The sequence below is a fragment of the Mus caroli genome, unplaced genomic scaffold, assembly GCF_978045245.1.
Source record: "Mus caroli unplaced genomic scaffold, Mus_caroli_1 scaffold_11, whole genome shotgun sequence".
NCBI lineage: Eukaryota > Metazoa > Chordata > Mammalia > Rodentia > Muridae > Mus > Mus caroli.
Window position 1 is genome coordinate 56,336,691 of NW_028227266.1, and position 282,880 is coordinate 56,619,570.

The following is a 282,880-nucleotide window of genomic DNA, read 5'->3' on the forward strand; positions in this document are numbered from 1 at the left end:
TGACGTGTTTCAGAAGCAGAAGTGTGGGTAGATGTCATCTCTGAGACCAGCAATGTCCATTTCTCTACTTCTGGGACTAGAGACCGAGACAGCCACACCTCTCTCTGAGGCTAGGCACAGTGTGAGAGTCACTGTAGCCAGTGAGATGGGAGAAGAGGAGGTGGATACCCTTCCAGACTGAAGCATCTTTGAGCAGATGAGTGATTGTGTACTCCGACATTGTCTGATGCTGCACGTGACCTGGGGTCAGGATGATGTTGACTCTGCAGATGGAGCACTCTGCTCTGGGGTGTCCTGAAGCAGAACCACGCCCACATTCCTGTGCACAAAAGAGAGACCTTTACGCATTGCTGGGCAAAAATGAGAGTAATAGATGCCCCCAGGGACATTTCAATCAAACAATTGGCTTCTAACGGAAAGGAATGAGAAGACACGGGCAAAGCTTAGGTAGGACGGAGATGAGAGCCCATGACTTCTTACTGGCAGCAAGCAAACTGGCTGGAACAGGAGTAGCTAAGGTAGAGCAAGGATGCCATCGTCGAGAGTTTCTGCAATGGTCCAGATGGGAAAGGATGCCATGTGGATGCTTGTTTCAAAGTGGTGGCAGCGGCCAGATGCTGGTGTCCTTGGATCTTATAGGTAGATTAGAGAGGGGGAGGAGACCAGGGTGTTCCCACAGCTTTTGGTCAGAGAAATGAGAAGGAGAGAATGGCCATGCTGGGCTAGTGGAGAACTAGGAATCAGGAGAGACTGGGGCACTGTAGCTGGAGCACTGGAGAGACTGCAGTGTCAGCAGGCAGATGGCAGGTGGTCAGGTGTGAACTTTGGTATAACAGCAGAAAAGATACTGTAAGCCTTGAAAGGGGCCCCTTCAGCACCCAGGACACATGGGGACAATGGCAGAAAGGGCTGATAGTGGGTAGTAACAGCCGGAGTTGATGTCTAGCAGATACTGGGTTTATCTTGTCTGGAGCCAGAGGGCTGGGGCCTCAAGGGCACAGGAGCAGAGCAGGCAGGCTAGGGGGGTGATTTGCTTCTCTAGGGGGTGGAGCGAGAGAAGAGAGGCCAGGGCAAAGCGCTGGGTGGGGCACCTCTGAGGGAGGAAGGGGAACCAAGAAGGGCCCAGTAGATGGAGTGGCCAGAGAGGCAGGATTCTGGCTAGGCCTCTCAGAATCCAAGAGGCTGTTTGAGAGAACGATTTGGGAAGACAGAATGGAGATGGGTCGAGATGACGCAGATGACCTGAGCCCAGTGTGGGCAGTGCTGTGTCAGGGGGACGGTGGCAGAGGAGCTGTCTGGCTTTGGTTGGGTGCTGGGATGAATATGGGTTCCAAGGATAGGCATAGAGGAGGCATAGAGGTTATGGGGGTAAGACCTTGAGGTAGATGCTAGTGGTGTAGGCTTATGCAGGATGGGGACTCAAGGGGTGAGGGTTGGAGCCAAGAGGAAGCAGAAGAAAATGAAGGAAGGTTGAGCACGTGGATACAGGGAGGTTCCCTGAGGGTCTTGCTGGGTACATTAGATTGGAGTGACCCAAGCTGCTTTCCAGGGCTTCTGAGCACCAACTGAGTCTGTTGGAGAGGTTAACAGGCTCAGAACTGGAGAGAGGGGCAAAAAGGAATGGGGACCCCCTTCCACACTGCACCCCACTAAGGCCCTGGCAGCCTCCAGATGTTCTGCAAGGATCACTGGTGGTCTGACATTGATGAGGAGATGACAGAAAAATTAGGAGGAGTCTTCCACAGAGCTCCTAGTAGACACTGAGGTCCCAGGGTGAGAAGATGGTCACAGTAAAATTACCTAGCAGGGAAACTAGGGCCAGCAGGGTGGGAAGGATGATGGGGGAGGGGGCGGGGACAGGGGTGTGGCTGGAGTGTTGGTCACATCCTAACCAGAGAGGTCTACTTGAATTTACCTCCCGGGCTCAGTCTCCCCTGGGTGCACCCAGAGATGCCAGGGGAGAGCAGATGATGGGGGTCAGAACTCAGGGAAGGGACCTGGCTTTCACAGTCTTTCCTGTCTCCCTAGGTCTTACCTACTAAATTATCACTGCAAAGCACTTGCCTGCACGGCAGATCTACCTGCTCCTAAGGATCTGACGACTTCTTCTTTCCTGGAAGTCAGAAGTATCTTTCTTCTGGGGACGGGGGAACCTAGCTACTGTCCACACAGGAGTGGTCACTAGATACCTGGTGGGACTCTCAACCTACAGGAGATTGTAACACTGTTCTCGTCACTTGACGGGAGAAGCTGGTGCTCGAACAGAGGCCCACCCTAGGCTGTACGGGCTGGCTAGTCTGTTGAGGTGGTTGACTTGGCACGTCACACGAGACTTGCTGTAAGGTATCTTTGTCCCCCACGCAGGCTGGTGTGGTCAGGTAAATTCCTGCTTTCCCCGTCTATCTCTAGCGGGTTCCTAGGCCTGTTACGAAGGAATAAGAGTTTCCATCTTTGGTCACAAAACTTCAAGCAGGATCCCACACCGTAAGCCTGTGCTTCCTCATTCTGGCTTTGAAGGTTTGGGCCTCCTTCCTCTGAAGCATGATGAAGGGTGAAGGGGGGGCGTGGATTCCACAGCAGGCTGCATCATAGGCTCTCTGACGACAGTGCGGGGCCTTAACTTTATTCTCTGTCCAGGTCTATGCTGAAGTGGAGGCAGTGGTTGTCATCCAGGGGGGCCTTTCCTGAGAAAAAGAAGGTTCTGGGGAAAAAAAAAAAAGAGATGTAGAAAAATTTCCTGGTCTCATCAGTCCTTCAAAGAGGCACTTTGGGGCCTGAGTGAGCTCAAATCCTGCGGTCCCTATGAGGTCCTTTATCCCACTCCTTTCTGCAGCAGTTTAGAGACCCAAGTGGGAGGTAAGCGCAGGACCAGGCAAATCTCCTCAAGCCTACAAGGTCCTAAACCATCTTCGTTACCTCCAGGAGCTCCTTCCTGCAGCCTCTGTGCTTGTCCCTGAGGTCTTCAAGGCTTTGCCGTAATGTCATCTTTTTAGTGACACCCTCTTTGACCAACCTTCTAGCTTCACATCTGTCCTTCCTTTCCTACCTGTTTTGCTCCTGAGGTTGGGGGCCTGTGGGTTCCTGTGGGACAGATAGTTTTGGAAGGCAGGGAATGTCTGGATCAGAAGGCTTAAATGCCTTGGCTTCCTGGCTGGGCCTGACCTGTGTGTGCACTTTATCTCATCTCCCTAATGCCTTTACAAGAAATTTTATTATCTTCAATTCATGAATGAAGCTGCTGGGAACAAGAGGAGGCTTGTGTGTAATCACCCAGGGAATCTATGGTAGTGAGGAATTTGAAACAAGGGCTCTGTGAGGTTTGAGGAGTAGATCCAGCCTAGAACTGAATCCGAGGTGGGTGTCCTGATGCCATGGAATGTGGGGTTGGGAGGGGGTCCCTAGGAGGAAGGGATTGAGACTTGGGGAGGTGCCGACATTGGTAGTATCCTCCACGAGAGGGCAGCTGGTAAGGGGGAAAGCAAGAGGCAACATTGGCAGTGGAGGAAGCCCACATAAGGGACCAAAATGCCCTAGCTGAATGTGCGGGCGGATAGACCTTGGAGGAAGGCACATAAATCTGCCTTAGCATCATGGGGGACTGTCCAGTGTCCGCACCAGGCTTTGTAACTCCGAGCTACACATTCAATCTCTCTGGCTTTTCCATATTTGAGAGGAAAGCCTAGTACAGCAGCCCCTGCTCTCTGGCTTGCCTTTGCTCACCTTTCGCATTCAGGTCTGCTGAGACCCTTGCACCTGGAAACAGGGGCAGCACTAGCAGTCTGGAGCCCCTAGTTTGTCAGCTCTGCCTTGCTCAGTTTTGGTTGTGCTCTCTACTGCCCAACAGCGGTTTTCTAAGCCCCTCCCTGGGGCCTGTCCCAGAGTTCTCTTCGGACTCCTACTTCTAACCTTTTCTGGGCCCAGAGTTGGAGCAAAAATGGAAACGCCACACGCCATATGTCTAGATGCTTAAAAGTTGTACACCAAGCCAACACACTGCTAAATAGAGCATGCGCTCTCCGCCTACACTGACAAGCACACAGACTTGTACACCCTCACGCCAGCCCGGGAGGCAGGTCCCATTTAGCAGTCGTGGACTCCTGGAGTACAGTCCTGAAAAGAAGTAGCATCATGGGGCAGGTGCCTATTCCTCCCTTAGCATAACCTTGACACATGTTGCTGACCCGTGCTATACTTCCGCAGGGCATCTCCATACTCAGCAACCCTGGCTGCTGGCTACCTCTTAGCCTAGGGAAAAGACCTATACAGACCACATGGTGAAGCTTAGGGGTCTTTTAGACAGGGAGGTTTGGCCCTATTGAAGGGGCGACTCTGGAGGAGGCTAGAGTGACCATCTCTAGAATCTAGAATCCAGAGCTGGGGGTCTTGTTGCTTGGCTGGATTCAAGGGCTGTACCGCCCTCTAGGCTCTCCCACTCTGGTGTGGATGGCCTTACTCTGCTTGAACCCTGTATTTGAAGCATCTGCTAACTACAGGAACCACCATACTTGGCTGAACCTACAGTTGAGGTACATGGCCTTCTCCCTTTCAGCCCATATCAGGGCTTCTCCCCAATGTCAGCCCTCCTTCTTTACCCAGCATGCCTCATTCTCCTCATGTGAAAGAGGAGAAGGGGCTATGGCCACCTGTTCCCTACCTGTTTAGGACACTGATCTCAGCCAGCACATATACTGGCCTGACCTCATCTGGTTGTGTGTTCACTTCAGTGCAGAGGTGCTTCACTAGGACCCTGCAGGCAGTGGGCAGCCCTCCTCAGCTTGTGCCCAGAAAGTGGGACACCAACTCCACTTTAGCCAGTGTTTCTCGCTCACTCAGCTGAAAAGCTGCAGCTTCCCTGAGGCTCCCAAGCCTCACCCAGCACTGACAGCTCCTTCCCTGATGCTGTGTGACAGGCCAATGTCAGGGCTCCCACACCTGCTCCCCCGCCACTGCTACCTCCTGCCATGGGGGGCATAACATCTGCCACAAGGGCACCAGGCGTCAGCAGCTCTACCCCGAGTGCCGCCGCCTCTTGGCTCAATCTTTCGGGACTTCCCTGTTAGGGTCCCTTCTGCCTTTGCCGTGGGAATGACAGGAAGGCAGGGGGTGTAGGTGCTAAGGACAGGAGGTCCTTCCATTAGTAGAGGAAGGCTCTGGTTCCTGGGAGACTAACAGGAATGTTGCAGGTTCTGAGCTATGCCCACATAGGGCCTTGAGCAGTCCCGAGTCCAAATATGTAATCAGGAACCTGCTGAGCTGAGAACTAGGGACAGAGAGCTCGCATAGCTGGATGCCACCTCAGGATGACTCTGAGACAAGCCTCTCCCCCCCCCGCCCCCCCCCCCCGTTGTTCTTTGCAAACTGATGGTCTTGTTCTTGTAGTGTGAGCATTTCATGGTCCCTCCCTCAACACCCACCCCAACCCTCAGCCCCACCTTATCCCAAGGCTTGGATATATGGTGGTGTTGCTAACATGGCCAGCAACAGACATGGTTCTTATAGGAGTTGCTAGCTGAGTGGAGATCTGGTTGAGAGGCAGGGTGCCCGTCCAAGCCTGCAGGAGAGGGTATCTCCTAGACACATGTGACTTTCCTGGAACGGGTTTGTCCTGCCTTCGGTGGTCCGTCTCCCTCCTTTCTCTTCATTAGGGTATCCAAGCCCTTTCCCCCTTTCTGTCAAACTACCTGTCCTGGTTAGACCTGTCAGTACAGGAACTCTAGGATGAAGGACAGCCACTATGTGTGTGTGTGTGTGTGTGTGTGTGTGTGTGTGTGTGTGTGTGTGTGTGTGACCATATCAAATTCAAATTCACGTTACTATGAGTAACATGATTAGGTAACAGTCAGTATCAGCCATGAGTCCATGAGCCCAGACACTTCCTAACTAGCTGGCCCCATGGTTGAGGTGAGGCACAGGGTGGATGTGCTTGTGAGAAGAATCCATGGGTCCTCACTCCCTCCACCAACTGCACCTGCTGCTTGTCTCTGGGCCCATTTTCTTCTTCCTTGCCCCGGCATCACCCACCCCGAGGAGCCCTCCTAACTACAAAGAGCTCACCCTACATCTCAGTGAAGGACTCATCATAATCATTCCTTGTTCTGAGGGTCCTCCCCTCTGGAAATCGGGTCTTACTCACCCCGTGGGGGACTCAGTCCATTCTTGCACAGGGCTGAGGGACAGCTCATGGTACTCTGACCCGTGTGTGAGATGCTTGTGGAGAAACAGGGGTTCAGCCACATCCTCTGTCAGAGGCAGGCCATCCCTCCCTACTCTGCCATTTCCCTGCAGGACCAGCCCAGCTGCATCCCAGTTGGGGGCTCAGGAAGGAACTGGAGGCTCTGACCTCATGTCTGTCTGTCTAGCCCTGCCTGGTGCTGCCTCTGTGATGGAAAGAGGCAAGCAAGGAAGTGGTGTGCAGAACTAGTAGCTGTATGTGCCCCCAGATCCTGGGTTAATGGGGAATGAGGGCCATTATTAATTAATGGGGGCTACATAGTAACAAATGGGGTGACCCAGGCTACACAGTAACAGTCCATGCCTCCCATTCCAGACTGTCTCCACCATGGCTAGGACCAGTGGATACCAGGCTTCAAGCCTGCTGGGGGTCTAGGATCTGGGAGAAGGCAGTTTGAGGCTAGATCAGACTCAGGCAGGCAAAGCAGGAAGGCTAGGCTTCCTGTCTGAGGACCAGACACTTCCTCTCTAGGGACTGCACCTTTCTGATGAGATCCCCACCTGCCTGGCTGCCCCGCCCACTCCCTCATTGCAAGAGCAAATGAGGTGATGCAGAGACTCTGAAAAGCATAAAGGTGGCATTATTTTTAGCAGGAGTCATATTTGACTTGCTAATTAGCTTTCTAAAAATAGCCTCATTTATTATAGCACAGGGAGAACCCTGGGTAGGAGTTGGTGCCCTGGATCCTTGGTGTGGCTCTAGGACTGTTCTGCTGTGTGACCCTGGCTGGGCCCTGACCTCTCTGGACAGTTAGGCAGTTAGATCATCCCTGAGAGCCATAGGCCCTGAGACTGAACTGGCGTCGAATTTGAGATTGAAGAGGAAGGAGACTTCCTCCTGTCTGGAGTGAGCTCTGGGGTCTGGACTCCTCTGAGTCATGTGTTAGAACAATTGGTGTCACTCAGGCTACCCTGAAACCTGCTGGTAGATTTATATACAAGTCTGTCTTGTCTCGATCATGGGCCATGTGCTTGTCTCCATCATAGCGTCCAGTCATCAGGAAGTCTTTCAGGAAGGAGATGCGAATGGTGACAGAGAGGCGTGGGGCCGGGCAAGGTAGAGAGGGATGGAGGGTTACCGTGAGGCATCCAGCTAACTGGAGAACCCATTCTTTCTGTGGTGTTTATTGAGTATGTACTGTGCCCTGGCACTGTGTCCTATACTGTGGAGATAATGGGGCAAACCAAGCCAGGATCTGGTTCTAGCTTCCCTGGCCCTTCAGATCCAGTGGGAAGGAACAGGCACCATTTATACAACTGAAGTCTTGGTCTGACTACAGAGAGGGGTGCCAGGAAGTATGTTGTGGGGATGACAGAGAGGGAAGGCCAGAGACAGCTCCTTAGAGGGGCGGCACAGGTCGAAATATGAACGATGACGGCCGGGCGTGGTGGCACACGCCTTTAATCCCAGCACTCGGGAGGCAGAGGCAGGCGGATTTCTGAGTTCGAGGCCAGCCTGGTCTACAGAGTGAGTTCCAGGACAGCCAGGGCTATACAGAGAAACCCTGTCTCGAAAAACCAAAAAAAAAAAAAAAAAAAAAAGAAATATGAACGATGAATAATGATAACTAGGCAAAGTGGGATTGGGAATGGGGGACCCTGAGCAGAAGAAAGAGCAGGAGCAAAGGCTCACGGTGAGTGATGGGAGTGGAGGGGCCAGAAGAAGCTGGAGTCCCTGCCTTTACTGTCAGGCGCTACCCCGAAAGAAGGAAACTTCCCATTTGTAGCTCTTCCTGTGAGTCAAGCCAAGGAGCATAGTGTTGAAGCAGGGTGAGGGTGTAGATGATGTGGAGGGTGAGGTATTTAGCTGTGAAATTGAGAGCAAAGGGACAGGGATTAAGTTTCAAGATCAGCAGGAGGTGGTAGGAGGTTCACACTCATCTCGGCTGAGTCACGAGATGGCACACCTACCCCTTGTCTGGTTTCTGCTGCTCCTGAGGAAATGGTCATCAAGGTTCGAGTCATCCATCTCTCCACCTAGTGCAAGTCAAGCAAGCACCGCCCTTTCCCTAGTATGGTCCTATCTCCCAGTGTCTATTGTGACTCCCCAGCCCTGGCCCCTCTGGGCAGTGGAGAACTGTAGGGGGGGGGGCTGCTGGCTTCGGTGGGGCTTCAGTAAAATTACCTGGCTGTGGCAGCTTCAGTGGTAACTAGGGAGACAATGGTGAAGGGGCCCTCAGAGGGCAAGCTGAGCCAGCCAGGGTCCTTCCTAGTCCCCTCTGCAGCCTTCTCCCATGAAGGGGTCTAGTAGCTGGTCCTGGGCTGGCTAGACAGGGTATGACAGATCAGCTCACACTGGGGCCTCTGTAGGTGGCTAATAGCAAGAGGTTCTGCCTCAGGAGTGGCCACAGCCAGGTTCTAGTCACCTGCCTCAGGTCCCAGGCCAGGATAAGGCTGGAGTACAAAAGGGATTCATCAGAGGTCTGCTGGACCATCCTGTCAGATAGGGGACTAAGGACTCTGCCAAGTGGATGAGGTAAAACCCTAGACTACTGGATCCTTTTGGTCTCTAATCTCCCAACTCTCTGTCTTGCCTAACCTGCTGCTCTGACCCAGGTCACCCAAGGGTCTCTTCTCAGGGCCCAACAGGGTCATCTCTATTGCTGGAGTTCTCCTGACTGGCCCTTCTCATCCTTCATCCCATTTCCTGTCCTGGGGGCTGAGGCACACCTCTCTCCCTGCAGCAATTGGACCATCACTCTCTACCCCAACGTGACTGCATGGGGACCTTTAGCTCGCAGTCTCTGGGGGTTCCTACTCATGCTGAGCTTCCATTGCAAGTTGACTTTCTATGTGGGTATGTCCTGGACGCATTCCCTTCCTCAGTCTTTACCATCTCCTGAGAGCAGAGTTCTAGAATGTTCTCTCAGCTGGTGGACACTCCACACAAGAAGAGAGTGAGGGCTTTGATTTTGTTCTGTGCTCAGGTTAGAAAGGCTGAACCCCTTATGTTACCCCTGCCTTATTATGTCCTGGGACCTTAGGCAGATGGCCGGAACTTGAGTGTGGCCTTTCTGGGGGCAACAGTGCCCCCTACTGGCCACCTATCGAGATCCCTGTCAAGATGATCTGTTATAACCTGCTGGGTCTGCCCGGGGTCAACTGCTGGCCCCTTCAAGGGAGGAGACTCAGGCTCCCATGAAGGCCCTGTGGAGGCTGCAGAAGGGACCAGGAAGGACCATGGCTGGCGTAGCTTGCCTTCCATAAAATGGGATGATAACACTCAATGTTTAGAGCTTGCTTGGTGATTAGACTGATTGATGATGTACTTTGAAAAGAGCTCTGCAGGTGCAGGATGTGGGTCAGAGGAGAGCAGAGTGTAGTTCTGGAAGCCGCCTCAGAGGCCAGCCTGACTCCTGCCCCGGTTCGCTTTCGGTTGCTGTGATGAAACACTGTGACCAGAAGCAAGCCGGGGAGGGAAGGGTTTATTTGGTTTACTCGTCCATATCAGTGAGGGAGAAGTCGGGGCAGGAACCCAAGTAGGAGCAGTGGCAGGAACCGTGGCAGAGCGCTGCTTACTGGCTTGCTCCCTCTGCCTTGCTCAGGTGGCTGTCTTATGTCTCCAGGCACTATCTGCCTAGGGCTGGCCCTGCTCACAGTGGGCTGGGTCCTCCTACATCGATCATTAATTAGAAAAAAAAAAAAGAAAGCTCCACAGACTTTCCCACAGGCCAATCTGATGGAGTCAACCCCTCATCCGATGCTCCCCCATCCCAGGGTTCCAGCTTGTGTCCGGTTGACCAAAACAAAACAAAACTAACCAGTGCAAGCTCTCTCCTAGATCCTGCTCCAGACTTTCTGGCACAGGTTGAAAGTCAGATGGCACCCTGGTCCTGGGTGGTGAGAGAGGCCCGGGGTCTGGTGAGGAGAGAAGATCCTGCCTGGCATGGCTTTTCTACCTAATGGTTCCACTGTCCATGTAGGCCAGACCTCCAGTACCCCAAGGCAGATTGGGCTGTCTCTGTAAATTTCTCCTGGGACTAAGGGGCACAGGTGACCTTTACCCTAAAGGTCTTCACCCTGTCTCAGGTGACAATCTTTTGTTTGTTTGTTTGTTTGTTTGAGACAGGGTTTCTCGGTGTGTCCCTGGCTGCCCTGGAACTCACTCTGTAGACCAGGCTGGCCTTGAACTCAGAAATCTGCCTGTCTCTGCCTCCCAAGTGCTGGGATTAAAGGTGAGCGCCACCACTGCCCAGCTTCTCAGGTGACGATCTTAGGCCCCAGTGAGTACTAATAGTCTTAGGCACCTGGCTCCCTTTCTACTTCATTTTGTCCCCTCCTCCAGTACCCATCAGCCACTTGGAATTTCTTAAGGCAACCCAGGTGATAAGTACTCCAATTAAGACAAAAAGCACAGAGAGGTTAAACTTCCTCAAAGCCACACAGAAGTGAGTGGAGGAGCAGGGGTAGAGTCTACTGGAGCTAGTCCAACCTCCACACTATAGTACCTTTCAGGGCCTATGGAGGTTTAGGGCACCATGCATCAGACTCATTCAAACTTCTAACAGAGGTCTGGGGGAGTTCAGAGATGGGGCTTGGATGTGCTTGGGAGGAGTGCTGAGGTTGGGTTTGAGGTTTAGTGGGGCAGGGCAGAGAATGCTGGTGGTTTTGAGTCTATGTGATGAGAGTCTGGGGCTGCCCATGCTGTGTGGGCCATGGGAGGGGTGGGGGTAGAAGGCTGTGTATGTGGCTATGTTTAAGAGGCTAAGGAGCTGTGATCTGGGTACCCTGGAAACGTGCAGAGAGAAGCCACCGATCAAGATTGGAAGTACAGAGTGGGTAGGCATTAATGGGGGTCCAGACAGAGAGAACCACACCCAGACACAGGGAAGTGGGTACCAGAGAACCGAGTGAACCTGTGGGTAGAAGCTATACAGAGGAATGCTTAGTTTTCCTTTCGTTTCTTCTCTTTTCTTCTTTTCTTCTTCTCCCCTCCCCTCCCCTCCCCTCCCCTCCCCTCCCCTCCCCTCCCCTCCCCTCCCCTCCCCTCCCCTCCCCTCCCCTCCCCTCCCCTCCCCTCCCCTCCCCTCCCCTCCCCTCCCCTCCCCTCTCCTCTTCTTTCCTTTCCTTACTTTTTAAAAATTTGAGTCAGGGTCTAACTTGTGTCCCTGACTGGCCTGAAACTGGCTAGACAAACAAAGCTGGCCTCAAACCCACAGAGCTCTGTCTGCTTCTGCCTTCTGAGTGCTAGGATTAAAGGCACCCTGTGAGAGGCTTATTTTGTTGTGTGTGTGTGGTGAGGGTAGCATCTCCCAATCAGAGTCCTAACTGAGGAGATTGGGCTCCTCCCTCAGCAGATGAGAGCAGCCCAACCTCTCTGTTGGGTAGGTGCCCTATGCAGTGGGTGGTAATAACAGACTCAAGGCCAGAGGCTACTTCCTAAGCTTTACCCAGGTGCATCCTGATGGTGACCCCAGCTCTTGGAGACTCATCTACTGCGTGGGCAGAGGTTCTCCATTTGGCCAGGAGAAGCTTTTTTCTAGATGCAAGCCTTCCTGCTGGGGTGTTTCATCTGGCTCATTCATTCCCTATCCACCCCAGGCTGGCCCTGGGTGGGCCGAAGACTTCCCGCCTGGTTGGCAAGGAGGAAGTGGCAGAGGGAGGGCTCCTGCCACATCCCAGCTGGCCTGGGGGCTGCACTCCCGGATGGCCCCTGGGAGGGACTACTGACATGTTTCTTTAGATGTGTAATTGAAATCTCATGGGCTTGGTAATTAGGGGAGGCAGCAAAGCGCTCTAGAAATGACTGTAATTATAGTTACAAACCAACAGCTAAGCCAGGAGTTTCGGTGATCACCTGGGGGAACTGGCTGGGGGAGAGGAGAGATTTGGCTACCGAAGGTTTACTGTGGGCCAGATGCCTACTGTGAGCATGGTGAACCAGACACTAGGTCCCTTCACAGATCTCTGGGGGCTCTAGACACCCCCACAGGCCTGGAGACCATCTGGTTTCTGGCCCCAATATGACAGAGGGGAGACGCTGGGAGAAGAGTGGGGACTTGGCCAAAGTGACAGAGCAGTAATAGCAGAACCAAGGTGGAACCCAGATGTCCTCTCAGCCAGAGAGAGAGAGAGAGAGAGAGAGAGAGAGAGAGAGAGAGAGCCTCACAACTTTGGTTTCTGGTCTATGCCATGATCTCTCCTCTCTTGCCAACTCCCCCCCACAAGTTTGGCATATTCCCTGTCCCCTCTCTGGAGGACTTAAAGTCTTGCTTCAGCTCCGTAGCATGACTTCCTCCGGGAAGCCTTCTCTGTCTCCTGACTGACCACCCTAGCTTGAGTGGGCTGTCTTTCTCAGTTTCCTGCAGGGGGCTGTGCCAACTTGTGTGAACCTGAGAGCTGAGAATTGTTTTCAGGAATTTCTTGAGGGTTGTTAAACACAGCTACTGTTAATAATTAAGTTACATAAACTTATAATTAGGTATATTTATACACACTGGAAACATCGTCTTCTAACTTGCTACACTTTTCAATTATCTGAGCTCATAGGTTATTTGTGCCTATTGTAGCTGGTGGCGGAGACTCACTAATAGTGGTGTGAACCTGCTTAGTGTTTAGTGGTGTTACACGGTGGGTAGCGGGGCGGCTCTTCTTGAATAAGGAGAGAGGAATATTTAAAACATTGCAGTCCTGTTCTCCCCCGCCCTCAACCTCACCCCAGACCCCAGCCCCCAGCCCAGAGAGAAGGTTGTTGAAGTCTCCAGCTTCCACGGGCTCACCTTTGACCTTTGGTCTCCGAGTAGGCCTGGAATCTAGCAGGGGCTTAAAAAATTGGAACAGCGAAGGGAGAAAGTGGGTATTGTCTCTGGAGACCGTTACCTGTTTTCAACAGTTGCCCTCAGGGTTGGCTCTGGGTCCTGCCTTACCCTGGGGCACTCAAGGGAACAGAGGCAAGTACCTCGGAAAGTCTATGGATTAGTAAGCCCTGGTATGGTGGGAGAGTTGCTTAGCAAGGCAAGGACAGCAGGGCACCAGATAGCCAGGCAGGTGTGGGTGGTTTTGGCAGGACTCACAGGCAGCTGGGTCCTGCCTCTTCCTGCCCCAAACTGTCTTGGCACCCCTTGTTACCAGGCCACAGCAGGAAAATGGGTGGAAAGGCTTTGAAGCTGGGCTAGTTTTTAACTGGCATCTGGGGGTTGGGGGGAAGCCGGCTGACCGTGCATAGGACTGGCTAAGGCTGAGCAGTTCCACAGTGGGAAGGTATACCTGGGTACCCAGGCACGAAACTCCCAGGGGCCCTTCAACCCAGGGTGAGTTCAGGACTCCCTGGGGGCAAGAGGGGCAGCTTGTTCTCCAGGCAGGTTCCTTTTGTAAACTTTGGGACTAGCACGCAACATGGTCACAGTAGTGGCTCAGTAAACATCAGTCCAACCAGGAAAATAAGGAGCTAAACTCAGATTTGGACTCAGGCTTGAGACCATTGCCACATTTGCCCTGACTTCACTTGGGGCCTTAAGATTTTTAGGGGGTTTTGAGACAGGTTCTTACTATGTAGATCTGGCTGTCCTGCAACTCACTGTGTAGACCAGGCTGGCCTTGAACTCACAGAGCTGCAGATACCTCTGCTTCCTGAATTAAAGGCCTGTGTCCCCATACTTAGCTATCACTTAGAGCTTTTGAGGGAACACAGGTAGGATCTATGGAGATACTGTATGTTCCTCCTCAGACCCAGCAACGCTGTATCTCCCCGTCCTTCTCTCCCCGTCCTAGTCTGCAATTGCATCTTCCTCGTGGGAAGCTGGGAGAAGAGAGTGACTTAATGTCATATAGTTGACCTAGATTTGGTTGACCTAAAGTAACCTCCTGAAACAATTGAACCTACCACTGTTTTTTATGAAGCCCCTCAGGTGGTAGGGACTCACCCAGAGCCTTCGCTCTCCCATTTTCTGCTGCCCTCTAGTGGAAGTCAGCAGTATCATCTCGAGAGAACACTGAACTTGTCTGCAGAGGCAGTTCTTCAGATTTCAGTGGAAACCCGCCATTTAAAAAAGGTTGATTTTTGCATAGACTAAGAATCCTGTTCTCTTCTGCCCAATAGAATTCCTCTATGGGTAGCCATTTGTTTGTGTGGTGGTTTTTGTTTTTGTAGCTGTAGTTAAAATGTAGCAAAAATGCAACAAAGAGATATCTTTTTCTTCTTGACATTGACAATTGACTATTGGTAAGTTTTAGAGGGGTCATGACCTGCAACCTAACCTAAGACACTCCTGCTGGCATCCTTACCCATCACTTAAGATCCTTCAAACTTGGGGACAACCTGTCAATTTTCTCAAGTTCTTATTCTTTGTCTTACAATAATAAGACTGTGACCTTGTGTTTTGGCTCCTGCCCTGGCATTTTGCTAAGTGCTGTAGTAGCATCTTTGACACAGGGCACAGAACAGAATTCCTTCTTCCAGTTCTGGACAGCTGGGAAGTGACAGGGGGAGCGTGGACACGGAGGAGCACGAGGAGCTGAGTGCCCTGACACCGAAAGCGGTCCTCTCCGGGCTAGCCCTCGGGTCCTAAGCACTGTTATTATTGTCATTATTTTGAGACTGGGTCTCAGCTCCCTAATTACCTCTTACAGGCTTCATCTTCCATTACGGTTGCATTAGGGATTAAGTTTCCAACACAGGATTTTTTTTTTTTTGGTGATGGTTAATCTTTTTAAAAAATGTTATTAGCACATGTTAATTATACATAATGATGGGTTCTTTGTGACACTTCACGTATGTACATATTGCCATCAGAGTCATTCCCATCATACTCACTTCTTCCCTTCCCTCTCCCTCTAATCCTCGTTCTCTTCCCAGTGTGTGTGTGTGTTCCTTCCAATGAGTTTCATTAGGGTTGCTTACAGGAATGTGGATACCTTACCAGAGACTATAGCATTGAAGAAAATGTCTCTCCCCTTCCCATCAATTCTTAACCCTGAATAAATCTTTAGGAGGGATGGTATCCCATAAGCACCCGCCCCATGATGGGGTGTCATGGGCTAGAGCTTGTTCAGTTGATGACATGCAATGCTGGATGCCCGGAAGTCATCATTTCTCTCTTCTTCCCACTCCGAACCCTTCTTCCAGATCTTGTTTTCTGTCTCTCCTTCAGCAATGTTCCTGGTTGATGTAGATGTCCCATGTACTACTGAACATCCAGGTACCCTGGCCAGTTATGCATATTTCTCTGACCAAAGCTGATAGCAGCGTTATTCTGTAGGCACAAACACAGGGTTTAGAAGGCAAATTTGACAGACACATCATGTCCACTTAGCCAAACAACAACTATGACATCTCCACATCTCCACTATGACCTCCTCGGCCACAGGCTTCTGATTTGGTTTACAGTAGCAGTTGTGGATGCACAGGGCAGCAAACATGCATGCTATTATTATTGCACAGTGGACTCATCTTGCCTGGCTGGTCAGGACTGTCCCACTTAGGGGCCATAGCTAAGTAACATTAGTGATGACAATTCTCCCTCAGCAGCCTGTGTAACTCCTGGCACAGGGAAGGCTAGTCAGCAGGAAGGAAGCTTCCAGTCCAGTTCTGGCTTAATTTCTGTATCCCCTCAGGTAAAGGGGCAAGGCTCTTCAGGGGTACAATCATCCACAGCACAGATTTTCCTCTGGTGCCTGGCTCAGAACCTGTACATGCCAGGCGCTCAGTGAGTAATTACGGATTGGTAATGAACTCACTACAGCCAGATGAGAAAGAAAGGACCATCATAAAAGACGGGGGACCATCTACTGGCTGCCGGGCCTGCAAAACTCTCCCTGAAGAAAAGCTGCTTTAAGGGAGAGATGAGGGAGCCGGGCGTGGTGGCACACGCCTTTAATCCCAGCACTAGGGAGGCAGAGGCAGGCGGATTTCTGAGTTCGAGGCCAGCCTGGTCTACAAAGTGAGTTCCAGGACAGCCAGGGCTATGCAGAGAAACCCTGTCTCGAAAAAAAAAAAAAAAAAAAGAAAGAAAGAAAGGAAGGAAGAAAGGAAGAAAGGAAGAAAGGAAGGAAGGGCGGGGGGAGATGAGGGTAGAGGAAGGTATGGCTAAACTGGAAGAAGGCTGGACATCTCCTTTGTTCCTCTGGCGGGAAGCCAGCAAGAGCTAGGGGAGGAGCTGTCCAGTGCCCCCACCCTCAGCCCCCACACTAGGGAACCGGAGTTCTGTTTTGGGAGAGGTAAGGTACAGAAGCATGCACACTTTGCCTGAAGGAGCATGGAGCTTGACTCTTCTAGTACACCTTTGGGGCCATGTGCTCGTGTGCCTGAGGACAACACGGCTAATAGCCACCCTAGATGCCAGCGAAGGAACCCACCACACCTGCACCAGGTTTCTACAGCTTCCTCACACAGTCCTTTCAAATCCCACACCTCTCAGCCTATTCAGGCCCCAGCCCCTCATCCTCAGCTAACCCTCCCTCGTCAGTACCCCAGCAACCCCTACATCCAATGAGGGAGCAGCTGAGCTCCGAGCTCCGCCCCCTTCCACCTGTCTCTGTGGTCTGTATAGAGCACCGCTCAGCAGCAATTGCTCTGCAAAGCCTTAAGCTCTGCCGAATACTAACCTGGCCCGCCTCGGGCAGTGCTGAAGGCGACAGCCTCCGGAGAGCTTGTGCAAATATATACTTTGAAGTCTGGCGGGTACCCCCCAACTTCCGGTTCCAGGATCGCCCTTTCTGGAGGTGACACTTCTTCATGCGTGCTCTCTCTATCCGCAGGAGCTGAGAGCTACTGACCCGAGCACTCCTGAACCCTCTCTCATGGCTGCAGACATCTGGTAAGTGGGGGGTTTGCGACTGCTAGGGTCAGCATTGAGAGTCCATTTAGCTTTTTAAAAAGTACGCTCAGGGACAGAGTTTTTTTGTCCCATGCCCTTTTCTGGTCCTTGGAAAGATCTCGGAAGAAGCTTTAGTCCTTAGTTCCCTTAGTCCTCTGCCTCCCGAACCGACCTCTTTTGGACCCCAGCTTCAGAGCATCGGGGCCCAATGTTATGGTGGACATTGGCTCCACCTAGTGGTAAGAAATTAAATTTCAGCAGATCATGGTAAGGTGAATGAGGCAGGTAACCTATGGCTACCTGGATACCTAGAAGACAGGAATCTTTTTTTTTTTTTTTTTTTTTTTCTGTCTCAGTCCTTGCTACAGGCATGGCTGAAGGTTGACTCAGCTCCATTCTTCCATCTGTATCTTAAGAGTAGCTGGCTGCTTGCCTCTGTGTCCAGTATCTGCCTTTCAAAGCCTTCCTTCAGAGCGCTGTCCTTGTATCACCCAGAAGCCTCTCCTGTCAGCTCACACCAGTGCCACCCACTTGGAAGGTAGAACCTGAAGTCCCAGAAAAAGTGCCAGCAACTTCTCCCTGTTCACCATGGAAACCAGGACATGTGGCTCTCTCCTATCCACTCTTCTCAGGAGGACAGAAATGGCCTTGCCAGTCCTGAGAGTCACTTGTTTCTGGTTCTGTGCCCTTGGTAGACTAAGTCACTGGTTGCAGTAAAGAAGGACCCTGTCAGAGGAGGGAGAGATGGCCTGCTAGTGAAGAGTGCTTGCTGGACTTCCAGGGGACGAGCGTTGGCTCCAGCACCCACATGGGTGGCTCATAGTTGTTTGTAATTAAGTCTAAGGGGATCCAATGGCCTCTTTGGTGTCCTTGGCCACCCCTTCATTTATGGCAAGCACACACACAACACATTTTTTAAAAAGTAGTACTCTGTCACAGGAGTGACATGATATTGCTTCTGGGTCCCTGTTTTGACTTGCCAAACCCTCTGCCGCCACAGTCCTAGTTGTGTGTGTGTGCGTGTGTGTGTGTGTGTGTGGTGTGTGTGGGGCACTCACACAGGGCTCCGGGTCTGCTCACTGTGGAGCTCACTACTGGCCATTCTCGGTGATCATGATAGTTGGGGGAAAATGTTTGGCCCTAAAATGAGAACCCTGCCCAAGTGAAAAGCAATAAATTCTTCATAAAACATCAAATGGTAACATTTTATTAACCTCGTTACTTTCTAAGTTTAGTATCCACAAAAGCTTCATTGCATTTGGAAGAATGTGTGGGCTGGGTTTCTCTCTCTTTGAGAAGTCTCAATTACAAAACTGCTCCTTCTAGCTGTATGGTTTCAAAAGAAAAAAATATAGCTATTCTTTAAAAACAACAACAACAACCAACTTTGGAGCAAATTTTCGTCTTTTATCTCACACCTTGATGGGGAGGGAAGTGGTCTAGAGCCCCAGTGCCCAGGCTTACAGGGGTGCTGGGCACCAGTGTCTGGGGTAGAAAGGGGGAGGGAGAGCTGTTGTGAGGGGCACAGGGTGGCGCTGTCAGGGACCCAGAGGTACAGGCAGAGTGTCCTCTCTGCACCCTGGTGGCAGTGGGCTGTGATGGCCATTCACCTCTCCAGCTGGAGAGCAAAGAGGTGCTGTACAGGGCAGGTGAATGGAGACCAGGGCTTAGGCTGTAGGTCAATCCTTGGAAAATTCAGGTGGGGAAGTTCTCATAGGCTGCAGTGGGTGAGGCTCTACTAGGGTTGGTCTCCAGAAAGGCCACTTTCAGGGTTCCTAGCTTGGAACGTGCTCTGGTGTGTGCTTTGGGTGAATATCAGGAATAAAGAACTCAGCTGGTGTTGGGCGGCAGTGAGGACCATCCCTGCTACTGTCACAGGCAGATTGTGTGTGTGGAGGAGCAGGGAGGGAGGGAGGGGAAGGGGGAGGGAGGGAGGGAGGGAGGGAGAGAGAGAGAGAGAGAGAGAGAGAGAGAGAGAGAGAGAGAGAGAGAGAGAGAGAGAGAGAGAGAGAGGAGACTGGTCAACCTTTGCCTGCAGCTGTCTTGGGGACTTGGTACATGTCAAAGGGTTGTTGTTACCCCTTACTCTGGGGACTTTTTCACCATGAGCCTACATCCCATCCTTTAGCCTCCACAGTGCCTCTGTCACACACTTGTTCTCAACTCCAACAGAAGTTGCGTCCCTCAAAGACTCTCATTATTGCTGTGTAATGAATTGCCATCTCCTGCCTTCCCTGTGTTCCTTGGAACAGTGATTCAGAAATTTGAGTCTGTGCTTCCCAAACTGCCATTCCTGAGACCTCAAATAAACTCCTTTGACTTTCACGGTCTCAGTCATCTCTCCTCCATCAACCCCCAAATCCTCACCTATCCAAAAGTTTCTGTCAACTGTATTCTGTTCCCTTTCATTTCAGTTTTTCTGGACAGAGGAGTAGATCAAAATCCATCAAAAAAAATATGTCCAAAGGCTGGAGAAATAGCTCAGTGTAGAGAACTTTCTTAGCATGAGCAGGGCCCCAGGTTTGGTCCCTACCAGAGCAAAAAAAGAGAGGGAAAGGCTTACGGTACTCATGGGGAGCCCCAGGTACTTACGGGACTAAGGCAGGATTGCACGAGCCCATCCTGGGTGATCTGCACCCCATCACGGAAGACAGAGAAGAAGCAGAAACAAGCAGAAAAGATGGAGAAGCAGAAGAGTGGGGGCTCCTGGCTTTTCTTTTAGGACAGGGACCAGTCAGTTGTCACAAGCCCCTGCCTGGGCAGGAAGGCAGTGTGCTTCATTCCTGTCTCAGGAAATGCTCTCTACCCTCCAGGGGCCACAGGACAGTCTGCCTTAGTTTGCTTCCTACTGGCGTGATGAACACAATGGCCAAAAGCAACTTGGGGAAGAACACGTTTATTATACTGTTTTAGTTAAGGTTTCTATTCCTGCACAAACATCATGACCAAGAAGCAAGTTGGGGAGGAAAGGGTTTATTCAGCTTACACTTTCCACATTGCTGTTCATCACCAAAGGAAGTCAGGACTGGAACTCAAGCAGGTCAGGAAGCAGGAGCTGATGCAGAGGCCATGGAGGGATGCTGCTTACTGGATTGCTCAGCCTGCTCTCTTATAGAACCCAGGACCACCAGCCCAGTGTTGGCACCCCCCACAATGGACCCTTCCCTCTTGATCACTAATTGAGAAAATGCCTTACAGCTGGATCTCATGGAGGCATTTCCTCAAGGAAGGCTCCTTTCTCTGTGATAACTCCAGTTTGTATCAAGTTGACACACAAAACCAACCAGTACATATACTTACAGGTTAGAGACCGTCATGGAGTGAAGTCAGGGATGGAGCTCAAGGCAAGAACCTGGAGGCAGGACCTGAGGAGGCCTTGGAGGAAGGCTGCTTATGGGCTTGCTCCCCAAGACTGGCTCAGCGTGCTTTTTATGCAAATTAGGACCACCTGCCCAGGAGTGGCACTGCCCACGGTGGACTGGGTACTTCTTTAGCAATCACTAATCAAGAAAATGTCACCATAGACATATCCGAAAGTCAACGTGATGGAGGAAATTCCTTAATTGAGCTTCCCTATTCCCAAGTGACTCAGTGTGTGCCAAACTGGCAAAAGCTAACAGGCACACCTTCCCAAGGTGAAGCAAAAGGAAGGGAACAGGCAGAGGAGAGAGACGGAAGTGGCTAGATAGAGAGATTGGATAGAGACAGACAGACAGGGAAGCAAAAGGGATTGAGTGTGACCGGCTGGGGAGATGGCTCATCGGGTAAGGTGCTCTCTGTACAAGCACAGGGACCCGAGTTCAGATCCCCAGCACCCATGTAAAGAGGAACAAGGCAGGCATGATGGTATACATCTATAACCCAAGTATGGTGAGATGAAGACCTGCAGCGGCTTGGTGGCCAATCCAAAACAGCCAGTTGCAGGTTCCTTGAGAGACCCTGCCTCAAAACAAACAAACCAAACTGGAGATGCATTTGAAGAATACATCTGGATGTTAGCCTCTGCTCTCCACATGTGCCTGCATAGGCAGACATACCTGCATACACGTGTATACAGACGTACTACACACACACACACACACACACACACACACAGAGAGAGAGAGAGAGAGAGAGAAAGAGAGAGAGAGAGAGAGAGAGAGAGAGAGAGAGAGAGAGAGAGAGAGAGAGAGAGAGAGAGAGACCAAGTGGTAAGAATGATATAAAGGCTTAAGTAGTTACACCCTGCTACTGATTAGTAAAGCCATGTATCTCCAAGGCTGGTTTCTTGTCAGACATCTATGGGGGGTGTTGCAGGGTGGGGTGGGGAGCTGATGTGTGACTTAGTGAAAAAATGCCTGGAGCTGGACCAATGAGAGCAAACACATTTGCCTCCGAGGATTTATTTTATCTTTAATTATGTGTGTTGTATGAGTGGGTTGTGTCTGTGAGTGCACATGCCCAGGAAGGCCAGAAGAGGGCGCTGGATCCCCTGGAGCTGGAGTTGTGAGCTGCTGGGCATGGGTGCTGGGCACAGAACTCTGGCTCTCTGTAAGAGCAGGCTGCACTCTTAACCACTGAGCCCCCTTTCCAGTCCTGGGACACACAGCTTTCACCATGGTGTCGAAACATTAACCCAAAACCACAGTGGACAGCCTTTAGCTCAGTGAGGTTACTTGTGCTATGTTGAGAATTTGAGGCCTTCCCAAACACTCTATTGTCCTGGTAAGTGTTCGTCACAACCTTGACAGGCAGGTTGTGATTATTTCCATTTTTGGAGATGAAAGCCTTCATTCTCATTTGGCTCCAAGTGAGTTCCCCAAGTCCACACAATTACTCAGTGGTCGAACTAAGACTTGAACCCAAGTCCATCTGGTCCCAATGCCCCCTATGGGATTATGTCTGTGGTCTGCTTGGCACTTTTATACGTTGGAAGGACACCCTTTTCTTTTCCTTATAGTGTTCCCAAGGCTCCATCAGCCACAGGGTTCTGTCTGGCCCTGACTGCAGGGTCTGTGCTTGCCTGCAATAGTCAGGTGCCAGAATCCTGTCCACTGTGATTGGACAAAAACTGGCCAATCAGTTCTTCAGTGAGATCATGGACAAGAGAGAGGGTGGTCCTTCTCTTTGCTGCAGGAGTTTCCAGGACCTTGGGGTCAGGTAGATCCCTGGCCTTCTTCCTGGCTGTGCACAGTTGACTGCAGGAGACAGCAACCAACACAAAAGAAAGAATGGGAGGTGGGGGGCCAGTGACTTCCTCTGGCATGCTAGCTCCTGCCCTTGAACTTTTCACATTCATTTTATTTATATGGTATTTTTGTTTTAACCAGTTTCAGCTGGATTTCTGCCAAGTGCTCCACAAAGAATTCTGACACAAGTCTATGATTTAAAAGAGTTATAAAACAGGAGCTCCACCCCGGCAGAAAGGGGAAGGCAGGCACTGGGAGCAGTAAAAGGAGCCTTGGTAGAGTTGAGCCAGGGGTGCAGCTAGGTCTCTGCGAGCCATGGGATAAGAATGAGAGTCTTGACAGTGACCAGTGGGGCTCTATATAGATCTCCCCCACACATGCCGCGCTTCTATCTCTGGCTTCATTTTCTCCATCAGCTTCCTCCCCAAGAGCGAGAGTTTAAAAAATTTCTGAAAGGGGTGCCAGAGATGGAGCTCAGTTGGGAGAATGCTTGCCTAGCATGCCCTGAGTTCCATCCCCAGCGCTGAATAAACCCATCAGTCCTGACCCTCGGGTGGTAGCAGAGAGGATCAGGAGTTGAAGATCATCCTTGGGTGCACAAGTTCAAGACTAGTCTGGGATGGAGGCCCTGCCACAAAACCAAAGCCAACGTTCTGGAAAGACCCATGACTGACCCAGATAGGTTTCTGTCCCCGTATGTTCTGGAGTGCTAGAATGGTAGCCCAGACGCTGGACGGTCCGATCATCAGCTTAATTCTGGTGAATCGACATGAGGCCAAGCACGTGCTCTTTGCTTCCAGACTTCCCTAACTTACTGAAGCCCGGCAGTCTACCTGGCGCACCAGCACCGAACAATCACCACTCTTTCTTGGCTCTGTATAGCTAGGTGGTGTCACGTGGTTAAGTTGTGGCCAAAGAGATGCCTGATCTTGTGTGAGGGCTTCAGGACAGGTAGCTAGAGGTGTGAGAAGGGTCCCTTTTGCCTTCTTCATCTTCCTTCCCTCCCCCCTCCCCCCAGTCCCCTCTCCTATCCTCCTTTCCCCCTCCCTCTTTTCCTTCCTTCCCCCCCAACCCCATTCTTCTTTCAACAGGTCTCATTTTGTAGCCCAGGCTGACCCTTTTTACAGCTTTCTCTTCTTTCTGGTCAATAGCATAGAGATGGATCAGGAAGCATTGTGGATTGTGAGATGGCCTTGGAGATGCAGACAGTGTTGCAAGCAGGATGATGGCGTCTGGGCTTTGGGGAGGACTCACCACCAGCTCTGGGTTGCCTTGGGACTTCTTTTATGCAAGAGACAGTATACTTCAATCTTGTGTAAGCTTGTGACTTGGATTTTCTCTTTATCTATTCAAATCTTATCCTAACCAATAAAGCTACTTTCTTAATAGTCCCGTCGGTGTGTGTGTGTGTGAATTTCTCCATAAATAGAGAAGGAAACATTTGCCGAAGACTCCACAGCTGGCAGCTGATGGATCAGTTAGACTCATGAATGTTTTGCCCCTTTCTTACTGAGGTGTCTCACTGAGGTGGTCTTCAATAGGTTGAAGACCCGCAGGGTGAAGGACCCATCGAGGTTTGGTCTCAGCCTAAAAATGGTTCCTCTGAGGGAGTAACTGGCTTTGATCTCAAAAACCTGGTGTTTGAGTTTTCTGTCTGGGAACATGCCACATATGTAGCTGTCTGCAAGTTTCTTATTACTGGAATGTCCTCATCAGGTGGAAGCCACTCAGGGCTGGTTCTCATATAGAGGAGAGCTTGCTGCGCCCTGCCCCCACCCCCATGCCCACTGATGGCAGTGTCCTGGATGCCCCCCACCCCTACCCCTGCCCCCAGAGGAGGGATGACTCTTGTAAATATCATGGGTGATTGATGTATGACTGTCACTTTCATTCCCACCAGGCTCAACATGGGATTCAAACAACAGAAATCAAGCATACTGAAACCCTAAGGAGGATGTGTCATATTACACTCTACACAACTACAAAGTGTCAAGGAAAGCCAGCCGGCCTCTGGGGCTGGCATCTGTGCAGCTTTCTACAAACTGATTCTTTGTGGCTGTAGAATGGTTATTACCTTTCTGGGGCTAGTGCTCAGGTTACAAGCGGCTGTGAAGGATGTCTTCAAACTCCTTGAGACTGCACCTGGGTGCGGTGGATAACAGCAGCAGGAACCTGATGGCTACAGGTCTGGAAGAGCAGCTGTCAGGATCGGGAGAAGGGATGCTGATGGCCAACACAGTCCTGCGTTGGAAAGAGCCTAGTTTTCACGGCATTGTGGGGTGTGGTCCATGCTGTTCCTCATTAGTATCTGCGACCATCTGTGCTGGCAGGTGCTTCCTGCTTTGTTATGCTTTTGTGTCTGGCTGACTACCTTGTTTCCATCCTGGCACGTAGAATTTTTAACTACAGTAAATGAACCACTTAAAGAACAGCAACCATTTCATGACATGGGCATCAATCTATTAAAAACTCAGCAGGGCTTTGGACGGGCTTTGGACGGGTGGAAACACATCTTTCTGCTAAAGAAGAAGAGCCTAAAATGTACTTGACCTTGATCACCATAGTCCTTTCCTTTGTGCAGTTGATTGGGTGGGACGGCGAGTTCACAGGCTGCGTACCTGATGGTGACGTCTGTGCTGTTGCTTTGTGAACTAAGACATCGTGAGCTGGTTTGAAAGTATATTGGGATGGGCAAGTGTTAGATGAACAAGCCTCGAAAGCAAAAAGCAAAGGAGAGTGAACGGTGCATCGGCTTCCTTCTGTGTGGTTAGCGGAGTGGAGCAGTCTCACTCCTCTTTTGGACACCACCACTTCACAGAAGTGGTTTTTTTGCTGCATCCACTTTGCTGGTGATGACAGACATTGGCGTGTAGTGTCTTAGTGTCGTCCAGTATAGGTGGGTACATGCTCAGCTGCAGCCCTTAAGTGGACCACTCCTTGGTGATTATGAATAACTCCGATCCCCCCTTCAAGGCTGATTGCAATTTTACTTTTGATGACGCCCTTTACAATACTAAACCGATGAACTTTAGCAGAGTGGGTGGAGGGTCTGCACAGTTGTTGGAGCTTGCTTTAGCTAGAATGGTCTGTAGCTACTGGGAACTGTTTCTAGTTTCTGCTTCGGGGTCTGCTTGAAAGTCTGGTTTCACAAATACAGAGATCAAATTCACCACTTAATTTTTTATTATTTATTTATTTACTCATTTATTTATTTTGAGACAGGGTCTCATCACGTAGCTCTGGCTGGCCTCAAACTCATGGAGCTTTGAAATACAATCTCGAATACAGCCTTTTGGAAGTTCGCCTTTCAAAAGTCCTGAAGGACTTGCTAACTTGAAGTGGTACACAGGGAAATGGAGCTTGATGCAAAGCAGCCAGATTCACCAGTGGGACAAGGGGTGGTGCTTCATAAAGATTGCTCCCTGCCTACGTCATAGGCATTCTACTCCTGAGAGGAATGCATCTTCAGTGGCCCTCTCATCACATGGTAAACCTACCTTCCAGACAGGGTGGCTCCCTGTGAGTTCAAGGCCAGCCTGGTTTACATAGGAGGTTGTAGGCCAGCATGGGCTTCTGTGGTGAGACCCCGTCTCAAAACAAAGCAAAAACCAATCAAAGTATGCAAAACAGAACAACCTAAGACCTAACAACAGCAAAAGTGAGCTGCAAAATTCTCATTTCACCAGTGATACTTGCCGTATTTCAGTCACTAAAGGTCCCCTCGGCCCCACCCGATCCCCAAGAGACAGTAATAGCAGTGTCTACGTTTCTTGTCATTCCTCCAAAAAAATGCCAATTCTGTAGCAGTGAGTGAATTCTCGGCGGTGCTGGGCTGTGGTAGCATGGATCCTGTCATTTTCCCGAAAGCTTGTTTAATCCCCTTCCTTCTCGGTAGCCAGACACTTAGAGTAGTCCAGATCCTTAGGATTAAACCTCAAAGGGCCCAAAATGTGACACATTTGGGGTCAACTTTTTAACTGATGCTGTGAAACCCATACCTTGTGGTGTGCCTGCCCCTCGGTGTCCTGTCCCCTCCCATGCTGCTATAAACAGTGACACCCAGTGTAGTGTTTGAATGTTTCCTGTGACACCCACCTCAATTTTACTTATTTTCTTGTAAACAAGCCTGTCTTTCTATCTGGATTGTAACACCTTTGGCAATTCTAATCATTTCTTCTATTTTGTCTTGTACAAAAGGGGACATTTATTTTAAAAGTGTAGAATCTTGGGAAGAAAGAAAAAGGTCTCTGGGCCTTCGGGCTTCTACAGTATGGGTTAATACTTTGATTCTTTGACACTTTTGTTCAAAGGCGGAGCCCAGTTACCCCCTGCTTTGGCTTAGGCCTGGCTTGGTATGTTACTGCTGCACACACACCAGAGTGGGACTGATGGCCTGCTCCCTCAGAAGAGCCTTCAGCTCTCTCTTTCAGGACTTTTGTCCTGGGGGTGGGAAGATGCCTACCGTGTTGGGAAGGATACCCAGGTGCCCTTGAGGTGAGAAACTGAGGCCCATGGGCCACAGTTAGGGAAAGCTGGGCTACTGCTAACAGCTACTGACATGTCCTGAAGGAGGGGCCAGCCAGGTCAGTGCAGCCCGTGTGACAGGGACCCCTCAAGAGGAGCTATGGGCTAGAGCTGTATACCCGAGGCTGCTCCTGGCTGCCTATTGTAGGAAATACAGGAGGCCACCAGCATTTGCTGTTTTAAAGCCACCAACCTTCTGGATAAGTTGCCACACATCATGGGGGCACCAACCCAGTCTTGTCTGGGAAGGAGATGCTGGGTTTCCAGAAGTTCTTCTGGAGCCGTGGAGAAGCTTGCTCCTGGAAGCCTGCACAAGATTCTCCCTTGTGTCTCATCTGCCTACGGTGGAGCCCAGGCTCACTTTGTGATGGCTCACGTGGACAGGCTGAGGGGATGAGCCATTTCAGGAGTTGCTGCTCCACAGCAGAGGGGCTGGCTGTGAGGTCTGAGCTTTGAGCTTAGGTCAGGGCAGCTGCTAAGGGCAGGATCTGAATCGACATGGCTTCCATGCCCTGGCAATCCTGACTCCCTCTCTGGGCAGGAATATGGGGTCGCGGCTAACTGAGGAATTGGTTTTAAGAGCTCACCTGGATGGCCTGTCCCTTCATTCTAGTATCCTCAGAGAGGACCACGTGACTGCCTTTCTTTGTGAAACCAATGCCACAGCTATTCTTGGATGATGTCATTTCAGGCTCAAGGCCATTAGTGATGCAAAACCAGCCTCCTCTGTAGCCTGGCTTTATCAGCAAGTCTGTGACTGGCAGGACAGGCTGCTCCCTCAGGGAATGTGACAGCTGTTCTAGAGAAGTGCTCAATTTCTGCGGGGGTGGGGTGGGGTGGGGTGGGGTGGGTGTGTGGCTGCTCTAAATTTGTTGGGAGGGATTCAAATGTTATTGGAATCTTGGGTCAAGTAGCAAGGACAACTGTCACTCCCACATGCTACCCCTGGCCTGATAAACACAGAAAAAGGGGTTAAGAGGACACAGTTCTTTGTGCTGGTGAGTTTGCTGATCGCCCTGTAGAGATAGAATTTCCATACCATTCAATTTACCTATTTGTTTGTTTGTTTGTTTGTTTGTTTATTTATTATAGTTTTCGAGACAGAGTCTCCCTACATAGTCCAGAGTAGCCTCAAAGTCACTCTGTAGCCCAGGCTAACCCTGAACTTGTGATTCTCTAACCTCAGCTTCCTCATTGCTGGGATTGCAGAGACACTGCTCCATGAGCAGAACAATGGGCTCATTTAGCATGCACAACTCAGGGCTTTAATTTTAAAAAGATTTAGTTGTTTTCGTTTTTCTGTGTGTGGCTGTTTTGTCTGCAGGTACTCCATGTTTATGCAGAGCACCCTCAGAGTCCAGAAGAGGGCGCTGGATCCCCTGGGACTGGAGATACAGATGGTTGTGCGCTGTCACGTGGGTGCTCGAATTAGGGTTCTCTGGAAGAGCAGCCGGTGCTCTTAACTGCTGAGACATCTCTCCAGACCCTATATTGATTTTATTATACTTTATATTTTATTATTTATACTATAATATTAGTATAATAAATATATAGTATAATATTTTATTATCAGGACCAGCAGTTGTAAACCATTTTCATCTTTACTACCCTAAAGCCCCCAATATTCTTTATGTATGACCTCCAGGTTACCCCAAGTCTCAAGCCTTAAGCAGTCATCAACCTACTCTGTCTATGACATGTGTTTTAGTTGGTGTGTTTGTGTGCATGTACCTCTCTGTGTCTCTGTCTCTGTCCCTCTGTCCCTCTCTGTCTCTGTGTCTCTCTGTCTCTCTGTGTGTCTCTGTATCTCTCTCTGTGTGTGTCTCTCTCTGTGTCTCTCTGTCTCTGTCTCTCTGTCTGTCTGTCTGTCTGTCTGTCTGTCTGTCTGTCTCTTTGTGTGTGTGTGTGTGTGTAGGCCTGAAGTCTACATCCGATGCCTTTCTCAGACACTCTCTGGTTTTAGGTTTTGGGTTTATTTTTTTTATTTTTTTTTTGTTTTTTTTTTTTGGTTTTTTTTTTGGTTTTTCGAGACAGGGTTTCTCTTTATAGCTCTGGCTGTCCTGGAGCTCACTTTGTAGACCAGGCTGGCCTCGAACTCAGAAATCCGCCTGCCTCTGCCTCCCGAGTGCTGGGATTAAAGGCGTGCGCCACCACGCCCGGCTTGGGTTTATTTTTATTTTTTATTTTTTAGGTTTTTCGAGACAGGGTTTCTCTGTGTAGCCCTGGCTATCCTGGAACTTACTCTGTAGACCAGGCAGGCCTCGAACTCAGAAATGCGCCTGTCTCTGCCTCCCAAGTGCTGGGATTAAAGGAGTGTGCCACCACGCCCAGCTAGTTTTCGTTTTTGAAGCAGAGTCATTTACTGAACCTGGGCCTGGCCACTTTGACTAAACGGGCTGTCCTCCCGTTTCTGTTTCCCTAGTGCTAAGGTTGTCAGCGCCTTTGAACAGTTTCTTACACAGCTGCTGGGGACTAGAACTCAGGTCTTCATGATTGTGGGGCAAGCACCTTACCTACTGAGCCATCTCCCCATCCCTATATGTGTTTGAATGGCTCGTTTGTCAGCAGATAAGAAAGGGACGTCATGTTCGTCAATATAAAGCAGGCCTAGCATAGAGATGGTGTCAGGCAGCGTTGCACACGGAAGGTGTCTTTTCTGATGAATACACTCTCTTTTCTTTTCCTTCTTTTTTCTCATCTTAACCTTTCAATATTGTATACTTACAGACTTGACACTGCTTCCCGAGTTGAGTTTTGTTCTGATGGGGCTGACAACCTCCCCCGACCCCGACCCAATGAATTTGAATGAAAAGCTCAGCTCTGAAGTCTTTGTAGTATTCATCCATCCTTAGGTCTTCTAGGCCTCTACTACAGTGACTGGATCAGAGTTGTTGTGAAGACTCATTTTGCACTCTTGTGAAACTTTCAGGAAGGGCTGTTACCGGGGAAGGAGGGCGGAGCTGATTTGCGTGTCCTGCCTCTCGGGCTTGGAGGGATGGGTCACAAGCTATCCGTGGACTGCAAAGGATGTGCTTGCTCTAAGATCAGTTCCTCTCCCTATTGGTCTCTTCAGAGGCCAACAATTCTCGGGGCTGAGGTGGGAAACGGTTTCAGGTGAGATCAGGTGCGAAGGTTGGAAATGCAGCAAGCCTGCACAAACCGTTGCTTCCTTCCCAAGTCCCCTAATGAATACACTTCCATCAGGTGGGCTCAGTTCTGTTCATTTAACAATTCTCAGTGACTGAGGGATGCATTCTGGGAAGGCGGAGGGGGCAGGGTGTGTGGAGGAGATGGCCTAGCCTGGGAGGATGGGTCTGGGTTAGGTTTGGTGGGGGAGAAATGGAGCTGCAGAGCTTGTGATAGCTCCGTGTGCCAAGGTCTGGGAGCCGACATACAGCCCGACCATGGATCTTAGCTTAGTGGACACTGAATCCTTCCGAGTCAGTCATTCTGACCCCGATTTATTGGGTGATAGATAATGAGGAATCCGGGTCTAGGGTGAAATTCCTTTGCTTCTCCAAATCTCCCCAAGGTCAGAGGAGATTAAAGTTTCCCCCTCCGCCCCTGGCCTTGTCCTCCGACATCAACTGGAATTATCAGCAGAAGTCGGCTGTGACTGGAGCCTCACACAGGGACCTAGGGGGGAAATCTCTTGATTGGACCTTGTGGCTCTGTGGGAAGCCAGAGACCTGATCCCTGCTTACTCTAGTGACCCATGATGGGTATCTGCCTCTTCCTACCTTTGCCTCATTTTTCTCATCTGTACAATGGGAGCTGAGAGAAATGAGCCTGTGACATCCGGTAATTCAGCCAGCAGCTTCTGGTTTGCAGGGTGTACCCTTATAATGCTAACTGCCCTTACTCATATCCCAGGTCTGCTTCTCAGCAGTATGGTGAAAGGGGCTTGAAAGCTGAGTCCCCAGCCAGGAACAACTTGGACTTGAATCCGTACTGTGTTGCTAGTTATCATTGTGACTCTGGGCAAGTTGCTCTTTTGGTTGAGCTTCAGTCTCCTCCTCTGTAACTTTGGCGAAGTTTCTGAACCTACCTGGTAAGGGAGCTATGAGGATGAAGAACTGTGCAGGGCTGGTGAGATGGCTCAGTGGGTAAGAGCACCCGACTGGTCTTCCAAAGGTCTAGAGTTCAAATCCCAGCAACCACATGGTGGCTAACAACCATCCGTAACGAGATCTGGTGCCCTCTTCTGGAGGTTACATATAATAAATAAATAAATCTTTAAAAAAAAAAAAAAGAACTGTGCAAAGCTCCTTAGATAGGGCAAGCGTCCAGTTTATTCCACAGACACGGGTGAGGCCGACGGGTCCTGTCCAAGCCTGAGAAAGCCAAGTGCTCTTTCTAACATTTGACATCATCATCCCTAGGGCATTGATCCCAGAGAGGTTAAGACAGAGCTCCTGGTTGCAGGCATCTTGATTTCTGGTCGATGACTAGTCTGCTACTCACAGAAAGCAGGTTTAAAGGGCTTTGAAAGGAATCCAGGGCCAAGGTCAGGGTACCAGAAGCCAATGGGATCAGGCCCATGGCCTACTTACTGCGGCTTATCCTTTCTTTATCAGAGTCCCAGACCCACAGAGGTTAAGACAGCCCCAGATGCAAATTCATCCCCCAGTGAGTCACTGTCTTTGTGCAGCCAAGGTTTCTCCTCCCCCTGTCCTGAGCCCAACTTAACATTGCTGTGGAATGACTGGAAGAACTTTCTATGAAGAAGGTGGTCTCCTCTTGCCTTCACGGGCTCTGGCTCTCTGTCCCCTCACCCAGCTCCAGCCTGACTCACCTGCTCCCCTCTCCCTCCCACCTGGCTTCTTTGTTTCCTTCTGCTGTTTTCTGCCAGCCTGGACTTCCCTTATTTTGCTCCTCAGAAGAAGGGCAGGGAGTTTCTACCCTGCGAGGAGGCATGGGAATTCACACCTAGACAGCCCAGCCCAGGATACCCAGCTGTTTTGATGAAAGCCAAGACTGCTAATTGGCCCAGGAAGTTGAGTTAGATGGCTGCCAACTTAAATTAGCAGGAATGCTGTTCAGGCCTGATAGGCTGTTATCCTTGCTAGAACCCAATGTAATGAACTTCTGTCCCTTCGCTGACAATATGCTAATGACAACACAGGGCCATAGGAGTCCAATTTCCTCCCACATTCAGATTCACATTCCCTCTCCTCTACCCCTCCCTCCTCTCCCATCCCTTCCACCTTTTGAGACAGACTCTGATATAGCCCAGGCTGACTTCAAGTTCATGGCCGAGGACCGCTGTGAACTTCCATACCTCATGCCTTCTGCACTGGGGGAAGGGCACGGTCAGGGTGGACTGCCCTCCTCCCACAATGACAATCCACTTTCCTTCTCACAATCCTAAGGAGGGCAAAGGCTACACTAAAACTTAGCTTGGGTTTAATTCAATGAACTGGGGTTTTCTTTTTAAAGACACCCTGCTTTTCATAAGGAAAATAATGTGTTAGAAAGACCACACATTTTTCTTAGCCTTTACGTGGAATAACATTCAATAAAATGGAAAACAAGCAAACCGACAAGACATGGTTGCAACCGTCAATCCCAGCACTCAGGTGGCTCACTGTGAGTTCAAGGCCAGCCTGATCTACATAGAGAGTTCCAGGTTAGCCTGGGCTACACCGTGATTCCCTATTAAATCCATGCTAAGGGTGTATATAGCTCAGTGAGTTTTGACATATGTAAGGGGTAGCAGAAAAAGAACATCTTGAGCTGGATGTGGTAGAACATAGGTACCTGTAATCTCAGCGTTTGAGAGGAAAAGAAAGGAAGGTCACCCAGGCTAGACCATATGGTAAGATCCTGTTTTAAAGACAAAGGAAGGTCACCCAAGCTAGACCATATGGTAAGATCCTGTTATAAAGGCAAAAGAAGAAAGTACACGTTCTGTCATAGTAGTGAATGCATATAATCCCAGGACTCAGGACACTGAGGCAGGGGGATCTTAAAAGCATAATGAAAATAAAAAATGCACTAAATCCTGGAGAGATGGTTCAGTGGTTAAGAGCACTGCTAGTGCTTTGACTGTTCTTCCAGAGGATCCAGGTTCAAATCCCAGCACCCACATGGCCGCTCAACTATCTGTAAGTCCAAGATTTGACACCTTCCTACAGACATACATGTAGGCCAAACACCAATGTACATTAAATAGATTAAAAAACATACATAAATAAATACATACATACATAAGTAAATAAAACAATACTTGCTCGTCAGAACATTTTCAAAGAACACGGAGTATGGTTTGTTTGTCAAGGAGAAAAAAAAAGCAGAATTTCAAGAATTAAGGAACTGTACAAGATCAGTTAATAATCAACCATTTGTAAGCCCCAGGAGCACAGGAATGATGTCTGCTGTTCTATAACTGGCCAGGTAGTCAGCTCCTACAGACCCGTGCGTGATCTTAGGCTATCTCTCATCTTAGAGGATATTCGTCATCACCTAAGGGCCAGCAGAAGGCCTTGCTCATGCAAAACCCGCAAGGTATGGAAGCAAATCCAACTATCGCAGAGTCATAAAGGGGCAGGAGCTGAGGTTGAGACCCAAGCAGGGCGGGGGCCTAGCCACGAGCCACGAGGTCGAAGCCTCGTTTTCTTCCCATGAAAATGGAGATAGCAAACTTGCCTTTTAATGTGTCTGAAGGATAGTGGTCTTAGGGACCCATAGGGTGGACACTGAGGTTAGAGGCCTGGAGCTGCCTGCCAGTGTTTGCCTAACTCTACTACAGACTTTTCAGACAGAAAGTTGGGAAGTTTTTTCTCTGAGTTTGGGAGGGGCTGTGTGAGTCCAGCCCTCTGGAGGAGGCAGGGGGGAGGTCAATGCTCCATCAGCTTCTCTCTTAGCCTTGAGCTGGTGGTTATAAGTGTGGCTCTGGAGGTTTGGGGCAGAGACACTCGTGCAGCAGGAAGTGGCAGTCGTGGGGACGGCATGCTGGCTAAAGGACTTTCCCTGCGCTCAGTGCTGGTCAAAGGCTGCCAACCTTTCCTGAGCCCTACATGGCAGGGTCCAGTGCTGACTACTGGAAAGGGAGCTGGTACCTCTACTAGCAGTCCTAGGTCCTTCAATGAGATCCCTTCCCCTGGCGACAATGGTTGGCTAAACCTGTACCACTTCTGGAGGGAGAGTGGCACACAGAAAATCCATTATCATCAGATGCAGAATTTCCAAAAGTATGGCCCCATTTACAGGTAAGCCTGGCAGCAGGTGGAGGCAGGCACAGGGGGAGGCACAGGGCTCCTGGTTCCTGTCTGCCTTTTTCTTTCATTTCTTCCAGGCTGGGGCTGGGGCTGGGGCTGGGGCTGGGGCTGGGGCTGGGGCTGGGGCTGGGGCTGGGGCTGGGGCTGGGGCTGGGGCTGGGGCTGGGGCTGGGGCTGGGGCTGGGGCTGGGGCTGGGGCTGGGGCTGGGGCTGGGGCTGGGGCTGGGGCTGAGGGGATAGTCTTCCCTCATTTCTGACTCCAAGACTTTTTCTACTGGTATGAAGAAGTGTGAGCAAACAGTGCCCCCCCTCACCCACCAACTTTAGCCACCCTAAAAGTCAAGTTTGCTGTCTCTATCTTCAGGGGGAAGGAAATGAGACATTGGTGCCCTGACTACTGGCAAGCCCCGACCAGGCTTTAGTGCCAGCCTCAGCTTCAGGCCCTTTGTGTCTGGGAGCTGAGCAAGAATAGTACACGCTCTTTTTTTTTGTTTTTGTTTTTGTTTTTTCGAGACAGGGTTTCTCTGTATAACCCTTGCTGTCCTGGAACTCACTTTGTAGACCAGGCTGGCCTCAAACTCAGAAATCCTCCTGCCTCTGCCTCCCAAGTGCTGGGATTAAAGGCGTGCGCCACCACGCCCGGCTTAGTACACGCTCTTAATCACTGAGCGTGTGATTAAGACACACGCTCCCCACCTTGACATTTTTCTTTAATAGAAGTGAAGGGTGCCATCTGACTTTTGAGGCGAGTGACTACTCTGAGTTACAATTCAACAAGAGCCGGGCTGGCTTGGAACTTGGGAGATACAGGGCATTCACTTTAGGATGACAAGAAAGCCTGCCATGGCTTCAAGCCCAGCAGGACAAGAAGGTTCAGTGTGGAATCGGCTTGACTATGAAATGGAAGGGTTGGGGTGGGAGTGGGGCTGGTCCTGGGGTGCGCTGTGTGGTGTATGATAGTGTCCTGCTGTTCTTTGGAATGAGTCACAATGTCGTAGGAAAATGTGTCATGTTTGGCTCTTCAGCAGCTCCACAAAGACAGATGTCACATCCATCTCCCATCTCACAGGTGACACTGAGGCTCAGCAAAGGGAAGGTCCCAGCCAGAAAGCTGTGTGCTGATTGTGTAGAGAGGCCTGGCTGCCCAGGGTGTGTGTTCACGGCTGCCTCAGGTCCGACATCAGCCGCTCTTGTCTTTCCAGGGAGAAGCTGGGCACTTTGGAGTCAGTTTACATCGTGGACCCCAAGGATGCGTCGGTACTCTTCTCATGCGAGGGTCCCAACCCAGAGCGGTTCCTTGTGCCCCCCTGGGTGGCCTATCACCAGTATTATCAGAAGCCCATTGGGGTCCTGCTTAAGTGAGTTCTGAGTGAGCCTCGTGTGTGTGTGTGTGTGTGTGTGTGTGTGTGTGTGTGTGTATGTGTGTGTAGGGTGCTGGAGGAAAGTGGTAGGGAGAGGGGTCGGGGGAGAGAGTGGCTCTGCTCATCTTCCTGTTCCATAAGGCAAACGATGGTGACAACAGCGATGACAGGGAAGTGCCCTGCCAACTCCCAGGGGAATGTCAGGCTGAAGTTCTTCATGAATAGTGGAGACTTTGCAAAGTTCTCACTAATTGCTTTAACTATGAAGTGCCACTTTATCAAACACCTGCTAGGTACCAGGCCTTGTGCCAGGTGTTGGCAGTACAGTGGTAAATAAGGGACTGACAGCCTGAAGGCACTGTGAAAAACAGCAAGATCTGCCACTGAGATACAGATGCTGTTTTCTACCAAATTGCTTACTGATAAATTTATATATATTTATATTTTTATATAAATATATAATTTATATATAAATAACATATAAAATGTATATAAAATATCTATCTATCTATCTGTCTATGTTTCTACATTGATAGGGTCTTTCTACATTATCTAGAACTTTCTAGAAGTTGCTACATAAACCAGGCTGGCCTCAAACAAACATCAGCTTGCTTTGGCCTCCCTTAAAGGTTAAGGACATGTGCCACCACACCCAGCGTCACTGAAACTTTTAAATGTGACTAAATCAAGGGTTGGCAAGGCCCTGGAGCAACTGGAGCTCTCGGGCACTGTGGTGGGACCATGTACCTGGCCTCTGTGTGAACAGTGCTTGGATGTTAACTCCCAAGACCGACTATTACCAGGGCCACGGTGGCTGTGATTCACACAGTGTTTCTAACTTTAGTGATACGCCATGGGCTATGTCCTCTCAAGGAACAGGGTCATAGGCTAGAATGTTTCTTCAGGCTATAGTAAAAGAAAAAAAAAAAAGAAAAACCAGGAAGCCTTCTAGCTGGTTGAGATGAAGGAGGATGGTGGATGAGAGAAGGTTGCATATACCTGCCACAATGTACAGGTACAGACTCAGGTCCACGACACGGCTGTCCTGAAATGTAAAACTGAGTGGAGAAGGCAAGTACTCCAAACGCTGACAGGCATTTAGAGACTCCGGAGATAGCACAGTCTTTTTAGTGTCTTTTAGGAGAGATTCAGTAAAACCACACACAAAAGGGGGAAGGGACCCAGGCCTGGGGGGCTTCATGCAGAGCAGGGTAGGCTGAAACCATGAGTTTACAAAATTATTTGCCTCCAGACTCTCAACTTTTTAAAAGAAGTTTTTATTCATAGTATTTTATTTGTGTGTCTATGTCTGGGTAAGTATATGCCATGTGTATATAGATGCCTCTGGGGGCTAGGAGAGGGCACCGGATCCCCTGTGGTTGTTACAAGTGGTCCAGAGTTGCCCTATAGGGATGCTGGGAACTGAACTTGATTCCTCTCTAAGAGCAGTGAGCCATCTTGCCAGATCACAACGTTCTTAAACAAACAAACAAACTCCCCCAAATTACAAAAGGAGCATTGCAGCTGGGCAGTGGTGGTGCACACCTTTAATCCCAGCACTTAGGAGGCAGGGGCAGGCAGATCTCTGAGTATGAGACCAGGCAGAGCAGGGAGGGAGTAGGAGAGGAGAGCAAATGTTGGGAGGAGGGGAGATGATGTTGCTGCAGGCTCTGGAGCTAGAGAGCCTAGCAAGTCCATCAGTTCCAGGTGTGGCGTCTGTGACCTTGAGGCAGGACCCGTGTTTCTCTAGGAGTTCAAATGCCTGGAAGAAAGACCGAATCGTCCTAAACCAAGAGGTGATGGCGCCTGAAGCCATCAAGAACTTCGTGCCCCTGCTGGAAGGTGTAGCTCAGGACTTCATCAAAGTTTTACACAGACGCATCAAGCAGCAAAATTCTGGAAATTTCTCAGGGGACATCAGTGATGACCTATTCCGCTTTTCCTTTGAGTGTAAGGATCTTACACATGACTGGCTGGCAGGGGTTGGGGGTGGGGAGCCAGCGTTCACCCTTTTACCTTGAGACCCCAGGCCCTGTGCTTGTGTGGATTGGTTTCTTGGACAGACTCTGTACTGTCAGCCTCTCGGGGGTAGTCAAGTAGCTCTCATCTGACATTCATGTTGGGGAGGTCCCCAGATGATAGGTTTACCATGCCACCATCCTCCATAAGCCAGAACTTGGCTTGGCCCTGCATGCCTCAAGTCTCCCTCTCGTAGAAACAGACCTCTGGAGTTGAGCAAGAAAGAGGGGATTTCCTGGGTTGATCTGAGCTGACTGTTGAAGGACACTTAGAAATTATCCAGACTGGGTAAGGCGGTTAGGCGGCATAGACCAGGCATAGAACAGTGCATGCATATGGCTTAGTAGAAGTCATGTGATGCCTGCAGGAGATCTGGGGTACTCTGGGCTTGGTATGAAATTGGCATTCAAATTTTTCTGGTGGTAAGTGAGAAAACTTGAATCTTTTTAGTTCCAGCCAGATTGAGTCCTGGGTGACTTGGAGACTGCTATCCTAAGTCTCCCAGGCCATGTGTGATGTCGTGATTGTAGTCAGTAACAAAGGGAAATTTCTCCTGGACAGTTCCGTCCTGGCTCAGGTGGAGTCCACTATTCCCATCAAAGCTTCCTGATCAGGGCCACCCCTATATCCCTCCGAGGGACCTGAATTGAAGCCAGAAGGGCAGTCTTCTTCCATCTCTTGGGGCTCAGGTCTCAGTTGCTTTGCTGGAGGAAGCTAAGGATGAGCAAGGGCCCCTATGTGTGGTGGGCATGGGTGGGGATGGTTCTGGGAGCTGAGGCTCTCAGAGAGCCGGGCTGGAAGAGGGTCCTTAGCCTCAGTCTCTCACTGCAGCCATCAGCAGTATTTTATTTGGGGAGCGCATGGGGATGCTGGAGGAGATGGTGGATCCCGAGGCCCAGCGGTTCATCAATGCTGTCTACCAGATGTTCCACACCAGTGTCCCCATGCTCAACCTGCCTCCAGACTTTTTTCGAATCCTCAGAACTAAGACCTGGAAGGACCATGCAGCTGCCTGGGATGTGATTTTCAATAAAGGTGAGGACTCCTCTGGCAGTACTCAGGAGGTGGGCTACCAAACTGAATGCCTGACCAATGCCCGCCTCTGTTCCACAATTAACCAATGGCCACTAATCTACCATGAAGGGAAATCTCAGATGAACAAGGATGTGTGTCAGGGCTGGAGGCTGACTATTGGAGTTGATTACTTTTTCCTTCTGGAGAAAGGGAATAAGGATGTTCATGGTACTCATGACTAGGGGCTGGGGAGATGGCACAGCAGTTAAGGACACTTACTGCTCTTACAGATTGAATTCTAGGATTCACATCAGGACAATCACAACTGCCTGTGACTCCAGCTCCAGGGGATTTGCCATACTCTTTTGTCTCCACAGACATCTACACTTACACACACACACACACACACACACACACACTCACACACCCCATACACATATACACTTAATTTAAAAAAATAAATGATTTTTAAAAAGGTGTTCAATATCTACTGAGTTGAGGGCTAGTGTCTGAGCCATAGTTGTCTGTGTAGCAGGAGGCTTGAGGGAAGGGCTAGGGGTTATTGAGAGGGAAGATTGATGGAAAAAGCCGACTGGGGTGTGGTGGAATCTAATGTCACCTCAGCCGTCAGTACCTATGTGACCTTGGGCAACCATCTCTTCTCAGCTGGTAAAGCGCTTGCTTTGCCAATGTGATGAGCTGAGTTCAGTTCCACTCATGGTGGTACTTGCTTGTAATCCCATTGCTGGGGAGGCTGAGACATGTGTTTCTGGGGGTTACTGGTCAGCTACCCTGAACTACTTGATGAGCTTCAGGCCAATGAATGAGAGGCCCCATCTCAAAGAAGCCAGGTGAACGGCAGCAGCTGAGGTCCAGTCTTACTCACACTCCCCCTACAAACACACACAGTGGGGATGATGAAGAATGAATGACAAGGGCTAGGAACTTTCTCAATTGTTAAGAGCCCTGGCTGCTCTCCCAGAGGACCCTGGTTCAATTCCTAATCTACAGGGTAGCTCACAACTGTCTGTAATTCCAGTCCCAGGTAATCCAATACCTTCCTCTGGCCTTCATGGACATTGTACACACATGGTATACAGACATACCAAAAAGAGGCTTAACAAAATGACTGCCTAGCAAGCAAGGGCTCTGGAATACTCAGACCTTGGTACCCCACCCCTGAAGACTGATGACCCTCCCTCCCTCCCACCAGCAGGGAGCCTCATTCTATTCTTTCTCCTACTCCACAGCTGATGAGTACACCCAGAACTTCTACTGGGACTTAAGGCAGAAGCGAGACTTCGGCCAGTACCCTGGTGTCCTTTATAGCCTCCTGGGGGGCAACAAGCTGCCCTTCAAGAACATCCAGGCCAACATTACCGAGATGCTGGCAGGAGGGGTGGACACGGTGAGTACCGTGGGCCCAGAATGAGCCTCCCTGGTGCCCATATGCTCCCTTCCCCATCAGCTGTGCTGTCTGAAGGTGAGAAGCTGGGCATATCTGTATGATATGATTCTCTCCCTTGGTGCTGGCCCTAAACAGTGGTCTCCTAGAAGGGTGAGGCTGAAGCCCTGCCATGACCTAACACTATTTACCACCCATAGGGCAGGATTTGAGACTGATTTATCTGTGAGAAAGAAGGGAATAACTTCAGTTCCGTTCCTGTATAGAACTGGGTTGTTTTTGAGCTGGGGAGCTTATGCAGCCCAGGGTGGCTTTGAACTCACTATGTAGTCAGGGATGACCTTGAACTCCTGATTCTTTTGCCTCCTCTCCCTGAATTTAGGAATTACAGAGGTGTTATCACCATGCTTGATTCTTTTAAAAGGTTGCTTTTATTTATTTCTTATGTGTATGAGTGTTTTGCTTGTGTGCACCATGTGAGTGCCTGGTACGTGGAGAGAACAGAATATGGTGTCAGGTTCCTTGGAACTGGCTTTACAGTTGTGAGCCACTGCATAGGCACTCAGGATTGAATACAGGTCCTCTAGAGAGTAGCCAGTCCTCTTACCGGCTGAGCCATCTCTCCTGCCCCCACCATGTTTGATTTTATACAGTGCTGGGACCAAACCCAAAGCTTCATGCATGCTAGGTAAACATTTTACCAACTATGCTACATTTTCAGACCCTTTGTATATTTTTGTTTGTTTGTTTGTTTTGGACAAGGTCTCACTTTGTAGTGTAAGTGGACCTGGAATTCACTCTATAGCTCAGGCTGTTCTTGAATTCACACCAACCTTCCCGTCTTGGGCTCCCAAGTGCTGGGATTACAGTGTCCTCAGGCCAGAGACAGGCATCTGGTAGTCTTGAAAGTGTAAGCCACAGTAACAGATTAGCGGATCCAACAACAGACATTTGTTTTCTCACAGTCTGAAGCTGCAACCATTATTAAGGCGTGAGCAGGATGAGGTTGAAGGTGTCCTTCTTCCTCACGTCTACACGTGGGCTTCCCTCTGTGCATTGCACTCTCTCCTTTTTCTTAGGGCATTGTTCCTGGGCTAGAGCTCACCAATGTCCCCTTCACCCCATAGTCTCCTTAAAGGGGGCATCCAAATGCAGACATGTTATGAGATATTAAGAGTTGGGATAGCCAGACCATGAGGCACACATCTTTAATCCAAGTACTCAGGAAGCAGAGGCAGGAAGGTCTTTGTGAGTTTGAGACCAGCCTGATGTACAGAGCAAGTTCCAGGACAGCCAGGGCTACACAGAGAAATCATGTCTCAAAAATCAAAACCAAAAGAAGAAGGAAGAAGAAGGAGGGGAAAAAGAAGGAAAAAGAAGAAGGGGAAGGGGAAAGGGGAAGGGGAAGGGGAAGAAAGAAGAAGGGGAAGGGGAAAGGGGAAGAAAGAAGAAGGGGAAGGGGAAGGGGAAGAAAGAAGAAGGGGAAGGGGAAAGGGGAAGAAAGAAGAAGGGGAAGAAGATGAAGAAGAAGAAGAAGAAGAAGAAGAAGAAGAAGAAGAAGAAGAAGAAGAAGAAGAAGAAGAAGAAGAAGAAGAAGATGACATGTGGTGCCCGGAGGTAGTAAGAAGTCTGTCACATATCACAATGGTAGATGGCAGAGACTCTCACAGCTATTGACTAGTAGTTTCTAAAGCAGAGTATTGCTTGTGGGTGTGGGGTTCAGCCTTGATCATGAGATTCCTCTTAGGGAGGCAGTTTGTTTTGATTTCAGTTGTGGTGACTGGGGTGGGGCAACCCCATCACGAGGTGATCTGCTTGCAAGATTCTGTTCTTGGAATCCCAACACCATCTAAGGTCCTCTTATCTTGGTGCCTTCAGCCTCAGAAGAGAAGAGATAGCGTAGGCAAACTTATCAACCTGTGCGCCAGCCTCCTCAGACGTCCTTTAAGTGATCAGATGATGTTTTTGAACAGAGTTGAGCAAGAATCTGAGTCAGAGTTGAAGGTTGTAAAAAGCCAATGATGTGGTTGTAGACAGTGAGGTCAGGTACTGGGTGGGTTCTCTGGCCTGCTTTCCTTACAAGAAGCCAAACTTTTATCTTATGTTTTGTTGTCCATTGGGCAATGGAAGAGTCTGTGCTTTTAGTAAAAAACAGACATGAAGGCCCTGTGACACTGTGAGGTATCATCTTTTCTTTTTAGAGGAAACAGTGGTACAGAGAGGTTAAGTAACTTGGCTGAGGCACACAGCTAGTAGAATGGAATGGACTATCTCGATTAACAACTATCTCTAGGTGTCCACTCTGTAAATACTTGGAAGCTCTGAGAGAAACACACATGTGATCTAGGTTTTCAAGGAGTCTGTATTTGCTTTCTGGGTAGGTAAAGGAATGGTAGAGGGAGGAACTTCCTTGGGGAAGATTCTCTAGTGTCTGCAACTCTGTCTAGCTAGGGCACTGGGCATGTGCTGAAGAGGCTGAAGGAGAGATACTAGGATGCCAGTAGTCGGGCATCCATGGAGCCTCTGGACATCATCTGGAGACTCTGAGGAGCCAGGACTTTAAGCCAAGAAGTAACAACTTTATTTTTTTCACCTTTGTCTCTGCCGGGAAGAAAGAGGTGTTTATGTTTCAGCCTTTTGGACAGAAATATGATCCTTCATTAACATGTCTGCCATCCCTGCCCCTGATCCCAGGACAAAGGGTGTTCCAGACTGGGGCCTTGTATAGACTTCCTCTGCTAATTTGGTCGAGTCACTGTAGGGCTTGAGGAAAGGCACTGCTCATGTTTATACTACTTCATTAATCCCAGTACATCTTTTGCACCAACTTTAGAAAAGATGGAGAACAGATCTGTGGTCTGGTTTCAGGATGGTTGAATCTTCCTTTCAGGTCTGCAGCTGGGGTGAACATTGAGGTTTAGACTGCTATAGGTGAGCTATCCTGGAACCCTCTATGTAGACCAGGCTGACCTCGACCTTGGAGATCCACCAGCCTCCCCCATCCCAAATTCTGGGATTAAAGGCCAGTGCCACTATGCCCAATGACATGGACTTGGGTGTACAAGCCTTATAGATTGTGTGTGTGCGTGCACATGCGCGTGCACGTGCAAACACACACACACATTTAATTTCTGGAAGACTCTAGAGCCCTCTGGAAGAACACACTCTGTTAGGAGATGAATGAGGGCTGGTGACACATAGGGTAAAGGCAGAGACAAATCCTGCTCTGAATATCCCTTCCTAGGCATTAGCTATTTTTTGAGGCAATGTAATCAGGTAGCCCAGGCTAGCCTTAAAGAATGATTTTGAACTTCTGAATCCTCCTACCTCCCAAATGCACCAACATACTCAACATATATGATTCCAGGGATTGAGCCTTTTGCTTGTTAGGCAAGCATTGCTTTAGTTCATTACATCACAAGCTCCCTTAATTACCCAGACACTGAAAAAACGTTTTTAGGCTCTGGCCTTTCAAAGGTTTTGCAAATGGTCTTGGATATGAGGGTTGAGAGTAATGAGGGTCATGGTGACACAGACCTCCTTGGCCTTCACAATCCATGTTCCTACCAGACCTCCATGACCCTGCAGTGGAACCTTTATGAGATGGCACACAACTTGAAGGTACAGGAGATGCTGCGGGCTGAAGTCCTGGCTGCCCGGCGCCAGGCCCAGGGAGACATGGCCAAGATGGTACAGTTGGTCCCACTCCTCAAAGCCAGCATCAAGGAGACACTGAGGCAAGTCCAGTATACCCATACCTTCCCACACCCAAGCCCTGGAGAAGGGTTCCAAGGATGGGCTAATGGAGAAGATTGGAATCAGGAAGGGAGATTTCAGGAGACATTTGGAAGAGACAACAAGTAGGGATGGGAAGAGAGATCTAGAACCAGAACTCTGCTTTCGTTTCCCCCGGGGGTGCTGTAGTGGGGGCCTGAAATTCCAGGCTGGTGTGGGAGTCAGGGTGGAGGATACAGCCTGACTCTAGGATCTGGGATCATCTATCTGTGAGGGTCCTCTTTCTGCAGACTCCACCCCATCTCCGTGACCTTGCAGAGGTATACTGTGAATGACCTGGTGCTTCGTAATTACAAGATTCCAGCCAAGGTAGGACTCAGGAGCTCTGCCTGTCAGATGGAGGAGAAGCGGGAGTAGGCTTCAGTTCCGGGCAGATGGTGGTGATGGTGGCTTCTATCTAAATCTTTCTTCCTGATGCTTGGCTTGATGGAATATCCAACTACAACAGTCTAGTTTGTGTGAAAGGTAGTGGTAGAGGCCATGGTGGGTAATGGATACTGGAGTCCAGGGGTAGGAGGCTAACATGACTGGATTTTCTGGGTTGATGATGAGGTAAGAGTGGAGAGAACCACTTGTGTTATTCCTAATGTTGTGTCTTCAGCCTTCATCAGGGCTCACAGAGGGGCCAGGCCCTTGTTTGACACTACACAGTAGGCAGAAGGCCATTCCCTGTCCTGTATTGGGTAACTGGGCAGCCAGCTTTGAAAGCAGGGACCTGAGGGAGCTGGGTTTAGGACTGTGGGGAACTGGAACTGCTTAAGCCTTGTCACCTTGCTCCTAGACTTTGGTACAGGTGGCTAGCTTTGCCATGGGTCGAGATCCGGCCTTCTTTCCCAATCCAAACAAGTTTGACCCAACTCGTTGGCTGGAAAAAAGCCAAAATACCACCCACTTCCGGTACTTGGGCTTTGGCTGGGGTGTTCGGCAGTGTCTGGGCCGGCGGATCGCGGAGCTGGAGATGACCATCCTCCTTATCAATGTGAGTAGGGCTCTGGGAGATGTCAGCACCCTGGGATTTCACTGACCCCAATGATGTCATTACCCTCCTCGGTCAGACTCCAGGGGGTATGCAGGACCAGGGCTCATTAGTCTCCCACAACTCTCAGCTGCTGCTTCCTTTGGGCTTACCCACTTACTACCCATTGATATCCCCTAAACACTTATCTGCCCCCACTTGGGAGGTGATGTGGGAAAGATTGCTACAGACTAGTTAAAGTCAAAGGCTGAATCCATGAAACAGAGCATGCAGGGGCCATTTAGACACAGTCAAGAGGTTGAATCCTTTGGATCACACTCAAGAGATTGACCCTGTAGCTACAGATGTCATGGGTGTGTGACCCAGGAGAGACAAATCCTCCTTTCTGCCTCCTTTTTCTTCAGCTGCTGGAGAACTTCAGAATTGAAGTTCAAAGTCTCCGTGATGTGGGGACCAAGTTCAACCTCATCCTGATGCCTGAGAACCCCATCCTCTTCAACTTCCAGCCTCTCAAGCAGGACCTGGGCCCAACCGTGACCAGAAAAGTCGACACTATGAACTGAAGGCTGGAGTCACATGGGGAGATGGCCCATGGGGCATTTGAGGGTGGTATCTCTGCATCTTTAGAAACAGCACTCTGTGATTACCTGCCGAGGTTAGCTGGGCTCTCCTCTTCTTCATCCTCTTTCCCTCTTTCCCTACCCAGGGAGTTAATAAACACTTGAACACTGGAGACCATTTGTATCTGTCAGACTCCTAAGGCATTCATTGTTCTTAGGGAGATGTATCCTGAGCCATGGTCAACAGTGGGATGAGGGGCGTGTGGGAAGATGAGAAGCAGTTATCCAGCCTAAATGTGAACCTCCATCCACAGCAGTTCAGGGGCGAGGAGAATCTATTCTAAGACCCAGGGAGCTCTGTTGGGAGGACAGGGTAATGTCTATCCTTCTGGGTGGAACTGCAGGGAAGGCGAGGCTGGTGTGGAGTTCTGCTTGGCTGACTGCAGTAGGAGCCCCTTGTGGGATTGTAAGGATTTCCTCCTGAGGCTCCTCTGTCTTGAGTACGGCCATGACTGGAGGCCTGTGGAGAAGCATCATGCCGGGAAGTAGTTGACGTGAGGCAATGGAGCCTGAAGACAGAAGGCCAACAGGCTCTACAGGCTCTCCACCCTCTGCCTGCCCTCCCAGTGGTCATGCTACAGAGGCTGTATTCTAAGAGTACAGGATAGTGTCTAGACCAGAATTTGGTTTAGATGACATCTGTCCTAGTTGGGCCTATCATGTCCCTCTGCTTCTGGTTCTATAGCCTAGCCATGAGCAGGTGCCAGAATCTTGCTGATTCCTGGCTACCTAAGTCCAAGTCCTGTAAATAGGTGTGGAGATTAGGCCAGCTCGGAACAGCAGCCAAGCTGGCTTGGTCCTTGCTGGCTAGGCTGCAGGTTTTGGGTTTACTCTCGAGGCTTTTTTTTATCCCTAGTTTATGACCCTCCCCCCCCTCCTCCTCCTCCCCCCCCCCCTCCTCCTCCTCCTCCTCTTCTTCTTCTTCTTCTTCTTCTTCTTCTTCTTCTTCTTCTTCTTCTTCTTCTTCTTCTTCTTCTTCTTCTTCTTCTTCTTCTCTCTCTCTCTCTCTCTCTCTCTCTCTCTCTCTCTCTTCCTCTCCCTCTCCTCTCTCCACTCTCCCCTCTCCCCTTTCCTTCCCTCTCCCCTTTCCTTCCCTCTCCCCTCTCCTTTATGCTGTATCTCCTCTCAAAGATGACTCAGAACTGTCAGTACTGAAAAGGGCCTCCTTGCTCAGACAGACAGCTCTGCATGGGGTAGATGAAGAATCTGGAGTTCAGAGAGATTTCCAGTTCATTAGAGTCACCCAGAACTCTCATGCCCCAGAACCCAGGCCAGCTGGGGTTCCAGCCCTCACGACTTCCTGACTCTGGCTACATTTATACACATATCACCTGTTCTGCCAGCCATGATAGGATATTCGAATGGTGTCATAGAAAAGCTGCAAGCCTTTCTGTTCCTGGGTAACTCTGAAGACCTAAGCCTGTGGAAAAGGATTTCAGACATGAAAAGGTGTAGGAGGGCTGAGTGGAAACATGGCCTCTCTCTTGTCTTGCACAGAGCTTGGCTTCAGGCACCTTATTTCTAGTCTCCATGGTCCCTCTCCTCAGAACTCTCCAGGGATCATCCCAGCTTTCCAGCTCAGGCAGCAGGTACCAGGCCACCTCAGAGAACCCAGGACCCAAGTTGGATGTGAGAAGAGCAATTGTTTATTCCACAAGAAAGACAAACTTGGGCTGGAGAGATGGCTCAGTGGTTAAGAGCACTGACTGCTCTTCTGAAGGTCCTGAGTTCAAATCCCAGCAACCACATGGTGGCTCACAACCATCCATAATGGGATCTAACACCCTCTTCTGGTGCATCTGCAGACAGCTACAGTGTACTTACATATAATAAATAAATAAATCTTAAAAAAAAAGAAAGACAAACGCTTATTGACTGACAGCTTTTATTAAAGGCATCTTTGGGGGCAAGTGAGTCCCCAGCACATGGTGAAGGAGATCTGCTCCAGTCTCAGGTCTTCTGGTTGTTAGAGATCTCAATCTGGGAGTCTGAGGGTCTGTTGAGCTTCTTGTCTGAGCTGGGCAGGGAGGGTTCCAGTTTGGAGGGCTGCTGGGGATTCTTGGATGCTCCAGCATTCTATGACATGCAAGTAGAGCAGATGAGTACATCCCCACTCCAAGGGCATCTTATCTGGCAAGTCAGGCTCCTGAGTCTTCAAAGCCCAGTAGGCTGTGATTTCTGACTAACATTGGAGCCCATTTCATCACCGAAGGTGACCCCTCATATCTCTGGGTCCCTAGTGCTAGATAAGCTTACATAGGTAAGCTATGCTCCCCAGAAGCCCCTCATCCTTCGGGTTCTGTCTAGGGGTGGTAGAGCCTTGGCTGCAAGCCAAGTGCTGATTGCGGAGGGTAGGAAAATCAGGATCTTTTTGTAGGGTGTGAAGTCCCAGGGCTGACCCTCGGGTAGGGAGCACTGGCTTATCTGTGGTTAACTATTTGTTCCTGGAAAGAAGGCAATGTGAATCTATCCCTAGTGTTGACATAACCTAAGGAGGCAGCTAAACATGCCGTTAATCTCAGCACTTGGGAGGCAGAGGCAGGCAAAATCTCTGTGAGTTTGAGGTCAGTTGAGGTCAGCTTGATCTACAAAGTGAGTTCTAGGGGCATCCAGGGCTGTTACACAGAGAAACCCTGCTTTGAAAAGCTGGAAAAAAAGAAAAAGAAAAAAAAAAAGCAGCTAAACAGAGAAACGGGTGGGATGAGGTACAAGGTATTCTGTGAAACCAAAGTAGAGCAAGAACATTCCAGAAATGCTAGTATAGGTCATTTCTCACCCACACTGATCTCCTAGAGGTTCACAACAACCAATGGGAAAAGGGACACATGGGCAGACACTCCTGCCCCTTTGGATGGGTGGAGGAATGGAGGTCACTTGAATATCCAGTTTGCTGACAGTGCAACCTCAGCTCAAGACTTCTGACACTTACTTAGCTTACGATCTAACCCCCCACCCCACATGTGATTTTCTCAGGGCCCCAAGATATGGGGTGGGATGGCTTCTAATCCACCACCTAGATTTCCAGGAACTACTCTGTCAGGGTCACTCACAGGCTGGTCTATGATGATGGAGTTTGGTGGCTGTCCAAAGCCGTGTTGTTGCTCTTGAAGACGAATGGCCAGGTTTTGCTTCTCTCGTGCCCAGTGACGAGCTGACTCCTCCAGCTTCAGACATGGAGAGAAGCCATTGGAAAGCCAGCAGTCAGTATGGTTTCCCCTCCCTCAAGCCAGGACAATCAGAATTTGGGGCGATCCTCTGGGAAGAGGCAAGCAAGCTCTGGTAGTAACAAAGGTGAGGCGCCAAATGCGCAGCCCAAGACACAGTCAGATCTTCTCTGCACTTGGTATGGAGTCCAGTCTGATCTGAGTCTACACTGGGCCTTGACTCTGGTCACAGACTTAAGACTGACCCTCACATACTGAGCCTAATTCTGTCAGACACTGAGCCTTGACTCTGCTTGTATACTAAGCCTTGCCCCTGGCCGTAGGCTGAACAGTGAGCCTGGTCCAGCCTGATCAACCCCAGCACCTCACTTACCTGGTTTTCCAGGGACAAGATCCGACTCTGAGCTTGTTCTAGCTTGGCCAGGAGGTTAAACTTGTCTGAAGTACCACCAAGGAAGTCCTGTGGGAGCATACACTACTGTAAGGTCCTAGCTGGGAGCAGAGGCCAAGAGCCATGGAAACACAAATCTACTGCAAGAAAAGCCAGCCAGGTGTGGGTTTCAAATTCAGCTGTGGATACAGAGCCTCACTCCTAGGCCAGAGCCTCTTCCTTAAGACTGTCACAAGGCTTCACGTGCACTTAATCTCCCACGTGGCTTCCCATTCAGTACTGGAGAGTCTAACCTAAACCATTTTTTTTTTAAGGTGGGAGAACATATATTCCAGGCTGGCCTTGAACTCACTACACTGTGAGAATGACTTTACTTCTGCTCCTCCTTCCCCCATTCTCCTGAGTGCTGGGGTTACAAGCAGGTGTAGATTTATACAGTGCTGGGGATCGAACACAGGGCTCCACATATGCTAGGCAAGCATTCTATCAACTGAGCTGCACCCCCGACTCATACCTAATGCTTTAACATATCAACTGCTTATGTAAATGCATTAATACATGGAATGTGGTTAAACTGGAGGTCTTTTGTAGCATAAAGGCTCATCAGAGCAGAGGATACCCATCTCTCACGCTTTGTCTGGCTGCCCATGCACTGGGATAACGCAAGCAGAACTCGCGTCCTGGGATGAGGAAGCACACTCACCTGTGTCCTCATGCCACCATCGCTCCAAATATTGATTTTGGGTTTGTGTACAGCAGGGGCACCTGGAGCAGCCTGGGCAGTGGAGTAGCCTCCTGGGACACCCACCTGTGCTGGCAGGGTCTCTGTGGACTTGGAGTGGCCCGGGCCATTTGTGTCTTGTAGCCTTTCTGCCAAGTCTCCACCTGCTCCCAACTCCCTGGGATCCACCTGGGATGGGGAAAAGGGCTCTCCAAGGCTGCACCAATCCCAGAAGGTCCTGAGAGGCCCCATGGTGGGAGGGTGTCCAGATGGGAGCAAGTCAGGTGGCAGGTGAAGTCAGGGTTCAGGGGTCAAGGGTGATCCAGGGCCTTGCTCTCTCCCAGGATGGCAGACAATGGTGAGATAGTTGTCTTAGGAGTGCAAGAGCAAGGCCCTAGTACGAATGTTTCCAGTGCTGTTGGGTGCTGGGAAGCCCAGATTCTGGGCCGAGTCTTCAACTTGCTTCATGCGAGGGATGACTGTGGGCTATCTGCTGACCAGTGCCGGCAGGCTCAAGCCAGGCCTGTGTGGCAGCTCTTACCGGTAGGGCCTGCTGCTGCAGAATGATGGGGGCTGACTGCTGGCGGTTCTTTTCCAGCTCTGTCCGCAGCCTCGTGTTTTCTGCTAGCAGCATGGAGTAAAGATCAACAGCCAGGGTCTCTCCCACGGGGCCCAGAGGAATGCCCGAGGCTGTGAACACAGGGAAGGCTGTGAACACCGGGACAGGTGCTTGCGAGATGGGCTCTCCTGCTTTTATGTGCCTATTAGCCTCAGTATCAATGGCTCTCCTTTGCCAGGAGAATCAGGTCCATATCCCTTGGGCTGTCCTCCCAGGCTGTTTAGATTCCTACGTTTTCCCCATGTCCCTCCCTGCTCGACTCTCCTTGTATTTGTCTCTCTGGTCACTGTCTGGTCCTTCGGCCTGGTTGCCCTTTGCAGACTCACCCAGACTCCAGGTGAATAAGATTCCCTGAGAATTTCATTGTTTTCTAATGTCTTCCAGCCCCTGAGTGCCTAACCATCCACGAAGACTGGGCCCAGGGCCAGAACTACAGAGATACTTGGAGATCGTTCTCACATGGCGCGGGAGATGATCCACTTGATAAGGTGTTATTTTATTCTTTCGTGCTTATCAGAGACATTTTTGATTGACAGCTGTGGATGGCTGTGGTTTACACCGATGGGGAAAATAAACTGATACTATCAGAGTGGTCTTGTCTGTTTGCTTAGGGAAGGCAGAATAGGATAGATGCTAAGAGCTGGGGAAGCCAAGGACTTGGGGATTGCAGCCTTGGAGGCCATCCCTCCGGGGATGTCTCTCTCTGCCCCTGTAGTTCATAGGGCCTCAACCTTAGAGGTCTGGTCTCTTTCTGCCTGGCTCACACACTGTCCTTGTGTACTAAGGGGCTTCCTGACAGAAGAGGGCTCAGATCACTATGGAAGCTCTCAGTACTTGAGAGAGGTGAGAGTAATACTTCTCAGGGTGTCTCTCTCCAGCTCACAGACATAACAGAGAACTGACTCTTCTCTGAAGGTTCTTGTGAAACTGGGTGTGGGGGGGGGCAGGGCAAAAGCTGGAAGGTCATTTATTCTGATCTACCTTGGGGAGCAAACCCACCCATGATAGGCTTCCCCTGTGGCCTGTTTGATGGTATTGGTTCCTTCCTCTCACAGAGCCTTTCTTCCAAGATCTGCTCCATCTTCTCGATCACCTGGTGACAAGGTGACAAAGTGACAAGGCTGGGCTGGCTTGAGACCTCACAACTTCTAGGCTGCTGCCCCTCCTCCACAGCTGGCCCCAGCACCTGCCTTCTCCTGGTGCCGTACAGTGTCCTCCAGGGCCTTCATCTTCTGCAGCTTGTCCTGGTAGCGCCTCAGCTGTGCAGCCTGTGGCTGCTGAGCCTGGTACAGAAGCAGCAGCTCCTTCTCTCGGTCATTCTTCTGCAGGGTGGAGGCCAATGGGTACATGAGTTTCCCCAGCCACGAGGGCACACGAGGGATCCATGAGAGTTACTCCAGCCACGAGGGCACACGTGGGATTCTGTTGAAGCCTGAACTGGCCGGCTTCCCTCCCCACTGTGGACTTTCTCTCTGCTCCAGATACTTCCCAGGACTGTGCCCGGAGGAGGAGCTGTCCCTCTGTCCAGCCAACCCTAGCTCACCCGAATCAGCTCATTTTGCAGGTGCTGCACCCTGTCTCGCAGCCTCTTCATATCCAGTTCATTCAGCAGTAACTTCTGCTTCATGGACACTGCTGGGGTGGGAAGAAGCTGGCTCAAGAATAGGTGGAGGCAAGCGCACCCCAGCTCTGGGGCTTGGCCCAGGATTTTCTGTTTCCCCTCCTAAGACATTATAGCTAAGCAGGTTGGACAAGTGTGTCTACAGTGGGGAGGAGTGGGAGGGGTAGGGGACTCCGGAGATGGGACACACAATATCTGGAGAACGCTCCCTAGCTCCTGACAGTAAGCAGTGAGAGCCCTTGGCTGTGCTCAATCCAGAGCCTGGGCCCCAGCATGTGTCCAGGGGCTCACCCAGGTTCTCCTCCTCAGCCCTGCTCTGCTCTTCTATGCTCTGCTGGCTCAGGTGGCTCCTCAGCATGCCATTCTCCTCCTCCAGGATGTTGGCCTGCTTCTTCAGTGCCAGGATGTCCTCTGCCATCTTCTGCATGGCCCTCCGGTAATTGTTCATCTCCTAGAAGCCCAGAAGCCTCAGCTGAACTCCATGCCCAACCCCCAGGATCCCACTCTACATCCGCACCCATAGTGAGTCACTCTTAAGGTCACCCTCAGGTTGTACCCCCCCCCAAACCCTAGCAATTACCCAGAGTTGTTGGGCACGGTCCTCATCTCTCCTGGGAGTATTAGGAGGGCCACACGAATGTGTCTCCTCAGGAACCACACTGATTCATGTAACACCAGGGGAACACAGGGTTCAAGTATCAGGTTAAGAAACCTGTAGGCAACAGTCTCAAAAGGATGGAGCCATGTTTCTAGACCCTGAGTAAATCCTATCTACTTCTTCACCTTCTCTCTTCTCCTGCTCCCTTTTCTAACTCAACTCCTCCACAGAAGGAGTCTCTTAGACTGCCCACCAGAGCCACTTGGGGGCTGGACTGCCATCAGCTTCCCAAATAGCCCAGCATCCAAGAAGAGACACCAAGAAGACACTGAAGACTCAGGTAAGATCTCAAGGCCAAGATCAGGATCCAGATAGAAGATGGAGGAGATGCAGCGCGTGGGGGCAGGAAGCCAACTTAGGTCTGGAAGGGCAATAACCATAGTCTTAATGATCCCTGGGCTTCCCCCACATCCCAGGCCTCCTGCTAAGTGCTTTAGGTGCTGATCTGCATTCAACCCCCAGCAAGCCTATGGGATAACCACGTTACAGAAGAAACTGAGAAAAAGCCCCAGAGGGGGCAAGCAACCTACTCAGTGTTAGGAGTAATGGGTAGTGAAGTCAGGGTCTGAAAGGGCTTTGAGTCTGTTTGGTTCTTTGTTTTCTTTTTTCCTTTTTTATTCTCTTTCTCGCTCTCTCTCTCTCTCTCTCTCTTTTTTTTTTTTTTTTTTTTTTTTTTGAAAAAACAAACCACAGTCTGCCTATATACGTACAGGGCAACTGAGCAGAATTCATATGCATTTCGTGTGTGTGTGTGGGGTGCCTGTGTGGATGCATGTGGATGCTCAGCCTTGAATGTCAACCTCAGGAATGAGATCCAGTCCTTGAAGCAGTGCAAGTTTTCTTCGGCCCAGAGATCATCAGTTAGGCTAGATTGCTTGGTCAGTGAGTCCTTAGGGTTTTTTTTTTTTTCTGTTTTCCCTTTTTCATGCTAGCACTACAAACACTCCGTCACTGTACCTAGCGTTTACATGTGTGCTTGGCCTCAAACTCAAGAGCCTACATTTGCAAGGCAAGTACTTTAACTCCTGAGCCTTAGCTTCAGCCCTGAATTTGTTTGCCAACCAGATTCTGTACTATTCAGCACAAGTTCCAAGCATGCCATGCAGTATCTTAAGATCACACACACACACACACACACACACACACACACACACAGAGAGAGAGAGAGAGAGAGAGAGAGAGAGAGAGAGAGAGAGAGAGAGAGAGAGAGAGACTGAGATCTGAGATACAGGCAAGCAAGGTTCTGGAAGAGAATGGCTCAGAGCAGGGTTTGGGAGGGAAGAGATGGGAGGCAAGTGAGCCCTCTGAGCTGCCTGTGGACTTCTGGGTTGTGGGACGCCTTGCTCCTGTGGGTGGGCCTCCCAGGACCAGCCTGGCTCCCAGGACCCAGAAAACACAACTCTACATCCAACTCTCCCCTGGTCTCCAGCTGCTTGGGGGAGGAATCCAGCTATATCCCAGCTATAGTCTCCCACCTGCTGCATGGTGTGCCACGGCTTTCTAGGGGAGGGGAGTCCCCAGCCAGCAGGAACTCATCGGACACCACCAGTCATCTGCCACTGCTGTCTAGCCTTCTGGCTATAGTCCCTCTGACTGGTGCCAGTATTGGCTCTATCTCCTTAGCATCTGTTCTTGCTTCCCCAGATCTATGCCCATCTGGTATCTTCAGACAGAGTGCTAACTGGGACCCTGAACTTGGGACCACACACACACAAACACACACACACACACACACACACACACACACACACACCACACCACCACACACACACACACACACACACTTTGGTGTCAGGGACATGTGTGGAACTTGGGACCACCTGGAGGCCTAGGTGTTGCTGTGAGCTCAGGTTGGGCTGTGCAGGTGTCAGAGAGTTGGTCTTACTTCTGTTTCAACGGGTTGTTCCACTTAAATTCTTTTCTTTTCTTTCTTACTACCCTGGGCTTGCTGGCTCCCCCTCTGCTGGGTGGCCTTCACTTTATGACTCATCTGATGCCTGGCTGGATCTAGGGCTCAGAGCTTGGCTGAAGGAAGTCTTTGATATCTCAACAGAGGATATTCATCTTCTGTCCTTTCCTCGATGCTTCAGTATCTTATGCTGCTCTGATTAGAGTGGCCCCAAATGGGGTTATTAGCTTATATGGTTATCGCCTCCATACATACACAGTCCCATGTGCACAGATACAGGTTCAGGAAATCATATTCAAGGATGATCCATGCAGCACAGTCTATTGTCTTACACTACTGCTTCTCTGGTGTCTGGTCTGTCTGTAAGGAATGTCCTAGAATTAATTGTCCTTGTACAGAGAGTAGGCCAGACTATTGTGAAATGAAGAGATCATGTGGGGAGTCAACACCATCCTGACCTTAACTGGGATGGGATGTGTATGTGCACCTAGAAGACATTTTGGACAAGAGGTTGCCAGCCCCTTGGATGGCCGTTAGTAGGGGATTTTCCTTTCTAAGACCCTACTGTTCATCATCTCTGCAGTTCTGGGCTGTGAAGGGACTAAGCTCTGATCTGTTATTTGTACCCTCCCTACAGAGGAAGAAAACAGAGATCATAACAAAGAAGGGAAGGACAGAGGGAGATGTTGGCTTCTGGTGAGGTGGCCCCCTGCCACAGCCATCAGGTCCTCTGGAGGAGGATCAATGGGTCCTAGGGACTCCATCCCTTGAAGAGTAGCCCTGTCTTCCTCCCCAGCCTCTTAGCCCAGCCCTGCCTATTCACCCTGGAAGAGAGGCTTCCACCTGGAGACTGTGTGGGCTCCTGCCTCATCTTCTTTACTCTGGCCAGAGTCTGTTTCTGTGGGAACTTCAAATGCCTCCATTTGCATGGCCAAGTGGGGACCTTGTCAGCACAGCTGGGCTGGGAGACCGACCACAAGGTTCAAGCTGGCAGCCCTGACCTCTGGCCACAGCCTGCAGCCGGGCTGCCCTCAGGGCCACGCTGTGCGTCATGTCCTAGCCTTGAGAACCCTATGCTCTGGATTTTCCTTGCAGTCTCGCTCTCCCGTTACCTTCTGGGGGAGGGACAGGTATGCCCTTAGACATCCCGACTCAAATGCCACTGTGCCTGACTCCAAGGTTCCTTACCCACTAACACTCCCTCCTAGAACCTTTAGAGCCTGTCAGAGTGAGACAAGTCAGAGTGCCAGGCTCTGCTTTTCCCAGCTGCCCAGGAGTGGATTTTACTGCAATCACAGCACAAAACTCCAGTGTCCTCATCTTCGGGATGAGAAGTCAGCCCCTAAGGACTAGCGCCATCTGAGGACAGTAGGAAGGTTAGCCCTGACGAGCACTAGGGTGCCTGGAGATAGTAACTCCCTTCTTAGAATCACTTTAAGGTTCTTTAAAAACATATTCAAGAATTGCCGGCGCTGGTGAGATGGCTCAGCAGTTAAGAGCACCAACTGATCTTCCTAAGGTTCTGAGTTCAAATCCCAGCAACCACATGGTGGCTCACAACCATCTGTAATGAGATCTGACTCCCTCTTCTGGAGTGTCTGAAGACAGCTACAGTGTAATAAAAAAAAAAAAAAGAATTGCCCTGGGCAGTGGACCCCGAAATCCTTCTTATAGGATGAGTCACAGTGGGAGGATGGTGGGGATTTTCTGACAAGTGCCCTAGGGAGATTGCTTAGACCCTGGTCAGTGCTATGGTAAAGTATAAAGCATATTACCCAGTGAGGATCTTCTAAACACACCGCCAACTATGTAGTCAGGATAGCCCTTGTATCAGCACTATGCAGATGAAGAAACTGAGGCTGCGAGCAGCGTGCCCAGAGACTGTCACAAAGCCTGTGCCCAAAGAAGCACGATATCCCCCAGGGTGCTCAAGGCTTGCTGAGTGCCACTTTGTACAGTTCTGGGCCACTCAGGTCCTCAAAGAGAGCCAAGCTAGACAGTCCTTGCCTTCGGTGGTTCACTCTACGCTGATGGGGTGGCAGACCCTTCCCGTGTCTGTGGCAGAAGGGGCTTCCAGGAGGCCCGTCCCCGAGCTAGGAAACCTGAGAAAGCTTTCTGGGGGCGGTGAGGACCTAAGCTGTTTTTGGAATATGGGCAGGCTGTACCTGGAAGGAGGAGGCAGAGGAGAAATTGTGGGGAGGGGAGAGCAAGGGAGAGAAGCAGGGCAAGCCAGAGACGTGGGCTCAGGAGCCTGGTCTCTGCTGCTGGGCACCAAAGGGCCCACGCTGGAGGGGTATAGTAAGGGCTCGCTGGCTGCTAAAATACGTAGGAACAGAGGGGTATAGGGACCAAGAGTAGTGCTGCATGAGAGGCGGTGGCACCCTCTGGCGGAGGCCGTGGGACCCTTGCCTGGCGGAGGCGGCAGGACCCTCGCCTGAAGTAGGAGGCAGTTCCATAGAAACAAGTTGAAGACAATGGGTGTGGACCCAGCAGACTGAGGGAGCACTGGGAAGGCAGTTTTCTAGGATATGTGTCTCAGGGAGAGCGCGCATGTTCAGATTTGAGAAATGGGGAGAAATTGGTGGTGGGTGCTGAGGAACCTCGCAAGTGGCAAAAGCCGGGTGACCGAGCCAAAGCCACAGGGCTCCTGAACAATGCTGGGGCTGTGGAAAGTGGTGACAGTGTTGAGAGCAGGGATCTGGAGCAGCGGGCTAGCTTAGCCTCTGGCTCTAAGCCCCACGGCCAGTGCTGGTGGGCACGAGATGCTGGTGTGTGGTTTGTCTTTGCTGCCGCCAGAGGGCAGCCGCCTCCCGCCAATACTCTTGCTTTTAGTCTGTCCCAAGAGGCGGCCAAGGCTTCCTGAGATGCCTGGCAGCCTGTGTGGTAAAGAGAACTGTGTAGTGTTTCAACATCTAGGCACTCCCACTCCCCCCCCCCCCCCCCAGCACACACGTCCTTTCTCCAGGTGATCCAGCTGTTCTTTCCAGACCTGGGCTGGCTACGATGGGGGCGCCATCACACAGCAATTCTTAAACCTCAGCTGGGTCCTTTGTTAGCTCTAGGGCAGATTACGGGCCTGAGGCATGAGGGTGAGCTTGGAACAAGACCCATAATGAAGCTATCTTAACTCCCCCCACAGCGGGATCACTTGAAGCTGACCCTCACGCACACAGAACTGGCGGGAAGGAAGAGATGAGCTTTAGAGAGCAGAGTTAGTTACTCTTCTCCCTCATGTTCCCACATCTTTGCAGAGAAAATTCTTCTACCCAACTAGCATACTCCACAAACCTAGAAGTGCCAGCTGCCTTTGTAGAGACCAGCTCTGCCCTATCCCTAAACCCAAGCCCACACCTAAGGATGGCCAGGTTCTTGTCTAGTTTCCTTGATTGTAACAGGTCTGGAGGAAGGCCATTCCACTCTTTGCTGAGGTCTGGTTGGTCTTTTGTTTCATTCCTAAGGGGTACAGGTACCCTGGATGTTTATAAAGAAAGTGTTCTGTGGAACCCAGGCAGCCAGGTCTAGGTGGAGGACCTGAAGTGCTACCCTGCCCCAATTCTCTCCACCTACCCACCATGGCTCTCAGATCCCAGCTACCTCTACTCTCTACACAGCCAGCTTCTCCTCCAGGCCCTGCCTCCTGGCTCTCTACATTCCTATAGCTAGGTCCTCCTCTCAGCCTGCCTTCCTTCCTTCCTTCCTTCCTTCCTTCCTTCCTTCCTGGTGGACCATCAGGACAGCTGAAAACCCTTCCCTCTCATGGAGGGGGAAGTGTGTGTCCCGTGTCATGCCCCTCCCAACCCCAAGCAAACTGGCCACTGGCCTTGGAGGCCCTTAGGAAGAGGGAAAATGAGGGGAACTCCTCCTCTCTCCTAAGTCCACTGTTTTCCCAGGGAGAAGCCCAACTAACCAGGGAAAGAAGGAGCCATGGTAACAACCTGGCTGCCCTAGCCCAGCCTCCAAGTCATTCCTACTGAGGACACAGTTGAAGCTTCACCTGCTCTGACCAGCAGCTACCCTGACCCATACCGGGATGGCAGTGCTATCTACTAGCAACCACGCCTACACACCCCAACAGCTTCTCAGGGGCCTGACAGACTTCCCTAGCCACCACCTCTCCTGTCACCCTTGTCACCTTTCTATGCATAGCGTTTCTGTGGGTCCCTCAGGATGCCAGAGACCTTTCTTGTTAACTTTGTATTTTTAGTATCTTAAAAAGGAACGAATCCCACTTCTTTAAAATAAAACGTCAACTTTCAGCTTGTATAAATTGGTGCTGGCCTCGCCCAGTTCCTGAGTTACAAGGAACTGGGAGTCCACTCCAAGGAACCGGCATGGGGGACAGACGGTCTGTGATTTACTGAAAGAAGGGAATGACGTCCCAGGGGTTGAAGTTCAGGCAGCCACAGTATTCACAGGAATATGCAGTGCCACCTCGATCCTTTGTCCACCCAATTAAGGGCAAAGGAAAAAAAGAGCTTCCTTCCTAATGACCATGGGTGGGAGGATTACCATAGAACCAGTGGCCCCAGAAGTGCTAGTCACTTCTTAACCTTACTACCACCAGAGGGCAGGCAAGGGACCCTGAAGAGCCCATTGGCTGGTACGTTGAAGTCCAAGCACTAGGTGATGCTCTAGAGTGGGTGGACAGCAACCCAGCAATCCACGACCCAAGGGGAGGTGCTGGGAGGGTTGGGGCAGGCCAGCTCTGCAGCAGGGTTTTGGCTGGAGGTGAGAAAAACCTTGGTGTAGGAGTAGCCTCAGTGGACACCTTTCTACTTGTCACTACCTGGAGTGGTCCCAGCTTCCCAACTGGAGCCCAGCTCTGTTGGGGTGGGGAGGTCCTTGTTCTTAGAGAGTTGCCAGTAGCAGTGTGGGCACTGGTCATGCAGAGGACCCTACTCACTGCTGGAAGTATACATAAGAAGCAAGAGATGAGGGAGGTGTCTCTGGCCAGGCAAAGGCCAGGAAAGAAGCTGGAGGCAGGGCTACTGTGGGCATGGGCCGGGACTTCCTGGAAGTCACACCCAGCCTTTTGTTTTTATCCTTTGCTCTGAGGCCTTCCTCAACTTTGCCCCATCTCTAAGGGTCCACCCTGGGGCCCCTTCTCCCAGGAAGCTCCAGGGAAACTGTTGGGTCAGAGCCTGGTTTCTGAGGCAGAGGTGGGACTTGATTAGATGATGTTTGAGAAGAACTGCATCGCAGGTCGGAGGCCAGCACAGCTGCAAGGTCTGGGCCCTCATAGCACACAGGTGGACTTCATAGCCACAGGTGGGCATTATAGCACACAAGTGGACATCATACCACACAGGTGGACTTCATAGCACACAGGTGGGCATCATAGCACACAAGTGGATCATACCACACAGGTGGACTTCATACTACACAGGTGGGCATCATAGCACACAAGTGGACATCATACCACACAGGTGGACATCATAGCACACAGGTGGACATCATAGCACACCCATCGACATTATAGCCACAGGTGGACATTATAGCCACAGGTGAACATCCTAGCACACAGGTGGACCTGGCCAGGGATCTGGAGCAGGCCCAGTTTGCCTGGCCTGCCCAATTATCCAGGGTGGGTTGTGTCCAGGGTGTCAGCCTCAGGAGCTCGGTGTTAGCACAGAGAGTAGTTGGGAGCCATAGCAGGTTCTAGAATAGAGGACCTATTCATCTGAAATTCTGTTCATCAAATAATTTCCCTTGACTGACAGCTGGGCCTCTGAACCACAACAAATCCATGCAAAGTGCTATTGCAAATAGTTTCCCCTGCTCTATAAAGGTTGCCCTCCCGGGGATAGGGACACAGTAGCTCCTTTATTCAGTCCAAGGTTATAGCAAAGAAACAAAAGCACATTGCATTTTCTCTGTCTTCTGTTCTTTTCCTTCCCAAGCAGCAGAGAAAGCTTTTGTGCTTACCTTCCTGAAGCTCTGAGGGGCTACAGGGCCTTGGCCTGCATCTGACCCCGGCCCCTGTTTAATTGGCCCCTGCAGGAGCCAGGCCAGGCTAATTGGGCCAGGCCAGGACCACGGGGCTGGAGCCTGAATGGGCACAGAGGTTTGTAGAGCTTTCTGAAAGATGCCATCTAATTTCCTGCCCCTGTGCCCTGCCCCCAGGCCTTGCTCGGCTTTACCCAGCTTTCAAGGCTCCACTCTGGGTCCTCCTTCTCCAGAAAGAGCCTGTACCCTGTAAGCCAGCATCAGCTATCCTCCAGGATGTGGCTCAGAGTCCTGCCTCTGCTGGTTGCAGTTTGGAGCTGACCTGACTGACCCTTGCCTTCAGGCCAGGGAGTCCAGGGCTGCTGTTCAGGGGGCTGTAGAGGGGACAAGAGCTCTCCCCAAAGTGACTCTGATAACCCTATCACAAGGATCCTTCCCTGTTGGTCACCTCCTTATTCCCCTGCTTTCAGAGAGAGGCTGCCTGTGATTGTACTCATGGGCCTTCCCTGATGCTGTCCGCTGACTGCCAGAAGCCCCGTCCTCTGTTTTCTTCCCCTCATCTGCCTTCTTCCTTCTCTGGGTTCTGAGTGTGGGCTCTAGTGGCCTGGGTTAGAACCGGGACCCCCATCAAAGGTTCCTGAGACCAGGATCAACTAGGAGTGGTGTCCTGGCCCTCCCCCACCTTACCTCCTACTCAGACAGGCTCTGGGAATGACTCTACTGGTTGCCTGGCAACACACCCTTACACACCTGCAGCTTGAAGGAGCTGACCCATCACAGGAATCAGTGGGTATGGGGGTAGACTTACAGAGCGGCTGTCAACTAGGCCCAGGACAACCTTGGGAGCTGCAGGGGCTGGGTCTCCTGGCTCCCCCATCTGTGCAGATAGCAGCTCTGTTACCCAGTTTGGGTCCTCGGGGACTGTTGCTACAACAAGTGTCTGCTTGGTGACTGGGGCTAGCCCTGAAGCAAGCAGGAGGCAAACCATGGGGCCTCTTTCTTTTGAACTGGGGCGGGGGACCCTTGGATGGGGTGATAGAACAGGCTCACACCTTGGCCAGTGAATTGCAAGGAAATGACAGGCCTAGAGAGAGCCATGAGGGGGGGGGGTCCTTCAGGACCTTAGGCTTCTGATACTGCTACTTAGAAACCCTCCCTACGCCCTGTCCTCCAGCTCTGTCTTGTCTGATTGTCCCCTTTGTCTGTCTCCTTCTCATGGCTCTTTCACCCGCTGGTCTCACCCTTTGTCTCCCTGAATCTCGCTGTACCGCCCTAGCTGTACCCAGGCCCCAGCAACCTAAGCGGGGCTCACCCTCCTCCCAACAGGCACAAGGCTCCACACCCCACCCGTGACCCCAGGGGCCTCCAGCTCTGTTTTCCTGATGGTCTGGGCAAATTCCTTTCCCTTTAGTTCAGTGCAGACATGGGTGGATGTTTTTGAAAGGAACTCTCTAGGAAGCAAAGGAAAACAAACCCAAACACCCCAACCCAGTACCTAGAAACGCAGGGTCCCAGAGGCAGGGCTCTCTACGGCAGCCAGCCACGTGAGCTGCCTGAGCTGAGGGGGGTGGTGGCTGTCACTTGTTAGCCTGTCTGCCCCAGGCATTCGTGGATTGCATCTTTTCATGATAGGACCCCATCAGCAACCAACAAGATGCCCTGGCAGAAACAGGGATGTCGTAAAGATGTGGTGCTGGTTTAACAAATGCATACGGATTCTCTGGAACCTCTGGGGTGGTGCAGAATTGTCTGAGTCAGACACCTCTCCTTCAGAATTGCTATCCACAGGGGCCTCTGGCCCCTGTCAGTATTGCTGATGTAGGCTGGACTGGGGGAAGACTCACTTTTTCTGGTTTGCTGGCTTCATTTCACACACACACACACACCCGTAGCTCATATTCACCTGTCCTAGTGAGACGGAAAGACTGGGCTCTGCCACTAATTCCCTCAGACAGGTCACCCAACATCTTTAGGCCTCGGTTCCATTCTGCGAGATGGTCCCCACATCACTGCATCCATCGAATGGGGTGGTCAGGGGACAGCATGTTGCTCTGATGCTCTGAGTACATACACTCCATGGCACATAGGAGTGGCTCCAGAAATAGGATTTCTTCTTTGTGTCACTTATGGGGGACTCTGGAGGGCCCCATACTCTCCAACAGGGAAGAGAATGTGAGACTTGATGTGTGTGCCTCCCAGGAAGCACCAAATATAGGCTTAAAACCACCCCAATCCATCTGTTTGGCTTCTCCCCTGGCTGCTGCCTCTCCCTCCCACAAATCTAGGGCCAGAAGCTTAGGAGGAGGGCACTGGGCCACTGGTGGCTGCCCCTCTCCAGCCAGCCTCCAGCCGTTGTCCCCGAGGGGCCCCTTGGACCCCTTGTCTGCTGCACTGCCAATCGATCGAGTGTTCTGCCATCCTCGGACGTGCCATGAATTTTTCATCAAAAGCCTGTAGACTTTGGGAAATGCACAATTAGAAGCACCATCAATAATGTACCACGTGGAGGCATCCACAGGGCGCAGCCAGGCCCCAGACGTGACTGTCTTCCAGTCCACTCTGGCTAGAGACAAGAGGCGGGCCCTGAGTGCACCCTTGGGGGGCCCAACTTTGGATACAGAACAAGTACAGCTGCTATGAGAGAGGCAGCCACACCCTTGGCTGCTTGAGCCAGCTCCTAGGAGCCCAGGACAGCCACAGGAAAGACTAGCCTGATTTGGGGAGTTCTGTCAGTAACACAAAGGCGGACGGGTACCCCACAGCTCATTCCTTACCCCATATAGCACATAAGATGCCAGACAGTTATAGGAAGACTTTGGTCTGGTTGATTTTGTTTTTTGTTTCTGTGGACCTAGTGCGTGGCTTATCAAGGCCTTAGGAAACAGCAGTTGTGAGGCAAAGGTGCCTCCCAGAGCTAGGCCAGGACTCTGACAACTCCTAGGTCAGAAAGCTGTGCTGTAGGCACGATAAAGTGATGCATACCTGTAATCCTAGCACCTGAGAGGTAGGAAAGGCCGCCTGAACTACACAGAGCTCCAGGCCAGCCTGAAATACCAAATGGGATCATGTCTTAAAAAAAAAAATATATATATATATATATATGCTGAAGGCAGAGACAGTCTATTCAGAAAGAACAGTTCAACAATACTACCTCATTGCTTGGTTGGTTCTCTGGGAGGCAAGCTGGAGCCAGTAGGCCATGGCCTGTCCTGCCCCCACCCACCCAGAGGAGCTGTCCCACCCTAGGCTCCTGGGCTGCCCTTGCTCAACAGAGTTGGACATGGTTTCTTTGACCCTTTCCAGTCCTGTGAGCCCAAAGTGTCCCTGTTGTTGGAGTAGGGACCCATATAATCCAGGCTTTGGGGAGCAGAGCTGGAACCAGGAAGGAATATCAGAACACCTGTGCTCTGAGATCACTGGGTGTGAGAAGCGGGTTCCTTGGCAGGGCTAGGACTCAGCCCGCTGGGGTCAGGATGGGGTGAAGGGCTACAAGGACCTCAGGCCAAGGTTAGCTCACCAGGTTGGGGAGCTGGGATGGAGAGGGAGGAGGGGGAGGGGGAGGGGGGGGGAAGGAAACAATGCCCTGTCTTTGGTGATCCTAGATTGACCTTCCCTGAGAGTCACGGCTGCAGGAAGAAGGCTGCTTGTGTCTGTTCTGCAGCCCACCTGAGAGGGATGCACGGCCCAGAAGCTCTTGATAAGGACACATGAAAAGCACAGATGGCGCCAACAAGTGCAAATTAATTGAGCAAAGCCTGCGTACACAGGCACTGTGAACAGGCGGCTGACAGGAGGGGAGGGGCTGGAGGGGGACAGGGCAGGGAGCAGGGAGAAGCCTTAACGAGCACTTATCGATGTCTCCCTGGATCCACAGCCCAGAGCGCAGTTATTGACAAAGCCTGTCTATAAATCTCCCAGCCATGTCTCCAGAAGCCTTAATTACTGGGCCTCATTACCCTTCACACCTCTAGGCTCTTGGGGACCAGCTTGGGCAGGAATGGCTGATTCACAGCAGCCTTGCTGAGCCTTCCCATGGAAGGGGCCCAGGTTGGGATGCCTGGGTCAGGCTGGGGCTATGTGTCCAGAGGAGTAGGCGGGGTTCAGGCTCCTAGGCTAAAGAAAGGACGTGAAAGGGATTTTGCAGCCAGAGAGCTCTAGATTCATGATCCAATTTGTCCAGTTACTGTTGACTCCAGGAAACACCTCATCTCTCTGTGCCTCAGTTTAACTCCTATACAGTGAGGAGAGGGTTGTAAGAAGATTGAGTCTATCTGTGTCCAGCACGTACCATATGAATGTAATGCTGTCTGGCCACAGTCGGACCTTGGGGGCTCTTCTTTTGCACATCACATCAAAATATGAGGAAATCGCCCCAACCACAAAACGATGGCCCAACCTCTCCCGCTCCTGGCTGACATAAGGATCACTGCAGCCTTGCCAGAGACAGGTTTGGCTTCACTCATTCCCTCCTGCCTTCTAGGTGTGAATTAGCAAGAGAGTAATTAACTGTCTGTCCCTTTCATCTGCATCACCAGCTGCAATTTCAGGCCTGGTCTTTCCCACCACAGTCAGAACCCGGAAGCTCTCTCCACCAGCCAGTCAGCTGACCTGGAGGATAGCAGCTGCGCTCCTGCGCATCGATGGCGAGTCACCCACTTGCTCCTTTGCACATTCTCTTTAGGAGAGCATACGGTCCAGGCTTTAATTGGAGGCAATTTTACCCCCTCCCCTGAATTATTCTTGTGAAGCTGTGTGATAGTGGCTTCCTATTCATTGTCCCCAGGAGGCATCTGACCAGAAGAGAAAGCCTGGGTTGAGGCTGTGGAGGGGAGGAAATCTGGAGGTCTCTGCCTGGTCTCTGTCTGAGGAAAGGAGCTCTGGGTGCATATCTGAGCCTTTTGGAGGCTCAAAGACCTCCTTGAACATGGTGTATGTGTGTGCGCACATATGCATGTGTGTATGTGCCTGTGTGTGTGTGTGTGAGTGTGTGTGTGTGTGTGTGTGTACTGGTGGATGCATTGAGGTGACAAGGGCTCAGGTGTCATGGGCAGCTGGTGGTACAGTAGATAAATGTGAGACCCGGTCCCCCTGAGCTTCCGTCAGCCAGTCTTGGGTCAGCTGACAGGAGGATCCAGGAGGTGCAGACTCAGAACAGGCATGTCTATGTCTGCCCTGTACCCAGAGGACTTAGCTCTCTAGGATAGCTATGGAGGTGGCTCAACATCAAACCATACACTTACTCAAAGCATCATGGGAATTTTGGGATATGTATTTGTATATATCACATATATGTGATATATATGTATAAAACTTGTTTCTACTTCTTGAGTCTGAGTTTTGTAGAGAGACACGCTTACTCCAGGGGCTTTCTCAGAGAGAGGCTGGCATGCCTGAGAGATTCTTGGGTAACTAGGTGTTCTGTCTGGGTATGGGGCATGTCCCCTCGCAGACTCCACCTGCACTGTCTCTTGAGGGCTCTGAGCCAGCACCCTTCTGATTCCACAGAACTCAGCTTTCCAGCCTTTAGCCCAGGCCCCGTTGTCTCAGCCCTGTGCTGTGGAAAGCCTCCAGTTCACTTGAGCTATCCACAGCCTCACATAGTGCTTTGGTTTTTGGTGTCCTGGTCGAGCTTCCAGAAACCTGTATCTACCTTGGCCTGGTGAGGGTTCATCCCAGGGCTCAAGGGTCCCTTGAGAGCTCCCTCGTGCCTGGCCTGTCACGTAGCCTCTTCTGGTCACTATCCCCTTCACACTTCACCCTCCCTATCCCTGAGAGTCTTCCTGCAGGAAGCCCTAGGCAGCGTTAGTCCTGTGTTGGTTACTTTGTCAATTTGACAGGATCTGGGATTGCCTAGGAGACAAACCTCTGGCACATCTGTGAGGCAGTTTCTAGATTAGGTTGATTGTGGTGGGAGGAACCCCCCTAACTATAGGTGGCCCCATTCCACAAGCTGGGGTCCTAGGTAAATAAAACAGAGAAAGGAAGTTGGGTGACAGCACTCATCTCTGCTTCCTCACTAGGGATGCGACGTGACGGGTGCTTCCTGTGGCCGTCCACTGAACCCTCACCGTCCGTACAACCCAGGTTAAACCCTTTCTTCCTGAAGATGCTTTTGTCTGGATTTCACACAGCAACGAGAAATGCAACGGATGCATTAGGTCCTGTGGTCTTTCCAGGCAGGGAAAACCCAATGGCATCTGGCAGTGACCGAGAAGGGCTGGATGGGTGTCTTAGTTAGGTCTCTACTGCTGTGATAAAAGCACTGTGGCCAAAAGCAGCTTGGGGAGAAAAGGGTTTATTTCAGCTTACATTGTCCAGGGAAATCAGGGCAGGAATTCAAGGCAGAAACTTGGAGGCAGAGCTGATACAGAGGCCGTGGAAGAGTGTTTCATGAAGGAGGCTTGCTCGGCCTGCTTTCGTATAGAGCTCAGATCACCTGCCCAGTGGTCACTGCCCCCTGTGGAAGGGTCTTTCCATATCAATCATTAATCAAGATGATACCCCACAGACTTGCCTATAGGCCAATCTGGAGGCATGCTCTCAATTAAGACTCCTTCCCAGTTATGTCTTAGATTTGTATCAAACTGACCAAAAGCCAGACAGTACAGAGGGTAGCTCGCTTTGCCTGGGGGTATTCTCCTTGAGTGTCAGGGGATGGCCCTTGCCCATCTCAAACCCAGGACAATCTTATCAAGCTTGCCTAGTGTCCTGTCTCTGCCACATCCTCTTCCTTCTCAGCTGCAGGTTCCCCCTAAGTTGAGTGGTCAAAGAGTGGGGTGTAAGATTTTTCAAAGCAGCCCTGACCACTGTCATATAGGGTCTTGGAAAGTGAGAGAGATGAAGCCTGGTCCCCAAGATTCCTTCCTCAACTGTCCTCCTCACTCAGGCTTTTTATAGCTCAGGAAGCCCTTTCTAGACAACCAAGCCTTACACAGCCAACCTATGGGGTATTCCCCCTGTTTAGCAGTAAAAGGTGGAGATTTCCCTGAGCTCTGACTGGGGCGGAACAGTTAGCAGGAACCCTGGGTCAGCAAGCTGCCAGCAAGGGTGTTTGATATGTTTGGTGGGGTGCCAAGAGCTGTGTTAGGGTGAGAAGACTATTCTGGGGTCTCTCATCCCATAAAGAAGAGGAAAGACAAAAGGAAGAGGCTTTCACCTTTAGCTTCACAGCCCACCACCAGCAAAGTAGGGATCAAGAGGGGGTGTCCACAGAGCCTGATACGGAAGCTGAGATGCCTCCAGTAGCCCTAAAACAGCCACTTGCAGTCCCTGAGCTACTGCTATTCAGTGCAGTCCCTGAAGCCCACATATTTGCATATCTGAGAACAAAAATAATTCTGCTGCCGGCTTAGCACCACCAAGGCTGCAGCCCCCTTTTGTCTGTTTGAATAAGAGCTGGCTAAGGGCGGAAGGATAATTAGTCCCCTGTGTGCAGTGTCCCCCATACCCCCCTTGAAGATTTAAAGACGCAGTCTAAATACTCTGTGCTATACTCCCACAGCTGGCTGACTACGGGATGTCTGCATCGGCAGGAGCCGATAAATGGGCATTTTATCTGATTAAACTGGGAGTGAACTGGCTGTTGTCTATTATCTGTAGGCTCGATTGGATATTTAGCACTGTGTGTGTGTGTGTGTGTGTGTGTGTGTGTGTGTGTGTGTGTATGATTTTCTGGTCTGTATCAAGAGAAAATTGGATTGTACTGAGCAGCATTTAATCTGGCACACAGGAGTACATTCTAATAGAGTCACAGAGCAGGAAGAAGAGACAGGAGACTGTGTCCTTGGGCAGCAGGGGCTTCTGCATGGGGCCTTCTGTGCTCTAATGCAGTCCTCCTTTGCTGTCTTGTTCTGGCCCTCCTCTGGGCACCGCCCTTCCCTTCTGGTGAGGAGTTAGTGGGACCACCAGAGATGCCTACTGGAAAAATGTGCCCCTTTAGCCCTGAGAATCCCTTCCTGCTTCTGGCTCCATGCTCCTGAAGGTGGCAGTGCACCCTTGCACACACAAAAGAGGCTGAAACTGAATAAGGTGAAAAGAAAAGAGGGCAGGCAAGGGAGAAGTGAGCTGGGAACAGTGTCCTCTCCCCAACCCCACTAACAGCTAGGGTCGGTGAGAATCTGTTGAGGGCTGATATTCAGTGTATGGGTTAAGGCAGGGGATAGAGCATCTTCCATAGTTGGTTGCTTCAATCCATTTGTAGCTGAATATTGAGGTGTGTGTGTGGTTTCTCTCCTACTTTTGTGTGCTCCGGCCTGTCTCTATGCTTACTAGGAAACTGAGGCAGCTCTCTATTCCAGAGGGGCTGGGGAAGAGGCATGTGCATCAAGATGCAGACTTCTGGGTTCTGAGTCACAGGTCTGGCTGACTCAGGCTGCTATGGGAACAGGTTCTGGCTTAGAGCCTTAGACCTGAGCTGGCCACTCCTGTTGTTGGCCCCAGTTGGTGACAAGATGGGGTTAGGTACTCTAATTGTACAATATCAGGTTGGAAGAAAAACTGACTGAAAGTTTGGGGGTTGAAATTGTCTGTATTAACACATAGGCTTGGCACTGTGTGCCTAGTATCATGAGTCGGATGAGAGGGCTGGCAGCTTGCACAAGGGACTAGCTCCAGTGCCCAGGTCAGCAAATCTCCCCAGCTCTCCCTGCGTCCACTGCCTGTGCCTCTTTGAGAATTGATGACTCAGCCTCAAGAACTAATGACCTCATCTTCTCTACCTTATTTACCATGGACACCACACCCTTGCCGGCCCAGCACCAGTTACTCAAGGGCAGGATGGTCCGTGGAGTGGACCACCAGGCAGTGCTGCCATCTTGCTGAGAGTCACTTGCTCCAGCCTCATTAAGTGTGATGGAGAGGATGTTATCAAATCCAGGACCCCACCCGTAGATCAGAGCCCAGCTTGACCCAGAGAAGGGAAGGCCTGCAGGGGGGCTTCCAGGCACGGGTCTTCCAATGATCTGGAGCTTTCTCTGAGGGTAATTTCTCCTGCCTCTGGGGGCCCTTGCCCTGGGTGGTCACTCCTTCTCAGCATCTCTCAGCCAGATCCTTCAGGTACTTGGGCCAGGTCCTGAGCTGGCCAGTCCACATTCCAGCAGCCTTTCAGTTCTCTGCACTACACCCTTTCTCTCTCCTTCCTAGAGGGCTATGTTCTCCCCATTTTACAGATAAAGAAACTGAGGTCTAGAAATGAAGAGATGAGCTTGGGATTCAATCCTTGGAGAAGACTGTGTTCTGGTCCTGGTCATGCCCTTTTCCCATACTCTATGTGTCTCTCTGCTGGCCCAGGGCTTCTGAGCACAGCTGTCCTGGAATGGAGTTATCTTTATGTGACTGTCACTTGAGGACAGGCTTCTGGAGAGAAGGTACTGGGTGAGCTGTACTGTCTCCCCTTGCCCTGTGCAGTCTAAAAGATCCCATGAACATACTCATTAGCAAGTCTCCTGAACAGTGGACAGCTCCTTAGGGTCCACAGTGCAATGCAACCCACACTTGCCAGTCCTCTCAGAGACCTCAAAAGGTGAGCAGGAAGATTGATCCCTGGACTTAATATCAGAGAGGTGGAGAGACTTCTCAAAAGTCACATAGCTCTTGACAGAAATCTGCTACAACTTCCCAAATTAGTGGTGGGTTCCATGTAGTGAGGTCACAAGACCTGACACAAAGCGGCTGCTGGAGAAGCTGCTGACTGCATGCATTCACGTGATAGACTTTGGGGAGATAAGCAGCAGCTGGGGTACACAAAAGGGGGATTCTTGATGTTTTCAATCCTAGTATGTATCAAACCCCTTCTTGGCTCCTTGAGCTTCCACTTAACTGGTCTTTCCTTCTTGGTCTCTGAGGTCTCTTCTTTCCCCCAGCTTTCCAAAGCTGACTTCCTTTTCTGGGCCTCTGCAGGCACCCTTTGGTTAATCACCACAGAGTTTCCTCCAGGCTAGCCCCAGTATCTTTAGGTCCAATAGGGGCATAAATGGTAGGTCCACGTATGTCCTAAGTCACATCCCTGGGCTTAGGAGTGAACTGGAAAGCTATTTGGTAATCGGCCTTTTGGAAGATCTGAGACTTCAGGCACTGCTTGATGTTGTAGGGCACGGGATGCTGGGCCCTTGAGTCTCTGTCCAGGAGACCGGCTAGTGATGTGGGTGGGGGCTTTCACCTTGGGTATGGCCTTATGTCTCCTTGGTCAACTGGATCAAACCCTTCCAGTGGGCAGTGGCTTTCAAAGCTGGACAGCACTGGTTTCTACCAGCTCTGGGGATGGTGGTTGGGAGGGAGTGGGGGGGGGGAGCTGGCCAACAGGGGGCCTTGCTCAGCCTGCTTGCTCCCAGCACACACCCACAGAGAGACAATAAATTGACAAACACTTAATCTCTCTGCAAATTGAAACGCAGCTGTAAATATCTGGCGCATCCCAGTAGCTGAGTTATGAGTCTCGTTTATTAATCTCTTTAGTCTTAGGTGATGGATGGAGAAGGAGAATGGCCCATCTGAGACGCAGCGGGGAAGGGGAGGGTGAGGAACAGCGGGCAGGGGACTGGGGACAGGCTCTGGAGATGGAGTCATGGGGGAGGCCTGGAGATTTGTGTCTGTTCTTTTCAGTCTCAGAGGGTCTTACAGATGGAACATTTTCATTTCCACTGCCCACACTCTTGTTAGCTTTGCCCACAGCCTCAAGAGGGAGCAAGGAGACAATATTCCTTTCACTTAACAATGAGAAGGCGGGATCAGAGAGGTGGAATGGTCTCTCTAATCTCACACAGCCCTGGAAACAGACAGAAGGTCGTCTGTTACAGCTGTGGGTGCCAAGTGGAGCCTGAGTCTGAAGGAGAGACAACAGGTCCGATGTGGGATGAAGACCTCTCTCCTCTCCATTATTTCCCAAAGGCCTCGTAATTAATTCTCTTTCTCCCTTCTCACTCTTCTCTCCCCATTCTCTTCTCCCACTCTGTGTGCCCCCCTCTCTCCTTCCTTCCCTCAATCCTCTTTTTCTTCTCTTCTCTGATCCCCTCTCTGCCACTGTGTGTCTCTCCCCTTCCTTCTCTCGGTGTCTCTCTTCCTCTTCCCCCTCCTCTTTCTGTATGTGCCTGATGTGTGAACATGCATATGTAAGTGAGTACTTGTCTGATGTGTGTATGTATGTGTTGTGTGTGTGTGTGTGTGCATGCACGAGCACGTGTGCCACATGCACTGAGGAAGCAAAGGCAGACACAGGGAAGAGAAGAAGCTGTTGAGGTCTCAGCTGGCTGTGACTTTCACATATTCACGGCATTTATTTTTAGAACTCCTTCTTCTTGGTTCCCTGGTTAGGAGGTGCAGAAGTGCGGGTCTCTGGGAAGACTTCCAACCTGGAGGAGCAGGGCCTATGGGGCCTTTGTAAGTGTATAGTGGACATGTGCCGTGAGGTCAAGGGCAGAGAACTGGTGCTGTGTGGGTGATAGGAACTGGGTAGACCATTCGAGGCAGAGAAACTGGGAACAGTAGAGCCTGCAGGATAAGAGGGATGGGATAACAGCTAAGCAGGGAAGATGGATGCTGGCTTCAGTGTTGTGACCTGAAGGGCACCCAACCAGGTGAATATTTTGGCACTGAGGTGAACACAGGTGGCTCGTATTCTTGGTTGCCCGAGTTTCTGTCCCTCTCCTCTGCTCTTTGTCTCTCTGGTTCTGCAGAGGTGATGGCTATAACCATGGAAGATGTCCTCTCAGGGCTAAGGGGATCTTCTGCTTGGCCTTGGTCTTGCTCTGGTGTGGCTGGCAGCCACTGAGGTTTCTTGCATAGGATGCATCCTCTGCCACTAGGTGGCACTGAGTGAGCCAAGGCTGCCGTTGAGCCTGCTGTCACCTGGGTGGGGTCTTAGGGAAGGATAGAGGCTCCAGCCACACTTCAGAGTCTCAGGGAACTAGGGCACATCTGCTCTGATGTCTTCTGCTGACAGAGGCAGAAACTGGGGCCCATAGAGGGGAGTGGAGTTCAAGGTTACTTCAAGGAGAAATGAGAGTGAGTGCAGGGCCCAGCATGGAGCCAGGCCAGGAGAGGCTGGGCTTTGTGATCAGAGGCTACTGAAGGAAGCAGAAAAGATGAAGGGTCAAATGGGGCAGGTCTGGAGCAGAAAACCGTCCACACCATGGAGATGGCCAGAGTAGATTTTCCCAGAGCAAAAAGGCCATGCAAAGAGGGAACAAAGGCTTCAGCCTACCCGGGTCTTTGCTACATGACCAGACTCCCTTTCTCAAGGTCATACGGTCTTCTCTACTCCCCAAGGGAGCAGTTCTACCATGTTACAGACAATCAGGGCTCAGGGACATGAAGTGACAGAACTGGGTAGGCACAGCAGGGATCCCCTCTGTGCCAGTCTGGGGAGGGTGGCCTTGGCCTAGGCAGTCTGAGCTCCTGGCCTGAGCCTGAACTTCTTCAGCTATGTGCCTCAGGTGAAGCCAGCTGGCCTTTCTCTCCGTGTGCAAATGGAGCCCTGTCAGGGGGAGTCACCCTGCCACCCCTAAGTGCAGTTTAACCAGGACAAGGACAGCTAGTGACTTAAAGAGTCCTTGGGGTCAAGGTCGGAAACTTGTAGGACCCACAGACTCAGGAAAGGAAAAGAAAATCTTGGGCTAGGGAGTGGGGGCAGGGATGTGGGGATGGGAGGAGGGTGGGGAAAGGCTTTCAAAGAGAGAATGAAAGAAATGAGTTATTCCAGTGTGGGGAGCTCAGAAAAACTCCACTGAATCTTTTAACAACCCTGTCAATTATTCATCTTCTAGCATGTGGGCCCTCTGGTTGGCCACAGAGCTGCTGTGAGCAGGGCAGAGGGAGGGAGGGAAGTGAGAGAAGAAAGAGAGGGAGGGAGAGAGTGGGGGATAATGTCAGAGAGAAATGGGAATACCCAGAGACAGTGGCATGAGTGTGTGTGTGTGTGTGTGTGTGTATGAGCATGTGTGTGCATGCATGGATATGTGCAAGTGTGTGCACATGTGTGTATGTGTGAGTGTGTGTGTATATGATTGTGAGTGTGTGTATGTATGTGTGTATGTGAATAGATATGTACAAATGTGTGCACATGTGTATATATGTGTATGATTGTGTGTGTGTGTGTGTGTGTGTGTATAGGGCAATGGAGGGAAACAACCCCTGCTTAAACCCCTGGGTGGAAGACACTGAATACCTTATCTAAAGCCTGGTCCTTGTCCTTCAGGAAGCCTTCTTAGGTGCTCTCTCATTCTTCTTCCTTTCTTCCCTCCTTCAGGGAGGTCCTTTGTTTGAATCATGTTCCCCTGCTTGTCTGCCCCTCACATATTCATGCTTGTCTGCACCGTGTGGCTCATGATCTGTGGCTGCTTGTGTCCAGTTCTCAGGCTTCAGTCCTGTCTCTTGCCCCCATGGTTTCAATGGGTGTAGACTGGGCACTCCTTGGGCTGGGTCATCCTAGGCTTCTGACTAATTGGAGATGTCTCATGAGTGTTTGTGAGTGGAACCCCTCAGCTCACCTGCAGTGGCGCTGCCACCAGGAGACATGGGCTAGCTGGCGTGAAGTAGTTCAGGTGTCCATGGGCTAAGGACGAAATGCTGGCAAAGTAGGTCTTGGGAGAGCCGTCCCTTCAGAGTGACTGGGAAAACCAACACTCCCAAAAGCATGTGTTCTGGGCTGCTTGTAAGGGACACAAATACTTCCCTTAGTTCTGCCTGAGGTCTTACCCTTGATCTCAGTGAGCCCACTCAGTACTGAGCTTTTTACTGCCCTATAAAGAAAAACCACCCTTGAAATGACTGCATCAGAGCTAGGTGTCTAGAGATGGCAAGAAATGGCTGGGGTTTGTAACAGTTCCAGCTGGGGTCTGTATGCTGTGAGGGGAAGGGAACAACATTGCACAGAAGACCAAAGACCATATCCTCTCTACCTGCTCCTGCTCCCTTCCTAGAGAATGTTCGATTTTCAGTGATCCCAAGTAGGCTCCTCCCCAGGAGGGAGCCAGAGACAAAATGGATCTGAGGCTCTCTGGGGAACACATGGCGACACTAGACAGCGACGGAGGCGCCACAGAAGTCAGGTGCTGCAGAGAGTGGCTCAGCCAAGGCCACAGGAGAGAGCAGAGGGGGCCACTCATTCATCCTTGGGTCACTGCACAACTGTGTCACAAGGCACTCTGCCTCACCCACAGGCTCTGCTGCGGACATTCCTGACACATGTGCCAAGTCACACACCTCACAACTGTGTCACTGCCATTTAGGTGCCTCAGGGCCCTCAGTTATCTGCTGCTGTAAATCTTTACCTCTGCTCTGTCCCACAATTATGCCTCTGTGCCCTGGAGGGCTGGGTGATGTCATCCTATGCCTGGCTCTATTGCTATGCAGCCACATACCTGGGCTTCATGGCTGTACTGTTGCTTGTCACTGTTTCTTGGTTGCATGAGTTCATCCATTGCTATGTAATTTTCTTTGGTTGCCATGGAACAGTGACCCATGGCTGCATAGCTGCCTGTGATTGGCGTGGAAACGTAGACTGTTGCTACCCAACCACATGCTATTACTTGCAACTGGGCTCTACCGTATGGGGGAGGTGCATGGCTGTGTTTTGCCCTCATCTTTCTGGCCTTCAGCCTGTAGGCGTGTAGGATAGCAACCAGGACAGAGTGATGGCAAGCGGGGGTTGCGGGGAGAGCAGGGGTGGGGCGAGTGTCCTTATATACTGTGTTCGAGTGCTCAGTCAGGCATGGGAAGATAAAAGCTGAAGCCAAGAGTCAGAAGGAGGGTTCAAGGTTAGGATAGGTCTGGAGTAGACTGGGATGGGGGAAAGAGGGCCAGGCCCACTACCTTCCACGGGGTATGGAGGGTGGGTTATCTAAGCACTGGCCTCCATAGCCACCCAGCATTCCTTGGATGCTATACAGCATGGGAAGCCATGGGCTGGTATCACATTACTTCTGGACCAGGTCACAGCCGCTATGGGTAAAATGAAAGCAGTCTCCCCTCCCCATGATGGTTATTCTCTGCTCAGAGCTTTTCCTAATGACTGATCTTAACTTCCCAGGCTGCAGTCTGGTCTCTCTCCTTCAGTTTAATACCAAAGTTAAAGTCAAGACTGTCTGTCTGTCTATCCATGTTATACCATCCTTCCTTATTTTTGAAGTCATGGCTTCAAATGTCTACCCATCAGATCCACCCTGCCTTGAAAGACTCTTTCCCTCCCAAGTTGTTTTCCCCTCCCTTTCCCATCGTTATCATCCTTAATCAATTTTATAGGTTCAGTGAGCCCCAGACCAGCCATTTCACCCCCTTTATGTCTCCCACCACAGACAAATGTGCAGCAGTCGGTTATGTATGTTTACTATTGCATATGAGCCAGGCCCTGAGACTCGCTACCCTCAGCTCAGGCCTGACCAGGGATCTTGACCACTCCCACCTGTGGGGCTGGACACTGCTCACTCCTTGCTCACACTGTGTCCAGGATGTTGGTGGTGGACCTGGGAGGCTTGTCTAGACAGCTAGCATTGCCTGAATCTCTTCTCTCAGAGACAGTGTGACTCAGGGGTGAGCTCTGCCTTCTGGGGTTGGGTAGGGCTGAGGCTTGGTTGACTCATATGCAGGTAGTAGGGTAAGGGCTCATTGTACCTCTCTGGTGGTAATCAGGGAGGACCATCTTCACCTTCTCCTTCTTTGCCACCTGCCCTTTTCCTGTAGTGGCCACCTCTTCCTTCCCTCCCTTCCTCCCTTCCTACCTCCCTTCCTCCCTCCCTTTCTCCCTCCCTCCCTCCTTTCCTCCCTTCCTTCTTTCTTTCTTCTTTCCTATACTGCTTGGAGCCAGGCCGTACAGGTTGACAAGAATTGGCTTAAACGTGCCATTCTGAATCTCTCAGGCTGAGATTTGCACCTTTATTTTCAATGCAATTAATAGCTGGGCTGGAGGTGGCTCCTGAACTCAGCTTCTCCACTGGGTAAAAGTGGAGTGTGTGCGCCAGAAATGTTCCTGAGAACTATTCCTTGGCCAGGAAGGCTCTGCTCTCGGGGAAGGTGCTCCAGGTAGGGACATCTTGGATACACCTAGCAGACCATAGCCTTCCCTATCATCTGATGTACTGTTTCAGAAAGGTGCCAGGTGTCATGGGTGGATGAGGAGACTGTCGGTGGAGAAGGGCAAGTCCTCACAGGAGGGGACCTGAGGGTTGGATCGGTGGCTTTGCCTAGGGCCTTTCCTTGGGGTCTTCGGAGCAGGATTTACTCATGGATGGGATCTCCTGTGCAGGGCTGTAGAGAGTCATACATGGAATCACTCGTGGTCATTGACTGGGGTGGTGGTACCTCCACTAGGGACCTCAACTGGGCTGTCATTTAGGGAGTATGTGCTTCTGCTGTCTGTACCAAGAGGCTGAGACTCAGAAGAGACCCATCCTGAGGCCAGGTTCCAACATCAAAGCCACAGACCCTGTGCCTGAAAATAGTGGTTGTTTGTTTGTTTTTTATGTGCATCTCAACTGCTCCTTTTACAAGTTACAGAATCTCTTGGGGGTCTTCTTATGGCCTAAGAGACACGGTCTGAACTGGTCATGACTGAGCAGGCATTACAGAAATCTCTCATAAATTCCATGAGAGTCTACCCAAGAGGCGAAGAAATGTGCAAGGGGGGGCTCACACCTTCCTTCTCCTACTTTGGGGGTGACTCACATTAGAGTGTGCCAAAGGGACAGTCTACTTGCCACCTGGGGAGCCCAGCCCCAGCAGTGGCTTTTGAACCTCCCTTCCCATTACCCCATCCCAAGTCCTCTATGTCCTAGGGAGAAGCACTCACCACATCACGGGGCTGAAGTTCCTCCATTTCCTGAGCGGAGTCTAAGGAGCTCATGGACCAGGATTCACGGATGGCACCCAGATTCTCATCTAGGATCTTGGGATTGACGGTGGGCAGAGCCTTGCTGTTGTTTGGTGTCAAGAAGTTTTCTGGCCTCTAAAAAATGGAGAGAGACTTTGAACCCATCCTTCCATGGTGCCTGCTATACGTCAAGCTTCCTGAGCCATGCCATGACTGTCCTCTGTGCACACTCCCTGCCACCTGCCTCTGGCTCACTGGGTCCCAGCTGCAGCGCCGTGCAGTTTCTCCAACAAAGCCTTTGCAGCTGCTGCTTTCTCCACCCAGAGATCCCCACACAACTGTCTCCGTATCATCATTTGGGGCTCACCCATGTGCAATCTTTTAGGAGCAGCCCTACCCTTCACACAGAAGCTACCCCCAACTCTAAAGAAAGCCCACTCACTACTCATAGCATACCATTTTACAGTGTTCACAGTACTTATTCTATGGACATGAAATTCAAACAGTGGGTTTACTTATTGATCCTCTCTGCCTTCTCCCAGTATTCACAAGATTTGACTTTCATGGCAAGAGAAACATTATTACTATCCCTAGTGTCTTGTTCACTGTAGGTGCTCAGTAAGTACACCATCAATAAAGATGACTTCTAAAGCATCCCATTCCTTTGACCCCCTCTCTATCTCTCCTCTGTTATCACTCAGTTTAATCATCCCTACGGCGTCTCTCTGTGCACTTTGGTGAACCTTTCGTCTTCCTGACTTCCCTCTTCTTCCTCCTCCTCCTCCTCTTGGGATTCTCAGGGCCTCTGCCTTCTCTTGGTCAAGGGTTTTTGGGGTTCTTCTAGTCCTATGTCTTACTATATTTTACTACCTATATTTTTTTACCACATTGTTCTGTGGTTCTAAGCTTGTTTCCTATTTTTGTTTTTTTTTTCTAACAAAACTTCATGCTCCTTGGACTTAGGGATGTGTATCAGTGGTCTTTTCTTGGGGATAGTCACTTTAAAACTTGTTTGGGGCTGGTGGAATGGCTCCACAGGTAAAGGTGCTTGCTGTCAAACCTGAAGACATGAGTTTGATCCCTGGGACACATGTGGTGGGAGGAGAAAGTTATCTCTTGCAAGTTGTCCTCTGACTTCTACACAGGCACCATGGCACATGTGGACATGCACACAGACAAACACAAGATAAATAAAAATGTAATGATTCTTTTAACTAAGGAAAGCTTGTGTGAAACCCATTGTTAGGTCTACCATCTGCCCTGAAGCATCACACAGAGCTCAAGATGCGGGGTTGTGGAGGCCTCGAAGGTGACCCGTTCTCATTCTGTGTCAGCTGTTGGAATCCTCACTCAGCCTCATTGCAGACTTATTCACTGGGCAGTGTCTGCTAGAAGCAAACAGAGCCATGGGCACAAGGCCAAACAGGAGGGACATGCTCAGGGCTCCAGGTACCCCAGTGCCTGCCTCTAAACAACTGGAGTGAGAAGGGTGTAGGTGTACCTCACCCCATGAAAACGGACACACCTGGACTAGGTAAACTGAGACTCTGCGTTCAAACACTGAGGTGTTCACAATGATTTCTTTATGCGTTATACAATTTGGGGTTCAGAAATGTAACAGGACTCTTACATTCTTATGTCAGACCTTATGCCACCCACACATTAAAGGAATTACCTGGGACATTCGAGGCTACAAAATGCTAGCCGGGCAGTAGCGATGCACACCTTTAATCCCAGCACTTGGGAGGCACAGGTAGGTGGATTTCTGAGTTCGAGGCCAGCCTGGTCTACAGAGTGAGTTCCAGGACAGCCAGGGCTACACAGAGAAACCCTGTCTCAAACAAACAAACAAACAAACAAACAAACAAACAAACACAAAAACAAAACCAAAAAACCAAAACCAAAACCAAAAACCAAACCAAACCAAAATTTCTCAGAATGGAAGAGGGATGATGCATTAGTGACCCAAGGCTGACTTGAGCACACCATTGGTCGGATGGTGTATATTTTAAAATCTGTGAACACTAGCTCTGTTTTTTGCCTCACTGATCCTGTTTCAAAAGGGAGCAGGATTCACTTAGATGTCCCAAATGACACAGTCTTCAATACCCCAGAAGTGCCCAGTGCAGCATCCTGGTCACACACAGTTTGGGGTTTTCTGAGTGTAAGTTTGGATAAGGAACAGTACCACACCTGTCTCCTACTTAGAGATTCTGAACCCTGGATCCAGACGTTAGGAGCACTGGCTGCTCTTCCAAAGGATCTGGGTTCTAGTCCCAATTCCCAGTGCCTACATGGGGGCCCACAGCCACCTGTAATTCCAGTTCAGGGACCTGGTGCCCTCTTTAAACATCTATGGACACTAGGCATACATACATGGCAAGAGTATATCAGGTAAAATACTCATATACATAAAGTATAAAATGAATCCTAAAAATGCTGAACCTCAGACTGGAAAGGGGTAGCTATGATATGCTTATTGGATGAAATGATAGGTGTGTCCTGGGCTGGGGGTGGGGGTAGGAAAATAAGGAATAACTACCCGGGGCAAAGACCACCTCCCTAGTGACCAGGTGGGCCGAGCTTGGCTAAGATGCTGATTCAGGACCTGTAATGACATTTCTCCTCATTTCCAGGCAGAAAGCCAATCTCCATGCCCTGGATTTCATAGACTGCCATCTAATCCAGTTAGAGGAGGAAGTAGGAGTAATGAAATCAAAAGAGGTCTCCAGAGGTGCCCCAGTCATTACAGAGAGCAAGGACAATTGCTGAGGGAGTCACCTCCCCCACAGCCTGTCTCCCCGCTGTCCATCCTGAATGGTCTCAGGAGCAGCTAGGCCAACTCAGTGATGTGGAACTCATGTTCTTGGGTCAGAGTTACACACTCAGCAGATATTCTTAGACAGATTTTGATACTATGTGTAAATTCTTTTAATTTCATAAAAAGATAAATTAAAGATGGGACACTCAGTCCAGAACTGTGAATTCATCCCACCAGTCTCCCCTGCTAGGCAGGGGAGTATACTGAGGAGGAGGAGGGAAGGCAGACAGAGGAGGAGGGGGCGGGCTGCTGGAGGGCAAGAGAGAGCAAAACCATGCGGATGAACTATCTATTCAGGCCTTGCCTGGCTCTGCTTGCTGGGTTCCTTTCTGTCTGCTCACCCTACAGGCTTGTTTATTTGCTTTTCTATTTGGCAGGCCTGCTGGGGCAGCGTGGGGCTGACAAGTGGCCCCTCAGTCTGTAGCTCCGTGGTGGCACTGGATCCTGCTTCATTAGGGCTGTAATTGGGGACTGACTTTGAAAGCTCAAAGAGATGCACAGACACGCACCAGCTCAGACTCAGCACCCAACCCAGCCCCTGTGCTGTGCCAGCAGCTGCACACCACGTGAGAAGCACGGTGGAAGATGTCCAGCAGCAAAGTGGGGTCTGTTGAGACAGGCTGGGCCAATGGCATTCCAGGCTGGCAACATCTTAGGTCACCTGTCTCCCCTCCCTACTCTCGACACCTCTGCTGCCCTCCTCCCTACTTCATCCCCTAGATCCCTGGACATGCAAAATGCAACAGCTCCTGCTTGCATTGGCAATTACAAAGCAACCCGGCTGCAGCTGCTGTCCGCGGTGCTGAAAGCACCCGCCTTCCGGCCAGCCCACCTCTCATCCCCGCCTTGAGCTTTCTTGGTGGGGAACACGGGCTCTTAATTCAATTAGCTGGCCCTGAACCCTCCCCAGGGAGCCTGGAGCGGAAACTGACAAATTCTGTTTAACAAAGACATTTGTCCCCCGCCCGGCCGGGCTTAGGGCTCTGCTCTCCTGTATCCCGCTCATTAGGTATCTAACAAAGTGCGTCCCAAGAAATCTGCTTCCAATCGCTAGTAATTCAGGAGGCCTGATACAATTTTCTCCCTGATAAGGGTGGCTCGCCCGCTGGCAAGCACCATAATGAGCCCTGTGCAGTGGCTCCCCGATCAGCCACTGCTTTGTCATTTCCTGTGGCTGCAGTTGTAGGTTCTTATCTCTTCAGATGTAGGCCAGGCTCAGACAGTAGGCCTCTTCAAGAGGGCTTGCCTCCCGTGCATGCAGCCAGCCTCATTTGTGGCATCTTGAGAGTTGCAGCTGTGGCAGGTTTGAGCATCTGGGTGGCTCTTCCAGAATCTGGGTCCCACATACAAGTCCAGGGTCAGTTCTCACTACAGTATCCATACGACCCTCAGGCTGTGGGCACGTCATTGGTCATGCTGACCCTGAATACACCTCCACTTTCCCACTTTCCAAGCCACTAAAGTTATGAAGCATAACTAAAACCACGCCTCTGGGTGACATGCCCCCTGCCTTTGTATGCTCAAAGTAGCATCTCACGCTGGATGCTTAGTAGCACGGGTGGGTTGTTGTTAGAGTGCTTTATAGCTAGGTACAGGTCAGGGCCCAAATAAGCAGCTAAGGAAGCCATATATGCGTGATCTTGGTTGGACTAGGGATCCATTTTGCTTGCCTGGAGGACTAGGCTAGAGTGGTCTGATCTTGATTGGGGAGAATTCCTAGGTCAGCTCTCACTTTCTTAGAAGTGTTTTGTTTTGTTTTTCTCCCTAGGAGCTTCTACTCTATCTTTTCTTTCTTCTCATGTCTTCAACCAACAAATTATGCATTCAGCTTGTAAGAAGAGCAGCACAGAGGAGGCTCCAAACCTCCAGGCTCCTCAGCCTTCCTGGCATCTGACTTAGGACACTGTTTCTTGAAGGGCATTGCAGGCTCACATTCTCAAGGCAACAATGGCCCTGGGGCTGGTGATAAATTAGAGATGAGCCTGCACCAGGCCTCCTGAATCACCTGCGCCTGGAAGCAGCCTTGATCTTGGTGTAAGACCCAGAAGCAGGTCTTTGTGTACCTATTTTTTTCCATAGCCCCAGCTCTAGTTAGGGTATATGAGAAAATTTAGCAAATTTGACCTCTGGAGGCATAGATAATCACCTTTCTCATTTCTTCGTTCTCAGGGACTTTTCTGTGAGGGCTAAGAGAGAAACGGCTCAGTAGGTAAGGATTCTTAACGCCAAGTCTGACAACCCGAGTTTGATCCTTAGGACCCACATAGTGGATGGAGAGAAAGGGAAGAGATGACTCCTGCAAGTTGTCCTCCAACCTCCACACACATGCTATGGAACACACACACACACACACACACACACACACATGTAAGCCGGAAATTGCTGTGAAAATAAATGCAGTGCTGGTGATGTTTATCTTCATCCCTTGACAAGGCGTTTTGATGTCTGCATGAGCTGAGAGCTGGTGGAGCAGCTGTCATGAGGGGCAGGTGCTGAGTGATAGATTACTGGGGTTCTGGTATTCCCCTATCCCAAGGCCCTGCCCCCATCCCTGAACTCAGTATGCTTGTCAGCAGCTCTGGCAAACATGCTGAGAGCTCCCTTCCTGGGTGCTTGTAGGACCCTGCTCTGGGTCCCAGCACAGGACCCAGGTCCCTCATCAGCACCTGCTACCTTCCTGAGTTCATAGGACTACAATTCCCTCTACAGATGAGGAAAGGAAAGCTCCAGGAAGTTGCGTTGTGACCCAGGTGCTTGTATGGTCCTGCCCTGCCTCACTTATAGGGTGCATTTCATGGCAGAGGCAAAAACAAGCCCAATGAACACCTCGTATGTGCACAGCAGGGTCAGTTGAGGGAGAATGGCTCATCTTGGGCTGCACTTCAAAGAGGCTGCCTACAAGCTGGAGGGCACCCTAGATGTGGTGGGGTTATTAAAAGAAGGCACGCTGCCTCGCTTGGAGAAGCAAAGCCTCTTGGGGCCGGGGCGGGGGTGGGGGGAGAGAGACAACACATCCCTTTCTTCAAAGAGAAAACACTGAGATCAGAAGGGAGAAGCAGGACACCAAAGGTTGATTCCCGTGTGTCTGTGGAGTGGCCGTGGGCTCGTCCTGGATTCTCAGTGCCTTTGGGTCCTCTAAAGTCTCCTTTAACTGTTTTCGTGGAGGAGAGGACCTGGTGTGTTCTAGTTTATGAATCTGCATGTATTTGCTCAGGCTCTCCTGCACATACAGCTCCAGCTTTAGACAGATCACCAGAGGCAGCAAACTCCTACAGGGAAGTAATACATCAGGGTGACCATGCCCCCACACCTCCACCACTAACAAACCCCCTCTGAAGCACACTATCCCAAACCAGAGATAATGCTTGCCAATCGCTGAGAGAGCAGGCTGTGTTAGCCGATCAATCTGTCAACGTGCCTGCTGGCTGATGACACCATGCAGGCTTGCCAGGGTGTGCTGCAGCCGCAGAGAGCAAAGCCAGGAGCATGGGGCAAGGGGAGACCCGGGAGTCAGGGGATCTCGATGTCAGAGTCAGCTGCTGTGTCATGGGGAGGGGCTGCTGTTAAGGTGAGCGAGCTCCCTGTCGTGACAAAGCAAGGGGAGGGGACAGGGTGGGTGTGACTGAGGATGTTTCTGTCCAGGATTTGTTGAGAGACACCTCTGCTGTCACCTTTTGGATATCTCACCACATTCTTGTCTCTGAGCTCTGAGACTGGGTGGTACAGAAATGGTGGGTACAGCAGACTGCATTGACCAGGCGTCTAAGGCACTGGAACAGCCAGTGTAGAACTTTCTACGCTCAGGCTGGAAGCACTTCCTCTCTATGCCCCTCCTGGCCACGTACGAGGAGTAACCCAAGGATGGACTTGTTAGTTGTGTAGGCCAGGTGTCCCTAGACACCTGTTGTCTCAAGCTCCCGTAAGGGCAGCTGGAGTGTGCACAAGACTCTGGTACTTTGTTCCTGGTGATGACTCCTGGAGCTTGTAGGCTGTCCTGGGAGAAATGAACGGGCAGTCCTTGTTCTGACTCTGCCATCGCTGGCCCAGAGGCTGAGCATGGAGAATCACAGCATGGACCACAAAGCTGCAGCCTTCTCTAAAGGGGAACATCACGGTAGAGGGATCCTGACCTCTCCCAGAAGCTAAGCTCCAACTTCAATCAGGGATTGTTTCCTTGGGGATGCCAAACTGCCTTTCTAGGGAGTCTGGATTTTACCATCTCAAGGGTCATAAGACTGTGTGTGCATCATGAACTGGTATCTGCTCATAAACCTTCATGTTCATTCTATTCTCCATTCCTGATCTCTATGAAGGGAAGAACTTTTTCTTTTTTTCTTGGCCTTGTTTAATGTACTATCCCTTAACCCCAGCACAGCTGATGCACGTTTGAGGGTGTGGGGGGATAATGATGCTTTTAAGGTGATGGGGATACAGGAAGAGGACCTTTTTAGATTCACCTGAATCATCACCTGACTCCATAACCAATTTTCAACACTCTTCTTTTAACCCTTAGTGGGAAGATAGCAAAAGAGCCTGTGTCTACACTAAGTGAGGGCCATGTCCAAATTAACTGAATCAATGTACCTTGAGGTGCATGGGCTTTAACAGCCACAGGGCATGCCCACACCTCAATCCACAAGGTCATGTGGTGAAAGGTTTGACCTGGCCAGTGTCTGGCATGTAGGAGATGCAACTTAGATCTGTGTAACCAGACAGGATGAAGAGGTGGCCGTCGCCGCTACAAGAACCCGACTGATTATTAGTCGGTTTGCAGCAGCATTAGCAGTCACGTCCCTACATTGCTCTTCAGCATTGTAGAATCAAAGTGAGTCACTTTTTGGTCACTTCTCAGATGGAGTCACCAAGGAACAGCTGAGCTACAGGGAGATTATGTGTGTGCCAACACAGGTGTGAAAACGTCTGTCATTTCACACACTTGGATGTATGTGTACACATGCATTAAATGCACGCACAATGGAAGAGATGTGTGCACGTGTATATCTGTGTATACATGACAGCCCCCGTGTAAACACTCATGTGTGGCTGCATGAACGTGTAGACGTGTGCAGAACCTCTGTGTACAAATTCTCAGATGCTCCTCTATTTCTGCTAGCGATTTTTTTTCCTGGTACACACCTTATCTTGGTCTCTTTTCCTTTCTTCTTAGAAATCCATTGCTAAAAGCTTTTTTTTTCCACCCCACCTCCAGGGGAAGGGGGCTACGGAAAGGGGGAGCAAAGTCACAAGGCCCAGATCAAAACACTCAGCAGCTAAATGAATTCGGCAGCGTTTTCCCGCATGACTTGGAGGGATAATTTAGTGAGGCCGCCAGCTGGAAGGAAAGGGATTAATTCTGCACTTAGCACAGTTCCAGTGAATAATTCATCACCGGAGACCTTTGTGCCCAGCCTTTGGGCAACAGGGGACATGTCCTACCCACCTGCCTGTTGCCTGTCTGGCCCCACCAGACTCCTGGCCAGGGACACATAGCTCTCTCTCCTTCCTTGTGGTTGCAGGGTGTGTGGCAGAAGGCAGAGGGAGATGGCAAGAGACTGGCCATGGCTATGACAGACTCTAGACCCTGAGGAGGCTCTGGAAGGCTAGAATACTCTGGGAGAGATTGGCATTTCCCAGTTTTCCTTTCTTAGGATTTAAAAAACATTTTTAATTGAAACTGTTAGCTATTATGCGTGTTTGTGTGTGTGTGTGTGTGTGTGTGTGTGTGTTGTACATAAAGGTCAGAGCACAGCTTTGTAGAATCAGTTCTCTCCCTCCACCTTTACATTAGTTCGAGGATTCACCTCAGGTTGGCAGGCTTGAGCCATCTCTGTAGCCCTGGGTCTTTTGCTTTCCGTGACTCCTCTCTCTGGGTTTTCTTGCTCTTGCTGTTGAATTAGGGGTGTGTATATGTGTGGGTTCCATGAGCAGGCACTGAGGGATCTGGAGAGGATGGTAGCGGACACCGCAGTGAGGAGGGGCTTCGAGGGAGTGAGGCTTTCACATTGTCATTTTCTCAGATATTCATTTCAGGCCCAACAGCGTGGATTTCTCATGTTCTTCAGGGGAAAGGACCTAAAACCCTGAACTACTCCACAGCTGTTTGGCCTGAGAAGCTAGAAAGAGTAGACTAGCTCGTAATCAGCTCTTAAACATTTCCTGGGCGCAGAGTCAAGTTGCTCACACCCCAGTACCAGAGAGGGAGGTGGAGAAGTTTCAGTAGGAAGCTGTCAGGTACACCAGAGCTGTGACCAATGCCAAAGCTGGACTTGGCCTAAGTGGAGCTGGCTGGGGGGTGGGGGTGGGGCAGTGGTCACTCAACAGGCGTGGCTGGCCCTGACAGTGTTTCTACTTGGACTAAGTTGTGGAAAGCACAATCCTAAAATGGGTCCTCGGATCCCCACACCTAAATCTTTAGAACTGCCAAATAGAAAGCCATCACTTTTCGTGGTTTTGTTGGGTTCTACGGCAGGCATAGCAGACCTTGAGACATGATGATCCAGTTCTTTTAAAAGCACAGCGTCTTTTCTGTCTTCTGAACAGAAGAAAGTCAGAATTTCAATGTATGCTGGGGACTAGCTGTGCCTGCTGGCTTCACAGTACAGGGACCATGGTAAGAAGGCATGTGGGCGGTCTCCAGGCGCTGAGAGCACCTTGGCTTGCAGCCAGCAAAAATGTGGGCCACCAGTCCTGCACTGCAAGGGACTGGCTCCTGCCAGCACCCCCAGAGGAACTTGGGATTACATTGGTCCTCATGTTATAGAAAAGAATGTAGCCTGTATACTGACATTTTGACTGCAGTCATGCTATGCAATATTGAGGTGGGGGTTAGGAAAGGGGTCTCACTAAGTGCGTGATCCAACAGGAAGGGACTGATCTCCTCTGGCACCCTCACCTCCACTTTGACCCCCACCTCCTCAGTTAAGCAGGTATGGGTTAGGTTAAGTTGGGGTAGAGAGAGACCTGGGTCTCTGTGGCTCTTTGTTCTTTCCTCTTCCTAGTCTTAGCATTCTGTCTGACTTCCTGGGGTCTCAAATCCCTTCAGAGCTTTCTTTCTTTTTTTTTTTTTTTAGATTTATTTATTTATTATATGTAAGTACACTGTAGCTGACTTCAGACACTCCAGAAGAGGGCGCCAGATCTCGTTACGGATGGTTGTGAGCCACCATGTGGTTGCTGGGATTTGAACTCTGGACCTTCGGAAGAGCAGTCGGGTGCTCTTACCCACTGAGCCATCTCACCAGCTTCAGAGCTTTCAACTGAACCAATTGACTCTTCCTTCTCCTTGGCCCCAGGCCCGAGGGTTAGCACCCGTGAAGGACATTGTCACCCACTTAGGGGGTTATGGGAACTGACACATGTCTGACCGTCCCAGGCCACCACCCTTACCTCAGAGGAAAGCAGCTGGAAGGAGAGGTTCACCGAGGGGGCTTCTCCATTGATGGTTTTTAGGTTGGTGTCCTGGGGAGGAGAAGGCTCACTAAGTCCGCAGTCAGGCCAGCTGCAGGCAGGCCTCTGCTCCACCACCTCTTGATCTGGCTTCTCCAGGACGAGGGAGGGGTGCCAAGGGGTGTGGGTGAGATGCCAGAGCTGGCCTTCTGCCTGTTCCTGCCCTGCTTCCGCACGGCTCTCTCACTCCACTCACACCTGACTGGCACTTCCACACTCATCTTCTGGCAGAGCAGAAGTTCCTGCTTGCTGCTATGTCAGAAGTATTTAGGGAAATGGTGACTCAGAAATAGACACTGATGCTGGCGGCACATGCCTGTGATCCCAGCGCTGGGTAAGTGGAGGCAGGAGGACCGGGAGCTCAAGACATAGCAAGTCTGATACCTGAGAACCTGTCTCAAAAAGATCAAGAAAAATAAATGTAAAAGATGATAAAATAATGATACGGGTTTCCCCATATTTTTCCAGTGGGGATAGAACCTTTGGCCTCTTGCAAGCTTGCACCCTAGGCAAGTGCTCTTCCACTAATGCTACACTCAAAGTCTTGGTTATTTTATGTTATTTTTACTTAACTGTTTATTTATTATTTACTTTTCTAAGGTTCCCAGGCTGTAGCCCAGAAAAGTCTCAAAGTTTCCATTTTTAAATTTCATTCCAGAATTTACAGGCCTGTGCTACCAGGCCTGATATTATTGGGAATTTATTTTAAATGCTTTATGTATTTCCTGACCAAATCCCATAGCAATCAGGTGAGCAAGTTCTCTCTCTCTCTCTCTCTCTCTCTCTCTCTCTCTCTCTCTCTCTCTCTGTGTGTGTGTGTGTGTGTGTGTGTGTTTCTGTGTGTGTGTGTGCATGCGCACATGCGTGTTTGTTTTATAGATAAGAAAACTGAGGCCCAACACTAAGTATTTTTCCCACGGCAGGAACTATAATCCCATGAAAGTGGGTAAGTGAAGCCAGAATTTGAACTCAGTCTGTCTGTCTGTCCCTAGACCCTGAGTATAACACTCTGCTTTCTGTTCCCTGGATGTGTGGATAGAGATAAGAAATGAGGTCTTGGGAGATTGTCATCTGCCCCAGGTCCTGTAGGAAGATGGGTAGGGAAAGCCTTGGACCCAGGTCTGGGAACGCCTGAGCCCTTGCTTTTATTCTCTGGGTTCCCAGGTTTACCTTTCCAGGGGCTCAGCCTGGCTTGTCTCCCCACCTCCACAGCTAAGACTCGTCTTTGGTTCCTCACACTTGCAGGCTTCCTTGTTGGGTGCCCTGATAGAGGCTGCTAAGAAGCTACATTTACCCGGATGGTGGTGGCACATGCCTTATATCCTAGCATTTGGGAAGCAGAAGCAGTCTGATATCTAACTTCAAGGCCAGCTTGGTCTACAGAGCGAGTTCCAGGACAGCCAGGGCTACACAGAGAAACCCTATCTAAACAACTCCCCCCGCCCCAAAGCCATATTATAGGTGCGGCCATGGAGGTAGGGGTGGGATGGGGCTGGGTGGGGGACCAGCTAACAGTAAGCACTTACGATGATGGGAAGCCGTTCCACTTGCAGCCCTTGCAAGTGTTTTCCTGTCAACATCTTGTGGTATAGACGAGATTTCAGTGGTAACACGGAGACACCCAGGGGCTGGTTGAGGGCCCATGGCTCACTGCTTTGCACTGTGTGAGGAAAGGCCAAATCAGGTCCTGTCAGTGACTACCCGTTACACTGCCGCGGCTTCTTAGATGGGTTTTTAGGTATTCCCCAGACTCCATCCTTGGTTATGGACATGTAGCTCTCTGGGTTTCCAATGACTCTACTTCCCTGCCTCCTGTTTCCCTTACACACACACACACACACACACACACACACACACACACACACACACACACACTGCCTATTTGGTTCTTCAGAGATTTATCAGCTCAGCATGAGCTCTAAGCAGATTCTATACCCATTGGTAGTTTTCTGGATTGCCCTGTCTCTGTCCTCTGGGTGAGTGTGTGCCTCAGTTTAGACTATGGGATTGGAACTTGGGATCAGCTGTTTCTTCTGCCGTATACTCCTGTGTATACTCTCTCCTCACTGAGGGACACTTATGCTATCCAGGTAAGGATTGGCCTGAGAGTCCTGGCCTATGCTCTGCAGCTACCCTAGGGACTGCCTGCACTGGGGGCTTCCTGGCTCCTGGAGGCCCAAAGGCAGTCCTTGCAGGAGACAGAGGCAGGTAGCCCAAACATCCCTTCACCGGACTCTCTTGATGAACTTTGTCCTGAAGGGATACTGGGTACTTACTTGAGGCACAGGGGTAATACTCCAGCACCAGGGCTGTGTTCTCTGAGAAACTGGTGGCTCCATCTCGGGCTTGGAAGAGGAAGGACTGGTTCCATAAGGGCTGCTCTGGGGGTCCCCCAGGCTTGGACAGCTGGAAGAGTGAGAACAGATGTGGGTTATACCTTCCTTCAGATTCGGTTGTACATGTGTCTCTTACTTGCCCCAAGTGTTTGTCTCAGTTATCAAAAGTGAAAAATAAATAAGTAAATAAATACTAGGATAACTACTAAATTCTTACATTAAGACAACCACTCAGTACTGTGTTCTCATTTTTCTGTATATATTTTATATGTATAATTATCATTCTGTCCTTTCCCACTTACAGTCAAAGCCTAAGCATACCCAGAGTCTCATTACTCATGACCTTAGTAACTTCAAGATACTCTGTGTTTGGTGGCATTGACCTATAATCCCAGCACGTGAGAGGTAGAGGCAGGAGGATTAGGAGTTCTAGGATAACTTGGGCCATATAAAGAGTTGGAAGACAACCTCAGCTATGTCAAGAGATTGAGCCCAGCCTGGGTTGTATAAAACCCAAAACAGAATCCACCTTCTCTAGATGATGCTTTGTCCTGTCCAACTGTCCTGAGTTGTCCTTTTCAAGTTCTTAATTTGTGTGTGTGTGTGTGTGTGTATGTGTGTAGGCATGTGAGTATGTGCACGCATGCACATGAGTGTAGTACGTGTGTACATGTGTGTGCCTGTAAATGTGTGCGCATATGTGTGTGCACGAGTGTGCATGTGTGTGCATGTATGTGTGTATGTGTGTGTGTGTGCATGCAAGCACACCCGAGCCACATTACATATGCAGAGGTCAAAGAACAACTTGCATGAGTTAGCTCTCTCCTCCCATCACGTGTTATGGTTTGGGTAATCAAACTCGGATTGGTAGGGTTGGCAGCAAGTGTCTTAACCCTCAGAGACATTTTGCTGTCCCATTTAAAAAATTTTTTTTTAATCTATGACAACATCGAGCTGAATGCTCTTTGCCACATCCCTCTGCATCCCAGACTATTTTCTAAGCACAAATACCCGAGGTAACTGTTCAGTGAAGGAATTCCCATGCTCTAGGGTACGCGCTAGATGTGTGTACTGTTTTCATACTCAGCCTCTTTCTGTTCCATGCATGCTCCTCCAGCCCCGTTCAGAAGACCACACAGGGCTTCAGATTTCAGACCCTGTGTTTATCTGGCTTTACTGTCAGGCAGCAGATGGGCACATGCATGGAGAAGCTTGGAAGACAAAATGTGAGACTACTGACTAATCCCAGAGGAGGCTGAAAGGTGTGGCAAAGTGAAAGAGGAGGAAGAGGCTTCTGGAGGAAGAATGAAAACAAGGAACAAAGTGTGGGGGTGACACGGAGCTCAGCATGTGTGAAGAACCCTGGAGGCCGGGAACTCATGGGAAAGCACAGAGCCCACATAAATAGGAAGGTGGGAGAACAGCCTGTAACTCTCTCACATAGAGCCCTGCAGGGCCTCAGTGGGGCTGCCTGCTCCCAGTGGAGCCCTGCTGGGAGGAAGAGATGCTGAACCAGGGGCTGTCAGCAACAGTGGCACTGGTCCTACCTTTTGCTTCCTCGAGGGGAATAAGGTCAACACAAGCACTCCAGGAGTTACTGATGCTAGGTGGAGGGATATCAATACTACTTCTGACGGGACAGAGCTCTCATGTCTGTCATACTAATGGGCCTGCTCTGGTCCTCAGGAGTCTTGCCCAAGGCTGAGCTGATAATCTTTCCCTGTCCCCAAGGAGAAGGTTTGTGATGAACACAGGGACAGATGTTCCTGAACACTAGACAGTGGCTGGAGTCATGGACACATCCCTAAGATGTCATGGTGGAAGTTGCCTGGTCAGCAGCCTAGGCCACAGAGGCCAGCCGTAAGCTCTGTGGGACTTGGTATTGATTTCTCAGAATTGATTCCTACACTGGGACACCGCCCCCCCCCGAGAGTCATTCCCTTCTCCTGGGTGTCAGAGGAAGGTAGCCACATTGCCTAGGTTAGCTGCCAGGCTCTGGGGCCCTCAGGGAGGAGGGACTGTGACTCAGTTTCCTGCTACCTCATTTGTTGTCCCTATCCTGGGAAAGGGTTCTTTAATGGATGCTAGCTGTCTGCTTTGGGACTTATTAGCAGATCTAAATGGATTCTACACGGCAAGAGGTGGTAAGTGGCTGCCTGCCCAGGGAGGGACAGTCCTTTCCCTGAATGGGTTCCCAGGGTAAGTCTCCCAGGAGAAAGCCCTTCATACCTAGAATTGGGGGAGGGTGAATCATACTCATATTCTCTCTCTCTCCCTCTCCCTCTCCCCCTTACCCCCCCCCTCAAGACACACACACACACACACACACACACACACACACACACACACACACGAGCGTGTGTAGGACTCAGGGCTAAATAACAATTTGTTTTCAGGGCTTTGTGAAAGTAAAGGTGCTATTGGCTGATCCTTACGCTGTGCAGGGGTGAGGGGGTGGGGTGGGCATAGGGTAGACATGGCCCGAAGATGCTAATGGGAAAGGCTATGGTGGGTTTCGGAATTAAGGAATATGATTAACCCTCAGCTGTGATCTTCAGAAAAGCCATTAACCCTCTGCCATTGAGGCAGACCTGCCTTCCCTGGAGACAGAGCCTTCATTCTGTGGGCCCTTGTCCCTTGTCCTCCTCCTATTTCTTCTGAAGCTACCCTCACTCTTACCTCAGCCACTGCTGTCTGTTATGCCCAGGCACAGTAGAGTCACTCTGAGAGGAAGAGCTGTTAGCGGGTTGTGCTGGCTGGGACTTCCAGCAAGCTAGGACCCTTAGCTCTGGGCCCAGGGACCAGGTTAAGCTTATTGTTTGGGTAACAGCAGGTCCTTTCCCCTCTTTGGGACCTAGTTTTTCTGTCAGATGGCTTGTGCTCTGCACTTTGAAAAGCCAACAGTTTGTAAGATTGAAGGAGACAATGGGTATTTTGTTAGAAGGCAAAAAAAAGTTCAGTTTGAACAAACTCAGCAAGCGTTGCCTGGGATGCCATGACAGACACTTGTAGGATATTGCAGGGACCACGGGAGAGCAAGAGACTGACTCTGCCCCTTCCTGGAGCCTATCTTCTAAGAGCATAGAGCACATATATGCATGTAAATAAACACCCACCCGTTTCTGCCATCATGTAGGGGCCTGAGCAAATTATTGTAGGAGCCACAGGGAAGAGCCAAGGGTTGAGGCCAAGGCTGGAGGTGACAGAGGACAGACACAGAGAATGCTGGGTGAGTTCTTCCCTGAGGTTGGGTGAGAACTGTAGCAATGAGCACTGAGGCTGGGTGAGCAGCATAGCTAACAGGGGCTTGGTCCTCTGTGTGAGGCGATGAGGGGTTCAAGGGAAGCACGGAGTTCAGGGAAAGGTGTGCCTTGCTTGCTTCTCAGAGAACAACTGAGCAAGGCTGGATCAGAGAAGCTGCTGCAATGGACCAGGCAGGAAAGTCAGCCAGCACCGGAGTGAGTCCAGGGTGATGGGAAACTTGAGAGCTTGGCAAGATGGTTGTAGGGCCAGGTCAGAAAGGGATGGTGGGCACAGGGGCTGTTTTCCTCCTTTGTTTCCTTCTTGATGGTTCTGCCCTAACTCTGCAGGCTGTGGGAGGTACAGGAGCAAGCAGGTGGGTCCAGGAGGCAAACCTGTGTCCAAGCAGATGTGTCTAGCCTATCCCTTGGCTGATCAGAGCTCAGGTTTTGCCATCCTCACCAGGTTGGGAGAGGAGTGGAACAGACTGAGGGTGGCCTGGTACATCCTTGCCTCACACCAAAAGGTAGAGAGAGCCTTCTTATGCAGGTGCCTCCTCTCTTCACACCCTGGTTTAGGCTATCAGCACATCAGAGCCATTACCACTCCCCCACACACCCCCAAAGTGATTGGCTCCAGGAAGTGCTTGTGACATGATTTTGGCCAATGAGAACAAGAGAGAAGGTGGGTTGGGCACTTAGTGGGCAGGTTTAGTTATGGGTTTCTCATAAAAATCCAAGCTCCTCATTATCCCTGGATCATATCTGTGCCAGAAACCTGGGAGTTCCTAGGAGCAGCTAGGTGCCCAGATGGTCATTGCTAGATGTTAGAGATCATGTCTTTAAAGCTACCATGGCAGCATGTAGGCTACTTATGATGTAGGGCAGTAGATAGGCCATCTAACTGGGGTTTCTGTGGGGTTCCAGCATCGGGTGCAATGACAAGGGTGCTTTCAGGGTGTGAATCCCTGAAGGGGACAGAAGGGACTCTTAGCCCTAGACTCTTAGGGCTAGCCTTTGTGTTCTAACAGCCTGTTCAGGTATGAGTCAATAGGTCTGGAAGAATCATACAGACCTATTGTTGATTTATTAAAGGGCACACAGCTAGCAAGCTACATAGCTAGACTCCAACCTCAGTCTGCTGGGTCTGGCAGCCCCTTGCCCAAGGGCTTGTGGGAAACACACAGTGCTCTAAGATGTCAGAGGTCCAGCTTTAGAAATTATCTGGTTCATTCCTACCCCATCAACTGGCAAGATGAGGGATGAATCTCAGAAGGGACAGGGTAGGGGACTGTGTGCTCTCGAAGCCCAGGGCATCTGGCTTGATACCGTTTTTCTTCCCAACATGTCCCTCTGTTGTTCTCCCTGAGGGTTCCTGGGCATCTCCAAGTTATGTGCAGCTTTAAATCTCACCTAGGTACTGGGAAGCCTTATAGCAAGTGTGTTGTTATTACTGGGCTCTGGCTTTGAGTCCCACATGTGGGAGAAGCACAGGAGAAGTCTGTAGTGAGGAGTACCACCCCCACTCATGTGGAGTTAGGCAGTAGTGGTAGCCAGTGGTCAAGCCTGGAGAGGCTCGCTCATTAAAGCAGGCAGTACCTCCTGCCTCTTGGGATGGCTGCTGATCAGCTCATAATTTTCTGTGCAAATGCAGGGCCATGTGTGAGATGCCTCTGGGGAAATCAGACTGAGGATTGGTTTGGGCTTGAAGCTGTCCTTATGATCCCCCTTTATCCCACCCTTCCCTGCCTACCATCACTCCTGCCTGTGTCTGAGCCTTCTTTCAATGTCTTTTAAATGAAAGCCGGGGCTCCAACAGAGTGTCTTGTTCTTATTTTAGCAGGCAGATGTCAGGAGGGACTTCCAAGAACACCCTGTCTTCCAAGCCTGCTCCGTCATGTGCAGGAAGCTCTCAGTGGAGCAGTCTGTAGGAGGTTAGTCAATCTGACCATTTCCCAGGCCCAGCCACAACCTGTGTACCTCTTCTCCAGCATATTTAAACATATGCCTTCTGCCCATTCCCAACATACACTACATCTCAGGTTATAGATGTATACTGTATTACATAGATGGTTTCACTGCCCTGCCCTGGACCATCACTTTCATATCAAACATCAAGACCAATGGCTGGTGAAATGGCTCGGTACTGATGAGGCTTGCTGTCAAGGCTATCCACCTGAGTTTGCTCTCTGGAACCTATGTAAAGCCAGTTCCATAATGCTGTCCTCTGCCCTCCACATGTGTGGCGTGGTATGGATGCACCTCTCTCTATTATGTATACACACATACAATGATAATGAATTAAAAGAAAAATAGCAAAAAGTAATGACTAAGTTGGCATAGTGGCACACGCCTGTCTTCCCAGGGCTGGGAGGATAGGAGGGGTAGATGGAGAGTAAGAAGCCAGCCTGTGCTATAGAAAGAGACCCTGTCTCCAAAACAGGGTGAGGGGTCAAGACTTGCCCATGCTAACTCTACACTACAGACATCAACACCCTTTTCCTATGGTTAAACATATATTACAGAGGCCAAGGAAGTGGCCAAGTCTGTAAAGACCTTGCTGGAGATCTGGATTCTGTCCTTGGCACACGTATAAAGAAGCCGGGCCAAGTGAGCACCAGTAATCCCAACACAGGAGGGTCACTGGGGCTTGCTGGCCAGCCAGTTTAACTGAGTCAGCGAGCTCCAAGTTCAGTGAGACCCTCTGTCTCAAAAGATACGGCGAAGAAGGGCTGGCAAGGTAGTTCAGTGGGTAAAGGCACTCGCTGCCAAGTCTGATGACCTGGGTTCAATCCTTGGGATCCACAAGGTGGAAAGAGAAAACTAAGTCCCATAAGTTAACCTCTTGACTTTTATACTTGTGCTGTGGCATGTAAGTACCCCCCCCCAATTTAGAAACATAAAATCAATAAAGTGGAAAACACTGGGTATTGACCTTTGTTCTCCACATGCACACATGTGCACACATGCCACTCCTCCTTCTCCTCCTCCTCTTCTTCTTCTTCCTCCTCTTCCTCCTCCTAAGGGTTTGACACTCACAATTCCATATCCCTCTGCTCTTTTATCTTCCCTAGCCCCTAATAACACTATAGTATTTCTGTCCCCATGACTGTTGACTTGAGGTGCCCCATGACAGGCGGAGTCCATAGTGTTTGTTGTCTCCCCTTCTCTTCTTGTCATAGCTCTGATAGTCCCTGCTGGCTTTTTACTAGATTAGACATGATCTGGGTAAATGTTTAGTATCTCTGGGAGCCCTGAGGGCAGGTCCTGGGCAGCACACAGGAATGATCCTGGGCAGTGGTGAGGTGTAGCAGACACTTTCAGCAGTCAGCTGAGTTGCTGGCAGATGCTGTAATGAATGAATGGGGCCACCGTTGGGAAGGAGCCATACCTGAGGATATCCGTTCTGGTTGATCCGAGGCACATCAAAGTTCATTGGCGATGAGATAGGGAAGGAAACCTGGGTGAGGGGCAGCCCCACAGAGGCAGGATCCTGCCTGGCCTGCCTGGCCCTGGAGAGGCAAGGAGACAGTAGTTGGCACTCTCTGACTCATGGTCACCCTGACAGCTGGGACTCACACTTAGCCTCTGGGATACGGTGAAGGAGAGAGCAAAGTGGCCCACCTCACTTAGGCCAGGACCTTGGAACATGCTGGTGAGCTCTGGCCCAAGCCTTGGGAAGGCTAATTTTAGTCAGGAGATGACAGCTGTACAGCTGTAGCTCCCAGGCTCCCTTAGCAGGGATCTGAGGTGTACCTTGGCTGCATCAGAGTAAATTAGCTTTACTGACTTTAAAATGGGCCTTGCCTTCCCACCTCATCTTTAAAAGATGTTAGCAGAGTTCCTCCTGACTTGTGGGAATCCTGGCTTATGCTTAAGGGGTAAAGGGAGCCCGTGGGTAAGGTGCCCATGTGTGCCTATGCTGCTTGCAGTTTGGGCCCATTGATGTATGACCACTGCAGCAGGCCTCATATCATCTGCTTTTGGGGACAACCAGTGAGCAGCATGAGCCTTAAGCCCTGAACCTGACAGGTAGAAGGTACTGTGAGGTTGTGGTCTTGGAGTGGCATGCTTTTTTGGAGGGGCAGAGGTGCCCCTGGGCAGGAAAGGAGCCTCTCTTAGCCTCCTTAACTCTGGCTCCTTCTTGCTTTTCATGCTGGACTCCCCCCCCCCCCCCATATGCTCAGAAATCCCAGGGGAGATCCCCACATTCCTTTTCCAGGGGCTCAAGGTCTTCTGGAAGAGAAAGGTGAAGTCTGCTCACGGAGCTCACTAGGGCCTCAGATCAAGGTGTGTGGGGAGCACAAAGGGAATTTAGGAGAAGGGGAGGCTTTGCCCATCCCAGCCCCCTGCCCCGCCCCTCCACAACTCACTTAAACTCAGTATAGTTGGGAACTACCCGAGCAATTACCACCATGGGCTTGAGGCTGTTGACTAAGGGCTCGTTGACTCCTCGAAGAAAGACCTGCAGAAGAGAAGAAGCAGGTGACGGCTTGTGGCTGTGACCCTCCAAGAGGCACAGCCAGACCCCCTCTTTATCCCTGCCATCTCTCCCACCCCCCATGTCCCTATGCCTGCCATGACCACGTGATCATCATGCCTCTGCCTGTCCCTGGGACCTGGTCCTTCTGCTCCTGCTCCCCTTGCTTCCTTCTTTGCTCAAAGCTTCTCTACTCCAGGGAGTTACCCCCTGGGTCTGACTGGGGCAAGTGCCACTGATTTCCTGGGCATTACTGGAATTCAGCTGCCCTGAGAGACAAGGTGGACAAGCTTGAGTCCAGGACGGGGGCGGAGGGAGGTCCAGACAATTATGTGCTCTGGAGCAAAACTCTGGTCATAGAGCCCCCTGAGTTTCAAGTAAGGGTTCTCTGATGAGAGCGTGAGACAAGAGGGCACTTTGTAAACCGAGGGCACTAAGCCCAGGGCAGGTTTCTCCAACTGTGTTGGTCATACGGAAAACTTTCTGATTTGGTGTTCATTAGCTCTGGGGTCTGTTCACTGCAGGGCTTTTTCCAGTAAAGGGTGGTTGGGATGTCAGTCCTCAGCAGGAGTATTGCCTGGTCATCCCTCGTTTCATGGCTCTCACCATGTTGCCAAAGCCTGCAGTGTAGGTGTTTGCCTGTCTGCTCTTTTGCCCATATTTCCTGCCAGCTCCCCAGGCCCTTCTTATTGCTGCAAATCTCTCTTCCTTGCCTATGCTAACCCATTCTTGCCTTTGCTTTTGCACAAACCAATTTCTCTCCCCGAGTGTCCCCACCCCCATCTTCTACCAATCCATCCTGACAGCCGCTTGTCTTCCAGTAGGTTCTGGGACGGCACCCCTGGCTTCCTTCTGGTCACTGTCACCAAAGCAGCCATTCCCGTGGCCTCTGCATTCCTCCTCTGTAGCACTCATCAGAATTGAAGCTTCTAACTTAGCTCTTGTTTGTTCTCTATTTAATAAATTGGCATGCGCAGACACAAGCGTCTTGTTGACTGCTGTCTTCCCAGCCTTTAGCATAGAGCCTGGCACAGAGCTGACGTTAGCAAGGTTTGGGGTACTGAAGAGGAAATGGAGACTGATGAAGGGAGAGGGGCCTCTGGGTTTCTGAGTGTTAAGGGGGAAGGATGGAGGAAGAGAAAGACCTGGGAACAGACTGAGAGAAACACAGTGGCCTTAGGGAGGGTGGAGTTGAACCAGCTTCAAGGGATGTCTCTGTCCTAAGGAGAAAGGCAGGAAGGGCAGTGGCCCTTAGGCACAGCAGAGGGGTCATTTCCTCTCTGGGTCTGCCTCAGCTTGGAAAACCTTGGCCAGAACCAGAGCCAGAACCAGAGCCAGACCCAGAGCCAGACCCAGACTCTCTTTAGGCTTCAGTTTTCCAACTTATACATTGAAGTTTTTGGTCTTCTGACTCTAACCTCCAGTGCAAAAAGAAGCTTAACCTCTCTCTTCACCTCATTACCCTTCTCCTTCTGCCTGGACCCATTTCTGTTGGGCTGCTGGTGGCTAACTCCACACTGGTGTGATCTGATAAGTACTTAATTCATCCTTAGTGCCTTTGGCTCTCAGAGGAGCCTCCCAGTGAGCCTCTGATGTCACTGGAGGTCTGTCAGGCCCTATGACTCACAAGAACGCCAGCAGGTATGAGGGCTGAAGGTGATGGTGTAGGTGTGTCTTTAGGGGATGGATAATTTACATCTGGTGTGTGCTGACTCTGTCATGTATGAATGAGACAGCAGTGCCAGCACCCCTGCTAGTGACAGCTTGGTGAGTAGCTGAAGCAATTTCTTTTTCAATCGTGTCCCCTCATCTACCATCAGCCAAAGAGGTCCTGTGGCTGTACCGGAGACACAGTCGGGAGAAAGGTCTGTGCTGGAGTGGGGAGTGGGTGGGTGGGCTGCTGTGGGCAGGGGATCTCAGACTCAGACAAGCCAGAAACTGAGGCAGGAGCGGGGCAAGTCCACAGTTGTGGGGATGTGGCCCCTTCCCTGGATGAAGCTTTGGTGACAGTAAGGCCATCTTGGTTTTAATCTTTTTTGTCCTATATGTTGGGCTGACTGTAAGTTCTGTGACTCAGGATCTCTGGGCTCTTATATCAGGCTCATTTTGTGTCTCAGTGTCCCCAGATGGGACGTGGGACTAGAGAATGGTTACTGCCTTACCAGACTCATAGTGTTACGTGGCAAGGGATCAAATCAGGTCTGCTAGGGTAGGGAGGAGGCTTGATCCAGAGTCCTGTGGATTGCACATGGATATTTGTGGATGTGAGTCTGTTGCCTAGGGAAAGGCTCAGGGCTCGGATTCCTGGGCCATGTGTACCTCAAGCATCAGTCATTCCTCCTGAAGAGGTCCTTGAGCTGAAAGGTGAGCGGTCATGGTATGGGGCAATGCCTGGTCTACTAGTACACGAGGGTTTATGAATAGCTGTCGGGAGACAGAATAAGTGAACGATGTTGCAAATACGTAAGCACTAGATGAGCCAAACCTCAGGAAGGGCCAGGGAGATTTTTGTCTGTGAATCTTAGGCCCTAGGTTATGGGTCATTACCTCACCAGGGAAGAACAGGACTAAACACAGCCAGGGGCATGGGAGGTAGGCTCTTCCTTGCTCCCAGGAGCGCAAAATCCATGGGAACCTATGTTACTTCCTGAAGCATGTGAGGAACACAGCTGCCACTTAGCCCTTCTTTCTTCATCCAAGGGCAATACAGGGAGGAGAGGCCACTTTTGTCCCAATCAGGGATTGTCGTCACAAACTCAGGCTATTTTATTTGTTGACACTTTTAATATTTTTAAATGTATTCTTATTTTGTGTGTGGTATGTTTGTATGTATGAGGAATGCTTATGTCATGGTGTATGCATGTGTGTGTGTGTGTGTGTGTGTGTGTTTAGGCCAGAGAACAACCTTGTGAAGTCAGCACTCTATGTTAGCTTATGAGGGTTGCACAGCAAAGCTTTGTCCATTGAGCTATCTCACTATCCTCACAAGCTAATTTGGGAAGGTCTCATTGTCCTTTCCCTGTTTGATTTCTTTCATAGATACCTCTGCTCCATATGATTAGGTCATTTAGAGGCAACTAAAGCTTCTATCTGTCCCTATAGTACCCCGATGCTGGTACCTCCAGAGCTGTATGGTCACAGCCAACGTAGCGGGGAAGTAAGCTGCCCTTCCGAACCACAGTGGCATACAGGCAGGTCTTGGCAGCGGCTTCATCTTTTTTCTCAGGCTGCATGGGGCGAAGGCAGGATAGAAGTTGTATAGGAAGGAGAGTGTCTAAGGGGCAGAGCCTGGCCATAAATCCAGCCCTGTGCGGACACTTGCTTAGCATTGCTCCACTGGGACTCCAGCGGTAATTAAAGCTCATGGTCCCTGGGAGCCCTTCCAAGAAGACCATCCAATAAATCTCCTCTTTTCCATTTGAATATTTCATTGCCCTCAAAGGGACTACTGCTCGCCTGCTCTCTTGGTGAAGATGTGATAATGAGGCCTGGGCTGTAAGTGGACTCAGGGTTAGGGACCTGGCAGATGCTCCAAGAGGCCAGATTCAGGCCTAGCTCCAGGGTCTCTTGAGGTCTTTGCTTCCCTACCTGCCCTGGTTCCCCTTCTGTAGTCCTGGAGCCCAGGGAAGATAATGATCTCTGGCACCATAGTTGAAGAATTGCTTGGGAAGGTTAGTGCCAGGGCCTGGGGGGACCCATGCATGCTGAGCGCTTCCCGTGTGTCAGGCACTTTAGCCAGCACCACACTGGAGCCTGTCCAGAGGCGCCTTGTCTCACCTTTGCTGAGGAGCAATGGAGGGCCAGGGTAAAGTAGCCTCCAGTGGGCATACAGCTAGAAAGCAGGAGAGCTGAGACAAACCCAGACAATCCAATCTCACGCTGTGCTTTCCTTTGAAAGGAAAGGTTCTGGAGCACACATGTCGAGGGGAGAGCAAAGGGAGGCTTCTGCTCCTCCATGGCCCAGCACCAGACACACAGTAGGTGTTTAATAAATACTTGAGCAATCAGAGTGAACCATCTCCTTCACCAATCAGCACTAAGGATTCCAGTCCAAGGCTGAGAAGCTGGACTCTCTATTTGAGGCTGATGCTCAGTTGTGCCCCTGGCAGGGTTCATTCTGGGGAATGTTTGCCTGAGATGTACTCCACATCTCTGGCTTGGGAGGAGCATCACCTAGACCCACCCCCAATGCCATCCTCAGAGAACTAGGAACATCAAAGTGCTTTCCTATCAGATCTCCCCTACCCAGCCAGAGGTTAGACCCAGAGCTAGGGCTAGCTTGGGCTTACCTTTACTAACTTAAAGTGGTATGGGTGGAAGATGCGCAGGTATTTAATGGGGATGTCATAGGACACCAGCTCCTTCTTCTTCTTGTTGTCCATCACCTTGAGGATCAAATCTGGAGAGGTGGGGAAGGAAGCTTTTCCAGTGATGTGAGACAGTGAGGGTTAATGGGACCTCGCTGAGACCAGACAGAGAATGGAACACGCGGAGGGTGGCATGTCTTTCCTGTGCAGCTATTTTCTTAGCATCGCAACACTCTTTTCTGGTGGGAGGAAGGAGGAGTGCAGAGGGAGAAGGGGATAACAAGGAGGAGGGAGGCTCATACAGTACAGAAAGACTACTAAATGAAAAAGCTTAGAAAATGACAAGACCCACAAGCCCTTCCCTAAGAGGTGCCGACACCTGGCAAAAGGAAACTCTCCAGTGGAGTTGCCTGAAACTTGGTCAGGAAGCTCCCCAATGCAGCTTTTGTGCGTTGCCACCCATGCTGAGGGTGAGCTTTCCACCAATGCAGCTGTCTCTGAGTCACTTGTGCTCCTGTAACGGTGCTGGCTAGTTTTTGTCAACTTGGCACAAGCTAGAGTTAGCAACAGTTAAGGAACTGCCTCCATCAGACTGAACTGTAGGCATGCCTCTGAGGGCATTTTCTTAATTGTTAATTGCGGGGTGGGGGGGCTGGGGGCAGCCCACTGTGGGCGGTACCATCCTTAGGCAGATGGGCATGGTCTGTATGAGAAAAGTAGATGACCAAACCATAGAAAGAAAGCCAGTTAGCAGAGTTTTTCCACTGATTTTGCTCTAAGCTCCTGCCTTGAGTTCCTGCCTTGGCTTCCCCAATGATGGACTGTGACCTGTAAGTCAAATAAACCCTTTCTTCCCCAAGTTGTTTTCAGTCCGTGTTTTAGCACAGCAACAGGGAAGGAAATCAATACAGTAAGTCCTTACCTGAGTTCCTTGAAGTAATCTAAATAAGCTGACTGGTCCATCAAGCTAGGCTCGAGGGGAAGCATTAGTTTGTCATGGTACACCACCTGAGGTAAACATTTGCTCCCCCAGGGAAAGTCACACAACATGTCTGCATTCCTACCCAGGGCAAGGCTTCATATCAGGTGCTGTTAGCTTCCGAGCTTGGAATGGACACACGGGACCAAGCTCAGTCACACAAGGCTATAAACATGCATGAACACAGTGTTACAGGCAAGCAGGAATAGTGCAGGACCAAGACCCCTGCCCTTGGTCACACACACTCCCACCAGCTCCTCCTGTGGGACGGGAAGGAGGTGACTCTCATGTTTCAGGTAGGCAAACAGAGCCTCAGTAAAGAAACAATTTACTCAAGGACGCTCTCAATCTAAGGACCGATAAAAAGTCTCCTCCATGGGGCCGGGGAGACGGATGGCTCAGTGTCAGGAGCACTGTTTGCTCTCTAGAGAGCTAGAGGACTTGGGTTCAATTTCCAGCACCCACATGGCAGCTCACAACACGGGTGCCTCCCATTCTGCCCTCTTCTGACCTCCGTGGACACTGCATGCACGTGATGCACAGTCGTACAGGCAGACAACATACCCATACTCGTAAAATAAAAATAAATAATTTTAAAAAGCCTACTCCAAGTCAAGGAAATTCTTTGGGGGAGGTGAGATTTTATTTATTTTTATTTTTTGTGGGTGAGTGTCACCTCATGCATGCATGTCCACCACGAGAGAGACTTGTCCCTGCGGAGGCCTGAAGAGGGTGTCAGGTTCCCTGGGAATGGAGTTATAGACAGATGTGAGCTGCCATGCAGGTACTTGGGACTGAATCCAGGTCCTCTGCAATCGTCGTGGGGCTTTTAAGCACTGAGCTGTTTCTCTAGTCTCTCCTTCAACGACATTAAAATTAAGGTCAACACACCATTTAGTGGACACTTCTACATCGTCTTGTAAAATCAGGACAAACTTTAAGGAGAAAGCCAACGTCCCGGAAATGATCATGGCACCCACTCGTGGGCACCTGCTGTGTTCCCGGCATGGTGATAACAAGTGCCCATTTATTATTCCTATAAATTTTTATGGTAAACATCATCACCTCTCTCTCTCTCTAAAATATGATTAATGGCACTCAGACGGGCCATAGAACTGGAGCAGCATCCTACAGCTAGGATATGGGCAGTGAGGAGGTTGGACTGGCGACTCTTAATGCATTTTCTCATTCTTGGAAATCTGTGATTTGAAAAGGAGGAAGAGATGGGGGATGAGGGAAGAGAAGGGGTAGGGGGGAGGGAAGATGAAACTGGAAGGAGGAGAAGCTAAACGAGATCCAGAGAAAAACGGGCAAAGTGGGGCAAGGAATATGCCTGAAGGGCAACCTTCCCCAAAGGACATTTCAGCATCAGGAAGGGGTGCTGCTCCAGCCCTGTGCACCCCTCCCATCTTCATAGCTGACTGACTAGGGAGTGGGAAGGAAGCTACCAAGAACACATAGACAAGCAACTGCACTTGCCAAGAGCAGGCTACATGGGATTCATACCCAGTAGGAAAGAGGTACCAGAAAGTCTCATAGCTGACTAGAAGGAAGTATAATACCTCCAGGATTTGTAGTGAAGTCAGTAGGTCTGGGTTCCCTTACCAAGATGCTAATTTGTTTCCGCTAGGAAGTCACTTAGCCTCTCTGAGCTTCTTTATAACATTAATACTTCAAACAGGCCGGGCGTGGTGGCGCACGCCTTTAATCCCAGCACTCGGGAGGCAGAGGCAGGCGGATTTCTGAGTTCAAGGCCAGCCTGGGCTACAGAGTGAGTTCCAGGACAGCCACGACTACACAGAGAAACCCTGTCTCGAAAAACCAAAAAAAAAAAAAAAAAATACTTCAAACAGAAAGCATCTTACTCAATCCCTAAGATTGCTGAGGAAGGACTGTGTGCATATGAATGAGCAATCCCCCCATCCCACCCCACCCCCACCCCCAGCTTCCCCTTGTTAACCATCTGCACCTCTTCACACACTCACACATCTCTGAGCAGACCCGAGAAGACTCTGCCGGGTTTTCTCAGTATTCCCAGTCAAGACCAGACCACAGTAGTCAAGGAAGCTGTAAACTTATACCCCCGTCAAATCCCCCAAACCGACTGAGATTTTATGAGACCTTTGCATCTGCCTGTTTTAGAACAGCCTGCTTTTGTAGGGAACCAGCTCTGAGCTGTAACTGGGGGGAACGGTCAGCCATTCCGACTATGGTGTTGTCTTCATGTTCCAAACGTGCTTCCTTGGCTTCCTGTTTGGACACTGAACCCTTCCTTCCTCCTTCCACCACTCCTTATGTGTGATCAACACACCATTTTGGTTACCCACCCACTTTGGCCTTGACCCAGGGTCTAAACTTCCCCTTTGCTTTTTATTAGTGTGTCCTTGAGCTACCTCCCACCATTCTCTTGCCTCTTGGCCTGGCCCCCAATTCCCTACCCCCACTGTAGATATCACCACAGCAACCAGTTCCAACTAGGTTCCAACAAGCAGCTTCGATCTGCCAAGAGGTGCCTGCCAATATACCCTGACTCATGTGGTCTCTTCACCCTGCTGTCGCTCCTGTAATTAGTCCTGCCTCTTGCTACACAAAAGACCCAAGACTACTGACCTCGGCACATCCTTCCTCATTTCACCCCAGTTGTGCATGGCAGGAGGGTTCATTCACATGGCTACACACACACACACACACAGAAAGAGGGGGGAAGGGGTGGTAGGGGTGGAATGGGGAGGAGGTGGCTACAGCACAGACAGCACATCCTATACAATGATATACACATGAATGAGCCTGCACACAGGTCCTCACAAAGGCATGAATGTATAAGCACACATCTGCATCTGTGTAAAATCCCAGGTTAATCCCCCCCCCCCCCCCCCCGTCTTCCATATCTTCTCAAACAATCCCCACAGTTCCACTACTTCTTTTACAGGAAGAAAACCATTCTCTTGTCTGACTACGGCTAGCCTTCCCCTCATGTGCAGGAGGGAGCCCTCTGTGCTATCTCCTTTCCTCTCACAATCTTTTGACTCTTGTCAGCCTTTGGCTCTGTGAAGTGAAGGGAGACTTCAAGGGGAGCAATTATGGGCTGCAAGTGCCCGATGCCAGTGCCCCCAGGCAGATCTGACACCAGCAGTTCATACTTCAGTATGTCCATCCCAACCTCTCACTTGAGAGGGACATCAGATGCTCCCACTGTGAGAAACACACAAAATATACTTGCATGTGCACATACTGGTACCTGGTCCAAGACCCAGGGAGGACTAGCCAGAGATAAAGATCTATTCTAGCTAGAGGCATTAGTCAAATAAACCCCAATTCAGCTAGAACCTGGAGCTCTGGTGACATAAGCCAGGACTTGTGTCCTTTAAATTCCCTAAGCCTCAGTGTTCTCTTCTAAGTAGCACCGTTCCTCTTAAGAGGTGAGGACTTAAATAACAGATGCGTGGAGACATACTACAAAACGATAATGTGCCGTTTCAGTGGGACATGGCAGTAATAACAACCATGAAAATAATCACAGCCGTCATAAAAAACGATAAGCTCACATTGTCTGGAAAATTCATTTATGTGGAACAACTCATTTTTCCAGCAGGCTGGGGAGATGAGGCGTGATGGGATTATGATTTTTTTTTAAATGCTTTTATCGGAGCCCAGGGAGGTGTTCAGCTGGCCTCCAGCTGTGCTGAGAGAGCCTGCTTTTGCCTTCCATGGCAGGTGGGGCTCAAACCGCTGCATCCCCCACATACCGGTGCCCAGCCCCCAGCCTCACCTTCCCGTCCTGTGTCCTCTGCCTGGATCTCCACATTCACTGTGTTCCCCCAGACGGGGGCTCTGGTGGGTTCTGAGGTCACAGAGGTCATTGCTTGAGGACTGTGTTTGTTGGCTTTCTCTGATGTGGTTTTTCTGGGGAGGAGGGACAGCTGAGTTAGAGAGTGGCTTCTTCTTGGGCTTCACTGTGTGGACAGGGTAGACAGAAAGTGGGCAGCTCTCCCCCACACAGACACTCATGTCGTCCTGGGCTTAATGGATGCCCAGCTTCTCCCCTCAGCTGTCCTGTTTGATGACTACACCCCCTTGTTGGCCACTGCTGGGGCCTTTGCTTAGCTGCTGAAGCCAGAAGCTCACAGTGAAAGCAGGACAGATGTTATACCTGCCTGTGATTTCCTTGCCAAAGAGGGCTCCTGGCAGGCACCTCTATGCACAAACCCCATCTGGACCCTCTTCTCTGGGGTCTGTTCAGTGGGAGAATGCTTCTAAATGACAGTTGGCTGTGGGCCACCCACCTAAGCAGCTCACTCCTGGCGTTCATTCTCTAAGTGTGTGGCCCAGAATCCCAGGCTGGCCCAGACACTTCACTTCTGAATCCTTTCAGTGGGATATACCCATTCCCCTGCCTCCACTGATGCCCACTGTGTTCAGAACACTGGGCTGGCCCCTGGGACCTGGGTGCAGGACAGAAGAGAGAGCTTGCCAGCCCTGAGCACTCAGACTCTCAGGGGCAGGCTCTGCAGGTGAGGAAGGAGCCCGGGTTTTCTGCAGCTCAGTATAGCCTGTAGGTGTAGAGGATGACTGTCGCTGCAATCTAGGGCCATTAGACAGCTCGATAAAAGAATGAAGACCCTTGTGTTATTTTTCAGGCTGTAAATGGTTCTGCTACATTATAGCAATCACGGATGAGCAGTGTCTGACCCAGCCTGTATGAGGGGAGCTAACCAGGCACCCAGCAGGGGGTGCCTGGTGCATCCTCCCTCTGCCATCCCTTTGTCCTATCTCTGTGACCATGGCTGATTGAGGGGTGCCACATGAGCTCCTCCTGCCATCCTATATCTTCATCTTTATAGCCATACCTGCAAAGCCATAGAGCAGAGAGCTCCCAAGCTTTGCCACCCCCCACCATGCTGGCATAAATGCACAGACACCTCAGCTTCCCACGCAGGTGTTCTGCACCTCTGACAGAGGCAGAAAAGACAGCAGCAGCAGAGGTGGCCATGGAAATGTGGGCGCACTAAGGACAAGCAGGAAGGAAAGCAGGCCCTCCCACATGCCACACGTCACAAACCTGCCCCCTCACAGGCTCATCCTTGGGAGCCTCTGGGGATTTTTCAAATGACTCCATATGCATAGAAAATAGAAAACCAAGGATGTGGAAAGTCAGGGCTGGACTGAGATGGAACCCATCACCTCTCCTTGTCAACCTGTCTTCTCCCTCCCACACCCCTGTCCTCTCTCCTTTATCCAAGCTCTGGGGGTTTTGCTAGAAGGTTAAAAGATGTAAGAAGTTAGATGGAGCTTTCCTTCAGGACCAGAAAGAGTTAAGTCTCCCCCAGCCTAGCCAAGAGGTAGTCAGGAAAGGTGAGTGAGCTGAAGGGAGGCAGGGAGGAGGCCCATGGGAGGGGAGTGCAGGGGGGCAGGGGGAGAGGTAGGGGGCGGCAGGAGGAAGCTTTTAGCAAGTGGGGGAGTCTTTCAGGATAATGGCTTTTCCTGGCACAGCTAACTGACTCCTCTGGGCCTTGATGAGAGTCTAGAACTGGAGCTGGGGGTGGGGAGAGCCTTCTAATTCCTTCCCAAATGGAAGTCAGGGACTGGTTCTGACTCCCAGTCCCAATTCTGCATTGTGATCTTGCACCTGGCTGAGTTCTAGGTCCACAGGCTCAGAAGGAGCTCAGGCCACCCAGGACAACCCCAGAGCCCAGGGGTTCTCTCTAAGACTCCATCCATCTCTTTCAGCTGTCTACAAGGACTTAGGCTCCTCTCTCCCTATCTCCAAAGCCCCATCCTCCCTAAACAGCCTGGCAGCTTCAGTCATGGGCGAAAGGAACTGGTGGTGCCTGTTTTCTCAGGCCTCAGACCTAGTCCAGTCTCAGCAGGATAGTACTGGGGTTTGGTACAGAGGAGGGGTCCAGCTACCTTGAGCCCTAAGCTGTAGAAAAATGTAATCCCCAACAAGGCCTATACCTCCCCCAGGGTGCAAGAGGAGTGTGTCTGATAAATTGCAGGCCTCTGAGCCTGTATCACCTGGGGTTCCTACCCCAGCCTCCTGAGAGGGGCCAGGTCCAAGCTCAGCTGTGAGTGGGAGGGAATGAGACGCTTTTTATCTTTTTATTTTCTTCAAGGTCACAACTTAGGGAAAATGCAATATCTGCTTCCCACAGGCTGCTGCTGAGGGTTAGAGATGTGGACAATCGGCAGACACGGATAGAAGCTGAAGAGCGCGCGCGCGCGTGCACACACATACACACACACACACACTCACACACACGGATTGCCTTGTATGTACATACACATTGTTTCAATTTGTATACCCCACTATATACCCATTCTCTCCCCTGACACTGATCCCAGTATGCGTGTGCATGTGTGTACATGTGTGTATGAGTAGTCATATGTATGTAGAGCCTAGAAGTTGACTGTAGGTATCTTAGTTCTCTCTCCATCTTTTTTGAGACAGGATCTTTCAGAAAAGATTTGGCTAGACTAGCCAGCCAATAAGGCCCAACCATCTTCCTGTCTCTGCATCCCCAACACTGGGGGTACAGGCAACATGGCTTTTTGTATGGGTACTGGGAGTTGATCTGAACTCAGGACCTCATGACCGTTCCACTTGCGCTTTACTGACTGAGCCATGCCCATCCCTGTCCTCACTTCCCTGGCAGTCTGCTAGCTTCCTGCTGCCTCCACTGTTCTCCAGGCCCATCTGAACCCATCTCCTCCATCTTCCCCACAGTCCTTTGGGCCTCCCAGTCCTTTCAGAACTTCAAAGAAAAAACTACACAGAAGGTCTGGCTTCTCAATCCCAGGACAGACCACCAGGGAAACAAAGCAAAGAGAAGGGTACCCTTTCAGTCTGTTCTGGTTACTGGGGTCCTGGCAAGCTTTCATAGGACGAATAGGACCAAAGTAATGTTCCCAGAAACGTGGGGGAAGGAAGCACTCAAGCAGGCTCTGAGAATAAATGAAGGACAGATCTTTATACAGGTACGTGGCAGACCAAAGGCTCTGCTACCCTTCAAAGTGGTCCACCATGATTCTGTTGATGCTCACCTGGAGGAACTAGGAAGACAGGTTCAGACTAGATGTTCTGGAGGTTAGATCCCAGGACCAGACAAGCCTCCCACCCTACTGCACAGCCTTCTTCAAGTCAGCCCCTGAGCCAAGGACACCAGCTTCCTCATCTTCTAGAAGGCAAGTGGCAGACTCACTCCCAGGCCTCAAGCCTCCTGTAGGCATTTGCAGCCTGAAGACCTCTCCCCAAGGTCAAGGAGCTACAAAGCTAGCCTCTACAGAGAGGGTCAATGGCTGCGTTCTTACCCCTGAGCTTACCTACCTTGGCTAGCAAGGAAAGATTTCTGGAGGAGGCAAGGCTCACAGAGATGTCCCCAAGAACAGGACCCTTTCCATAGGAAATTCTGGCAGATTCGGAGGTCAGGAGCCAGTTCAGGGCAAGTCACAGGGTGGGCACACTTGGGCAGTCAGGTGTTTGGACCTCCTGAATGAGCCCTTTCTGGAGTTCTCTTTATTCCAGACCATATTCAGGGGCCTTTGAGGTCACATAGAGGAAAGGAAATCCCTGATTCTTTTGGACTTGGCTAAGCCCCAATGTAACTGCTGGGCAAAAAGCTGCACCCAGGGAATCCTTAAAGAGAGAGGGGCTGGGCTGGAGAGATGGCTCAGTGGTTAAGAGCACTGATTGCTCTTCCAGAGGTCCTGAGTTCAATTCCCAGCACCCGCATAGTGGCTCACAACCATCTGTAATGGGATCCAATGCCCTCTTCTGGTGTGTCTGAAGACAGCTACAGCTCATATAAATAAAAAATAAATAAAATAAAGAAAGAGACAGAGACAGAGAGGCTGATCTGAGACAAAGTCCAACCCAATGCCCTTTCTCATCTGTCTCTCATTTCAGACTTAGCCGGGAAGTCACACCCCTGCTTCACTCATCTTTCTTCTGGCTCCAAGGCTGTTCAAGTCCTTGTGGACTCCTGGATCACCAGAGTCTGTCATTTGGAGCATAAGTGAGATGTTATCTTCTGCAAAGTGGTGGGCTCTCATCTTGAGTTTTATTGATTAATTGCAGACTAATGAACCATCACTAATTGCTGCTTACACCTGGTAGGCTTTTATGCTGATTACTAATTACATCTGGTGGGTTAGGGTTTGTCAGTCTGACATAAACTTAGACATTCCTGGGAAGAGAGAATCTTTAGCACTGTCCACTGTGGACAGTGTTATCCTTGGGCAGGAGGGCCTGGGTTGCATAAGACATGGAGCAGAGCAAGTCAGGGAAAGCAAGCCAGTAGCAAGCATTGGTTTCTGCTTTAGCATCTGCCTTAAGTTCCTGCCTTGGCTCCCCTCTTGAGGGTCTGTAATCTGTAAGCTGAACTTAGCCCTTTCTTTTCCAAGTTGTCTTTGGTCATCGTGTTTAAGGCAGTGTGGAAGCAAGCTAGGATCGCCTCCACTCACAGAACAGCTGGCCGGAGCCAGGAAACTACAAGCTGAAGGCTGGTGTCCCCTGCCAACAGAGGACCTACCTCTGCCTTAGCTTTGGAAACAAGAAAGGGCATCTGGTCAAGCCTAAACTCTTTAAAGGTCAGGCTGGGTGTGATGGTGCATCCCTATGATTCTGGCACTTGGGAGGAGAAGATTACAAGTTCGAGGCCAGCCTGGTCTAAATAGCAAGTTCTAGGCCATCCAAGGCTTCATAGTAAGACCTCACCTTAAAAAGCCAGAAATGAGTGTGCCACGACCTAGAGAAAGAGCCCTTCCTGCCCCACTGCTGCCCTCTTCCAGGCATGCTCACTTCTGCCAGGCAGTGGAGTCCTCCAAGCTGTATCTCAGGAGTCTAGTGCCCTGGAGAGAGCTCATGCTGTCAGGGGCTGAAACACCCACATCACACATCAGCCCTAAAGGGACATGTGCTGAGCTGATGGGGGGAACATCTGGAAAGAATACTTGTAACTACAGTCTAGGATGGAGGTGTCCCAGGACAGCCCCACTTTAGCCACCGCCACCAGCTGTGTTTACAGCTCTGGGACATAGGGAGGTTCTCACCGAACAAAAATTTGGAGGCCCTGAGCCTCTTGAGTAAAACCATATGGAGCAGGTGTGGGCAGGAAACCAGGCTGATGGAGTCCCAGGGCCCTCCCAGGATCTGCTCTGCAGCCCTGTCTCTTTCCCTGGGGGCATCCTTCTGGAAGACAGAGGGTCTTGATGTCTGCTGGAGTCAGTGGTCAGATGGGAACTGTTACATCTATCTCTCCCACTCCACGGCAGCCCACCCCATCAGTCCAGTCTTCCCCTCTGCAGGGCCTCAGCCTTCTTGCCCACTGCAAGGGTATGATGCCAAGCTCCACTCCACAGATGCTGAGGCAGGTCACCTGTGAGTCAGCCTCTATCTTTCTGCTTAGACGTTTTCCCTCTGGAGCTCCTTGGCCAAAGGCAGAGGCAGGGAGGTCTAGGGCACAGGCTAGGTCTCTAGGCTGATCACTGTGCCTCTTTGGAAGGCTGAGTTAGGGTCTTGATGCCAATGGTCCTCTTCCAAGAGGGACAGGAGCTGCATAAAAGATCAGTGTGGCTGGGTAGTTTAAAGGACTTTAGAGTTTGGAATCCTGCATCCTTGCTTGGGGACCTATTAGCCTCATGACCTCTAGGATCCTAGAAATGCTCTGAGCTTCTGGAAGCCTGTGTGTAAGATGGGGTCTGAAGCCTACACACTCTCTGGGCACGTTTGTCATTTACTTCTAGTGTCCTTCCCAATTAGTCACATGGACAGAGCCAAGATCAGGCTCAGTATGGGTCAGGGTTAGGGCTTAGTCCTGACTCTGACTGTCTGGCCCTGACCTGCTTCTTCCTCTCAGCTCAACTAAGGCAGGCCTGGCCACATGCGCAGAGGAACCACCCAGGCTGGCCCTGTCCCTGCTCATTAGCTCGGGGCAGCAGGCAGCCAAGGTAGCAGCTGCCAACACTGGCAGTCCTTCCCCAGACTTTGGCCAGGGGTCAGAATCTATAGGTCATCTCCTAGTGCTCCCCCATCCGGCCCACTGGGGTATCCCCACCTGTCAGGGCCACTGCCTTCCTGGTCCCTGCTGGGCTGTGACTGACAGGTCTCTTTGTGCCAGGCTAGAAGATAGATGCTGGACAATGGACAAGTTAGGGGAGTTCTGGGGCCCCGGGCACTGACCCAGCAGACCTGGGTGTGGAGTCTGCCTTGTGTAATACAGCTAGGGCTCTAAAGAACAGAGTTTCCAGGCTAGAGAGCAAGCCAGACTACCAGACTTGTACCAACATGAAGGCCAAAGCTCATATCATGTCCATGGAAAGACTGAGACTTGGAAGCCGAGGGACTGCTTGGCAGTCACACCAGGTCGGGGCAGTGGGCCAGACTCTGGCTCTTCCTGACCCTAGTTTGACATCTCTCCACCGCCCTGTAGCTTTTTCTGCTGGGTCTCACGTGCCCAGTGTGACTGTTGGCTGAGGACTCCCGTACCCTGTGTCTTGCATTAGTCCTGCCAGCATTACCCAAGGCTCTTCAAATGCTCCCACATGAGGTGTTCAGGCCCAGAGAGGTGAAGCAACTTTCCCAAAGTCACACAGCAAGTGAGAATAGCATCGTATCCATCCATCCATCCATCCATCCATCCATCCATCCATCCATCCATCCATCCATTACTAGCTTCCAGCTTCCTACACTCCATGGGATTTTGTAACAGGGAAAGAATGAGAACAAGACCCCTAGTGGGTGCTCATGGAATCAGTGGGACCTGATGAACAGCAGTGAATAATCCCATAGACAGAGCTGTGGAAGTCTGTAGTCCAGTGGAGGATGGGAGGAGGAGATGCTGGCCTGGGAAACCAGGGGGCTCTTGTTTGAGGAGGTTGGAAGAGGAAAATGCAAACCCTTGGGGTAGGAGGGAACAGTGGTTCTGAAAGAACTGGGGGGTGTAATTATGGCTGGAGCAAAGATAGAAAAGGGGGGTCATGCTGCTGAGAAGCTGGAGGGACTCAACCATGCTGGGCCTGGGGTTCTCTTTATCCTGAGAGCAGTAGGGAGACGTGGGCTGCTATGATATTTTGATGCCACAGTAGCAAAGGGACACCCGACTTAGGAGGAGGTTGGCAAAGGTGAAGATCGGATGTACCAAGAGCAGGTGGGCAAACAATTCAGTGGCCCACCAGGAGGTGGAGACCTGTGGTCAAAGTCAAGAGATGAGGAGGGCTTTGGCTCTCTTAGCGGCAGATTGGATAGGGCAGGCTGTGATTCTTGATTCCAGGATAGCACTGAGAAGACGTGGAGAGTATTGGGAGTGTGTAGCCGTGGAGGAGACCGAGGAATTTAATGCTGTGTAGGAGACATGAGGAGCAGGGCCAGAGAGAAAGCAGAGAGTAGGGTATCCTGGAAGGCAAGAGAAGAAAGGGCTCTGAGACAGTGAGCAGTCACCAGGGACTGGTGCCACCGGGAGACTTGTTTTACATAGAGGATGTAGCCCATGAGGGACTCAAGAAAGAACTGTTGCCACAGAGTAGTGGGTGGGACTGGAAGGCGGCTTGGACAGAGACGACCAGAACCGTACAGTAAACCACTGGATCTGGGCCAGGCAGCTGTGCCTGGGCTGGCTGGGGCGACTGAGGAGTGAAATGGCCTGAATCTTCTGTGGTTCCCACTAATGAACAGATGTGAGAGTAGTTTGGGGCTTCCTGCCCCCATCCACCACCTTGGCTATAAACCTGCCTGCTGAGAAAGCGAAAAAAGTCAAAAAAGGACAGGAGTCTGAAACAAGGTCCCAGAATCCCCATGTGAGGTGGGCCAACATGGCTGTGCGGAGGGAGCAGGGTAAAGCCAAGCTGGATGGCTAAACTCGGGACATCAGAGCCAGGGTAAAAATGTTTAGAATGTGGAGTTACATATGTGTGCATGTGTATGTGTTCTGGTCTTATTGGTGTACAATTGAAAAATAAAAATACATACTTGAAATGTATACCATGATTTGACATACCTACTATGAATGAGATCAGGTAATCAAGTTAAAAGATCCACCCTTTCACGGTTATCCTTTTGTGTGTACGTGGTGTGTATACAGTTGCACACTGTATAGCAGGTCCCCAAATGTATCTACCTTATAGCTGGATGTTTGACCTCTCTGACAGACCTCTTTGATTGACATCTCCCAATTTTCTTCATCCTCAGACCCCGGCGCTACCTCTTTGTTTCGTGAGTTCAACGAGATTCCACATTAAATAAAATAATGTGGTATTTGTCTTTCTGTGCCTGGCTTATCTCACTAAGTGTAGTGTCTTCCATGTTAGAGGAAGTTACATATGGCATGTCCACGTGTGTGCATGTATAAATGTGCACATACAGTGATATAATTAATTAATTACTTGTGTGTTCACAGGGCTGAGTGGTGCATGTGCCATGGTGTATGTGTGGAGGTCAGAGGACAGCTTACACGAGTCAGTTCTCTCCTTCCACGTGTGGGTTCCAGGGATGAACTCAAATTGTCAGGCTTATGAACAACACTTTCACCTTCAGAGCCATCTCAAGTGCTCCAGGGCTGGCTGCCTCTTACCTTCCTGGTAATAGCTTTCTCAACAGGACTGGGAGGGATGGCCTTCAAGTTCCAATTTGCAAGTCTGTGGTAATTAGTACACTAGTGTTGAACACCTTCTCCTACACCTGTCTCTCAGTTGTATACCTTTTAAGTTACTATTTTATTTTATTGGGACAGTTTCATGCAGGAAGGGCTAACCTTGAGTTCACTACATAGCCAAGGATAACCTTGAACTTCTGACCTTCTCTGGTGGCCAAGTGCTGACCTGACAGGTGTGTACACCATCAGTGCTGGGTCTGTGTGGTGCTGGGAATCAAACCCAGGGCTTTGTGCATGCACGCTAGGTAAGGAGTCTGACAAGTGAGCTACGACCCCAGTCTGTTAGTGTGACTTCTCTGGGAAAGTATCTGTTCAGGTTCTTTGGGTGTGTGTCAGCATGCATGAGTACCTGTGTGAATGGGCCATGGGTGTGTGTCCATAATGTGTGTGTGTGTGTGTGTGTGTGTGTGTGATAGTGGTGGTGACTGGGAATCAAACCCAGGGCTTGGTATATGTTAGGCAAGCACTCTACCACTGAGCTATATTCCCAGGCCCCTTTGCCCATTTTGATTTTTATTTCTTTGGTTTTTTGTTTGTTTTGTTTGTTTTTTTCATTGTTGTTGTTTTGTTTGACAGGGTCTTACTGTGCAGCCCTGGCTTGCCCGGAACTTGCTTTGCAGACCAGGCTAGCCTGAACTCGCTAAGATCTGCTTGCCTCTGCCTCCCTGTGGCTGGGATTAAAGTTGTGTGCTACCACCGCAGGGCCTTTTGAACACTGAGTTGATTTTCTGCTCCTGGGATGTGTAAACTCTCCCTATGCTCGGGCCGTCGACTCCTCATTAGATGCGCAGTTTGTACATGCTTCAGACCGGTCTGCTTCGTGTCCGTGGTAGCGTTCCTCTGCTGAGCGGAGCTTTTCAGCTTCTTGTCACCCACTTGTTTATTTTGCTTTTGTTGCTTATACTTTGGATGTCAAATTAAAAAAAAAAAAAACCATCATTGCCAAGACCAATGTAAGGATCCTAGGGAAACTGTTTACTCCTAGGTCTTAACAGTTTCAGAGTTTACATGTGAATGTTTATAGTTAAAAAGAAACATATTGCAATATTCATATGAGGAAAGGCTTCAGTGGACTTCTTCATTGCATGCTTTAGGCTTTAGTGGACTTCACTGCTTGCTTTGTTCTGTATTGTAATTAGACCTGGGAAGGCATCAAGTTCTTTCTAGGGTTTAGGGAGCAGCTCTAGGGTCTTGGGAATTCTTGGTCCTCCCTCTGGGATTTCTACCTGGGGCTTGGAGTTAGCACTGAAAGCCATCTCTGGGTCCTGGCAGCTGGGCCTTCATTTCCCAGAAGCCCTCCCTTCTCCTTTTCATTTGCATCTCATTAGCACCACTTGGAGCTGCTGGCAGCTCAGCCTGGAGCTCTGGGACCAGGCTGTAGCCTGGCACAGGCCCTGCTCCCATCATGAAAGGGGGAGTAGTGAGGCACATGTCCCACTTTCCACCCTATATGCTGTGCCACTGGGTCAGAGGGATTAGGGTGTTCTCAGCTCTTGACACTCCCATCCAGGCTCATGTTCCCTAGGCTCCCTTCCTTCGAGGGTTCCCATAGCAACAGGGTGATGGTGCAGGGGTCTTTGGAGCAACACACCCACCCAGCTACCCTCCCTTCCACAGCCCAGGCTGGGCTGGTGACAAGCAGGGCTTCAATCTCCTGAGATGATCAGTGATAATTGGTTTATGGAAATAGCTAAGAAGCTGAGGGATGCTCCCCAGTAGAAACGAGCCTCCCGCCAAGCCAGCTTTCTGCCACCTGTCCTTCCCTGGTCCAGAAACAGAGCTGGGGGAGGGGAGGGCAAGAAGCTAGACTGAGACTGGTGAGGCTTTTCTAGGGAAACCAGGCAAGATTGGCACCTGTTGTTCTCCGGCAGAGCCTCCGTGCCCTCTTTCCCTGTGAGAGAGGAGATGTGAGAGGGCCACTTGTCACCTCAGCCAGGTTTTCATTGTCACCTTAGCCAGGCTAAGGTCCTTGGCCCATTGGTCTGTGTGTATGTTGGGTGCCTTGTTGGAGAAATGGAGAATGAGACCTGGGACCTGCAAGAAGCCTCAGCTCTGGGGACAGACAAGAAACATATGTGCTGTCATGGCGAAGGGATCTACTCTGGGGGAGGAGTACTTTGAAGGTGAAGTTTTAGTGTTTGTGCGTTTGAGGGCTGGGACAGGCATTCTCCAAGAGGGGCTGAGCAGTGGGCAGGAAGTACCTGATGCAGGCAAGAGTGCAGGTAGGGAGGTGTGAGAAAGAGTGGTGGAAGGTCACGGATGCCAGAGTCTCCTTTCTAACACAGTGCTAATGCTTAGTCTCCAGAGGGAGACTAAGGTTGCCTCATACACTCTTTGAGGAGAACTGACGCTCATGAGATGGGCAGAAGACAAGGTATGACAGGCCCCAGCCACCAGGGTAAATGAGCATGCGCAGAGAGCAGCTGGGTTTATGGGTGTTGCAATAAAGGACTAGGAGCTCCGTGGCAGAAGTGGCTAGGAAGAGGTGAGGGCTCACAGGAAGGTGTCTAGGAGCAGTGTGACCTCTTAGGGCTCCCAAAGCCTCGAGAGGCAGAGCCCAAGTCTTTCTGTAACTGGAGAGCGAGGACTTGAGAATGCTGCATAAAGATTAAAGTAGGCAGAAAGTCAGTGGCAGAGAAAGACTAGTTCTTCCCCACCCAGGCTCCCGGTTCAGACAGAGCATTCCAGGGGAAAGCCAGGTATACTCAAAGGTGGGTCGGTGGGATGTAAATGACCAGGAGAAGGGGGATTAGCACCTGCTGAGTTTTTCTGTTTGCTTTTCTAGCTCTCATTCTTCTGGGTGCTGTTTCTCTTTCTAACCATCAGTTCCTAGATGCTCCCCCACCTGCTGGGGACAAACTTCCAATGCCCTGGAACTCAGATCCTGGCTGGTAACATTCCCCTTAGCCACCCCTACCTGACACTGAGCACAGCCTGGGTACCACAGATAAGGGCCTTGCTCCTGTGAGGTCAGGCCCTGCTCAGCCCTGGCAGCAGTCACCACACAGCAGGGGACAGGATGGGACTCCCATTTGCACAAAAGCTCAGTTTCCCAGTGTTCATCAGATGGTTTCTGTCCGCAGACCCATCCCCAGCCCTACCCAGTCTCCCCAGCTACTTACACCACCACGTAGGGCCATGGTTCAGAGCCATCCTTGCCAACAGGAAGGTTGGTAGCTCCATATAGAGTGACAGTGATAGTCTCCTTATTACAGGGAGCCAGGTAGTTGGCGTCAGGATATGGGTCCTGGGAGGTATCCAGGCGGCCCTGTGGTTCTTCAGGAACCTGTGGAGAGAGCCAGGGCTAAGCGGACCCCTCCTGATAGAACATTTCTCTTCACTGTTACTGGTAACCTCTACCAGGCAGGTCAAAGCTTTTGACTGGATAATTTACAAAACAGAACAAAAATCTCGAAGACATTTCCTAAAAAACTGGTGATGGTGTTGCACACTATACAATCCCAGCCCTCAAGAGGCAGGAGGATTAGAAGGACCAGAAGTTCAAGGTCATCTTTGGCTCCTCCAGTTTGAGGCCAGCCTGGGCTACATGAGACCTTGTTACAAAGCAACAAACATGTCAGTGAGTTGGCTCGACCTTTGCTGTGAGAGCCTGGTGACCCGAGCTGGATTCTGGGAACCCGTGGTGGGAAGAGAAGACTGACTTCTAGAAATGCATGCTCTTGCACTCACCCACACATAGACAATAATAGTAAATAAAATAAAGAGGATATGATTAAAAAAAAAAAGAGGATATGATTGGGAAATACCAAGTTTACATTTCAGATGAGTCTATGATTTTTGTGTCGAGCTGTGCTCACAGTCTCGGCTGCAGGAGACTGGAGGTGGCCCGTGGCCACAGGCTGGCTAGGCCTGACCGACCAGAACCTTTTCCTCTCTGTAACATCACCCTGCTTCCCTGACTACAGAACAGCAGTGCAGGAAGCCATTTTCTCCTCACACACCGCATATCCTTCAAGGTTTCTCTCCTTTCTTCCTTAGCCTTTGGTATGTCTCCTCCTGCAGAAGGAACCTGCTTCCCCTTCTCTCTCTCTTTAGTTTGCAAGCAGTCTGTCTGTCTGTCCGCAGGCCTCTGCTCCTGCATACACCTCTGTCTGTAACTTCCCAGTGCCATGTGCCCCTCAGGTCCTAGGGACCTTAGACCACCTGTGTCATCTCATATCCACCCTACGGGACAGTGAGGGCTGGGACAGTGAGGAAGCACCACTCAGCCCCACCCTCCTGACTCTTGGCACAGGAAGAGGAGGCAGCATGGCTTAACCCTGGGTACATCTAGGAATGCTACTTCATTCAGATCTTCAGGACCATGGTTCTGCATGGGGGATCACAACAGAAGCCATGACTCCCTTAATCATTCCTAGCTCCTCTTCCCCACCTCAGCCTTTGTCCTGGTTCTTCCATTGCCTGGGCAGCTCTTTCCTGAAGACTTCAAACCCTGCATCCCCTGCCCCATCCCTCACTTGCTGCAGGCTGTGGTCCCTGCTTAACAAGTTGTCTCATTAGGAGGTGAGAACAGGGCTTCCCAGCCCTAGACATGCCAGCTCTGTAGAGACTTCTCCTCTTTCTATGACTAAGGATTGAACCTGTTCCCTCCCCCAACAGGACCCAGCAGGGCCTGTCACCATCTGCAGAGGTGTTGATGAGAGTTACCTCCCCCACCACACACACACATGGCAAGGGTAGGGGGAAGGGAACCCTGCTAGTGGAGGAGGGGGGAGCATTCACACACCACTGCCTCCCCTAGATCAGAGGACTTCCTTCTAGTGTACTACCCCCACTGTGGGTCCTACCATAACCAGCGGTCACCCAGTAGGTTTGTTTTCCTGTTCTGGTATAGGAGTGACAGCAACTGACAAGCCAGGAGATCTAGGTCTTAACACCTCTGTCCTTCTGAGACGCTCGGTTCCCTGCACACCAGTGGGAACGTCTAAAATGATTTGTGACTGAGCTTTTCCAGGGCTTGGTGTGACTAAGGTTCCCGGAAGTTAGGCTAGGAGAGGTAACTTGATGTCCCTTGTACTGCCAGATGGACACCCTTGCTGCTGCAAGGACACAGCCTGCTGTGACATTCTAGGGGTGCAGAAGTGAGGGCCCTTAGCATGACACTTGTCTAAAGGCTTCTCTGACTCCTTGGCAGCCCTGCAGGCCACCAGGCCTCTGCCAGGTCCACAGATTGGATGTCTCCCCTCCCTATCTCCATACCTCCCTCTCAGGACAGACTTCCAGGAAACGCAGCTTAGTGAGAGCTGGGTGGGAACCGCTGTGCTTCACTTGTGTGCTTGAGGCCAGCTGTTAGTCAGGTACCTCCTGGTGAAGTCTGTAGGCATGTACCCCATGGGCATGCTGGGCCTAGAGCCTGAAAAGCTGGGCTAAAGGTAAGGCTTATAGAGGGGACAGGTGGTAAGCCAGGGCTACCAGTCTTCACCTTTGCCTCTTTCCTTCCTCATGGGTCTCTGCATCAGAACCAGTGTGCTAGACCTGCCTCTGCCCTTGGTCACACCGAAGAATTTGTGAAGAAACAGAATATCTATAAACCTATAGCTATCCTATATACACTATACCCATACCTATATATTCTATACCTATACCTATATATACTAGGTTACAAAGTGAGGAGAAAACTGTGAGTGAAGCTGCTAACCCTGGGCAGAGAATCTTTTTCTGAGAGCAGAGCTTTATGCTCACCTTAGCTCTTAGGCCCCACTCTTGCTTACCCATGCAATGACACTAAGGTGCAGAAACCAGCAGACTACAGTCTCACAGACCATAGACAGCAGGCTGGTAGTAAGCTCAAAGTCTGCCCATTTCCAAGCAGAGTTCCCTCCGCCACCCCTTAGGATTTGGGCTCTGGGCAGGTTTGAAATGTGCTGATCCAACGCCTTGCCCATCCGTGCAAGTAAACTTGTCCTCCACAAGTCAGGGCTAGCTGGCAGATGTCCTTGGGAATCCCAGAATGCTCGTTGCTTGGGGCAGCATTGGATTGTGAGGAAGTGTGAGCGCGGTAATGGGGTGGTGGGGGGAGCAGCAGACAAGCCAAGGCTCACAGGGGTAGGGGGTTGGGAAGTAGATGGAAGGTAGGGGGCAGGCTTCTGCCAGAGACTGGATGAAACAAGACTCCTCTTTGATCCTATCCCCTCTTTCCAGCAATCTGGGAAGCCATAGAATTCTATGAAGCCCAGATCTCTCTTCCAAAAGGGTCCACATCTGAAAGCACACCAGCCAGAGAGGCCACGCTGAGTCTGCCAGAGGGATGCTAGGTTGAGAGGGTCTGGTGACTCCAATAAGCCATTTGGGCAATCTATTAGACTTCGGCAGGTGTTGGGCTTAAAAAAAATGGTCTCTCAGGCCAATGCGATGGCTCAGCAGGTAAAAGTTCTTGCTGCATAAGCCTGCTAACTTGAGACGGATCCCATAAACCACATAAAAAGCCAGATGAGGGGACATGCATCTGTAGTCTTAGCACTGCTGAAGCAAGATGGAGAGCAGAGACTAGAGAACTCTCCAGAAACTCATAGGTCACTACCCTGGCATGCGGGATGAGATCTTGTTTCAGAACAAGATAGGAGAATACCAAATCCCCAACATGCGTGCACACACACACACACACACACACACACACACTCCACCTCCACCATCACCACCAACAAAAACAGTACTTCATAACCCTAGCTTTAATAACTAACCTTACCTAGGCACTAGGATAGCCCATACGGCCCCTTTGTATTGAGGGAAAGGGCTCAGGATATGAGACCTCTCCACTCTTTCCACGCTTCTTCACCTGGGCTCATTTCCTGGGTTACTATGCCTGCCTGAGGGCTTGCAGCCTTGGGATTTATGATAATGGCAGAAGTTACAGTGCCTGATGCAGGAGCTCCTTTTCACAGATGACACAGGGGTGAGAAGCAGCTCAGTGGGAGAGCACACACTTATTACGTACAAGGCCCCAGGCTGGCTCCTCAGCTCCACAGAAACGTATGCAAAAGGTCAGAAACCTCAGGGAAAGTAACCAGTACGTTTGATTACAGTTTTTCAAAATTCAGGCTGGGGAGTTAGCTTGCAGGTAGAGCCTGCCTGGCATGCACAAAGCCCTTGAGTTCAATCTTCAGTATGGGGGGAGGGAGTGGGGAGGGGTACAGCAGTGATCAAAACAGATTCGCCCCCCAAATCCCTTCTTTGCAGAAGGGCAAGATCTGTGTTCAAGGTGAGGGCAAGGATGAGGTGAGAGTTGGGGCAGGGAACATCCATATGGCCAAGGATTGCACGGTGGCTGATGGGCAACATCAGCAGGATCTCAGGCAAGGGCAGGCCAAGTCAACCACAGCCTTGGGGCACTGCATTTCATCTCTGAGAGCCTCAGAACAGAACATCTAATCACCACCACTCTCCTCTCGCAGCAGTGACTGAGGCCCAGAGAAGAAACACACTTGTCACTGTCAGCCTCACCTTTGTCTTCTGTCGTCCCATCCTCTTGGGGGCAGAGTGTTCACTTAGCAATCTAGGGGGTTAGTATCAGCCCTGGGTATGGGCAGGCAATCAGTCATGGGCCTCGCCAGCCAGCAGGCCCAGGTGCCTTGAGTCTTTACCCATCAGTGTGATCTCATGGGTGCCACACACTGCTTTGGGGGCTGGACTGGGTAGGGGATTGTTGAGTGGGAGGATGCAATCTGGATCTTTCTCAGAAGTGGGAGATCCTGTGGGTGGAGGTGCCTTAGAGTTTCTGGTCCATGGACAGCTAAGCAGGAGGTTAGGGAACTGATTCCTGGCAGCCTCAGGAGGGTGAAGTGGGGTGATCCTTGTTCTGTCCTGGGAAAGTACAGTTTTCCATTTAGCTGGATCACCTAGGCAACACTGTATGACATCACAGGATAGAATCAGCCACGCAGATGCAGTACAGCAGGGAGGACTCAGAAGCTCTCCTCTCTTTCCCCTGAACTGCTTGATGAGCAGCAGTCCCTGCTGTCCTGTTCTGGGTGACTATGGCTAGCTCACCACACTGTGTGCCTGGTCCCTTGTTCCTATCACAGCACAGAAGACCCTATCACTACCTTCAGAGATGTTGCAGAGAAGAGGATGCAGTAGTCACCTAGCCTCTTCGGATACTTGGTGTCTTCCTTCTGCCTCGCAATAAACAGCAGCCCGGGAGACGGCTCAGGCAGTAAAGTGCCTGCCTTGTGAGCATGGGGACCTGAGTTCAGATCCCTGAACCCATGGAAAAAAGCAGGGCCTGACCGCACGCACCTGCAGTCAGCTCTGGGAAATGGTGGATCCTGAACTTAACCCACCAGCCTGGCCCGTGGGGAGGCCCAGGAGTAGTAAGAGAACCAGCTCTGACCTGAGACTGAGAAAGAGACCTGACTTCAACCTCTGGCTTCCACGTGCACAAGTGTGGACATGCACACCCACCACGTGCACACAACTCCCCCTCCCCCTCCATGAACAGGCTCACATGCATACGCCACACAAAATAATCATTGCAAAACTCAAGGGGCGGTTTCCTCTCGGAGGGTGGTAGGGCTATGGGGGAGAAATTGGGGAAAGGACTGAAACATACATTGTTGGTGACTCAGTTTTTAAAAGATTCACTAACATTTTTGTGTGTATTTTCTGCATGCACGGCTGTGTCCCACATTGTGTACGTTGCTGGATGCAGTGGGCAACAAGAGGACTCAGGTAGAAAGATGTGGTTCAAAGTCAGGCTCTGCTCCTCCTTGGGTCTTCCCAGCCCCAGGGGTAATCTACCTGTACAAGTCCAAGGACAGTGTCTGTCTGTCTTAGAGACCCCATCTAGACCTCCCTTCTCCCCTTAGTACCCAGCTCTGATACCATCTCCGTTTCTTTCCCCTTCTGCAGAGCAACAGGGTTGGATGAGTTAGAAACACAGATGGGGTGTTTTTTGGAGCCCACCACTCATAGCTGTGTGACTGTAGATAAAATATTAACCTCTCTGGGCTTTATTTCCCTCCCTCATATGATGAGGAATCAGGGCCACTCTAGGAGCAGAGTGAGACAGAGATAAAGTGCCTAAGTGCTCATTCTGGAGCTTGGACTTGGCTTTGCCTCACAGACATGGGCTAGAGAAATTACGGATGTCTGCAGATGCTAGCCATACACTTCTAACCCAGGGCTTGGTCATCACACCCTCCCGAAGATACCCTAGCCCATTCAGTTCCGTTTCCAGGCCTGTTCCTATGGACACAACACCCCACCCTCTTTCCTTATCTGTGGGGTCTCACTCAGGACCCCCCCTCCCAGGGGGTTCAGAAGGAAAGAAGCCCCCTTTGTGCATGGAAACAGCTGCCTCCGTTTGTATGGTTGTGGGGCAGCCCTTACTCGGTGTTCAATGCTGGCAGAGAGAGGGCTGGGGGCTAAGCAACGCCACCATTTCTCTCTAGGTCTTTATTTTGACAGCTGTCAACTCAGGCAGTTCCCTGAAGGCATTAATTCCTCTCAGCCCTCCGTGTGTATAGAGTAGGTGCTCCCTTGGTGGCTGAAAGAAGTAAGACCGTGCAAAGATCCTGTGCTCTGACACAGTGTTGACTCCATAGTCATCTGGCCAAGCCTCGGGGGGTTGCCCTGACCTCACATCACCTAGGAGTCTGAGGCTCTGGGTTTCTGTGGAGATCTTTGGCCTTTCCTTTGCTTCAGTTATAGCTTCAATAGGGTCATGTTAAGCCGGTTCATAGTCTCTATTAAAATGACATCTGAGTCTATGCTTTAGCCCCTGCAGTCACACTGTGCTAGGGACATCCTGTTAGGGTGGGTCTGTGGTTCCAGCTGTCTTCTCCCTACCCTCCGTCTTTGGGGAGCATGGACTGTGGGGTCCCTTTGTAGGGTATCCTGTTCCTTCTCACCAAAGAACCTGGAGACAGAAGGGACCACCTCCTCCTCAACAGCTCTGGCAAGAGGGCAGGCAGGCATCTTGCAAGGCAGTTTGAGTCTCCACTATTGTCACTTAGGATGTGGGTGCCTCTCATTTGAACCTTTCTTCCTTTCTCCTTTCTTCCTCTTTCCTACCCTGCTCTGTATCCCAGTGGGTGATTCTCAGCTATGACCACACTGGACTCTACTTGCAGGGATCTGGAAAACTCCATCCCAATTGTGGGTTGTAGCCTTCCATCCAAGACTACCCAGGTTACTGTCCCAGAAAGCTGTCCTTTGGGCTAAGCTCATCTTCCAAACTCTTGCCTTTCAAGTGTGGGCCGGAGTCAGCTGCTCTGTGAGCCCTTCTTGTAGGCCTACGCTCTTGCCTGAAACCCTACCATCGCCACCACCGTCCTCCCCCGGCACCTCTAGACACCCAGGCATTTAATGAGCATATACTATGTATGAGTCGGGGCCGCATCCAGCAACTCTTAAGTACACTGTCTCAGTTAAACCTCGTGTTATGACCCTTGCTTCTCTCTTCGTCATGAGGATAGGTGCTCTAAGGAAACAGACCTGTTTATGGTCAGCAGCTCTGAGGACAGAGCTGAGATTTGAGTCCAGGCCTGATGGCTGGGACTTTGTGAGCATGCGTGGCAAGCCCTCTGAGCATGCGTGGCAAGTCCTGTTGCGTCTCCCTTTCTTTTAGGAGAAGGAGTTACATTCCTATTTCTCTTTCAAAACCAGGGTAACATGGACGGGGTTAAGACCAGACACAATCGTCTGTGGGCTGTTTCTGTTGTTACTGTTTTGTGCTGGAGAGAGCATAGTAGGCAAACTCTCTACTATCGAACCCCACCTCAACCACAGCTAACTTTTTGAACAAGAGCAGGCAGATGGCTCTGTGACCTCGAAGCTAGATGATGGCATCAAAAATGAGCAAGCAGTGTATCTTGGAGTATCATCTGAGCAGAATGCATGGCATCTGGAGAAAGCCACCACTACCCAGCACTAACAGATCACTTGGCCCTGTCACCACCTGGTAGCGTCAGGACAACTGAGCTGTGGCCGGTAGTATTAATGTGACCTTGGTCCAATTTTGGCCACGCCCTGTGAACACAAGCTACAGTGACAGGACCCACTGGCCACATTGGCCACAGTTAACCGTAGTAGTCCAGGAGACTACTTCTGCCTCTCCTCAGTGCCTTAGTATGCAAAGGAAACCTTAGGGAACCTCAGTAAAGAGATGCTGGGCTGTCTGGGTGTGTCTATGACGATCTCTGTGACTATGTCTCATGGCCGCCTGTTCTTGCAGCCTCTAGTCCCCAGGACAGTTACGGCATGCAGTATAAAGTAAGCAGGAGAAAGTTCAGCTACGAAGTGCGTGATGCCTTGGAATCCGTAGGGCTCACCTTTAGCCCTGATCTGCTGGAGTCCCTTTGACCTTAGACACCTCAGTGGCCTCATCAGCTAAGCAGCTGTGCTGACTTGACTCCTGCAGAGAGCCAGAGAACGCGGTCAGGAGCAACGTGGTAGCCCAGAGGTTTCCCTCACCTTTCTCCCAGTTTCTGTGATAGAGAGCACCCATGGCCCTGGCTTTGTCTCCAGCAGACACGGGGGTGACATGTTGGTTAGCTCTGCTCCCATCTGTTTGGCATGCACCCTGATTGATTGCCCTGCTGGAAGATTCTTCTCCGTGTTGAGTAACCAGAGCTCTCATCTGAGGCAGCTCAGGCCCCACTGTCAACTCATAAATCACTTTGCTAAAGATGCAGCGTGGCTTTTGAACATTTTTCTCCTAAAAGAATCGATAACTCGTTAACAAGCGATTGAATAAAGGGTAAGCGAGGAAGCTGCCTGCTATTCCCTTCCATTAAGAAGGGGCAGAGGTGGTAGGTACCCTGCCAGGGTGGAGGGTGTCTATTTACTAAGCAGGAGGCTGTTGTTGAGCAACCAGTCTTCAGCATAAGCCTGTGCCTTCTCAGCCCCAACTCTTCTAACAGTCTGGTCTGCCTGTCCCCTTCACTCCATCTCTACTCTATACCCATGCTCCAGGCCCTTCTATAGCCAATGGTCTCCTCAGCCTTGGGGACTTTAATTATGCCACTCTATCTGCCTGATGGTCTCCCTCCATGGCTGAAGTCATAGGCAGCTGACTGCCACCAAATCTTCCCTGAACCCTGCCCACTCCTTTTCGCACATAAAGACATCAGACCCACAACTCATAGGCTTCCTCTTCCCAGAGCTCGTGAGCCACCATTTACTCCTCTAGGACAGGGTCTGTCTTCCTTGAGGTCAGGGAACATGCCTGGTGAAGTTGTGTTCCAGCGGCCAGCACAGCACAGCAAAGTTTGTATCAGTAGGTGCTTGGAGAGTGAGGGGCATCAGCACGGAATCCCTCCCTCCCCTCTTCTGCTTTAGCCTGGAATGGTGATGTCTGCTTCTCTAGTGTGGCACGTCTTGGTGCCTCTCTCCCCACGAGGGTGGATAGCATCTGCAAATCTCAGAAGAGTGAGTAACCTATAGTGGGTACCTAGTATGTCACAGAATAATGTGTATAACTTTGTATAGGCTGATCCTCTCTATAGTTCCTATTTATTAATGATTGTTGTTGTTTTGAGACAGTCCTTGCTATGTAGCACTGGCTGGTCTAGAACTCCTTACATAGTCCAGGCTGGCCTTGAATGTGTGGTGCTTCAATTGCCTCTGCCTCCCAAGTGCTGGAATTATAAGTGTGTACCACCATGCCATATCCTGTAGTTCTCATTTTAAAGACGAGGAAACTAGGGCTAGGAATGTAGCTCTCAGATGGTCGAGTGCTTGCCTGTTGTATACAGTGCTCTATCCAGCACTGCATAAAACTGGGCATGCATCCATACATGTAGGCCTGTAATCCCAGCACTTAGGAGGAAGGGCCAAGGAGAGTAATAAATTCAAGGTCATTTTTGGCTATGTAGCATGCTTAAACCAAGGCTGGGCTACACGTTAAGAGGAGGAGAAGGAAGAGGAGAAAGAGAAGGAGGAAGATGAAGAGGAAGAAGAGGGAGGGGAGGAGGAAGAAGAGGAGGAGAAGGAAGAGGAGGATACTGAAGCCACACTAAAGAATTTGTATTTCTCCCAGCACCCTCCCTTACTGGAATGCCTATAGATAACCTGGGAATCATGGAACAGTAGAAACCAGAGCACCCATCCCAGAACAAATCTTAAGGCTGGCTCTGCAGCCAGGATGAAACAGAAGGTCTGAGGAGCTCCAGTTATAGGAAGCCACTCATTCAGGCTGCCTGGACCTGGAATGGCGCTCTCTCAGACCTCCAGCTCAGCACTGGCTACTCCTGCCCACCATTGCCTGCTGCCTCCACCAAGAGAGCAGAGCCTTTGGCCCTAATCTCATTTGAGGCCATGAAATCACATTTGCAGTGTGTTAATGCAGCATGGAGCTGGCCCAGCTGTCTTGTCTCCTGGCAGAGAGAGGAGCCTAGAAAGCCATCTCGCCGGGAGGGAAGTCTCTTCAGGAACACCAGGAGACAGAAAGCAATTATGCTCTAAGAGGAAGATTAAAATAATGTCTACACTCGCCATGCTAACCCAAGGGCCTCAGAGCCATCCAGTCTGCAGTGGCTTGGGGCAAGCTTTCTTCTGTGTGGGGGAGACATTACCAGGCCCTCACCCACCCCCAAATCACCACCTCCCCAGTAGTCTCCAAGTCCCCCCCCCAAAGAAACCAACATGTCCCAGGCCCTATGTCCTGCCCCAGCTGTCCCTGCTTAGAATATAGCCTCTGAGAAGCCCAGCTTCCCAAGCTCTTGCTGTGTGCCTTTATGTGATTCACATTGACCCTCAGTTCAGTCAGGACATTTTCCCCAGTCCTTATGACCCAGGAATGGAGCTGCATGGGGGAAGTCCCACTTCTGAAGGTCAGCAGAACAAGAACTTTCCATCGTCTACCTCCCTACTTTATTGTCCTGACTCAATACATTCTGTCTACATATACATTACATGTACATATATGCATACACAGGAGTGCACACACACATACATACACACATACACACAAACACACACACACACATGTGTGTGTGTGTTCTGTGGCCATGGAGTCAGTCAACCCTAGATTAAAAATTTAAAAATATTTGAAAAAAAATAGTTTCTAGGGTTGGCATGCTCAGAATGCTCAATGTCTGGGTTCGACCTCTGGCACCTCAAGAATAAAATAAAATAAAATAAAATTCCATCTGAACTGAATGCATTAACTTTTCCTTGCTATGAGTCTCCAGACAATACAGCGCAACAACTAACTACAGTGCTCCAGCATTACATTAGATTTTACAAGGGATCTAGAGATGAATTAAAATGTAAATTAAAATGTATAGGAAGAGCCAGGTGCATCTGCATACTCCTCCTGTAAGCCAAACATTTAGAAGGCTGAGACAGGAGGTTCACAAGCTTGGGGACAGCCTGGGATGTCTAGTTAGACCCTATCTCCTACTACCACCACTATTACTATTACTACTAAAACCACTATTACTATTACTACTACTAGTAGTAGTACCACTACTTGCCTTGCTAACCCAAGGGGCCATACTACTACTACTATTAGTACTACTACTAATAATAATTAAAGTATTCAGAAAGCTGTGTATAGGTTTTATGTAAATACCATGTCATTTTCATTTAAAGAACATGGGTCCCTACAGATTGGGCCTTTGAGAAGTCCTTAGAGTCAATTCTCATGATGCCAAGGGCAAGGGTACCATCTTCTCCTCCATTTCTAAAGCCTTCCCAGTTTCTGTTTCCTCCTTTACCCAAGGACTTCCCAGTCTCACTATGTTGCGCTTGTCTCTCTGAGGGGTTCTGAGAGGCCAGACCTGGCTCAGAATCAGGGACCCACAGACACTGCATGGAGGAGCTAAGGTTCCCTGCAGGGCCAGGGGAGGATGTGTGGTTCCTCCTGCCTCCATGGCTGAGTCCAAGGTGCCTTCCAAGCTGGCTGTTTTTAAGGGAGTTTGGGGGATCCTATCTCCTCCAAGAAGCTTTCTGGACTGCAGGGAAGTCAGCATTTCTCTTAATCTTCACAAGTCATCTTGTGAGGGAGACATTATGCTCCCTCTACAGGGGAGGAGACAGGGTCAGAGAAGTAACATGAGTCCTCCAGAGGCAGTGGGAGGCAGTCAACTGGAGTTCACCCTGAGTGTTAAGTTTGACTGTGGTGCTTGCTAGGGTAAAACCTTCATTCTTCAGACAGCCTATCAGAGGGTTTACTCATGTGCTGGGGATTTTTGTGCAACATTCCTCCTCTACGTCTCAACAGCCAGTTCTAGGGAGCCACAAAGTTTGTCCTAAACAGACATCCCCAACTTCACTCCAGCCTTGATCCCAAACCACCCAGTCCATGAGCCCCTCACTGTGACAGTCAGCTGAATACTGGTAACCTGTCTTAACTGGTCTTGGTATCACATCATATCATATCATATCATATCATATCATATCATATCATATCGTATCATATCGTAAGATGCCACCAGGAAGCCAACTACTTCCTTCGGTAGTTTCCTTCCGCTTCTACCGAAGGAGTCAAAAGTGAAACATTAGGGTCCCCTTCCAAGGGACCGAGGAAGAGCTTGCAAATTGTGAGTCTGCCTGGCCAGGGACACAGTTAGTTGTCCCTACCCTGGTCCTGACTGCTAGAGCAGAAAGTCTGGAACGGGCTGTGGAGAACAGGATTCCATCTTGGCTTTGCTGCTGACTCTGCAGGACCTTGCCTACTATAGGGTTCAGTTTCCTACACACACACACACACACACACACACACACACACACACAAACGAATACTGTCAGGCCACCCTGGCCTCCTCCTGAGACCAATCTGATGCTTTAATTGGGGTTTTTTGGGTGCCCAGGGAGGTATGGACTCTGCCTCTGTCCGTCTGGCTCAGAGCAGCTTCCATGACAGAAATCCCAGAGCCTGTGGAGACACCACTTCCTCTCCTTGGTAGCTCTACAAGTCTTTACTTCCTGATTTCTCCTTACCCGCCAGTTTCTTTCCTGGCTCCATACCCTGCCTCTACGCTGTGTTCCTTCTGAGAGTTCCATGAGAACCCTGCTCTCTTCTGCCTCATCTATCCTTGAGGCATGGCTCAGCCACCACCCTGATGCCTGTGAGGAGGGCTTTACACCGTCAAGTTCCCATCCTTTTCCTCACCCAAGCCCCGTAGCTTCCCACTAGACTCCACTGCGCCCATTGCTTGGCTGAGGACTACAAGGCCCAAGGAACTTGGGGACTCTATCTGAGTTGTAACTGTTTAGATGGAGCTGGGAACTGAGGTTCAAAGCTACAATCTTCTAAATCCTCCCCGAGCCGCTGTTCTGCAGGGGTCTGAGGCCTTGGGCCTCATAGATATGGTGGGTTTGGAAAGTCACTGTCCGTGCCTTCTATCTCCTCCCTGTGGCTATCTGGGCATGTCTCCAAGGGCTGGACACACAGACACTCAGTCTGCTGCTTGGGAAAGTGGATAGAATGAAGGCATGTGTGGGTGGGTGGATGGATGAATGGATGCCACCTATGTCAAGTGAAGTTGGACCACAGTACCATAGGGGAGGCTGTGCTGATCCCGGTAGGCCAAGCGTCATGGAGACCAAAGCATCCAGGCTGCTAGCTTTCCCTGCTGCCTGCCCCCATCTGCTGTCAGAGTTGAATTAAATATCAGTTTCACACAGTGCTTTAATCTCACCTCATACATCACACATGCCATGTTCCCAGGCCTCTAACTCATTTGGTAGAGATTGTGCTCTGGAGTTTGTACAGAGACGAAGCCAGGAGGCACGGGTCTAGATGTAGGGGGCATGTGTGCTTCTCATGTGTGTGTGCTTCTCATGTGTGTGTGCTTCTCATGTGTGTGTGCTTCTCATGTGTGTGTGCTTCTCATGTGTGTGTGCTTCTCATGTGTGTGTGCTTCTCATGTGTGTGTGCTTCTCATGTGTGTGTGCTTCTCATGTGTGTGTGCTTCTCATGTGTGTGTGCTTCTCATGTGTGTGTGCTTCTCATGTGTGTGTGCTTCTCATGTGTGTGTGCTTCTCATGTGTGTGTGCTTCTCATGTGTGTGTGCTTCTCATGTGTGTGTGCTTCTTATGGACTTGTCTTTGGGAGAGGACACGGTGTGGTTTTGCACACACACAATCACTATGTGCTTGTGTGCTCCTGGGAGCCTAAACACCTGTGAAGGTGATTGCTGGGGGTGACAGGTGGGGATGTGCACGGTTCCCTGGAGCTGGGCTTCGACTGGCTAAGAGGACCTCAGAAACAGGCACCTCCTTCCTCTCCATCTCCCCCAACTGGACTTTTTCTGTCTCTCTCTGTCTCTCTATCTCTCTTTATCTCTATCTTTCTGTCTGTCTCTCTGTCTCTCTCATACACACTTACATGCAGATACTCTCACCACCATAGAGACAGGCTACACCCCTCCCTGTGTGGGTGACAGCGCTCTCTGAGAACGCCTTGACAGTTGCCTTTGTTCCTCAGAAATAAAAGAAAATCGAGGTACAAAGGGAAACCTCAGGTAGCTTTTAGCAGGGCTCAGCTGCCTGGGGCAGACTGTGTTTAAGCTAGAGGCACTTGTCACTGGAGCTGGGGAGGGGGGTGCGGGGGGCGCCTCAGACCCCGCCCAGTCCCTATGTGGTAAGAGGGGTGGGAGGGTGGATGGCCCCATCATCACGTTTACTCAAGAAAAAGGCTCTTTCAAATAATGGCAAAGGAGAGAAAAAAAATCAATGAAAATTGATAGGAAAATGTAAAACAGGGCTCTCTTTCTCTCCCCTCCCCGCCCCCCCCGCCCTTGTGTGTGTGTGTGTGTGTGTGTGTGTGTGTATGTGTGTGTGTAGAGAGAGAGGGGTGGGGTGGGGTGGGGGAGGGGCATTTACCAGGGCCTAAACTGACCAGCTTGGGGCTCCAGGCCCGGAAAGGTGGGGGCTGGGAGTCAATCCCTGGCACGTGCCTGCAGAAAGGGGCTGGTGGCTGGGGGGAGGGGTGGCAGCTGAGTCTCTAACTCGAGTTAAGAGAGAGATTAATATATTCAATCTGCTCCAGGGTAATTGAGGGAACAATTGGAGTGTTTTTCTAAAGCCCATAAAACTGCCTCATTTGCAAGGAAGAAGCTACCCCTGCTGCAGGCCGCAGATTTGATGGAGGCAAGACAGCAGAGAAGGGACAGCTTGGGGATTCCGGTCCAGAGCAGATTCTCAGAGAGTCAGCGGTATCAGCCAGGGAAGGGGCTGGCAGCTCTGTTCTAACCTGCGCTCTCGCTCTGCACCTCCAGCCACTTCCTATATGTAGTCCTGCACCTATCTCCCAACCTGTGAAATGGGCCACTGCGTTCCTCTCTACCAGGACCGTGGCAGGTGGAGCTTTGAAAGACCAGAGAAGCAGGTCGGCACGGAAGGACGGGGGACAACAAAGAGGTGCCCAGGCCTCCCTCCCCACCCTTCCAGGCCAGCCCCTGAGAGTGAATGGGCAGTAAAGAGTGGAGTTAATGAAATCCGCATCGTGCGCCTCTCCCCCTTGAACCACTCTAGTCTCCAGGGCAATGGGAATAAAGCACGCAATAGCGAGCAATAAAAGGCATAATGAATTTAAAAGCAGCCAAGAGAGGGAGAGTGAAGACTGGCAGCACTCCTGCCCGAAGCTGGAGGGTTCCCGGGGCGGCGAAAGTGCAGACCTGCCGCTCTAGCCAGAATCGCGACCAGGAAGAAACAGGCAGGATGGGGGTGGGGAGAGAGAGGGAACAAAGGGAAAGGAACAAGATTACCACCGAGGTGTAGGGACAGAGGGTGGAGGTGAGCTAGCCAGCCACTCCGCCCTCTCCTCGGCCACTTGGTTCTCCTCCACTTCTTAATAAAAGCCCCCAGCTTCTTAGTGGCAGAGCTACAGTTAGAAGCCACAGGCTTCGAGCCAGGTGCTTCTCATTTGGTGATTGCTTTACTAGCTTTCTTCTTTCTTTCCCTGCTCCTCTGGGGCAAAAATAAATAAATAAATGAAAAGGTGTTTTAAATGGAAGAAATAAAAAAAAAAATTAAAAGCGTCTTTTAAAAGGCTCCAGGGAAACAGAATCATTTCTATGAAACAAAACCATGATTGTTAGGAAGAGGTACTGCGGGGTCGAGCTCATCACACCCTCCTCCCTCTTCCACAGGAACCTGGACCGCAGGGTCTTGTGGGAGGAAATTACGGTTCAAAATCGCAGGAATCCCCAAGGTGGCCCCCGGAACTATAAGCAAGGAATTCAATTCATGTTTCCAGAAACTCCTTACCTGGGGATTTCCAGTTCAAAGTTTCCCTCTTCAACAGCTCTGCCTGTGGGAAGATGTCCCTCAACTAGTGACCTTTGAGGGCACAATGGCTCAGGGACTGAAGACACCAGTCCTCTTTTTCCCTCCCCAACCTCACCAGGAGACATAGTAGGGTATTTGGAAGGGGGTAGCTGGTCATAGCTAAGGCTTGCCTGCACTTTCTACTCTTCTCCCCCAGGTCCCTCCTCCCAGCACTGTACAGACCACCTGCTTCCTCTCTGATCACTGAACCATCTTTTAGACAAAGACAGAGGAGTAGTTGTGTGATCTCAAAGCTTCCAGGAAGTGAATACAGGTAGTATCAGGTAAGGGCAGGTTTGTAAGGAAGCCCCTTTGCCCCAGGGGAGGATGACAGCCATTGGCTGCAGGGAACTTGGGGTAGCTCCTGCCAGTGTACTCCTAGGGTTCTCCTTGGTGAGTCAGGGCACCCCTGAGGGACCTCCACCCTCGGTCTCTGGCTGCTCATGTTGGAAATAGTTTCGGGAATAGTTCCTGCTAACCGCCCCCACCCCCTGGAAAATATTAGCTCAGAGCAACATTTGGTGTGGCCATTTAGAACCAAGGACACCATGGCTAGGAAGCAAAAGGATTCAGACTCAGTCAGCAGATATGGATACTGAGCCCTTTTCCCTGTAGCCCCGTTAGATGCCTGCCTGCCCTTCATCCTCTTGTTCTATTGCCCCACCCCATGACCTTTAACTGTTATGCTTGGGAGAAAATGTCACACACCATGCAAAGCAAAAAGCACCCTTGAAAACAAAGTCCTACACTGAACCAGTTGTTGAGCCGTCTGGTGGCAGCAGGACTGAGAACAGGGTCGAATGGATGAACCCTGTGCTGGGGAAAGCTTCCTGGAGGAAATGCCTTTGAATTGAAGCTTTTGCTCCTGGAGCCCAGAAATTTGTTCTTAGGCTTGAACTGAATGTTGCTGAGGTTGCTCTGGAACCCCAAAATGAAGTTCTCTCTTGTCCCTTTTATTCCCCCTGTTCACTGCCTTCCTCTCTCCTCTTCGGCTGTCAACCAGAAAGCCAGGGAAGCCCCCCTCTCCTGGGGAATGTCCCCTTTCTTATGAAATACTCTTATCTGGACTTCCTGTCCCTATCCACAAGGCAGGGAGACAGTATGGCTGCTAGGGTTCCTATAGCTCCAGGATACAGGTCCAAAGAGCAATAGAGCCCCACTAGCCCTTTGTGTCCTGCCACGGCCCCCAGGTATCTATAGGGACAGGAGCTTGCTCTCCTTAGGCTGAGCTGCTGGGCTGAGTCTGTCTAACTACAAGCCCCCGTCCCTTGTTCACAGGGAACCCTCCATTGTCTGTGGCTCTGGCACTGCCATCAGGGCTGTGATTGCTGACCCCTCCCATCCCCCCTAAGGGGTGCGATTTTCCTCTCCCCTGAAAGCTATTTTCTTGTCTCCGTAGAAGCAGACATCTGACACTTTAAGAGGGAATATGGCGCAGAGATGATAGCTTTAAATAACAGAAATTAGAGCTGCTGAGGTCGACTGCAGCCATCGTGCCAGCCCCCTCTCCCCCCAGCAGTTCCCAACCTCCTTCACCCACATTTTACACTGTAGCCTGAGTACACCGTCCACATCCATGTGCCTCAGGCTGGCCAGGCCAGGGAGACCCAAAGAGCAGGGACAGTTCCTGAGTTCTTGGCCTCCTCCAGAGTGTCCTGTCCCTAGATGATAGCATTAGACAGAGGAGCTGGGCCCAGGCTAGGAACACAGGGAGTTTCAGCCTTACCTAGACTGTCCATCTCATCCATAAACTTAGCCTCCAGAACAGATTGGGGCTGAGCACAGGAGTGGGTTAGAAAGGTGTGTTCATTGATTGAGAAATGAATGGACAAAGGTCAGAGTGGGCCATGTTAGCAAACCAGGAGGCCTGGAGGAGAGCAGTGCTTCTGGGTCCCTGTCACATGCTGCCTGCTTACTTTACATACAATCCTGTCCTTGCAGGCCCCTCCCACACCTCGCTTTTTGCCTCCAGAATTGAATACCTCCCTCTGCTTGTTGCCAGGATAGCTTCAGCTCCTCCCACTTCTTTCCCTATTGAACCTCTCCATGACCTAACTCAGTTTCCCTCCCTGCCTCTACTCAGTGCCAGGCAGGGGGGGGGGAGCTAGAGAGAGAGGGAGAGAGAGAGAGAGAGAGGGCGGAGGGACGGGGGGGGGGGGGGAGGGAGAAAGAGAGCGAGCGCTGAGCTCCATCTCAACTTGTCCCTCTGCTGCCAGCTGACTGAGCCACCTTCTTCTCTTTGCTAGCTTATACTAGACCTCACCCCTGGAACCTTTTCCAAATTGCTACCCGTAAACCTCACTCACCTAGTGTGGGTCTGACAGATAAATACAGGATGGAGGAGCCCATAAATGAGTGAAGAAGGAAGCAAAGAGCCCTTGCAAAATGACACATCTAAGAAAGCCTTTCCTGGGCTTACACCCCGACCCCTTTCAGAGCCTTCATGACAGTGTCAAGGACCGTGTATAATACCAATATTGTATCCAACTGTATTGGCTCTAGTGACATTCCATACTTAGTGGCTGTCCTGGCATTGGGTACCACATGCTACTATATATGTCCTGAGGTTTCCAGTAACTATTGACATTTCGTGGAACCTAGAATCCTGAGGTGTGTTTTCTCCACCTGTGCAACGAACTACTGCTTGCTCTGTGAGTTCTCAATTGGATGTGATGCCTAAATGAGAGATAACGTAGTAGGGAACCCTCCCACAGAAGGGCTGGTGCCCCTCACCTGAGCCGGATGCTGCCAGGGTCCTGCTTCCCAGCTGAGCCCCTCCTGGTCACTGTCAGTGCTGAATGGGCTCACATAAGATTCTTCTATCTTGTCACTCAGGGCCTCCCTCGAAGTCTGCTGAGAACGTAGGAGACTGAGGTTGGGGACTGTAGGGCTGCAGACAACCAGTTTCATCAAAGGCTGTGTCCTGAACTGGGACCCAGGAGCACCCACCTGTAGCTCTGGTTGGCTGGGTTCCAGAAGACAGTCTGAGACAGAGGACCTAGGGGCCCTGTGCACATGGAAGGCCACACTGTAAGCCAGGCCCCCACAGTGGCGGGCTGTGGGGTCCTCGCTGGCTCGAAGAAGAGCCAGGTTGCCACAATAGCGGTACAGGTCTTCATGATCCTGTGCTGTGAGGTTCATTCGGGGCTCATCTGGTCGTGGGTAAATGGGGAAGATGGCCTCACCTACCCTCTGAGCCTCCTGTCCTGAGGATCCATCCAGCCTCAGAGCCTCCACACGAAGATGTGCATCACTCTGCCCATCATTCTTACAGAACCCTGGGTGGAGAACATGGCTTTAAATGTGGTCTTTAGGATTTCCCTCCCTTCTCCAAGGGGTGAGAAGGACATCGAGGGCCCTGGGGCAACTTGAACTGAATCCAACCAGCTTGGCTAAGAATTCCCTTGTGGCTGACTCCTCTCAGCCCTCACTCAAGACTCCTTCGGTTTACCTATGCCTCATGTGACCCCACCAGAGTGAGGAGGCCTATAGCCCATGGGATTGTTCTGTGTTCTGACACCAGGGAAGAGTTTGGCTAACCTTAGCCTGGGATATACACCAGGACTGTTGTCTGGTAAGTCCTCTGTCTAAGCCTGAATCTTCTAGATTAGTTAGCTAGTTTTGACTTAAAATTCCTGCCTCTTTGTACCCAGTCTGGAAGCTCCCAGAAAGTAAGACCAGGATCTTCTATCCATTCATGTCTGTCCAGTCTCTATCCCTACAATCAGAAGGAACTCAGGGGGCTTCTAGCATCACTCCATCCATGTACCATTCACTGCCTAGGTCTAAATGTGCTTTGGGCTTTGTCTCTATCAAATTCATACCCCCCTTTAGTTCCTCTTCACCTTTGCCCTCTATGAGAACAGTTTCAGCATCCACACCACACTGAAGGAAGCAAGAACTTTACAGGACCAGCGTTTGCCCAAGGCCACATAGTCACACAGGCAGAGCTTAGAATTGAGGCTGGAGCTCTGCCTCTGGCTGTCCAGGTCCCTTGCAGTCCCCCAGGGTCCTGATCAGCTCTAGGGCAGAAGTCCCAAGGATCCTGCTTCCCCCCAACCCTTGACTTCACTTTATACCTTTGGGCAGAGTGAAGATAAATTTGTTCCTGGTGAAGGTCAGGCTCTGGCCAGGATCCTGCTGCTCAATGACCTCAGTGACAGCTGAGCAGGCTGGAAGGGGGTCCTCATCATTGACTTGCAACTGCACCCCAGCGCTGGAGCCTGCCTGCAGTGGGTTCTCAGCTGACAGCCTCAGGGCGTACCGGCCCTCTTCATTAAATCCCACACTCAAGATCTCAAACTCCAGGTCCAGCGTCTTCTCTCCAGCCTTCAGTCTCTGGCTCAGCAGGGATGCAGGGAGGTAGGGATCAGGACCTCTAAAGGTCATGGCTTCAGCCAGGGTCAGAACTCCAGGCTGAGCCCTGCCCTTTCCTGCTCACAGTCCCATCCTGGGTCCAGTCAGAAAGCAGACAGGTTAGGCACTTGGGGCCACACCTCACCCTTCTCTGTTTGTTTGAGAAGGATCCAGGCAACAAGCCAGGAAACTGAGCCTGAACTGGGGAACAAAGGCATCAATTAATTCTTCCCATTTAGCATTTGATCTGTCAGTAAATATTTATTGAGAACCTACTATATATGAGGTGCTGTCTTGGGCATTTTGAATATAGCAGTGAAATAGACACATTCCTGCCCTCCTGAAGCCTGTCTTCTAGTGAAGGTAATGGGTAGAGAAGACAAAGATAAACAAGAAATATGGAAAATGAATGATCAGGGCTGGGACTCGGTCAGTATTGGTGCACAAGCATGAGAACCTGAGTTTGATTCCCAGGACCCATGGAAACTGGAAATGGTTGTGTATGCTATGCTCATTATTTTAGTCCTGGGGAGGCCCAGGCAGGAAGTCCATCTAGGAGAATCAGTAAGTTCCTGTCTTAAAAAAAGTAAAAGAGTCCTGAGGAATAACATCTGAGGTTGACCTCTGGTGTCTACATGCACACACACACATGTGTACCTGTACATACAAACACACACATGTGTACGTGTGCACACAAACACACACACAAGCATGCACATATGTGTATCTGTACACACAAACATACACACAGATACAAACACATACACATGTGTACCTGTACACACATTTGTACTCATAACATATATAAATCCTTAAACTATACACACACATGTGTACATGTGCACACACACAAGCATGCACATATGTGTACCTGTACACACAAACATACACACAGATACAAACACATACACATGTGTACCTGTACACACAAACATATACACAGATACAAACACATACACATGTGTACCTGTACACACAAACATATACACAGATACAAACACATACACATGTGTACCTGTACACACAAACATATACACAGATACAAACACATACACATGTGTACCTGTACACACAAACATATACACAGATACAAACACATACACATGTGTACCTGTACACACAAACATATACACAGATACAAACACATACACATGTGTTCCTGTACACACAAACATACACACAGATACAAACACATACACATGTGTACCTGTACACACAAACATACACACAGATACAAACACATACACATGTGTACCTGTACACACAAACATACACACAGATACAAACACATACACATGTGTACCTGTACACACATTTGTACTCATAACATATATAAATCCTTAAACCATACACACAGCATGTGCACATGCATGCACACACACACACACAAGCACATACACACACAACCAAATTCTCAAGTGTGCTAAGAGATGATATACTTCATACATTGTATAGAAAAATGGGGGCACATGGGTATGTGGTATTCAGAACTCTCCATTTCTGGGGAGCCTGTCTCTACCTGGAAGTCCTTAGTGTGGATGTGGGAGAGGTCTCCAGGGTAAGGGAATGTATGGTCCATGTCTGCTTCTGCAGCCAGCTTACCTTATACAAGACACACAGCTTTACAGAGAAGTTGGCCTCTCAAAGCTAGGTTGTCAGTCTAGAGTCTGTGCTTCTTTGCCCTGGGTTTCAATGGAAATCAGAGGATCCTAGACACTATTCAAAAAAGACTAAGTCTGCTGCCACCACTACCACCACCGCCACCATCACTACCTACTGTGTCCAGCACAGTCTTGGGCAGTACAGGAAAGAAGGATAATGGTAGAAAGAGACACAAGACTCTGGGTTCCCTTTAAGAATGAACAAATTTTATTTTCCCACTGCTGTTTATATATTAATCCAGCTACTAGAGATGGCATTACAAGCAGAACTTGAGCAAGTATCTTTTTAATATAAATATATATATACATATGTATATATATATGTATATGTATGTATATATAATCTATTTATTTCTATTTTATGTGCATTGGTTTTCTCCTGCATGAATATCTGTATGATGGGTCAGATCCTCTGGAACTGGAATTGCAGACAGTTGTGAGCTGCCATGTGAGTGCTGAGAACTGAACCCAGGTCCTTTGGAAGAACAGACAGTGTTCTTAACCACTGAATCATCTCTTCAGCCCCAAGCATGGTCTCTTTGACCTCCTTATCTGAGTTCTTTCTTTTGCCCTTCCTTGAGTTTGTGGCCTAATTTTTCTCCCGCTGGGGGACATTTGCACTGGCTTTATCTCCTGCCTGCTGTTTTCCACAGTCATGGGGCCACACATCTGCGTCAGGCTTTGTGCTTGAGGAAGGAATTTCACACCATCTGGACCTGAACAATTAGCACCATCACCACCACCATTAACAGAACCATTGTCACCCCTGTGTCACTACCGCCATCCTCATCATCGGCTGATAATGTTAATATCATTACCATTGGCGATGACATTCCCCTGAGCAGTTTCACCAGACAGTCTTGTGGTTCTATAAGGTGGACAAAACTAGTTCCTGTTTTCTAAATGGGCAGCATGAGGCTGAAAGAAAGTTCAGGCACGCTTCACAGATCAAATGGCCAGTGAGAACTGAGCTCTGAACCTAAGGAGTCCAATCAAGCTACATATTCCCTTACAAAACATGTCCTAAGATTGACTGACCCAAAGACGTGATACCTTCTCCTGGAGAAATCCTGTAGCCTGAGGCTGTAGAAGGATAGGTCTGCGTCTGTAGAGGAAGCTTGTGGACGGCAGAGTTTGCATTCAGAACAGTTCTCTTACAGTTAACTGTGTCAGCTGAAATCATTTTCATAAAGGAAGAGGCACTGATCTGAAGGTGGCCTCTGGCAAGCCCAGCTAAGGGTCCCAGTATATGTGGCAGGCTTCCTTTACAACTATCAAATTCAGTTTCCTCTGGTCCCCAAGGAGACAGTGAGGAAGAATTCTAGTGACTCAACATATAGGTGACATTCAGGAGGTCCCTTCTCCCTGGCTGTTGGTGCCTCTTCAGTATGATGGGCAACAGTGGGATAGAGAAGTCATCCTATAGTTCTAGAGGTTTGGAACCCTGAAAGCCACACAGGGAAAAGGCCACAGAATGGCTGGGTTTTTTTTGGTGGTGGTGGTGGGGGGTGATGGATGGCAGAGGCTACCTGAAAACTTGCATGTGGCCAGCCATGAACTAGAGGCTGTGATTTGTTTCTGCCTGTCTGTCCTGAAACAACGTGGCTTGCTTAACCAGCTCTCTTCTTTTATATGTCTGAAGCCACTTCCAGAAATGTCATAGATGAGAATCCATCTGACCTGCTCCAAGACCCAGTGACCTCTGCACACTGTACCCTTCCCATGCTGCTCCAGAAGGCGAGGCCTGTGTGCAGAAGAACTGAGAGTTTTCTCAGCTGGGCCTTCCATTCCCTTCAGAACTGTTGTTCTCCCCTATGACCTCTCCATATTGTCAAATGCCTCTGAGGTGGCTTTTTAGCTTCAGCATAGTTTAGGACCCTCTACTATCTGGCATCCCACCCTTTCCAAGTATCCCTTGCCTACTCTGTCTCTAGGATAAACTCTCTCTCTCTTTCTCTCTCTCTCTCTCTCTCTCTCTCTCTCTCTCTCTCTCTCTCTTTCTCTCTCTCTCTCTCTCTCTCTCTCTCTCTCTGTGTGTGTGTGTGTGTGTGTGTGTGTGTGTGTGTGTGTGTTGCATGTACTTAAAAAACAAACCAAAAAAACACAAACAAAAACGAAATTGATGGGATGGCTCAGTGGGTAAAAGCACTTCTTGCTACCAAGCCTGACAGTCTGAGTTCGATTCCTGGGACCTACACAGTGGAAGAGAACTAACTCCCCAAAAATTGTCCTCTGATCTCCACTTGAGCTCCCTGGAACAAAAGTTCACTCATATACAATAGATAGATAGATAGATAGATAGATAGATAGATAGATAGATAGATAGATAGCAGAAAGACAGACAGACAGGCAGGCAGATAGATGTAAAAAAAATAAAATAAAGAAAACAACAAAAACCCTTGATCTGGGGAGGCAGCTCAGTTGCTGGGATTCTTGCCTAGCATACACCAAGCCTGACCTTTGATTTCAGAACCACATACATATGAGTATAACACAGGGGGTAGAAGCAGGAAGGTCAGAAGTTCAAGGTCATCCTTGACTACATATCAAGTTTGAGGGCAGTCTGGGCTACAAGAAGAAAAGGAGCAACACCAAAACACCAATTAGTTTTTTGAATTACATATATAGATATAAGCAGATAGGTAAGTATTTTAAAGTACAGTTCAGGAGGATTTTCTCTTTGCTATGTTATCAAGATCTAGATAGAATTATTTATCTTGTAAAACAGAAACTGCCCCCCCCCATTAAATAACAGCTCCCTTCCCCCAGCACTTATTCCCTGGCAACCTTACCTTTTGCTTCCTGTGTCTGCATGCTCATTGGCCAGGCTTCTCCAGGTGCTCCTATGAATGGAGTCTCTCAGCACTGTTCTTTCAGACTGGCTCACTGCCCACAGGATAGCATCTTGGGGAAGGCTCAAATTGCACCGGGCCAGGTCTATCCCGCACCTTCACACTGCCTGCCTTTGCTGCTATGGTTCCTCTGCCCACACTGCCCAGTTCTTTCTGGAGCAAGACTGCGACTCCCGCAGGCCCTCCAGAGAGGCTCTCCTCGGCTACCTTGTACCCTTTCCTGTCCTGTTGCAACCGATGACCTACCTACTCCTTATTGAAGTTTCTTTAGGAAGCATGTGGTAGTTTGTGTGCCCAGATCAGGACAGGTAATAGGGATCCGGGAGGTGATTAAAGCATTATGGAGTGAATGAATGATTCATCGATAAAGACAACTCAGCCAGGGCTGGAGAGAAGGATCAGCTATGAAGAGCACTGGCTGCACTTCCGGAGGACCCAGCTTTGACTCCCAGCATGCACGTGGCGGCTGGAAATCCTCTATAACTCCAGCCCCAGAGAATCCAAAATCTTCTCTGGCCTTTGTGGGCTCTGCATGCACTTGATGCACAGACCTACATGCAGGCAATGCACCCATGTACATTGAATAAGAAGGAGAAAGTGAACACAACACAACTCAGCTTCTCTTTGTGACTCTTTCCTCTGGATTCCATCTGTGAGAAGTTAAGAGCGTTGGGGGCTTTTGAACTCAGCTTGAGGAGCCTTGGTGTGCACAGAAGGGAGGAAAGCCATGACAGACAATGAAGCTGGACAGAGGTACTTAGACTTTCCAGAAGAGTCTTGGTCTCAGCTCTGCAGAGATGGTCATAGCATCCTAGCATGCCACGACTAGACAACAACCATGCTTTACACTTGGAGAAACTGAGTCCAACTGAGCATAGAAAGACAGGTCTGAGCTCCCATTCTTAACAGCTTTCAAAAGGCTCAAACCTCAGGTGAGGCTGTCCTGGATTGCAGAATCTACGATTCCCCTCAGTGTGGAGGAAGGTCTAGGGAGCCAGTGGTGGCCGAAGGCTAGCTTCCAAGACACCTTCTGCAGTCCTAGCATGAAAGCCTTAATGGGGCCCTGGACTCTCTTTTCTTCTACAGAAGAATGGCCACTCAGAGGCTGCTGGGGTCTGGAAGAGCCTGGGTCTGTAATTAGCCACCCCAGAGGGCCTCTTCCTGTTTTCCACAATGGCTCTTTTCAGCCTGCCTGCCAGCACCCCTGGGCTCCTGAGAGCTCTTAGGCCCCCATCTCCAGGCACCTACCTCCTACTCCCTCTCCACCCACCCACTCCCAGCCTCTGCATAGAACTGAGTTCTCACCAAAAGCAGGGATATCGGAGAGTTCTCTGGAAGTTGCTGAGACCTGTAGACGCTCATTCCCTTCTACAGCAGAGGAAACAGGCCAGAGAAAACAGGTGGGTGGAGAGAGTGGGCTCAGGTCTCCTGATGTCCAGGCTGTGGGATGCCTAGATCACCCCACCGCCTCATAGTCCTGCATCTTGCCCCTGTCCCACCCATCTCCTTCCAAAGCCTCCCTCCTTTTAGCCCATCCTGTTCCCTTCAGGTTTGAGTGTCACCAGCTAGCAGGGTGACAGGATTGCAAAGTGAAGTCTGTCTCCACATCAGACTGAGAAACTAAGACCCAGGTTGAAATTTATAATCACTCAGCTTATAGGTGGCAAAGACACAGTCATTATAGAAGCATGGTCCCTTCCCAACAAGGAAGGCTTGGCTCCCTGGAAACTGTCTTCTCTGTGGTACTTGTGAGTCTGTCTCCCTCAGACAGAAGTCACAAGCTCAGTATCGACCAAGCCAAGAGTGCTAGGGCCATTTCTGAAATCCTCTGACCCTGGCTTTAGCAGGATAGAAGCTGTGGGAATAAGCTGGGGCTCACAGGGATCCTGAGGGTCACCCCTGCAAGTCCCTTCATCAGTTTTGTCTCTGAGGGCTAAAGTTCCAGGGGCGGCAGGAGGGGGACAGCAGGCTACTGGCAGTATCAGCAGCACTGGCCTTTGGGAGTCTGATTGCTGACTACTGGATTGTCCAGCAGGATCCTGGTACCCAGGGGTGGCTAGCTGGCTCATGCTTGTAGACTGGGGTCTTGTAGAGTCCAGGCATCCAGGAACTCCCAATAGACAGAGCGGTAAACTGTAAAATGGAGCAAGAACAGGGATGGGTAGCAGGGGGAGTTGACCTGGTCAGGGACCAGACAGAGGAAGGTCCTGGTTAAGAAAGGTCCTGTCTGAAACCTTTGGGAGGAGGAAGCAAATTTCATAGGTAAGGAAGGAGGAACTCTGTGTGTGTGTGTGTGTGTGTGTGTGTGTGTGTGTGTGTGTGTGTGTGTGTGTAAGAGAGTTAGAGACAGAATGAGGCATAGTAACAGTTAGGAGAGAGGCATGATAGACTGGAGCACGGTAAAGTGCTTGCTTTGCAAGGGAGAGGACTGGAATTTGATCCTTAGAATCCACATAAAAATGGTGGGCGTGGTAGCATTCCCACATAATCTCAGCTAGGGAGAGAGAGGTGCCAGAATCCCTGCAAACGTAGTTTAATTGTTGAGCTCCAGGCCAGTGATAGACACTATCTCAAAAGAGGGAGGCAGCACTGTGTGCATACACACAGCTGCACACACACGTAGAGAGGCACACAGACACACATGTGCACACACACAGAGGCACACACATACACATAGAGGTTTCCACACAGAGACACACAGAGAAAGACACACACATACACACACACACACACACACATACACACACACACACACACGAGAAGAGAGAGAGAGAGAAAGAGAGAAAGAGGTGCACATAAGCACATGCTTATAAAAAAGAGAAAAACAAAAACATACTCTAAACTGGGCACAATTGCTTATACATGTAATCCTAGCACTAAGAAGGCAGAGTCAGGAGGATTGCTACAAGTTCAAGGACAGCCTGAGCAACTGGATTTATAAATAAAGTAAGGAAGGGAGGGTTAGAAATAAGTTTGGGAACAAAGAAGGAGACCACCACTCCAACTGAAGTGTCTGGACAAAGCAAACTTTATTTTTGACCTAGAGGGTAAGCTCAGAAGATCAAACACCCTGAGACAGGAAGTGCATTGGGTTTTATCCTAATCAGTGATGACTGCGTCTTTCCCCTTCGGCTGGGGTCTGACCTCACAGTCGTAATTCAATTGGCTAGTCTGAAAAGAATTGGCTCACTGAAAATGATCGAAGGGGAAAGAAGTCACTTGCTCCAGGCCATCAAATTCTTGGAATACAGCAGCTGGCCTTTGTGTAAACAAAGGTTTACTGAATAGTGTGTATGTGTGTGGTGGTGGTAGTGGGGGATTAAAACATTCTCATACAAATCTTAAAGGGAAGGAAGATAAAAGGACTTGAATTGTTTGTCATAAATGCTCATTTTGTAGTACTTGATAGGAGAATCTTTTGGTATTTCTTATGGAGGGAAGAAAGGTATAAAGAAGGGGAGACACAAAGATGGGGACAAAGCATGCTCATGTTCAGGATGGAGGGACTCATGGACAAGGACAGACAGCAAGGCAGGACAATGAGATGGAAAACGTTTTGGTATTGGAGATGGATGACAGTGGGCAGACAAGCTGTTAAGTGCTACGGCCCAGGCCTGCCACTTGTATTAGTGAACTGAAGGGGTCTCTACCTTATCCCAGAGTGGGTCTCCTAACCCCAGAGTGGAGCAAGCCCAAATAATAGGAAGGGGGGTTTCTGGAGGCAGAACAGTGTTTCTTGAGTGGAATAGGGGTGGGGAGATATTGGGTAGGAATCTCTGACCTAACTTTTCCTTTAGTTATAGATCCTGCCACATCATCCCATCTCTGTAGTTAGCTCTCTTTTGGCTGTGATAGGCCATGGAACCATATGACGGACTATTCACCTTATGATCTGTCCTCAGCTCAGCCTCCATCTTTGCAGCTAACTTACTGCTCTGCTCTACTTAACTCATGACATTTGCCTTATAGTCCCAGGAGAGTTCTTGAGATCTGGCCTTCAAAACTCCATTTTAGCCTTCTGGAAACAGGAGGAGGTAAAGAAAGCCCCCCGCTTTTAAGAGCATGTCCTAAGAGTACTTTTTCCATTTCACTGACTATTACTTAGTCTCAGGGTTGCATTTAGCTGCAAGGGAGTCTGGAGTTGGGGGGAGGGTGAGCAATGCTGGCTGAGAGTGGAGTCCGCTCAGTGCCACCTTCCAGATACTTATCTACAGCAAGCTTGAGCACATCCTTACAGTTTCCTGTCACTTATTAAAGGATTTTATGTGTGATGGAAGTTTAAAGCATTCATTTACATGAAGAAAAACTCCTTCTGCTGGGTTCATCCCTCACATCCCTCATGTGTTGAGGGTGAAGAAGGAAGGAAGAAAGGGAACAAGAAAGGCCCTTCCTCCATGCCCCCCTGCAGCTACCTGCTTCTCAGGCATCATTTAAGACACATAACACCAATATGTGGACATTCTCTGAGCTGGCATGTCTGATGACTGCTAACTCTCTTTACAAATGCTTTGGTTGGCAGTCAGTGGAAGACAGCCAGTGCCTCCCCGGTTGGGACTGCTTGACTCTCCTGTGTTAAAGAGTTAAACTCCTCTATGTAACCTAAAGGAGACTTGTGTGAGCCAAAAGGTGAGGGAGAAGGAAATGAGGGCATAACTGTCCCTTAGGGAGACCTGTCCTTCCACACCTCAAAGCCCTACCTACCTCTCCATGCAGAAGTTCAGACTCAAGGCTGAAATCTCTGAATTCACAAAGCCCAACATCTCTACTCCCTCTTCCCTCCAGCCCCCACCCCTGGCAGCTGCTATGCTCCGGCTTTCAGGCCTTGTTGTTCAGGGAACCCTCTTTTCCCCTGACTCCAACAAATAGTCCTCAAGTCCCCTTCTGGGTCTTTTAAAAGATTCCTTTCTCCAGGAGACCCAAGACCTGCAAAAGCTTGCTTGCATCACATGGCAACAGTGAGACCACTCTGAACAGTTTACTGTATGCCTGCCAGATTCACCTCACATGTTCTCACACACACACACACACACACACACACACACACACACACACACACGTCTTCTTATCTGAAGCATAAAACAAGACAGTGGTTTCTGTGTGGCTCTGTCACTGACTGCGCAATGTGTCTTGGAATTTGCCATATTGGGCAGTACATTCTTTATTGCAGTGAAAGGGTTCATCACTGTAGGCTATCAAAGCATCTTGATGGCTGTGGAGCTCATTGCTTTCTGTGGGTTTTTTTTTTCCTATTGTAAACAGCCTTGAGCTTCTTGTCTGCATGTCTACAGAAGGGACTTTTTGGTTTACAGCTTAGTCTTGTCTACCTAAAAACAGTTCTTCCCAAGAAGGGGCCATCAGCGCCCAGCTGCCTGCCATCTTCCGGCCAGCAGCAGCAGCCTTGGGCTGTTTGTGGTCCCTCTCCACATCTCTCCTGCGGGGCAACTGAAAGCCTCACACCTAGGTGTAGTGAACACTCCTGCTCTCTTCTCCTGGGGTCACGGAGAGCCTATGGTTCCAGGCTGCCCACATTGGTTGACTGCAGCAACTTTCTCTTCCATAAAAAAAAAAAAAAGACTGCCCTCTCTAGATCTAGCTCCTGAGAAGTAGGGCTCCTTCCTTGTCCTAGCCGGCATCCACTCTCTCCTTACTCAACTGCCACGCTTTAGCACCAGGTGCAGCTGCTTCCCTTCAGGGCACCCTTTTAAGGAGGACACGGGAGAATACTGAGCATTGCACAAGTGCTGGGCATCTAATGTTGTCCCCACTGCCTTAGGAGTGTTCTATGATGGTGAGTGAGAGTGACCCAGAGCTGCACCTCTTTGTGAGGTGTGGAAGAGAAGGGTCTCTGAGGGGCTCTTTGGCTTCCTCCTAGAATGGCTCATACCAGAAATTCCAGCTTCATCCAATGTGGTCCCCCTCCTCCCCGCCCCATGACCAGGGCCCTCAGCGCAGCTGGGCAACACAGCAAGATGCCGATCAGTTATTAAAAGCCAAGCTGGTGGCTGGACTCAGTACAATTCATCAGGCGATACCCCCCTGGGAGTGATGGATAGTGACAAATGAGGGTAGGTAGGGGGGTTCCTGAGCTATCTGTGGCCACAGCTGGGAAACTCAGCCATCAAAGCCCTGGCTTCTTCGGTGGGGGTGATTCTGAGGGCCAGGGGGATCAAGTTTCGGGCAAACGGTTTAGGGGCGGAGAGACTCCATGGCAGGAGACACCGGCGGCGGGCTTCTGCCCCGTTGCTGTACAGGGGCCCCAGCAGCTCAGGGGCACAGAGCTAAGCAGACAGGAGGGAGTAGGCCCCGCTAACTCCAGAGGTCTAGGTCTGGGAGGGGGCTGCTTTCCAGGAGATCAAACAGTGGTTCTTAAAGCAGGTGTGGGGACCCTGCTAAGGACATCTACTGCGGCCTCACAACCAGCCAGCCTCCGGGATCCCAGCTCTGACAAAGCTGAGACCCAGAAAAGAAGGCTCTAGTTGGTCAGGAGCACTCTGCCGCGTCTCCCCAGATCGGTCAAGGAAGGGGAAGAGGTCCGGAAGGGGAAACCAAGGAAGCCTGCAAGGTGAATTGGGCTGGAGCCAACCTGGAAAGTTAGGTAGGACTGTGATCCAGAGCCAAACTGTGGACGCCTGAAGGGGTGGGGGCAGGGGGAGGGGCTATTCGGAGGGGCCAGATTGCAACTGTGGGCAGGCAGGGGACTGACTGGGAAGCGAGTGGGAGCTTGAAAAAAAACATACAGAGGAATGTTACAAAAGTCACATCTGTCAGAGTGGGACCCACGTTCTGTGACAAGAGATGGCTAGAAAGCCCTGCCATGGGGTAGGTAGGAGATCTTTGAGCAGTCAGTACAAAACTCAAGACTGCTTCTCAAGGCCTCACCATAGTGGTACCACCCAGGGAGGACATAAGGGAAAGGAGACCCCTAGATACTTAAAGCCCCACAACCATCATGGGATTTGTGGCACATCCACCTCCATATCTGAACGTGCAGCATATAGATGTCACTAGCAGTGTCTCACCAGCAGGGAGACCTGTTACTCGACAAGAGAAGCATGTTGCCTTTGCCCTGCTCTGCCTCACCTTACTTCAACCCAGCACAGGGTACTATAGGCAAGGAAGCATAGAATTCCAGGGAAGCATCCCATGATGCTCTGACCCTCCTGTTTGGCAAAGGAAGAAAGAGATAAAGAACACCCACACTTACTTTCTCTCAAGCTTGGCAGCCAACAGGTTGCTTCCCAGCTCACTGTTTGGGGCCAAGATAGTTTGGCTCCTGTGTATGCTGGGTGTGCTAGTGTTGATGATTTGTGTGTGTGTGTGTGTGTGTGTGTGTGTGTGTGTGTGTTGTGTACAGGTGGTCAGACTCTCAATCTCCTGTCTTCTTGAGGCTACAGAAGCCTTTCTGCCTAACCTGCATGATGTCTGTGGGGGTGGGGCATCACTCAGCTCCAGGGTAGACTGAAGCACCCACTGGATCCTGTATCTTTCTGTGGGATTGGGATGTAGCTGTTTTGGGTGCTATAGGACTCGGGGTATGTTGCTGGGTTTAGCGTATAGGCTGGGATAAGATGGTAGAGAGTGACAGGGGTCTGTGGGCTATGGCTGCTGCTCACTGGGGTTTGGACCTTCCTTCTTCCTATCCCCAGGCTGAAGTCCTGTGGTTTTTAAAGTGAGTTTGTCTGCTTGTGAAATGCTGAGGGGACCAAGGGAGTCACTGGTGTTCTGAGGGTTCTCGTGAGGTTGCTGACATGTAGGGGATATTGCTGGATTCTGTCGGTGCCTTAGCATTCTGGGGCTGCTTTGGGGGTTTGAGAGCGCTGCTGCTCACATTCCTTGCAGGTTGCAGTTGGCTCCTTCTGAGCTTAGCACTTTGCCCTTTGAAGATTTTGATAACCACAGGCACCCACGTGGGCCTCTATTCCTGGACACAAACATTCCTCAGGTTTAATCAACTTGAACAAAAACATCAAGAGGAAGGAAGCCTTATCCCAAAGCTTTTAGGGACCAGCTCCATTCCAAGGTTTCTCTCTACCAAGCCCAGATGGCCAAAGGCCTTAGCTGGATGAGATCTTGGTACTTACTCACTGAAGCTCACACAGACTATAGTGGGAGGGCAGGGCAGCCCTGCCACCCCTTGCTCTGTACTTTTTGCCTCCGTCTCTCAGCTTCCCAAGACACTTCGTTCTTGTGACCATGTGTAGTTTGACCTCTCTGATCTCAGGGTCGTGTTCCATATCGCCTCTGCCAGGAAGGCTCCAAGATTGTTTTCCCTCCTTTGTCCTCCACTTTGCCCTGGTCTCTATAGTTCTTTCTTCGAATTACCTCTTCTCTCTTGCACACCATCCTGAGAGCAGAACTCACATGAGCTACTATGGAGCCAGCTCCCAGGAACAGGCTGGGTCCTCTTGCCCAGGACTTTGCAGAAATCCTTCAAGAGCATCTCTTACCTTTCCCCTTACCAGCTTGCCCATGTGGCTAGGCAATTTATTATCATTCTCTGAGCTAGTGCCCTGGTGTGCAGGTGGAAAGACCATGCTGTTCATATTTCAGGGTGAAGAACCTTGGGCTTAAGAAGTGGGCTTGTCTTCAGATGAGACACGGTTACTCATTACCTGTGGATCTTCCCCCTGCTCCCACCAGAGTGGATGGTAGATAGAAGACATGGGGGCGGAGCAGGGTGCTGAATAGCCACAGCCTGGCTTCTGTGGCTTTGATACACTTTGATATGCTTGCTACAACAATGTCTGGTGTGGCGCCTCCACATTCTCGGGCTGTGAAGTCACTGAAGACAGTCTTGGGGGAGAAGCCACAATAGAAGACTCTGTAGGCTGGTTGCCACAGAGGTGGGGCTACGACCCAACCAGAGTAAGGAGTCACTCAGGGCTGCAGGGGCAGAGCCAACACTCGACCACAGGTAGCCTGCCTCTCCCTAAAGTTCCCTACCCTCTGCCGTGTGGGAACCTGCCCTGCTTCCCTTGCTCTGCCCCAGGCGCTGGCTCCAGTGCTGCTTCTGGGTCCATGGGAACAGAAAAAGACAAAGTGTGTACTCTCCTTATTCCTGCCAGGGAGGTAGAGCTGCCACCAAGGTGGCTGTTGCATCTCCCTAGGGAAAAGGGAGGTGGTATTTTGGGATCATGGGCTTTATGGGAGCAGATTTGGCGTAGGGAGGTAGGATAGTGACCATACCTGGCCTTGGTAAGGGGCTATCTACATGGGTTCGCCCTTGAGTGGACAGAGGCTCCTTCTGGTAGCCTGATAGGGTCCCTTCCTCCCTCCCTTCAGGATTAGGCTGCATGTAGCTGGCTCTGCATTGCCCGTCTCTCCTTTCCTCCCCTCACTGTATTTTCTCTTCAGCTCTGATGGTTCGTGGTGAACTGTCTCTTTCTACCTCCCTACATGTTAAACCTCATGGACATCAGTAGGTGACATCAGTAGGTGAGACACAACTATCACATAAGATATTTGGAATGAATGAATGAACAAGGCTTGGGAGGTGGCAGGGAATCCCTCTAAGGCAGAACAAAGTTGACAGGTAGAGGTATCTAACCATTATCTTGTTCAGGCAATGGCCATAGTCTAGGACTGAGTTCTTTGTTAAAGGTATCATGAGAGGCAGGGCTGCGATATGGATTGATTGCTCTCTATGCTGAGTGTCTGTGACCCTTGAGAGGTGAAGGGTATGCTAGGCTCTGGCATTGGAGCAGAGAGCTCCAGCAAGCCTGGCATGTAGCAGCCTTAGGACATAGGACCATGAGTGAAGAAGAAGAAGCACTAAAACAAGAAGTGTTTTTGCCAGACTGGATCTAAAATCTCTGTGATCTCGGAGCCAGGCACTGTCCTAAGGGAAAGAAAGAGAGCAGGGAAAGTAGATCCCTGTCCCCAGAGAGCTTGAGGGGCAGGATTTGCCTGACCCCTGATAGCAGACAGTTCAGTGAAGGCTTCTGAGTTGTATCCGAGAAAGCTCCATCTTCACAATTCCTCTGTGGAATGGGGAGAAAGGCAGAGCCTTCTTCCTGGAAGATAGGATGTTTGGGAAGGAGGCAGTGAGGGTTCACAGGACTCAGGCCCTACCTGGCCTCATGGGCCTGGCTGCCAGCTGCAGGGGCCCGTGAGACTGAGGCTCTGTCCACTCTGAACATTCACCCCGGAGCTTCCTTCTACAGTGAACAAGCAAGCTCCTCTCTGCTGTCTGCCCTGGGGACCAGCTGGTGTCCTTTGGAGCGCCACCCAAAGGTGATTTTCCTCAGGAATTCTCCTTCCTCCCACTGCTCTTTTGCAAACATAGTTCCCAATGGGACTGGTCAGGACAACCTACCCCCTGCAAATCCCAGGCTCTGGAGGCTATATATGTTGGTAGGCTAGTCCTCTGAACTGTGCTTTCTCTAGTCCCAGCATCCAGAGCAGTCCTAGAACATAATAGGTGGTCAGTAAGCTTCTGTTGAAAGAATAAATAAATGAGTATTTTTTTATAAGGAAGAAGGGGCTGTCAGATGGTTCTGTGGGTAAAGGTGTTTGCCACCGGGGACCAGTGACCGGTATTCTGTCCTCCCCAGAACCCACATGATGGAGAGAGGGGGTCAATTTCTATAATCTGTCTTCTGCCATGGCATGTGTTGATCCCCCCTCCCCAACTACCCACCCACAAAATAAATAAATGCAATAAAAACGCTTTTAAAGCTTATCTGTACCAGGCCGTGGCCCAAATCCCCTGTGGCGTACTGAAGGATTGAGAGCCTCAGAAAGTCAGGTCCGAGCTGAGAACAGCTCTCTGCTTTGTCTGCCTCTTGCTCCTCCCCACAGGCTGGGCCAGGGAAGGGAGGGGGCAGCCAGGGGTCCAGCTCCTCTGGGAAGATAGGAAAACCCTCACCCCTTCACCGGGGCTGGAACAAGAACAGCGGCAGGCAGGCAGGCAGGCAGGCAGGCGAAGTTCATCTTCTCGCAGGTCTGGTTTGAGTTTGAAGGACTCATTTCCGCCTGTGGGGGTGAGTTATCTTCTTGTGAAATCAAGTCGTAAGAACAAAAAGGTTTTACTAGTGTAACACGTGTGCTCTCCCTCATATATACTCAGGAGACCGTGTGGATAGGCTCCCTCCCTGTCTCTGTAGCCAGCCCCAGTAGGGTGTTACCCTAAGATGCCACGATGCTGGGTTCTGAAGAGGGGCTATGCTTAGGCAGGAGAGCTTGGGGCAGGTGCTAGGAGGTAAGCATGTGCTTGGTCAGCAGCCATCCATCTTCGGGGTCTCATCAAGAATTATGGTGTGTTCCCAGCACTGAGGCTGAAGAGGTAAAGGGGCTGACTAAAGGCAAATGAGACTGGGGGATGGTCTCAAGGGAGCCTTGGTGAAGAGGGGAGGGCTTGGGCTGGACCCCAGAGCAGGAGGGGTGGAGAGACCAGCTGCAGGACAGACCAAGTGGAGCCGGCCACAGCCCGCCCGCCCACCCTTTCATCTCTGCGGCTCCTTCCTCCTTGGTCCCCCTTTCTACTCTGTCTGTGGGTCCATCTGGGTGGGCTTGGGGCGGGGAAGGAAGGGGTCTCTGCGGGCAGTTTGCACAAGAGAGATCTTTGAAAGTGGACCAGCTGGTAACAGGTCATTTGGCTCACTAGGCGCTCCCAGCAAGAGCCTGAACCCCCAGGGGTGCAGAATACTCTGTCAGACCAGATTGGGTAGGAAAGTTCAAGAGGAGACTCCTGTGTGCCCCCACGCAGCCCCGCCATCCCTCCTCCAGCTCTCTCCTGACCTGCAGTCCCAGACGAGTTTTCCCAGAGAGCTAAAAGCAAGAAAGTAACCTTTAGGATTAACAAGAAATGTTCCTTTGTTTCTTCTTCTTTTTTTTTTTTCCTTTTAAGCCTCTTTTCACATTTGTATGCCCCTCCCCCCTCTTGTCTGGGGTCAAGGAAGAAGAGCTCGAGCATGGAGTCCCAGGCATCAGAGAATGGAAGCCAGACCTCCTCCGGGGTGACAGATGACTACAGCAGCTGGTACATCGAGGAACCTCTAGGAGCTGAGGAGGTGCAGCCAGAGGGGTAAGTGTGGCAATTGGCTCAGGCAGCCGTCAGAGCCGGTTTATGGTAGAGAGGTTGCCAAGATGGAGGCAGCGAGACCCTTGGGCAAGTGTCTAAGATTGGCTTTGCCATTTATCTGCTGTGTGACCTCTCAGAGACTCACAGCCTCTCTGGGCCTCAGACTTTCTATAAAACCTGAGGACAACAGTTCTTGAACTATTATTAAGAAGGGCTTGAGGCCATGTGGTCCATAGCCAGCCAGGATGGGGAGCAGTGTGTGTGTGTGTGTGGGGGGGTGTCACAGACCTCTGTGGTGCTTGGTGTAGGGTTTGTCCCTGGGGCTTTACAGGCACGGGAGAGTCAGGAACTGTAGGAGAAAAGCCCGAGGAACTGCTGAGGAAAGCGTTGGCGCACCATTATCTCTGGACCACTCTGAGTGGAGGGAGTTTTAGGAGGTATGGAGGGAGAAGAGACCTTGTTCTTGAAGCAAATGTATAGGCTAGTCCAAGGAGGGTGTGCAGGTAGGTCAGTTTACCCTCACCCCATGGATGTCCCAAGAATTCCTGGCCTAGACCCTTCCTATCTATGTTTAGTCTGGGTACCTTGCAGAGGAGTTGGGGTTTTCTATGGCATAGTATTGCTCTCCTCTAAGACTGTCTTGCCTCTGGGGCACCTGGAGTTTGGCTCTCCCCTGAAAGGTGAGGCAGAGCAGAGAAATGGGGGTGGGGTGAGATGGGGTGGATGGGTGGTACTAAGCCAGATGTGTGCACATCTGTTCACCATTAAAATTTGAAACTGGAGAAGGAAAAAATGCTCAAGTGTTTCCCCAGAGGCTAGGACTGCAGCCTGGCTTGGTTGGGGTCACCCAGCAGGGACTGGGGCCCCACCCAGGCCCTAGGGAAAGAGCTGTTGTTCTGGACTTAGGGTTCTGGCCACCTGCAGAAAAAGCCTGCGGTCAGCTAGGCTGTGACTCCCCTTCTCCCAGCCTCCCCAGCTCAGCTATGCAGTGGTGGACTAGAGGAGGGGCCTAGGCTCTCCAAGGAAACCAGACTCTTAACTTGGGGTAAGGACCCAATCAGAAACTGTGTCCTTGTGAGTATCAGGGACCAGGCTGGGCATGGGCTAGAAGCCAGGTGCCTGTAACTCATTGTTGCTGGGATATCTGTGTATAGTCTCAGGATAAAGTAAATCTATGGTGGATACTGGGTCTTCAGAGAAGAGGGTCTATAGAATGCAGGGGATCATTGGAACTTACCTTTTTAGGAAAAAAAAACCCAACAAATCTAGACATCACCCCACTTCTTTCCCTCCTCCCCCAGAGATGAGAATGGGAGGCTAGGAGGGAGTACAGGGGATTCCCTAGGAGATGAACTTGAGTTCACCTCTCCCTATGTGAGTCAGACACCCCAGGGGTGTGCTACATCAAAGCTTTGAAGAGTTCCAGGATGCAGACTTTCTGTACCTTAGTGTGCACCGTAGGATGGAGCTAGGGTGGGGCCCCTGGCTCAGGATAGACTCAGCCACGGACTTCTTGCGCAGGCAAGCTCCACAGTATTTTAGTGCCTCCCATGCCAACTTTAACTTTGCCCTGGCCTTCCTCTAGGCCAACTGAGAGACTTGTCTAGTGCCAGCTGCACGGTCTCTTCCCTCATCAGATTCTCTCCACAGCCCAGACTGCCTCCTCCCTTCTTTCCCTATGGAGATGCAGCCCTTCTGTCCAACTGAAGCCCAAAAGCACCTTAAAGGTTATGTCTGCATTGCTGTGATCCAATACTCAACAAGAAGCCACTACAGGGAGGATGGGACTGTTTGGCTCATGGTCTGAGGGTCTAGTGTCTCATGGCAGCTCAGGCACAGCAAAAGGCACTTGCAAGCATCCGGGCAGTAAGGAAACAGCCAGACGAATGCTCGTACTCTGCCCGAGCATTGGTACAGTTCACGTTCAGGAAGGGTCTCTTCCTCTCCATTCCTTTTCTCTGGAACACCCTCGAAGACACAGCGAGAGCTGCCTCACTGTCTCCTAGGCACTTCTTAATGCAGTGACGTGGACAATGAAGACGGACCCTCTCAACTACTTCTTAGAAGCCACATGGAACTTTCTCTCCCCTCTACACTCTTTAGTACCTGTGTGTATCGTTCCTGAGAGGGAATTCTCTGTGGTCCTTGTGATGATATCTATGTTATCCTCTTATCAATCACACAAAGGCTGAGACCTCACCCATCGCCAGCAAACACACTGAACTAGGTGTTAGCTAGAAACCTTATGTTCAGTAAGGACCAGAGGTTCTGAAGATAGGGCCCTACGTAAGGTTTCCAGGCTTGGAGGCTTGGAGTGGCTTCTAACTTGATGTGGGTTTGTGAGAAAGTGACCAAGCTACTTAAGGGTCAGTGTGCTGCGTCCTTGTCTTGGCAAGACTGGAAGCACTGGGCTGAGCAGAAACTAGACACTGAGAAGGGTTTAGGGACTTGAGTGATGCTCCCAAGGCCCTAGGACTGGTCAGACCTCCACCCATTCCCCCTCCTACACACTGCACTTAGGTGTGGGTGGGTGCAAGACCTAAGCTCAGACAAGATACCCATCCCCCCACACTCCTGCCTGGCAGGCACATTGCCTATGGGAGCAGCTTTGCTGGGGGCCAGAAGTGGCATGGGAAAGACCCATCTGACCTCCTCCACCTCAATGATGCGCTCAGGAAGTCCCGCAAGAAAGACAGATGGAGGAGGCTGACCGAACGGGTAGTCCCAGGACTCTGCACACTTCTTTACTTCTCTTTGCTATAGAGCAGGCAGGTGCCTAAGATGGGGTGGCCTAGTCTCTTGGCAAGGCAAACCAAGCCACAGCCTAGACTCCTTTCAGCTTCAACCTTTCCTCCTCCCTCTTCCCAACTCCTCTCTCCCCTCCCCTCCCCTCCTCCCCATCCCAAATGCCACAGTCCCATCTTCCCAGGTCTCATTCACATTGGAAACCTCCCTCTGGCTCTCAGACCCAAGCCTTGCAGACTAGAAAGCTATCAGCCCTGGTTCTCAGCCTCCTCACTTACCCATCTGTAGTCCCAAGCTCTCTCTGCCACGTGACCTAGACCTGGAAGTCGCTCTTGTGGTCCTCATTGAGCTCTTTCTTCTCAATGGCTTCCTTCTGTGCTTAAGTTACCTTCAGAGCAGGACATCTGCCAGCTCCCAGGGAGCCTCCGTGGTGATTAGGAAAAAGAATACTTCATTTAGTGTGTTCAGCTCTGCAGACACAGGACATGGAGAACTGTATGGCCTGGATTTCTGACCATATTTATTTTCTTGGCCAAGCATCCTTGTGCAGTGTGCAAACTGTTTCGCTGTACATTAACACTTTTAATGAGATGGGATGGGAAAAGAGAGAGGATCCTTCCAGTCCTGGATCAATCAGGCACCAGAAGCAAGCCAGACAAGACCAAATGCTAGATTGCTTGATTCAGTAGTGTGTTTAACCTCTGCACTGTGAAGGGGAGCCTCTGTGAGGTTAGGAACAGCTAGGAGTCCCCTAAAGGTGGGTGGACGAGGAGGAGGGTCCTTGGAGGATAGGAATTATTTGGGTGAGCAAGAATAGATATTTAGACCAAGCTTGCATACTCTGTGTCTCCCAAGAGTCTCCTTTCTCTAGCCCTAAAGCATGATACAGGGCCGGCACAGCACAAGGTATGGGGGTCCAGACTCACCCTGAAAAACAGAACTGAGCAGGCTGGGGTGGGAGCTGAGGAAGATGATGGTGAGGCCTCCTCTGTAGGCAATGCCTTAAACCCTAGCTAAAGCTAAGCCTGTGGATCATTTGTTCCACAGGGTGATTCCCCTTTGCCAGTTCACTACACCCCCTGCCCTGCTCCATGCCTGCCTGGCTTCACTGTCGGTAAGTTCTGCCTGCCTCGCCACCTGCTGCCAGTCCAGGCAGAGGGATCTGTGTTCCCATTTGGGATGGTGCTAGGGACCTCATGCCCCCCAGAGAAGGTTATGTGGGAGTTCTCTCTACAGGGATCCCAAGCCAGAAGTGCTGACCAAACTCTGTCATCTTTTAGCCAGTCTCTAAGATATCACCCGAGTATGGAATTGGGTGGATGGGGAGTGTTTTTGAGATGGACAAAGACAAATCTTGGGACTCAGATCACTAGGAAGCCTGACACCCAAACCCTGTTCTTCTCTCTTCCTCCAGTTCCTGGTTCTGCTGCTGCTGGCCTTGCTGGTGAGACGTCGCAGGCTTTGGCCACGCTGTGGTCATTGCAGACTTGGACTGCCCAGGTTTGTGCTAGTCTCTGGAAAGTCCCATTTGAGACCCAGCTGATAGGCTCCTTTAGAAAATTGAGTGACTTCTTAGATGCTTTAAAGACTTGGGAACAGCCTTGTCTTTCTCAGTCTGGAGCCCTCCTCACTCAGCTTTCTTGGCTTAGGCAGGCAGGTATGCATGGAGGAAAGGATTCCAGAGAAATGTAGGTTCTGGTGTGTGGCCCTCAGACTTAGAGTGGTCCTTAACCCCTGATGCTGTCTGGGCTGTTTCTCTTGAGAACATCTTGGGATTGTGAGTAGTGAGTAATCACCCTGCAGCTTCTGTGGCTGCGACTTTCTTTTCCTTTTTCCTATGGCTTTGCAACTCCAGAGACTAAGCTAGGTGTCATCCTGAAGGCACAGGACTGGGCTGGCTGGTGAGGGAGACAGCAAATATTGGAAAAGGTGCCAGCCACAAGTCCTGTGGGGAATTGGGTACTACTGTGGAAGCACCCTGAGATGCTGTCTGATGCAGGAAGAAGTCTGATTTGCTGAGGGAGCAGACAGAGCAGGATGGGGTTCTCAGAGCACCAGGACTAGCTAGAGTAGAGAAGCAGAGAACCCAAGCCTGGGACTGCTGTGCCCGCTGCCTGCCCTCTGTTCTGGTCCACACCCAGCCCAGGGAGGCTGTCTTTACACAAGGATGTTATGACTTTCTGTGTTCTCTGAAGATCTGCCAGCCCAGACTGACAGATCTATTCAGGAGGAGGCGGCTGTTTCCTGGAGCTCCCCTGGTGGGCGGAGCATCTAGAGCTTGTTCTCAGCGCCTTGTGCCCCAGGGCTCTGAGAAGGATGGGTTCTAGGCTCTCCACAAGCATGCTGGCAGTGAATGTACGGGTGGTGAAAGGATTTTCCCCTCTGGGCTATAGATTTGACAGTTTAGGGAGCACACTGTGGAGGGGTGAAGGCTCAGGGACTAACTGACTGCCTTCCTTCTATCCTGTCCCTGTCTGTGGCAGCCCTGTGGATTTCTTGGCTGGGGACCTATCCTGGACAGTGCCTGCTGCTGTTTTTGTGGTCCTCTTCAGCAACCTGTGCCTGTTGCTCCCTGATGAGAACCCACTGCCTTTCCTGAACCTCACTGCAGCATCCAGTCCAGGTATCCAGCAGGAGATCCAGGGGCTGGCCTGATGGGACAAGGGCAGGGTGGGGTCCTGGTTTATTAAGGTTGGCTGGGGGAGGTGACGGCAACAGGAACAGCTGTCAGTAGGGGGTACCGCTGGCCGCAGAATGACCTCTTTAGATCAACAGTCTCCACAAAGGGTGGGATATGTCAATAGCTCTAGTTTACAATAGAGAGAACCAAGGGTCAGAGAAAAAAAGCAGCAATAAAGTAGTCCTTAGTTGAGTGAGTACTTAATTCAGGCACTGCACTAAGCACTTCTTGGTTTGCCTTTGCCTTTTTACAGATGGAGAGATGGAGACATCAAGAGGTAACTTGGCTAGGATCACAGAGCCTTTGCTCAGACCCAAGCAAAGTAGGCTCTCACACACTGGAACAGCTGAGGGGCTTGGACGATGGAGACAGAAAAGCATCTCTGACGGGTATGGTCTAGGTCCCGAGTCTTTCTCTCTCTTAGTGTCTCTCATTTGTGTTTCTCTCTCTAGGGCCCTGGAAGCTACTGGCTCTGCTCTACTACCCAGCCCTCTACTACCCTCTGGCTGCTTGTGCTTCGGCAGGGCACCAAGCTGCATACCTATTGGGTACTGTGTTATCTTGGGCCCACTTTGGTGTTCAGGTCTGGCAGAAAGCTGAGTGTCCTCAGGATCCTAAGGTAACCCTGAGTCCCAGTGGGCTAGGGCGGAAGGGTGCGCCTGCCTGACTCTCACCTCTGTCCACACTCTGGGCTTCTTTGCTTTCCTCCGTCAATCCACGTCTGCACCAAACTTGGCTGCTCTGAAGTTGAGACCTGGGGCAGAGTCTGGGCCCCGTCCCCAGCAGCTTTCAGCCTAGGAGGGCAGAGTGGAGGAAGAGGATGCCTGGAGCACCCCTCCCCTGATTTCTGAGTCTTTCTTTGGGCAGGAAGAATGGAGAGAGACAAGTGCTGAGTGGGGAAATAAACTCGGAGGTCTAAAGGAGAATTCTAGAACCCCAGAACTAGCTTCACTGGCACAGGCAGGAACTCTGAAGCTCCCAGTCCGGACCCTAAAAGAAATAGTGTATCAGTTTTCTAGACAGACAATCCAGTTTCACAGCTTCACCCCTTCATTCATTCAGTCAACAAACATTTCCAGGCCTTGAAATATACCTGTGGACAAAACACAGTAAGCCCCTGACTTTCTAGGAGCTGTCCTTCCAGAAGTAGAGACACGATACACAAGCAAGATGGTCCTACCTAATGCTAAGTACTCTGAGAGAAACGGCACTTGCCTGAGACTCAATTTCCCCACCTGTCAATGCAGTTGATGACACCAATCTCTCCAGGAAGGTGAAGATTGGGAATTATTTTTTTAAAGCCAAGCATTTATGGATCCCACCTGTGATCCCCAGTTCTTGGAAAGCTGAGGCAGGAGGATCACTAATTTGAGGCCAACTTGAGCTACATAGCTAGACCTTGGCTCAAAATAGAAAACAAAGACCTCCTAACATGAAAACCTAAGAAGTTTTTTGCCAAGGGACTTGGATATTGTTTAGCACTTAGAATTTAGTGTACATGAAGCGCTCTCTCTCTCTCTCTCTCTCTCTCTCTCTCTCTCTCTCTCCCTCTCCCTCTCCCTCTCCCTCTCCCTCTCCCTCTCCCTCTCCCTCTCCCTCTCCCTCTCCCTCTCCCTCTCCTTCTCCCTCTCTCTCTCAAAAAACAATCCCATACTGAATTGAAAATCAAATGAATGAATATGGAAGGAGCTGACCCAGGGAGGTGTCACAAGGACGCTGAACCATGCACCAGATAAATTGTACTAGACAAAATTAGGCCTTTGTCTAGTTATTTTTAGATTTAACTTTTATTTTTAAAATGTGTATAAGTATCTGCATATATACATACACACGCTCACACACACACACACACACACACACACACACATCACATGCATGTAGCACTGTGGAAGCCAGAAGTTGGCACCAGATCCTTGGAACTGTAGTTGCAGACAGCTGTGAGCTGCCACATAGGTGCTAGATACCAAACCCAAGTCCCCTGAAGAGCAGCCAATAATAGCCTTAACCACTGAGCCATCTCTTCACACACACACACACACACAAACACACACACACACACACACACAGAGAGAGAGAGAGAGAGAGAGAGAGAGAGAGACCCTTTTGTCTAGTTTTTAACAGTATGTGACCTAAAATGCTGGGAACACAGAAATGGAGAAAGTGGGTGGCAGGTTACAGGTCTCACTGAAGCCCATGGAAGAGCTTATGACATATTCTCTGGGGTCTGCTTAGGCCACTGGTCATAAGATGGGGAGGTGACCTAGTGTGGGGGCCCTAGAATCAGAGGCTTACCATGGTTCCTAGGCTATCCCCAGCACCCTGTGGGGTGGGAATGGATCCTGTAAAGAAGGCAGAAGGCAGGTCTGATTGAGTGTCTGTCTGTCCAGATCTATAAGCACTACTCCTTGCTGGCCTCCCTGCCTCTGCTTCTGGGTCTTGGATTCCTGAGCCTTTGGTATCCAGTACAACTTGTGCAGAGTCTCCGTCACCGGACAGGAGCAGGCTCCCAGGTAAAGGTGAGGGCAGGGCTGCCCTGATACCTGTTTCTCATATCTATGCCTCCTGTAGTTTAATCTCTCTCTCTCTCTCTCTCTCTCTCTCTCTCTCTCTCTCTCTCTCTCTCTCTCTCTCTGTGTGTGTGTGTGTGTGTGTGTGTGTGTGAGTACACCCTGGGTCATAGGACAGCTTTTCGTGAGTTCTTTTCTTTCTCCATCTGGGTCCTGGGGATCAAACTCAGGCTGTCAGGCTTGGCAAGAACTTTTGCTCACTGAAAACCTCAGGAAAAAAATAAATTAGAATAACTGTTTGTATTGTCCTCTCGGGACAGAGAGGGCTAAGCCAGGTTCTTGAAAGTCTTCTGGGTACCCAGGCTATATGCAGTGTGGAGACTCAGCAAAGCAGAACTAAAATCAGGGATTCGGTTCTTTGAAACCCCTGAGAGCTGCATCAATGAGCTATCCAAGAGTCCTGGGAGTTTGCAGAGTTCTGCAGATGTCGGGCTGGTCCAGAAAGCTCATTCTGAACTGATCTGAAGTGTTGAATGATTTCAGATGCAAGGGACTGTTGACGGGTGGGCGTGGCTTCCTGGGGACAGAATTCAGTGAGTCTGATGGACAGAGAGCAGCTGGAGTGGGAGATCAGGCAAAGGAAGGAGCTGACCACAGGGGTGGGGCTGGGCTGTTTATCCCTGTACTTGTGCCCTGGGCAGAGTGAAGCTCATAAGAGATGCTCTACAACGCAGAGTTTTTATCTGTTAGAAGAGTGCTTGCTTAGCATGCATAAGACCATAGGTTTTTGGTCCTAAGCACCAAGTATAAATTGGGCATCGTGGCTCCCAGAACCTGGGAGGCAGAGGCAGGAGAACCAGAAGTTCAAGGCCAGCCTCGAATATAAAAGATAATGACTTTTAAAAAGAAAGTATTGTGAATTGTTTGGAGGAGTGGATGCTATAAATGGATGCCTCATGACAAAGAGAACATTCTTGAAAAATACTAAGACCTTATCAAGAAGGCTTCTCAGCTTCTCCCACATGTCAGGCGCTGGCTGGATGTTGGGACTTCAGAATCCATTGACTTGGACCTCCTGCAGGTAGTGGCTTGTACCAGCCGGGAGATGGGCACCCTACAAACCCAGTGACCCATCGAGTCTATGGCCATAGGACTGAAGGCGCAGAGGTCATGCGGCCTCCTAGGGAGGGGGAGGCCAAGGATGGGGCCCAGATGGGATGAGCAAGGCCCAGGCCAGAGGGGGGAAGCAAAGGCAAGGACATGAGTGAGCTCCCAGATGCAAACCCAGCCAGGCTGAGTGCCTCTGGGTACAAGCATGGACTTGAACATCACAGCTCCCCTCCCTCCAGCTGACCTAGGGCAGGTAGTTGAGGAGCAGGGCCACCCAAGGTGGTGTTCTCTGGGGTGAATGCTGCTCAGGTCACAGATAGGCAGGGACTGAGCTGGAGCTAAGGAGAAATGAAGGATGTGGGGAGAGAAAGCCTGCAGACTCAGGAGGCTTATCACCACCCCCTCACCCCCCCACTCCCGCTTCTTGGTTTAGCTCCAGATCTGCTATCTACATGTAGCAGGGTCATAAGTGCTCATCACTTGATCTCCTGAGATTTACATTCTCTCTGCAAAGCCTAGGGTCCCCCAGAGGACAAAGTAGGCCAGTCCCTAGAGATTCCCTCCACCTCCCGGGGTTTCTTCCGCCCCACCTCCTCTCCTCCACACTTCCAAGAGAATTAAATCCTTTTGGACATTAGTCAGAAAGATTTAAGCCACAAGGGACTCAGTTAAGCTTTGTGCTGACCTGCTCCTACCCTGGGTCCCCAGGTTGCCCTGGCAACAGGTGACCCTGGCCTGTATTCTCCCACTGATCCAAACAGAAGTTCATCCCACCTTCCCATGGGCCTCTGCAGCTTAAGGCCTGGAATGTAGCTTGGGTAAATGCCATTACCCTGTGATCTTCCTAGAGTAAGCCATAGCAGGAAGGGAGCCTAAGGCATATGCTCTAGACTGGCACCATCTTGTGCTCTGAGCAGCAGTGAGCCCACAGGGCCCAGGCTTTCCCTTGGCCCCAGTCTTGGCTAGAAGAGGGCAGAGAGCCAAGATCTGACTAAGGGGAGATTTGGGGAAGAACTTCCCAGCATTTCAGGTTCTGTGATAGGAGTTTAACTCTCTTTATTTGTGGAGGATGTAGCTTTTCTGGCTGTGACCCTTGTCCCCATTGGGCATAGGGCATAGGGCATAGGGCATAGGTCAGCCTCCCCACCACACTCCACCATCACCGTCCTAATCAGGAGGCATTGCAGAAACTGCTTGGTATCCATTCACCCATTCATTCACTTGTTCATCCATTCAGTGTCCTTGGCCAGGGCTCCAGGGACTGCTGGTGGCAAATCTCAGACTGCAATACTTGTCCATACAGGGGCTGCAGACCAGCTACTCCAAGAAGTATCTGAGAACCCTTCTCTGCCCAAAGAAGCTGGATAGCTGGTAAGGTCTGGGCATGCCTCAGCAGGCAGAGAGCTGGGGCTCAGGGAGCAATGTGTGGGAGGGTAGGGCTGGATGAGTGTTGTGGAGGAGGTTCCTGTTGGAGTCATAGTGCTGGCACCCAGTTTGAATGTGGCCTTGAGCAGAGACCTCTCTCGTGAGGCTTAACCTATCCATCTGTCTGCAGCTCCCATCACGCCTCCAAGCGTAGCCTCCTGTCTCGAGCCTGGGCCTTCTCCCATCATTCCATCTACACTCCACAGCCAGGTATGTGATGCAGTGGAGGCCCAGGGTCAGGGAGAGCCTTTGCCGAGAGAAGCTGGTGGGGAGGGTCAGCTTGTTCCTCAGAACTCTCATAGGGACAGCTGCCATTCTTGGACAAGGGACGCACTGGCCTGACTTGGAAGGGATGGGGCCAGAGGCTGGGTCACATTTTTTTTTCAACATGCCTTTTTCTGGTGACTGTAGGATTCCGCCTGCCCTTGAAGCTGGTGATCTCGGCCACCCTGACAGGAACAGCCACTTACCAGGTGTGTCCTGCAGTTTGCAGTGCTCATTTTCCCTGAACCCCTGTCCTCAGCCCTCCAAATGTGGGGCAGCCCAGGCCCAAATCAGGTCCCCAGGTGTGCCCCCTTATCCAGTCATCTGTTCTGCATCTTGGAAACACTAGTTTCCCCAGTGGGAGGGATGCTGGCCCTTAGCAGGTTTATATAATCATTTATAAGTTTCAAAGTCATATAAACATGGACTTAAAGTGTACTTCCATTGTGCACTTCCTGGGTGACCTTGGCCAAATTTACCCACCTTCATGAACCTATTAGCTCATCTGTAAAATAGAAGAAATAAAATCACTTTTCTACATTGGGAGGATTTTGTGAGTTGGTGTGTTTGATAAATCACCACCACCTTTAGCACAGGGGCTGTGGCTTAGTTGGTAGAGCGTCTGCCTAGGATACGTGGAACCCTGGGTTAATCCCAGCATCACTTAAACATAAGCCTGTAATCCCAGCATTTAGGAGGTAGAGACAGGAGGCTCAGAAGTCCAAGATTGTCCCTAGTGACAAAGTGAGTTTGAAGCTGGTTTGGGCTAGAGGAGACCCTGTCTGAAAAACAAACAAATAAACAAACAAACAAATAAGAAACAAAGTAACAACAACTCAAACTCCTGGGTGGTGTAGGTCTGGTTTATCTTCATTTTACAATCAGGGAAATTGAGGCATAGAGAACCTAATGCAGCCAAGTTCTCTAATATCTTAGAGCAGCCAAAATTTGAACCTGAGAATGTCTAGCTTTGATACTCAGTTGCTTTCTTTACCATGGAAAAGTTGGACTCTCTAACACACACCTACCCTCTGTGTGTGTGTGTTTGTGTGTGTGTGTGTGTGTGTCTGTCTGTCTGTCTGCCAAAGGACAGCTCCCAGAATCATTCCTTAGTTGCCATACACCTTGTATTTGAAGACAGAATCTCTCACTGGCCTGGAGCTTGCCCGGCAGGCTAGGCTGCCTGGTTAGTGTGAGCCCTAGGGACCTGCCTGTCTTTGCCTCCCCAGCGCTAGGATTATAAGCAGGAGCCACCATGCCCAGCTTTTTATATCGGTTCTGGGAAAATGAATTCAGGTTCGCCAAGCACTTTACTGACTGAACTATCAGCCCAGCCACAAACTGAAAATGCTTATATTCTGAAGCTTGTGTGGCCAAGCAGAGGTAACTAAATAGGTATGGTATAGCCTATCTTTGACCTGTTAGGCTGAAGTCATACATTCATGTCACGTTCTGTTTGAAGGCAGAAGGACCAGTTCTCAGGGCAGTTCAGCGGCATGTGGCTGCTGCAGCTAGTTAAGAGTCTCCCCTAGCAGACTAGGAAATACTTTTTCAGGACAGTACACACACACCTGGTCCCCTCCATCCTCATAGTGAGGCTTTTCCAGGTGGCCCTGCTGCTGCTGGTGAGCGTGGTGCCTACTGTGCAGAAGGTGAGGGCGGGGATCAACACAGATGTCTCCTACCTGCTGGCTGGCTTTGGGATCGTGCTCTCTGAAGACAGGCAGGAGGTGGTAGAGCTGGTGAAGCATCACCTATGGACTGTGGAAGGTGAGATTGCTTGATGCCCCTTAAAAGCCATAGTGGGGATGGGAGACAGGCTACTGGGTGTGGTTTTAGCCTGCCATGAACACAAGGGGTGCCTTTTCCTGCTCTGGGTCTCCACTCTTCATCTCAAACCGGGGGCGGTTGAAACTTCCATGTCTGTGCAGCCTGTGATCCTTATTAGCCTTTGTGACACCTTCCTCTCTCCCAGTCCCAGTACCACTGACTAACTTTCTAGCTGTAGTGACAGAGAAGCCCATGGCTGTGTGACTTCGGGGTGGAGAAGGAGGAGAAGACTAGTAGGTGGGATGGGGGCTGGGCTTTATGGGTAATAAATCCCTCTTGGCACAGGCTGCAGCCTGGTAGGACACCTGTTTTCTCTTCTGAATCCTTGTTGGTCTGGACCATCTCCTTCTTCCTGTTTCCTATGAAATGAGCCTCACGCCTGTAAACACTACCATCTGCTCCTTCAGGGTCTGCTATGCCTTATAGCTACCATCCTATCCACCCCCTAGCCTCTCCCAGAAGCTTGTGGGAGACACATAGAGCAGGGCTGACCTCAAGTCATACAACGGGGCACAGTAGATAGAATATAGATCCCTGAAGCCCAAGTTAGGGCTTTTGAGTCACAAAGTCTGAGAGTCATGACTCCTGGAGACATGTTCCATTGGCCTACTGGAGGTTCCCTTGCTGAAATGAACATCCTGGCTTTGGGGGACTAGCATGCAATGGTTGCAGCTTAGGCTGCCAACATTGCAGATGGAGGTGTGGCTGCTTTAAATATTTTTCCTGACACCGTCCTTCTCCCACAGGCCAGGACATGCTGGCAGTGTAAGACAGAGCAGGGAGGGCACAGAGACGTGAGCTGCCAAGCCCTCCCCGAACAGTTCCTGTGAGAGACCCTGTAGGCTTGCTGTGAGGGTCTTGGGTGAGGCTGGCTGGCATGGGGGTTTGGAGCACATCAGCTGCACCAATATTCTTATACATATATTTAGAGCTCTCTATTCACCATTACAGGGACTGTGGCCCTGACTGTCTGTCTCTGTGTGAGGTCAGGGTTGTGAGGGAGAGAATAGAGAAGGGCCCCACACAGAGGAGCTAGGTAGCAGTTAGCATCTCCTTCATTATGGTAGGTAGTGTGACACAACTCTTTGTGTCCCAAGCAAGGCCACTGATACAAGTGCAGATGGACTTATGGCCAGAATCATTCTGGGAAGTGGGCCACAGCAGCATGGCCATCACAGTGAAGCCTGTGCTTGTCACAAGGCCCCCTTGCAGTCAGCTACGTGGGCAGGAATAGAGGAGTTGCAGGCAGACCTCTCATTACAGGGGTCATAGCAATGTAAGCAACAAAACCAAGGTGAAGGACAGGACGTGTCTGTGACTCAAAGCTGTCCTTTCCCTTTCTTGGCTATCATATGTTACTGGCAGGATGTAGCCATAGATGATGCCAGGTCAGTGTTGGACCCAAGAACTGGAGCTGGACCCCTCTTAGAATAAGGAACAAGGGTCTGAGGCTCTGGAAGGTCCTCTAGCCCCTGCCCTCCCTTGCTCTCTCCCATCCAGCATGTTACATCTCAGCTCTGGTCTTGTCCTGTGCATCAACCTTCCTGCTCCTGATCCGCTCCCTGAGGACACACAGGTCAGTTACAGGCCCTGACACTCAGGTACAGAGATAGGGCAGGGATCTAAGTCCTGAGGACTTGAGGGACCCCAATCCAGGAGGAAGGGAGAAGCCACTGTAGGTCAGGCTGCCACAGAATGCATGCCCTGCCCCCAGGTTGGCTGTGTGTGGTGGGAGGAGAAGGTGGGGCTCACTTGCCCCTGGGGACATGGGGACACATTTGGTTGTCCTCAAGTTCTGTGAGTGGTATAGGGAACACCACATTGCTGGAATTTGCCTGTGAGAAAGGGTCCTGAGAGGGCTGGGAAAGGAGAATCCAGTTCCAGTGGTTGGAGAGGCTGGGGCTGAGGGATGAAGGGTACCAAAGACAGGTGTGACTTCGTGAATAAGGTCAGAGAAGTAGATAAACAGTTCATAGAAGATGGAGGGTGAGCAGGTACCATGGAGGGTAGAGGGCCATTGGAGAAGTTGTTCTGAGAAATGATGGGTGTAGAGAACTGGTCTACCTAATCTGGGCACTCGCCAGGCCTCAGCATTCCTACTCAAGGACTTTAGACCACAGAGCTGGCCCTACTTGCCCTGGCATTTGAGGCTCTCTGCTTTGCCTTACTCCCTGGTGACACAGCTGGGTCCCAGTTCTGTTCCTGGTGGTAGTTCAGGTTGTTCTGTCTGGGGTCTTCCAAGACTGCACCTCCTCAGGGCGACCACCCCAGATTGAGTTAACCACCAGGCTCCCGAAGCCCTGAGGTTCCCTGCTGATGGTCAGATGCTCACCCTAGGTTACCATTTAGGGCTACTGCATTGTTGTTCCCCAAGGTCACTATTTGTTCTCAACCCAGGGCCAATCTTCAAGCACTACACCGAGGGGCTGCCCTGGATCTGGGCCCCCCTCTTCAGAGTATTCATCCCTCTCGCCAAGCCATAGTCAGCTGGATGAGCTTCAGTGCCTACCAGACGGCCTTCAGCTGCCTTGGTGAGCCCACTTGCTTTGTTCCCAGAGCTGGGTCCTGGTGGGAGGTATGGGTACTTGGCAAAGATTTTCCTAGGCTGGGCGGTCAGAGGAACCCGCCCATCCTCTTTGCTCTGGATGATGGTTAGGAGCCCCCAGAAAGGGGAACCCTTCAGAGGAAGGTACATCTGGGTAATTGTGGATAGGATGGACACGGGTCTGAATGTAGCACATTTAAGGTAGCATGTGGAGGCTTCTGTAGGAGAAATCTGGCCATAGTGGGTTGCCTCAAGGTGAAGGGTTCCTTGTTCCTGGGAGATACTAGCAACATGGCCATGTGAGGGTTGCATAGGGGTGCTGCCCTGAGACAATCTGCTCAGATGACCCTCAAGGACTCTTCTAGACTATGCCTCAAGTTCTCCCCTTAGACACCATGTTGTACAGCATACTTGAACTGTGTGTGACCTGGCTCCTCCTGGAAGTCCAAAGGCCAGACCTGGTCCTCAGATCTCCCATTCTCAACCGGAGAGGAGGCAAGGTGTGATGGGGGATGGAGGAAATAGTTAAACTAAAATGTTTGTTCCTCCTCTTGGTCCACCTTAGACCTCCCAAGCCCTTCTGTATATACCATCCCAGGTGACTGTATAGCCCGCTGGTTTCCATTGCCACACTCAGCACCTACAGGTACTAAGCTCTGATTCACAGCCACACACATGATTATTTAAACAGTAATTACGCCCAAAGAACTCAAGAGCAAGTGGGAACAATCACATGGGGCTCCTGGAATCTTAAAAGAGCCCTCTGGGGTAGGGACTACTATCCTTATTTTACAGATGAAGAAACCAAGGCTCAGGCAGTGACATGGAATGGAAGTAGCATAGAAACCCTTGGCTTCCTTGAGTTAACTGGCTCTTGCAGAAACTTTTTTCTGTCCTCTTGTCCCTTCTGCCCCCTACAGGGCTCCTGGTGCAGCAGGTCATCTTCTTCTTGGGGACCACATCCCTGGCTTTCCTGGTGTTTGTGCCTTTACTGCATGGCAGGAACCTCCTGCTCCTGCGATCCCTGGAATCCACGTGGTGAGTGAGGCAAAGAACAGGGGCTTTGGGACTTTCTGAAGAGTCCACTAACAGCAGCCCCCTCTACATCCCACCCACATATAGGCCCTTCTGGCTGACTGTGGCCTTAGCTATAATCCTGCAGAACATAGCAGGCAATTGGGTCTTCCTGAAGACTCACCATGGATACCCAGAGCTGACCAACCGGTAAGTTGGTCCCTGAGTTTGTGGTACGCTCAGACCCCACACTCTTCTCTCTGTAGATTTTGCCTTCTAAAAATGCCTCCTTCTTAGCTGTCACAGAACTAATCTTTGTTCAGGAGATTCTGGGGTGCTGAGAACCCACAACCTTGCAAACCCAGGGCTTAGAGTATGGTAGATACACACTCTACTACTAAGCAGTTAACCCAGCTCTGCCAAGAGTCTTTCTTGCTTTGAGGATCACTAACATCCTACTCCCTCAGATGTCTCACTGTGGAGCTCTTGGCTTCCAAGAGGTGCTTGGAGTTTGTGGACAAGGGACCCAGAGGAGGAAGGTGGGAACATCAGGGTCACAAAGATACAGGTGGAGGGTTGGGGGGGATGACTCTGTTGGTAAAGTGCTTGCCATGCAGGCATGAGAACCTGAGTTCAGTTACTCCTCAGCCCCCACGTTAAAAGTTGGGCATGGTGGCACATGTCTGGAGGATTCCTGGGGCTTGCGGGCCAACTTAGTCCTCCTGAATCAGTGAGTACCAGGTTGAGTGAGAGATCCTGTCTCAAAAAAACAAGTGATAGAGGCAGACACCTGAAACTAAACTCTGGTCTCCCTGGGCTGTACAAAAGCACACCCAGTAAGTGTCAGTGGATAACAACAGAGCCTGAGGGCATGGAGGTATGACCCTGGCCTGGCACAAGACGGTGGGGGAGGCCAGCCTCAGCCTTTCTCCTCCCTACCCCCAGGCGCATGCTCTGCATAGCTACTTTTCTCCTCTTCCCCATCAACATGCTGGTGGGAGCCATAATGGCTGTCTGGCGGGTACTCCTCTCTTCTCTCTACAACACTCTTCACCTCGGCCAGATGGACCTCAGCCTACTGCCACAGAGAGCAGCCTCCCTGGATCCAGGTAGGGTCACTAGGCAGGAACTGGGGGACTGAGCTGTCCAAGCAGCTGCTGCACCCTGGCCTCTGAGCCTGACAGCGCCTGAGGAGTAGGCTTCGGTGTCCATGTGCAGGAGGTGTGTGAGCACTGTCAATGCTCTGTGGTGTGAGGCATGTGTGTGCAATGTGTGCACACTGCCAGGGCTTAGCAGGTGTGTGCAGTATGTGTGCGCTGAGACGCGCCAGAGCTTCTTGGTGCAGGACAAGCTTGTGCGGCAGGGTAGCTATGGTGTATTCTAAAAAAGGTGCTGGTGCCTGTGTGCTCCATGCTTTGTTTGATGCCCATGTGTATACACACACCCTGATTGCCTCTTTCTGTTTCTGCATACCTCTAGTCTGCCAAGGGCCCCTTATGTTTCAGCCTTCTGTCCCCAACCCATCCTAGGCTACTACACATACCAAAACTTCCTGAGGATTGAGGCCAGCCAGTCACATCCAGGAGTCATAGCCTTCTGTGCCCTGCTCCTCCATGCGCCAAGTCCACAGTCCCAGCCCCCACTGGCCCCTCAGGACAGCCTCAGGCCGGCAGAAGAAGAAGAAGGTACGTCTTTACCCTGCTGCGGATAGAGAGAGACTCCCAGTTTCTCAGGAAGGAGTCATAGGAGGCCCCTTCCAAAATAGTGAGGCAGGAAAAGTCTCTTGTCTGCTGTCCTGCAGCTTCCTGTTGACACCCTCCTGCTTGGGTCTCAGGGTATTTTTGTCTTTACCATGGACTTGCACACACATATATCTTATGTGTGCACAGAGGATGGAATGGCCTAGATACTCCTCCCTGTCTTCCTCCAGGTACCACCTCCTTCTGCCCAGGAGGTCTAAAGTAGAGGCTACTAGGCTGGTTCCCACTTCCCTAACTCCCACCTTCTGCTGTCTGTCTGACGGCCTCAGTTCATTGCCCTCATCCCTTCTGCTCTTCTACCAGCAGAGTGACACACTTCAGCAGCCCAGTGTTCTGTTCCAGCTGGGAGCTGGAACCCTGGCTGTGCCTGGGGGTTTTAGATCCCTCTCAGGTCTGTGTCCTGCAGAAGCTTGGCTGGGGTGCAAAGAAGCCCTCCCTCCCTCCCCTTCTCTCTCCCTTCCTATCTCTCAGGGATGCAGTTGCTACAGAACAAGGACCTGATGGCCAAGGGAGCAGGACCCAAAGGCAGCCAGAGCAGGGCCCGCTGGGGTCTGGCCTACACATTGCTCCACAACCCAAGCCTGCAGGCCTTCCGGAAGGCAGCCCTTACTAGTGCCAAGGCCAATGGCACCCAGCCCTGAGGGTGAAGAAAACCACATCACCCTGCCTTTATGTGCTGAGGCACATTCCTGTCTCCCATCCTCCCTCCCATTCATGTCTGCAGCCCCCTCCCCCCCCCCAGCAGCAGCTCTGCCAGCCAGCCGATCCCTGTGGGATCAGGGGACTGGAGTCACTGTGTCTACACCACCAGCTTCCAGAGAACTTTGGTCTACGCTTGTCCACCAGGCTACCAGCTAGGGCTCTAGAGAAAGCAGCTAGTGGTTTCTTTGTCTTGGAACAGGCAGGGTAAGGGTGGGCACATTTAGGCCTCTTCTCCTCACACTGGCCCTGCCATCAGTTTTTGGGGCCTCAGCGAGGCCTCTCTTACTCCCCGTTGGTGATGAAAGGCCTGAATATCTCCCATCCCAGCTGGCCCCACCTCAGCCCCAGCCCTCCCACCATGAAAGTGGAACCTGTGTGGGCTTCCTCTCTGCCCCAGCTCTCTCCTTCCTCTCTCTTCCTACCACTCCCGCCCCTTCTTGTGCAGCCAAGTCAGACTCCAAGAGGCCCCACTGAGCTGCCCTCTCCAAAAACCAGATATGTTTTTGTAGTTTTAATGCCATTAGTTGTCATGAAAGAAGTTAGTGTGCTCTCTGTAATAAATGTGCCTCTGAGGAACATCCCTCCTTCCTAGAGGAGGGCTCTCAGAGGAACCATCTACACTGTCCGTAAAGCTAATCTGAGCTCCATTTAGGACAGCTGGGGACACTTCCAACAAAGTGCTGGGCTGCACACTGGGTAAGTGTAGAGAGAATCCCCAGTTTGAGGTGATATGACTAGGGACCCTACAATGCCTGGACAGTGTAGATGTTGGACTTTTGGGTTTTAAAGAACGGGCAGACCGGGCGTGGTGGTACACGCCTTTAATCCCAGCACTCGGGAGGTAGAGGCAGGCGGATTTCTGAGTTCGAGGCCAGCCTGGTCTACAAAGTGAGTTCCAGGACAGCCAGGGCTACACAGAGAAACCCTGTCTCGAAAAACCAAAAAAAAAAAAAAAAAAAAAAAAAAGAACGGGCAGGATCTGGGAAGAAGAGGCTGCAGTAATGGCAGAAACTCTAGGGAATAAACCAAGGCTTGGAGAGGAGGCTCAGGGCAGAGGAGGCTAATGTCAGTGAACGAACATGCAGGGGCAGCAGAGATACAGACACACTGGGGTCTTGGACGAGATGGAAGATGCATGAATCAGGGGGATGCTCTTGACGTGGTTCACCCTGTTTGGATCAGGGACCCTCAAAATCATGCCTGTTTATTCCCAACCATAGGTCAACCACATGCACAGGTCACCAGAGGTGCCTCCTAACCATGATCTGGGCTGCCCAGGGGCCAGAGAAAGCATGTTCTAAGTCCCTCCTTAGCCTATTGCAAAATGCCTTCTATGTGGGCTATCAGCAATCTACACAGTCACAGGAGGGCCACTCTGGTTCTGCCTCTGCCCTTAGCAAGGGGACAGTCACAAGTCTAGGGCACCTAGGGAAGTATGGTAAAAGAAAAGGGCCTGGTTCACTCTGAAGGTGGGAGAAAATCAAGAAAACTTCCTGGAGGAGGTGATGTAGAAAACTGATTCTATGTGAAGACCAAATGAAGACTAAGAAAAGGTTATACTGGGGGAAGGGCTTGCATAGGGTATGTAAAGACGAAGATGATGCAGCTTCACAGGCTATGCAAGAAGGCACAGATAGGAGTGGACCACATGTGGGGGAGCCAGTCAGAGGATCCATAGCTGGATGGGAAGTTCATGCTATACTCTATGGACAGTAGGAGCCCCAAAACAAAGGAGTAGCTAGTTCACTTGGGACACAATAGTCCCCATGCTGCTCTGCCTCACGTGCCAGGTGCTAGAATTAAATGCTGCATGGATCTCCAAGATGCCCAGCCTGCTCGGTGGTGAGTGGAGTGGGCATGGATGCTGGACTCCAAGTCAGAACTGTCAAGTCTAAATGGTCAGTTAGTCGGACCTTGATCTACCTTGTCTTTGTGCTTTGGGGAGAAATAGGCTCTCATGTAGCCCAGGCTGGCCTCAAATTTGCTGAGCGGAATAAGAACCTGACTTTCCTGACTATTTCTTGAGTGTCCACCCTGTGAAGCATGCACCACCACTCCAGGGCTGCATGCATGCCAGGCAAGCACTCTGCCAACACAGTTACATTCCTGGCCTGCCCTTTGTCATCTGAGTTCTGACACACTTGAAACCCAGAGATGGGCAGTAACTTACCCCAGGAACACAGCATATGGAATCTGGCTCCATCCTGGTACTTTCTCTCAAACGTGAAGACATTCTTGGCCCTGGCTGGTTTGATGCTGACAAGGACTGGACATGAGCTGCAAGTTGGAGGAGGATGAGGGAGAAAGGAGGCCCCACATGTGGACCCTAGAATGGGGGAGGGGCTGGCCAGCTGCCAAACACACAGCTGCTACTCAGACTCAATCTCCTGCCTTCAGTCTGCTGAGCTCAGCAGTCCTAGTGCTCTGGAATGAGGCCAGGCCTTCCCCTGAAGGTCTTCACCCCTATGAGCATACATCCAGTCTTTAAAGGTGGGCAGTAGGAAGACCCCTCTGACCTAGCACAGACAAGGAGTTCTGCAGCATCTCTGCTGACAGAACTATCTACATCCTCGCTGCTATGGCTAACCTCCAACTCCCAGTCCTACCTCAGGTATCTGAAGAGAGAGCCTGGGTGCACTGTGTTTTCCTGTCTCCTTCCTCCTGTCTTCAGTTTCTTCCTTGTGTTCTGTCCCCTACTTCCCCAACCTTCCTTCAGTCTCCTTCCTTTCTCTTGCCCGATCTGGCCCCAACCATATTCATCTCTATTCCTGACATTCTTCTAAGGGCTACAGCCCAGGCCTTCCCATCACCTTACAAACCCTTTACAAAATGCAGAAAGCAATGCTCAAGTTTCTGTCTCCCTCGTCCCATGGGCTAGTTTGAAGACAGTAAATCTGCAGCTTGGGACATGTTGAGGCTTAGTAATGAGTCTGGGCTCCCCTTCCATGCCACATATGTCCTCTGGTTCTTGTCCTGTGTTGGCACAACTCTCACATATGGCCATCCCACCCTCTGATAAAGAGTCTTTGATCCCAACAGAATTCTAAGCAGACGAAAGCAGGGCATCAGGAATGCTGTTTATTTATTTATTTATTTTTCTGCTACCCAGACTGGCTAGCCTCTTTGGAGGAGGAGGGGGAGTAAGTGTCTCAAGAGGCAGGCACATGCTGTGGGGCTTGGGTTGAGAGGAGAGAAAGGCCCAGTGAGGGATGATTTCCACATCTCATCAAAGAGCATCTAAGAACAGGAAAGCTTTTAGCCTGCCCAGCCGTGGCCTGTGGTGCCTCCTTTCCAGATCCTGTACTAGTCACTCCAGACCCCCTTCTAGCCCAGCCCCAGTGCCCACCTGGATGGCCTCCACAAGCTCCTTACCTCCATGGCTAGAACTCTCAAAGTGGGTCAAATTAAGACATTGTAGTTGCCCTGTTAGCAGGCTGCCCCTGCTAGGAGCACAGGCAATGCTGTTAGCAGCAACTAGCACTAGAGATGAGTTTTGGGATATAGTTCTATCCTAGCTGCTAGTTCTGAGCAGATCTTCAAACTGGAGTAATTAGTGGCCTGGATGAGCTTAGAAAAGGTGATAGGAAAATGTGAAGTCCCCAGGCTAACCTCAGGCCTCACCAATTCCAGACCTCGTGGTGTTAAGACGGAACATTGGCAGGAACATAGGAAGGCCCTGGAGCTGCTCTAGCCAACCAGGGCAGGGTGTAGTTAGAAGTAGAAAAAGGAGAGAACAAGCAGGCTTTGGCCTAGCAGGAGTATGCCGGAGAACTGCTGCGCAGGCCTCCCGTCTGCTGCTATTGCAGCCTCTGGGGGCCCAGCACGGCTGAGGTAAATGATAACCACGTTGTCTTCCGGTCCGGATGGCTGTACCTCATTGTCAACAGTATAGCAGCCCTTGCCCTCCACTGCTTTGCCATGGAACTTGTGCCCCACAGCATCCTCTCCCCCCTCACCTGGGGTGGCCAATGCCACATTTACAGAGCTTTCGGCACTGCCTAGCTCATTGGTGGCCAGGCAGCTATAGGTGCCCTCCTCCAGCTTGCCAAAGTCAGGGATAAGCAGGCTGCCATTGGCAAAGGCCTGGAAGCGTGGCTGCCCACTGGTTGTAAGGGCACCAGGCAGGGCACGTCCATCAGTGCCTACATTAGGACTGGCGATCTCCACCGTGCCGCCTGGGGTGTGAATGTGCCAATGGAGTTGGGGGACTGGCTGTCCATCCACGTCACAGTGGAGTGCCAGCACGAAGCCAGGCCGTAGCTCTGCTCCATCTTGGCTGGGCTGGTAGCTTAGCTGCACTGAGGGGGCAGAGCAGGGCAGGGGTGGCAGACGGCCTAGTGGGATACCCTTCAGCACGTGGGGTGAAGTACAGGCAATGTTGTCCTGTTCTGGAATAGACACCGCTGAGGCCAGGGCCCATGTCTTGAACCACACGATGCCACAGGTGCAGTCGAAAGGGTTGTCATTGATCTGCAAGTGGGACAGCGCGGTGAGCGGCGCGAAGGTGCCCTCGGCCAACGCATGCAGGCGGTTGTGGTTGAGCTGCAGGGAACGCAGGGCGCGGAGGCTGCGGAAGGCGTCCCGAGGGATGAAGGCTAACTCGTTGCTGTCCATCTTGAGCAGCTGCAGAGCGCTGAGGTTGTGCAGGTCGCTCCAGGCAAACTCAGAGATGAGGTTGTGGCTGAGGTCCAGACTCTTGAGATGGCTCAGAGGGGCCAGAGCACCAACAGCCACCGAGCGAATCTCATTGTGTGCCAGCCACAGCGACTGCAATAGGGGCACTTCCCTGAAGGCTCCCTCCAGCAGGCCTGGCAGCCTGTTGGCTGACAGGCTCAGTGTGGTCACATTGGCCGGGAAGCCCGGTGGCACACCCTCTAGGTCACGATAGGCACAGTCTGCAATCTGGAAGCCATACTTCTCCCCACAGTCACAGGGTTCTGGACAAGTTCGCACCAGGTTCAGGAGAACAGCCCAACAAAGCAGGCACAGTGCCCGCATGGTACGTCCTACGGGGAAGGGCATGCCACCCGGGTGAGCCTAAGGATTCATAGAAAGGACTTGTCCCTCCTCAGATCCCTGCCCAAACTCTCCCCGTTAGAAGGCCCTGTTCCACATAACCCAGCCAGAATCCAATACCACCTAACCCACCACCCTCACCCCAACAGGAGAAGAAACCGAGGCCCAGAGGAGGGCTGGGACTTGCCAAGGTCGTGTGTGCAGTCAGTCAGGGTGAAGACAAGATGGAAGTGGACCCCAGCTTCTCCTTTGCACACAGCTCTTTCTGTCTTGGCCTGTTCCTAGCTGACTTTATGACTTGAAATCTGTTTTCCAGCCACCCCCTTCCCCCAGCACTGCACAGAACCTCCCTTCTGCCCTCCCACATCCTGGCTACGGCCCCTCCCACTAGAGCCCCCCATAGGTATGTTTTGCTTCCCTGGTCCAGACAAGGCCCCTTGTGCAATGCGCACACACACACCCTCCACCCCTCCCACTCTGTGGCCTGTTCTGTTCAAACTATCCCAGGCAGCTGCCTAAATAAACCAGCTAGGACCTCTCAGCTAAGGCAGGGGGGCCAGAGGCTCAGCTCAAATGCAGCTGGAAATTCTGGGGTTGAGATTGTCCAAGCAGATGCTCTGAGCAGGAGCCTGTTCCAAGTCCCTCAAACCCAGAGGGATGTGCTAAAAACACACCCCTAGCTTCCTCACTCCCAGCCACGGGGGCCCCTTCTTTCCTGACTTACCTCCAAACTGTTCTTCTGAAGTCAAGCTGAACAGCTTTTAAGATGGAACCAAAGCATCTAAGGAATGGATTGCTCGCAAGTCCACAGGACCAGGACTGCTGGAGGAGGGGCCTGGCTGGTTTGCACACCCGGCTCAACAGGGTGCACTGGACAGCTCTAAGCAGGGCTGCGGGGAAGGCTCTGTGCTGCTAGGCTCCTTTCAACAAAATGAAACTGAGTTTCAGCAACAGGGACTCTGCTTCATAGCTGACACTAAAAACTGGACAGGGAAAGAGGCCAAATTTGGGGTTGTTCATGTGTTTCTTTCTCTCTCTCCTCTCTCTCTCTCTCTCTCTCTCTCTCTCTCTCTCTCTCTCTCTCTCTCTCTCTCTCTCCCTCCTCTCTGAAGTTCCAACTTCCTTAAAGTCACAGCACAATCTGGGCAGGACCCAAGAAAAGATGAGGCCAGAAAGTGTTTTTTTTTTTTTTTTTTTAATGGGGGAAGGGTGAGAAACTGGATTTCATGGAAAGTGGGAAATTTCTAACCTCGCTTCCAACAAGAAAAAAAAAAGCAGCCCCTTCCTCCTGCCTGGCTGTGCTGGTGTTTGTGTGTGCTGTTGTGTGTGCACTGTGGGCTTGGTGGTGGTGGGGAGTGGATGGATGTCACTGTGTGTGGATAAGTCTGTATATTAGAGATATGCAGTAGGAGATGTGTGTGTCTGTGTGGGACTGTGTGATGGTGGTTTGTATTTGGACATGAATTAGTCTTTTCATGAGTGTGTATTCCTGTGTGTCTCTCTTAGTGTCTGTCTGTCTGTCTGTCTGTCTCTCTCTCTCTCTCTCTGTGTGTGTGTGTGTGTGTGTGTGTGTGTGTGTGTGTGTGTGTGTGCTGGGGCTTCTTGTTGAAAAACTATAAGGACCAAAGTGTAGGGAACAGCTACCAAGCTCTAACCCCTGGGCAAGAAGCCAAAGTGTTAGGCTTTTTTTTTTTTTTAAGTAAATATATCCTGAAGTCTGAGGCTGTTGGGCAGGGAGCTCCCAAGGCAGCAGCCCAGCCCCACACTGAGTGGGCTGTATGTGCAGGCAAGATGACAGAGATGACAGCATGCCTGACAGAGAGCAGAAATCAGCCTTGGCAGAGATCTCACTGGCTGGGGATTCTGAACACCCTGGCTTGCAGACAAAGAGGTTCCACGGTCCAGGACCCAGCACTCAGAGCAAGGCTGTGGGGCCTCATCTCAGGAACAGTCCCTGTGGCTCAGTCCCCTTGGTGTTGAAGTCCTGTAACATGTTAGACAGTATGGTGAGCGTTGCTACTTCTGGATTCTACCATCCCACACTATGTGAAAGGGACAGCTACATCCTGTGGGGCGGATGTGAGACCTTTCTCTCAAGCATCAAGGACCATGGGTAGGAATGGAGCGAGGAAAAGGTTCAAGTCTAAGGAGCTGAGGAGAACTGAAAGACAAGGGAACCAGAAAAACACCTCCTAGCATGGACCCCTCTGCCCTCCACAGAATATACCTATCTGTCTTCCCCTCCTTGCCCTCGCCCATGCTTCCTCTTCTTGTCTGTTAACCTGATAGATTCTGCTTGCCCTCTCGGTGAGGCCAAGGGGAAGTGGGTATTGTCATCGGTGAGAAGTGTACAAGGAGCCCCACCACGGTTCTTTACCTCCCCTGCTTGTCATAAAGCTGTTGAAGACCCCAGAATGTTGCTTGCAGACACCAAGTCTGAAGCTAGGGAAGTTATTATAGATCCCTTTAGGTGTGTCCTTCTCGCCTCTCCTGCCCCTAGGAAGCCTTCTCTTACACCTTGCTTACTGTGTGGGAGAGTTTGGATAAGCAGAGCCTGGAGGCTTACACACATTCAGATTCAACAAAGCAGGGGGTATCTGACCCCAGGGTTTGTCAGGGGCAACTCACTTGTGACTAAGGCCTCACTAGGTTTCTCAGAACACAGACACACACACTCACTCACTACACAAAGCCCATGCCATCAGCCCTACCTGCAGGGCCCTCCAAGGAGCTCAAAGTCCCCACTCTCCCCTACTTCTCTAAAGTTCACCCAAGGACAGATCAGCCACAGTCCCTACCCCTCAACCCCTTCTGCTGTGACTGTTTCCTTCAGGCACAGATGATACGAACCAAGTAGCGCACACCTTTATTCTCGGCACTTGGGAAGCAGAGGCAGGCAGACCTCTGGGAGTTCCAGATCAGCCTGGTCTACAGAGTTCCAGGACAGCCAGGGCTGTGTAGAGAGATTCTGTCTCAAAAACAAAAACTAAAACTAAAACTAAAACTAAAACTAAAACTAAAAGGAGGAGGAAAAGGAGGGGGAGGAGGAGGAGAAGGAGGAAGAAGAGGAGAAGGAAGGAAGGAGGGAAGAAGAGAAGAGAAGAGGAGAAGAGAAGAGAAGAGAAGAGAAGAGAAGAGAAGAGAAGAGAAGAGAGGAGAGGAGAGGAGAGGAGAGGAGAGGAGAGGAGAGGAGAGGAGAGGAGAGGAGAGGAGAGGAGAGGAGAGGAGAGGAGAGGAGAGGAGAGGAGAGGAGAGGAGAGGAGAGGAGAGGAGAGGAGAGAGAGAGAGAAGAGAAGAGAAGAGAAGAGAAGAGAAGAGAAGAGAAGAGAAGAGAAGAGAAGAGAAGAGAAGAGAAGAGAAGAGAAGAGAAGAGAAGAGAAGAGAAGAGAAGAGAAAAGAAGAAAATAAAAACCACCTCATCCTTCAGCCTCTGAGGTCCCTAAGTCTGGGGTTGGTCTCCTCACTGTTGATCTCACTGCTTGCCCAGCCTTCCCTTTCCCACTCTTGCTCTGACTTGCAGCCATTTGTTCTTCCATGGCTAGATAGATGCCTTGTCTTGTAGGCTGCTGTTGAACCTAGTGCCCAGAAGTCCTTTGGTGTATGAATGAGTTGTTGGGTCATCAGATGCCATAAAGGAGTATTTCAGGGTTCGTCTGTTCTCCTTCCTGTGGCCCAAATGAGGACTCTAGGCCAGATGGGAGGAGGGATGTGCCCAAGAAAAGTACAATGAGGACATTTCAGGGAAGTTTGTGTTCAATGCCAGGGAGCCAAATTTTTCGTGGATGGGAGGCCCTCACTAGCTGTCCCAGGAACAGCAGGCCTGACCTCCTCATTCCCTACCAGCAAAGCTCTTTTTTTTTTTTTTAAGATTTATTTACTATTTTATGTAAGTACACTGTAGCTGTCTTCAGACGCACCAGAGGGCATCAGATGTCATTATGGATGGTTGTAAGCCACCATGTGGCTGCTGGGATTTAAACTCAGGACCTTCAGGAGAGCAGTCAGTGCTCTTAACCACTGAGCCATCTCTTCAGCCCATCCACCAAAGCTCTTGATGGCAGCCAAACCCTAGTCCCTAGAATCCCATTTCGGAACATCCCTGGAGGCTGAGGGCAGGAGAAACAAGTGGGGTGTGGCCCACCCAAGCAGAAGAGACTGTATGTGTAGTCACAGGTAACTCAGCAACAGCCCAAGTCCAACTAAGGCTGCCAGGGTACAGGGTGTCTCCTCTGCCACCAGGGAGACAATGAGACAAGGGCTAGATCAGAGCAGGTGCCTCTCTTCCCAATCTCCTCCCAGCCTGGTGCTAGCTCCCTGCCCACCACTGGGGCCATCCTTGCTCAGGTCAGAGTAGGCCCTGGGAGGATACGTGAGGCCTTGACTGTCACCCAGAGGCTGGAGACCGGAGAGCCTTTCTCAGATCCTCAAGCCCCTTGAGCAATCTTAGTCTTCGGCAGTCCTCAAAGGAGGGGCACTGAGGAAAGGAAAGAGGAAAAAACAACCCATCTTCTGCCAGCCCAGGGCCCTGCTCCCAGGGTTCTCTGACAGCTTGCAGAGTGGTCAGCCAACTGCCCTGCTTTGCCTGCTGGTCTTTCTAAGATCAAAGATCCTCATTGCTACATCTAACAGGCCTAGTAGATGGTGACAGTTGGTCTCTGAGGAGGGGCTGGTGCTCACTCCCCCCCCACACTCCCCAGATTTTCCTTCTTTTTCCTTTCTCATTCTGCAGACTCAACCTTCTCTCCTACCACCCTCCCCTGCCTTCCCTTTCCTCCTATCCCACCATCTCCAACTAAAGCGGCCAGTCCCACACCAGCTGCGGCTGCTCAGCCAGAAGCCCCCCAGTCCAGGGAGGCCTAAAAGGGGCCACTGTACCGCGCCAGGCCACGCCAGCTTTTCCTGGAAGGCAGGAAAAGAAAAATCCCAAACATGGAGAGGTGTGTGTGTGTGTGTGTGTGTGTGTGTGTGTGTGTGGTGTGGGGCACAGGGGGTCAGAACCTGCAGGGAGAGAAAGATGGGGAGAAACAGAAACCCAAGAAGTAGCAGCCAGTGAACTAGGGCAGGGAGCTGCAGAGTGAGGCATAGGGTATATGTCAAGGGAGTGAGGTGATGGGAACCCAGGTGGGGAAAGGAAGCCACGAGGAGGCAGGAGTGGAAAGAGATGAAGACAGGGCTAGAGTCTGAAATAGAAGCATTGTGCTGTCACAGTACAAATTTGACTGGCCCAGCAAAGGGCAGAGGTGGCCTCTGACTCACACCAAATGTCCTCCACACAGCTTGGAGGAATCCTTGGGAGGAAGCTGGCTCACTCTCACAGGGATTTGTTCCACTGATGGGTCTCTAGGGTGGAAATATGGAGGTGGGGGCAGGGTGGGGACAGAGCCCTATGTCTATGACACTGTTCATGCTGTCCATGACACATGGGGCTGTGTTTAAGCAGGGCTCTTTCCGTTTGGCATATATGTAAAAGGTGAGCCCATGTCTACTTTCTCCGTCTGCTTTCTTATGTACATATGTGTGAGCACATGCTAGAGCCAGCATGAGCCCATGGTGTGCACACTCAAGACTACAGGTGGGAAATCAGGGCACACATAATTTTTTTTTCTACTGTGTCTGCCTCTACCTGGAGACTCCTGCTGACCTTACCATAGCCAAGCCTGACTGCTGAGACGGCCTTACCCACTGCCTCCTCGCCTCCTGCCCACTTCCCCCACCATTCATGGTTTTGTTTTGGAGTCTCTGACCTCAGAACCCATGAGCCTGTAGTGGGCCAGCTCCTGGCTACTCCTCCCACCCCAGTTATTGTACACTTTTGTTACAATGCTTACTTCTTGTCTTTTGTGATCTGTTCAAATGCAAGCTCCCAGAAACTCGCAGGCCACTGCCTTGTCATTGTATTTTACCTGACCTTCCCAACCTTCCTTTACTAATTCTTTACGTCTTTCTTGTCTATCTCTCTAAGTGTGAGCCCTGAATGGGCAAGGATGTGATTCTGTTCATTGCTGTCCCCCAAGGCCTGGCAAGGGCCCACCATTTAGAAGATGCTCAATAAATTGATGGATGTGGCCTTGTTGAAGTGGGTGTGGCCTTGTTGGAAGAAGTAGAGCGCACCAACGCTAAAAGAGAAATCAAACAAGAGCTGCTTACAACTGAATCCCCCCAGGCTTTCTTCTTACTCTTCCTGTCTCCTCGACATTTCCTAGGGCAGTGGTTCTCACCCTTCCTAATGTTGTACCTGTTAATACACTTCCTCATGTTATGGTGACCCCAACAATAAAATTATCTTCACTGCTATTTTGTAACTGTAAGTTTGCTACTGCTATGAATCATAATGTAAATATCTGTATTTTCCAGTGGTCTTCGGTGACCTGTGAAAGGTTCATTTGACCCCAAAAGGGGTTAAGATTCACCTTCCTATGGGGTTAGCTTCCCATGATGTCTGTATTGACATCTACTATGGTCACATGGCACAACTCTATACAGAACACTTGCAGGGCTCTGGGAAGGCAACAGTGGGAGGCTCACACCCTATAAATACACATATGTAACATACCCCACAAGCTGCACAGTCGTTTTTAATTCTCCCTCCTTGACAAATATACCCCCACAACCACCTAGAAGACCAACTTAACTTTTGCAAAAGGGGACATGTGAATGGAAAGAGAAAACAGTGTGGGGACATAGGGATAGGGAGTGGTAAATGAAGAGAAGACAGCTGTAGAGGGATGCACCTGCAAGAGAAGAACCCCCTAAAATGGCTATCAGCTGCAGACCCCAAGGAGAGGCAGAGAGAGAGAGAGCAGGTTCCAACCCTCCACAGCCCGTAGAAAGAACCAGCCCTGAGGACTTCTAGCCTGCGTGGCCGTCACGTTCTGACCCGTGATGCCATATGATATATCTGGGTCATTTAAGTCACCTATCTTGGAGTCTAATCATTTCACTCTCTGAAAAAGTAAGGTTTCACTTCACCTAGAGAGTCCTCTTTCCTCCCTCCCTAACCTTTCTCATTCTGTTAGCTAAAATATCCTTGGAGCAGGGGGCTGGGGAGATGGTGCAGTGGTTAAGAGCACTGGCTGTTCTTCCAGGTGACTCAGGTTCAATTCCCAGCACCCACAGGGTAGCTCACAACTGTCTGTAACGCCCATTCAAGAAGGTCAGACACCCTCTTCTAATGTCTGAGCATACCAGGCATGTGTGTAGTGCATAGACACATTTGTGTAGGCAAAGCACCCACATATATAAAATAAAATGAAAAATGTTAAATGTTTAAAAATATTCTTGAGGCAGGTGAGGTGGATCAGTAGATAAAGGTGCTTGCTGCTAAGCCTGATGACCCGAGTCTGACGACCACAACCCTCAAACCACATGGTAGAGAGAGAACAACTGCAGCAAGATGTCCTATGACCTCCACACTGGAGTCATGGCAAGTTCACATGCACACACATGGATCAGCATGCACACACACAAATAAAAGTCCTGTTGGTTACATTTAAACATTAAATGACACAGATGTGTGCAACAGGACTTCCCACTCCACAGAGCTGTCATGTACTCTGAAGGCATAATGCTGTAAGTGGGAAACCCTGGGAAACTTTCATTTCTTTCTTCCCTTTTACTCTTCCATAATTAAGTCTCACATAGCCTTACCTGTACATTGTAAAGGATGATATTTATATGATTCAGAAATCATAAGTTCAATGGTGTAAATGTAACTTTTATTCTCCTGCTCTAACAGTTGTCTCCGAAGCTTAGGGCCTCTGTCTGCTAACCTAGGCCTAGCCCTGGAAGCTTCTAGCCTCTGTACAATCTCATCTAGGTCTCAAATGTTTTCAGTCTCTGAGACTTGCTGCTGAATAAGCTCACCCTTTCTTGTTCTTTCTGATCTCTGGCTGGATGATTCAACTCAGCTGTTCTGGTTCAAACTCCTCTCCAAGATGACTGATTCAATCTGGCTTCTCTTGGTTTTTCCTGAATTGCTCTGCTTGGCCTCACACTAACCTTGGCAACATGTTCTAATCTTCTGGCTCCTTCTCATTCTCTGGCTCATCCTATTTTCAACTGTGTCTAGCTTTTTCTCTCTCTGCAACCTGTCTCTCTATAACTGTCCCAGTAAAACTGCCTCCTCTCTCTTCCTCTGCACTGTTCCCTTTATATTGCCTCTCTTTACTCTCTCCTTCTGAGTGGTGGGCATATCCTATTCTGCCAAATCTTACTCTGATTCATCACTTTGTCTGCCACTCAACTAGAAATCATTTTCAAACATGAGTGCTTCCTTCTAAAAACTAACTTTACTTTCATTGTTTGGGATTAAAAGGTATGTACTAAGGGCGGGTCTGTATTTCAGCCAGAGGAATTAAACGTGTGTACTAAGGATGAGTTACACCACAACTACAAATAGGCTTTTCCAGCCAACAACACAATCTTGGTGTTCACAGTGTGATCAGCTATCCTGCAACACACTGGTTTCACTTTGTTTCCAGACACTAAAAGGTTTTTTTGTTTGTTTGTTTGTTTGTTTTCAATCAATAAGCTGATCTTCTATTCTCATGTCCACGTGAGTACTGTCTGTGTCACTGCTGAGCTAAGTACTACCCAAGGATTACATTTTCTTCTCTCCTGACCGGGTGTCAGGACACTATCCAGGACAGATACGTGCCGTAGTCTCTCAGTTCCGTCAATCGCTGCGTGGGGTATGAGAGTCTCACCTGCCTTATATTGTGCTATGGCTTCTCTGGGAGAGCTTCTGAATTACTTGGAGTTCTAATTGCTTTCTTTATTCTTGTTGTCAAAAGAATAATGAATGGGCTTTCACCAGATGCTAAAAATAACCCTGGCTTTGTGCACAGCCCCTGTGCTAACTTTACCTGGTGGAAAAATCACCTAGTTGCTTGCCTTATTGACAGTGCAAATGTTTTTGTTCCTCAAGGATCTGGAAATGCTTTCAAACACCAAAAGGAGATTTCTTTTTTACGCCTTCTGGGTTTTAGAACCCCAAGAAATATACACTTTCCCTGTCCGTCTTTGTCCTTGTCCCTGTCCCTCTCCCTTATGTAGCTTCAGACTACATTTTTATTTTAGGATGACCTGGAATTTCTGCCACCACCTCCCTAGGACTAGGATGCTTGCCCACTGTGTCTTTAGAGTGTATGATCCACTAGGCTGGCTGAGCGACACCTACCTTAGATACCTTGACTTTACCCAGGCAGTTCCTTTATCAGCCTTAGGAATTCTTTCAGGTTTGTTTTTTGTTTGTTTGTTATTTGATTTTGACAGAGAGGATTAGAAAACAATTTACTAATAGCATCCATATTTGTAACTTTTGTGTGGAAGAGAAGGTAGAAAAATCATAGGAGCCAGAGATGGCATATCACTTCAAAACTGTGGTTTCTAGACACAACAAGACAAATGCTCAGGCGAACTCAGAGATATGGGACAGCATGCATCAAACCTGGAAACCACAAGCCAGACAAAATCTCAGCAACTCTCACCCGCAGCCCAGAGGCTCTCAGCATTTGATTGCAGATGGAAGAGGGAAAGTCCACTTTGGCCCCAGTGGAGTAGCACCGAATGTGGAAGCTTGAGAAAGAATGTCTGCTCCAGCCCAACTCTGTAGGCTCATTTGAAAATGCAGTGGTACCCAATTAGTGGAACTGTTTGATAAGGATTAAGAAGTGTGTGGCCTTGTTAAGAAGGTGTGTCACCGGTGGCTGCCTTTTGCAGCTTTCAAAAGCCTAGACCAGGTCCAGTCATGCTCTCTCTCTCTCTCTCTCTCTCTCTCTCTCTCTCTCTCTCTCTCTCTCTCTCTCTCTCTCTCTCTCTCTCTCTCCAACTTGTGGATCAGATGTGAGCTCTCAGCTACTGAGTCAGCATGACGCTTGACTTCAGCCATGCTCCCTGCCTCAATAACCATGTAAGCAAGCTCCTACTTAAATGCTTTCTGTTATAACTTGCTTTGGTCATGGTGTCTCCTCACGGCAATTGAACAGTAACTCAGACACCAGCTAAACTGGAGGATCTGGGGAGGGGGAGGGGATGAATATGAACAAAATACTTTATGTGAAATTCCCAAAGAATAAATAAAAACTTTTTTTTTCGACAGAAGAAAGTGGGAACTGAACCCAAAGTCATGTCTCTGGTTCTCAGGCTCTTTTTTTGCCACGTTGAAGAGGGACCATGCATACTGAACTGGTCTCTGCTGGAAACGGCAGGATCAAGGACATAGACTTAATCCAAACCCTGAACTCTTCAGAGGGCCAGTGGGAGCTGAAGAGCCAGACGGTCAGACAGTCTGATGCTTTCCTCTCCTGTGAGTCTAGGAGAAGACACAGGTGCTTGGATGTGGGATAAGAGCCAGAGCTTGAGAATCTGTCATCCAGGACAGATAATGGATAGAAAGTGGGGGGCGGGGCTCGGAGAGGGAAGGAAAGACCTGCAAAAAAAAGGGAGGTGTAGGAAACAGAAAGGAAAGGGTAATGTGTGGTGAAACAGGTGTGGGAGATGGTAACAATGTGACCCGGAGAGCCAGGGTGAGCAAAGAGAAAGACTCCCCTCCCCGCCCCTCCCCCTCCTCAGAGAAAGAGTATAATGATTTCCACTAAAGGATGATGGAGGGGGGTTGGGGGGGAGGGCAGCTCACATAGCCTCCTTCACTGGCTCAGTCATTTCAACCATTCCACAAGGGCTGCTTTTAAGGGATCAGTGGGTTCTTGGTGAGGAAGCAGGGGCTGGAGTTCTGGCTGCCTTCATAGAGTTTGTCATCCCCTGAGAAGAATTTTCTCAGCAAGAATCTCCCCTGTAACTCCCTTCTTCCTTTTCTTTTGAAACACAAGGGAGCTTTGAGGGCTCTAGTAGGAGCTTCTGGGGGAGAGGGGAGAATCTGTGTCTACCACCCACACTGTAGCTCAGACAAAGCTGATCCCCCAATGTCACGCACATTCCTTGGGTCTTTTCCACACCTGTTCCCACTCTTCAATTTCATGGGAAGAATTTTTTCTTGATTTCTTGATGTCTCCGTTCCATGGGAGACAGACAGCTGTGAGTGCCCATCAAAAAGACCCTGTAAGGCTCCAAGAACAACTGCAGAAAATCTAAACTCTGAAATGGTCAGAATTCAGGGCTGCTTGTACATTGCTGGTGGGAATGCAAAATGGCCTAGCTACCTAAGAAAATAATGAGGGAGATTTTCAAAAAGCAAGACATACACTAACCATGCAATCTACTAAATCTAATCTCACAACTCAAGAAAAATAAAAACAGGTGTTTGCATACACTAAAGCCTGTGTACATATGCATATAATAGCATATTCTTTTTTTTTTCTTTTCTTTTCTTTTTTTTTGTTTTTTTGTTTTTTTCGTCAAACACTAGAAACCACAGATGTCCATCAGTTAGAAAATGGATAAATGGATACAAGATGCAGCCGAGAAATGGTGAAGCTGCCAACGTGCACAACAGCCTGAGGACTTCTCAGAAGCCTGGCACATAGGGCAGGCTCTTGAAAATGACAGCCTAGAGACAGCCTTGTGTGGGTGCATGACTGTAATGCCAGCACTTGGGAGCTGCAGAGTGAAACCCTGTCTCAACAACAACAGGGCCACCAGCAAGATTACTCATCAGGTAAGCCACTCGCTGCCAAGCCTGGCAACCTGAGTTTCATCCCTGGGGCCCTCAAGATGAATGGAGCACCATCTCCCAAAAGCTCTCATATGTATGCACATACACACACATTTTTAAAATGTAATTTTAAAAATCTTACCTCTCTTCAAAGAAAGAAAATCCATAATAATCCATGCCATGATCTTTCTATATTTTTGGATATGACCATAAAAATGTGAAAACAGATATTGATCTGGAATGTTATATTATAGCAAATAATACATGTAATGTATACGTGATTGTAAATTAATAATATAATATGCATAGTATTAGTTAATCAGAGCAATAGGACCAGACAGAGATTGTCAGTTGTAATTAATATAGTCAGTTGAATAATATATTTGAGAAAATACCATTTTTTAAAAATACTTCTTATTTTTTGTGTATGAATGTTACTTGCATATATGTGTGTGTATTACATGCATGCCTGGTGTCTTCAGAGGCCAGAAGAGGGCACTGGATCCCTGGAACTGAAGTTCCAGACACTTCAGAGTCACTGTGTACGTTCTGGGAACCAAAACCAGGTCCTCTGTATGAGTAGCTGGTACGCTTAACTGCACAAGCCATCTCCCCAGCCCAGAAAAATACTGTATTTTGATACTGTTTTTACCCTCTATGGAAATTCATTTTATCTTTTTACAACTCCTTCTGGATATTTAAATTTTACAGACTAATTCTTATAATATTAAAATACGTAAGTGTGAGACTTCTAAAAAGAAAAATGTAAACATAATGCAATAGTTTGAACAAGTCTTCCATTTAATAAACAAAACAGACATTTAAAAAAGAAAAATCACATGTTTCTTTCCGGAGACATCCAGTCTTCCAGTTCCCTTGTCTAACCGCACGTCTTCTGTTGCCATGGCACCCAGGACATCAATCTTCTATGTAGTGGTGACCACAACTAGAGGCAAATGCAACGTTCACTATCATATGCAGCTATTATCTTCACGAGTCCATAGGGCTCAGATGTTTGTTGTTACATGTAATGACATTGAATTAATATCCTCTTGGGGACTGGAGAGGTGGCTCAGCGGTTAAGAGCATTGTCTGTTCTTCCGAAGGACCCCGGTTCAACTCCCAGCACCTGTATGACAGTTCACAACTGTCTGTAACTCACACCAATGCACATAAAATGAAATTAAATAAATATCCTTGCAACAACAGCATCTGAGCATGGAATTCTGGGATTCTGTCTACCAGGCTCCTAGACCTGTGGCCATTCATTTGGTCTCTCCATAAATAGTGCCTATTCTCTTTGGAGCTAACGCTTGTTTTAGACCACCCTCATTAGTAGACCAGCTGCTTGTCAAGTGGATTTTTTTTCACATCCATAAATTCATCATTCAAGTTATCCATATTGGACCTGTCCATCAAGTTCCTCAAAGGACCCTGGGTGTTATCCAAGGCAAGCCTCTGTCAGGAAGATGGATGTAAAACATGGGCCACTTGAATGTGTGAAAGTGAAATTGGATTTGAAATAAGTTACAGGTTTCCTTCTGACAAAAAAAAAAAAAATATATATATATATATATATATATAGAGAGAGAGAGAGAGAGAAAGATGTAGGGGAGGGAGAGCCCCTATTCACTATTGGTGGGAGTGCATATTAGAACAACCATTATGGAAATCAGTATGAGAGTTCCTCAAAGCATTAAAATTAGAACTACCACATGACCCAGGTATTCTACTTCTGGGCCTCCAAAGGACTCCATGTCAACCACAGAGACCCTTATGCATTCATGTTTATTGTTCCTGTGCTCACAACAACAAGGAAACGGAGCCAGCCTAGTGCACACTAATAGATGAATGGATAATGAAACATAATAAATATATTCCATTGTGTAATAGAATTTTATTCTGCTGTAAAGAAAAATGAAATAATGATTTTTTTTTTTGAAGAAAATTGAGTGGGTCTGGAAAATGTAATTTAAAATGAGTTGTCTCAGTTACTTTTCTATTGCTGTGGCAAAACACCCTAACCAGAGTAACTTAGTTTTAAAAGAGCTTAATTGGGCTTATGGTTCCAGAAGGCTAGGATTCATGGTGCTAGGAACAGCTTAGAGCTCGCATCTCCAACCACAAGCAGGATGCTGAGAAAGCTGACTGAAAATGGTAGGAGTCTTTTGAAACCTCCAAGCCCAGTGGCATGCTTCCTGTAAGAAACACCTCCAAACAGCTTTAACACCTGGGATCCAAATATTCAAATGCACTAGACTTTTGGGGGACATATCTCATTTTGGGGGATACTACATGAGGTAGCCCAAAATCAGAGAGACAAAAACTGGGTGTTCTCCCTTTTATGGGATTCTTAATATAAATATTTCACAAGATGTGAGTATAGGTAAAATCTTTTAAAAAATATCTAGAGGGGGCTGGAGAGATGGCTCAGAGGTTAAGAGCACTGACTGCTCTTCTGAAGGTCCTGAGTTCAAATCCCAGCAACCACATGGTGGCTCACAACCACCCATAATGAGATCTGATACCCTCTTCTGGGGTGTCTGAAGACAGCTACAGTGTACTTACGTATAATACATAAATGAATATTTTTTAAAAATATCTAGAAAAGCGACCAAGAAAGACCATATTAGGTCATGAGAAAAGATGGGGGCAGAGCAAAAGGGCACATGGGACTTGGAAGGAGAAAGAATCTGACATCAGCTATGAAAGAGAAACAGGTGACCCGGCATGGGAGAGCTGGGGGGAGGAGACTCACAAAACCACATTGTTAAAGGTGACACAATGTTCCCTAACATTATATCCTGATGATTTTTTTATTAAGATTTTCTAAAGAAGTTGAAAAAGTCCTATTTAACTTAGCTGCTCTTCTCCACTGATTTTGTTGATTTGTTCCAAAGGAGTATTATTTCCAAGAGTCAGTCTTTTTCTCTCTCTCCCCTCTGTCTCTCTCTCTCCTCTCCCTCTCTTCTACCCTCTACCTCTTTCTCCCCTCCCCCATCTCTTCCCCCTCTCCCTCTCTGTCTCTCTCTCCCTCCTTCCTGTTCTCTCCCGCCCCCCCCCCCCAGATGAGTTTTTGCAGGCGCTCTTGGTTCATCTCTTGTCTGGCCTCTCAGATGATGAAACAGTCTCAAAGAGCACATCGCTTCCACGTGTTTTGGCAGTGACCTTTCCCTCTGGTCTCATCCCCCATGGATTTCCACACTAGAGAAAGACATTTTCCTTATCCTACACTTTGAAGAGCTGACTTATGGGAGACCAATGTTTTAGCAGCTTTCCTACAAGACATCTTGTGTGCATATGTCTGAGAAAGTTATCTCATTCCATTTCCATAAATAATAATTAAAAAAAAAAAAACAGATCCTCACCAAGTGCTTCTGCATGGTTTGGGGAAGCTGCAAAGTGAGCCCAGACCACATTATAAAAGTGTCATCTCACAGGTAACAGTGTCATGAGTCTTCTCAGTATTGTTTAAAGGTAGCAGCAGATAGCAGGCAAGTTAAATTTTTCTCAGGAGTCAGTCTATATACTAAGGGGCATTTTTCAGTTTATATTTATATCCCTTGCCAAAACTACAGATAGATGAGCAAATCCTTCAATAGGGGTCGCAAACTTGCAAAGGATGACCTTAAACTCCCAATGACACTGCCTCCACCTCACAAGGGCTGGGATTACAGGTGAGTGCCACAGAGGCTGCAGTATCAAGGATCCTGCTGAGATAAAACACTGACCAAAGGCATCGGGCAAGAAAGGGTTTTCGCTGACCACTTCATAGAACACTGAAGGAAGTCAGGGCAGGAACTTGGAGGCAGGAACTGAAGGCAGACGGTGGAAGAGCTGCTTCCTGGCTTGTTCTCAGACCTGCTCAACCTGCTTTCTTATACACCCACTTCTGTAGGGTTGCCATCACCCACTGTGAGCTGGACCCTCTTACATCAAGGAACAATTAAGGAAATGCCCCCATAGACAGGCCCGTAGGCCAATGTGATGGAGGCAGTCCCTCAACGGACATTGTCTCTTCCCAGGTAACTTTTGTTCGCATCCGATTAATCACAACACAGCACAAACTCGAAACTATTTTTCAGATGAAAATACCCAGGAGCTATGAAAAACATGTTGCTGCCATCCAACCTATTGCAGACTATGCATGTGTGATTGTTGAAATAACTCACAGACCAGGGGAAACTGGACTCCAATATTATCCAAGTGTCCTGTTTATTTCCCTCGCAGTGTTTTAGTTACAAGCTGTGAATCCCACTTACACTCCATTTTCTAGAGCATCAAAGAAGCAATATGGTAAGAGAGATCACTGGTGTGATATACTCAGACACTAGGGCCACCTGTTTCCTTCCTTCAATCGTTTTGTTTTGTTTTGTTTTGTTTTGTTTTGTTTTGTTTTGTTTTGTTTTTTTGAGACAGGGTTTCTCTGTGTAGCCCTGGCTGTCCTGGAACTCACTTTGTAGACCAAGCTGGCCTCGAACACGGAAATCCACCCGCCTCTGCCTCCCAAGTGCTAGGATTAAAGGCGTGAGCCACCACTGCCCGGTTTAAATTGTTAAAAATGCTTCTTCTCACATAGAATACATCCTAGCTGCATCTTCCCCTCCTCCTCTCCTCACCAGTCCCCAGAAAAGAGCAGGCCTCCTAGGGACATCAACCAAGCACAAAAATCTGATGTTTTCAACAGGACATTCATCAGTGCCTTTCTGAATGACAGAACCAAAGACCCGTGGTTTACTGTAGAATGCCTGCTTGTTGATTGAGATGTAACCATCTCATCCTAGACGATTGTGATCCAGGTCCATACTGGAGAACAGACCCCTCCCTGCCAGGGGCAAGGCTGCAGCACAAGCCCAGGTTGGACTCCTCCCACTCCAAGGATGGCAGACAAGCATCTCTTGGGGTAAGCAGGAGTGGGTCACCTCCCTAGATGGGAGCTAGCTCTCAGGGTGACTTTCCTAGACTGATGCACAGCTATTCAGCTGTGCAAATGGGAAAGTGGGAGGTGATGTAATCATCCTACCAGTCCCAGCTTTACACGTGACTGAGAGAAAGGGTCCTGGAGGCTATTAGTGACCTCAGGGTTTCACTAGCACAAAACTCCATGCTGGGGTGGGTGGGGGTGGGGAGGGCAAGCAGCTTCAGCTTCCTATGATGAGCCTCATCACGGCAGAGGGAACAGCTGGGCACACAGCTCTGATGACTCCTGTTGTCAACTATCCACGGGGGAAACTGTGTTCTGTTTAGTTGCTAGGCTTGCAAGGGTGCTGCTGTACCACGTGACAGCCTGGGAACAAGCAGGCAGAGCAAGCCTTTGGAAATTTTTCCTGAGAAAGATGGGCCACCAAGCCACAGGCTAGCCACAGCAAGGCCAGTTGGATATTAGTAATGTTTATCCTGTAGCTCAAACCCCAAAGATCATCCAGCTGAAGGGGATATGTTTCCTATTGCTGGATAACTGCATTGGTCCTAGCTGGTCGGTGTGACAGAGAAGGACTAATCAGATAAAAACTGGATTTAAGTGATTTCTTAACCAAAGGGAAGAGTCGCCCATCAGTATTAAAGAGGTCGGACTGTAACAATACTTAAAGATGCATACATGATTGCAAAAGCTTTCCAGAAAGACTAAGTTATTTGGGTGGGGAGGATCAGGAGTGGGGCATGTGATACAATTGACTGGCAACATTCATGTGTGCCCAGTCTGGGGTTTGGTTAATTTTTTTTCCCTAAGTAGGATGTTGGTTCTGTTGAACAATGTCATTTTTCCATGCTTCTAGGGCATAATTAGGAATACCAGAAAGGTAGCAGAGACGTCTGGCTTGTTGGTGGGCAGATACTGATCCAGAAATAGTGCAGAGCTGGTCAGGGGTGATGAAGAGATAACAAGATACAGCTAAGCCGCCAGGGCTGGGATCAGCCTGCGTGCTGGGACTAGGGCTGGGAGGAGAGAGGGGATGGAACGGGGAGTGGCTTGGGATTTTTGTTGACTTAGCTTCTTCAAGAACGTTGAGGCTTAGGCTTATAGCTCAGCTTCCTGCCTGTCACCATGATAAGCCAAAGGCTGAGAATCCCAATCTCTCTCTCTCTCTCTCTCTCTCTCTCTCTCTCTCTCTCTCTCTCTCTCTCTCTCTCTCCCTCTCCCTCTCCCTCTCCCTCTCCCTCTCCCTCTCCCTCTCCCCTCTCTCTCTCTCTCTCTCTCTCTCTCTCTCTCTCTCTCTCTCTCTCTCTCACACACACACACACACACACATACACAGTGGCAAGACCTGGATGAAGTAATAAACATGAGAAACCAAGGCCTTGAGTCACTTGAGTCACTGGCAATATTTTTTTTTTATTATTTCTAAGCAGTTATTTTAGCTTCCTGTGATGCTGTCACAGTTGGCCATATGGACTCAGTTACTGTGAACCAGTCAGCAGCTGCTGCGGCGACAGAGCCTTAGAGCTTTGCTTTAGCTAGGCTGTAACACCAGCTATGAGAGGTGCAAAGTTCTATCTAAGACCTGCCTGGGCTGCAGAGTGACTTCAAGGCCACAAGCCTGGGTGACAGAATGAGATTATTTTGAAATAAAACTTAACCAAGTTAACTGTGATGAGTGGTAGAAGAACACTTGTCTAGCATAGGTGAGGGCTTCATATTCACCCAGGTGAGAGAGAGGGGGAGAGAGAGAGAGAGAGAGAGAGAGAGAGAGAGAGAGAGAGAGAGAGAGAGAGAGAGAGAGGGAGAGAGAGAGAGAGAGAGGGAGAGAGAGAGAGAGAGAGAGAGAGAGAGGGGGAGAGGGAGAGAGAGGGGGAGAGGGAGAGGGAGAGGGAGAGGGAGAGGGAGAGGGAGAGGGGGAGAGGGAGAGGGAGAGGGAGAGGGAGAGGGAGAGGGAGAGAGAGAGAGAGAGGGAGAGGGAGAGGGAGAGAGAAGAGAGATCTAAGGGCATAACTCTCATGACTCTCTCTGAAGTAACTTCAGTTTGCCCACCTAGTGACTGCATTCATTTCTGATGGAGCAGGATATATTTCTGGAATCATTGGTGGTGACAGCTGCAAACTGGGCCAAGGATGGACCAGGCACAAACTCTCCCAACTTTTCTGTTTCTTAAATCCAGCAAGTCCTTCCTTCCTTCCTTCCTTCCTTCCTTCCTTCCTTCCTTCCTTCCTTCCTTCCTTCCTTCCTTCTTTCCTTCCCTCCCTCCCTCTCTCTCTCTCTCTCTCCTTCCCTCCCTCCCTGCCTCTCTCTCTCCTTCCCTCCATCCATCTCTCTCTCTCTCCTTCCCTCCCTCCCTGCCTCTCTCTATTTCTTCCTTGTTTGCTTCCTCCCTTCAATCCATATTAAACACTGGCTGTCTGTGCCTATGGCATGGTTAAGTTCTAGGAAAGAATGGGGCCCCAGCAATAGTTCTGACCATAAGGCTTAGATGCTGCTGCTTTCTGAATTTATCCACATTTTCAATTCCCAGAAAATGGTGACTGTAACACCATTTGTCAACTTAAAAACAAATCTGTACTTAAACAGGACGACATTATCAGAAAGAGAGACTTGCAATATGGTGAGTACTCCCATCTTAGAAATCGGAGAACACCCCAAAATCAAATGAGAAAAGGGGTTTGCTTTGTAGGGTGAAGGAGGGGTAAGCAAAGAGGAGCAAAATCCTTGGAGGGAAGCTGAAGAAGCAAGAAGAGCCCCCAGCTGTGGTCACCCAGTTCCTGGGAGAAGCTGATGAGGGGGTCATAGTCCACTGTGCTCTGTATGCTTGCTCTGACCAGGAGGAAGCAGGCTCTGGGGCCTAGGGTCCTGGGTGAGAGGATGCTGCAGAAGTCAGATCAAGGCAAAGCAGAGAGTGAGAGAGGAGGTTGTGAAGAGCCCTGGGAACTGAGGCTTTTGGTGGATTGGTGGCTGATTAGACAAAGTGGCTGCTGATAGATTATGTTCCTCAACCTCATTCCGGGAAGCGTCCTCTCACACACCCACGTCCAGACGGACCCATGGGGCTCCCTTCCTGCTGACATTCTGATTGCTTTATTCTGTATTTCATGGTTTTCTAGGCCATTCAGCAGTGGTTCCCTTATGGTAGGGGGAAAAAATGAACCTAATTATATCTGAAGCACATCCAATACCCAGAGAAAAATGGGAAAAAACAGCTCCAACCTCTTCCTTTGTTTCTTGAGTAAAAAGGGGCCAAAAGGAATACAAAGAAGATTTGGACCAATACATATCGTGAGGGGGAAACGCAATAAAATTTTGCAAAAGGTGGGAGCGGCACGGTAGACAGAAAATCTAAAGTGTTCCAAATCCAACCCACATATATCTATAAGCATAGTAAATTATACCTCTATTGTGATCCATGGAAAGAAAGGTACGCCACTTGGATTTCTAAAGTCCAGTTAGATATGTTCCGTAGTATTCTGCTATTTATTGCTACATGACAAACACTCCCAAAACTTGGTGTTTCAGATGGAAGTAGTTTATTACTTTTTGAAATTGTATATGTTGGCCATCTAGGAAATTCTGCTGGTCTTGCTAGGTTGGCCCATAGTGTTGCTGTCAGCTGACCACTCAGCAGGCCAGAGTCTCAGATGTCCTCAGGACATGCCTGACCACTGGTAATAGGTGCTTTGTTCTCTTGGGGGGGGGGGGCGGGTAAAGATACCTAAGAGTGTACCCTGCCTGTTGGATCAACTCACTGGGCATCAGTGTGTGTAGTTTGAGGTGTTCCCCTGCCTGTTGGATCAACTCTCTGGGCATAAGTATTGTAGTTTGAGATGTAAAGACAAAAATCTATTGAGAAAATTTGTCTTCTCCTCATGTAGATGTGCCACTTTGTCAGATGCTGGTGCTGGTGCACATCTTTAATCCCAGAATTTTGGAGGTAGAAGTAGGCAGAGCTCTAAGAGTTCAAGGCCAGCCTGGTCTACATAGTGAAACCATGTCTCAAAACAAACACCTATAACTCTAACAAAACTATAACAAAACCTATAACTCTAGCACCTGAGAGGCAGATAAAGAAAGATACTGGAAGTTTGGGGCCAGCCTGGTCTACATAGAGCATTCCTGACCAACCAAGTCTACACAGTGAAATATTGTCTGTAAACTGTCTTGTGTGATAGCACATACCTCTAATCTCAGTGGAGTTAGAGGCAGCAGGAACAGGAGTTCTAGGTCATCCTTGGTTGTACAGGATTTTGAGGGTAGACTATGTGAAACAAAAACAAAATCAACAGAACACACACACACACACAAAACCTTCAAGTTGACATGCATGACGTCATACACTTTGTGGATCTCAGCTAATAATAACAGATTTTGATCAAACATGCTAAGAGCCTAAAATAGTTTTGGTGGGGTTTTTTTTGGGGGGGGGGGATTTATTTATTTATTTATTTTGCTGTATGGGAAGGGCCACAGAGTGGTGTCTGGAGATGCAGCTCAGTGATGAAGCGGTAAGCTAGCATGTTCAAGGTCACAGATTCGATCCCTGGTACTTCATGGAAAAACAAAACAAAACAACAGGTCAGAGTCATTACCATTAGGGGCAGCTTTGTAATTACTTACTAGGCTGCGCTGTTTCTCAGAGCTCTTCCTCTTGAATAATTTTAGTTGGAGTAGGCACAGTGACATTTTAGAAGGCCATGGAAGAGAGGTAGCAGCTGTCTGGGTGCTTCCTTGCCAGGTCACCTCCTTGGTGCAGGCAGCAGTGGGTCTGAAAATGCTCTGCTCTCTCCTAGGACCCTTTGCCAGCTTCCCTCACACTTGGGTCAGGTGTGCATTTAGCTATGTGAAGTAGGCACCAGCTTCTCCAGCAAGAGGCCTGCATCGTCCAAAACCAGAGGGAGTTCTTGTCTGTCCTATGGCTCCCAGTGTGTGCTCCTGGGTTCCAGCTAATACTTGCTCCCTTTGGCTTATATGTGCATTGTTTACATCTGCGTGTCCTTTACTCCTTGGCTTCTCTGCAGACACGGGGCTCCAGCACAAGACCCTTGAAATGCACACAGAAGCAGCTTCCACGATTTGGAAAGGTCAGAGCCCAGAAAGATACATGGATGGATAAATAGGTAGATAATCAGAAATATGTCCATCCCGTGGGATCTGCTTCTAGTTGAGCCTTGACTAACACTGAGGCCATTAGAGCTACAACTAAGATTTGGGGGAAAAATAAATTATTATAAAGGTATATCATGCAGTTTAATGTTAATTTTCTAAAATTTGTGGTTTGGGTTCATTGCACACGTCCAAAACTTGTAATCTGCTGTTATTTCTTTATTCACGATAAAGACATATTGTGTGATGCATAATTTTCTACTACTGATTGTTTAGCAATTACACACATTTGAGTCTTGCAAACCCAGGATTCATACCTGCTTCAGTAGAAGACAGGGTGGGGACTGAAGGGATGGGTGGCTCAGTGGGTAAGGTAAGGCAAGTGTGGAGACTGAAGTCCGTCAGGCACCCAGCACCATGTCATATTTACTTCCACAGTAAGGTGGTTACAGTAATACAAGTAAAGAAAATAAGCAAGCAAACAAACAAACAAACCCAAGGTAACTACCAACTTCAAAAACATAAGGTTGTAGAAGAAAAGAAACTGGAGTGTAAGTCTGTACATGGACCAACTGGGAATGTTTGCATAATGACAACTCTGAACTCCGACTTAAGCAATAGTCGCAATTTAATTATACGAGAAGAAGGGAGGGAGGCAGAGAGAGGGGGGGGGGAGAGAGAGTTAATTCTTCAAGCTCCACAGAAAGTCCGTATGTTGCATTTAAAACTCCAGGAAAGCACGTCCTTTTTTAATATGGTAGGAAATAGCAGAGGTGGAAAAAGTTGTGATGGTTGCCTTGGGGAACTGAAATCAGAACCGAAGCACAAGGGCTGGATTCTTCCTTAGAGAAATATTTGATTAAAAAGAAAATTTAATAATAGAAAAGAATATATTAGGCATACATTATAAAACAAAGGAAACGAGGATTGCGATCTTAACATCAAGAAAAAAAAAAGAATACATTTATGCTAAAATCACACACAGAAGGTGATGACACCCGAGCAGACACTGTGGCACCCTGGGATGTCACAGACCCAGGCATTCACACAATACAGCTTCACCATGCAGAAATGAGAGAGAAAAGCACATCTGCAGCTACAGTGTGTGTGTGTGTGTGTGTGTGTGTGTGTTTATATGTATGTCTGTATGTGCGTTTGCATTGATGTGTGTGTTTATGTGTGTTTGTGTGTGGTATGTGCATGTGTGTTTATGTGTATTTGTGTGTGATGTTCATGTGTGTTTATGTGTTTGTGCGTGGTGTGTGTATGTGTGTATATGTATGTGCTGTGCATGTATGTTTGTGTGTGTTTGTGTGTGGTATGCATGTGTGTTTAGGTGTATATCTGTGTGTATGTTTATTGTGCGTCTGTGAGTCTGTTTGTATTTTGTGTGTGTGCATGTATATATGTGCATGTATGTGTATCTGTGTGTGGTGTGTGGTGTGTGTGTGTGTGTATGTGTGTGATGTGTGTGTGTATGTGTGTGTATCTGTGTGGTGTGTGTGTGTATCTGTGTATCTCTGTGTGTGTGTGTGTGTGTGTGTGTGTGTACATGATCCTGGGTATTCTGTGTAGGGCTCAGAGTACAACTTCAGAGATGCTATCCATCTTTTCCTTTTAAAGCTTTTTATAAAATGTTTGTATTTCATTTTATTTTGTTGTATTAATGTTCCCAGGAGAGTGTGCTGGTCCCTGGACTGGAGTGTCGTGAGTGCCATGTGTGTGCCGGAGTCTGACCCTCAGTCCTCCTGTAGCAAGTGCTCTTAGCCTCCGAGGCCCCTCTGCAGCACTGTCCTTTCCTTTTTGACTTCCTTGAGATGAGGCCTCTCATTGACTTGAGCTGGATGACTGGGTTAGAGTGAACATGCCACCTCACCACATTCCACCCTTTTAGAGGGGTTCTGTGGATCAACCCGGGTCTTTATGTTTGTACAGCAAATGCTTTACCAACTGAGCTGTCTCCCAGTTTCAATATGACAAAACAAAACAAAACCACCACCAACAACAACAAAAAACAAACACTTTTCATTTTGCCCAAGTTGCTTTTGAATTTGTTCTGTAGCCCAGGCTGACCTTGAATTTGTGATCCTCCTGCCTCAGACTCCTGAGTAGGTAGGATTTGGGGTCTGCACTGGAGGCCTGGCTAAAGTCGAAGATTTTTAAATAAATTTCCCAGAAGTCCACACATCAGATAGAACATAAGCAAATACATGAGGGATGCAGTAATAATTAACTTGACCTTAAAGGTCATATAATATACTTTATCCAATAGTTAGAAAGTGTTTATTCTCTTTAAACACACATGAAATTAAAACAAGTTTCTAAAAAACAAAACAAAACAAACCAGCCAACGGAGGGCCAGCAAGATAGCTCAGTGAGTTAAGTGTTTGCTGCCAAACTTGAGTTCAAGTCCAGGGACCCACATAGTAGAAGGAGAGAACTGGCTCCCCAACACACACACACAACTTAAATTGTTTGTTTGTTTGTTTGTTTGTTTGTTTGTTTATTTATAAAGAGAGATTAGCCAAAGGTATACCAAAAAGCAACAGTTCACAAAATCATCCATCTGAAAAATTATAAAAATATATTTGTAAAAGTTCTTGGCTTAGGAACTGGAGGGATGGTTCAGCGGTTAGGACAGCATGGTGTGGGGCTGGAGAGGTGGCTCACAGGTTAAGAACACTTATTGTTCTTGCAGAAAACCAGGATTCAATTCCCATCACCCACTCGGTGGCTAACAACCATCTTTAACTACAGTTATGGGGGATGCAAAGCCCTCTTCTGTCTTCTGAGGGCACGTAATACATGCAGCTACACTCATGAAATTATTTTTTCTAGAAGGCGCATACTGTTCTTGAAGAAGACCAGACAGTTTCTGACCTTCAAGGGCTCCCACACACTTGCACAGATCCACACAAAAACTGGATAATTAAATATAAAATACATCTTAAAATAATCGTGGCTTCAGGAGGAAATTATAAAACTTTGTAGTAAAACATGCATGAGATAATTCTCAGATATTGTACTTTACTTAGAATCAGAGTCTGAATCACTAACTTCAGGTTATTTCAAATGCTCTTATAGAATTCTTGTCCTGAGTAGTGCCCATCATGTAGAATTTTAACCATGTTGATAGATACATTCAGTCCGTCTCCAGAACATCTTTCTTGGTCACCACACACTAAATACAGACTTTTTTGAAAGAACACTTAAAACATTACATACCTGAACAAATTACTAAAATAATATGCAGAATGTTAAAAGCATTTGCTGTTCTTCCAAAGGACCTGAGTCTGGTTCCCAGCACCCGTGTCAGGCAGTTCATCATCGTCTGTAACACCAGCAACCAGGCAGTCTAATACCTCTGGCTTGCTTGGACACCTGCTCTCATGTGCACACACCCACATGTGGGTACATACACTTACACATAATTAAAAATAGTAAAACAGACTATGTTTTTAAAACTAAACAATTCTGCTCCAATGCAATAAAAGCTTTTATGAGTAATTGTATTCTCAATTTGCTAAAAGAGGGAGAGGAAAAAATAATAATAAACTCAAAGAAAACAGAAAGGAAAATCCTGACAAAGATAAAAGGCAGACATTGAGAGTCTAGGTAAGGAATAGGGTTGATTGACAAACACAAAGCTGGGTCTTTGGAATAGTGTACAACATGGGAATCTTTTTATCAAAGAGTAAAAAGCAAGAAAGAGAGAGAGGAAATACAAATTAACGACATTAGGAGAGATAATGAGCACACAGGCCCCAGGCCCCATGGATAAAGCAAACAAGAAGTAGTCCAGGCACAGTGGCTTCTCCCTGTGAGACCAGCTCACTCTCTCAGGAAGCCGAGACAGAAGTGTTGCTGTGATGGACTGGTCTACTGTAAGATCCTGTCTCAAAAACTAAATGAGGGTTGACTCGGAAACTGACATTTGAGTACCGAGGCTCCTACCACGAACCACAGCACTTGGAGGGCTGAAGCAGGGGGACTTCCATGAGTTTAAGATCAGTATGGGCCACATGGTGAGTGAATTCAAGGCCAGCCTGGGCTACAGAGTGAGACGCCATCTCAAAAGTACAACAGAAATAATAATAATCAAAATCAATGTGGTAGAATTAAAATATCTTAGAAAATCAAGGAAAAAACAAACCAGTTTTGGGAACTAATAGTGAGTTCAGGAAAGTTGCAGGATAGAGGATCAATGTGCAAAAATAATTGTACTTTTATATACTACTAGTAAACATGCAGAGACTACAATTTCAAACAATACGTTTTACAATTACCTACCAAGGAAAATTATATATGTCTGTATGTACACAACTGAAACTATAGTCGGAGTCTCTAATGATGAAAAATTACAAAATCAAAGCTTACTTCAATAAATGGAAAGACAATATCATGATTGTGGGTTCTAAGGCTCATGCTGCTGAAGATATCTGTGGGTTAATGCAGGTCTACACAAGTCTCAGCAAGGCCTCTGTAAACAGACTGCTTATTCTACAATGTATAAAGGCAGACGCAGCCTTCAGAGAAGCTAAAATAGCCTCGTGGCAGGCAAAATAAAGTGGGAGGCATCGCTGCACCTGACATTTGGGCTTACTTTCTACAGCAATCAATACAGTGTGGAGGATTACATGCAGAGCTGGGTGGCACAGACTGGAGAACCGGAAGCCGGCCCACCCACACGTGCCCAACTGATTTCTAACAAAGACCACAGAGCATCTCTATGGAGGAAAGACAGCTTTTCAACAATAGTCCTTTCCACCACACTGCAAGCCTTATACAAAACCTAACTGGAAATGGATCAGGGAGGTAGATACAATCTATAACTTTAAAGCTTTACTGAAAACACCACACACACACACACACACACACACACAGAAGGGAAATCTTTAGGATCTAGAGCTGGGCAAAGACTTCTCAGATTTAACAGCAGAAATAAGAAAACTCAGTCAGTTTGATCTCATAAGACATTGTAAAGGACTTATCCTATGAAAGATTGGGCAAAGAGGATCAAAAGACAAGCTCCTGGCTGGGAGAAGACCTTTGCAAGCCACGTGTCTAAGCGGTGTGCGGTCAGGATTTGTAAAGTGCTCTCCATGTATCAGGCTGAACACATTACAAACAATCCCATCAGGAAATGACCGCAAGCATAAGCTCAGTTTATTTTAGAACCTGTCTTTGGGGCCAGTGAGGTAGCACGTTGAGTACAGCTCTCTGTGTACCAAGCCTGACAAGCCAACAGCAGTTCCTGAAAGGTGTCCTGTGACTTCCATGTATATGCCACAGCATATGTGTGTACATGCTCACACACACACACACACACAGAAACATACATCACACACACAAGATCTTTTAAAATTAAAATGATGGGATCTTGTTTGTTTTATAGCCTAGGCTGGCCTTAAACTCAAGATCCTCCTGAGCACTGGGGATCATAAGCACACACCATAGCACAAAAGTGTTATCTAACAGTTTGAGCCACTGGTCAAATGAAAGTTAAAACCACAACGGGGTACCGGTACAGACCTACCGAAATGCCTGATAATAAAAATAGTGACATTCTCAAATGCTGGAGATGATGCAGAGAAACTGGATCACATCCACTGTCGCAGGTGTGACGGTGACACTCCGAAGAGATGCATGTCTTCACCAAGTATAGTGGCTCACATGTGTGGTCGCAGAATTCAGGAAGATCACAAGTCTGAGGCCAACATGGGCTGCACAGTGATTTCCAGGCCTAGGCTACACAATGAGATCCTGTCTCAAATAAGTAAATAAATAAACAAACAAACAAACACAAACCAGCAAGCATAGGGGCACATGCTCTGCTCTCAGCACTTGGGAGGTAGAAGCAAGAGAATAGGGAGTTCAAAGCCATTCTTACCTTAAAAGTGGTACAAGGGGCTGGTGAGATGGCTCAGTGGGTAAGAGCACCCGACTGCTCTTCCGAAGGTCCAGAGTTCAAATCCCAGCAACCACATGGTGGCTCACAACCATCCGTAACGAGATCTGGCGCCCTCTTCTGGAGTGTCTGAAGACAGCTACAGTGTACTTACATATAATAAATAAATAAATCTTTAAAAAAAAAAAGTGGTACAAGAGATCCTTTCTCAACAAACAGCAAGCAAACAAGCAAGCAAGCAAGCAAACAGAGATGTTTATCAGGATTCCTGAAAGTTATAAAAGGGTTCAGATTGGGAGAAGGTGACCTTTGTGATTAAAAAATGGTTGGGCTGCCTTGATATTCTCATCGGGGAACAGCAAACAACTTCCAAATGGGCTTCAAATGTGAGTATCAAGTGTGCTTTTAGGATAAAATAAGAGAATATTTTAAAGACCATAGGCAAAGATTTCCTAAATACAGGCTGAAAAGGTACTAACCACAGGAGGAAACATTGTCAGATTGGAATACATTAAAATAAAAAACCAAATTCATAAAATGTCATTATTAAGAGAGTGAAAAGAGGGGCCAGAGAGATAGTTTGGTGGTTAAGAGCAGAGGCTGTTCTTCCAGAGGACCAGGGTTCAATTCCCAGCACCCACATGGCAGCTCACAACTGTCTGTAACTCCAGTTCTAGGGAATCCGACAGCCTTACAAAGACATACTTCACATCGACATACATGCAGGCAAACACCAATGCATATAAAGTAAAAATAAGTACACTATATTTTTAAAAAATACAGAGAGAGGATGAGAGAGAGAGAGACAGACAGAGACAGAGAGAGACAGAGAGAGAGAGAGAAAGAGAGAGAGAGGAGAAACCAGAGACAGGAAAAGGGCTTTTTAAATTTAAAGGATTCATAACCAGAGTATGTAACTGACTCCTACAGTAAGAAAAAGATAACTGGGCATGGAGATGAGTCAGTAAAGTGCATGCCTGCCCAGAGTGTACAAAGCCCTGTGCCAGTTTCATCCCCAGTACTGAGTAGGGCGTGGTGGTCCACACCTTCAAACGTAGTACCGGGAAGATGGAGTGAGCTGGAGGCAGGTAGATCAGAACTGAAAGGCTATCCTTGGCTACATAGGGAGCTTGAAGCCAGCCTGTGATACATGAAACCCTGTCTAAGAAGATAAGGCTAGAAAGATGGCTCATCCCCTAAAAAAGAGCGTGTGGCCAGGCCTGCTGACCTGCGTTTGATCTCCAGAACTCCCATGGTAGAAGGAGAAAGGCCTCCAACAAGTTGTCCTCTGACACCCCTATGTGCATCATGTAGATGATAAATAGGCATAAAAAAAAGAAAAATGAAAAACGTATACAATCCAATAACAAAGGAAGAATGATACTTTTAAAACATTTTTAATATTTGGTTATTTGACACAAAGTCTTGCAAACTAGTTCTGTCTGGCCTTGAAGTTACAACAGACACTTTGCATAACAGGATGGGCAGGCAACAGAGGTCTCACGCTTCATTAGTCATGAGCTAGTGCCAATTAAAACTACAACACAGGACCGGTACCAACCTAACAGAACACCCAAAGCTCCAAGCAGATAGGAGCCTCAGTGAGGACCCTCAAGGCTGATGCAAGTTGAGCTGGTAAATTCCTGAAAAACTAGAAATTCTACCGAGGCTGAGCATAGGCCCATCCTTCTACTCCTACAGAAATGCATAGATCTCCCAAAAGACACAAAGAGAACATTAATAGCAGTTATTTGTAATAGCACAAACAGAAAACAGCCCAAATGTCCTTCAACAACAGGATGGGGAAATGAGGTGCAGTGTGTTCTTAGAACATCACAACTGATAGAGTGAAGAGCGTGTGAATCCCACAGACTACCTGCTGCGCAGTGGAAGAGGCACAGAGTGTGTGATTGCACTATGTAACGTTCCAGTACAGCCCAAGGGACTGGGGGCAGAATTAGAGGGTAGGGAAAGAGAATAGATCAAAGATGAGGCAGCGGCCGGGGCTGGTCAGTTTATTTCTGTTAATCTGGGTGCAGGTTGTGCATGTTTTTCTCTTTGTAGCAATGTTTTGTTTGTTTGTTTGTTTGTTTGTCTGTTTGTTTGTTTGTTTGCACATTTACTGGTTAAGGAACAATGCACCTTGTAATAGGACCTTGAGAACATACAATGCAAAATAACACAAAAATCACTGGCAATCTGTCCAGGGAAGAGCAGGTAGTGACAGGGTAGTCTCTGCCTCCCCAGCACTAAGATGAAAGGCACACTACCATGCCTGGTTTTTGTATGTGGTCTCTGGGATTGAGCTCAAGGATTTGTGTTTACATGCCAAACATTTTAGTGACTTAGCGATCTTCATGGGGCCAAGACAAACATCCTTTTCAAACTCGAATAAACATTTATAGAACTTCTATATATTACTCTTTGGAATAGGTTCTAACAATCACCAGCCACGTAATGAGAGATGCAACCTCTATTCTCTGACAGCAATGCATTGAGATTAGTATTAAAGACATGATTTTAAAGTGACAGGAAAAGTATACATTTAAAAATGTAAAAGCATGTATCTAAATTATTCATGAGCCCAAGAACAAATCTTACAGGAATGAAATATTTAAGACTGAACGACAGCGCAAACAGTAGCTATCAAAACTTAGGGGCCTGTAGAAGTATGTTTAAGAGGACATTAATAGTTCTACATGTGTATATTAAGATGAAGAAGGCTTAAAAATTCATGAATTAAAAACCAAACTCTACAGGTAAACATGGAGAGGAGGATGGACTGGCCAGACAGCTCTTGTCATACATCTGCAGACAGAACTGTCATGTGGGCACAATGGGAGCCAGCAGCTCCAGCATTCTCCTGTGGCGTTCCATGAAGGTAGCCAGAGACTCTAAGCCTTCTATGCTCCACCCTGCTGGGTTCTCCTTCAGTCTGAGCTTGGGCTGCAAGCTAACTCTCCATAGCGTCTTCACAGAGTAGTGGTTGCTGAGACCTGGCTGTGCCTGCCTGAGACCTCAGTGTTCAGAAGCAGGGAAGAGAGAGCCTAGCTAGGCTACCTAGTGAGATCTTGTCTCAGAAGGAAAAAAAAAAAGCCCATAAAACAAAAACAACTCTGCTGGATTTACAGCTGGTACCTTGCGCTGGGACACTCAGTAAAGGTGGCATCTGTCAGTTCTGATTTGTCTCACAATATCCTAGGACCACTGTAGCCAGAGATGTGGAAGAGAGGAACCCTAGAGACCTGGTGGAGTTAGGATGCTTTTAGGTGCACTTGCAGAGACTGAATGGAGCCACACAAGTTGGGGGTAGTGGTGTTATCTATTTTATGACAAAGATACATCTGTACGCCATTCATGTGATATAACAAAATACCTTAGAAGGAGTCTAGAAGAAAGGTAAAGTTTTAAATATGGTTTTAATTGGATGGAGAAGTTATAAATAATTTATTCGTAATACATTTTTGTAAATTTTGTGAGTTTTCTCTCTTCCTTCAGTCCAAACCACAGAAGCCACTGGCTGCATGTGGCTGTTGTTCATGTGAGATGCATCTGACATTGAGAGGCTGACATTTTGATTGTGTTTAATTTTATCTAAAGCTAAAATCAGCCACAAGTGGCTGGTGGTGCTGTCTTGGACAAGCCAGATCAAAAATAAGCACAATTAGTGTTGCTTATTCCCAAGGAGTTTTGTTTTGTTTTGTTTTGTTTTGTTTTGTTTTGTTTTGTTTTGTTTGTGTTGAGATGGGGAGGGGGGCGGTTCACTATGTAGCCCTGGGTAGACTAGAACTTGCTGTCAAGAGCAGACTGGCCTCAAACTTACCAAGCTCTCCCGCCTCTTTATCCAGAGTGCTGGGATTAATCAAAGGCACGCACCACTCCAGCCAGTCCCAAGCATGGTTTTTCCATTATTTAAAAGCTGAGGTGTGGGGTTTGGGGAGGTGGCTCAGTGGATATAGCATTGGCTACACAGAAGCACGAGGACTGGAGATAAATATCTAGAACCACAAAGATATCTGGGCAGGAGTGGTGGCCACCGGTAACCCCAGCTAACCTAAAGACAGGGCTAATTGGAGTAAACTGGCTAGCTAGTCTAGCTGACCTACAAACTCAAGGCTCAGCTGGAAGACCCTGCCTCCACAAACACAGCAGAGAGTAAAGGAGGAAGATGCCAGACATCAGCCTTGATCCTCTGCAGGCACACATCTGCCATGCTCATGCAAACACGCATACACATGCAAACGTGCACACACATGCAAGCATGCATACGCACATACACAAGCTGAAAACTGTAGTGTAATAGATACAGTAGAAGACATAAATCTTGAGTGCAGCTTGGTGGGTGACTATCACTTAGATTGAGATCTGCAACATTTCTGGGACCTCAGAAGTCCCCAGAGCCCCCTCCCATTGCATAATGTCCCCTAATGTCCGTCTCCCACTAACCTTACTTGCTTTTAAGTTTGCTGTGAGTGACTCCACACTCTGCCTTCTCCTTTGCATCTGGCTCCTTTGTTCATCACTCGGCCATCAATGCTGTGCACAGCTGCAGTTGGTCTTTTTCATGTCTGTGTAGTATCCCATTATAGACTTCAGGCTATTTCTTCTGCTTTACTGTTAGGAACGATGTCAAAGACAGACACTGTGAGCATTTGTGAGCTTATGTCCCCCCAAAAGACTCTTTTGATGGGTCTAAGAGGCCCTATCTGCTGGGTATATATCCAAGAGTGAAATTGACAAGACGTAAGGTTCCTTTGACTTCTGTATTTTGCCGAGCATTTTTCAGTAACTACACAAGGGAACTAGTTTAAGCAGGAACTTCATATTTAATTTTTAAAAGAATACTTGGCAATTATTCATTGATACTATCTGCCCCAAGTCCCCATTTCCTTCTCCCTGAACTTTCTTCAACATCTCCTCTTCCTTCTCCTCTCCCTCTCTCTCCTCCTCTTTCTCATTATCATCACCACCACCATTATCATCATCCACTGAGTCCAGCTAGTGCTTTATGTATGAGCTTGGACAATCTACCAGTGGCCATACCCTTGAAGAAAAATAACTCCCTCTCCCTCAGCAGCCATCAAGTGCCAATAGCTCTTCAGCTAGGGATGGGGCCTCATGAAGCCCTCCCCAATCCACATTCTGGGATTATTGACTGGTTTGATTTCAACCAGAACTTGTGCAGGTAACCACAGCTGTCGTAGATTCTTAAGTGCAGCAGCCGTTTCCAGTCTACAGACAGCATTTTGGAACACCCCTCGCCATCCTCTGGCACTTACATTCCCTCTGCTCCCTCTTCTGGAATGTTCCCTGAGCCTTGGAGTTTGAAACAGATGTCTCACTGGGGCTGAACACCCAATAGTCACTTTTTTCTCTATAGTTTGATTCTGTATTGATCACTGGTCACTTCAGCTTCTCTGACCAAGACTGAGCACCACACTAATCTATGGGTTCAAACATAAGTATTAGGGGACATTTTGACAACATGTCTGTTGAGCAAAATGACAGTAGTATGTCCCCACTCCAAGGCCTACGTCTCCGCAGCCATGGGAGTTTGGGCAGGTTTGAGGTCCCAAGCACAAATTCCCCTCTTGGAGCAGGACTCAAATTCAACCAGAAAATAGCTGGTTACCCCTTAACAGCCATGCCCCTGTTGTACCCAAGGGCACATCTTGCCTGGTGGTTGGTATTGTGTCATGCAGGTCCAGCACAGGGTGAGCCCACTGGTGACTTTTCTCCCCCACTGGCCAGAATGTCACCTGTTAGCATTATGGCAGACAAAAGGAAAGGAAAGGAATTTCCAGGTTAATTCCAATTTTATTTCCTATGTGTCGTGTTTTCAGTAGCAGGGTCCTACCATTAAGTGACATGGGAGTCAAGAGCAGTAGCAACAGCCAGAGCAAGAAATTTTAAATGTAAACGTTACAGTTTGTATTTGTTTGTTTGGACAAGGTCTCGCTATGTCACTCAGAATGGGCCAAAACTTAATATGTGTCCCAGGATGGTCTCTGATTCATAATCCTCCTGTCTTGGACTTAGGTGGACATTGCTTTTTTTTTTAAGATTTATTTATTTTATGTATATGACTACACTGCAGCTGTCTTCAGACACACCAGAAGAGGGCATCAGATCCCATTACAGATGGTTGTGAGCCACCATGTGGTTGCTGGGAATTGAACTCAGGACCTCTGGAAGAACAGTCGGTGCTTTTAACCACTGAGCCATCTCTCCAGCCCCAGACATTGCTCTTACTGTCATGGATAGAATGCTATTTTGAGAAATAAAAAACAGCAAGATAAATCCCTTTTTAAAGACTAACTCCATAATTATCAGTAAATTTAAAACATATAGAACACAGTGTCTTTGTAAAATCAGATTAGTGGGGGAGCTCGGAGGGGTTCTGCTTGAATCAGAGAACTCTAAAAATGACCATCAACAAGTTACTAACCCTCTCTGTTCCCTGGCTTCTTTGCATGTCTGTTGGGACACTCACGGGATTGTCATAAGGATTAATAAAATGATTATTGTAAAGCATAATGTGGGCCTGTAATGTGAGAATATGGTAAATATTCAACCAGCTTTGGCAATTAATGTTGTTATTTGTGTTAATCATAGGTAGTGACCACTAGACTATCCAGTCTAAATGATTCACAAGTCACTGTTATTAAAACATATCTGGTAATTAATTCCCATTCTTATTCATTGTCTGTTTTAACACTGACCAATTCTTAGGAAGTTTGTCCCTCTTTTCTCTGACCTGGCAGTTTTTCTCTCAAATGGTTGAATACTTTGAATGGGTTCTAAACTCAATTTGAGGGGGAATTCAATAGAGTGTTGCTAAGAGAAAATGTATCTAATTTGCCAAAACCAAATTAGGTCCATACATACACAAGGGAGTAAGTTTAATCCATATATATATATATATATATATATATATATATATATATAAGCTTTTCTATTCTCCTTGCTCCTCATGGTCTAAAATTTTGTTATTAAACTTACATTTATACATCCAAGCAATGAGCACCCACTAATCGCAATTTTGAAAGCATCTCCCAACTGCTCACTCGCCCGACCACTGCTGTAAAACCTTCCCAACTGACTTAACCCAATAGGTACATTTTTTTTCTATTTAGCACTGGGTATTTGAATGGCTTTAAAAATGTCAACTCTTCTTAAGAAGGCTGGTCTTATTTTGAACTAAATGTTAGTGCTACAAGACAAGTCATAATGGAGTCTGTTCTCCAGGCCAGTCCTAGTAGATCTTCCGTTTTCTGTGAGACACTATTCCCTATTGAACCCTGAGGGAAAGTCATGTCACTTAAATATACAGGTGTGGGTGGGTGTGTTTCAAACACAATCAATGAATTGACATGTTATGAATGGAATGGCCTTGTTTCCTGCACTCCCAGCTTCCCAGCTTGGTCTGTCAATACCTTTACATTGCAAGTGTATAAGAGAAAGGCGTCCATTACTTCAAACATGGCCATTTTCCGGGTCCCCACACGGAACCTTTGTCATGTCCTGACGCCTGGGCACAGCTTTCCCCCAGTATGCACTGTAATGTCTGAGACAGGCTCCCAGTTTCCCAGCTCAGGGCTCACTCTGGTATGCCCCCACCCCCACTGAAAGTCATTCCTCTGCCCTCTTTGCCTGAAGGGTGTGCCCTACCCAAGCTCTCCTGTTAAAAACCTTGAGTGAGAGCCAAAGAGAGACGCCCCCCTCCCCACTTTAACAACCAAAAAACATTGCTCTGAGAGCTACAAAGGACAATTACATCTCCCCTCACTATCAGGAAGTGGCAGCCTCCACATTTTTGGCCTCCTCTGTTTGTCAAGGTGTTCACTTTCGTTCTGGTTGTCCTCTGGTTATCATAGATGGGGAACATGGGGACAGGGGCCTGGGAGCAGAGGTCCCCCACACCAGCTCCTTCCTTAACAGAGAAGCCCCACTTTCCTTTGTTTCTTCATATAACAGTCCTCAGAACGGTTCTCATTCTAGCTGATCTTCAGGAAATACTTGTGGGGGAGCCATCCTTTCAAATCACCTTTCTGCAGACAGGCTTCTGATTGAATTCAAGGCCACATCCGGGGAGTCTGGTTTCTATAGCGCAAAGAATTACTGCTCCTGATATAATGTTGCGAGTTCTGAGGCTACTGCTGTCATATTGCATTTTCTGACCATTTTCCAGGTCCTTCAACACACACACACACACACGGTGGGGGCGGGGGAAAGAGAGTTATTTTCCAACTCATTAGACTCCACCCTCATGTAACATCCTTATACATTTTATGAAGATAAAACACCCTGAGAAAAACCAAAGCTATTACAGCACTCAAAGCACACAGAGGTGCTCAAAGGAGTGGGATTGGATGAGGGGCTGTGGAGCTCTGGGGTCCTACAAGTCCTCAAAGGGGCAAAGTCAGTGGCAAAGTCAAGCTGGAGGGTAGCAAGAAGACACACTTTAAAAGCTCAACAGTGGGCTCATTGCAGCGATGGCGGGTAAATAGTGAGTTCGCCAGCTTGGGATAAAGACAGGTGGGTCTACAAATTGAATCTCAAGTGGGTAGCTGAGACAAAACAGCTGGTGAGAAAACGGGGAAAGAAGGGACTTGAATGATAGAATAAAATTGGCAAGGAGCTTTAGAGGGACGGTAGAGGCTAGGGGCCGTTCTCTGAACAGAAAATAGAGAGCTCCTTCGAGGGCCTGTATCTATGTCGGCAGATAGCCCCAGCATCCTGGCCCCTGTCATCCGCACCCATCTCTCCTGTTCTATGAGCAGAACCTGTAGTTCTCTGGTCTAGGGAGCACCCAGTCTAGCTGGGCAGTATCTCTGGTCGGAAGCTAGGCCCCAGACAAAGGATTGAACTCTCAGCTTCCCCCTGTTCCTTCTGCACTGAGCAGTCAGGCTTTTGGGGGTGGGGTGGGGAGGTCTTAAGAGAACTCCTTGGGATGGGAAGAAACAGGAAGTAGCCCTTTTCCCACTGCAGACCCATGATCAGACCTGTATCCAGTGTGCGATCCAATATCCTGTGTGTGATCCTTGAACCAGTCCTGGGAATTAAGCCAGTCCCTGTCCCTACCCAGATGTGGGATGAGTCTTCCTGAAAGATGGCATTCCTGGCAATGAGTGGGCTGTGGGCAGGGATTTGGTAGGGAGTTAGTAGAGCCTGAGGCTAGGATGAAATGCTGGGTGTCTGACCTGGGCCTGTTCTGAATCCTACACTAGTCCAAGATCTAATACCCACAGAAGCAAGAAAGAGGAGGAGGCGGGGGAGGAGGAAGAGGAGGAAGAAGAAGGATGGAATTTTCACACCTAACCCCTCATGTCTCTTCTTTCCCTTTCATCTCCTTTTCCAATCACATCTTGCCCTTTCCAGGCACTGATGAAACCCACAGGAAGCTCAGCCTCAGCAGTTTGGCTGGTAGGGAGTACAACATCCAGTCTTGATCCCCACCCCTTGTCTCTCAGTCTCCATTTGTAGAACAATTGTAGAACAATAAGTCAGTGTGATTTCAGACCTGAGTCTGTGTTGTATCAGCTCAGCAGCCCCTGACAGCTGCCCATACATTACCATCACTGATGGAACACTCCCAACCACCCTGGAAACACACACACACACTTGCCACACTCACACACACACACTCTCACACACACACACTCTCTCTCTCTCACACACACACACTCATCACACTCTCACACACACACACACACTTGCCACACACACTCATCACACTCTCACACACATACACACACTCACACATACACTAACACATACCCACACTCACACATCACACACACACACTCTCTCTCATCACACTCACACACACACTTGCCACATACACACACACTCATCACTCTCTCTCTCTCTCTCTCTCACACACACATACACACACACACACACACTGACTTCACCTTGTCCAGTGGAGTGAGCTTTAGACAACCTTTCACTTTCTGTAATCACCTGCCTGTTCTGAAATGTGTGGTGTGACTTCTCTGCAAACCACAGCAGTCCTACCTCTAGGAAATCTCCTCCCCAGTCTCTCCCTTGCCCATCCCCCACATCTTCCCAGAGAACTCAAAAGGTGGTGCTGAGAAACAGAACACACACACACACACACACACACACACACACACACACACACACAGAGCGAGCGAGAGAGAGAGAGAGAGAGAGAGAGAGAGAGAGAGAGAGAGAGACAGAGAGAGACAGACAGACAGACAGACAGAAAGAGACAGAGACAGAGACAGACAGAGACAGAGAGACAGAGAGACAGAGACAGACAGAGACAGAGACAGAGACAGAGACAGAGAGACAGAGAGACAGAGAAACCCCAGTACTCCAACAGTCTCAACCCAAAGAGAACAGTGGACCAGTGCTGGCAGCTGCTCACTCCCTGAGAGCCCTTCTTGTTCTATGTCAGCCTCCTTCCACCCCAAGCAGTTTCAGCTCCAGGTAGGAGCTGAGAAACCCTGATCAGGGGCTAGGGCAAACACCCGGAAAACTCACTTGATCACCAGGCAAATGCCCAAGGAATCCCAAAAGCTCCTTCTGTGGTGGTTTCCGCCTTCAACCCTCAGCTTCCTTCCTTTGTTGTCCCCTGACTTCCCACCCGACCCCAAAAAACTCACCGAGTCCTGTTCAAATCGATTATTTTATTGACAGTTTACATACAGAAGCATTTAGAAAAGGACATGGGCTCCGGGGTCAACTCCTCCCCGGGTCACCCACGTTTGTGCTGCACTTAGCCCAGAGCCAGAGCCAGAGCCTTGGTCCAGACGCCTGAAACCCCACCCCCTGACCTTTTCCTAAAAGAACTAAAACCCCACCCGAGTCCCCTCGCCGCTCCCGCCCTCTCCCTCCCTCCTTCCTCGTCCACCTGCCCACCCGCTCCCCACCCCCCACCCCCGGCTCCGCTACACTACACCGGCACACTTTACAGGGCACAGAAGTCTATAGCCCACGCTCAGCGGGGACTACACGCTGGGCAAACTATTTTCCTGGGGTGAGGGGAGACGTGGGGAACTAGGGTGTCCCTCCCCGGCTTCGCACCCCCCTGCTGCCTCGGTCAGGCCTGAGGCAGGCCCATTCGTGAGATGCGCCCGGGAGTCACAGCTCCCTGTACCCCCCAGCACGCTCCTGCTGGGGTCTGGACCCCATGGAGTTGCAAGAGTCACTGTGGCACGCACCAGCCTCTGGAATCTGCAAGACATTGACAACGAAACTGGCCCGGGAACCAAGACCGCACCCTGCGAGGAAAAGGGGCGCGCAGTTCCGGAGCGCTTGAAATTAGGAGAGAGCCGGAAGAAAAGAGATTCCGACACTCACACCTGACACACTCACACCCAATTTCCCAGAAGGTGGGAAGGGGGTATTAGCACCAGACCCAGAAATGTCGCTGCTTTTTAAAACAACGAAAATAAGAAAATCAGTGCGCTGAGTTGAAAGGCCTACCAGGACCCCAGTTTGGCTCCAACTAGACAGAAATGGGGTGGGGGTAGGGATGGGGGGACGCGCGGATTTGGATCATTATAGGAAAGGAGCGGTGAGAGTAAAAATTAGCGGGCTTCTGGCACATGCATCCTTGAAAAGGCAGAGTGGGATCAAAGTGAGAGTCACAGCGCTCCACGCTGGGGACCTGTCCTGGGGATCCCGGGCAAACGCCGGACCAACCCTATTATTATCACCAAATGTGGCCAACGACTGGCGTGGCGCGTTCCTCTTGCCTCCAAGTTCCACCGGATGGGGTGCGCGATGGGTTTCACGGATCGTCGTGATGAAATGGAAGGCATAGACGGTTTCTCGCCGCCCATGGGTGGTGTCTTAGAGGAGGTAGGAGCCTGACTCTGTGCTTTGGGTGGGGATGGGGATTCAAGCCCACCAAAAGAATAACCCTTGAATTCGGCCCACTCCTAGAAATCCCTAGTAGTGATCCCTGGGGAGGGCTAAGGAGGCAGAGTAACTGAAGGCTTGGGGATAGGGCGGGGTCCCGCGAGGGTGGTAAAGTCCTGCCGTCCCTAGGTTACGCGGTACCCAAGGTGGAGGTGGGCAGGCCAGGCGTGCTGGGGGCTCAGCCCGCTGTCTGCCTGTAGTTGCCATTTATTTCCTGGGCGATGTTGACTGCTTCCGCTCCCAGGGGCAGCCGATCGCTGTACTCCGAACCAGCCTCGAATTCCTCTTGGTTGGCCTTGGACTGAGACTCCACCAAAGAGCAACCCGCCAGGCTTTCCTCTCTCTGAAGGTCCCCGCTTGGGTCCCCCTGCTCCACATCTTCATCCAGGCCTTCCTCCGGGACCTCCTCTGGCTCCTCACCTCCCGTCTCGCCACGAGCAGGGTAGCTTTTCTCAGACTCAAGGTAGGAAGCACGCGGGTCGAAATCGGCCGCGATGCGTTTCTCCATAGGGTCCGGGGCCTGTGGCCTCAGGATTAAACGATAGGGTTTGCCCGGATGTTTGGCCAGCAGATGGCAGCAGGCGGCACCCAGCAGGGGCACGGTGGCCAGCACCAGGAGAAAAACACTCACGGTCACGATAACCAGCAGGGACGGCAGTTCTTTCTTGGTGGAAAACACCACCTGCACGTGACACGCCTCGCCCGCCAGTGCCAGGCATACGGAGTAGTTGGTGCCAGGCCGCAGGCCGCGAAACCAGTAGGCATTGACCCCCTCTTCCACTCGTGACCACTGAACTGCCGTGCCACCCCCCGCAGGACACAGATAGAGTAGGCGCAGTGGCCGCCTCCCGGGCCGCCGCGCTCCGCTAGCACCATCTGGCCCAGGGCCCCAGCGCGCAGCAAGAGGCGTCAGCTGCACCCGAGCCTCACGCTCTGCTACATCTAGCGCGATGACGCCCAACTCAAAAACGTGCGGCTTGAGATCTGAGCTCTGGTTGAATGCATGGTTAGACACATAGCGAGAGGGGTCCCCATGGCCACAGTGCTTCTCTCCCATCGGATCTGCAGGGATCTGACCTTCCATCTGCTCTCCTTCATCTGTCTCCTCCAGCTCTGCCTCGATTTCCCCGAGCACGCTGACTCGGGCAAGACCTTGGCCTTTGGTTTTGCCTTCAGGCTTGAAGGGCAGGACGCTGTTGCTACGGCCCTTAGTAGTGGCCTTGCGCTCAGAGGTCGGGAGCTGTGCATCAGGTTCTTCCCCTGTTCCAGGAGCGTGTTTTGGCGGCCCCGCTGCAGCCACCGTCACCCGTAAGGACGTTGAGTTGGTGCCCAGCTCATTGTGTGCACGACAAGTGTAGATGCCTGCCTCCTTGGCACTCAGAAGGGGCACCAACAGAGAACCATTTGCGAGGGCCAAGAAGCGCGGGGTGGCTGGAGGCGCTGGCCAAGCAGGTGCTGGAGTTGGGGTTGGCGCTTCAGTCTGCGTAGGCAAGTCCTCATCTCCGTCACCATCTCCATCCTCCACCTTATCTTCTCCATCTTCTTCCTTGCTGAGAACCCGTGGCACTAAGACTACAGTGCCACCCGGGATCTGAAGTTGCCATTGCAGGCGGGGTGAGGGGTGGCCTTCGGCGACGCAGTGTAACATGAAAGCCAAGCCTGCGCGCAGAGGGGTGCCAGGTGCCTCAGGCGGCGGCTCTGCGCTCAGACGCACGCTGGGGGGTGCGCAGGGCAGGGCGGGCAGGCGGTGCACGGGCACGCCCTGCAGCTCAGGGGGCGAGGCGCACGCTATAGAATCGGGCTCCGGTAAGGAGACCCGGGTGCTCGCTGCCCAGGCCTGCAGCCACACGAGACCACAGCTGCAGTGGAAGGGGTTGTGATAGAGTTGCAGGTGAGACAGCGCGCTTAGTGCGTCGAACGTGCCGGGCTCCAGGGTACGCAGCCGGTTGTTGTTGATGCGCAGAGAGCGCAGGTCCGGGAGCGCGCCGAGTGCATCCCGGGGCAGCGATCCCAGGCGGTTGTGGTTCATTTTCAGCAGCTGCAGCGCGCTCAAGTTACGAAGGTCGCTCCAAGGGAAGTTGGATATAAGGTTGTGACTTAGGTCGAGGTTCTTCAGCTGACTCAGCACTGCCAATGCCCCTGACTCTACCGTGCGTACCTCACTGTGAGCCAGCCACAGCGAAGTGACCTGTGTGACGTTGACGAAGGCCCCCCGCCTTAGCACCGTAATCTTGTTGGCAGACAGACTAAGCGTGGTCACGTTGGCTGGCAGTCCTTCTGGGACCTCGCGCAGCTCCTTGTAGGCACAGTCTGCAAACTGGTGGGCGTACTTGTCAACACAGGCGCAAGGCTCGGGACACGCTCTGGCCACTCCTAGCAAAGCCCAGGCCAAACACAGGGCTCCAAAGGGCCCCATCATGACTCCTGCAGAGGGAAGTCAAGGTGAAGGGGGAAATGGTCACTTATGCCACACCTCTCTCCCTCCCCTAACAAACTCTACCTTCTAAACCTATATAAGCTCCAGACACCTTGGTTACTGAATTGAGACCAGTGAAAGCCTGCATATTCAATGAAGGCTTGCTTTCAGAAACTGTCTTGTTTCTCCAGAGGGCATGAAGCATCCTCCCCATACCACCCCCAGCTCCCATCTATCCCCTTATCTGGAACTGCCCCCTCCAAAGCTTGTGGTCTGCAATGGGCCCCACATGGACCCTTCTTTCTCTATCTTCATTTAATTCGGTGAAATGAAGATGCAGAAAGATGTTCGTTCATGACTAACTGTCTTCTTCGGAATCCTTTGTCCCACACACAGCACTCGCACACACTTCCTTATAAGCAACAACAGCGCAAACAAAAACTCAGGCATCTCCCTGCCGCCTCCCACTACAAGGCACCAAGACTCTGTCAGGAGGTTCACAATGAGTTATATAGACACAAAAACAAGGGCACCCAGACATCTACACAATATACCCTGGAGACCTCATTGTTCTCCCAACTCAATGCAGCTTTACCACAGTGTTCTCCACCAGGAAGCAAAGCACTTTCCTGTGTACAGTGAGAAGGGACAGGCACAGGGACACAAGTCCTCATGTGAACCAGCCACACTCAGAGACATAGGTGCCACACTGCCCTCTGAGACTGAACCCTAGCCGATGAGCAACATGGAGTACTTGTGAGGTGTGGTGTGGGGGATCTAGGCAGCCTCTACCCACTTTGCCTTCTCGCCTCCCTGCCCTGGGCTGCAGCTCCCCTCAGGAAGTCACAACTGCTCAACCATGCTTTCCTCTGAGAAGAAAAGTCTACCCCCTGACTAGAGCAGGCATGTTGTGGAAACAATCACTAAAGCTTCCTCTTTGGATTCACAGAGCCCAGGTGAATCCCTCTACCCACAGGTTTTTAGGGGACAGTCTCTAGCTAATAAACCTGGAGACAGTCCAAGGTTCTATACTTCTCTCTAGAGCCCTAAGACGCCTGAGTGCAACCCCTGTCTCTAGACATACAAATATATTAACACAGACTCCCTGGCCCAACTTGAGGCTCCTGTCAGTCTTGGAAGACCCTCTCCTACACCCTGTCTCTGAGATTAGCTGGTCCCTTCTTGCTTTTGCTCCTAAGGGAGGCACCTCCCTTCCCTGTTCCTCCCAGACAGCCACCCAGCCCTGGCTAGGCTAGATCAACCCTGTGGGCTGAGGTTGTGGGGCCCTTCCACTGCTTACCTGCTGCTCTCTGACTTGCAGTGTGATGCCTTGGGGCTGCAAGCCGGTCTCCAGACTCAGGCGACAGGCCAAGGGAGCTTCTGGCATCTGTTGCTGTGGCGGTGGGGAGAAAGGGGGAGTGCATTGAAAGAACTCCCCTTGGCCCCAAAGTCCTACTTCATTTTTTTCCTTCCTTATCTGTTCGCCCTATTTCTCGATGATTGCAGGTTTGAGAGCGGTCGCGCGCCCCCGTGCTCGCCGGGAACGCGCACAGTCTCCCACCTCGTGCCGCGTTTACATTTGTTAAAGCCATAGAGATCCTCTACTCACCTCAGGCTGAGACCTGTAGGTCTCAAGGGGCTCCATACGCCCATAGCCCTAGGCTCCGCCCTTTCCAACCCACCGTACTCCTAGCACCCATTTTCTACTTCTCCCCACATTTACACATTCGATGACATTGTCACTATTCCTCCTTATGTCTCCAAATCCCTCCCCAACACACACACACACACACACACACACATCTTCACATGACCTTCACAGGTTAGAACTACTCGTCAACATGTAATAATCGCGTCAACGCGCTAAGTTCTCCCTACCTTCACACACATTTTCACAAGCACACCTTCACTCGAACACTCACCGTTCTCTTTTGCACGCACACAAATATCCACGCTCACTCACCCTCACGCGCCCGTCCCGCCAGCGCCCGCGAGCTTCGCTTCTAATTGAATGCGAGCCGTTCTACGCCCCGCAACACGTGAGACAAACCATCTTTGAGGAATTTAGGAGAAAGAAAAGCATAGGACTGGAGGGGCGTGTCTTTGCCTTTAAACACTTTTTTTTCCCCTCTCCAAAGCAAGCAGTGGCGCAGAAAGACCTCCAGCGGGACCTGCTGAACTGCACTGCCTGGCTCTCCCGGACCCTTTCCTCCTGCCGGCTGCTAGCCTCCCCCTCCCCGAAGCTTCGTTCAACACGATGCATAATTGATAGTGTTAGCAGAACGCCTCACCCTCTCTATCATATTTTGCCTGGATCTGGGCAGATACAAATCCTGGTTCCTCTCCACCCCCAATCACCGCCAGACTAATTCGCCAGATTAGTAGGCGCAGCCCTGCAGGGTGCGCGGAGAGGAGACGCCCACCTTCCCAGCCCATCGCAGACCCTGCTCAGCCTCTTGAGCCTGAACTCCACGCTCAGGTCTTTTGTGGCAAAACCAGCGCGTGCACTCCACTGCCCGTGGGCTACCTAGTGCTCACAGTGGAGTGGGTGTCTTCTGAGCTTCTAAAACATTAGGTTGAACTCACCCAAGTGTCTCACTCTGCCCTTGCTTGCTGCGGGCTAACAGGGCACCAAGGTTTCCACTAATAGTGGCTACAGGGACCAGGATAGTTACAAAAACCGTTTGCTCCTCTTGAGTGTTGTGGACTAAGGACTTACAACCCCTGAGCATTTCCTGCACCACCACCCCACTCCTCAGTATCCTCTCAGCATCTTTAGCAAGCAGGCCATAAACCCCTGCATGCTCGTACACCCACCCCACCCCACCCCACATACACACACACACTGTGAAAGCCTAGGCAGTAGCCACCGCCCTTCCATCTCACACCCTCATGTAACAGCTGGCCTCAGCAGACTCGGGACTCGCTGTTCTCTTTGGCAAACCCTGGACATTTCTTTTAGCGACGAGCAGGAGAATTTCAAGGGATGTCTAGGGATTTGACTAAAATGCATCATCTCACTCCCCCGCCTATGGCATCCCAGGAGACAGAGCTGCTAGCCAGAACTGGTAAGGGGGCATAGGTTTTGAGAGATGTGTAGAGAGTCCCCTCCTTCTCTTTCATATACACTGTAATACTAGGGTGCTGGGGTCTCCCAGCCCTCATCAGAGTCAGCCTTCTGTCTTGGTTGGATGGCAGTGTGTTTGGGGCCTCTGCAGAGATCAATACCCCGATTTGAGTGTTAAGCATTTTAATGAGCTAGGGAGGGGGGCACAGAGAGATGCAGGAAGAACGCTGCATCTAAAGGGACCACCCGGCAGGGTTTCTGAGGCTCCTTTGTAAATTAAATATGAACACACTGGTGTGGGCTCACTTTGGCCCCTCCCTCTTTCCTACTCCTGGCTACTGGCTGCTGGGACCCCCACAAACTCAGCCAAGTTCGGAATCTAGAACTTCACACCTGCTCAGGCCTGGAAACCCCACAGACTTAACCAGGAAGAGGGTGCTTGAGCGTTCCAGGGAAGATGTCTTTGAGAAGGGAGAGGGGATGAGAACTCTGACTTCCTCCCTGCCTGGAATCCTGCAAGTCTGAGGCCGTCCAGCGCAAGGCTCTAACCTGGGACAAGGCCTCAGAGATTTGGAATAGCCGCCCGATACCGACTTCTTTGTCTGCAAAGTAAGAGGAATGTCCTGTTGTATTGTTCATGTTCTAGCAACCTTGGAGGGGGGGGTGCCTCGCACCAAAAGAGGGTGTGGCAGCAGAGGGACTAAAACTCAGTGTTCTGGGATGGAGAGTCCTGAGGACTTTCCTGGTGGGGGAGAGAAAGACGCAAGGCGTGGGCGTTCCTCCGCCAGTGAACATCCACTCCTCCGATTTTTACTTCTAGTCAGCTCTCCTTTTTTTTTTTGAGTTTGGAGGGACGCAAGCCTGCAGAGGGATAACTTAGGAGGAGCGAAGGGCCGAGGGCTGGAAGAATAGGCTCATGAGCTCTCTCGATCGCACGGGCGTGCAGGAGTGTCTGGGGTAAGCTCTCTCAACTCTGGCTTTCTTCCCTAAAGAGGTTGAGGCCAGGGGACTCCCTGTGGAGAGGGCGGTTCCAGCGTCTACGGGATAGTTTAAGGGCGTGGCGACCACGCTGGCTGGGGTACTGATTCCCGTGGAACCCGGCTTCCCACCCACTCTCCCGGAAAATGCTTCTGTTGCCCGAATTTGCACCAGGGAGAAGACATCCCTTACCCCGTCTTCAACCCTGCAGAACCTAGTGCCGGTCCAGACAAGGCCAGCCGGAGTCGCAGCGTCCGCAGGGTCTCGGGTGGGAGCTGCAATTCCTGATTCAACCACAGAGCTCTGCTAGAAGACGGCAGGCAGAGCCCTGGCGCCGCCCAGAATTGCCGTCGATTGCTTTTACCGTTAATAATACAGTGACCTAGGGAAGGAGAGCCGGGCATAGAAACACTTCCCACCTCCCACCCCTGCCCTACGTCTCTGATCTTTAAAGGAACAAGTGTTTAATCAGGCGAGTGCAGTAAAAGTGGGAGAAAAGAGCGACAGAAAAGTTGTCAAGCTGGAAAACAGAGGGCTTCAGCTTCAGAATCTGTCCAGTTCAGGGACAAGCTTTTTACCAAGCTGCAGTCCTGACTCCAGACAGATGTAGAGGCCAAGAGCTAACGCTCCTAGACTTCTTTGTGGATTGACCTCCACAAACTTCAACCTTTGAGGTCCCAGGTTGTCCAAGAGGTGAGATCCCTGAAACCGAAGGCTCCTCGGACTTGCTCCCCGGGCTAGATCCGCGGAGATCTGGAGTTCAACCCTGGTACCCGCGCTCCCCCTGCTGGATACTGCCTGAACTGTGCAGAAACAAGGCCTTGACCTTGAAGGGATGGCACGAGCGGGCCTGGGCACCAAAGAGCCCTGCCTGTGGCTTTGCGGTGCTGTTGGGAAATGCTATCGCCGGGGCATGCTTAACTAAAATCCTCGAGTTTTCTCTAGGTATACCCAGTCTGTGCCCCCATGAAAACACAATCGGCCCTCCTTACTCTAACAGATTTGGCCAGTTCGTGGCCCACTGGGTTCCCAGTGCCAGAATCCAACAGTGCACCATTCTCCTGCGAGTTAATCGCTGTGAATAGTTGTACTGGCAAGAGAGCTTCCATCATACCTCCCTGACCCTGACCAGGAGCGCCTTCTCTTGCAGGCCTATCCCTGCCTCTCCTTACTTTGCCCGAGGCTTCTAAAATGTCTCTGAGCTGACAAAGGAAACTTATTGGCCTTAAGCCGGGCTAGAGTGGGGGAAGAAAACGGAAGGGATGAGTGTTTGACTAAAAGTTTAGGCCAGGTAATGTGTGCATGATTCTGCAGCAACCGCTCTGTCATACGCCCTTGTATTTTAATGTGGCGCGTGGGTGATCTGATGAACTGGCCAAAGGGTGTAAGCAGAGCTTCCAAGAACAAGATAGCCTGGCATCAGCAGCCTGCTCGGGAGACCTTCCCTCCAGCTGCCCTACATCCAGAAGCTGTGGAACACACTGTCTCACACTTTACAGTGCCTGCAAGTTGACAAGTTCACACGCGCACACACACACACACACACACACACACACACACACACACACACACACAGGGTGGGCAGGAGATTCCAGCAAGCATTTCCACTTTCCTTTCCTAACCTAAGTTCTATCAGAAAAGTCACTCCCCAGAGAAGACAGGCCCTGTTTCTAAGCCATCATTTTTCTTTCCAGCACCAGACTCTATCACACACCAGTTATGGGGCCCTGGCTTAGCCTCTCTGCATCTCTAAGAAATAAAGGACAAAGGCTGCAGAGATGGTCCAGTGGTTAAGAGCACTGGCTGCTCTTGCAGCAGACCTGAGTTGGACCCCTCCCCAGGCATCAGATGTAGAGGTGGCACACAGATATATCTACCCATGCAGCCATTCCCCTCTCCCCCATGAAATAAAAATAAATAAATCTTTAGAACGAATATGAATGAGAGAATTTCCTCGTGAGTATTAAACGAGCCAAGACATTGTCAAGCACTCAGTCTGTGGTACTTGGTGCTTAGTGAAGCACATTTTCCTCACCAGTTGCTGGATCGAATCAGCCACCATTGTTGTCTTAAAGCCTTGGGTCTAGATGGGATGAACACGCTGGCACGTGTGTTCCTGGTGCTGATGTCCTGCTTATCCCACAGGGAGAAGAGCTTGGCTCTGCCCGTAGACATCTTTCTTCACCACCTGTCCCTTCTGTGAAGAGTCAGAATTACCCGCTATTATCTGTGCAGGTTTTTTGGTTTCAAATCCTCAGCAGATTGTGATGCGTGTGGCTGTCACCAGCGCGCCTGCCTGGGAAGCGACACTTGCCACCACAGCATCGGCAGAAGGTTTTTAATTAAAACCGCATTCTCTTTAAGTATTTATTGAGCTCTGGGACTTTAATTATTTTTCTAGAGAAAAACAAAAGCAAGCCCACATTTTTTGTATGAGAAGACTGTTGATTTCTGAGGAAAACAGCAACCTGTGGCAGGTAGCTGGAGGCAGTGGGGAGGGGTTTCTGGAGCAGTTCAAATGAAGCCTGACATTATTAACAAACCCAGGTCTAGCCCATGACCTTCCTTCCAGGGCTTTCATTAAATTAGCTTAACATACTGGCATTGCCATGAGCATTAACGGCGGCTCTTCTGGCCGTAGCTTGTGTACTTTGTCTGGGTGTGCATTTGTATTGCTGATTCTGGGGACTCCTTGGAAGGCACGGCACTCTTCATGCATGGTACCCCACTCCACCAATGCAGGACTGGCTCCCCAAGGAGAGGGCCCTGAGTGGCCAGCTTCCCCATGGCAAGACTCAATGTGATCAAGAGTAGGAAAAGGTAGGAAGGGTGATGGAGGAGCATGGTCCAGCAGTTAGTAAAGGCATTTTTCAACGAGCTAGATGACCTGGGCCTCAGGAGCCACACAATGGAAGGACAGGATGAATTCCTGTAAGTTGTCCCCTAACCTCTACATGCACCAGTGATTGGCGTGCACACACACATATACACAAAGATTTAAACATCTTAAAGAATGTAAGGGCTGAAAAGATGGCTCAGAGGTTAAGAGCAGGACCTGAGTTCAATTCCCAGCACCCACATTGGACAGGTCATAACCAACCACATATAATTCCAGCTCCAGGGAGATCTGATGGCTTTGGGTTCTTCAGGGGTACAGTGACACATATCTTTGAAGACAGATTTTCTGAAAGAGAAATCAGGGGCAGGGTGATGCTGGGGTGTCATGCAAGATCCATTTGCCAATGGTAAAAGTCCCGCCTTAAAGGGTAGAGACCAGTAACCTTGTCATCTTGCAAAGCAGGCTGCAGGGCTAGTGGACTCTGTGCCTCTGCCATATCAGCAGCCCCTGGGCCCTTTCTCTTCTCTTACCCCTAATAGGATAGCTGGCTGTGCTCACTGAGGCTGTTAGAGGATTTCAACAGCAGCACAGACAAGTGCCCACCAGACCAGTGCTCATTTTCCAAAGCTATAGGTTGTGACATCACATGGGGTTGTATAGCTGGATGTGTGAGCTGTGAAGACTTTGGCAACAGTAAAAGGCTTCTGAATGAACAATGATCAAAGTTAATTCAAAATAGCTCTCTACCAGAAGAGGTGTTTCTAGCAGTGCTTGCCCGTGTTGTAGCTTGCAACATCACTGCCGGCTTGGTTCTGAATTCACACCATGAACACTTTGCTCTGTGCAGACCGCCATGACACCCAACATGAACAAAAGCCCCCAGAAATGCCTTGGTTCACACTGAGGACTGTTTTATGTCGTGGATGGCAGGGGCTTTACTGTCCATACAGAGTTTCCTGCTCTCATAGAAACATAATATTTTAATCAGGGAGACAATGACAATATCTTTCTATAGTCACTTATGTCCTATACAGTGTATATGTATCAAATTAGTGTATCTTTGAATTGTATCGAATTAGGCTGTTTGACTTCCACAATTGCTGTTTAAATTCTTAACTTGAACGGTATTTTAAAAAATGATGAGTAGGTACTTCCTCTTCCTCTTCCTCTTCCTCTTCCAGAGGTGACCTGTGAAGATGGTTTGCTACTCTCTTGACCCAGAACCCCACCCCCCAAAAATCATGCAAATCAAGAGGTTCAAACCTTCCTGTTCACTTTAAGAAGACCCGGGAAACTGCCCAGGCCATCAAGGGTATGCATATCCACAAAGCCACCAAGTATCTGAAGGATGTCACTTTAAAGAAGCAATGTGGGGCTGGTGAGATGGCTCAGTGGGTAAGAGCACCCGACTGCTCTTCCAAAGGTCCAGAGTTCAAATCCCAGCAACCACATGGTGGCTAACACCATCCGTAACGAGATCTGGCGCCCTCTTCTGGAGTGTCTGAAGACAGCTACAGTGTACTTACATATAATAAATAAATAAATCTAAAAAGAAAGAAAGAAAGAAAGAAAGAAAGAAAGAAAGAAAGAAAGAAAGAAAGAAAGAAAGAAAGAAAGAAAAAGACAGGCCGGGTGTGGTGGCGCACGCCTTTAATCCCAGCACTTGGGAGGCAGAGGCAGGTGGATTTCTGAGTTTGAGGCCAGCCTGGCCTACAGAGTGAGTTCCAGGACAGCCAGGGCTACACAGAGAGAAACCCTGTCTCGAAAAAAACCAAAAAAAAAAAAAAAGGGCTGGTGAGATGGCTCAGTGGGTAAGAGCACCCGACTGCTCTTCCAAAGGTCCAGAGTTCAAATCCCAGCAACCACATGGTGGCTCACAACCATCCGTAACGAGATCTGGCGCCCTCTTCTGGAGTGTCTGAAGACAGCTATAGTGTACTTACATATAATCAATAAATCTTTAAAAAAAAAAAAAAAAGAAGAAGCAATGTGTGCCATTCCGGCAGTATAATGCACCTAGGCCAAAACAGTGGGGCTGGACACAGGGATGGTGGCCAAAAAAGAATGCTGAATCTTTGCTGCACGTGCTTAAAAATGCAGAGAGGAATGCTGAACTTAGGGGTTTAGATGTGGATTCTCTAGTCATTGGACACATCCAGGTGAACAAGGCACCTAAGATGCTCCGACGAACCTACAGAGCTCATGGCCAGATTAACCCATACGTGAGTTCCCCCTGCTACATTGAGATGATCCTCACTGAGAAGGAACAGATCGTTCCAAAGCCAGAAGAGGAGGTTGCACCGAAGAAAAACTTATCCCAGAAGAAACTGAAGAAACAAAAACTCATGGCCTGGGAATAAATTCAGCATAAAATAAATGCAGATAAATTAAAAAGAAAAAAAGAAAAAAGAAAGAAAGAAAAGGTAAGTAGGGGCTGGAGAGATGGCTCAGCAGTTAAGAGGATGACCTCTTGTGGTGTGTCTGAAGACAGCTACAGTGTATCATATATGTAAAATAAATAAGTAAATCTTTAAAAAAAAAAAAAGCTAAATGAATTTCAGCTTGGGATTAAAACAGCACCTCTAACAAGTTAGAAAATGTCCCTGAAAATACTTCTGCCACTAGTGTGCGAAGTGAAGTTCTCAGCATTAGTGATTATAAATCAAAATGACAATTAACTCTGACAAATACTGAAGATGTTTTATTATCTGCAGTGTCAAATATTTGGTGAAGATTTAACTTTTTATGTAAAAATAAATAGGCACACACATCTCATCTGCATGAAAGTTAATTTGCTTCCATCTTTAATAATAATTATTATATATATGAATTGTTTTAAAATAAATTTCTTTCTGGAGCTATCAGGATGATGTTTCATTTGTACTTCTATCATGACTAGAAAGTTTCAGAAGCCTTGGGCTAGTGGATAGAAGACCAGTTTTCTATCCCAAAACCATGCCTTTCTTTGGATTATACTGGCACACAGAGGTTCAGGATTCCCCATCTCTCAAACAATCCTGACCAAGGAGATGGGGTGGTCAATTTAGAGTAATCTAGTCTTGAGTCAGTCCCAAATTTCTCCACAAGCAGGATCCCCTTCCATTAGAGAAACTGGGGGTTTTCATTTTCAAAGAAAGCTAAGATGGGGTCAGACTGAATCCGCAGTGTCTGACTACAGCCAGAATGAGCTAGAGTCAGTATTTACATGGAGATGAAGCTGGTCTGTCCTTTCTGTAACCTGCGTCAGGACTTAGGTAATGGTCTCAACTGGGGCAGTGTGGGTAACCAGGTTTGAGGAACTCTCTTTGCTGGGCATCCAAACCAGAGGATCCTGTGCTTTCACAGAATTCCTGAAAGGATGAGTCTGTTCTCGGAAAAGCCTGTGCTGGGATCCAAAGCTATTTTGGTAGCAGCAGACGCTGTATATTTATGAGCAGGATATGTTTATGAGCTCAAAGATGTTCCTGCATGACTTTACATCCTGGGCTTGTCACCCATCCATGGTAGAGAACAGAGGCATGACATCATTGGCTGACAAACAAGAGGAAGAAGGCACAGAAGAATGTAGAGAGCTGGGCATGGTGGCGCACGCCTTTAATCCCAGCACTCAGGAGGCAGAGGCAGGTGGATTGATTTCTGAGTTCCAGGCCAGCCTGGTCTAGAGTGAGTTCCAGGCCAGCCAGGGCTATACAGAGAAACCCTGTCTCAAAAAAACAAAAACAAAACAAAAAAGAAGAAGAAGAAGAAGAAGAAGAAGAAGAAGAAGAAGAAGAAGAAGAAGAAGAAGAAGAAGAAGAAGAAGAAGAAGAAGAAGAATCTAGAGGAAATAGAAAGTTGTGGAGATGTCACTGGGTTTGGAGCCCATGGCTTGCCACTCCTAGCTTCTGCCGCTTCTGGGTTTCCATTCTTCTATTTATTTGGCTGACCTTTGTTTCTGTTTGAAGGAGTCTCATGCCGCCCAGGCTGGCTGTAGTGGTTTGAATCAGATGCCTGCCTCACCTCCAAGTCTCAGGCATTTAATTGTTTGGTCCCCAGTTGGTGGCTATTTGGGGGAGAATTAGGAAGTGTGACCTTCCTGGAGGAAGTATGTCATTTGGTGGCTATGCTTTGAGGTTTCAAAGGACTTACACCATTCCCAATGTCCTCTCTGTTCCCTGCTTGCATTTTAAGGTGTGAACTCTGGGCTTCCACTTTTTCCTCTGCCACCTCCAGTCGGCCACTGTGGATCCTGATGGTCAGAATAAACCTTGGACACATGCTAGACCCTGACCAAGGGACTTTCTGGTCCCCTGAGACTTGCTGAAACTCCCCACCTCCACCCCCATGTTGGAAATTCAGCCATTTTCACCTTACGCCTAGCTCCGTCACCCACTATCACCAGCATCCTGATAGCCAAGGCGAGACAATTTCTAAAGGAAGCCTTGTCTGGACATATAGCTCCAGGAAGCAGAGGCTGTGGTCTGGACGGGCATGTGGCCTCTCCATTTAACTTTCCTTTCACAAGGTTTCTCTGTGTAGCCCTGGCTGTCCTGGAACTCATTCAGGAAACCAGACTGGCCTCGAACTCAAGATCTGCCTGCTTCTCCCTCCTTAAGTGCTGGGATTAAAGACAACACCACCTGGCAAATTTTATACTAAGTTAAGGATGACACTGGATTTCTGATTCCCCTCCCTCTGCTTCCTGGAGAGACATGATTATGCCTATTAGATACGTGCTGGGGATCAAACCTGGAACTTTGTGCCTGCTAGGCAAACACTACCAAGGGAACTACACTCCCAGTCCATGGTCACTTACTCTTCTCAGGAGAGATAGAGTGTCACAGCTCTGCTCAAAACTGCCATCAGTGGGCCCTAGAAAGGATTTTGTATTGTATTGTATTGTATTGTATTGTATTGTATTGTATTGTATTGTATTGCTGAGATAGACTGAGATAGTCTCAGTGGAATGCACAGTAACAGGAGAGCAAACTACGCCTGTATAGCAGCCCAGCCACTGCCTTAACTTCTCATTAACCGATTTTCCTATATAAACTCCAAGTGTCCCCTATCCTTTTTGAGGGCCTCCTGTCGCCCTGCCCCCGCCCCCCAGAAGAGTGTCTGCCCTTCACTGTTCTGAAGTAAACAGTCTCTTCTTAGAGGTCAGACTGGTCTCTTCTCTCCCTTCTGTCTCTTTATGCTACCTCAGAAATCTAATAAGGAAAGTGGACTGGATGCACCCAGGGTCTTTCAATCGCCATGGCTACCAAGACCTGTCTCTGGGGGGTGCTGTAGCCTTAAGAGCAACTGGTTTTCAGATTGAGTTGGACTTCTTAGGCAAGCTGTGATAGCAAGGAGGTTGTCCTGAGCAAGCCCAAAGTCTCTGAAGTCTCTAATCCCTTCCCTCATGCCCTCAGCAGGGCCAGCCTTTCTCTTGACTTCTCCTTGGAGAATGCTTTCTCTCTCAAGGTCGTCAGAACATGTGGACCTGGGGAGCTAATTCCTTCCCCACAAATACTGCACACTGCTCTGTGGACACAGAGTCCATAGGCAGTGGGGGAACCACTCCTAGAGGTCAGAATCTGATCAGTGATATCCACCAAGGCAGGGGACACAGGGAGGCCTCCTCCTGCTCAGCAGCTCGCTGTCATCTGGATCTTCACAGCACACAGAGGGGCCACAGTACACAGGGGCTCAGAGTTCTTCAACAGTGGATTCCCCAAGGTCTCCTCTCCTCTATTCCTCAGCCTCAGAGCTCTTTCCTATCCACCGCCCCACCGAAGCTCAGAGCAGTGTACAGAGGAGCACAGGAGCGGGTGGGACAAAAATCACATTCCTCTTGGTTCCCATAGGCTCCTGCTGTTTTCGTTATCGTTGGAGCTGGGTTTCTAGAAGCACCGTTGATGTTCTGTGTGCAGATGGTTGCTTAAGGAATACTTCAGAAGAAACAGTGAAGGGGAAGAGGGGAGAGCAGGCGAGGTGGAGGAGAGAGCAAGACCGTGGTGTGGTTTCAGGGTCTGCATCCCAGGGAGCTCCCAGGCAGAGCAATCCCTCAGAGCTCTTCCCACTTCCAGTCAAGGGGGCCTGGCTTCAATGGAGTATGGCACCCGACATGGGCTGAGGACTGCCAGGGGTTGGACACACCTATGCATCTTTCTCTCTGTGCCTGTACACAGTTCTAGTAGCTTGGAAAGTCTGGGTAAAGCCTGTGCCACCTTAGAGGATCAGGAGAGAGAGGTCAAGAAGGGTGCCATGGAGCTGTGGTGACAGGCTGGAAGAGTCCCAGTGTCACCAAGCATCATCAGAGGTCTGCACTCCCCTGTCCCTGGTTCGTGTCCTATAATAGAGGGAGACACAGGAGAGAAGACACAGAGGAACAGAGGAGGCTGGGGAAAGGCACAGCAATGTGGTGGCTCTGAGTCACTCCCTCTCCAGGACCAGTCCATGGCAGAGGTATGCTGAGCCTGGTGACCAAGGGTAAGCCCTCTACTTGGGAGACCCTATGCAGATGAGGTCTCTCCAGGAGTGAGGGAGGCTGCCTCTGAAAGGGTGACTGGTAGCCTTTTCTTAAGGTCCCCTCTCCAGAGTTCAGGGGCATCAGAACTGGAGCCATGACCACATTTACCAGGAAAACCAGCTAAACTCTCCCATTGGAGATCTAGAGGGGTCTCCAGCGTTGGACCTCATAGAGGAGCACTCCAGTCAGGCCGCTGCCTGGGAGGACGGTATGTGATATGGAGGAAGGAAAGGCTTCCTGGAGGAGGAAGGGTGTATTACAGACCACCCCAGTTCTGCAGCCAGGCAAGGTCAGTTCCAGTGGTTTTATCCTGGGGTCGGCTAAGCATGGCCCACCATTAGGGAAGATTAGGGCTTCATAGGTTGAATGCCCTGCTGAACTCCTGTGAAGCTTTGGGAAAAATCTCTCTCCCTTTTTGGACTCAGTTTCCCCTCCTGTGCTAAGTATTCCTCCTATCTTTTCACCTGAACAGATAAAGTCACTCTTTCCTCATGTCAGTCCCTAAAAAAAATCCAAGCTGAGGAGAGTCCCTCAGCCTAGTCCCTCCCCCCAAGAGACAACCAGCCCCCAATTTCAAACCCATTTTCAAACTCCCCAAATAAGCTTTGCTGGAAAGACAGCAAAGGGCTGGAAGCTCCCGTGTAGCCATCGTGTGAGCACGAGTGCCTCATCTCCCTCCCTCCTTATCTCCAGACCCAGCTGCAAACTTGATGTATTTATTTGCTCTGATGTGTGTAAGGGGGTGGGGCTCTATCCAACCCACAAGTCTGCAGCACTGTGAGAAAGTGACCTTCCTGCAGATGGCTGTCTACCAGCCAGGCGGGGGCCAGAGGGAGGGGGGGGGCTGCTATAAATCCCTTCAGCCTGCCACCAAGGTGGCGACCCCATTAGGGCAAAGGACATTGTCAAGGAGGCTTGGGAAGGTGGGACAGAACCTAAATTCTGAATGGAATCCAGCAAGAGGGGACAATAAGGAGAGAAGAGGGGGGATGAGAGAGTGGAAGGTATTGGGGGACTAAAGCCTGCTCTGGGGGGATCAGCACACAGGATTCTCTATTGAGAAGTGGATTCTCATCGTGTTCTTTAGCTGATTGCTAAAGGTTAGTACTTGCTTAATTCTTAGGAATTATATAATATTTATTATCATCCTTAATTTGCGTATGAGTGCAGTTTTAGATAATCAGACAAACAACGCTTTTTTTCCCCCGGGTCTTACTGGCTGGCTCTTCGGAAATTTTCTGCGGTTAGCTAGCTGGTTTTTGCAATCAATCTGGCTATCAAGTTGAGGATATTTATAATATGTATGAATTGCATTGCCCTCTGGTCCAGGACAGAATTCCTTTGAGCTGAGTTTAAGGAAGTTGCCTGAGCCAAGACTGAAGGAACTTTTTCCCCTCACTTGACAACAAACATTTTTTGTGGTTAGATGGGGACTTTCAAACTTCCTGGGTTTGTGTGTGTGTGTGTGTGTGTGTGTGTGTGTGTGTGTGTGTGAATGATGGGGAGAGTGAGTGGAAATTCTAGATCCTTCTCTCCACAAGCATCTTTTTCATTTAAGCCCAATGGATCTGGAGCTGACATCTGGGTTCAGAGACAAATGCTAATGACGGTCCTGCCTACCGTTCTTGAGCCCTAGACTCAGGCTTGGCCATCCTTGTACTAGGCCTCCGCTACTCTGAGGGGCGTGTCCTCAGAGATCTCACCCATATCTTCTGTCATTGCTCTCCACATATCCCCATCCCTACAGCACTCCATGACCAGCTCCGACTTGCACTGTGACTGGAGATGGGGTCTCTCCAGAAATTGTACATCTTCAACAAAGGCAGCACCCCCACCCCCAGGAGAGGGAAACTGACCCCTGGCAGGCAGCTGACAACCTTACAGAAATCATGCCTCTGGGGTCTCACTGTCCAAGCAGCTGTGGATGAAAGAAAGCACTCTTTTTAGAGGTTGCAAATCGAAAAAGTACCAGAGGCCAGTCATAACTGGTATAAGCACATATGTTGGAGGAATGTGAAAATAGGACCAAATTACCTTAAAAGATTCCTTAGGGGGTGGCAGTAATATGACAAAAAGAGGTAGAGAGACACTGCCCTAAAATTTAAAAAGAAATTAGGATAAGCTTGAGCAGTAGTGGTACCAGGCTGAGGGAGACGGGAGCTTCAGGGGCCTTCATTTCCCATCACCCAAGACTGGGCAATCAGGATGACACTGAAAGGAGACAGGAAACTTCTGCCCAAGTTCAAGGCCAGACACCTGGTGCAGTGGCCTAGGCATGGGCTCCCTCTGGGGTCAATTCTACTTCTGCCTGCATAGGCAAGAGAGCTGACCTCCTGCAAGATATTGGCTTTGCTGGTCCCTGTGTTCACTGGTAGGAAGAAGGCGACCAAGGTGTAAGGAAATGGTGTAGCTAAGAGGAGGGGTTGCAGCTACTTGGCATTGGTGGCTAAGTCCTAGTATGACAGCTAGGATATGGTACCAAGAACACACCTGATGTCCAGGGCTCTTGTCCTTAGAGAGAACTGCGCATGGCTCAGTCGTTCCCATGATTGGTGGACTTGGCCCACCTGGGCATCAGGGAGCTGCAGCAGAGGGCCTTCTAGATGCTTCTAAAAGATGGTTCCAGAAAGGGATAGAGCATGCGTTGGGGTGCCACGTGAGCAGTTCCTCAGAAGCTTCGGGGATTCCTCCATTACTAAAGCCATGCCTGGAGACGAGTGGGTGGCTCAGATTTTCCCTGGATTCATGACCTGTGCTCCAGATGTGACCCTGAGTCTGGTCTAACCCCACATCTTACCATTTACCCCCAGCTAAACTGCAGGTCATGATCTCCTCGCTGACAACTACTTTAACCCACTCACCCCACCCCCAATTCCGACTCGGGCCTTACCTGGCTCAGCTCTCTCTCTCTCTCCCGTGGTCCCTGTTTCTAATTTCACCGATGACTCAACATTTTCCAAACGTTTCCACATTTACAGTTTTGCTGTGCCTGTGTTTCTGCTGGGCTTACAGTTACTTAATATTAACGATATGCATACCTTTAAAGAATTCCAACTTAGTGGCATTCTGAGCAACTTACCTCAGAAATCAGCAAGACTGGCAAAATCATTCTCGATAGGTGTTCAAATAAAGACTTAGATGTTTGAAAATTGTCCTCCGTGAGCCAGCTACCTAAAGCCGTCTCTTGTAGTCCCACAATGCCCAACACATTACAAACGGCTGGGACACATTATGCCTAGGCTACCAACCCCAACAAAGCTATGCACAATGGTCCAGCAAGCCTCTGGTCAGACATGTGGGCTGTGGTGCCCTCTGCTGACAGAAGCTGGGGGTAGTGTAAGCTTGGATCCTCTTCTACCTGGGACGGTTCAGTCCTGACTTAATGGTTAGTGTACCACACCCAGGGAGCCTACGCTAACTAGCTGCGCCCTTAATAGAGAACAAAAGAGGCAGAAACCCCGAATGCAGGGGAGCCGACAAACCTAGGGTGTTAGCAGGGAGTCTCAGAAGACCTAGGAGATCTGCTGAGAGGGGCAGGCCCAAGGTTAGACTTTGAAGGTGAAATGGAGTAGGGTCCAGGGTGGCAGAACAGCAGGCACCTGGGTAGCCTTTGGGTGTTGTGCAGGTTGGGGCTAGGCTAAAGCAGACTTTCAAGGGACATTCATAAGGGCATGAACTAGCCTTTGTTCTCAAAAGAGGGGTTAGGGCAGAAACGAGCCAAGCAGCCCCAAGAAGCCCAATCTGTATTATTCCAGGTCCTTCTCCCATTTGGAGCATCAGGAACACAGAGCCACTTAGCTCACTTGCTAAGATGTGGTGGTGCCGCCTGACACTTCTTGGCTCCCTCCCAGCCTCTCCCCGAACACAGTGTGTATTCTTTTTTTTTTTTCAACTCTATTTATTGAATGTATGAGTACGCTGCTGCATATACATCTGCCTCACAGTGTGTATTCTTGTTATGTTGCTAAGACTTGCTGTTTGTTTTCTTAGAGTGGTAACTCTCATCTTGTCTGTAAAATAAGCCCATAAGTCACAAACACTGACCCTTCTCATTAGTTCCAGCAAAGATCTCATGAAGTAAAAATATACATTTTCTCATTTTACAGAGGAGCCGGCTGAGGACCAGGGAATTAGAAGTACCAGGTCTACCATGATCTACCAAAAACTGAATCCCAACTTCCAGACCAATAAGGTTTTGATTGGTGTGTGTGTGGGTAAACCTTGACAAAATTTAAAAATGTGACACACACAGCATAAACTTGCCTGGCAGCTCACCCAGCCAAGGATAACCATTCCCTAGAACGCTGTGCATTGGTGCTTGGAAAGTTCTAAGCTGAGCTCCGTCTAGGATATCAAAGACAATGCATGAACCACACAATGCAATTTCCTACACTGCTCCTCTCTCTCAGTTCTCAGGATTTTATTGCCAGCTTTAGAAACTTGAAAACGGGAGAGGACCCAGCAGCAAAGGGCCTGCAGGTCCTGGTCTCTGGCTTGTGCCTCCCCCTAGGAGGCAATTCTTGAAGTTGGTACCTCTCACTTTGGGAACTGTCCTGAGCAAAGTCCCCCTGGGTTTCCCTACTTGAAATAGAGGACTCATGTCCTTAGCTCTGGATGAGGCGATGCTCAGCTCTGTCAGACTCTGTCTTTCCCCAAAGCCAAGTTGGGCGATTACCTGCTCACTCATGTCTAGGAGAGCCTTTTGTCCCCAGGAAAGAGGCTCCTCAAAGGAAGGAGGGATTAGTAGAGATTGCAATCAGAATGTTAGGGTTTCAGGATTCACATGTTTACTGAAGGCTTAGACAGCAGTGAGGGGCGGGGCTTCCTTCTGTCATTAATCCACCATCAGCTGAAGACAAGCAGCCTGCTGAGGCTAGGACTCAATGGGTCCTGTTTAGTTCAGGGATAGGCTGAGGGCAAGGTATGAGATATGGGCCCAGCACTGCCTTGCCAGTACAGCCAGACCAGGGTCTCAACCTTTCTCCTCCCATCCTTATCTCCACCCAGAACCAGAGCTCTAATGGATAGTTTTCAGAGTCCAGCCTTACTGTGGTAGGAATGAACTTCTACAGAACGCCTTAGAGCAGCAGTTCTCAACCTGTTGTTCGTGACCCAATTGGGGGTGGGGTCAAATGACTCTTTCATAGGAGTCGCATATCAGATATTCTCCATACCAGATGTTTACATTACAGCTCATTAACTAGCAAAATTACAGACATGAAATAGCAACAGTGCCGGGCGTGGTGGCGCACGCCTTTAATCCCAGCACCCGGGAGGCAGAGGCAGGCGGATTTCTGAGTTCGAGGCCAGCCTGGTCTACAGAGTGAGTTCCAGGACAGCCAGGACTATACAGAGAAACCCTGTCTCGAAAAAACAAAACAAAACAAGAAATAGCAACAAAATGATTTTATGGTTGGGGGTCACCACAATAACCATAAGAAACTGTATTAAAGGATGCAGCATTGGGTGCCTTGGAACACCCATAGGACGAGTCAGAGGTGTGGGGATGCAGGCATCATTCATATGAAAATGGAGGCCATCAGGCTGTCAAAGCTGGAACTCTAGGCTATCTGGAAAACACCCTAGGAGCAAGCAGGGAATGGGTCAGGGTGGAACGTGGAGAGCAACAGCAGTTCAGTCAACCACAGGGAACAACTGACCTCCAAGATGGCCATAAGGTCAGGGACCAAAGGCTCAGAATGAGAGCTGGGGAATGAGAGAAGGTAAGGATGTTTCTTATCTGCTACTCCAGTAACCTGCTGCCCAACCCTGAAACTCCAGGGGCTGAAGACCGAGATAATACCTCGGGTCAGCCAGTCTCACAGGACACTGGAGTTCTGGCCTTTTGCTGATCATACTCAATGTGCATGGCCAGGGGCTTCTCTGCTTCCCTTTGGGGGTGAGGGGGTTGGTCAGAGGCAACAGGGATGCTCAGAATAGAGCCACCCAGAGAACTTGTTAACACTACAGGCCCTGCTCCAGAAAGCCTAATTCTAGAGACCTTCCCAAGCTTGAGATGCCAGTGCTCCACTGGATGTCCCTTGGAAGGGCTAGGTGCAGGGAGGGTCAGGAGGCCTGATAAACAAAGAACCAACTCTGAAGGATCAGTGTGTGGAAACAGGTATGGACGGAGCGACAGTTCCTAGCTCTCTGGTGCTGCAAGGCCCCTTTGGAACAAAAGTACTTTAAGAAAAATAAAAGTGAACACAGTTGGCCTCTGGTCAGTTGGGGCCGAGAGGACTCAAATTCACGAGGGCATTTTGGTTCGAAAGGCACTTTGAGTGCTCATGGCGCTGCTGGTATATCGGTCAGTGCCACCCTAAAGTAATATTTGTGGATCATCAGCAGGTCACTTACATGAATCGAACATCCAGGAAGAGCTGTAAGGCCACCTGTGGTGGTGGTTGGTGGCAACTGGGGCCCTTGAGAGCTCAGAGGCCACTCCTTCTTTATGCAAGCCTTCCTGGTTCTGGCTTCTAGAAGGGAGGTCTAGGTCTGGGGTGCCTCTGGTGTCTGCTGCAGAAATTTTAGAGAAAGTAAGTTTGGTCATAGAGAAAGGACACCTGTTCTGAACTAAATGGCCAGGACCTGGGAATGTACTGGAGGGTGGGGACCGGCTCAGGGATGCCCCTCCCTCTGTGCCGAGCTGCTAGGCCAGGCATCCCTTACTTTCAGCTTTGCCAGAGAGAGAAGCAGGATTGCCTTCTGCCCCAGCAGGGGCATAGCCTTCCAACAGTCCTTCCATGTGGGTGCTCAGAGCCTGCAGAAATTGGGCAACTTGGGACGATGACGACGAGGTGGTCTGCAGGCTCAGATAGCGGACATACTTCTTCAAGCCTTCTTGCCTGTTGGTGCGGTATGCATTCAGCAACTCTACAAAGCTCACATTGTGGAGGGCCAAGAGGCGGGCCTCAGACTGCGGCAGGACGCTGGCCTGAATTAGGGGCTGCAGGGAAGCAAAACACTGCAAGCTACTGAAGGAGTAGATATGCTGGGCCAGCGGCAGTCCTGGGGAGACCTCAAGGAGGCAGCACAGGTCCCTCATGGCCAGCACAGAAGCCAGAGCGCTGCGTTCGCTCATGTTTCTCGCCAGGTAGGTCTTGGCTAGGTTCCCAAGTTTGAAGCTGCTAGCGCCGGGTATGCGTTCCCGGATGAGGGGCAGCACGGCCAAGAAACCTGAGATGGTGTCCTGGAATTCCCACAGCTTATTAATATCACTCAGGGTCTGGAAGAAGATGGGGAGTCCGGGCCCCCACAGCCTTGGACACGCCAAGATGGGACGGTGCATGGTGGTGAGGAAGTTGAGGAAGTGCAGTAGCCCCGCCTCCAGGGAGACAGCCTTGGAGTAGACACTGTAGGCCTCGGGCTGGATGAGCACACGGAACTTGCTTTCCCGGTTCACCGCTGCCAGCTGGCTAATTTTCTGGGCTAGGCAGGAAAGAAGGTCAGGGTGAGGTTCAGGGTTCAGGAGGCACTGGGTTGAGTGCAAGGGATCGGGCTGCTGACCCACTGTCTAGAAATCCCACTTTGAAGCCTGCTGGCAGGAACCAAGTATCTTCCATATGTAGTTCTTGCCTGGCTCCGATAGGGGGCGGGGATGGTTCACCCGTCCGGAAGCTGGCTCTTCCTATCCCTCCTGCCCTGCAGTTTGCCCAACCCTTAGAATTCTGCCCATTTTGTATTTTCTCAGCCTCCACCTACAACAGAGACCCCAGCATGTTTCTTATCCGCCTTCTATTCTGTTCCTACCTCCAACCCCATCAGTCCCTGCTGGATCAGAGCTCTGGGCTACAACCCTTAAGAGCATTGCCCCAGACTCCTCCTGAAGCCCAAATGGCTTTTTGTGTGTGTGTGTGCTATGGAAATACCTGATGATTCTGGCTGGCTGGGCTAGCCTCAATACAGGGCCCATAACTATTGGATAGAGTAAAGGGTCAGAGCTGAGGGGCCAGGGCAAGGATGACAGAGAGGAAGACTAGGGGCTTCCAGGACAAGGAGTCGCAACTCTCTGTAACCTGGGTTCTGCAGGTCTCCTCATGTATCTGGGCCCTGTTCTAGGAAATGTGTGGTCATAGCCAAAGGTCAAGAGTAGATTACTGCCAGTCAGTGGTAGCACACACCTTTAATCCCAGCACTTGGGAGGCAGAGGCAGGCGGATTTCTGAGTTTGAGGCCAGCCTGGTCTACAGAGTGAGTTCCAGGACAGCCCAGGATACACAGAGAAAACCTGTCTCTAAAAAGTCAACTATGGCCTATACACTGTTCCTAGTCTCTCCACAGAGGTTTTGTCAGAAGTGAATCTGTGGAGTTACACTTCTCCCTCTCATGTCCTGGTTCCACTCCAGGCAGATATGGCAGCACTTGGTATCTCAGGTGTGTCAGAGTCCTCTGTCCACCTGGTTGTCATGGCTGGTTAGAGACTGGCAGGAGCCTTAGAGGTGGCTCTATCTGCATTTTCCCTGGGAACTCAGAGACTAAGCTAAAAAGAGGTAGGTCTTGGGAAACCCACTTTCATTGTCAATCTTGAGGTCAAAGAAAACCAGGGTCCTGTCTTCTAAGTGGGGTTCGGCGAGGCTCTCATCCAAGGCCTTGAGGGAATTGGGGCCCTCCAGCTGCAGGCTGCTGGACTCACTGCCGCTATCGTCCAACTCGTGGGAGGACTGCAACACAAAGAAGCCAACAGGTCAGGAGTTCAGAGGCCTTGAAGGTCCAAGGCGAGGTGAGTCTGTGCTCTGGAGCAAGTGTGCGCACAGGAAACTGTAGGGATGATACCCGCCTGCACAGTAAGAGCCTCTCTGTGCGCAGGAGAGGGTGGAGTAGTGGGGACGCACAAATGTGTATGCAGGTGTGAACCAAATGCGTCTCATGTAAGGGTTACACACATGAGCCAGGGCTGTGGCTTCTGGAGAACACCTCTGGCTGCAGAGAGAGTTAATATGCCTGCTGCCCTAGTTGTTGTCTTTGTTAACTTGACACAAGCTAGAGTCATCTGAGATGGGGAAGCTACAATGTGGGGAGAATGCCTCCCTTCGTAAGTAGCGATTGATATGGAGGGGCAAAGCCCACTGAGAGCGGTGTCATCCCTGGGCACATGGTCCTTGGGTGTATAAGAGATCAGGCTGAGCTAGCCAAGAGGAGCAGCAGCCAGTAAAAAGCACTCTTCCACAGATTCTGAGTCAGTGCCTGTCTTTGGTTCCTGTCACGACTTCCCTGGATGATGGACTACAAGCTGTGACTTGAAATAAGTACCTTTGGCCGTGGCGGTTATCACCCACCCTTCTAAAACGCTTGCTTTCCACAAACCTTCAGCCAAGAGGAGTTGTGGTGCTCACTAGAAAGCGAACCAGGGCTGGGCTCTCCTAGAGGAAGTTGCTTTTCATTCAACTTATATTTTGTAGTCCTGCATCAGGCACCCCAACTTCCTCCCAGCCCGCCTTACACCCAGACACCCCACATTGCTTCGTCATCCCTGTGAGAGCCTTTCTGGAGGCATCTTCCTAGTTGCGAGCTGAGAGCAGTAGACTGTTCTCTTCCCCACGGAAAAATTACGTCATTTTCTGGAGTGGCCTCCAGAGTTTGCACTCTTGCTCTGGGTTTCTGTCTTTAGACTCCCAGTGTCTATCCTCACACTTAGACTGGTAGGCAGAGCTGAGCCACCCTGGCTATGCCCTTCTCTGGTCTGGATTCACCCTCTCCAGATGCTAAAGAGCTGCCTCACTGGCCCAGTCAATTCTTCTATGCACGAACTGCCTCTTCCTAGGTCTTCCTTCTGACCTCAAGCATTACACCAAAAGCCCCTTTGTGGCCCCAGGTGCGCCCACCTGACTCTTTCCTCCTGACGATGTCCCTTCAGGCCTTGAAGGCAGTCTTCAGAGCAGAACACCTGGAGCGCCCCACAGCTCTGCCTTCTGCTTACTGCCTTCATCTTCATGCCACATCACTTATGGTAGGAAACCTCATTTCTCGATCTGCCTTCTCTGAGGGAACCTGTAGGTGTCTCACTAACAGGATGCCCCCCTTTCCTTCCTCTGAGCTATGGCTGGAGGAAAGGCAGGATCTGTCTTTTAGCCTAGGCACAGCCCCCCACACTCCCCCAAACCCCCAGGAATTGCCATGCACTAATGGCAGAGGCTGGTCTCACTGGCACACCATGTACTTGAGCTAGCACAGGGTGGCTAAAAACTCCTTATTCGCCTCTTCTCTTAAATCTCAAACCAGCTTGGCTTAAATGGACCATTTAAGCAAGACATCTCTAAAGACAAGGGTCTATAGGAAGGGAACACACAGTACCTGGACCAGCATCTCTCCCTCCTAGCTCAGCAAGGGAGTCTCTGGGCACATCAGAAGCCCTCACTCCTCCATCTTATTCCAAATATCAGAATAGCTGAGTGTGTAGGGAGGGAGGGAGGGGGGGGAGCTCCGGAGGGAAGAAAGGAGGGAGAGAGATGGAAAAAAAATCAAGAAACTTGCTTGTGGGGGAAAGAGAAGTGGAGGCAGGAGAGAATAGGGCTGAGAAAAGAGAGTTCTCATGCAGGCAGGGGTAAGACCAACAGAGAGAAGGCCAAAGAATTAAACAACAACAACACCTCCTCTGGAGTGAGATGATGAGAGACCAAGGACTGGGATGGGAGACTTAAGCTCTCTTCCCTTCCCTGTTCTCCGATGGAGGTGAGAGCCAGTCTTTCTTGTCCTTTCTGTATCACACCCACTAACTTAAATGTCACTCCCTTCCAAATAAAGGAACATTCCTCTCTTACATACACTGAATGCCTCCGTTCAGCAATGCCTGACTTTGGCTAGGCCTTAGTAGCATAGGAAGTCCAGGCAGTTCATGGGACATAGAATCTGTGGAGGTGGGATCCAGCAATGTGCAGTTGCTTAAAGTCCTCGGTGCACAGCCAGGCCTGAGAACCTCCGGTCTACACGGGCATTCATGCCTTGTTTGACGATAAGCTGAAGAGACAAAAGTCAACTCCTTTTGGGAAGCCAGTGTTTAGCTTGGGGAGCCATCTAGAATCTTCCATTGACGCTCAGCAAAAGTCGAGATCCTGAAGAACTTTCTCACGCCTAAGCTTCAGCTATAGCTGGGCTCAGTTTAGTGAGACACATGTGTCTCTGGGGTTCACAGACACAAACTCCTAACTCCTAGCTCCAAGGCTCTTAAAGGCCTTGGAGACAAGGCACAGATATTAGCAAACTAGGTCATGTAATTAGCTGCTAGGACCCTTGTGCCTGCGGCTCCAGCCCTTCTGCAGGCAGCTCTGCTCTTACACACACAGTTCCCACATTCTCAGCCAAGCACCTGCCTCTCACATCAGTACCATGGTGGCATCTCTGCACCAGCTGTTGCTCATGAGCCTCCCTTCCTCTGCCAGTCATCCTTGCTGGGTCTGCCACAGGCTGCCCCGGTTCCTGCTTGCTCTGATACTGTCAAGGTCTCTAGTCATCTGTCACAAAAAATGGGTGAGAATACCTATCTCTTCTGCTGAAGACCCTTCAAACAGTGGCCTTGGCTAGGTGCAGGGCCCCACCCATCTTTCCAGGGCTTAAGCACAGCTTTCCTCCCATGGACTCTACAAGAGACTAGAACCTGACTTCTCTCCACATCTGAGACCCGGCTGCCTCGTCCAGCAAGATGAGCTCTTCTGAAACATTCCTCCTTGCATGGTCTCTCCCCTGGAACAGGGAAGTCTTGTAATGGACATAAATGCAGGCCATGCTAAGGCCTGCCTACCCCTACTGTCTCATTTGAAAAAGATGGCACTTCAGCAGGCCAATACTTATAGAACAGCCCCTCATTATAAAGTAAAACAAAGGCCCTACAGAAAGGAGATAGGGAAGATAGGGATGGGTACCCTGAAGTACTATCTGTCCCTCCAAACTGCAAAGTGCAAATTTGTATTTGTAAATACACACACATATATATGTAAATATATACAGTATATATTTTATGTAAATACACACACATATGTATGTGTGTGTGTATATGTATATATATATATATATATATATATATAAAAGCAATGGACTCTTCTGCCCCCCAGGCTTGCTCTGCACACTGAGCAATGATCACCTTTTCCTAACCTGAATTGTGTATCTCCCTCCTCCCTTGGTGATCCTGATAACCCACGAATGATTGGATCTCACTGTCCTCTCCCCACCTGCTATAGTGCTTGTGACATCTCCTGAGCTCAACCATGTACAATGCCCGGGGAAACCTCTGGAATACTTTTCTCCACTGTTCCTTCCTAGGTTTCCAGTTCCATCCGGGCCAGTAGCTTGAACGTTATCAAAGATGATGAGACAGAAAGTAATGTCCAGCTAACAGAAGAATATAGGCAACAACGGAAAGGCAAGGACCAAATTTTGGCTACAGGTGAGAAACAGTTACAAGAGGTACCCTGCCCTCAGCAATGCACCTCTGCAGAGGGTAGAGTGGTAATCCAGGGGGAGGGACAGAGAGAATGTGCACAGTACACACGGGGCTTTAGGCAAAGCTGCCGGTACGCCCTGGCATTCTGGTCTAGCAGGCAGGAACAACAACTAGTCAGAGCAGGCTGCCCTAACCCAGAGACTGTACCCAGTACAGGGGAAAGGAAGCCAGAATAACAACCTTTACAAGAGCAAGGAGACCTGGAACGAAGCACCCAGAAATGCAAAGAGAGATGGACTTCTGGGAGAGGCTGACCCAGTCAGGAATGCTAGGGACTATCTAGGACCACGGTGCTGAGAGGCCTGGAGCTTCCCTCGTGCCAACGAACGGGTAGAGGGTGTAGGCATGGTGTGGAGATGCAGAAAGTAGGATGAGAAGCATAGGCCAAGGGGGAAGCAGGAGATAGTGAGCCTCCTCACAGGGTGGGGGCAGGGAAGCAGGGGAGCAGGACTCAGGTGTGGGTCTTAGAGGAAGACAGACTTCCCCTCCAACCAGGCAGAAGTGGCAGATGAAGGGAAGTGCCAACAGCAGACAAATCTGTAATTAGGTAGCAGATGCTGACAATTCCCACACCGCCAAAAGGGCTTCTGTTTCTTCCCAGGAGCAGAAGGTATAGTCAACAGGCTAGGGGGAGGGTCAGGATGAAGCTCAGAGAAGTGTCCCTGAGGAGCCAAATGAGAACTGGAGGGCATGACCAGAAGTCCTTAGTTCTTTGCCTTCCTTTGTGGCTTTTCTCTAACATGTCTCCAGGGGGCAGCAGAGAGTCAACGGGGCCCCGGGAATCTTCCTGTGGTTGTTTCTGCCAGCAGAGCTCCTCCATGAGATAATGATTGAAAAAGGGAGAGCTGGTAGGAGGTGACAGATTTGAGAGCTCACGGAACATGAGGCTGTGGTCTGAGTCAGAGCAGTCAGTCCATTTAGAGATGGTGTCGAGGCACGAAGTGTGGCCATGCTGTTGGTTGCCAGCTGAAGTGACTAACAGGCTGAAGATCCTTGAGTTGTCAAGGAGTGGAGGTCAGATGGTGGGGGTTGAAATCAACCAGAAAGAAAGCAAGACATGAAGGGGAAGAAGAAATCTAGGGGTAGGGTGGGGCAGATGGTCCTATCTTTGCTCCATGAGAGGGGAGGTGGGGAGATGTCTGAGACAAACTGGGGAGATAGGGTTGCACTCTAAGAGCTGGACCTCAAAGCCACCAGTGATGGAATATATTATAGTAGAGGCCTTGCCCTGCTTTCCACTTTGGATGCTCACAGTGTGGAGGGAAGAAAGCTAAACGGCACCACAGGGAAGATCCTGCACGGGATCTGATGGCCATGGGGAAAAGGGTTATGTGGAAGTATTTATTGAAACAAAAAAAAAAAAAAAAAAAAAAAAGCCGGGCGTGGTGGCACACGCCTTTAATCCCAGCACTCGGGAGGCAGAGGCAGGCGGATTTCTGAGTTTGAGAAAGTGAGTCTGGTCTACAAAGTGAGTTCCAGGACAGCCAGGGCTATACAGAGAAACCCTGTCTCGAAAAACCAAAAAAGAAGTATTTATTGAGTAGTCATACCTGTCAGGCTTTGGGATGGACAGAATCTCTGCATTCATGGGCAGGGATATCTGGCCATAAGACTGCAAAGTGAGATGGGGTGGCAAGCAGCCATGGAAGAGGAAAGAAGTCAGGTTCTCAGATGCCGGTCTGATAGAGGACCCAGGCCTGGACTGGTAAAGATGTGGCTTCTTGGTGGTGCTAATGAAATTTCAAAGACTTCAAGGAGGGCCTTGAACTTGGAGATTCCCCCATGGGGCTCTGTTAGAATCTCTGGGGTGGGGGACCTGAATCCTGAGCACCACCCATGGAAGAAGCATTGGACTGAGAAGCCATGGAGAAGCCACTGGTGAAACCTGAGGGAGCCCTGGAGGGAGTGTCCAAGGGAGTGGAAGGTTCTGGGCATGCAGCAGAGTGTGCTGATGGCCCTCTCTCTCTGTGTGCGCATCCGCAGATGCCTGGGAAGCCCTGTGGTGGCCAGAGTGGTGGCCTGAGCTATAGGAGGAGGCCTATGTCGAGGTACAGTACCCCTGGAGGACAGGCTACCAGGGTGTTGAAGGCAGGTGGCTCTCCTTGCTTTGTGTGAGAAAATGCAGATCTGAGAGAGGACAGCAGCATACTTCTGGCAAGTGGAAGGCTGACTAGAAGACTAGACTTAGAGTCAGAGCTTGCTCAGTGGGATGATGGGAAGACTCGGTGGGTGGCAGGCCCTTGGTGTAGACTGCTGGTCCTGCTGGGGTGGGAGGTCCAACATAGGTGGGAGGTTCTTCAGGTAGTCAGCAGGGAGGTGTGTGCTGGTAATAAGGGTTCCGTACAGGCTCTGTACACTCTGCAATATGGAATCTCGGACTTCGAGCTTGGAGACCATAGAGACCTCCAGTCTAACCTCTTACTCTCCTTCCTCATGCTTTGCTTTCTCTGGACACGTAACAACCTAGTCTCTGATGACATGCCTCCAGGTACAGAAGAGTCATGGGTTTCATTATCAGATGCCTTCAAAGAAGGTTTCCAACATGAACTAAAATCTTGCAGAGGGCTTCTCAGGTGGTTTGAATGAGAACAATCCCCATAAGGTCATATGTTTGAATCCTTTGACCCCAGTTAGTGGAACTGTTTGAGAAGGATTAGGAGGCGTGGCCTTATTGGAGTAGGTGGGTCACTGGGAGTGGACTTTGAGGTTTCAAACGTCTATGTCATTCCCACTTAGCCATCTCTCTCTGTAACTTGTGTTTGTGGACCAGATGTGAGTTGTCGGCTCTGGCTGCAACACCATGCCCACTGCCTGCTGCCAAGCTCCTGCCATGATGATTATGGACTGACCCTCTGAAACTACAAACCCAAATAAGCTCTTTCTACCCTAAGATGCCTTTGCATTGGTGTCTCTCCCCAGCAACAAAAAAGTAAGACATCTCTTGTCCACTATTTGTCACCCATGGGCACACTCTACCTATCACCAACCTTCATCGACTGACTTTGTTGTTGTTTTTCGTCAGAATCTTCTACATAGCCCTGGCTGTCCTGGAACTCACTCTTTAGACCAGGCTGGCCTTGAACTCACAGAGATCCATATCCTCCTCTGCCTCCAAGTGTGGGAATTAAAGGTGTGTGTCACCACAATGCCCGGCTCACTGATTAACCAGGGAATGAACTCTTGTCTACCTTTCCTCATGAGTGCTTAGCAGATAGAAAATACACAAGGAAGCTCTAGAGAAGCTTTCAGATCTAGAAGATATTACAGAGGATGGCCATGGCCTGGAGAAAGCAGCCTAGCAAGCACTGTAGAGGTGTTCTTGCCTGATGCAGAAAGAGGGTCAGAACGCAACAAGCATGTAGCTAGTGCCTGCAGACTGTCCTTGGTATGACTTAGGCTTTATTGCCTGGCTGGAAAATTTCCCAAGGTGCCAGGTGAGCCTGAGAGTCACCTGCTGTGGCTGTGGCCTTTGGGACCTTGAACAAGGGGAGGCAGAAGTCCTAGGCTGAAGTCCGTGTTACTCACCAGATTCTCGGTGTCTGAGTCCTCTGAGCTGCTGATCACCACGACTCGCTCCTCTGAAAAGGAGAGGGGGTGGCAGCATTAAATCCTTCCTGGAATGTCCACTGGCTGGGGTGAGACATCCAGGAGAATCCTTGTCCAATGGGCGAGGGATAACAGATGCCCTGTCCTGTGTGTGCTAGGAGGAGATGGAGTGTTTATGTCCCCAGAGCACAGGGATTGGCACTAGCAGTTTTGGAGGGAAGGAGGCAGGGCTAAGGCATAGCCCCTCCGGTGTCCCACACTGGAATCATAGCAAGCACAGGGTAAACTACCAGTGCCATATTCAATGGCTGCTCAGAGCAGCTTGGGCATGGGAGTCCTGGTGGCTCTGAGTGCCCAGGTGGGATCAGAATGTGGAGGTGGGGCCTGGGGTGTTTCAGATATCTGAGGGCATGACAGTCTTACACAAGTGTTCCCCGCCTAATCCTCCTACCTGTTTCCCCTGTGTCACCGGTAACATGATTGTTGTTGGGCAGGAGGATCTCTTTTTCAGGGACAGTGCTCTCAGGGCTGGAAGTCCCATCCAGATGTGGAGGGGAGGTGGCCTTGGAAGTGCCGGGCCAGGGCTGCTCGGGGAGGCTTGTGGCCAACCTGCCCTCATTCTCCTCTATGGACTCCATCTTGAAGATCTTCCTGGAGCAATCTTCGTGGGAGCACTTCCTCTTCATGGATCCGACTGTCTGAGAAGCCTCCTGAAGAGTGGGAAGTTAGAGAGGTGACTGGGGTGCCTCTGGTGGTGCTGGGCTGAGACACTGAGCTGAGTGACAGGGGGTTTGTGGCATGTTTTCGCTCTCCTTCTTTTGGCCATGCTGAGCATGTCTCTGCAAACAGGAGGCTCTCTCAGGTCGCCATGCGCACTGGTCATGGCCACTGACCAACAGTCTCGGTTGATCTCATAGCTTTCCTGTCTCAGCATCCCAGCTGGGCTGAGAGTAGCTCAAGGTTATTTTGAGCTTCCATGGGGAGCATCTGAGAGCAATGGAGAATACGGAGCAAATAAAGACCCGAGAAAGGCCCAGATTCTTCTCCAATTTCACCTCACTGTTGGCTGGAGTCTAAGCCTTTTAGATTGAATAGGGGGCTTACCTCTCTGTAGGTGGGGCCTTGCATAGAGAAGGCATATACTGGTACAGGGTGTGCTCCAGGCACTGTTTTTACCATAGCCACAGGTTGGGTCTTAGACAGCTCTAGGGCCTGAGCCTGTACCCTCTGCACTTCTTTGGGCTGTAAAAGCAGGTAACAGAAAAGTTAGAAATGCAATGACCCTGGGCCTACAACCTGCCTCAGGTGTAAGCTTGGTCCCAATCAAAGAGCTCACTGGGACACGTAATTTCTCCCCCAAAAGTCTCCATGATGTCACCTTGGGCTACTGGTACCCAGGCACTGCTTCAATCTGTGTGTGTCCTGACAGGGCAGGACGACACCTCAGGGACCATGGCCCATGCTCAGAATATGCTTGACAACCAGCCTAGCTTGCCTGCCTCTAGAGACAGGATGCTTGTTGCTGAAAGCAACACTTCCCTCGGCAGCGACAGAGTTGCAGCAGTCGGGAACTCAGAGGAGTATGCCTTACCCTCTTAAACTCTAGTAGCTACTGCACGAGTTGGAATTACTTAAAACTCACTGGGCCTCAGTCTCCCTCCATAAAATGGAATAATGACACTTGCCGAACGCCATCAACATGTCTCGAGGAGTATCTAGTACCCAGTAGTGAGCGTGATGAGGATGGCTAATGAATATAATACTAGTTTGATTACTATTCCATGTCCGACTTGGTGTTCAGGGTCCTGCTAAATGAAGCAGGAACAACTCCTCAAATAGTGAAAAGGGAGCTCGAGAGATGGCTGCTCTGGGCTGGCGAGATGGCTCAGCGGGTAAGAGCACTGACTGCTCTTCCAAAGGTCCTGAGTTCAAATCCCAGCAACCACATGGTGGCTCACAACCATCTGTAATGAGATCTGATGCCCTCTTCTGGTGTGTCTGAAGACAGCTACAGTGTACTTACATATAATAAATAAATAAATCTTTAAAAAAAGAGAGAGAGATGGCTGCTCTTACAAAGGTTCAGTTGTTCAGTTCCCAGAACCCACACAACAGCTCATAACCATCTGTAACCCCAGGTTTAGGGGATCTGACACCCTCTTCTGACCTCTGCAGGTATACTGTACACATATGGTACACTCACACTCAAGTAAAACATTCATATACATAAAATAAGTGAATAAATCTCTTTGAATGGAAGAATCACCACATGGCTTACCAATTCTATACTCCTAGGTACTACCTCAAAAGCACCGAAGGTAGATATTCAACTGCAAATTATGCATGGGGCTGGGCAGGAAGCCCAGTGGTTAGGCACCTGCCTGCCATGTTCCAAGCCCCATATACTCAATCCTCAGAGCAGGAGCAGGAAATTTCACCATTTTATCTTTGCCTTTATGCCTCTGCAGTTGCTGGCGTATGAAAGGCTCTTGTTCTACTTAGGCCAGGAACTCCCTGCCGGCACGGCTGGGTGCCTCTGCCTCTGTTCCCTCAATACAACACTCACGAGCATTGAAGAAGCAGGAGACAGTAAGGTGGGGGACGGGGCAGTGCTGTGTCAGCCCGAGCTGCCTCTCCTGTCAGCACTGGCTATGCAGCTTTAGTTTAGCCTCACAGGACCTTGGCTCCCACACACTGCTACCCACGTCTTTCCTGAGTCCTAGCCTCAGCCCCCAGGTGACAACCACAGTAAAAATGAGGAACTTTTATGGAAAAAGACCCTGCCCACGTTAAACTTCCTCACATCTGAGCCCTGCAAGAGGCTTTAGACTCAAGGTTCCCTTGTAGCTCTAAACTTCTCAAAAGTCCTGACTCCCCCATGAAGCCTTTCCCCACTGCTGTAACCCACAGCATGGCTTTTCCATGGCTTGCTCCAAGGCAAAGCTAGAAAAGTTTAATACCCTTGCTGCCCACCAGAAGATCTGCCTGGTCCTGGGCCCACATCTTGACGTGCAGTCACACGTAACAGAGTGACCAAGCTGGGGAGGGAAAGATGCCAGGCGCAGAAAGGAACTGAGAGAGCTTATCCTGTTGCAGGGGAGCCATGCCTATGAGTGTGGATGAAGGAGAATGAAAAGGATGCCCCTGTGTTTCTCCTCTGAGAAGTGCTCAGTCAGAGCAATCAAAACAGGAACCAATGCACTTCCTGTTCCCAAAGGCCTGGGTATGAAAGCTGCTGAGCTAAGGATACAGCAGAAGTAATGCCAGCATGAGATTATCTAAGGGCGTTTTCCAACCCTAAGAAACTAGTTTATTAGGTATATGATGGCCCTGGAATCTGTGGGGTTGAGCTCTGACTCTTAGTGTTAAGTCCAAGAATCATGTGCATGGGAGTGGAGATCCACCTATGCCAGCCCCAGAAAACAGCTCAGGTAGTCCGTGTGAGCATCAGGTACATCCTGTGTCACATCCAACAGGGCCACTGTTTATACTCTTTACATTCACCGCCTGCCCACCCCTGGGTCTGACCCCTCCTGAACTGGCTAGTGGCCCATCAAGAGCTAGTGGGGCATTAGGAACCTTGCACCAGACAGCCAACCCTTCCTTGACCCTCTCCTCTTGCGAGCTCCAGCCCAGTCACCTGCTGTCCTCTTTCAGGCACTCTCCCTCCATCAGGACATCAAAACTCCCAGGCATTTACCTGCTGTGCCCTGCCACCTCTCCTCCCACATCAAACCCATCTCACCTGCTCAAGGTCAATCGAGTCCTCAGGCGTGCTAGCTGTCACTGGGTGAGTGCTGGCTGCCTCTGGTTGATTGCTGGCTGCCTCTGGGCTGGCTCTCGTAGCTACAGCTGCATCTGGGAGGAAAACAAAACATAGAGAACACAAGAGCACTCTACTAAGAACTCTTAGCTGGGACAGTGACAGGGAGGAGGTCCTTGATGCTTTTCTTGGCTATTTATTATTGAGCACACCTCCAAGAGGGGCTGGAATTGACTGCTGAAGGCATGAACCCAAATAGAATGGGGGGGGGGGGGGGGCGGGGCGGCAGTAGCACTGGGTTCTACCTTTGGCTCTAAACCCCAAATGCACATCTTTGCATCTCTGGGGAATCATTCACTGCCTACATAGAGAAGACAGAAGTCCATCTCCATTCTAGGACCATATCTTTATAAGCCCATGGCTCATGTGGTCCAGTGGGGGAGCCCTCCTATCCTTGGAACCTTCCTAGAGCCAAAAGGGGCACCCCTCAACAGCTGCTCAGAAATGAAGTCCCAGCTTAAAGATTTAAACAAAAACTCTGAAGGTATAAATGTGCACTCATGGTCTTTGTCTGGAAAGCCACTTGATGCCACCCACTCATTCGGGACACAACTCCTGGATTTTGATTCAGAGCCAAGCATGTCTCTAGATATGCGATGTGGCCCAGGATCCTCTTCCAGTTGGGCAAGACAGAACTTGTGGTCAGGAACTGGCCCGCCACTTCTGTACATCATAAAAGCCCAGTAAAGGAGGCTGTAGGACCTAGAGGCTGGCACAGGGCTGCTTTCTTCTAGGGGACGCTTCCTTTCAGTGTCTGACCAAATACCTCACAGCTAGGTTTTCTGAGCTTCCTCCTCTCCTAACTCTACAGACTGGCTGAGTTCTCTTTTCCTGGGCATAGAAAGCTGATGCTAAGAGTGGGCTGCAATGATACCACATCTGGTTCTCAGCTTCTCAGTTTCCACCTGTTCCCCAAGGCTCACAAAGTCACATCTACTCCATAGTCTTATAAGTTTGCAAAGTGCCTCCTCCAGGTGCCTGCCACACCAGATCAGCATACCCTCTTATTCTGTCCCCTGGGTCCTCAGACCTGACACTTTCATCTATCAAACAGAGATCATCTTTTCAGCTTTGCCTTCTCCTTGGGGGCAGCAGTGAAGCATGGAGCCTTTAAATGGCAAACTAGCTGCCTATGAGCATGGCCTCAACGCTTACTTATCCTCTCGGTGATGCAGGAGATGAAGTCCTGCAGGCACAACTTGAACTCCTCGAAACCTCTGGTGAGCAGCTGGACTTTCTGGTTCTGGGGCTCCTCCTGGCGCAAGCTGCAGAGTGCCTTGCGCAGAAAGCAGTGCATATCCAGCACTTCCTGGTCGGAGGCATAGAGCTTCATCCTCTTGACCAGCGCCCCACTAGTGCGGATGCGCTGCAGCACAGCTTCCAGGCAGCTCAGCTGGCCAGCTATTTCCTGGTAGTCGCGCTGGTAGCGGTCATTCACCGCCTCGAGCAGCTCGCGCTCCTGAGCCTGCACGTAGTCTACCACCTGGCGCACGCGTGCGTGGATCTGCTTCTCAATGTCTGCGCGTGCTTGGTCCAGCTGTCCTATGGCTTTGCACATCTGTGTATGGGCACTGTTGAAGGTTCTGCCCTGCTCCTCCAGAGTCCGTGTCATGGTGCCTAGCTCCTCATGCCACTGCTGAATCTCCTCACCAATATTGCAATGGAGATCGCTGTGGTTGCGGTCCAGGTGCGCGCATGAGCAACACAGAGGCTTGGCGCAGCCTCGGCAGTAGATGCTGCAGAGATATAAGGCCAATAGACTGTTTCTCGGTTGTTGCTTTTCCCCATTCAGTATCTACAGAGTTGGTTATAGTACCAGATCTATCCATAAAATACCAGGCAGTACAAAGAGATGGTTCAACAAGTAAAGATGCTCACCGCCAAGTCTGACAACCTGAGTTGGATCTCCAAAACCTATATGATGAAAGGAGACAACAAACGTCTGCAAGCTATCCTCCGAGCTCTACCAGTGTGCCACAGCACATGTGCACCCACACACATACATACATTAAAAAAATATATATATACACGTTAGAAAAAACTACTACAGTAATGATTCCTCCACCGCTGCAGCAATGCAGACACATACAAGAGAGATGACCACTTCTCAACATCCCTTAGCCCCAGCTCTGATCCTACTCTGCCCACTTAGGCCCTGGGTGAGTATGGTGTGGCTTTGTCCACATCCAAACTCTCAAGTACCTGATGGACATGTCACACTGGTCGAATACTTTTATCATTCTCTTTCACAGATGAAGAAGCTAAGACTCACAGCTCAAAAATACGGAGGGCTAATGTTTGATCTTAAAAAATAAAAATCAGGGGCTGGTGAGATGGCTCAGTGGGTAAGAGCACCCGACTGCTCTTCCAAAGGTCAGGAGTTCAAATCCCAGCAACCACATGGTGGCTCACAACCATCCGTAACAAGATCTGACTCCCTCTTCTGGAGTGTCTGAAGACAGCTACAGTGTACTTACATATAATAAATAAATCTTAAAAAAAAAATAAAAATAAATAAATAAATAAATAAATAAAAATAAAAATCAGGGCTGGAGAGATGGCCTAGTGGTTAAGAGCACTGACTGCTTGTCCAGAGGTCCTGAATTCAATTCCCAGCAACCACTGGTGGCTCATGACCATCTGTAATGGGATCCGATGCCCTCTTCTGGTCTGTCTGAAGACAGCTACCGTGTACTCATATACATTAAATAAATAATATTTAAAATAAATAAATGACCAGGCAGTAGTGGCACACGCCTTTAATCCCAGCACTTGGGAGGCAGAGGCAGGCGGATTTCTGAGTTTGAGGCCAGCCTGGTCTACAAAGTGAGTTCCAGGACAGCCAGGGCTACACAGAGAAACCCTGTCTCGAAAAACCACAAAAAAAAAAAAAATCTGATGTCCTCTTCTGGTGTGTCTGAAGACAGTTACAGTGTACTTTTTCCTTTTTTAAGAATTCTTTTTTTTTTTACTTTATATGCCCCAGTACAGGGGAACGCCAGGGCCAAAAAGTGGGAGTGGGGGGGGGGGGTAGGGGAGTGGGGGGGAGGGTATGGGGGACTTTTGGGATAGCATTGGAAATGTAAATGAGGAAAATATCTAATAAAAAAAATTTTTAAAAAAGAATTCTTAAAAAAAAAAAAAAAAGCCGGGCGTGGTGGCGCACGCCTTTAATCCCAGCACTTGGGAGGCAGAGGCAGGCGGATTTCTGAGTTCGAGGCCAGCCTGGTCTACAAAGTGAGTTCCAGGACAGCCAGAGCTATACAGAGAAACCCTGTCTCGAAAAACCAAAAAAAAAAAAAAAAAAAGGGGGCTGGTGAGATGGCTCAGTAGGTAAGAGCACCCGACTGCTCTTCCGAAGGTCCTAAGTTCAAATCCCAGCAACCACATGGTGGCTCACAACCTCCCGTAATGAGATCTGATGCCCTCTTCTGGTGCATCTGAAGACAGCTACAGTGTATTTACATATAATAAATAAATAAATAAATCTTAAAAAAAAAAAGAATTATTTTTTTTAAAGAGTTATTTATTTTATTTATATGAGTACACTGTAGCTGTCTTCAGACACACCAGAAGAGGGCATTGGATCCCATTACAGATGACTGTGAGCCACCATGTGGCTGCTGGGATTTGAACTCAGGACCTCTGGAAGAGCAGTCAGTGAGTGCTCTTACCTGCTGAGCCATCTCTCCAGCCCTAATGTATTCTTTTTAAGAGCTCCATTACAGCTACATAGACAACTGTTTAGTTCAACAGGCTTCCTTTAAACACTCACGTAACTTTCTGTTTGTGAATTTTCTTTCCTCTCTTATTTTTTGACTGATATGAACAGTCATTTAATAACTTAACATCCATGGTAGGCAGCCTAATATATGGATGTCTTTCTCTATATGAAATATAGTACAAATAATAGACTGCTAGATCAATGAATGTATCTCTTAATATTTTATGCATGTAAAATATTAATAATGTGAAGTCATGAATATGCTAATTAGTTGGATTTTTTTCTAGTTCTACAATGTATTTCACAACATCATAATGTACATGATAAATATATGTAATTTTTACTAGTCAATTTAATATACATATAGGCTAACAGCATCTATTGTAATCATTCTATCTAGTTTTTAAATATGTTACAAGGTCAAGGGACTATACATGTGTGATTAATTAAGGATCATGAGATTGTAGGAGCTGCAGAGATGGCTCAGCAGTTTAGAGCACTTGGTGCTCTTGTAGAGGTCCCCAGTTTGATTTCCAGCACCTACACTGTGGCTCACAATGGTCTGTAACTCCAGTTCCAGAAGACCCGATGTTCTCTTCTTATTTCTGTGGGCCGCAAGTACACATGTGGTATACATGCATGCAGGTGAAACACATTAAGTAAATAAATAAATAAACAAGTCTTTAAAAATGTTTTAAAAGAATTTTAAGATTGAGAGATTGTTCTGTGTTATCTGGGTGTTATCAAGAGTTGTAGAAGGAGAAAGAAGAGAGGTGGGGGTTGAGAGAGGACCTGGGAGCACAGGCTAGAGTGGTGCTCTCTTCCTGGGCGGGGGGGGGGGGGGGGGGGGAGACACTCATTGAGCATATACTATGTGCTTGGCACCATGAAAGACGCAGAAGTGAGATGGGCACCTACCCAAGGAGACCTGTGCCAAGAATCTAGATTCAGTCAAGGCAGAGTGCTGGGTCTCCAGAAGGGCAAAAGGACAGTTATTTGCTCCCCAAATATGCAAAAGAATGAACTAAAACACTACTGAGCCAACAAGAAATTGTTCAGCAAAAATGACTAAATTACCCCAGAATTGAGAAAGCAGAGGGAGAGGGGGAGGACAAAGGGATATATATATATATATATATATATATATATATATAGAGAGAGAGAGAGAGAGAGAGAGAGAGAGAGAGAGAGAGAGAACAAGCTATCAGGTGCCTAGGGAGGAGAAGAGGAGGATCCAGGAGGGGTTTGGGGGGAAGGGGGGGAGAACATGATCATGATGGCCCACAGCAGTAATCCCAGCGCTGAGGAGGCAGAGACAAACGGATTCCCGGAGTTTGCAGCCTGTCAGTCTGGCTGAATTAGTGAGCTCTGTCTCAAACAATAAGCTACTGAGAAGACAGTAACATCAACTTCCAGCCAACAAGAACATACACAGTCATGCAACCACACAGTCATACACACATACACATACCGAGTCATGCACACACACAGAATCATGTACACACACACACACACAGTCATACACAGTCACACACACATACACATACCGAGTCATGCACACACACAGAATCATGTACGTACACACACACACACACACACAGAGTCACACACATATACACACACAATCATGTATACACGCACATGGTCATGCACACAAAAGATAAGACAAGTTTTACTCTATAGACAATAACAGTGATTGAATTGTTTTTCTTAAATCTGTTCTATTCCCACTAAACAAAAATAGCAAAATAGAATATCCAAAAAATTAGTTAAGGCCATGAGTTTTTGTTTTCTTTTTTTTTTAAAGATTTGTTTATTTATTTTATGTATATGAGTATACACTGGATGGTTGTGAGCCTTCATCTGGCTATTGGGAATTGAATTTAGGACCTCTGCTTACTCCGGTCAACCCCGCTCACTCTGATCAACCCCGCTCGCTCAGTCCCTGCTGGCTCTGGCCAAAAGATTTATTTATTATTATAAATACATACACTGTAGCTGTCTTCAGATGCACCAGAAGAGGGAGTCAGATCTCATTATGGGTGGTTGTGAGCCACCATGTGTTTGCTGGGATTTGAACTCAGGACCTCCAGAAAAGCAGTCAGTGAGTGCTCTTACCTGCTGAGCCATAGCAAAATGGCTCCCCAACCCAAGTTTTTGTTTTCTTAAAAAAAAGGGGGGTGGACATTCAGTAAGAGACTAAGATAATAAAAATAGCATGTATCGCCAACTCTGCCATTTATTTATGCCCATCTTGAATTATGCTAATCTTAACGGCTTTGGCAAAATATGTTCAAAATATAAGGTATGTTATGCCAGTAATTTGTTACAAAATTCAATGAGCAGAATTCATCATTAAACGTTAACAGAATCTGGTGATATACAAAATAGTCAGTGATTCCCTATGTGACAGAAGCAACTCTGGAATTATCAAATGAGTTATAAAAATGATTATTATGTGGCTTTACCTGTATATGGTAGTTCTAATCTTTGTTACCCATGCAAATGGTGTTAAAAAAAAATTCCCTTCAAAGCATAGTGATGATATTGTTAGGTTATTAATAAGAAAACACTTAAAAATAATAAAGTAGCCGGGCGTGGTGGCGCACGCCTTTAATCCCAGCACTCGTGAGGCAGAGGCAGGCGGATTTCTTCGTTCGAGGCCAGCCTGGTCTACAAAGTGAGTTCCAGGACAGCCAGGGCTATACAGAGAAACCCTGTCTCGAAAAGCCAAAAAAATAATAATAATAATAATAACAATAAAGTAAGAGGTGTGGTATTTGTGGCAGCAAAGCAAAAAAAAAAAAAAAAAAAAAAGAAGAAGAAGAAACGGAAGAAATCCAGTAATGGAGGGAAATGTCACTGAAATAAGCAGAAAGTTTTAGACAGATGGAGTCTGTCACGTTCTAGAATAATTTGATACAAGACATCTTGGATGTCTTAGCCAGGTCTCTATAGCTGCGATGAACCTCCATGACCAAAGTAACTCGGGGAGGAAAGGGTTTATTCGGCTTACACTTCCACAGCAGTTCCTCACTGAAGGAAGTCAGGGCAGGAACTCAAACAGGACAGGAACCTGGAGGCCAGAGCTGATGCAAAAGCCATGGAGGGATGCTGCCTACAGCTTGTTCCTTGTGGCTTGCTCAGCCTGCTTTCTTATAGAATCCAGGCCCACCATCCAGGGATGGAACCATCTGCAATGGACGGGGCCCTCCTGCATCATCAATCACTAATCAAGAAAATGTCCTACAGGCTTGCCTACAGCCCAGTGTTATAAAGGCATTTTCTCAATTGAGGCTCCCTCCTCTCCAGCAATGAGTGCTTACGTCAAGTCAACGTACTAGCCAGCACATTCGTTAACTAATAAATTTCAAGAATAAAAAACACCTTTGGGCACTAGGACAGAAAAGGGGGTGCTGGGGAGATGGCTTGGAACTTGCTGCTGCATGAGGACCTGAGTTTTCCCCAGCACCTGTGGGAAAAGCTCAGAACAACAAGTTATGCAGAGGCTGAGCTCCACGCCCCAAAAAGTAAGGTGAAGATCGAGGGGAGCCAGCCAGCGCTCTAACCTCTGGCCTCCACGTGTACATGTCTGAGCACACTCACCCCACACACACATACATTTGCACACACGCTTACACGCACAAAGACAGAAAAAGAAAATCGATTTTCCCTTAGACTTCTGCTTTCTTTGATGCATAAAACGCAGCAGTGTGTACCACATTCAGAAGGAAAAAGAGTGTGACCCGTGAACACCGCATCTAGACAACGCAGAGCGGCTATCAATATTCTCAAAATCAAGAAACTCAAACAACTAGGAACACAAAAGTCCTCCTTGTAAGAAAATATTTACTGACAGCGGGAGCCCAACTGAAACACAGAATCTGGGCGTCGACAGTCTGTAGCTCAGAGGCAGAGAGCACCTGCCCTGAGTTCCATCTCCAGTCTGAGGATCCTGAGGCTAATGTAAAATGCCCTGGGTGGATCACTACAGCAGACTGTCCACGGGTGAGAGTCCATTAATACAAAGATGGAGTGCTTCATTACAGACAAACTGTAAGACTTCAATAGGTATTTATTTAAAGTGTGTGTGTCTGTGTGTGTGTGTGTGTGTGTGTCTGTGTGTGTGTGTGTGTGTGTCTGTGTGTGTGTGTGTGTGTAGGTCAGAGGACACACTCTGTGTGTGGAGATCAAAAGACAATGTGCAGGACTCACTTCTCTGTGCCTTGAGGCCTCTGGATCAGCTCAGATCATTAGGCTTGGGAGCAAGTGGCTCTGCCATCTTCAAAGCCTCTCCAATAATTTTTTAAAATCTAGGCATTGAAGTTTAAAATAGGTGATCTTGAAGGAATCTTTATGGAAGGGTGATCTATCTTCCTTCCTTCCTTCCTTCCTTCTTTCCTTCCTTCCTTCCTTCCTTCCTTCCTTCCTTCCTTCCATCCATCCTTTCTCCTCTTTCTGGTTACTGGGAATTGAAACCAAGGCTCATGCAACTCAGTAGATACTCTACCACTGAGCTATGTCCCCAGCCCCTGAACATACATACTTTGAAGTTGGCAACTCTAATTTGCTTTTCTGTTAAATTCAAGGAAAATGAAACTCTACGTTGCTCTAGTGGCAGGCTTCCTTTTCACAGTTCAGTTCTAAAGGGAAAACAGTCTGAGTTCTAAACAAGCAACCTGCAGGATCCTTCCGCCTAGCTGCAGGCTGGCAGGGCAGGAGAGCCCAACCTCTGCTGTCAGGAACCTTTCATCCTGGTCTGTGCTGGGTGGGATTGCCTCCTTCTAAGTTAGCTCCTATAACCTCCCATTTCAATCTCCTTTGGGCAGTGGAAACAGTCTTAGCTGAGGGTCAGGGATTCTGAGAACACTTCAGAAGATGGGCGGGTGCTCTAATGAGGAAGGAAAGAAGGTGGGATAGGATCATAACACCCCATTCTGCGGCTCTACAGGAAAGGGCTCCTAAAAAGTCAGGGTGCTTTCCACAGATGCCGGCTACAAACCTGTCTTTTGCCCTCATTTCTGATCATATCTGGCACTTTATTTTCTTTGATTTCTTTGCAGTAGCCATTTTCCTGTGACACATTAAAGGTGTTTCCCCTTCTGAGAACAGGATGAAATCAGACTTCCTTTTGAGGAGGAAACAGCTTCAAGCTTTGAGTAAGAACGACTTAGCATAGGCCCAGCTGAGTGGTCCCTAGAATCCCCACAGCAGCTTTTCAAGGAGAGAATTGGACCCACTGGGGATAACACCGAGACTCAGCTTTGAATTTGCACAAGTTTCTTGTCCATCGCGCTCCACCCCCCACCCCACCCCCCCACCCCCAAGGACTCAAGGCTATGTGTAACCTCCGCAGCACCTGCAATCCTCCGGCAACCCTGAGGAGTGAGCCTTCTGTAAATGGAGTGGCCTTGGCAGAAAGCCAGCCCACAGGAATACAAAGCCGTCCTGGTGGCAGATCTACCTGTGTATAACCAGGCCCAGGTCAGGCCTGAGCCAGACCACCTTCCTGGCTTAAGTGGGCTATTAACCATTTTACACTCCAGAAGCTAAGTAAACAGTTCTCGCTCATTTTTACAAATTGTTTTTCATGAAACTCACAGAACTCAACATACTTCTCCAAAGTACCATTTAAAGACTGACTCTTTTATCAAGGCTTCCTTAATCCTCCTCACAAAGAGATACAAGCAACCCCCCTCCCCCCCTTCAAACTGCCCAGCACAGTATCTGAAAAGCTATCTCCAGAACCTAGGTTCCTTGCCAGGGAGCCCTGCACAGTTTGGACCTATCACAACCTTTGGATCAAAAGCTGTGTGTTGGGCTGGTGAGATGGCTCAGTGGGTAAGAGCACCCGACTGCTCTTCCGAAGGTCCGAAGTTCAAATCCCAGCAACCACATGGTGGCTCACAATCACCCGTAATGAGATCTGATGCCCTCTTCTGGCGTGTCTGAAGACAGCTACAGTGTACTTACATATAATAAATACATAAGTAAATTAAAAAAAAAAAAAAAAAAAAAAAGCTGTGTGTTCAGACACCAGTTCTCATTTGCTCCGCAATAGCAGTTTCTGTGCCTAGCACAAAGTAAACTGATGCCTCCCTAATTGATTGTTTAGTGGTTGCAGAGACAGAGAGACAGATAAGGTTCTAGTTAGTTTCACTTTATGGTTCAACATTGATTGCTAACTCATAAACTTAATTAACAGTAAGTCTCACTGTTAACCTCCCTTCTACACTGGCCAAGGTCTCACGTCCCATCTCTGCTGAGCAGCTAAGTCCAATACCGCTGCTGGAGAGGAGAGAGCAGCCTCCCCAGGGGCTGACAAGCTAACCCTGATCTTGCCTTGAGTTATTTTAAAATCCTTGTTTCTTCTCTGAAACATCACAAGGGCCAGATGTGCAGGGGGATCTCTTATACACATCGTATCCTACCAAATGGACCATGGTTATTACTGGGTCTGAAACAAGTCTCCTGGTAAGTGCATATAAAACCCAAGAAAGGAGTCATTTTCCTATCTTTTCTGTTATGTTGCCTGAGACCAAACTTAGTAACACCACGGAGCTGCAACGCACTAAAAATTGCACAGGGTGTGAGTGGGTGGGGGCGTAGGGTGGGGACAGGCAGGGCTGGAAGGAAGTGGCTGCTAGGTACCCAGGGTACAGAGCTGGGGTAGATTCTCCCAGAGGGTTAATTCAGGCCAGGCAAGGGAGTCTCCTTCAAGTTTGTAGCTCTGGTTTGTACTCCTGCTCACCGCACTATAGTCTCTAAGCAGAACCATCCGCACATCTCCCTTTAACAGCAACCAACTCTTCTCAGCTTTGTCATAGCTTTGCTTCTGTATGTCACTGGTTCCTGCCTGGGGCTGGCTTGTTGTCTGTCACCTGTTGCCAACCATCTCAGGTTCTCATCTGGAAGACTTTCCCCTGGGTCTTCCATCCCACACACTTCTTTAATCTGATTAGCAAGTCTTTCGTTTTTCTCCATTCGGCTATTGTATCTTCCCATAGATGTTGATGGCCCTGAACGAATTCCCTCACCCCAGCCCACCCAAACTTTAAGCTCTGATATCCAGACACAGAGAGCCCTAGATCCCTATCACTCATGGGTGGAAGGTCTCTCAAGTTAGCCTCTAGGTCCTTCGGGCTCTGACAGTGTGAGACCCAGTCATGTCCTGTCCTCCCAAGTCCCCGGCCACCTCTCACAGACCTTGATTTCCTATGCGATTTCCTCTTCCCTCCAGATCCTACACTTTAGTTTCTGAAGATATCCAACATATGGTAATATGTCCTGTCAAAATCTTTATGGACAGGAGTAAAATAGAGATAAGAATGCAGCTAAGTGAATAAATATTGGCCTTGGAGCTGCCAGCACTGCCCACTTGAGACAAAGAATCAGAGTACAGGGAGAGACACGAGTTCAAGCACTGAGTTTCCGACAGTGTAGTCCCCTGTCTCATTAACATGCTATAGCTATTCAATGACAAGACTTGTGTGTGTGCATGAAAACAAGGAGCAAGCTGAGAAAAGGTCCAGTGCTCCAGAAAGTGTAGAATAAAATCATCACTTCACTGGGCGTGGTGGCCACACCTTTAAACCCAGCAGAGGCCAGAGGATCTCTATGAGTTCAAGGCCAGCCTGAACAATCTGAGCCAGTTCCAGGACAGCCAGGGCTACACAAAGAAACATTGTCTAGAAAAATCATAAAAGGGAAAAAGAAATAGTAACTTCTTGTAAACCCTGTTCACCTTTCCTGTCCCTGTTCAGCTCGCAGACTCTCTAGAACTCTGCCTTGCACACAAGCCTCCCACCCCTGGCCCCCCACCCCCACCCCCACCTCCGCCTTTCTCTTTCCTTCCACGGGGCACTGCTACTTTAAGTCAATATGACACCCTCTTAGAAGCTTCTCCCTGTTCGTCCAGGCTGGGAAGGTGGTTTTCTAAAATCTAGACCTATGTGCCTTCCTTCCTTCCTTCTTCCTGCTGCCCACACAGTAGCTATCAGTGTCCTAAGCAGGTGACAGTGTCAAGGGAACACAACAAAAGAGGCAGTGTAATCAGAGTCACTGTGAAAACACAGTTGGGTGGTTAGTAAAACAGGCTCCTACCTTGTCACTCTGTGACCTTAGCTGCTTCCTGTTGGTCTGCCACAGGGTTCCCAAAAGGGCAAGGCTGGTTCTATGAGTACTCACATTTCAACACTTAATAGAGAACACTGCTCACTACAGTTATGACAAGATGGTGGGCTGAAACAACCCATGTCACAGGCATGGTAATCAAATGCCACGAACCTGAAGGCAGACCCCAGGTTAAAACTAGCCCTTGGGCTGGTGAGATGGCTCAGTGGGTAAGAGCACCCGACTGCTCTTCCGAAGGTCCAGAGTTCAAATCCCAGCAACCACATGGTGGCTCACAACCATCCGTAACGAGATCTGGCGCCCTCTTCTGGAATGTCTGAAGACAGCTACAGTGTACTTACATATAATAAATAAATCTTTTTTAAAAAAAAAAAACCAGCTCTTGTGGCACTCCCCAGCATGAGCGACATGTCAGCTCAATGACAAAGGCCAGAGTGGTTTATTTTGACTCGTGGCCAGAAGCAAATTGTGGGGTCTTTTTTTTTTTTTAAGATTTCTTTATTATTATGGATAAGTACACTGTAGCTGACTTCGGACACACCAGAAGAGGACGTCAGATCTCATTGGGGTGGAGCCACCATGTGGTTGCTGGGATTTGAACTCATGACCTTTGGAAGAGCAGTCAATGCTCTTATCTTACCTGCTGAGCCATCTCTCCAGCCCAAATTGTGGGTTATTTATGGCACTGAGGTTGGTGGAAAAAAAATAACAAGTTTTTTCATAACAACCAGTTTAAAAACAAAACAAACAAACAAACAAAACCCAAGATAGTGACAAAGGAACAACAGCCAAAACTGTCCCTTGGCCTCTACACATGTGAGCACACACATGCACTTGTATGTGCACTCAAGTGCACACATGCACACACACACACATACACACCGTCTATATTGTACCTGTACAGACAGTATTCCCAAATATTAAAGTATAAAAGCTATTTACAGGGAGGCAGAGGCAGATGGATTTCTGAGTTCGAGGCTAGCCTGGTCTACAAAGTGAGTTTCCAGGACAGCCAGGACTACACAGAGAAACCCTGTCTCGAAAAACCAAAAAAAAAAAAAAAAAAAAAAGCTATTTACAAATATTTACAAAATATTTTTTCTTTTTCTTTTTTCCCTGCCCCCCACCCCCCTCCCATTTATTTTTTTAGCATTATAAGTGAACTTGCTATGTAGACTAGAGTATCTCAAACTCACAAAAATCTGCCTGCCTCTGCCACCCCAATGCTAGTATTGAAGGCATCCTGACTTATGAGTAATCTTGAAGTGGCTTAGCATTTGTGGAAAGACGATCACTTCTCTGTGGTGATGCTGGGAGGGGTGGTGGTGTCAATCATCTCCTCTATTAAGATGGAGAACTGCATTATCATGCTCAAAAAAAAAAAAAAATGGAAGATTTCAAATTAAAGAGATATAGAGTATAAAGCAGACAGGAAAACCTAATGCAAAGTCCATACAAACTACATTAGAAATTGATTATACTTATTGTTTCAGAGAGTAGCCTAATTAAAATATTTCAAAACATAATCCAGCTAGGAGCAAAATTAATAATTAATTAATTATATATCATAATTCAAGTTGAGTTTTTCCTCCTAGGAACCAAAATCTAGTTCAAAGAAAAGACACTGATTTTAATTCATCATATTAAAAGACCAAAGATCATATAAGAGATTACTGTATACATAGGTGTGAGCTCTTTCTTGGACTGATTCAAAGTCATACACTATAAGACAGAAACTGACACATTTGATCCCTTAAAACTAAAGAGTTATTTTAAATATGATACCACATACTAAGTGAAATATTACCACAACAGATTCTTACAGAGGGACCTGGAAGAACTCCTCAAAAGGAAAAGAAAAGAAGGCACCAAACAGGCAATTCACAAAGGACTGGGAACAGCAGGGCCAATAAAGAGAGAGAAGCCATTTGATCTTAATAATGACCATGAAATGCAAATGCAGCAGCTGTACCTGCTGCAGAGGAATGGGGTGGGGGCAGGACCCCGCTGGCAGGAAGCTCGCTCCGGGTGCAGAGGTCAAGGAGTGCCCCAAAAGAGGAAGCGTTTTGTTCCCATTGATTCCTCAAAAACTACTAGTTCCTATTCAAGCAATCGGCTTCTGAGTGGCCAAAAGTTCATTTATCATGCACTACCTTATTGGCTAAAAGGGTGGAAACAAGTCCTGATAAGGTTACCCGACCTGCATTTTATTCACAAAGAAACTTAAAAGATGCATTCCAATTAGCCACCCACAGCAGCTGCCCTGCGGATGAGGTAAAGTGTTGAAAACTAAGCAGGTAGGAATGGAATGGAGTTGGCACTCTCTTTTCTTTAGTATAAATTGTTTGTGAGCCATATAAATATATTCCCTACATAAATAGAAAATATGCTGCTTAACAAAAATAATTATAAGTGACTTTCTTTGTTCTTTGCATATAGTCATTTTCAGATAGCACTGCCTGATGCCATAGTTTCAACTTTTCAAACACTATTTTCCTGCACCAATGATAACATCCAGCCTTACTGAGATTCCCTGGAGCCTCCGAAGGAAACTTTCACTATTAAGACATCTAAAGTTCGAGCAGGGCGTGGTGGCGCACGCCTTTAATCCCAGCACTCGGGAGGCAGAGGCAGGCGGATTTCTGAGTTCGAGGCCAGCCTGGTCTACAAAGTGAGTTCCAGGACAGCCAGAGCTACACAGAGAAACCCTGTCTCGAAAAAAAAAAAAAAAAAAGACATCTAAAGTTCGGTGGTGACACGTACTAAAACCTACTGTTTTCACATATCACTTGCAATGGCACTCTGAAAATTTTTCATCCTAAAGACAAACTAGGTAAGGGTGCAAAGATGACTCTGAAGCTATATATAATATTTCAGAGGGTCATTAGAAACGACTATAAGCCAGCGGAGCCCATTTTGAGTGACAGTTCCCTGAAGCTTTCACCCCCTGACTCCAGGATACTCCACTTACTCAGTCTGCGCTGGGTTGCGGTGGTTGGTATTGGAGCAGAAGATGTTGGACTTGCGCGTACTATCGAGGAAGCCACTCACTGAACTGTCACGGAGCTCGGCCAGGGGCCGGGCCTCATGCTTGAGGTACCACTGGTGTGCTTCGAAGCACTTGCTGCAAATGAGCTGTTCACACTCGAAACACCAGAAGTCGGCCAAGCCTTTGCAGCGGGTGCACGCAGCCTGCGCATCTACGATCTGCCGGAACACCGCCAGGCGCCGCTGCAGGCTCTCGAAGAACACATTATCCAGGGCCTCCGCATTAGCATCAGCCGGCCCAGGCGCCTTGCAGATGGGGCACTGCAGGCCAGGCGCCTCCAGGCATCCGGAGCACAGCGTGTGCAGACAAGGCAGCAGTTTGGGGCACTTGGCTTGGGCCTGGCAGCTCGGGCAGCGCAGAAACTGAAATTCCTCCTGTATGGCTTGCTGGTGAAGCAAGGAGAGAAGTGAGGCCTACAGAAAGCCCAGATGTCTTGTCCCCTCCACTGGCCGCCCAATCCCTTCAGCTGGAGACTGGAGCGGGTAGGACCTCACATTCCATTCCAGGGAGTCATTGGATCATGTCCTGGCTTATCGGCACCCCAGTTCCTCATTTACTTCGAAACCTGCAGCTCTCACTGCACAATTTACTGGGCACCCATCTGCTTATTATTAGACTCATTAGTAGGTCCTGAGATACAAGATAGGATACATCTTTGCATTTAAGAGACTCAAGTTTGGAAAAGTATCAACTTCATATAAAGTGCTTAACAGGATTGGCAGGATGACCCTCAAAAAGTGAGACTTCAACTACCATATGTCCAGAGCTTCTACTTTTCATATATACTCATAAGAACTGGAAAAATATCCAAGCATATGATTATATACTAATGTGCCTAGCAACACCCCCACAAAAGTCACAGTGATCCAAGTGTAGCACATGAACGCATGAACAAAATGTGTCTGCAAATATAACGAAATAGTATTCACCCTGAAAGAGGAATGAAATCCTGATACATTCAACAACCTGGATGAACCTTGAAGACATAGTAAGTGAAATAATATGCCTGCCATAAAATGAGAAATATTGTGTAATTCCACTCATACAAAATAATAAGAATAGTTAGTTCATAGATATAGAAGGTGGAGCTATTGTGTAAATGGTTCAAAGTGCTCAATACCGTGGTGCCTGGCACATGAGAAATACCCATAAACCAGGCGTGATGGCGCGAGCCTTTAATCCCAGCACTCGGAGGCAGAGGCAAGCGATTTCTGTGTTCGAGGCCAGCCTGATCTACAAAGTGAGTTCCAGGACAGCCAGGGCTATACAGAGAAACCCTGTCTCGGAAAAAAAAAAAAAGAGAGAGAAGTACCCATAAATGTCAACTAGTATTTTTAATCCTTAGCTATATAATGCTAATAATAAAAAGTTAGGGCATTTAATCCCAGCACTCGGGAGGCAGAGGCAGGTGGATTTCTGAGTTCGAGGCCAGCCTGGTCTACAAAGTGAGTGCCAGGACAGCCAGGGCTACACAGAGAAACCCTGTCTCGAAAAACCAAAAAAAAAAAAAAAAAAAAAAAAAAGTTAGGGCAATGTGGCCTTATTTGTGTTTTGTGAAGGGAAAAATGAGTGAAGAATAATGGGATGCAGGTAGTTCCTTTTGGGGTGAGTATGTAAGGTTGAGGCAATACTCCCAGGAGGGCCATGATCTAGGCTTCCTTAGGAAAATGAGCTTGGTGGCGCATACATTAATCCCAGAACTCAGAAGGCAGGCAGGTGGTCTCTATGAATTTGAGACCAGCCTGGCTTACAAAGCAAGCTCCAGCCTGGCCAAGGCTACATCGTGAGACCCTGTATTCCAAAAGATAAAATAAAATAAATCCCTAAACCTCATACACATAAAATAAATCGATGAAAATCAAAAGAGAAAGCAGCTGCGTGAATCCTGTTGGTCTTAGCAGGCACTTTGGTCTGAGCCAGGTTCTGTTTGTTTGTTTTGTTTTTTTATGAAACAGGTCTTGCTGTGATGCCCTCAGCGGTCTTGAACTCTTTGTGGCCTAGGCTGGCCTGGAACTTGTCATCCTCCCTCCAGCCCTACCATCACAAACGCTATTGCTCCAGGGACTTACAACCACAGCTGAAAAACGGGAAGTGTTTGTGTGGGGGTCAGGGAGGGGGACTATAGTTTTGCCAAGTCTGGGACATGCCTTTAGCTCCAGGCCAGAGCAAATAAGACTCCTGGCCAGCCCTTCTCACAGGACTATAGTCTTTCATCTGAGGTAGGTGCTAAAAGGCAAGGCTTCAGGGAGTAGGAGTTACAATCCAACTATCCCCAGTTACATTCTAACTCATCCCGGTGTTTGTTTGTTTTTGACAGGGTTTCTCTGTGTAGCCCTGGCTGTCCTGGAACTCACTCTGTAGACCAGGCTGGACTCGAACTCAGAAATCCAGCTGCCTCTGCCTCCCAAGTGTTGGGTTTAGAGGCGTGCACCACCACCGCCCGGCCCCCGTTCCTATTTTACTCCAGGCTATCAGTTCTACCCCTGCCCAGCCAGGAGGATCAGGACCTTGGTGTCTCTTTAGGACACTAACTCACTAACTTACTTCTCTATAACGACCTTCTCCATTCTCAACTCCTCCACCAAAGTAAACGAATAAAAAACCCTAATAGCCCTACACCTTCTAACCCAGTAGTACCTCTGCAGGGCTTTGGCTGTGTTCATAGTCTTCGGAGGGTTCCTCTGGGGGAGGCATGGTGGGCGTGGGGGTCAGGGCAGAGTCCTGTTGTCGACAGGGAGATCCAGTGGGTGCAGGCACCTTCTGCATGGAAACTGGTTCAGTTTCCATTTCTTGATTAGGTCTGTGAGGGCGGGAAATGGGTCCCAGATCTGAGCCAGAAAACTGAGCGAGAGGTTGCCCGCGGAGAGCCCGCCTCCCGAGAGGAAGTGAGAGAGGGCTGGGCGGGTCTAGGGGCGGAGAGGCTGGTTCTGTAGTCTCCCTTCCAAAGTTAAGAGAAAGACTAGGGAGCTATGGAAGTAACTCTGGTAGAGCCAGAAAGGTTAACCAAACAAGCAAGTAAACAAGCCCGGCATGCGGGCACGGCTCATTAACAGAACAAGGAAAGATCCTGCCACGTACGCAGCATGCACACCAGGAGAGAAACAGAGCTGACTGACAGGCATTTCCCGGTCTGTGAGCTATTCGACTCATTCCACAGCTATATGTCTTTCTAGTTAAAAGCCAGGTAGAGAAATAAACTCCTCTTTGAGAGAGTGCACCAAGTGCACCCTAGTGGAGACTTCGACTCAGTACTGGGATGGGTTTGCCTGGAAAGGCATCCCTCAGCTGAGAATGAATGGAGCATGAGATAGAAAATGACCAGGGATTCAGTGTTGCTCAGACATTTTAAAGAGAGACAAACACTTGGAAAGAAGTGGAGGTCTGAAACAGGAGAGCCAGTTTGGGAAGTAGGGCCATTTTCAGATTTCAGATGGGGCTCCTGCGAAGTGATACCAGAGAAGATGAGATGAATCATAAGGTGAGAAATGGGCCAATTCTACATATGATCTGAGAGTTGGTGAAGGGTTTCTTACAACGTGTCAGCTGCGTCTCTTGAATGACCTTGAGGCAGGTGGCCTATGAGAAGTAACTGTGGGACACAGAGTTTGTTCTGAGTCAGTGGAAGGACCGTGGTGACAGAACAGTGTTGAATAGGTCTGATGAATGTGCATCCTACAGAGGTAGACAACAGGGAGGCAAGGGGAGAGCTGGCCAGCAGTGGTGAAGAGAACAAGAGATACAAAGTTAGCTTTTTGACCAAAAAAAAGCAATCCAGAAACTAGTGGGTGAGGAAAACACACACCTGCAGACACTCTCATTGGCCAGTGCCTTTAGCTTCTAACTTCAGTCTGTTCCCACCCACTTTTCTGGCCCCTGTGTGCCTATTCTCTGTTCCTATGTGAAACTGATTAGAAGGGATGGTAACAGGTCTCTGCTTTTTTAAACTTAGAGTTGGGGTGAGATGGGTTCTAAAGGGAGACCCAACATCCTGGAGACTGTGGAGGCCATACATCTAAGCTGACCAGTATCCCTTGGCCTTTAAAATTACTCCATCAAGAGCTGGAGAGATGGCTCAGTGGTTAAGAGCACTGACTGTTCTTCCTGAGATCCTGAGTTCAATTCCCAGAGTGGCTCACAACCATCTGTAATAGAATCTGATTCCCTCTTCTGGTGTGTCTGAAAACAGCTACAGTGTACTCATATAAATATATTGATTAAATATTTTTAAAAATTAGGCCATCAAGCTAAGATCAGTTATATTGTGTACAAATATTTGTGTTTTCTCTCCTTAATTTTTTTGTTATGTGATGTAACACCTATTAATAGACTGTCAATGGTTATCATATTGAAGTCTGAGATACTAAAAGAATGTTTCTAGGGGGCTGGAGAGATGGTTCAGTGGTTAAGAGCACTGACTGCTCTTCCAGAGGTCCTGAGCTCAATTCCCAGCAACCACATGGTGGCTACAACCATCTGTAATGGGATCTGATGCCCTCTTCTGGTGTGTCTGAAGACACTGTATGAAGTACACTGACATTGACAGTGTACTCACATACATGAAATAAATTAATTAATTAAAAAAAAAAAGAATGTCCCTCAAGGGACATTGTCATCTACTCTAAATTTTTTGTTTGCTTGTTTGTTTTTTCTTTTTTTGTTTTTGTTTTTTTTTTTTTTTTTTTTTGGTTTTTTTTTTTTTTTTTTTTTTTTGGTTTTTCGAGACAGGGTTTCTCTGTGTAGCCCTGGCTGTCCTGGAACTCACTTTGTAGACCAGGCTGGCCTCGAACTCAGAAATCCGCCTGCCTCTGCCTCCCGAGTGCTGGGATTAAAGGCGTGCGCCACCACGCCCGGCTTTTTTTTTTTTTTTTTTTTTTTTTTTTTTTTTTTTTGGTTTTTCGAGACAGGGTTTCTCTGTATAGCCCTGGCTGTCCTGGAAGTCACTCTGTAGACCAGGCTGGCCTCAAACTCAGAAATCCGCCTGCCTCTGTTTCCTGAGTGCTGGAATTAAAGGCGTGCGCCACCACGCCCGGCATCTACTCTAAATTTACAATGCATTTGCAGTTGTATGAGGGATAGTTTTATCTGGTTAGGTGTAATTATAACATGGTTAAATATATAATGTATTTGCAACTGTATGTCAGATAGTTATATCATGTTTAGGTATTATTATGATTTGCTTAATGTTTTCACTTGGAAATTGATAAGAAGATATGATTGTGTGTCAAGTTGGCAAGGGGTGGACTTGTATGGCAATTCTGGGTTGTCAACTTGACTACATTTGAAATTAATTAAAACCCCACTCCCAGTACCAACTCATCTTACGGTTTTTATTGCTGTGACAAAACACCATGAGTAAAGAGCAAGTTGGGTAGGAAAGGCTTTATTTTGCTTACATTTCCATATGGTGGTCCATCAATGAGGGAAGCCAGGACTCAAACAGGGCAGGAACCTGGATGCAGGAGCTGCTGCAAAGGCCATGGAGGATGCTGCTTATGGTTTGCTCAGCCTGCTTTCTTAATGAACCCAGGACCAGAAGCCCAGGGTTGGCCCCTTGGCCCCACCCACAATGGAATGGGCCCTGCAACATCAATCATAAATTAGGAAAATGTTCTTCAGGCTTGCCTACAGCGCAACCATTTTCTCAACTGGAGATCCCTCTTTTCAGATTATTCTAGCTTGTGTCAAGTTGACATAAAATTAGCCAGCCTAGCAGTCATAGGCAGGGGAACTTAGAAATGAGCTATGGCAGGGATCCGGGGAGGCAAGACTGGGAAAGATTCGTCTTTTCTTGCTTTGTAAAATGGCCTCCTGCCAGCCTCCCAGCATCCTACTGGGGTATATTTTCTACCTTCATTTGGGCTTTCTGAAGCCACGGAAAGACAAAGTTACCTCAAGTGCCTGGATCAAGGAGTCTCATGTAATGCTGTGCTGCTGCAGCAGCCACCACCACCACCATCCATCCACTGCCAGGATTCCTGGGGTGTCTGCATGTGAAATTTTTCTTTTATACCAAAGTTGGGGCCTTCTGACTTCAACTTGTCCACAGTGACTTGGATCTGCCATCATTAAGCAAATAAGAAAAGGACTCTGTCCGGCAGGCTCTGTTTTCTTGGCTGTGGGGAAACAAGCAAACAAAAAATACCAGTTTGCTGACCACACCAGAAGAAATCCTACATCTGGATAAGCACACCCATAACTCATAAGTGTGTTGAGTTTGGAGGAGTGGTTTGAGGCCAAAAACATTTCTCTGCTTCTGGAGAAAACGCTCCTGCAATGCTCCTTTAAAGCCAAACTTCCTTGCCTCCTCTCCTAAGGCCAGGTAGGAGGTGGTCAGGAAGCCTCAACCTTAGAACCAAGGCCACATCCCCAAACTGTGCTCCCGCCGTTCGGTCCTCCCAGCGCAGGGGGTGCTGTGGGGCGGCGGGCATGGACCCGGCCTGATTCCTGATCCTACTCAGCCACTGTTGTTAGTGGCGGGAGTGAAGCCGGAAGCAGTGGGAACGAGGAGGGGCGGAACTGCCACAGGCTGGGCAGGGCAGTCTCCCAGCAGAGGATCGGGGCGTGTCCCGGTTAGAAGTCATGCTTGGAAGGTCTGGCTACCGGGCACTGCCCTTAGGGGATTTTGATCGTTTCCAGCAGTCGAGCTTCGGCTTTCTGGGTTCGCAGAAGGGCTGCTTGTCCCCAGAGCCGGGCGGCGTGGGGCCGGGGGCCGGTGAGTGGCTACCCAGCACCGCGGACGGAGGGGCTAGTCAGTAACCCCAAGACCTGTACTCTCTGCTTCTAGGAGGAAGGAGAGTGAAGGGGATAGGATATGAAGAGGGTGCCAGACAAGGTGTGGGGATGCTACCACCGATTTGTTCTCCCTACGGCACCAGCTGTAGCTTTGGAAGCCGCGCAGCCCCATCTTCCCGAATCTTACCCCCCCTCCCCCGAATCTTAGCCCATTCCGTTACTATTTCCAGGATAGCCCATCATGCTTAGAAAGAAAACAGCCCTAGGCAGAGGGAGCCATATAACCCACAAGGCATCTGTAGAGAAATGGAAAAAGAGTCGCCCTAGGGTAGCAGCGCAGGGAGCAGGAGTCTCTTGTGTCCTGGTGAAGATGCACAGAACAGAAAGCTGGGCCTGCAAGCTGCCTGGCTTATTTGCTTTGGCTTCCTCTCTCCAAAGCCTGACTGACCTTGGAGTATTCGGGTCCTCTGTTGTTCTTGTGTATTGACGGTGCATTGAAAGCTTTGGCAATACTGAATGAATCCTCCATTTTCTGCCCGTTCTTTTTGTTGTTGTTTGTTTGTTTTTGTTTTTCGAGACAAGGTTTCTCTGTATAGCCCTGGCTGTCCTGGAACTCACTTTGTAGACCAGGCTGGCCTTGAACTCAGAAATCCACCTGCCTCTGCCTCCCAAGTGCTGGGATTAAAGGCATGTGCCACCACGCCCGGCTCTTCTGCCCCGTCCTTTGGATTCCTCCTTTCCTGAAGAGGTCAGGAATTAGTTTATGACTTAGACTGCCCTGCAGGCAGGGGCTTCTTGAAGGATTGAACAGACGTCTCTTGTCACCTTCCTGTCTAGGGCTGGGGAGGAGAGAGCAGATAGCAAGCTCGCCCCCAGATTCTGTGCCTGTTTGCTCAACACCCATTCAGTATTCTTAGTTCTTCCCTCCAAAGGGCTTGAATTGAAGTACACTATAGAGATAGATAGATAGATAGATAGAGATATAGTTCTTTCAGGGTATTAAAGTGGGAATAAATACTAAACTAGCACTTTAGTCCCACTGTGACTGTCACTTGTGAGCATTAGTTTTATCCTTAGTAGCTGAAGCCTTTTCTCTGTAATGACCCCTTGAAAGCATACTTGTGGTGTGGCCAGTAGAATGTGTTAACACCACCAGTGTCCGCTCCACCCAGCATGAGTGCTCTCTATTCCAGGTTTGGGTGGGCGGTACACATTAGGCAAGGGCTTGTTGGTCCGTGCTATGTCCAGCAATGAGATCGAATGGATCGTGTTCTCAGATTCTGTGGCTCTCACCTGGGAGAGAAAAGTCTTGTGTAGGGTGTTGTATGGGTTATGATGGAGGTCCCTAACTCGCTCTGGGGAGCTTTGGGGGCAGAACACAGGCAAAACATACACATGGCCCACTGTACTCTAGGACACTGTGCCTGAAATTGTCCTGCCAGGCCCAGCTGGTGTTCTGTGGTTGCTTCTGCTCTTTTGCCCCCAGATGCACCGGAGAGCTGGCCCTCCTGTCTCTGTCATGGCCTCGTCAGTGTCCTGGGGTTCTTGCTGCTGCTGCTCACCTTCCCCATTTCTGGCTGGTTTGCTCTGAAGGTAGGGCTGGCTGGATGCTGTTGGGGAGCGGGGAGGCACAATGAAGGTGTTGTTAGGTGGATTCCTCGTATTTGGCCTCTAACTGCTATCACACCTCTAGGAAATAGGTGAGGCAAGGGTTGTTCATTTTATAATGGCTCATCCTGGTTGTCAGCTTGACATTCCTGTGAAGAGGGAACCTCAACTAAGGGATTGCTCAGTCCTGTGGCCACATTTTTGGGGCATTTTGATTGCTTGATTAGTATAAGAGGGCCTACCCCCCACCCCCTGTGGTGCAGTTCCTAGAGAGTTGGGCCTGAGCTAGCTGAGCAAATGCACAGGTGGTGCAGGTCGGGGTGGGGGTGGGGTGGGGTGGGGTGGTGGTGAGAGGTTGGGGGGTGGCACTAATCGTCCTTCTTGTGGTCTCCTTCTTGTGGTCTCTGCTTCACTTCTGCCCCCAGTTTCCTGCTTGAGTTTCTGCTTTAGTTTCTTCCCTCAGTGATAGCCTGTAACCTAGATGCCAAATAAACTCTTTTCTCCCCAAGTTTCTTTTGATCAAGATGTTTCTCCCAGCAACATGAGAAACTAGGGCAGTAACCATCCTTCAGATGGATAAACTGAAGCCCAGCCTGAACCAACGGCATAAGGAGCAGAAATTGTTTTCTTGGTCCTGGAATCTGGACATATATATTCCTTTGCAAAATCATCCTCCCTTTGGCTCAGGTCCAATCAAAAGAAAAGCACCCAGCATACCCAGCAAGCACGGAATAATGAAACTCAGGTCTTGCTTTGCATAACGGTTGCTTAATAGGTAAGGGCGAGAGATACAGATGTAGTTGAACAACACATCTGACTGCTCCAGGGTAGGTGAAGCCCAGGCAGGCTTTGCCCTTTGCATAGCCCTAGGCAGTGAAGTCCCTAGAAAGCCTCTGTGTTTGTGAGTCTAGAAGGGAGCACTGAGGTGAAGCCAGGTCCTACCGCTACAGAGCCACTGAAACAAATGTCCTGTGTCCACGGGTGTGAGCCCTGGCCCCTCTTATCAAGGAGATCCAGGGATCTGAAAGTAGTGAAACCTCAGGGCATTCGTTAGAGCAGCCTAGCCTTTTCCTCAGCTAATCCAAGAGCAAACAGCTCTGTTGAATGAGTCATATGTAGCTTCAGGCCCCAGAGGTGAAGTTTCCCTGATCAAGTCAGTACTTGTGGGGACTAAGACATGGCTGGCCCATCACTGAGCTGTCTTCAGATCATGCCCCTTTCACTGACGGGCAAGTCTGTCTCTGAGCTTGGTGTCTCTCATCTAAGCACAGCTAAGTGTGTTAGTGTTCTTGTCACTGAGAATTTAGAGAGTAAGCTTGATCTGGCTCTCGGCTTCACGAGTGTCAGCCTTTGGTGGCTTGAGCCAGTGTGTTCCATCAGAGCATCAGAGTGGTAAGGGTATACCACAGGAAGTCCTTCACCTCATGGCAGAGGAAAAAGAAAATAGGAAGTGGCCTGGGTTGACTTCTGGCCTACACTGCACACACCCACTGAAGAGCATTTGACTGGCTGAGTGGAGAGGGCAGACCTGGCTAATGACATCAGCCAGCCAAGGCTGACCACTTCCAAACCCTTCCCTTTGCCGTCCTGACCAGATTGTGCCCACCTATGAGAGGATGATTGTGTTTCGACTGGGCCGGATCCGTAACCCCCAGGGGCCTGGCATGGTTCTTCTCCTGCCCTTTATTGACTCCTTCCAGAGGGTGGATCTGAGGACCCGAGCCTTCAACGTTCCTCCTTGCAAGGTGAGAGGCTTCTCAGCTGCGCTGCACAAAAGAAATGAGGCCTGCACATGGTGAACTGTGGGCAGACCAGGGCTTTGACCTATACCTGACTCTGCCTTCTTGGAGGTAACATTTTGCATTTGAGGAGCTGACTGACGGGCTGGGGTGGGGGGGCAAGGTGAATAGTCTGGGTGCGTACGACCTCCCAGTAGCCTCCAGCCCTCTTAATGTTATCTCTATCATGGTCTTCTGAAACAGCTGGCCTCTAAGGATGGGGCTGTGCTGTCTGTGGGAGCTGATGTCCAGTTCCGCATCTGGGACCCAGTGCTATCCGTGATGGCTGTGAAGGACCTGAACACAGCTACTCGCATGACAGCCCACAACGCCATGACCAAGGCCCTACTCAGAAGGCCACTGCAGGAGATCCAGATGGAGAAGCTCAAGATCGGTGACCAGCTCCTGGTAGGTGGCTTCTCACAAGCTGGGGCCCAGGGTCTGGCAGCAGGGCCTGGCTCTCTCTGCCAGGTCTCTTTGAATGAGGGCCAGAATAAGCTGGGCCTTGGCTCACTACATCTCAACACTGTAATCACCTGAAAAGAATCTAGGTGAGACCCCAAGTTGAGGAACAGAGGATGGCCTGGGTCATGCACATTTTGAGCATGTGTCCTGAAAAGAAATGCTCTAGTGGAAACTCCTGGGTGGCTGCCTCTGACTGCTCTTTTTTTACACTTCACTGCTGCTGCGATCACGGCCCTGGGCCTTGAGCCCTCCACAGTTTCTGTTCTGGTGGGTGGCAGGAACAGAGCCCTCTGCGTACAGCCAAATGCTTGGTATTCCTGTACATATGGTTCTATTGGCTTTTCTTCTTCTTCTTCTTCTTCTTCTTCTTCTTCTTCTTCTTCTTCTTCTTCTTCTTCTTCTTCTTCTTCTCCTCCTCCTCCTCCTCCTCCTCCTCCTCCTCCTCCTCCTCCTCCTTCTTCTTCTTCTTTTTCTTCTTCTTCTCCTTGTTTGGAACATAACAGAGACATGGGAACATTTGAGTCTTTTTCCTGTCCCTGCTCTGTGTATGAGAAATTAGGTACACTGGAACTCATCTTTCCTGTGTGCTACACATGTGGTGGTATGTCCCGCCCATATCCAGCTTGTGTTCTGTTTGCTGCATAGCCTAGCATTTATCCCCACCTGCAGCGAGCACCCGCACTGAGCAGGGTTCAGCCCTAGCAGTGCTCCTCATAGCACAGTGGTTGTTTTGTTTTGTTGTTTTGTGGCAATGGCAGTTGGGGATGGAACCCCAGGCTGTGAGCATTCTAGATTCTATCAGTGAGCCCTCTGGTCCCAGGCTGGTGATTTATGGCTTATGGAGTCCCCGTTCCTGCCCAGCGGCAGCTCAGCTTCCCATTTTCATTGTGAGAGGGCCCAAATTTGTCATTTTAGTAGAGGAGGGGGACCGAGGCTCAGAAATTATTCCACTTTGTTCTGAGAACCATTAATGGTAAAGGACAGTGCTGGGCCAGAACCCAACATTGGCTCCTACCTTTAATCCAGTGTTAGCCAGTACAAGCTCAGGTAAGACGGTGCTACCAAATTTCCTTCACACAAGCACAGCCCGTTTTAACTCATCTTTAGGAAGATAAGATGCGCCAGGCAGTGGTGGTGCACGCCTTTAATCCCAGCACTTGGGAGGCAGAGGGAGGCGGATTTCTGAGTTCGAGGCCAGCCTGGTCTACAGAGTGAGTTCCAGGACAGCCAGGGCTACAGAGAGAAACCCTGCCTCAGATTCCCCCTCCACACCACCCCCCAAAAAAGGAAGATAAAATGGATCTTACATGAAGTTGTGTTGCTTTGGTGTGAAACGGTCAGTGAGGAGAAAGTCCATCTAGGCTGTGAGAGTCACCAGGGTCCGTTGCCAGGATGAGTTGGCTCCTGGTCCAATAGAGCAGAAAGGAAATCTCGGAAGCTGTATTCTATTTTATATTCTCAGGGCTTGAGCATCCCTAGCAGGCAATTCCCTCTTCCTCCCCAGTTGCATTCCAACCTATAGCTTTTCGGCCCCCCACTGCTCCTCTGTGGGCTCCCCAGCCCTTGTTCTGTGCTCTGCCTTACTTCTTCACTGTCAGAAGAGACTCCAGGCAGAGCCTTCATACCCTCTGCATCTCTATTTAACTGCGCTTCCTGCTTCCCTCCTGGGGGCTCTTCCCTGTGCCTTTGCCATGCTGCCCTGCCTGGTCCACCTCTCCCCCAGGGATCCCAAGGAATCTCTCTACCTCCTCACTCAAGCACTCACCCCTTCTCCTCTATCTTCCAGAAGGTTCTGGCCATCTCCCTCCAACATATGAGGTAGCTCTGCTGTCACCACAGTGTCCCCCATCTGGTCTGAGCAGTGGGTGTTTCTCAGCCTCTCCCTTACTTCAGTCTAGTGACAACATTCTACTTTGGCTCTCTCTGCCCCCTCCCTCCCTCCCAACCCTGCTTTGTCCAGGTTTGCCCTCCAGTCTCCAGGTTTCTGTCATTGGCCTTCCTATTTTTTGACAATCCCCTGCCTCGGGAGAGTTCAGTCCAGGGCACTCATCAATACTGCTCTAGTCTGGTGCTTATATACCCTGCTCCCCTCTATCCTTTGGAAACTTAGTAAATCGTCTTTACTAAACCCCGACAGTTTTAAAATAACTGTTCCCCTTCCCTGTCCACCCCTGTGTGTCCTCTCCAGGTGAATATCTAGGAGCCCATGCCAGGAGCCTGTCTTCCTCCACCCCTGTCCCATGCATACCCATGGCACAGCCTGTTGTTCCCTTCTCCCGTGACTTTTACAAGAATTTTCAAGGCAGGCCTCCCTTGCTGCATCTGCCTCACCACACCCCCTCTGTCCTCTGCCCTCTGCCCAGTCCCTCCTCACTTCTTGCCTGCAGTGTGAGACCATTCCTCTGCTCCCAGCCTTCTCCAACACAGTCTCTACACAGCAGCCAGCAGGATCTCTCTCCAAAAAGGGAGTCTGCTTGGTTGGTCACCACCATGTCTATAGACTCCCCACTGGGGTCCCTTGTTAGAATAAACCCAGCTGAGCAGGAAGAGGCTCCCCGGAACCCTCAGTTCTCCCCAGTGCCCCAATCCATACTTGAGAATCTAAGTAGAACGTTCTAGAGCCTACTGTCTGGCATTTGCTGCGAAGGTTCCATTTCCTTCTAATTAAGAGTTCCCCACTCGGGAGGCAGAGGCACACTCGGGAGGCAGAGGCAGGCGGATTTCTGAGTTCGAGGCCAGCCTGGTCTACAAAGTGAGTTCCAGGACAGCCAGGGCTACACAGAGAAACCCTGTCTCGAAAAACCAAAAAAAAAAAAAAGAGTTCCCACCTCCCTCCCTGACCCTGCACTCACCTGGCCAAATGGTCAGCGCTTCTTGCTGAATCCTCAGCCGGAAGCTTCTCCAGCATGGATATGGGACCTCCGTGTCCATGTGTGGCTGCAGTGAATTGTCCGGAGAAGATGTTCAGGGGGGGTGCTCTCCCCTCTTCCCTCACTGCCCTCAGCTGGAGATCAATGACGTGACCAGAGCTTGGGGACTGGAGGTCGACCGTGTAGAGCTGGCAGTAGAGGCTGTGCTGCAGCCACCGCAAGACAGCCTGACTGTGCCCAGCCTGGACAGCACCCTCCAACAGCTGGCCCTCCACTTGCTAGGGGGAAGTATGAACTCAGCGGTCGGACGTATTCCATCCCCAGGGCCAGGTAAGGAGTGTGGCTTGCTCTTTTCTTCCAGTCCCTTTGGCTTAGCTGATACAGTCTATCCCATGCCTAGAGCTGACCAGAGTGAGGGCTTAGAGCTTAGAGAAGAGCCCAAGAGTGCAAGTGTGTAGAGGCCCTAGGTCGCCTCTGTGAGAAGAAGCCACAGTCTTGGAAGGGTAGCTGGAAGGAGGGCTGTGTGTTCAACATGGGTTTGGGCTGTTTGCTGGGAATCAAGAGGCAGCTTCTTAGGAGAAGGCAATTTCAC

The 282,880-nt window shown here is 49.6% G+C and overlaps 7 protein-coding genes across 20 annotated transcripts in view; 3 read left to right on the forward strand and 4 right to left on the reverse strand.

The window, feature by feature from the left end:
- The first annotated feature begins 33,608 nt into the window (after positions 1-33,608).
- Cyp11a1 (cytochrome P450 family 11 subfamily A member 1) lies at positions 33,609-45,194 on the forward strand. The gene is made up of 9 exons (XM_021172600.2): positions 33,609-33,888; positions 35,100-35,255; positions 37,009-37,208; positions 38,109-38,312; positions 39,542-39,699; positions 43,267-43,433; positions 43,722-43,800; positions 44,273-44,470; positions 44,872-45,194. The coding sequence occupies exons 1-9, from the start codon at positions 33,629-33,631 to the stop codon at positions 45,028-45,030; spliced, it is 1,581 nt and encodes a 526-aa protein (XP_021028259.1). The 5' UTR covers positions 33,609-33,628; the 3' UTR covers positions 45,031-45,194.
- Positions 45,195-46,975: 1,781 nt separating this feature from the next.
- On the reverse strand, positions 46,976-138,888 carry Ccdc33 (coiled-coil domain containing 33). Of its 6 annotated transcripts, none has more exons than XM_085844665.1 (22): positions 138,485-138,888; positions 137,355-137,683; positions 137,139-137,255; positions 118,289-118,452; positions 106,292-106,425; positions 101,526-101,635; positions 100,356-100,463; positions 97,130-97,221; positions 96,148-96,268; positions 89,458-89,587; positions 88,708-88,841; positions 87,122-87,193; positions 76,894-77,049; positions 51,895-52,054; positions 51,526-51,614; positions 51,173-51,304; positions 50,982-51,075; positions 49,905-50,053; positions 49,346-49,552; positions 48,625-48,711; positions 48,138-48,251; positions 46,976-47,163 (listed from the first exon to the last, which is right to left on the reverse strand). In XM_085844665.1, exons 1-22 carry the CDS (start codon positions 138,792-138,794, stop codon positions 47,038-47,040), a joined length of 3,135 nt encoding a protein of 1,044 aa, XP_085700791.1. In that variant the 5' UTR covers positions 138,795-138,888; the 3' UTR covers positions 46,976-47,037. The 6 variants fall into 6 exon arrangements, with proteins under 6 accessions (XP_085700791.1, XP_085700790.1, XP_021028170.1 ...); XM_085844664.1 differs by having other exon boundaries at positions 51,526-51,617; XM_021172511.3 differs by lacking the exons at positions 137,139-137,255; positions 137,355-137,683; positions 138,485-138,888 and adding an exon at positions 122,628-122,979 and having other exon boundaries at positions 49,451-49,552; positions 51,526-51,617.
- Positions 138,889-154,483: 15,595 nt separating this feature from the next.
- Stra6 (signaling receptor and transporter of retinol STRA6) lies at positions 154,484-174,498 on the forward strand. Its single transcript, XM_085828267.1, has 19 exons — positions 154,484-154,558; positions 155,171-155,299; positions 159,089-159,155; positions 159,456-159,541; positions 160,525-160,664; positions 160,975-160,998; positions 161,174-161,340; positions 163,109-163,231; positions 165,642-165,709; positions 165,894-165,973; positions 166,175-166,236; positions 167,635-167,797; positions 169,358-169,433; positions 170,255-170,388; positions 171,323-171,440; positions 171,525-171,626; positions 172,362-172,525; positions 172,946-173,101; positions 173,648-174,498. Exons 2-19 carry the CDS (start codon positions 155,187-155,189, stop codon positions 173,815-173,817), a joined length of 2,013 nt encoding a protein of 670 aa, XP_085684393.1. The 5' UTR covers positions 154,484-154,558; positions 155,171-155,186; the 3' UTR covers positions 173,818-174,498.
- A 2,458-nt stretch (positions 174,499-176,956) lies between these two features.
- On the reverse strand, positions 176,957-179,887 carry Islr (immunoglobulin superfamily containing leucine rich repeat). Of its 2 annotated transcripts, none has more exons than XM_021172790.2 (2): positions 179,619-179,887; positions 176,957-178,884 (listed from the first exon to the last, which is right to left on the reverse strand). In XM_021172790.2, exon 2 carries the CDS (start codon positions 178,874-178,876, stop codon positions 177,590-177,592), a length of 1,287 nt encoding a protein of 428 aa, XP_021028449.1. In that variant the 5' UTR covers positions 178,877-178,884; positions 179,619-179,887; the 3' UTR covers positions 176,957-177,589. The 2 variants fall into 2 exon arrangements, with proteins under 2 accessions (XP_021028449.1, XP_029337027.1); XM_029481167.2 differs by lacking the exon at positions 179,619-179,887 and adding an exon at positions 179,082-179,195.
- A 37,477-nt stretch (positions 179,888-217,364) lies between these two features.
- Positions 217,365-222,781, reverse strand: Islr2 (immunoglobulin superfamily containing leucine rich repeat 2). Of its 2 annotated transcripts, XM_021172293.2 has the most exons (3): positions 222,715-222,781; positions 222,052-222,144; positions 217,365-220,759 (listed from the first exon to the last, which is right to left on the reverse strand). In XM_021172293.2, the coding sequence occupies exon 3, from the start codon at positions 220,752-220,754 to the stop codon at positions 218,514-218,516; it is 2,241 nt and encodes a 746-aa protein (XP_021027952.1). In that variant the 5' UTR covers positions 220,755-220,759; positions 222,052-222,144; positions 222,715-222,781; the 3' UTR covers positions 217,365-218,513. The 2 variants fall into 2 exon arrangements, with proteins under 2 accessions (XP_021027952.1, XP_021027951.1); XM_021172292.3 differs by lacking the exon at positions 222,715-222,781 and having other exon boundaries at positions 222,052-222,344.
- A 16,738-nt stretch (positions 222,782-239,519) lies between these two features.
- On the reverse strand, positions 239,520-271,700 carry Pml (PML nuclear body scaffold). 4 transcript variants are annotated; one of them, XM_021172690.2, is made up of 11 exons: positions 271,473-271,700; positions 268,758-269,221; positions 255,085-255,665; positions 253,852-253,964; positions 251,211-251,348; positions 250,558-250,816; positions 250,086-250,138; positions 242,637-242,787; positions 240,798-241,556; positions 240,486-240,644; positions 239,520-239,710 (listed from the first exon to the last, which is right to left on the reverse strand). In XM_021172690.2, exons 1-11 carry the CDS (start codon positions 271,620-271,622, stop codon positions 239,676-239,678), a joined length of 2,862 nt encoding a protein of 953 aa, XP_021028349.2. In that variant the 5' UTR covers positions 271,623-271,700; the 3' UTR covers positions 239,520-239,675. The 4 variants fall into 4 exon arrangements, with proteins under 4 accessions (XP_021028349.2, XP_021028350.2, XP_085700792.1 ...); XM_021172691.2 differs by lacking the exon at positions 251,211-251,348; XM_085844666.1 differs by having other exon boundaries at positions 239,520-241,556.
- Positions 271,701-271,785: 85 nt separating this feature from the next.
- Positions 271,786-282,880, forward strand: part of Stoml1 (stomatin like 1) — a 13,251-nt gene continuing 2,156 nt past the window's right edge. The window contains exons 1-5 of one of the 4 annotated variants that reach the window (XM_085844670.1): positions 271,786-272,313; positions 277,054-277,160; positions 278,771-278,920; positions 279,158-279,361; positions 282,423-282,618. In XM_085844670.1, coding sequence (XP_085700796.1) covers positions 278,792-278,920; positions 279,158-279,361; positions 282,423-282,618 — 529 coding nt within the window. In that variant the 5' untranslated portion in view covers positions 271,786-272,313; positions 277,054-277,160; positions 278,771-278,791. Of the gene's footprint in view, positions 272,314-275,309; positions 275,548-277,053; positions 277,161-278,770; positions 278,921-279,157; positions 279,362-282,422; positions 282,619-282,880 lie in introns of those variants that run through there. The other 3 variants (XM_085844669.1, XM_085844668.1, XM_085844671.1) reach the window with 3 other exon arrangements.

Bases quoted from the DNA above. Each gene is read 5' to 3' on its own strand.
- Pml (XM_021172690.2), bottom strand. From the start codon at position 271,622: ATGGAAACTGAACCAGTTTCCATGCAGAAGGTGCCTGCACCCACTGGA. The intron at 242,788-250,085 runs GTGAGTAACACG...TTTGTGTTGCAG, and splicing joins ACTCAGACACCGAGAATCTG to TCCTCCCACGAGTTGGACGA. The intron at 240,645-240,797 runs GTAAGGGATGCC...AAATTTCTGCAG, and splicing joins TCTCTCTGGCAAAGCTGAAA to CAGACACCAGAGGCACCCCA.
- Stra6 (XM_085828267.1), top strand. From the start codon at position 155,187: ATGGAGTCCCAGGCATCAGAGAATGGAAGCCAGACCTCCTCCGGGGTG. The intron at 169,434-170,254 runs GTCAGTTACAGG...TTCTCAACCCAG, and splicing joins CGCTCCCTGAGGACACACAG to GGCCAATCTTCAAGCACTAC. The intron at 171,441-171,524 runs GTGAGTGAGGCA...ACCCACATATAG, and splicing joins CGATCCCTGGAATCCACGTG to GCCCTTCTGGCTGACTGTGG.
- Ccdc33 (XM_085844664.1), bottom strand. From the start codon at position 138,794: ATGACCTTTAGAGGTCCTGATCCCTACCTCCCTGCATCCCTGCTGAGC. The intron at 97,222-100,355 runs GTACCAGCATCG...TCTCTTCTGCAG, and splicing joins GTGACCATACAGCTCTGGAG to GTCTTTCTTCGAGGAGTCAA. The intron at 52,055-76,893 runs GTGAGTGCTTCT...CTGGGCTTCTAG, and splicing joins AACTTCAGCCCCGTGATGTG to GAGATGAACAATTACCGGAG.
- Islr2 (XM_021172292.3), bottom strand. From the start codon at position 222,175: ATGCACTCCCCCTTTCTCCCCACCGCCACAGCAACAGATGCCAGAAGC. The intron at 220,760-222,051 runs GTAAGCAGTGGA...TTCCCTCTGCAG, and splicing joins TGCAAGTCAGAGAGCAGCAG to GAGTCATGATGGGGCCCTTT.
- Cyp11a1 (XM_021172600.2), top strand. From the start codon at position 33,629: ATGCTGGCTAAAGGACTTTCCCTGCGCTCAGTGCTGGTCAAAGGCTGC. The intron at 39,700-43,266 runs GTGAGTACCGTG...TGTTCCTACCAG, and splicing joins TGGCAGGAGGGGTGGACACG to ACCTCCATGACCCTGCAGTG. The intron at 43,801-44,272 runs GTAGGACTCAGG...CCTTGCTCCTAG, and splicing joins ATTACAAGATTCCAGCCAAG to ACTTTGGTACAGGTGGCTAG.
- Islr (XM_021172790.2), bottom strand. From the start codon at position 178,876: ATGCGGGCACTGTGCCTGCTTTGTTGGGCTGTTCTCCTGAACCTGGTG.